The 288358-nt window shown below is 39.4% G+C and overlaps 1 protein-coding gene across 11 annotated transcripts; it reads left to right on the top strand.

Moving 5' to 3' along the window:
* The first annotated feature begins 76649 nt into the window (after nt 1–76649).
* On the top strand, nt 76650–272348 carry LCLAT1 (lysocardiolipin acyltransferase 1). 11 transcript variants are annotated; one of them, XM_063790005.1, is made up of 9 exons: nt 76702–76834; nt 88326–88496; nt 105342–105400; nt 154383–154551; nt 161916–162114; nt 179885–180041; nt 189243–189389; nt 195146–195262; nt 268246–272348. In XM_063790005.1, exons 7-9 carry the CDS (start codon nt 189251–189253, stop codon nt 268746–268748), a joined length of 759 nt encoding a protein of 252 aa, XP_063646075.1. In that variant the 5' UTR covers nt 76702–76834; nt 88326–88496; nt 105342–105400; nt 154383–154551; nt 161916–162114; nt 179885–180041; nt 189243–189250; the 3' UTR covers nt 268749–272348. The 11 variants fall into 11 exon arrangements, with proteins under 11 accessions (XP_515384.2, XP_009440529.1, XP_063646073.1 ...); XM_063790004.1 differs by lacking the exon at nt 105342–105400 and having other exon boundaries at nt 76677–76834; XM_063790002.1 differs by lacking the exon at nt 179885–180041 and having other exon boundaries at nt 76677–76834.
* Nucleotides 272349–288358: the final 16010 nt, after the last annotated feature.

Below are 288358 nucleotides of genomic sequence, written 5' to 3'. Positions count from 1 at the left end.
ATCCCAGCACTTTGGGAGGCCGAGGCGGGTGGATCACCTGAGTTCAGGAGTTCGAGACCAGCCTGACAACATGGTAAAACCCCATCTCTACTTTAAAAAAAATACAAAATTAGCCAGGCGTGGCGGCGCATGCCTGTAATCCCAGCTACTCGGGAGGCTGAGGCAGGAGAATCGCTTGAACCCGGGAGGCGGAGGTTGCAGTGAGCCAAGATCGCTCCATTGTACTGCAGCCCAGGCAACAAGAGCGAAACTCCATCTCAAACAAACAAACAAACAGAACAAACAAACAAACAAAAAAATTCAACTTTTATTTTAGATTCAGGCTCCATGTGTAGGTTTGTTACATGGGTTTGTTGTATGATGCTGAGGTTAGGGGTACAAATGATCTGTCACCCAGGTAGTGAGCATGGTACCCACTAGGTACCCATCACTCCTGTCTCACACCTGCATTGAGGCCTTGGGCCTCAAAAGTCAAGTATTTGGTATCTTTGTTATGTGGTTCCTTTGAGACTACTACCCTTTTTTGCCTGACTGGGAAAAAAAAAAAATCACACATCTGTTAACACTTCCAATATCAAAGACTCTGGAAAGTGCTAGTCAAGGGTCAGAGCTAGTCCTAGGTTCTGAGAGGCCTTTGACAATAATATGGAATTGCTAGTGTCCAAAAAAAAAAAACAAACCTCACAAAATCAAATAATCCAAAGGCTCTATAGTAAGTACAAAGCACAAATCCTTCACCTGGACTTGAAGGTCTTCTTCTTCATGGCCCATCCCAACTTTCTTTAGAAACTTCTCAGTTTCTGATAGTTGGAGCACAGAGGGCAACAGGGTGAAAAAAAATGAGGCTGGGGGGCAATAGAGTACCAGCAATAGGTGGGAGAGCACATTTGGTTTGATGTAGTCAACTGGTTGGTACTCACTACTTCAATCCTTTCCTGTCTCGAATCCTGAGAGGAGGGTTGGATTTTTTTAATGCCTTCTATAGCATCTGATATGGTTTTCCTGTGTCCCCACCCAAATCTCATCTGGAATTATAGCTCCCATAATTCCCACATGTTGTGGGAGGGACCTGGTGGGAGATCATTGACTCATGGGGGTGGTTTTCCCCATATTGTTTCCTGATAGTGAATAAGTCTCATGAGATCTGATGGTTTTATAAGGGGAAACCCCTTTCATTTGGTACTCATTCTCTCTTCCCTGCCACCATGGAAGATGTGCCTTTTGCCTTCCACTGTGATTGTGAGGCTTCCCCAGCCACTTGAAGCTGTGAGTCCATTAAACCTCTTTTTCTTTATAAATTACCCAGTTTTGGGTATGTCTTTATCAGCAGTGTGAAAACAGACTAATACAGTATCTAGCTTGGGGCTTTGCATAAAGTAAGCACTCAATTAATTCTTGTGTAGTAGTTGACCAAAGATAGAAGTTAATAAAGGTTTAGGAACCTGGTTCTACGTAGATTACTTTGAAAATTAAAGCATGCACTTCCAACCACGTGATCTGTAAGTTTATGGCTCTGCAGTTGCTATTTTATAGCTAAAACAAAATACTCATTAAAAACTAATAGGAATGTGTAAAATCAGCATGGGCAAACCTCAACTGGCAGGCAGGAAAATCTGGCTCCTCGAAGCCTGCCTGGGTCCATGGTCCAAACATGCTTTGGGTGGAGATCCAGAGGTGAAAAGTCATTTGCTTCTGGGAACAAGAAACTGAATCAAACCCAAAGTAGCAGGTTTGAGCTCTCAAGGGCAAAATGACATTGCATGCCTCAAATGGCTGTGGGTTGCCAGCTTAAATTATTGCACAAACACATTCACGCAATGGGAGTTGAGAGAGGCAGCCAGTCCTAGCTGGAGTAATTCGGGGAAAGGTGTAGGATGTGAGGCTTGAGCTTGGTTGGGCCACAGCCACGTCAGGGGAAACCAGGGCTTCCCAGAACCCATCCTGTCTGCTCTTCAGATGCCCAATGGCCTCCTGACTCTCCTTCCTTCCAGCCACTCTCTCTCCCACTTCCCCCTGCCTGTGCCCACCACTTAGCTGGCTGCACCTTCTCAACACACTTTCTGTCACCTCCTTACACACACATGGGCCATCTCTAAGCTGAACACTCTCTTCTGTACTAAACAGCTTTGTAAATTCATTTCTCAGCAATTTTTTCTTTTTTTTTTTGAGATGGAGTCTCACTCTGTCACCCAGACTGGAGTGGAGTGGTAAGATCTCAGCTCAGTGCAACCTCCACCTCCTGGGATCAAGCGATTCTTCTGCCTCAGTTGTAGCTGGGGTTACAGGCACCCGCCACCATGCCCAGCTAATTTTTGTATTTTTAGTAGAGACAGGGTTTCACCATGTTGGCCAGGATGGTCTCAATCTCTTGACCTCGTGATCTGCCTGACTTGGCCTCCCAAAGTGCTGGGATTACAGGTGTGAGCCACCATACCCAGCTTCTCAGCAATTTAGAAATGCTAACTGAAAATCTTGTTTTCTGATTAAACACCGTCCTTAGATATTTTCTCCTTTTACCCCACATCTCTCCAGATCCTTCTCCTGACCCCATCCCATCCATCCTTCCATTGTTTTATTTGGGAGTTGAATGAGTTTTCTAGAAACATGCCATAGAAAGAAATTCCTCAGAGGCAATGCAATAAATTATCCGAGTTATGCATGAGTGATGGAGCATTTTGGTTGGAGACATAAAGAATGCTGATCATGGAAAAACAAAATTCAAGAGGCCAAATTTTACAGGGAGCAATTAGTATTAAACGAGAACATGTCACAGGCACTGGGGCATTGGAAACTGGCTGCCCCAGCCTCCTTTTTGTAAGCTGGGTTTACTAAATGGAACATAATGATATGTAACCAAAATACTGAAAGACCATTTCTTTGCTAAGGAGATCCAGCCAACAAACATAGTGGAAAATAGGAAAATAGCAGTGATACTTTTCACCCTGGGAATTTTTTTTTTTTTTTTAGATAGAGTCTTGCTCTGTCGCCCAGGCTGGAGTGCAGTGGCGCGATCTCGGCTCACTGCAGCCTCCGCCTCCCGGGTTTAAGTGATTCTCTTGCCTCAGCCTTCCAAGTAGCTGGGATTACAGGCACCCACCAGCAAGCCTGGCTAATTTTTGTATTTTTAATAGAGACAGGGTTTCACCATATTGGCCAGGCTGGTCTTGAACTCCTGACCTCAGGTGATCCACCCACCTTGGCTTCCCAAAGCGCTAGGATTACAGGTGTGAGCTACTGCACACGGACATTTATTTATTTATTTATTTTTCATTTTTAAATCTTCCCCGGGTGGAAGAAGATAGACCACAGAGCCTTGGAATGTCCTCCTAGTCCAGAGATTCAGTGGAGAAAGTTCTCTGCCACTCCTGAGCTGGGTGCAGATAAAAATGTCACTTTTAAAGAAAGAAAGCTGGTCATTGTTCAGTTAAGTGTTTGCATTTGTGAACATTCTGTTTTGTGTTAAGAAAGGAATTTTTTTAAATAAAAATGTACATTTTCATGGAAATGATTGGTTGGTGTTGTGCCTTCACTGGAAGCCTAAAGAGAAAACTATTTGGCGTGACAAAATGGGAAAAATTAGTCACCAATGATTCACAGAGACTATAAATATGTGACTATATTGTTCTCTTCTTTATGACCCAGCTGGGATGAGTGGTTTGGGAGGAGGCAGGAAGACACAAATAGTGCTAGAGGGGAGCTGGAGGCCCCACTCCGGGTTTGGCAGCGTGAGCTCACCCCAAAACCTCCTGTCACAGCCTCTGTCTGTCTCAGCACTGGGGCTGCGCGGGCTCAGCCCCTGGCAGCCTGTTCAAAACTTCTGCGGGGCCAGGAAAAAGAACAGGCTAACGGCCCCCTTCGTGTCCTGCATGAAGCTGCCCGTGCTGCCACAAGGGACACCACAGGTGGACGTGCAGTATCTTCGGAGCAGCACAGGGACAGACGTATTGCTAGCTCTGCCATTTCCCAAGCTAGGGAGAAAAGTTAAAGCTGGGACAAGGGGAACTGTCAGCTGACAGAGCTCTGCTACCTGTCCGTGCGAATTCCAGTAACTCATACCCTAAATCCTCCTTACATACACACCACACACACACACCCCAACACACCCCAAAATAATTAACTAAATCATTCCTTCACGTATGCACTCATCTACCAGAGCACTGAGCCTCTATGGCATGTCAGGTACTGTGTGGAGCACCAGGGAAGCAATGGTGAGAGCAACTAGCCTGGGATGTCCTCACAGAGCCTCCAGCCTAGTGGGGAAGACAGTCCTAGCCTGGCAATTATTACAATGGAGATTGATCATTGCCAGGACCAGGAGTTCTGGCAACATGGAAGCACTTAGTAGGCTTGGCCTATCCTTTTATGGGCCAGGAAAGAATTTCTGGACCTCCTCACTGCTCAATAGATGGGGATTGCCTGTTGACTACTTCTGCCTCCTGATGACCTGCCTTGCTGATCATTTTTCTCTTTTCCCCTGCGTCTCCATTGTTTTCTACTAGGTATATCCCAGGGTCCTGATTCTGTCCTCTTCTCACTCTGTACTCACATCTGAGAAATTGTCAGCTATCCTTGTAGTTTTTAACCCTTCTTCAGTGTATGTGATTCCATTATATATAAAGAAAGAAGCAGGGTCTCACTCTGTCACCCAGGCTGGAGTGCAGTGGTACAATCTTGACTCATTGCAACCTCTGTCTCCCAGGCTCAAGCGATCCTCCTGCCTCAATCTCCCAAGTAGCTGGGACTGCAGGTGCACACCACCATGCTTGGCTAATTTTTTTTTTTTTTTTTTTTTTTGGTAGATATGGGGGCTTCCTATGTTGCCCAGGCTGGTCTTAAACTCCTGAGCTCAAGCAATCCTCCCACCTTGGCTTCCCAAAGTACTGGGATTGCAGGTGTGAGCCACTGCACTGGCTTTACAATCTATATTCCTGATGCCGGTCAATCCTACATTCCAGAGCCCTCTAGCAACAGCTTCCCCAAACCCTTCAAACTCAACATGTTAAATCTTAACTCGCCGTCTTTTCCTTCAGCTCTGATCCTTAGCTTAGCTGATGTATCACTACACACCCAGTCTCCCAAGCCAGAAACCTGGATTCCTTCCTGCCCCTCAACTTCCACATTTGACCAGTTCCCAGGCCTTGTTGATTCTACACATGGAATACTTCTCCACCTCTCTTGTCCTCTGCCACCATCCAAGTTGAGGCCTCCCTCCACAGAGCAGAATAGCAGAAACAGCCTCCTACACATGTGTTTCTGCATCTGGCTTCACCCACCAATGCTTCCCGTGCACTGTGGCCAAAGCTAACCACATGACTGCCTTTCTTCGTTGATTCTCAGGATAAAGCCAAAGCATCTTAATATACAAGATTCTCCATAATGTGGATCCTGGCCTCCAACTACTTTTCTAGCCCTGTCTCCCAAGATTCTTCTCTTAGTCTTAATTCTCTAGGGGTACCAAGCTGCTGTTGGTAAACACATGTTGAGGACCCCAAAATAAACTCCCCTAGTCCCTCCATCTTATCCCTCTTTTTCCTTCATTTTACTTATCATAATCTAGAATTATCTTGGTCTATTATCTGTTCATTTATTTATTGTCTGTCTCCTCTTCCAAAATGTAGGCTCTATGAAAATAGGAATTTTTAAAAACTGTGGTAAAATATACATGACAGGAAATTGACCATTTTAACCATTTTTAAATGTACAATTCAGTGGCATTAAGTGCATTCACATTGTTGTGCAATCATTACCACTATCCATTTCTAGAACATTTTCATCATCCCAACAGAAACTGAGTACCCATTAAATAATAACTCCCCAGTCCCTTCTCCCCTCAGCCCCTGGTAACCCTTCTTTTACTTTCTGTCTTTATGAATTTGCCTATTCTCAGTAATTCATACAAATAAAATCTTACAATATTGTTCTTTTGTGACTGGCTTATTTCATTTAGCATAATGTTTCCAAGGTTCATCCATGTTGTAGCGGGTATCAAAATTTTATTCTTTTTTATATTAAGTAATATTTTATAGCATGTATATGCTACATTTTGTTTATCCATTCAATGATCATTGGTGTACAATTATTTGAAAATAGGAGTCTTGTCATCAGTAATTCCCCATGGTCTGGAACAATGCTGGTGCATAGTAGGTGTTCAATTAAATATTCATTTTGTTCATCCTTGCCTATATATATACCATTACCTCTGCCTAGAAACTCTTCCACTTCTTGCTCTTACAGAAACTGTTTTTAATCCTTCTAAGTACACATTTCACCTTCTCCAGAAAGTCTTTCCTGACAGTCCCTCACCACACATTTTCTTTCTCTCCCTTTTCTCAGTGCTATCATTGTGTTCCATATATAATTTAGGAAAACATTTGCATTGCAGTTCAGTTCTATATTCTAATTTATTGGATTCTACATCTGTCTCATCTGCTTGACTAGAATCTTTTGAGGGATGCTGCCCTAGGCATCTCAGTGGCCTGCAAGTCTAGGACAGTGCCTGGAACAGAGTAGTTATTTAGTGTTTGACGAGTGAGCAAATGAATGAATGAATGAATCCCTTATATCTTCCATAGTCTTTGTTATATATCCAACCGCACAGATACGACTCTGGCTGCCCTTTTTCTCGGTTATTTTAATCACTACAGAACTTGTTAACACAAAAAAGCAAGAGGGAGGAAGTTTACAGGCCTAGATAGGAAGGGTATCCAGAGAGGTGGAGTGACCATCCACATGGCGTGCCTGGAAACATCCCCATTCGTACCTGTTGTTGCAGCATAATTGTTAATAGTGTCCCCTTTTAAAAGTGTCATAGTTCTGATAATAAATTACATGGCCACTCTACAAAGATAACTAACTTTTACTGACCCACCAGCTGGGAAATGATACCATACCCTCAACCCAGGGGTGGGTAAGTAGCAGGGCCCACCCTCGGGCCTTACCAATTCAGTGTGTTCCTCCAGTTTTCCAACTGCCAGGAGCTGCCTCTATTCACTTGAGGAGTGTTTGAGAAACCACAGAAAGCTTTGCTATCCAAGTGCACACCAGGCTCTAATGGCAGGGAATTGACATCTCCTGGGAGCAGCCTTCACCCATCGATGAGAGGGATATGTATACAAATAGCCTTGCAACTGCACCCCTAAGATGGGACGGCTGTGAGGTATGTCTTTTATGTCATTTCTCAGAATTTCCCCATACGATTATGCTCCGGTTGCACACAGGAGTAACTGCTTGATAACCTAGGGCGCTACTAAGTTACACTGGGCCAATAGGTATAAATTCTTTATTGGTTTTCCCGTTCCTGTTCCACTTCCCCATGCCCCTGCACTTGCCAAATCAACTACTTTCTCTTGAATCCTTGCTTCAGAGTTTGCTTCTGGGGGAGCCTAAACTGGGAGACTCGCTTCCTTAGCATTACCTTCTTTCATACCTCTTCTGGTGCAACCCCCTCTCAGCCATCCCTGTCCCCACAAGCCTCAGCCCTTCACCTGCCTCCACAGTTCTCCTGCCAGGACCAGTTTTGTTTGTTTTGTTTGTTTGTTTGAGATGGAGTCTTACTCTGTCGCCCAGGCTGGAGTGCAGTGGCGCGATCTCGGCTCACTGCAGCTTCCACCTCCCAGGTTCAAGCAATTCTCCTGCCTCAGCCTCCCGAGTAGCTGGGACTACAGGCACGCACCACCACGCCCAGCTAATTTTTGTATTGTTAGATGGAGTTTCACAATGTTGGCCAGGATGATCTTGAACTCCTGACCTCAGGTGATCCACCCACCTCAGCCTCCCAAAGTGCTGGGATTACAGGCATGAGCCACCGCGCCTGCCCAGGACCCATTTTTTTCTTCCCAGCTGGGTCGGTGTAGGACTGGCTCATCAGTAGATAAGAGTGGCCCTGGGTGTAGGAGGCTGAGATTTCCTGTTAGCTGCGCCCGGCTCTGGTCTGGCCACCCTCATCATGGATCCTAATGTCCTTGCAGGTTCTCTAATGTGACACTGCTGAAGAATCAAATATCAGTGTCAGTTCAATAGCACCCTGATGATTTACTCCTGGATCCAACTGCACAGGTTCACCTCATCATCATTCTACAAGGAGCAGAGGCCACAAGGATGGTCAGGGCTGAAGGAGGAAAGGAAGCTGCCACCTCTGAGGTACCTAATTGATATGTAGTAGACTCTTTGTGGGTGTGGCCTTACAACAACTGTGGAAAGTAAATAGGATTTTCATCAGCTTTTTAGAACTAAATATTTTATCTACGATAAAAGGACGGAATGATTATTATAGAAATATGAAGTGGTGGTGGGGAGTGAAAGATTAACCTATAAATCTACCCCCTAGGAATCACTGCTAATACAGCAGTTGCTGGTTTCCTCCTGGCCCTTTATCCACGTGAACCTAATTGAAATCACATTGGCTACCTTTCCTACTCAATATTAGACCAGAAGCATCTCTCCTATGCTACTTCATACGCTTCAAAGCTTAGGAGAAAAATGTTTCTCTCTTCCTTGCACATTTTATATGGTGGAGACAGAATATGTGTTCCACTCCTAGGGACAGACACTGTGGGAGAGATTCTTCCAGCATTGCTGATCGATTCACTCCATTACGAAATTCGAGAAAAGGACAGAGGCAGAGACCTCCTCTTTCTGGTCCCTTTATCTGGGTGTCAAAAAAATCAAGAAGTAACAATAAGATCTTATTATTTTAGATAGATAAAAGAAAAAAACAAATATTCAGCAGAAGGAGTTAAAGACTATTGTTGCGTCTGGAGACAGGTGACCAGGGGAACTGTTGTTTTTCTTAACAAGCGTTGTTGAACTATTTGTCTGTTTAATCCATGCGTAACTTTGATTAAAATGAAACAACCTCAAAGAGGAAGACAAGGCATGATTTATTGATCTAACAGTAAACGCAGTGTGTTATAAACTTTGTAAATGTCGTTTTTAATGGCTATATATTACCTGATTGTGTGACTATACTACAATTTATTTTTCTATTTTCCTGCTATTGAACACGTTGTTTTTTCCAAACTGTGTTTTTATATAGTATTGCGATGAACAACCCTGTGCATAAAGCTTTTTCTGTATTTGAGATATTCCTCATAAGAAAATGACAGTGTTCACCATATATGAGTGCTTATTTTACCATACTCTAACCAGCTTTGATTAAAATCCTTTTTTACCTCAATTAGGTAATGTATGAAAAATTATTTTCCTTTTCAGCAGTTGAGAAAATGAAAGCTCAGAGACCTCCAACTTTTCTTAGTGTGTGCAAGGTTAATAAGTGGCAGAGCTGGCTTTTAAGCCTGTTCTATCTGATTGCCAAATCCTTATCCCCTCCACTTCTGGCCTCTCAGTAGAAAGGCCAGGTAGAAAGAATGAAATGTCAGGAGAGCTGCATCCCAATCCAGCCCTTTCCATTTTCTAGCTAGTACTCTTTTAGTCCCAATTTCCTTGTCTATAAAACACAGTTACCACCTGCCACCACCCGACAAAGAGATATAAGTACAAAATAAGATCATGAATATGAGGACTCTTAGAAAATTTTAGAAAATTCCATTTGATTATAGGCTTCAAAAAGGCATGGGCCAGCCAGATGTAGTGGCTTATGCCTATAATCCCAGCACTTTGGGGGGCCAACTCAGGAGGATCACTTGAGGCCATGCATTTGAGACCAGCCTGGGCAAGAAAGCAGGACCCTATCTCTATGAAAAATTTAAAATTTTTAAAAATTAGCTTGACATGGTGGTGAGCACCTGTAGTTACATCTACTTAGGAGGCTGAAATGAGAGGATCACTTGAGCCCAGGAGGTCAAGGCTGCAATAGGCTGTGATCACACCACTGCACTCCAGCCTGAGCGACAGAGAAAGACCCTGTTTCCAAAAAATAAATAAATAATTTTTAGAAGGCATGGGCCTCACATTCTGTTTCCTAGAGAGAGAAAGAGAGAGATCTCACATTTATTTAGCATTTACCTATGGCAGTTACTTTAAGTGCTTTATATGAATTATATTATTCAATCCTCCTAACAGCCCAATGAGTTAGATATTGTGGTTTCTATTTTAGAGATGAAAAACTAAGGCTATGCTCCATAACCAGTAAATGGTGGAGATAAGCTTGAATCCAGGAGATCTGGCTCTAGAGCTTGAGCTCCTATTGTTTTAAAATGTAGTTATCATTATTACTGATGCTCCCCAACTTACAATGACTTGACTTAACTTTTTTACTTTACAATGGCACAAAAGAGATTCACTTTCATTAGAAAATGTACTTTGAGTACCCATCCAACCATTCTCGTTTTCCCTTTCAATACAGTATTCAGTAAATTACATGAGATATTCACCACTTTATTATAAAATACGTTCAGTGTTATTGCCCTACTGTAGGCTGATGTAAGTGTTCTGAGCACATTTCAGGTAGGCTAGGCTAGGCTATGAGGTTCAGTAGGTTAAGTGTATTAAATGCATTTTCTATTTATTATATTTTCAACTTACAATGGGTCTATTGGGACATAACCACATCATAAGTTGAGAAGCATCTGTATTATTATTATTACTAGGCCAACAGATCAGAAGATGACTGCCATTGAGAAGATATGTTGTTACTCACAGTTCCCAAGAAGAAGGGGCATGAGAGGCCATGCAGAGTCACATGAGGAAGCAGCAGCATTGGTCAGAAGGCAAAGGAAGTGAGGGGAAAGCATGGACAAGAGCTTTATTGTAGCTTTTTTTTTTTTTTTTTTGAGACAGAGTCTTGCTTTTTTGACCAGGTTGGAGTGCAGTGGCACGATCTCGGCTTACTGCAACCTCCGCCTCCTGGGTTCAAGTGATTCTCTTGCCTCAGCCTCCTAAGTAACTGGGATTAAAGATGCACACCACCACGCTTGCCTAATTTTTTTTTTTTTTTTTTTTTTTTAGTAGAGACTGGGTTTCACCATGTTGGTCAGGCTGGTCTCAAACTCCTGACTTCGTGATCCGCCTGCCTGGGCCTCCCAAAGTCCTGGGATTACAGGCGTGAGCCACTGCCCCTGGCCTGCTTTATTGTAGTTTTGCATGAAGGAATGGGTGAGGCAGGATAAGCAAGCTAGGCAACTTTAGGATTGGCTAGTTGAAATAGTTTCCATGGGGTCCCAGGGTGGAAGGACTGCCCCCAGTTGCCTGGTTCCTAAGACTGGGGTGGTTATAGCACGGGGATAGTAGCTCAAACTGAGAGCTCCATAAAGGAGGCATTGGCAGGTATGGGGTCTGGATTGGTTGGTTTGCATATAAAAGGTGTGCTATATCTAGGAATTAGCTAGCTCTGGAGGAACAGTCTCTCCAGGATCAGCAAGGCTCCACACGCCAGAGCATCAAGAATACAGAAAATAAAGAACATAGTTAATACACTTATGCACTAACCAGAACTGCCTGCGCTGTAGCTGGGATGGTTATCATCATCACCATCATCAAGAACCATTATAACAATAAAAATTTCCTGTTCTTATCCAAATGTAAGGTCCATGGGACAGAGACTATGTAGCACGCAGCACAATGCCTGGCACACAGTAGCCTTCAGGACAGATTTGTTGAATGAATGAATGAATGAATGAATGAGCGAATGGTCCCGTGCCCCTGGTAAGCCTAGGACTTTATGCACCGTGAAGGACACATGGGTGTAGGTGCTTAATACATAGGTTATTTCTTCATCAGGTAAGCAAGAAAAATGAGGAGAATACCATGGAAATAGCCAAGATCTAGAACAATGTGCTTAAGAAGAGCTCTTCCTAAAGAAACCCAGATAGTGTTCAGATTTCATCTAGTGAAGATCTCAAGAATGCCCAAGAATTCTTGACTTTGTCTTTAGAAAATCTAGCTGACCCCTCTCTGGACAAGAAGTCTGCTCTCAGTCTTCTTTCTCCAGTGGCCAGATATCTTCCTTATTAAACCATATGGAGAACACACTCAGAAGATTCTGGCTTTTCTTTAATCCTCACATAACCGCCCTCATCACCAAGTTCATCACAAGCATCTTTATTCATTTACATTTATTCATACACTGAAGAGAGCTTATTGTGCACATTAATTTGGAGTCATCTCATTCATAGATTACAAATGTCTTCAAGGACAACACAACTACTTAACACATTTCAACCACTTATCGAAATTGGGGACTCCAGGAGTTGACAGGTGGGAGGCTAAATACAGCTTTTGGGTAGGCATTCCGAGCCCTAAGAAGATTCCATGGTGCTGTGTCATGCAAGCAACACTACGACAGATTGGAGGAGTTTCTCAGTGCTATGGGGAAAACCAGGAAGAGGACTCCCTGCCCTCAAGGAGTTTACAAAGAATAAATAACAATTAGAACAAACCAAAACAAAAAACCCAGATGTACAGGATTTAATGTTGCCAACATGAAGTGACAAATACATTTTAAGAGGATCATTGACAAGGAAAACATGAGAACAGCAAAATAATACAGCACACACCACCCCCTTCTTCAGAAGTTCCCATCCTTCCCCTACCCCCTCAAGCAGCCTGGCCCCCCATCCCATCTCTGTAGTGCCAGTGGGATGTCCGATCCTACCTCCCATCTCCTCTCCCTGTCCAGCCTGTTAAATAGGCACTAACGAACTCTACAAACTGCTCCTTTGAAGAAAACAAGAACCAATGACTATAGAAAATTAGAAGGGCTGGGACAAAGGAAAGAAAGATGAGGCTTCAACCAGGAAGGGAGCAGAAGGGCTCACCCCTTCTGCAGAGACTCTCATGGCCACTTCCTTTCCCAGCCTATTCCAAAAACATCTCTCCACATTTGTTCAGGGATGGCTGTTGCCATGGCTACTGGTGACAGATGCTTTTTGAATGTGGTATTTGAGGAGCTCTTCAATTTGGGATCTGACCTGGAACAGGTGGCTATTTTTAGCCACACACTGCTCAATATATCCTTTAGAAAAGTCAGTTCTTCGCTTTGTATTTAAATGTTGCCTTACTCCACACTCCCCCATTTGGTTGCCCAAGTGGCTTAAAGTATTTATGGGAATTTTTATTCACTGTTACCACAACATGAAAGACACGACAAAGACCTCAAGATGCAGCTGTAAATGCTATATTTCAGGTGTAGAACACTCAGGGGAAGCCAATACAAGCCCTGAGTAGAAGATGTCAGCTTTATGAGAGAAAGGATTGTCCTCTCCAGAGCAATTCTGAGGGTTGGTTCATCATTTGATATTCAGAAGTGCTGCCACCACCTTGCTCTGGAGTTGCTGTGCTGGTCTTGTCATTTTGGTGCATTCTCCATTGTGCCTAAATTTGTGCTATTATTTATAAAGTGATACTTAGGATTCTGCATTTATTCCACGCATGTGTGAAGGCAATGGTGTGTAATGAGAAGAGTTTTAGATGTCACCCACCTCCAAATTAGCTTGATATTAAAGTCTTTGTATGATGCGGCCCCAAGTTATCTTCCTAAACCTACTTACTTTTCAAATATCTCAGCCCTGAAGCCTGAAATCCCTAGGGTTTTCTCCAAACATACAGTGTATTTCCACTGGAAATTTTACACATTTTCTGATGCCCATCTCAAACTTCACATGCCCAGTAATTCATCTTTGTGCCATCTCTCTCTACCCCTTAGTTAAAAGCATTCAGGCATTCCCTCCTTCCTCTTGGATCTCATTATATTTCATATATAAATGTATTAGAGCTTGAAGCATTGAACACAGCTCCTGGTGCTGTGTTATTTGGGCATCTCTTAACTTCCTGATGACTCCTGGAAGCTTCATAAAACTACAGAGGGAAGTTTTTCTCCATATTGCTTCTCTAGTGCCTGATTCAGTGCCTTGCATAGAGTAGAAACTCAAGAAGTATTTGTGGAACTAAATTGCTATATAAAGGTCTTCAGACCGGGATTGTAGTGCCACCTCTGTCAGTGATCTTGAACTTTAAGTTTTCCAGATCTCAGTTTCCTTATCTGTAAAAAGAAATTATGATACATATTTTGCTTTCCCCACAATTTTATCATAAGAGCTAGACCAGCTTTACCTTATAAATGGCACCTCCTGAGATGAAAGCACATGTTTCCCCCAAGAAATGAGAAAAAAGAGAAAAGTAAGAAAATACTATAGGACTACCAGGGCTATTCAAGCTAGATACTAGAGCTATAGGAAATACTGGAGAAATTCAAGCAGGCTATCCAAAAAGAGAAATAAAGAAAAAGTAGGGTTGAGGTGGAAGATGAAGAGGAGGGTAGGAGGAGCTGGAGGGCCTAGATAGGAAACCATACTACAGTCCCAAACCACATGCGGTTCAGTGGGAAGCAGAGGGCTATGGAGCAGGAATAGATGCTGATAGGAATGATAATGTGAGGGTTTGGAGAGGCACAGCTCAGATCCACTTTCTCATGTGCTGGCCAATGCTTCATTGGAACAGGAGTCTCCAAGTCCATAAGAAGGGAAATCAGATGGAAAAGGGCCCCAGTCAAAGCCAGAAGAACTGCTCAGAGATGGAATCCAGAAATTTAAATGCCATGGGGGACTTTGATTCGTATATACTCTGAGACATTCTTTGAGAAACCCTGAGCCAGAGAAACTAAGACAAATCAAAGCTAAGAAACATATGTGTTAACTATTGCTGGAATAAAAAAACCTCAGAAATAGGTAAGTGGCCATAGAAATAATGTATTACATATAGCCCAAGAAATAGGAAAGAGACAAAGAAAGCAAAGGTAAGAGGGGGAAAGAAAGACTTGAAGGAAAAAAGATGTTAACAAAGTACTGGTAAAGCAGGACTTAAGCCAGATACACAGGGAACAAGTGCATAATTATGCAGAAGTCTAGAAAGAAAAACTGGACGTGGGTTGATTTTCATTTTCCAAGGCTGAGGATGAATAGAGAAAGTCATTATTTCTCAAGGAGCTGAGTTTACTGTTTGCTTTAAGGATGGCAGTCATGCAGGGAAAAGTTTTTATGAGCATACGTCTAACTTTGGACCAAGAGACACCACTGATCCTGAAACCCGCTGAAATAATAACCAAGGAAAAAAGAGAAGTCACATGAGACAGAACAGTCAGTGAGATTCAAAAGAGTAAGTTATGCAGTAGTGGACAAGTAAAGAACAAGTCAGATGGGCGGTGGCTGCAGTGGTCAGCACGGGCTCAGGGCAGGCGATCTCAGGACCACGGATAGCTCTGTGCCTGCTCCATGTCTGGGAAAAGGCTGGCCTTCTAACCTAATGCTACCTTGACTGGTTTCACTGCCTGGGTCCCATTTTGGATGTTAAAAGAATCTGCTCACCCATTTAAGATAGAAGTCTTTGGATCTGGGGAATAGTTGTTCTCTATCTGGTGGCCTTTGATAACTGTTCAGAGGTGGTATGAGAGAATGGAAGGAAGGACTACTGGACTTGGAATGCAGAGGTCTGGGTTTTGCACTCAGCATCGCACTTGCTAGCTGTGTAGCCTTGGTGAAGGGAAACTTAGTAAAGCTCTGTTTTCTCCTCTGTAAAATGGGGTTAATAAGGTTCTCCCTGCTTCCTATAAAGGAAAATTTGGGGAAATCAAATAAGATTATGCACGTGAAAGCACTTCTAAACTGTAAAGCCCTAGCTAAATATGTAAAGTTGTTAAAATTAACTTCCTAGCAAGGGAATAAAAGGGTTCCATAGAACTCTGCAGGGTCAGGAGACAGGGCTGATAGTCCAAAGGTATGTCAGATCCCAACATCTCATAAATAGCAATAAAGTCCAGAAAGGAATGTGAATTTTCAAAAGCAGTGGGAGGTTGGTGGGAAGATGAACAAAGGTGAAAGAGAAACAGGAAAAAGTAAAAGAATGAATTTGCAAATATTCATGACTTTCCCCCCAAAAGCTGATTATTTTATGTAAATTTATGGATAAAATCTGAAACAAGCTAAAATATCAAATATGTAAAATAAATTTCGGAAGAATCCAAAACAATTTCAATAATCAAATGTCTTTCTGCAGGCCAGGCTCAGTGGCTCACGCCTGTAATCCCAGCACTTTGGGAGGCCGAGGTGGGTGGGTCACGAGGTCAGGAGATCGAGACCATCCTGGCTAACATGGTGAAACCCTGTCTCTACTAAAAAAATACAAAAAAATTAGCCTGGCATGGTGGTGGGCACCTGTAGTCCCAGCTACTCGGTAGGCTGAGGCAGGAGAATGGCGTGAACCCGGGAGGTGGAGCTTGCAGTGAGCTGAGATGGAGCCACTGCACTCCAGCCTGGGTGAAAGAGCGAGACTCCGTCTCAAAAAAAAAAAAAAAAAAGTCTTTCTGCAATATGTAAAAAAACTCACTGGTCAAACTGGACCTCCTTCTTATTATTTTAAAAGCCTTTGCTTTAATTTATTATTAAAAAGTAACATGTTATCATTATAGAAAAAAATCAGAAGAAATAAGACCAAAAGATAATTAAAAATATTCTCAAAAACCTGTGAACCCAAAGACAATCTTCCAAACGCTCTCCTAACTCTTCCATGCACATAGAAGGAACTGGGTTCACTTACATATACTTACATATATATATGGAGTTAGTGCAGTCGCTAAACCTGTGTGTTCTGCTGCCAAACTCTCTCAGTTCAGTCCCCAGGTTTCCTAAATATTGACTGAATATCTCCGGGAAAGTTAATCTCTTTAAGCCTCTGTTTCCTAATCCATGGCAATGGGTTTTAATAATAGTACCTACACCAAAACCTATTGTTAGAATTAAGTAAAATAATATATTTAAAATACTTTATACAATGCCTGGAATATAATAGGTACATAGTAATAATGACAACATTGTTAAGGAATAATAATATTATCAAGTAATATATACTTATAGATTTACATGGTGTCATCACAATACTATAATATTTAATGATAGTAATGTTACTACTGCTTATATTATTTTAATATTAATAATAAAGATAGCTAATCTTTGTACTTATCCTTAATTATATCTATAAGATAAATTTCCAGAAATAGAATTTCTGCATCAAAGTAAGAATGTAAATATTTTAGAGCAATGTCATATTTTAAAGGTAGAGAGAGGAATTCAGTCGTCATAGGGAAGAGGGACAGGTGCTAAAAATGAAAAGTAACATATGGATGAAAGGATTTAGGATTCATTGCTATTAAACTATGAGTGAGCAAATCCTAGAAGCCAGCAGTACTACCTCTGGGAATATGCTACAGAAATAATTGCATGAATATATATATATATGTGCAAGAATGTTCATTGCAGTACCATTTATAAGAAAAAACTGAAAGCAACCTAATTATCTCATTGATAGGAGAGCGATTATATCTACATAGGAGAATGATTATATAGATATGTACATAGGAGAACAAATCATCAATAAATGAATCATGCTATGCTTCCTGTCTGTCACTCCACTTTCTCCCATAACATTGTATCAGGAACCCACTGCAAAGTTAACACATGTAGTTTTACCTTTTTCTTTTTAATGGCTATATAATATTCTCCTTTATGAATATGTATATATGTAAAGTTGAATATACATATATGTATACATACACACATATCCATAAAGCTGAATATACATATATGTATATACACACATATGTATTCTATGTGTGTATATACATATATACATACATATACATATATTATTTATACATACATATTTATAAAGTTGAATATACTTATATGTATATATACACACATCCATAAAGTTGAATATACATATATGTATATATACACACATATCCATAAAGTTGAATATACATATATGTATATATACATACATATTCATAAAGTTGAATATTATATAGCCATTAAAAAGAAAAAGATAAAGCTACATATGTTAACTTTGTAATGAGTTCCTGATACAATGTTATGGGATGAACTGGAGTGATAGACAGGAAGCATAGCATGATCTTATTTTATGTGGCAAATTTAAAGGATGCAGGAGTCAGGGCTTGCTAGTTACATGTGTGAGCAATGGAACCAATCTAGATAATGCATATGAAAAGTATTTGAAACTGTGAAGTGCTGCACAGGTTGTTTTTCTTTTTTTTAATCCCAATAATGTGACATAAACTTACCAAAAGAAGAGAGAGAAATGGGCTACTAAGAGGCACAGGATATGTATGAACTAGAGGTTTGTTACAAAACAAAAGCCATCCCTTTTCTGATCATTGAGTCCTGGTGTTAAAGCAGTAGAGATGCTTGAGAAATTATCTTATCCAGCACTTTGCCTTTAGGGAAAGTATGTTTATGCTGTAAGTGGAAAAACTGAGGTATACAGAGCTAAGTGACCCAAAGACACATGGTTCATGGGAGTGGGGTGATGACCAAGATTCTCTTTCCTGATCGAAATGGAATTCTCAAAATCTTGGAAACTTGGCAAGATCAAATAGGGAATATGCAAATTCCTACTGAAATAGGAAGAAATTAAAACCATAATAGGAATCATTAAGGGGAAAGGAGACTCTCCCCTTTCAAAATGCCACAAAGAAGTAGGACATGTTAAAATTACATTAAAAATACTCAAAAGGAGGCACCAAGCCAAGGACTTTAAATAACAAAAATAGCTCTCCCCTTTTGCAGGAGTGATCAATGCAGAGCATCTTTTCCCCTATAAAGCTGAAGAAAATGGAGCAGAAAGAGTAAAAATCAAAGAACAAAGAGGAAAGTCTCCACAAACCTTACTCATGGAATGAGTAAAGAAAGCAAAGGTTAATCAAGAAAAACAATAATAGCTATTAATAACAGAAGACAAAAAGAAAGACGAGTATGGGACATAGCAGAGAGAGGTCCAAAAGGTAGTCTTCCTCCCAGAGAGCCACCGCAGGTGGTCACAACAGACATCGCTGCTCAAGAGAGCAGGGCCGCAAGGCTGATGAAAGGGGCGACGCTCTTCAGTCCTGTAACTTTACTGCTGAGACCTCACAGTGGACCTCTAGACCCCACTGGACCACATGATTTCCTACAAATGTAGCAAAGTACGAAAAAAAAAATGTTTCAATGATCAACTGGTACGGTGAAGTGGTGTTAATTTAAAACAATGCCGGGATGCTGGGAAGGAAATCAATCACTTGAGGAGGGAGAGCTTGTGAAAACTTAGGTGGACACAGAATCTCTGCAGCTTTCCCATCTTTTGAGTTTTCACTTCTCTGCTCCAGCTCAGTGAAACTCTCCGTACTTCCTCACCTGAGAGGGCCATTAGCAGCACCATGCCTCTCCTCAGAGCATGAATTTTCCTATTTATGCAGAGAAAAACAATAGACCCTTTCCAAATGGAACCTAAAACAAAGACTAGCAACAACTGGGAAAAATAAATCCAACCCCATTCTCAAACACTCAAAATGCAGTAATTACCAAAATATGAGTATAATTTTCCTATTTGTGCAGAGAAAGACAGTTGACCCTTTTCAAATGGAACCTAAAATAAAGACAGAGAGAGAGTTTGTGAAACTCTTCAAGTTTAAACGGGTAACTAAGGCTTAAACGGGTGTGGCTGTCAGAGCCTAGTGAGAAGTCAGTATGCTGCTATTACATACATTTCAACCCCACCTTGTTAAATTTGTCTGAAGTACATTCAGGAGTTGGTTCAGTCTCAGTGCTGCTCTGCGGATCCATTGTTCTACACTCAGGTCTTGGGCTGAGTCTCCAAAGAGTCCCATCAACCGTCTTCCAAGGAGTGGCTTGTCTTCAAATGAACTCTTGCACAAGAGACAAACTTCTCAGCGTCTTCTAAACCTCACAGCCCCAGGTTGAAAAGATTGCTCTCTATTTCAGTCCCAGAATCACCTAAGTTTCACTCCTCAAGTAGCCAACGCCTCTTGCACACCCACCTAAGTGCTTTTGGGGGACCCCATTCTCAGGGGATAGAATTTACTAATTTTTAAAATTTTAATATGCCTGCTCTTGTACAAGCTAGGATTGCAATCAACCACAAAATAAAAGAAAGCCCAACCATGGCTTAAACTAACAGAGGGTTCACATTTCAGGAAGAGAAGTAGCCAGTCAGTGGGAGCCATGGCTAAGTCTTCCCACTGTGGACTCAGGACTTCCTCTCCCTCCCTGGAGGGTTGGCCTGCTGGCTTTCATCTTCTTGCTTTTTGCCTCGTGGTTGCAAGGTGGCTGCTCTACTTCTAGCTTTCATCCATGTTCAACGCAGGAAGAAGGGAAAAGGTGAAGAGGTGAAGGACTGTCTCCTTACAAGTCTTTGGGCTTTTACTCAGGAAGCTAAGACTCCCCAGGGTATTTGCACCTGCATTTCATTGGTCAGAACTGCATGACACAGTCACACCCAGCAGCCAGGAAGCTGGGAGATCTAGAACTGTACTTTCACAGGCCAGGCACGGTGGCTCCCGCCTGTAATCCCAGCACTTTGGAAGGCCAAGGCTGGTGGATCACCTGAGGTCAGGAGTACGAGACCAGCCTGGTTCACATGGTGAAACCCCGTCTCTACTAAAAATACAAAAAATTAGCCAGGTGTGGTGGTGCCCGCCTGTAATCCCAGCTACTCAAGAGGCTGAGGCAGGAGAATCGCTTGAACCCAGGAGACAGAAGTTGCAGTGAGCCAAGATCGTGCCATTGCACTACAGCTTGGGCAACAAGAGTAAAACTCCATCTCAAAACAAAACAAAACTGTACTTTCACATCTGCATTGGAAAGGCACAAGAGGAGAATGGATATTGATGGGCTATTGAATGTTATCTGCCACAGTTGTTCTTCTGACTCCTAGGCATCCATGGGCATTCCTATTCCTGTGTGTCTTCTCATGCTGTCATCACCGATGAAGAAAACCAAAGTCTTGTCCCATCCGAAGTCCAGGATCACTGGCTACTGTGCGAACTCCCTCTCAGGTCTGCATGTGCTTCTCATGACCATGGTCCATAAGTTGAAAAGACAGCTTACCTGCCCTAATGCCTCTGATACACAAAGGTGAGACAGAAACCAGAAAACCACATAAAAACTCCAACTCAACTCAAAAAAAGAAAAAATGGGAAATGCACATTGGACCACAGACCTAACAAATCCTACTGGTCACAAAAAAAGAGAAGTTTCTGCCGTGGCAGTAAAGTAAAATTCCTAGCCAACCAATCTGGCAGGCAGGCTCTAGGTCTGCTTTCTGGGAGGAAATTCCTTGCCCTTTATTCTTTGCTGCTATATCCTCACAAAAATTCTCCGTGGCAAAAATGGTTGATATTCTTATACCTATTCTAAAGATTAGAAAATTGAGGCCCAGAGAGTAACTTTACCCAAGGTCATACAGAATCCAAGCTCAGATCATTCGACTGCTGAGCATCTGCCGTTACTATCCCGTGATAAAGTTTCTCTAACAAAACAGGAGTTGTATTCTAAGAGCCCAGGAGTTCACTTCAAAAAAGAGGTAGAAAGAAGTAAAAAGCTAAGAAGAAAGGAAATATTTTTAAAGGGTCATTTAGAATTAATCCGAGAAAACAAGACATTTGAAGCAACATTTGCCGGCAGAGGTTTTCTTTTATAGAATATAGTCAAGGTCCTTCTAGTGGTGCTATGGCCCCAAAGAGGAGGATGAGTTCGGCCTGGGAGAGAGGCTGTTCCCCAGGAGGATGCCCTTTTTCCTGCTAAAGAAGGAACAGAAAGAGGGCCAGCATGAGCCATTTAAGCCATCTTAGGGTTGTGATGACTTGCTTGTATAGTTGAAAGAAAAGTAGGTACCACTGGAAGCCAAATTCTGACTCTACCATTGCAAAGGTATCAGGAAGGGAGAGTTTCACTGAGGAGAAAACAGGTTCCAGATGGCACAGGGGAAACCCATGGGCCCATCTCCAGGATTTAACTTTAAAATATTCCTGGGCTGGCTGCCTCAATAGAGGCTCAATGACCCACCTTTGCCTCAGAGGGCTTAAGAAGGAAATCTCAAAAGGGAATATTGTGAAGCCTTACACAGTAGATGCTGGTGTTCTAGAGAGAAGGAGGTTTTTAAATCCTCTTAAGTTTTTCAAGATGGAAAAAGTTCCAAAGATTGCACAACAATATGGATATACTTAATACTACTGAACTGTACACTTACAAGGTTAAGATAATACATTTTATAATATGTTTATTTTAATGTTACCAAAAATCTTAAAAGGCTCCTTACAAAGCAAAAGGAAAATAAAAAGGAAGAGGGTCAACCCAGTACTGTCCCAGAGAATGTCTTATCACTAAGAATTGTGTCAGAATGTCACCTTTGAATTTCAGAGGCATTTTTACACATCTTCCATTTGATCCTTACAACCATCTTGGTGGGTGAATACAGATGTTTATTATCCCCATTTTATGCATGTGCTACTTGAGACTGGAATGAAGGTCTAGTCCAAAGAGGCAAAAGCTGGAATTATATAGGTCTAGTGATTTCACAGCCAAGTGGTTTTCCAATAATGCTGTGTTTCTAGTTAGTTAGAAAGATGTGAAAGTGCATTGAAGAGATTAGGAACTGACATTGATAGGCACCCACCCCATACCAGGCACAAGTCTCTATGCATCACTATCTCTTTAAGTCTTACCACAAGCCTACTTTCAGATCTACTAGTATTCTGATTTTACTGGGAATCAGGGAACTGAAGCTCAAAGAGATTAAATAACTTCCCTAAGATTTCCCAGCTAATAATTAAAGAGCTGAATTCAAGACAACATAATATTGAGCCGGGCATGGTAGCTCACACCTGTAATCCTAGCACTTTGGGAGGCCGAGGCAGGTGGATGACTTGAGGTCAGAAGTTTGAGACCACCCTGGCCAACATGGTGAAACTCCATCTCTACTAAAAATACAAAATAGTTAGCTGGGCGGGCGTGGTGGTGCATGCCTGCAATCCCAGCTACTCAGGAGGCTGAGGTGAGAGAATCACTTGAACCCAGGAGGCAGAGGTCGCAGTGAGCCAAGACCATGCCACCGCACTCCAGCCTGGGTAACCGAGCAAGACTCCATGTCAAATAATAATAATAATAATAATAGGCTGGGTGCGGTGGCTCACGCCTATAATCCCAGCACTTTGGGAGGCTTAGGAAGATGGATCACCTGAGGTCAGGAGTTCAAGACCAATCTAAACATGGTGAAACCCTGTCTCTACTAAAAATACAAAAATTAGCCAAGTGTGGTGGTGCACGCCAGTAATCCCAGCTACTGGGGAGGCTGAGGCAGGAGAATCACTTGAACCCAGGAGGTGGAGTTGCAGTGAGCTGAAGTCATGCATCACACTCCAGCCTGGGCAATAGAGCAAGACTCTTTCTCCAAAGTAAGAATAATAATAATATCGAGGAGCAGAAAAGCAGCTGCAGTGAGTGGAACATAAGGCAGAGGTGATTAGCCAACACTTTATCTTTGTGCCTCTAATTGTCCTCTGGTCCTGAAAGAACCTGGTGACAGTTGGCTAACCTAATGTGGAAAGAGGAGGTAAAGAGTCAAGCCACAGGTGCAAAGATCAAACCTTTTGTCAGAGGTAAGTGGAAAAGGGAACAAAAGATTACAATCCTGGAGATGTAGACAGGAAAGCAAAATTGCAGAAACCTGCAATTACAGTGTCACGAGAACTGGCCAGAGGAGGAAAGCCTCCTTTAGAAAAGACAGAGAAAAAAGGTGAAAAGATTTTTTGTTGTTGTTGCATGTGTTGCAGGTATAGGGAAGTGATAGACCAGTAATGTTTGTGGAAAATATGTGGGTTGAGTGAGGAAAATTATAAAAACATTGAACATTTAGCTAATTTTTAAACAATTTTAAGTGCAAAGGGATCAAACGAGAGAATGCACGGGAAATGCTTAAATTATAAAGTGTTATACAAAAGTGGAGTGGTACTTATTTTTATATGAGTATATTTATAATAAAACCAGAAAGACTAAGGAAAGCCAGTGCAAGAGCCTGGACTGAAGCTGTGCTGGGCTTTGCTGCCGCTCTCGTTGCCTGGGAGGCTCCTCCTTATCTTGAATCGCAGCTCCACTCTACCTCTGGCCCTGAGTGCTTGGGCACAGCCGTTCAGCAGCTGGCCTGTGATTACCCCAGGTGGTGCTATGTCAGGAATCACTTGAGCAATTCTCCCACTATGTGTTGTTTTGGGTTTGCAAGATCCCATCACGATCCTGAAAGACCCATTACGTCATAGGACTCCCCATATTAGGTGGCAGAAACTAACAGCATATGTTGGTGAAGTGGGTTCTGGGAAGGAAGGGATGCTGCGCTGGGACTCAGGGAGGAGCGTGGGACACCCGGGCTAAGGAGGAGTCTTTATTACATTTGTGGGAAAAGTACCTGTTTTTCTTTCCTGAAGGTTTCTAAAATACACCATTCGTACTGTGGCCATATCTCATCACAGACTGTTGTTTTTCAGGGTCACTACTCACACTCTCTCCCTTTTGCCATCCAGCTCGCTCTTCTTCCATCTTTCTCTTTCCTCTCTTCACTTTTCTTACTTGCTTTTCATTGTCACTCTTTTCTTTCTCCTCTTTTACTCTTTGCCTCCTTCCTTTTCTTCTCTTGCTCTTTCCTTCTGGCCGGTTAGCATTTTCTGAGAATAGATCATGTGGAGCTGAGAGATTGGCTAAAATGTGGGATTTTTCAAAAAGATCAACTACTTTTAAACCACATGCCACATGCCAGCTTCTCCTCCCACCTCGTGGGGCAGGCTGTGTAATCAGAGTCCAGGGGCTGCAGAAAGAGGTTGTGCAGGAGTCACTAAATAATCACTTCTTTTTTGTTTTGTTTTGTTTTTTTGAGACGGAGTTTTGCTCTTGTTGCCCAGGCTGGAGTGCAATGGCACAATCTTGGCTGACTGCAACCTCCACCTCCCAGGTTCAAGCGATTCTCCTGCCTCAGCCTCCCGACTAGCTGGGATTACAGGCGCCTGCCACTACACCTGGCTAATTTTGTATTTTTAGTAGAGACGGGGTTTCGCCATGTTGGTCAGGCTGGTCTTGAACTCCTGAAGTCAGGGGATCCACCAACCTCGGCCTCCCGAAGTGCTGGGATTACAGGTGTGAGCCACCACGCCCAGCCAATGATCACTTCTTAAATGAAAAACATTTGTCTCCCTCCAAGAGAGGCTTCCAGGAGCCCTGAACCCAGAGGGACAGAGCTGCTATGAGTGGATGTGTTTTCTACTGAATCTCACCTCATGTGCTCAGAGCCACTCCCTTGTGGCCTTAGGATCGGCTCTGCTTTTGGAGAGACTAATCAATCTACAGAGCAAAGGTTTATAGGAGGAATTCCCAATATTTTTATTTCCAAGGGCCCCTACATTTGCTTTTGAAAGATTTGGTCTCCAAGCAATTAAATGACTTATTTTTAATGACCCTATTAAGATGGCATTGTTTCTCCATGTTCTAATTAATCACAAATGAATGCATTTGCCAGTCAGGCTTCTGATGAGCTCGAAGCGCCTAGTGTTCCCACAAGAGAAGGTTCAATTGCAGCCTGGTGCAACACCAGTTGACATTTCAGTTGACCCTTGAGGTCTGATAACAGATATATATGCTGCTTCTCCTGGGCTTCCCAAAATATTTCAACACCCTAGAGGCCCAAGACACTCAAGCTACCTTCCTGGGGAACACTGATTTGCAATGTTCAATGCAATTGATTTGCAATTGATTTGCATTGAAGTGCAAGTGATGACAAGGTGATTTATGACAGGGACACTCAGAACCCTGACACGTGACATTTAAGGGGACCTTTAAGAAAAGATCACCTTAGGAAACAAGGAGGGAGAAGTTGTGACTGGGATAGAGAAGTTCTGGACGGGGCAGTGACACAGGTTTTGTGGAGTTTGAAACTTACCTCCTATGGGAGAGCCCTCTCTTTTTTTTATTTTTTATTTTTTTGAGATAGGGTCTCACTCTGTCACCCAGGCTGGAGTGCAGTGGTGCGATCACAGCTCACTGGAGGCTTGAACCCCCAGACTTAGGTGATCAGCCTCCCAGGTAGTTGGGACTACAGGTGCACAGCACCACACCGGCTATTTTTGAATGTTTTGTAGAAACAGAGTTTTGCCATGTTGCCCAGTCTGGTCTCAAACTCCTGGGCTCAAGTGATCCGCCTGCCTCGGCCTCCCAAAGTGCTGAGATTACAGGAATAAGCCACCATATCAGGCCTGGGGGAGCCCTCTCTCACATAAAGTTTGCAAAATTACAAATGCAAGATTAATACAGGACCTTCATGGGTCCTAAAGTTTTAGGTTCACTAGCTTCCCAGTCTGTCGGCTCTGGCCCTGCGGAAGGCTTCTTTTGGGGCTCAGAACTCTGCTCCAGTGATGCTAAAAGCAACTGAGATTAGCTCCCTGGTCTGCCCAGCGGGCCCTTTCCCCAGAATAGCAGCAGTGGCCATCTGCCCTGATATATTGACCTTGAACCTGACCCCTGACCCTTGGCTCAATGAGTATTAAACTCCTTTAAGGATTTCAATGAGTGTTCTGTGGCCATCTATTTTGTGCCAGGCACTGGGGTTATAAAACCAAATAAGCCAGACCTAGCTGGTGAGGACAGAGCGTAATAATAGTGGTGACAAACACATAAGCTAATGTTTAAGATGGAGGTTGGTGAGGGGTATTTGGGATATTCACAAGAGGCTCTGGAAGCACCTCAGAGGGGGTGACTGACTCTGCCTGAAATGGAAGGAGAGAAAGTAAACACCCAAGGAATCTAGGAGGATAAACGGCAGTTTGCCAAGGAAATTTTTGTTTTCTTAACCCTTGTGCTAACATCCATGCATATTATCATCATATTGTCTACAAAAATGTGATTACACTGGAAAGCTTAGAAGTGAGACAGATCCATGTTCTCATATTGGCTTGGCTACTAATTAACTGTGTAGCATTGGGACAAGATCTGTAAATTTTTTGTAAAGAGTTGTCTGAAAATGGGAACAATAATAATATTCATATGGTTGCTTTGATAATTAAATAAGACAACAAATCAAAGTACAAATGCCTGATGCATGGTAAGTTGCTAATAAATATTAACTATTATAATGTGCATGGTATTCTCAACCGCTTATGTATAAATAACTTTGGCTGTCTCTATGAAAATATACAGAGCACTGCCATTTTCATGGCTGCAAAGTATCTTTATATCAATGTACCAGTTTACATAACTAGTTCCTTACTGTGGATGTTTAGATGGTTTCCGATTTACAAAGAAAGCTCTCACAGGCTGGGTGCGATGGCTCCTGCCTGTAATCTCAGCACTCTGGGAGGCAGAAGTGGGAGGATTGCTTGAGGCTGAGGCAGTAGAATCACTTGAGGACAGGATTATTTGAGACCAGTCTGGGCAATATAGTGAGCCTCATCTCTACAAAAAATAAAAAGTTAGCCAGGAATGATGGCACACACCTGTATTCTCAGCCTCTCGGGAGGCTGATGTGGGAGGACTGCTTGAGCCCAGGAGGTTGAGGCTGCAGTGAGTCGTGGTTGCACCACTGAGCTCCAGCCTGGGCAATAGACGAGACCCTGTCTCAAAAAGAGGTCTTTGTACATATATCTTTGTGCAAGTATTTCCATAGTATTAATTTCATGAACTGAAACGGCTGAGTCCAAAAGCTTTTCACAGATATTACTAATTGCCTTCCAAGTAGGGTGCACCATTTTAAATTCCCACCAATGGTAAATGAGACTGTTTTCCCATCCACTTACCAACACTAGGTATTGTCAGTCACTTCAATCTTTGCCGTGAGGGTTTTATTGGAACAGAAAAAAAAAAAAAAAATAAGAGCAAGTCCAAAGAAGGAGGTAGGAAGACATAAGAAAATACATAAAAGGGTTCAAGAAGTCAAAAGAAGAAGAGAGGTCAAGGGCAGAGGGCTAACTGGGGGGAAGGCCTGTCTCCACCTGGCTCTGGTCCATGCAGGATGAGGATGTCCCAGGGTCAAATCCTGGGAGACTGCCCCTCTGCTCAGGTTACTGGGTCACCAGGACTGAGGCAGTACCAGGATGACTCTAGAGGAATTCATTCTCCAGAGTCTCATGATCTGGGCTCAAGACACTAGGCCATGTCATCTGCTCCTTTTGGAGGAGGCCCATGACAAAAGCCTTCTCCATATCCCTGGAGTCTCAACTGATGGCCGTCTCAGACAAACAATTCATTTCAAACAACATTTTGAAAACACCCAGCTGGCATAGATTTCCACTGCGGGGCTCTCAGAATAGTAGAGAAGTTCAAGCCAGCGAAAGCAGAGAAACTTTTCTAAAACACTCCCATGCTATATTTTGTCCTCAGAGGCAGTCTAAGGCAGGAGAAAGAGCTTCGGATGGAATGGCCTCAGATTCACACAGCCTTGCATTAAAATCTCCAACTCTGCCACTTACTAGCTGGGTGACTTTGAATCACCCCAGTTACCTCATCTGAAAAATGAGGATCATATTCTCCCCTGTAGGGTGAATCATCTTAGAAAGATTACATGATGCAATCTATGTCAAGGGCTGGGCTCATTGATGAAGAGAAGCTCCCTCTTCCCTAAACAAGGTGGAAAGGTGGTGCTGGTGCCCTGGAAACACCCTGGTGCTTCCATTTTCCATTTTACACTGGGCAGTTTAGCATGTGTGAATTGGACTTTTTGTAGAATTCAAAACAAAAACAAAAACAAAATCCATCACCATTGCTCCAGTGTCTACTTTCCAAGAGAACCACTTGTATGGACAGACTGTGGCAATTCTATGAAGAGGATAAAAACCACTGTTTCATACACTTTAAACAAGTGAATTGAATGGTATATAAAAAAATCTCAATCACATTATTATATAATATATAAAAATATATATAATATAATATATAAATTATATATTATAATACATTATATTATAATATATAATATACATTTATATATAATATAACCCATAAATTATATATAATATATATTATAAATAATATAATATGTATAAAAGTATATATAAAACAGAAAGATTATTTGTAGATATCAGTTTTCTGCTCCCAAATTATTTGGCCACACAAAGAACCAATGAGAATGAAATATAATCACATATTGAGATATCAATGTTTGTGCTTTTTTTTTTACACTTCCTCAGTCTTAATTATTGCCTTCAAAACATCTGTGTCATTTGCAGGGGTGGGGGGAATTAAGATTGTTCAAACAATAGACATTGGACACTCAGACGGGTGGAAGGATGAGAGCAGGGTGAGGGATGAGAAATTACTTACAGGTAATTTGAGTGATGGCTATCCTAAAAGCTGAGGCTTCACCACTACACAACATCTCCAGGTCTGAAAGCTGCACTGTACCCCCACAAGTTATTTTACTTATACATAATTTAAAAATTGTTCAAAGGGTACTTCAAGGAGAAAAAAGTCAATTTTTTTTGTTCATTTCCAAATTCCAAATTCAAAAATTTTGAAGACCAATTTTTTTTGTTTTAATTTATGCAAGGAGCGTTTTGTTGACAGAAGAAAAGGCTCTTGACAATCCAAAGGAGCCACCCTGAAGAAAACAAGACAGAGAGTTTATGCTCAAGATTGACTGGGAGGAGCATGGGGGAAGACTAGACCACCCGACTTTAGCACCCACCCCCAGAGAAACCAGATAATGGTCCCCCAGGTTTAAAACTGGGTGGGAGTGGAATAAGGCAGGATCCTGGAGAAGATCAGTGGACTGAAGGGATGTTAGGTGGGGGGTAGCGGGGCAAGGCCTGGAGGATTCATGAAGAAAAATGGAGTCAACAGTGACCCAGTGAGCCTTCTCCATTGACAGGAGGTTGCCTGCTCCCGAAGGCATACCTGTAGGCTGCCATCATCACCCTGCACGCACAGCCAGCAGAAGATGCTGAAGAACAGCATGGTACAAGTCACTGTTCTATGAGGGCCTTTTCCCCATGGCTGCCTGCTTGTCACCTGTGGATGTGATTAAGTGACATTTATTCATCCTCCCAAGATTTTGCTGAGCCTATCCTAACTTCCCCAATTGCCCAACCTCATTACTCCTTTTCAACGGCCCTGGACAGGAATAGGTCCTAGGAACAGAGAGGGAATCCTGTAAGTATCAAATGAGCACATGCTGTGGGCAGAGTCCGGCTCTACCTGGCCTCCAGCAGCAACCAAAGATCTACAGCCATGCATGGGTTCCCACTGAGTGCTTTTTGTAAATACTTTTTGTAGGAGTCCTTAGCTATGGCCGGTTTCTTCCTATCTTTTTTTTTTTTTTTTCCAAGCTCAACTCCTGCTGTGTTCAATTCTTGCATCAGCCACTGCTCTGCTCCCTGGCACCAAATGTGAAGAATGAAGAACCCATTCAGCTCATTCTGAATCATTTGACGGTTTCCAGACTCCTTAGCCTAGGGGTAGCCAAGAGGAGGAGACCTAGGAATGTGACCCAAATACGATTTGTCACCTCCATCTTTACTTTGTCAGGAAAGTTTCCAGCTCAAAGAATGGAAGCGTTGAAAGGGAGGACAGTGAAGGACAGATTCTTCTTGTCCAAACAGAAGAAACAAGAACGCCCCAGGAAAAAATGGAGTCGCTCCAGCTTTCCAAGAAGCGCCTACTCAGAGAAGTGCCCCTCTCCCACAAAGCCTTCACAAGAGAGTGCTGAGATTAAGATGAGGGGAAGAACAACTCAGTGGGGATCCACAGCTGAGCTGAGTTTGGGGATGACATTTGTGGCCGAGTCCAACCCAGGCTTACCAAGCTGAGCCAAACCTTGAATTTTAGAACTATAATGAGGCTTTGTTATGATTACTTCCAGAGGAAGATCAAGAAGAAGAGAAGCAAGACTGCTTTAAATGTTCTTTTTTCACCCTGCAAAATGTACCTGATATTGAAAAGGCACAGAGCTAAAGCAAGTTCCTGAGTGTAGCATACCCCCAGGAGGAGCATTGAGAATGCAGAGGGACATCTACAATCCACGCTTGGGTTTTCCTTAAAGCCCAGGGCCTGCAATGTGGAGATGCGGTCCCTTTGTGCCCCTTGCTGCTTGGACCATGTCTGAAGTGCTAAGCTAAATGTTGACCAAAAAAGAGTCCTTCCAGCTGGCAGACACCCTCAGCTCATTGCAACTGCCAGCTCTTTCCACTGCCCCAGCCTGAAGCCAAGTACCCCAGCTCCAGAGCTAATCTGGACTGAGGCATCGCGTAGACATCTATCATCTGTGCTTCACCAGGATCCAGCCCCATTTCCCTCGGGGAAATTGCTTCTCCATCATTCTCTGCATTACAAGGTTAGACCTCCACCTCCAAGCTCCAGAAATGTGCACATGATCCAATTCCAATTCTGGCACTCTATTTTAGAATTTTTAGGAAACAGAGGCTCATTTTCAGTTGAGTTTGAATCTGAGAAGAAGCTAACACAAGCTGCAGAATCTACCACTCAGAAACACCTGCCTGAAAGGAACACCAACTTGGAGCTGACAGATAGAGAATCACCTGAGTCCAACAGTTCCTGAAGCAGGAGCTACCCTCAGTACAAGTACCTTGGAATTGTATGAACAAATAGATTTCCTTTGTGCATAAGACAGTATGAGTTGGATGTCTGCACTTTCATGCAAAGGAATCCTGATAATACAGACAAGGAGTAGGCCAGAATCTTTGGCTTCACCTTCTGCTAAACCTTAGGGTTAAACAACAATTCTTCACCTAGACTGCTCCTCCAGCTTCCTCCCAGAGCCTCCCATGTGTCATTCAGACCCAGGACTCTGTATCCTCTAGGCGCGAGGCTTAGGCACTTGGGTTACATCTAGTTGCAGGTGACTTCCTTCTCTTTCTACATTATCCCAGCTTGTATCTCTGTACTTTTCCTTATTCTGACTCTGCAGCCTACACTCCTAAATTGCTGTGGATTCTCTGATCAAGGTACTCCATCTGCCTGTTTGGACTTCCCAGAGCTGTTCTTTAATTGACCAGGGTCTGAACTTGCTGTGAACTTTGGGCACTTGCTGACATCCTCTGAAGTGCTCTGCACAGCCAGGTTCATTCTTTATCCTGGGAACAAGGATCTTCAGCCAGGCACACTGGGATCCATCCCTACAGATTCTTCTTGACTCCAGTGTGATTCAGACACATGCTCTAATGGGAACCCCGGAAGGTACCAACCAGGACAGGAAGCAGTCTGGAAACCAGGGCCTTAAAGCAGATTCAATGGAGTGGTGGTATTAATATTTGGCCCGGAAAAGAGAAGGTTAAAGGAGAAACATGATGCCTTTCTGCAAATATTTGTAGGATCGTCATACAGGACTAGGGCCAGTGGGCAAATGTCCCTGGGAGATGAGTTTGGGGTCAATAGAAGAAATTACTTTGAATTGTTTTTATACACTTGAGAATTTCCCTTGACTATGGCAGGAACATCTTTAACATCCTTGTAATATCTCAGATACCTCTGACTGTGGAGGTCAACAAATATTCGTGGATGGATTCCTGGGAATGGCATCTGGGAGGAGTCTGGGAGGCTAGAGTGAGTTGGAGTAACTTTTATGGACCATATCAATTGCCCAGAGCTGGAGCAAACTCCTGAACCTCAGGAGCCTGGGAATAAGAATCATTACCCACTGGCTGAGCTTATTTCCAGGGAACTGAAATATTTCCTCACGGGAGGACAGAGAGGATTGCCCACTACACTAAGTGAGGAGGCAGCCATCTTCATAAGGCTGGTGGGAAGTAGGAGTCCAGGTTTAATAATGGTAAATCTATCAAAACCAAATGGACATAGCTCACATCCTGTGGGCAATAAATATACACAGGTGAAATTTTATGAGGTTTTAAAGGGAACTTTATGAGCTTTGAGGGAGCCTTAGTATAAACTAAAACCAGCCATGGAAAAACAATGTAATGTGAACTGTGGAAAGCAATCTCTGAAAATTCCTGTCACTGTTACCAAACCAAAGAAATTGTTCTGGGGGAGAAGAAAGATATGCTAGACTTTCTGCCTCTCTCTCATGATTTCTGGTGAGGTGGACTGTCTCGCTGGCAACATTTTCAGCTCCGTGAGAGTAAAAGCTATTAAAGCCTGCCTGTTTCCCACACAGCTCCTAGTACAATGCGGGTGCACACGTGTACACACACAAACACACACACAAAATTTGTAAGAGATGGGGAATAACGGTTGTGAGTACTTCCACAGGAAGGCCTCACTGTTCTGGGGACTTTTGTATCACAGGTAGGAAACTTGAACTCTGAGTGTTAAGAAATATTCCCGAGGCAGATAATTAATAAATGACTGACTCTAGATCTGAACCCATCTCTCTCTATCCCTAGAGCCTAGGTCCTTTCAACCACATCTGTAGTTGCCAGACTTTTGGATTTCATCAACCAATACAGTTTCAAAAACACTCAGCAGAGTTGCCAACATTTTATTCAGAGGATACTGTTAAAAATTGAGAAAGTTGTATTAATAACAGCCCAAAAAAGGTAGAAAATGACTTAGGAATAAACCAAATGAATTCAGCTTTATGAAATACTTCATTCCTTGTCACACGTGTTTGTGTGTGTGTATGTGTGTGTGTGTGCGCCTCTAAAAATATTGCCACTGACAGGCACCAGATTGGCGCTTGGAACAGTACTCTCTGCCCACACTTTGTCCTCTATCCCCAGTAGCACCTAGCACAATAGTACAATATCTTACGCTAAGTAGGTGCTTAAGGCTTGCTATCGAATGGCTACTATTATTTGCTCTTTTCTGTTTGGTCCTCCAAAAAGATTCCAATGATACAAGTTTACCTGTGTTGCGGATCCAGGCAACTTGCTTCATGTTGTTTAACTTTGTATTTATGGCTTCATAAAAGCTGGACTTTGCCACCACCTCCTCCTCATTTTCCCTCTAAAACAGCAAGATTTCTCCTCCTGGCAGACTCGGGAGACTCAGGATCCTCCAACAATACAGCTTTGTTTCTTTTCCCTAAAGCGATTCCATCACTTTTCCTCTGGCCAAGAACCTCACTCCCCCAGCTTCTCTGAAAATGGGGTCAGGGAGGCCTGTGCAACCCCAAGAGGCGAGTGGGCACCTTGGCCTGGGGTCCTGTGGTTCAGGAGTCCCACCCTCTTGACCCAGCTCTTCCACTGGGTTACCTTGGGAAATTCTCTCCCCTTTTCTTTGGATCTCAGTTTTTTCACATACAAAATGAGAGGGATTGGACCAAAACATTCAAAGGGTGCTCCCAGCCTTGGCAATCTGCACTTCTCTTCCATCTGGCTGACTCCAGCTCCTCCCACATCAGGGCTCCTTTTGTTTGAGAAAAGCTGGAATTTGGGGAAATTCAATGACAAGCTGGCTGTTGAGGAAGATTCTGTAATATGATCATGCAGCTGTTCGGTGATTCTACATGAGTGTAGGATCGCTTCAGGGTGGAATGTCAAGGCTTACCAGACATTATCTTGGACCAATTCTCCTTTTTCCATGAGACCAAGTCATTATCCTCAAAAGTATTACAAATTGTGCACATCCACCAGACGCCGGGAGGTGCTGGCTGGGAAGCAGAGGACCCACGCTGGGGGTCGTCCACTTCAGGTTTCTCTTTGGCTGAGATTACACTGGAGGCTGGCGAGAAGCCAGGCTATGCCCTGGAATAAATGACTTGTCAAGTCCCCAGCCATGGCCCTAGGAGGTGCGCGCACCCCCACTTAGCCTCCCATTTATCTTTACAGCAGAGAAACCAGCCACCCTGGAAGCCTACCTCACTGAGGGAAAGGCTAAATTGCAGAGCCCAAGTTTTTTAAAAAAATGTTTCTTTGAAAAGACATCCTTGCCCTTTAATTTTAGAATAGTTACTCTCTGGCACTTATCAGAACAGGGCTATTTGGATGTCATCTAGAGACAGAGAAGAAAAGGAGAAAGCTAGCAAACTGGGCTGCCTGCTGGATCGACTTTGGTTGCTCTTTCACATGCAGATCAAAAGCTTCCTAAGCAGTTAACCCTCAGCAAGGGAGTGACATCCTCTGCAAGGAGGAGGCTCCTACAAACAGAATTTAGCAGAAGTAAGCACTTCATGCAAAGGCCCGGCATCAGCCAGCACTGGAGATGTCTGGTCACCATATAAATATCCTGAAGATGAGCTTTGGCTCCACTCTAGAAACATCCAGAATAGTTCCCTGAAATCTACCAGCCGTAAAGTTCCCCAGACTCTTGGAGATTGCCTGGTAGCCATTTCTCAGTAGAGATAACTGGGGGTGGGGTAGAGGTAGGGAAGTTCCAGTCTGCAAGATCTTTTTCTCTTCAGTGGCATCTTTCTAGGCTTAGCCCTGGCAATCACTCTGAGAGCTAGAGTAAAAACAGAAAATGAAAGTCTTGGAGAAGGTGCAAGACCAAGAAAGCAGAGATGCAGAGTTGTGTGTCCAAACAACAAATATTGGGAAGGACAAAATGAGCACGAGTTGATTCAGGACAGGCCTTCAGGGAGTGGCCACAAAAGAAATTTGGGGAGCAGGCAAGAACACAGAGATCTTCAGGGGAGCTGCCTTGGGAGAAGGGATACCCAAAACTAGGGACACACCTCTGAAGAAATGTCTGTGAGTGGGAGAATGGGAAAGGACATTGCTCAGGTGGTCAAAGGACCTGCTGAAGTCAAGTCCAATCTGACCTCTGTTGAAGCCTGGGGAACCCAGAGAGAAGGGTCCCACTTGCTCAGCAGTCAGAGATGTCGGGAGGGAAAAAGCCACACCTAAGGGCAACTAGGAGAGGACGAGAGGGAAGGAGGGAGAGCTGACAAGGTGTACGGCAGAAATTAAAGGAGGTGCTAACCACCAAGATGGAGTCCAGGCCTTCTAAGAAAGAGCATTCTGATTTGCTGCTAGGGATTATGGAGAAAGATTCAAGAAATTGAAAAGGCAGAAGGAAACCTTCTCTTTAGGAACCATTTGGCCATCTCACCACAGAGGCTGTTCTCTTCCTCCTATTGCCTGATTCCTCCAATTTTAAGTACAAAAGTATGCCAGTATCACAGATTCAGAGATCAACCCTGCCTCCTCATTTTGCCAATGAAGATACCTATGGTCACGACAAGATCTGGCGGAGCCAATGCCTCCTTCCCAAATTCCTTCCACTTCTTCATCAATGACCGGCACCTGCAGGGTGTGAGTCACTGGGCTGATGCATCTCTGTGCCCCCATTTTTGGAATCTGAGTCTCCTGTGGTATCTGCCTGAGTTTGTGCCCTTAGAGATTCCCCAATCTCAGCCTCTTACTTACATGAACCTGTGTCTTCTCCAGTCATAGCATATCTGTGTCCCCTAGGTTCATGAGTATGCATCGGCCTTTGCCAGCTATAGTGAGCCTGTCTGCTGCCATCACTCACTGACAGCTGAGAAGCCTGTCCTGGCTACCTTGAGAGGATAGACTTTTGTTCTCAGGCCCACATGCTCCCCATCTCCTCTCAGGGTAGGCATGTGTGTGATTCAGTGCCAAAAGAGTGGGGAGACATGTTGGAGAGCTGGATAATATAGCATGCAAGCAGCCACTAAGACCTGGTCCGGGGTCCCTACACATTTGAAGACACACAGACGGGAGTGATGATCATGCATGGGTGCTGGTTATATTCTGCCCCAGTCCAACAATGGAACTCTCTTGAAACTGTGAAACATGGATTCCCCAGAGTTCTGATTTATTATGGGTTTACTACTTAAGCCAAAAATTTCTGTCACCTTGAGAATAGGTTAAAGGTTAAGAGGATCAATAGGGGGCCCAAAAGGATGTTTAAAACAGGTTCCATTAAACCAAGATCCCATACAAATCCAAGACAAAACCCAGAAATGAGTCTTAGGGATGAGAAGTGAGGCTTCACAGGAGGAGCTGGTTTCTGTCTGAGGGTGATAAGCTGCCAAATCCTTGCTCCAGAGAAGAGAGTCACGGGTTCCCAAGTGTCCTGTGAGTTGGGATAGAGTCAAGGCCGGAGGAAGGGCTTTAAGAAATGATCTTACAGCCAGATGTGGTGGTTCACACCTGTAATTCCAGCACTTTGAGAGTTTGTGGCAGGAGGATCGCTTGAGCCCAGGAGCTTGAAACTAGCCTGGGCAACATGGTGAGACCCTGTCTCTAAAAAAAAAAAAAAAAAAAAAAAAATTTAAAAAAAAAAAAAAGAAATGATCTTTCCCCAGGCCCAGCATGAGGGCCTTGCCTAAATCTCTAGATTCCAGAGACTCCATCCTTTGTTCTTTAAAAAGCTGAGTGACTCTAGTTCTCCCTCCTAGACTCTCTAGATGCTACTTATTTCTGTTCGAACCAAAAAGCACCTATTAAGATCTTCTTCCGAGCCAGGCACAATGACTGGGACGTAGGGGTATGGGAAGGTAAGTTGGTTTGATGCTTGGCTTCACAGAACTTAGAACAAAGTCAAGAGAAGCCCAGCTGCTTCTCTGGAAGGAGAAGCCTCAAAATGTGTTGCCCAAAATGCTGAGGCCTACTCCCCCACAAGTCTGATTCCAGATGGTATCAGAGCCGCTCTTAGATGGAAGCAGGGAGTCGTTATCTGGCTGGGTCCCTTCCATTTCCCACTCTGCAGTCATTCATCAAGTGGCTGCCCAGAGCCTAGTGCAGAGCTGAGGCTTGTTCCTGGCCTTGAGAGACATTCCTGGTCTGGATGTCCAGTTGGCTCAGCTTTTCCTAGTGAAGTAGGGGTGGGGTCGCATCTGTGCCACCTGTGCCTCCTCACGTCCTTAGCATGCCCCCAGGGAAGCACAGGATGCTTCTCTCCATTTCTTTTCGTTTAAAACTTTCCTTAATATCAGGGGATGGGAGTATTGGATGGACCCCTGGGGGGCTTTAAAAATTGAAAGCCAGTCCGGGCCAGGGCCCCCACCGGATGGCGAGAGAGCACAGGAGGAAGCAAAAGTGCTTGTGTTAACAGAATGTCATTTCCCAACATGATTCAGGCCCCGACGCGAGGCAGGAAAAGGAGAGCAAATGCCTTCCCATTCATCACATCGGACACAGTTATTTTTAGAGCAGCACCAGCTCAGCACTGGGCTCCAAGGGCCCTGCCGTGGAAGGAGATGAGGCTGGGCTGATAGAGTCAGTGAAGAGTGGAAATCTTGCAGGCATGTGTGTGTGTGTGTGTGTGTGTGTGTTTAGGATAAACAGGAGGGGTGAGCAGGCAGCTTTCCTCCCAAACTGCAGACCCTGAGCCTGGCTCCTTATGTGAGCATGAAGGAAATTGGGTGTGGAAGTAATCATCTGAGGAATTGTTGGGGGAGAAGAAAGGGAGACCCTCTTTGCCTGGAATTGATGTGGGTCTTTGGCTTAGAAAGGGTCCCCTCGCATCCCCACTCTGATCTGACCTGCCTTTTCCCAGGCACTCCCCAGGCTGAGGGCAAAGCAGCCTCGTCCTAGACTGGGTAGGACATTGGCTGACTGCAGGGGTTCTTGGCTTCACTATCACAGCCTTACAAACATCTGGCCAGCATGAACGCCTCCCTCCACCCAGATGCTGATGGTGAGCTGGTATCTGAGAAATGGATTCTGCTCCAATCAGCACCTCCATGCCCATTTTCTAGAAGGAGAGTCTTAACTGGACATGGTAAGAGAGTCCCTTTTTGCAAGGGACAGATGAAAGGCTTCCCTTCTTTTTCACCCATTTCTGGTCTTCTTTCCTCTCTCAACCAACTGAAGGAAAAGGAAGACCTGAGGTTGAACCCAGCCCTGAGACAAGATTGGGGTCAGGATGTGGTCCCAGTCTGCCTTTCTTCCTAGGCTGGATTCTTCCTTCTCCTTTCATCTTAAATACACTGCCCTCCTGTTTTCTACCTCTGGAGAGTTCTTGGCTCTATAAAAGATGAATCAACTATCTGGCCTGACCCTAACTAACATAAGCAGTCACAGCCTAGGATGAAACTGAGGCCCTCTTTCTTTCCACAAGGCTTTCTAGATGTGCTTCAAGGTCTATGGAAATGCAGTTTATATTACATGGGTCTTTAAGGGCCTCAGATTTGATTTACTTTCCATTAATAGCTGAACTGTCCCTGAGGTTCTGGCCAGTTTTAAACATTCTTACTGGCAAAGAGGTTTAGATAGATGACTTCCTGCACAGTCATTGGATGGATTCCCATAAGCCAAGGCTAGTGGACAGAGCATCCCATAGCAGCAAGTCACTGCTACTGCCTCCACCAGGAAAGCAAAAAAAGCTCATGTGAAGGTTTGAAGGGGCTACCAGCACATTGATAAGAAATCTCCCTGATCCCTGTCTTAGCACCCACAAGGTGGAGAGCTTATCCGCTTTGCACAACAACCCAGGTGAGTAAAGGGATCGCAAAGTAATGAAAGGGGAGGCATCTGGTTCATTTATTTTTACCAATATTTTTTCTTCTGAAGACTTATTACAAAGATGGTCCAGTCATCATTTTAGCAGAAGCAGACAGGTAAGGAGGAAGCAGTATTGTCTGGGAAGCCAGGTGCACCAACCCAGCTTTGCCACTAATCTATATCCCAACTGTGATGTCGAATCAGCCACCCACCTTTCTGGACCACAAAAGGAACGACTTGAACCAAATGAACTTGAAGCTCCTTTCCAAAGTACCATAAAACAACAATAACTGGGGAGATGGAGGTGCTGCCTGGAGAAGTTAGTCCTCACACTGCTGCTTGAAGCTAACAGATAGTAGAATAATCCTGGCTGACAGTTACTGATCTCCTAACCAAATGCACATCTCATCATCAGCCCTCACAACAACCCTGAATAGTAGGTATTATTTTCCCATTGTACAGATGAAAGAACTGAGGATCAAAGAGGTTAAACCAACTGCTAAAGGTCAGCAAGTGGCAAAAGCAGGCTTAGGCCTACGTCTTTCTGATGTTTAAGCCCATGTGTTTTCTGTCCTACCATATTACCTCTCAATGGATCAAGGAGAACAATGTCTGTTTGTCTGTCTGTGTGTGTGTGTGTGTGTGTGTGTGTGTGGGTGTGTGTGTGGGTGTTTGTTTTTCTTATTATTGAGCATCCTTTTTAAGGTCTGTCCCTTCTCTATACTTCATTTTTCCTTTCCATAACATTATTTATTATTATAAAAGAGCTGCAATTCTACCCACCTTTTGCTGTGCTGGGAAGAGTAAGGAAAAATGTTGATAAAGTGCCTAGCCCCATATGCCACCAAATCAGAGTCTTTTGCAAGTCACGACCAGATGATCTCATCTGAAAGCTTCTGTGTGTGTTGGGTGCTTGCAGTTGAATAGGATGAGTCAGATGTCAGCCTACTTCTTTTCCAAGCACCTGAAACCCACCAACTTCCTGCTCTTCTTTCCTTTGAAGCTCTGTGTTTAGTTGTGCTTGGGAGTCCCTGGAAGGGCCAGACTGTTTGTCCAGGTTCAACACAAGGCTTGGGGTACAGTAGGTGGAGGTACCAGTATATGTTCCAGTCTCTCTGCTAAATCATTTGTCCCTTTCTCTTTGGCTCACCCTGTTATTTTCAAAACCCATTACCCACTTTGCATTATGAGTTTCTCAGTCATTTTTTCTTCTTTCCTGTCACTCTCCTTGTATCTCTTTGTCCTTCTCCCTCTGATCTCTGTGCCTTCCCATTCTTTCTTCTGCTTAATGACTGAGTGGCTGACAACTGGGGGTCACACAGTATTATACACACAGCAGATTGAAGTCACCTTCCCATAGACTATGACAATCGTCATGATGCCACAGTACCAGGTGTGGGGGTCCTGGAGGGCTGATAAACAAGACATTCCACTCAGCATGGTATGGAGCAGAAAAAAACTGCATCATCAGGAAATTGACTCACACATAGCAGTTCCTAGACAGAGACCTTGGCCTGCAGTAGGTGACTATGAGAGTTCACATTTCTGCTTTTTCCTCCTCACTGGTACCGGAGTTAATCATGGGGCTTTGGACATAAGGGCAACAATAGAGTCTCAGAGACACAGGATATTGACAGCATTCCAGAATAATCTGGCACTCTTCTCTTGCTTCCATTCATTATAAGGTCTACTTTAGAGGAACGTTGCAAACAAGGTCCCCAAATGCACCAGCCTCAAAGACTCTAATCCGTTTCCTATAGGCCCAAGAAACTCCAGGTTGGAAAATGAAGTTGGCATGCTTTACTGCACCCTCAGCAAAAATGACTTCATATTCTTGGTAGATGGGTGAATAGCAACTGAAAAGGATTGTTGCCAGGTGCGGTGGCTCACGCCTGTAATCCCAGCACTTTGGGAGGCCGAGGCGGGCGGATCACGAGGTCAGGAGATCGAGACCATCCTGGCTAATGTGGTGAAACCCCGTCTCTACTAAAAAAAAATACAAAAAATTAGCCGGGCATAGTGGTGGGGGCCTGTAGTCCCAACTGCTCGGGAGGCTGAGGCAGGAGAATGGCGTGAACTCGGGAGGCGGAGCTTGCAGTGAGCCGAGACTGCGCCACTGCACTCCAGCCGGGGCGACAGAGCGAGACTCCATCTCAAAAGAAAAAAAAAAAAGAAAAGGATTGTTGCAATAAGTAGAGGTGATATCTAGACACATTTATCTGTGGGTTAAAAGGAGCTTGTCTTATTCTCAGTTCCCTCTCTGACTCTCTACCTGAACTTTAACATTGTTTTCTTTTCCTGTGTCTTGGTTTCCACATTTATAAGCTAGACTTGTACCAAGAAGAAACCAATACATAATTGGAAAAAGAAAATGCTATGTAAATAATATTAGAGGTTCTCCTGCTGTTTGCTTGACAGCAGTTCACTTGGAAGGTTCAAGATCCTTTTGATCTTAGATGAGAGGGACCAGCTGCTGAGAGAGATGAAGTCTGATTTAATCCAGAGTTAACCTTCCAGAATATCTTTGTCAATAATTTGTGATGCTTCTTTGTAGTCTAAATTCAGGATAAAGGAGGAGAATATGATTTGTGGAATTGGTAATCACTATAAACTATAATTTCTGATCAAACCGTTTTATTTTGTGTTGTTTATGTTTCCCACATACGCCCTTCTGCGCAGACTCAAGAAACCAGTATCTGGACAGATACTTAGGAACTCGCAAAGGCCTTTTATCCTGACTATTTAAGCAAAAATAAACGATAGCTCAAGATATCAGAAGCTACACAAAATTCAGAATGGAAAGTATGTCCAGCACTTTTGACTCCTGATTTTGAGAGGCTTTAAGATAATGTCGCTCCACAGAGCCAATATGGAGAAAGGCTCATTTTGGTTGGGGGGGGGGGGTGGGGGGTCACAAAACGTACTTACTGGACTACATACAACTGTCTCCCTGCAATCCTCCCTCACGTCTCCACAGCCAGATTGGAGCAGCCTGTGGAAAAAATTCCTGTCTATTTTCAGAAACAGATAAAAGCATTCAGATTATGCAGTACAAATCTCAGCCTGAAAGCAGCTGGAAAAATCTGTTTCTTGCCACTGTCACTGACCCCCCTGACCCTTGCAAGTAATGACATTCAGGCCTGCTTCTCCCTCCTCCCTTCTCCCTCCTCCTCCCTCCCAGTACAGACTGACCCATCCACCGCACATCTGGTCCTTGTCTACATTGTCAGAGCATTTATTCCTCAGAGAGCCAGAGACAGTGAAACAGGAATTAAGTTTTCTCGGGATTGAAAAAAAAATTATCAAGTGGTTCAAGGAGAAGATAGTGTTAAATCCATATCTCCTATCTGGATTTGTGAGGAGCATATTTACAACACTGCCTGGTCCTCTGCTCTATGCTCAGGGGTCACAGGGCAGGAGGCTCAATCTCAGGCAGGCACACAGGCTTCACTTGCCAAGACCCTCTCCTGGGTAGGACAGTATTCTACCCTGGGTAGAGCTGCTTAAGACCAGATATCTCCCTGTCCTGATCTCTCATAAGCACATGAGGTTTGGGAACACTGAAGAGTTCATCAAACTGGATCTCTGGTGCAGGATTAGCTCTGGCTTTAGAGAAAAGCCTGGACATCTCTACTGTCTAGGACATTCATGTTTGCAATAAATCAGTTACGGTCTGAAGATACAAAATTGTAAACACAATAAAACAAGCTTATGCTTAGTGCATTGGGGAGCAAATGTCAGTCACACACACTTGGGAGGATCACTCCCTTAGTTTTTCATCTGGGAGGTATTAGGGGCCTCAGGCCTCAATACTGAAAATATGTCTTTCCTTCCAGAATGCTTTCTGCTTAGCATTCCTCACTGAACAATTCATTAGGCACAAAACTCCTCCTACAGAAGCACTTGTCTCCCCAAGCCCCTCAAGGCAATGGGTTCACCATCCAAATAGAAGCCAAATAAAGCCAGCTGCCAATGGAGACAGACAGGATGACTCTTCTCAGGAGAATAAGATGCGTCTCTTTCCCTCCTCCCTGGTTTCCTCCTCCATCAAGCAAAAGCCTTTTCAAGAGGGAATGAAAGCTTGTCTGTCTGGCAGGTGGATGGAGCCAGTCACTGCAGCAAAAAGGGCTTCTCAGAATGGAGAGACAGCATACAGGAGCAGAGCCACAGGCTGAAAATGTCCCAGTGTGCAGACAACCCTAAGAAGGATGTGGAGTCCGGGCACAGTGGCTCATGCCTGTAATCCTAGCACTTTGGAGGCCAAAGGGGGCAGATCACCTGAGGTCAGGAGTTCGAGACCAGCCTGGCCAACATGGCAAAACCCCATCTCTACTAAAAATACAAAAATTAGCCGGGCAAGGTGGTGGGTGCTTGTAATCCCAGCTACTCGGGTGGCTGAGGCAGGAGAATCGCTTGAACCCAGGAGGCGGAGGTTGCAGTCAGCCGATATCACACCATTGCACTCCAGCTTGGGCAACAGAGTGAGACACCATCTCACACACAAAAAAAGGATATGGACACAGCAAGAGAACTTAAGAGACCTTGCCAAGCCCTACCAAGGCTCAACAACATTTCTGTTTCTCTACTTTTACATTGAAGGCTCATGTTCTGTGAGACAAGAGCCAAGGATCAATGTGGATAATGGTTATGATGTTTAATAAAAAGCAATGACTGAGTGCTAGCTAGAAGAAGAGAGAAACCATAGCTTGAATCACACCATCCAGTTAATGTGAATATCTTTGAATGTCTCATATACCTCCAGACTTCTGCTCAAGTTGACCCCACTGCCTAGATGGCTCTTCCCCCACCTTCTCCACCTGTCAAACTCCTAGTCATCCTTAGAAGCCCAATTCCAATGTCTCCTCTTCTGTAAGACCTTCCCGTCTTCCTTCAGTCAGAATAAACCACTCCTGCCCTTGCTTTCAAGCAGAACCACCTCTCTCCACGGTGGCATTTACTGTCTTCTCGCTTGTGTTCTAGTTAGCGCAATGGGCCTGTGTCTTCCAATGGGGAATGAGCACCTTGAGGACACAGCCAACGTCTTACTGGTGTTTTCCCACCATTCCCAGCTGAAACCTTAGCGTTAAAAGTGCGTCTCAGATTGTAACATCTCACTTAGGGTCACAGTAGAGTCCCAAATGCTAGCTTCAGTTCAGTGCAGTGAAGTTTAAAGGTCTCTCCGCATTGCTTTTTAAAAAATTTTTTTGAGATAATATTCACATAACATTCGACTATTTTGAAGTGTACAGTTCCGTGGTTTTTAGTATATTCACATAGTTGTGCAGCCATCATTAATATCTAATTCCAGAAGATTTTCATCACATCAAAATGAAAGTTCTTCATCCCCCTTCCCCTCATTAGCTCCTCATCCCTTTCTCCCCAGCCCTCACACCTAGGGAATCACTAACCTGCTTTCTGTCTCTACAGATTTGCCTATTCTGGACATTTCATATAAATGTAATTACACAATATGTGGCCTTTTGCATCTGGCTTCTTCACTTAGCATAATGTTTTTAAGTATCATTTACGTTGCAGCATGTATCAGTACTTCATTTCTTTTTATGATCAAATAATATCCCGTTGTATGGCTAGACTGCATTTTGCATATACCTTCATCAGTTGATGAACTTTTAGATTGTTTCCACTTGTTGGCTGTTACGAATCATGCTGCTGTGAACACTCGTGTACAGGTTTATGTGCAGACATATGTTTTCAATTCTCCTGTGTATATACTTAGGAGTGGAAGTGTTGGGTTATTGGTAATTCTATGTTTAGCTTTTTGAGGAACTGCCAAACTATTTTCCATAGCAGCTGTGCCATTTTACATTCCACTAGCAGTATATGAGGGTTCTAATTTCTTCACATCATCACCAATTCTTGTGACTTTCTGTTTATTTTTTATTTTTATTATAGTTATTGTAATGGGTGTAAAGTAGTATCTTATTTTGATTTTTTATTGCATTTTTCACTAATGACTAATGATGTTAAGAATATTTTCACATGTTTATTGGCCATTTGTATATCTTCTTAGAGAAATGCCTATTCAAGTCATTTGCCCATATCTAAATTGTGTTGTATGTCTTATTGTTGTTGAGTTGTAGAAGTTATTTATATATTCAACATACTAGACTCTTATCAGACTTACAAGTATTTTCTCCAATTCTGTGGGTTGCCTTTTCACCTTTTTGGTAGTGGCCTTTGATTCACAAAAGTCTTTAATTTTGATAAAGTCCAATTTCTCTACTTTCTTGGTTTTATTTTTATTTATTTATTTTTTTGTTTTTGCACGTGCTCTAGTGCCATATCTAAGAAACCATTGCCTAATACAAGGTCATGAAGATGTATAGCTCTGTTTCCTTCTAACAGTTTTATAGTTTTAGCTCTGCCGTTTGACTCTTCGATTTATTGTGAATTAATTATCATATACAAAGTGAGATGAGGGGTTCACATTTATTCTGTTGTATGTGGATATCCAGTGGTCTCAGCACCATTTGGTGAAAAGACCCATCTTTTTCTATTGAATGATCATGGCACTCTTGTTAAAAATCAATTATTTATTATTTTTAAACTGTTACCTTCTTGTATGTATCTCTTGAAATAAACTCATTGGTTCATTCCTCAGATACAGAAAACTTGATAATACTAAGTTTTTTTTAAAATATAGCAATTACATTTACCTGAGTTCTTCATACACACCTCAGAATTCATCCAGGAAAAGTTAACAACATCCAAGCATTTTCACAAATAGAAATTGCCTGGAGCTGGACATGGTGGCTCAGACCTGTAATCCCTGTGCTTTAGGAGAAGAAGTGGGAGTTTGGCTTGAGGCCAGGAGTTTGAGACCAACTTGGGCAACAAAGCAAGACCCAGTCTCTACAAATAAATAAATAATAAATAAATAAAAATACAGGCATTTGCCTGTAGTTTCAGCTACTCAGGAGGCTGAAGCAAGAGGATTGCTTGAGCCCAGGAGTTCGAGGTTACAGTGAGCTATGATCGCTCCGCTGCATTCTACTCCGACTGTGCTGTCAGAGAGAGAGGCTTCTCTAGCAGAGCTGGATAATTAAAAGGACTGAAAGGATAGTTAGGCATGGTGGTGTGCACCCATCATCCTAGCTACTCAGAAGACTGAGGTGGAAGGATCCCTCAAGCTCAGGAGTTCCAGGCTACAGTGAGCTATGATGGCACCACTTCACTCTATCTGGATGACAGAGCAAGCCGCTGTCTCTATAAATAAATAAATAAATAAATAAATAAATAAATAAATAAATAAATGGACGGAAAGGAGTGGATCCTGGTCTCAGACACTAAAATAGCTTTCGTTTTTAAAAGCACCAGGGAGCTGAAAGATAGTTTTTCTTAAACTCACTCTGCTTGTTTCCTTTCCAGCTGGTCTTGGCTAACACTTTTTCCCCTGTCTCAAGCATCCTTTATCCCATCTCATCGCACCCCATCCTCTCCAACCCCACTTCGCCCATCTCTGTCTTGCTAACCCCCCACCTCATGCCATCTCTGAATGTCCAGGGTGGGCCAGAACCTTCTTGATGTTTCCCAGAGTGTAATGCCAGATTTCAGTCTTGGGACTTAGCACATTTCTATAGGGAAGAATTTTGGTTTAATATCTATTTTCCTGCTGGAGAGAAGGCTCCTTGAAACCAGGGACTGTGTCTTGTTCATCTTTGTAGGCCGTGGGAGTGGAACGGAGTGGAGCACTAAAAGACTGCTGAACAGATGGGTAGGTGCACATAGGGTCAACTTACAGAAAAGAATAGTGACTCAAGGATTGGCCCTAAGAAAGAAACTAGAAAATAGAAAGGAAGAGGAATAAGAGACAACCCTTAATTCCTTCAGGAATTCTTTTTCAACCATCTCCAGGCCACTTCCTATGCTGAGACTATGTACTGGTAAACAGCTAGCCTGATCTTTCCTCTCACTATTGTGACACAGCTGAGCATGTGACCAGGCCTGGCTGCATGCGCCCTTCTCAAGCAGGCCCTGTGGGGCCAAGAGGGATGCTGCTAAAGCATGGAGAAAGGGAAGCTGGGAATCCTGAAGTGATCAGAATAAAGCATTTCCTTTCTTGTTTGCTGCCAGGGTCGTGGTAACATAAAGGGCTCTATCAGGAAGCCAGTGGCAGCCAGATCATTGGAATTTGCCCTGTGTTGGAGCTGGGGATGAGGATGGGAGGATTTGTCTACAAACAGCAGATCAAAATAGAAGTAGTAAGAACTAAAATAAAAATATACCCAGAATTTAAGTTCAGGCCAATATGAGGAGGATTTTTTTCTCTTCTTTTTAATATTTTTTTCCTATCCAAATTGTATAAGAAACTCAAATAACTCAATACTAAAAAAAAAAAAACCAAACAACTTGATTAAAAAATAGGCCAAGGACCAGGTGCTGTGACTCATGCTTGTAATCCCAGCACATTGGGAAGTTGAGGCAGGACAGGAAGATTGCTTCAGGCCAGGAGTTTGAGGCCAGACTGGGCAACGTAGTGAGACCCTGTCTTTACAAGAAAAATTTTAAAAAGTAATTAAATAAAATTTAAGAGACAAAAACTTTAATAAAAAAAGAGGAAGACATACAAATGGCAAACAGGTTGCTCAACATCACTCACTAATCATCAGGGAAGTGCACATTAGAACCTCAACAAAATGTCACCTACAACTGTTAGCATGGCTATCACCCAAAAGGTGATGGATAACTGTTGGCGACAATATGGAGAAAAGGGAGGCCTGTACTCTGTTAGTAGGAATGTAAATTAGTACAACCATTATGAGAAACCGTATGGAGGTTCCTTAAAAAATTAAAAATAGACTTGCCATACCATCCAGCAATCCCACTAGTAGATATTTATTCAAAGGCAAGAAATTAGTATGTCAGGCCAGGCACCGTGGCTCACGTCTGTAATCCCAGCACTTTGGGAGGCCGAGGTGGGCGGATCACCTGAGATCAGGAGTTTGAGACCAGCCTGGCCAACATGGCGAAACCCCGTCTCTACTAAAAATACAAAACTTAGCCCGGCGTGGTGGTGGGTGCCTGTAATCCCAGCTACTTGGGAGGCTGAGACAGGAGAATTGCTTGAACCCAGGAGGCAGAGGTTGCAGTGAGCCAAGATCGTGCCACTGCACTCCAACTGGGGCGACAGAGCAAGACTCTGTCTCAAAAAAAAAAAAAAAGAAAAAAAACTTAGTATGTCAAAGAGCTCTCTGCACTCCCATATTTGCTGCAGCACTATTCACAGCAGCCAAGATATGGAATCAATCTAAGTATCCATCAACAGAGGAATAAAGAAAATGCATTATACATTCACAATGAAATACTACACCACTTTGAAAAAGAAGAAAATCCTGTCACTTGTGGCAACATGGATGAACCCGGAGGACATTATGTCAAGTGAAATAAGCCAGGCACAGGGCAGCAAATATCACATGATCCCACTTTTACATGGAGTATAAAAAAAGTCAAACTTACAGAAATAGAGAGTAAAATGGTAATTATCGGATACTGGGGGTGGGGTGGGGGCAATGGGGGGATGTTGACCAAAGGACACAAAATTTCAGTTAGGAGGAAAAAATTCAAGAGATCTATTGTATATCATGGTGACTGCAGTTAATGACAATATACTGTATCCTTGAAAGTTGCCAAGAGTGTAGATTTTAAGGGTTTTCACCACAAAAAAAGGTATGTGAAGTAATGCACATGTTAAACAGCTGGATTTAGCCATTCCACAATGTATACATATATTAAAGCGTCATGTTGTACATCATAAATATATACAATTTTTACTTGCTAATTAAAAAATTATTTTTTTTTGCCAAATCAAAAGTCAGTATAGCACAATTAAGGAATCTTTCTTTTTAATTAAAAAACAACCATAATCGCATAATGTAATACAACTATTTTTACACTATTGCATATTTTCTTTTGGTTCTGTTAAAATGTATCACTCATTCTACATAATTATAATTATTATATATAATTATTAAATATAATATATTATAATTATATAATGCAATATAATACTTTTTTACTTTATCTTTTTTTACTTTTTTTTTTACTTTATCTTTTATCTTTTTTTTTTAGAGACAGGGTCTCCCTCTGCTGCTCAGGCTGAAATGCAGTGGCACAGTCATAGCTCATTGCAGCCTCAAAGTCCTTGGTTCAAGTGATCCTCTGGCCTCAGCCTCCCAAGTAGCTGGGACCACAGGCTCACACCACCTTGCCCAGCTAATTTTTAAAAAATAATTTTGTAGAGATGAGGTCCTACTATGCTGCTCAGGCTGGTCTCAAGCTCCTGGCCTCAGGCAGTGCTCCTGCCCCAGCCTCCAAAAGTGCTGGGATTACAGGTGTGATCCACAGGCCACCATGCCCAGCCTCATTTTAATTATTTTATCATAAACATTTCTATATTTTAACCTTTTTATTATCATTATTTTAATACCTACATAGTGTTCTTAAGGTTCATAGTCATCATACTTTTCCTTGCTGTGCCCCTTTTGTTCAGCGTTTAGTTTATTATCAATTTTGACTATTAAACAAAATTTAAACAAAATTTAAATGTCAATCATGAAGCTTTTCTGTTTTTGATTTCTTCCTTAGTATAAACTCTTTGGAGAGCAACATTAAGCTCAAAGGGTGTGAATATTTTTATGGGTTTTGATATGCATTGTCATTTTATTTTCAAACAGGTTGTAAGAATTCACACTGGCATCAGTAATGTATGACTCTCCAGTGTCACCCACAACCAGACCATCATTGGCCGTCACATTTTAACTTCTCTTAATTTAACAATGTAAATTGATGTTTCAATGTTGCTGTAGTCTACATTTATTTAATTATAAAGACAAATTTTTTCTGGGGTTTGTGGGCAATCTACATTTCTTGTTTGTAAATTACTTATTCATTTTTTTATTCACCCATTGAAATCCTAATGTTTTATTTTATATTTTTTAATGAGTAATTTTTAAAGTATCAGTACTCTTTACCATGATTGATAAAAATATTTCTGCAGCCTCTGTTGGCATTTTGTATTAGAGTTACCAGTTTTCATTACTTGAAAGCTCTTAAAATATTTATTTGGGCCTGTCAATCTTCATGATTTATTCTATTGCTCCAAAATTGAGAACCTATTTCTCTATTGATCTGGCTGTTTTATGCTGAATTTTTGTAGTTTTGTCATATAATTTGTCTATTTATGTATAATTCTTAGCCCAATTGCCATTTTCTAGATGATACAAAGAATTGATCTAAACAAAACATTTTCCAAATTTATGACCAGTGATACTCCTAGTTCTTATTAAATAATCTTTTCTTACTCTCATATTTATCACATTTTAAATTTATGTAGTGAGATTGAGTTCTGGATCCTTTTTGTGGTTGTTTTGATATAATTTCCCTTTTTTTGTGGTAAGAATCACAAAAACATTTTGTTTTAATTATTTCTGTGTGTTTTTCTTGATATCTCTGCTGTTGACTACATTGACTGGCATGCAGTATGTGTTCAACTGATTTTTACTGACCTGTATTACATTTACAATATATACACATACCTTCTAAGTTTCGATCTTGAGTATTTTTCCATTTAAAAAAATCCATTACTGGCTGATTGAGTCACACCTAGAAATCTTTTTCTCTGTGATCTCTAGAGCATCTCAATTCCTCCCCACCTTCATTTGTTGCCACATTCTTTTGGGAAGTCTGAGAAGTTGAGATAGCAGAATGTGCAAGTAGGGAGGCTTCCAGGTTACTTTCTCATCTTAGTCCTTGCAGCATCCCCACCCCCACGAAGCAGGCAATCTCTTTGCAAGCAGGTTGGGGAAGCTCAGAGAATGTCACTGACTTGCTCAGAGTCACACAGCTTGGAATTATGGTTCAAACTTGGATCACCTGGCTCTGAGTTTGGTATTCATACACATCGCTGACTTTATAGATCTTAAAGTTTTTTGTCTTAGTTATCTAGGCAGTACAGCTAGTAAGTTAGTGAATATTTTTAGGCCAAAGGCTGACATAATGAGATTTGTTTGGAAGGGGCATTCTGGCAGAACACCCACAATAAGATGTAAGAGATATAGCACAACTCCCACCTAGAACTATTTCTCACCACATCACAGGCTGCAGGTGGAGATGCATGGCAACATCGAGGGAACCCAGACACCCAATCTGATGCACGGCATACCAGGAGGTGGGGAGGGGATCTGCAGAGACCTTTCACTGAGTTGTGGCACACAGACTGCTAAAGGAAAGCCTCCGTGGTGGGCTTGAACATGAGCATAGAAGAGCTCTTTTTAAACACAGGACTTGAGCTGACTACAGGGGTCACAGGCAGAATAGCAAACAGAGACAAGACTATAAATAGCAGCTGCAGCTGGAAAGCAAAAGACAGGCCTGACCTGTGCATAGTATAGAAAGGACCTCAGGCAAGCCATCAGTCTCACCCTATTGCTCCCTCCCCTTGCAGAGGCCCCTCCCCACAACAGGCATCCTCAGCTCCAGCAGAGAAAGACTATGCATTATCACTGGAAGAGCTGTGAACCTGACCAGATTTCTTCCTCCCCAATCTAAGGAGTTAAAACTTAAAACACGGCGAGTCGACTTCAGATCTGGGGACAAGGCTCCTCCGAGTCCACCCTGCAGGGCTGTGAGCCGATCCTTTATTTCTGCTCGGTCGTCATTGTTCAGTTCTGTCTGCTTAGCCAGATTGGAAATGGTTAGCTGGAAAACATTATGGTGCTGTCTAATATGATGTAACAAGATGTCATCTTCTAGCTCCAACGCATAAAATGGATTTACAGGAAGGAGAGGAGAAAAAAAAAAAAAAAAAAGAGCAAAGCCCCAGGGAGCGCTTGACTCAGATAAAAACCACTGGGTTTTGTTTGTGAATGTCTAAAAGCTGCATGTTATTTTACTTAGAAGAACATGTGAACAGACTGGCATTTCAGGGGAAACAAACGTTGTGGGCTACACAGCCCAGAGGAAAAGTGTGCTGAAAAAACTAAAACTAATATTCATTTCATATTGCACACATATACAAACACACCACAAACCCTATCTACCAATCACACAGACACATAAAACATGTGCCACAAATACCACCCCCCCCCCACACACACACAGGGCATACACCCAGGAACACATACCACACCCCTTCTAAGCCTCGCCCAGGCATGACATGCACTCACCACCCACACACATTGTCGCATATCCTCTAGCATCGCCCCAACACCCTTGCCACAATGACAAATACACTCATTCTTTTTACTCAAGAATCCTTTAATTCCTATGTCACTGAGCCATGCGGGTGAGCATATATTCTGGGTCTAAGCTTTTCTAATGAACATCTACAAGACTGTTGTGAGCTTTTCAGAGCTCCCTTTTATGAAGACACATACTGGAAAAGACATAGTGGAAAGAGGGTCAAAGGTTTTGTGGTTCTTTTTAAATATACAGTGGTTCTAGAAAGGCACATTCTAAGCCAATCCTAATATACTGCAGGGAAGTAACATGAATAAGAAAAGATATAATAGGGGCCGGGGGCAGTAGCTTATGGCAGTAATCCTAGCACTTTGGGAGGCCGAGGCGGGTGGATTGTCAGAGCTCAGGAGTTCGAGACTAGCCTGGGCAACATGGCAAAACTCTGTCCCTACTAAAAATACAAAAAAGTAGCCAGGCATGGTGGCACATGCCTGTAGTCCCAGCTACTCCAGAGGCTGAGGCACAAGAATTGCTTGAACCTTGGAGGTGGAGGTTGCAGTGATCCAAGATCACACCACTGCACTCCAGCCTGGGGGACAGAGCAAGACTCTGTCTCAAAAAAAAAAAAAAAAGAAGATATGATAGGATTCCATGGTCATTTGTGTTCCTTAGAACTCCATTACTTTCTTTCTACATTTGAAGCAAGTTCTCATGTTGCCTCGGGGGACTGTCAGTGCCTCAATTCAGTGCCACATACGCCGAAAATAATGGCATAGAAGGAAAGGGAAAGATTGGGCAACCCATAGTCTTTTTAGACCTTCTTCCCTCATCAGCATGCCAAAGGCAGGCGGTGTTGGTAGGATGTCATATATTAGGAAATGAAATAAAAATCATTGAATTAGTTTTATGCAGAGTTTTCACTGTTCTGCTAAAAACTAAGTCCATACACATGTATGAGCTATAAAATATGAATTTTGTAATTTCATTAAACACTCTTATGCTTATATTTAAAACTGGCATTATACAACATAAACATAAATGATAAAATTTATGGTGACAATTTTTAAATGATCATTTTTCTTAGAAGGATCTTATATAGCAAATTTTAAAATGCCATGACAAGTTGAGAGGGAAACTGCAGAAAACAAACAAACAAAAAAGCTTTATATTTTAGTACCTTTAACAACACTCTTCTCCTGCTATTTGAACAAAAGATCCCAAATCTCCATTTTCCATGGAGCCTCACTAATTCTCCAGCAAGCCTGAGTATCTATCCTTTTTTTTTTTTTTTTTTTTTTTTGAGACAGAATCTTGCTCTGTCGCCCAGGCTGGAGTGCAGTGGCGCGATCTGGGCTCACTGCAAGCTCTGCCTCCCAGGTTCACGTCATTCTCCTGCCTCAGCCTCCCGAGTAGCTGGGACTACAGGCTCCCACCACCACGCCTGGCTAATTTTTTTGTATTTTTAGTAGAGACTGGGTTTCACCGTGTTAGCCAGGGAGGTCTCGATCTCCTGACCTCGTGATCTGCCTGTATCAGCCTTCCAAAGTGCTGGGATTATAGGCATAAGCCAACGTGCCCTGCCTATCTATCCTTCTTATAAGAATGTCAGCTCCACCTGAGTAAGAGTTTATCTGTTTTACCACTGTTGATAAAACAGCTCCTATATTAGTGTCGAGAACATAGTAGGCTTTCAATACACAATTTTTGAGTACATAAATGATTGAATAAATTAATGTAAGCCCAAAATGCCATCCCTGTTCATCTGAAGGCAGAATGAGTCAGAATGCCTGGCACAAACTGCATATTTCATTCTAGAACCAGTCTATTCATTCAATTCCCCTCCAATGAAGTGTTTATTCATTCATTTATTCAACACACATTTCCGGATCATGTTTTCTGTGCCAGGCAAAGACAAATAAGTCATGGTCCTCAGCTTCAAGGAGATTACTGTCTAAAAATGGGAAACACAGTTATAAAGGGCTAAAGGTAATCAAGTGTTAAAAGCAGCTTGAGAGAACTGTATGCAGGGGACAGTTGGAACATGGGCCGGTGATGCCTTGAAGGCTCTGGAAAAATGCTGGGAGGAGGAAACATGGGGTTCCCCACCATGAACCCTGGGCTCCATTACAGCGAGTCTTCTTACTGCCCAGACTATACTATACAAAGCCTAGCCCTCCTCACACTCAGGATTCTCAGCGCCACCACCACCACTCGGTATATCTTGTCTTTCCAGGAAAGTCCTCTTCATTTCTCTAAATTTCTTTTATCCTCCAAGGACTTTGTGGCTATAACTGGTCTCTCCCTTTAGCTGCATAACTACTAAGCAATTTAGCCCTTGAACATACATTATTTTGAATTGTTCCATTATTGCATCTATGTATAAATCGTATCCGTTGCCCTCCCCTTTCCCATCACGCATGCGCGCGCGCGCGCACACACACACACACACACACACACACACACACACACACACATCCGACTAGGTTGGAAGAACCCGTGTTCTATCATTACATGCAGTGGGTGCTGGGTACATCATGGGTGAAGTCATCTGAACTAAAGTGAGAGGCACATGTGGGCCCCACTCTCAAAAACTGTAGGCTATAAAGGCCTCCAGCTCAGATGCTCACTCTTTCAAGAAAGAACAAGTCAGCTTAGACAAATGTGAGGTCCTTTTCTTCTTCAAGGCGCCATCCAGACAGGATAGGACCTGGGCTGGGAGGTACAAGGACCTACTATTGCCACCTGGGAAATGTGAAAAGAGTGAATCCAGGCTCCCAGGCCCTTGTGTCAAGCCACTGCACTAAAACGGAATCATCTGATGCAGATGAAAAAGCAATTAATTAGCTAACCAAGAGCTGTTTCTTCTCTGACTAGCCTGGGCAGATGTTCATTCTGGATTCAGCTTTTCCATGACAATCATAAAGAGTGCCAAGACACTGAGTCAGGCTGGCAGCCGCCTGTGCCTCGGAGTCTTGTATGTCCCTGTCCACTGTGGATAAAATACTGAGCTGCCAATAATGAGAATTTGCTCTGTGCTTCTCCACACACTAGGTCACAGTGGCCCAGGGCTTGAGGCTTGAAAATGTTACTTCACATAGTTCAAAGCTGGCCAGCTGATTGGAGGACCTCAACTGGTGAAAGAAGGGATCCACAGGTCCAGCACGGTGGCTCACGCCTATAATCCCAGCACTTTGGGAGGCCAAGGCGGGCAGATCACGAGGTCAAGAGATCGAGACCATCCTGGCCAGCATGGTGAAACCCCATCTCTACTAAAAATACAAAAATTAGCTGGGCGTGGTGGTGTGTGCCTGTAGTCTCAGCTACTCAGGAGGCTGAGGCAGGAGAATTGCTTGAACCCGGGAGGTGGAGGTTGCAGTGAGCCAAGATCGCGCCACTGCACTCCAGCCTGGCAACAGAGTGAGACTCCGTCTCAAAAAAAAAAAAAAAGCAGGGATCCACACACCACTGCAATCCAGCCTAGGCGACAGAGCAAGACTCTATCTCAAAAAGAAAGAAAGGATGAAGTGATGGAGATAAAACCCTCCAAAGCAGGCTCCATAAGGCCAGTAGATTCAAGATGCAGCTGTGAGCATCAGCGAGTCCATTTCAAATAAACTGAACAAATGTTATTTATTGAACACCTACTATGTACCTCACCCGAACCTGTAGGGGAACTCATGTTTGAGCTAGGAAAAATAAGACGATAAGGAGAAGTAGAAGATTTAAGCAAGAGTGTAGGCTAATAAGTAAGGTGGCAGGCTCTAGACTTGACTGGCGGGTGTGGCACTCCCCAGATGCTTAGCCTTGAGCAAACTAACCCACAGTTTCCTCATCTGTACAAAGGGGATGATAAATAGTGCTTTCTTTGCAATATTGGGAGAAAGATTAAATAACATATTACACATAAAGCTCTCAGCCTAGTTGAGCCACAAGTGGAATATCTATTTGTATCATGATGATGGTGATGATGATGATAATAATGGTGCTGGCAGTGATGAAGATAAAAGGAGAAAGTCATTGACTTTCTGTGGGGTATGAGAGAAGTTATCTGTTTGTAAATGTATCCTTTTTCCAAACTGGTCTGTTTTTCTTCCACCTCAGAGTGTATATGGGGAGTTATTGTACCTTGTGGTCACCCAGTAAATACTCATTGGTGATGGAGATTCTTTATTTATTTTGAGACAGGATCTTGCTCTGTCACCCAGGCTGGAGTGCAGTGGCAGGATCTTGGCTCACTGCAGCATCAACTTCCTAGGCTCAAGAGAACCTCCTACCTCAGCCTCCTGAGTAGCTGGCACCATGGGCACGTGCCACCATGCCAGGCTAATTTTTTTTCTTATTTTTTGTAGAGACAGCCACCACATTGCCCAGGCTGGTCTCAAACTCCTGGACTCAAGTGGTCTTGCTGTGGCCTCCCAATGTACTGGGATTATAAACACGAGCCACCGCACCCAACCATGATGGAGATTCTGAATTGATGATCCTGGGATAGGATGCCAATGGATCAGTTGAGTGTAAAATCTGGAAGGCAGGATTAGAAGCACTGGGTTTGGAGCCTAGGTAGGAAAGCCATGGTTCATCATACACAGGGCTCCAGCAAAGACCTAGATACAGAGAAGGTGAGGGGCAGAGTCTGAAAAACACCAAGTCAGATCTATGCAGGTTTCAAGTCTGTGCAAAATCTCACATGTTCAATGTCCAGGGATTAAAAAGGCCAATACCAAATCCTACACTGCTGTTCCTGTGTCTCCTTATCCAGGAACCACAAAGCTTGGGGATCTCAGAAGCTGGGGGTCTCTGTGGTATTTGGCAGAGGTATTATTGGGTTCCCTCATTGTGGGGATGACCCCTTGACTTTAGAGACCCCCCCACATGTGTTCACTGACATAATAATAAAGGACGATAGGGTTCTTCTCTAGAAAAGGATCAGGATCCCTGAATGCTTCCAATTTTCCAATGTCTCACAAAATTTTCTCATTCTTTGCCCAAACGATAAATTCTAACCCCTAGTTTTTCCTCATTCCTCTTTGGTTCTCACAGTTCCCCTCTCTTCCTGTCACACTGGACTTCACCATTTATTTGCATTGCACCACATGTGCCTTTGCCAACCCTAGTAACTAAATAAAATAAATCTTTTTTTATTTCATTGCCTTGTCCTTTATTATTGCTTTGCCTTTGTTATTACTACACCATCAGGAAACTTGGATATGATACATTGGCTGTCAGCATCCAAAAGTAATAAAATGTTTTCCCAAATCTCTGTCCAGCAGTCCATCACCAACAATCTCTTCCTACCTTGAAACGTTTTGTTTTATTGCTCCCCCTTGTATTCTGCCCATAGGCCAATCCATGTTCTGCTGGTGCCAGTTTTCCTCCCGCCACTCAGACCCGACCTTACAGGCAGGCCATTTTCATCTCAGGCTCTGATACGTGACAGTCTCAAGGTTATTGCTTTACTGAATTCCTATCTGCTCTTGGGCAGAGACCCTCCATGAGCTGTAATATTTTGCTTGCAATTTCCCAGGGTACCCACCAGCCTTTATCTCGATGGCTGAGCCCAGGCAATAACTACTCTGTCTCCTTTATCTAGATCCAAAGCTGTCTGTCTTACGTAGTAAACACTCCTGTGCATGCTATCTGAGTCTTCCATCTCTTCATCATTTGCAGAATTGCTTTTATTTATGTGCTGCGTCCTATCTCACGTTCAGTTTCTCTCTGATAGGATTTTTAGGGTTTATGTGTGTGTGTGTTTCAAAGTCTGATGAATCAGGAAAGACCTAGTTATTTACTTCTCAACAGAGAAGATAAGAAATGATGACGAAATTCCATAGCTCACTCTCACCCTGCTCTCTAATTTGATTTTCAGAAGCAATGTGTGATGCTTTTGTTCTTTACCCCTGAAATATGCAACAGTTCCAACTTGCCTTTTGGTGTGTAGTCCTTTCAATCTGAAGACACCTCTTGGGTCTCAAGAGCTAAGTACCAGACAGTATTTGTGGAGTAATTGTATTACGTCAGAACCCAAAGTTCCCATTCTATCTTCCTGTTGTCCCCTTAGGGGTGTTTTGACGCAGATCAAAATTGAAGTAATGTAAAATTTTGACAGCCCCCAAATACTCTCTCTTTTTCCTGAATCTCTGCGTGCTGGGCCTCAGGCTGCACTTCCTGTTTACCAGTAACCTTAAGGAACAACATTGTGCTGTCTAATTCAAATTTACTTTTTATACATTGAGAATTTACATTCTCAATATGAAAAGTTTCTGTTTCTGAGACTCCCTAGAAGTCATTTTCCTCTTAGTTTCAGCCTCCCTGTCTCGTTTGGAGGGGTGACCATGGAGCATGAGGGGTGATTCATGGAGTTAAAGTCAAACTAGGAAGTGATTTTCAGGTTCAGATGTGACAAACCTCAGGGATAGTGTGAACCATAGACGTTCACATAGACATCATTAGCGAGGAAAGAGCATTGCTCCACAGCTTCTTTTCTTTTTTTTCTTTTTCCTAAAATCAAAAATAATGTTGTCTCTGAAGTACAAAAAAAAAAAAAAAGGAGAAAAAAAGAAAAAGAAAAAGAAACCAGCTTCCCACATTTCAGGTCCCATGCCCAGGCCAAGGGGCCACCCCTACAGGCAATGCCAGTCCAGGGACTGAGCTACAGGTTCACTTGAAGCTGTTTTGTTTTGTTTTGTTTTTTCTCTCAATTCCATGAACTTCTCTCCCACTGGTTATCTCATTTAGTAAAAGCTGGAGCTAGCTGGAGGGACAGGTATAATTGGTGGGATTTTGTTCAAATAAAGCTTAGCTTTGAGGGTTTAGATGAAGGCAATTTACGGAGTCTGGTCTTAAAACTATAAAAGCAATATAAAGTAAGTCTGGCTGCACCATTTACTAGCTATGTGTTCTGAAGCAAGTCCGTTAACCTCTCCGATTCTCAGTTTCCTCATCTGTGACATAGAACTAATAATAGTATTAACTTGGTAGAATTTTGTAAAATTTAAACTAAATATTCCACAGTTCTTGGCACATGGCAAATTCTTAGAAAATACTATCTATTGATATAACTATGTTATAAAAATATTAGAAAATAAGAGAAAAGCAATTCTGTAACTGAGTATTTCAGCTTTTGTTTTGTTTTGTTTTGTTTTTTAAATAGAGACAAGGTCTCACTATGTTGCCCAGGCTGGTCTTGAACTCTTGGGCTAAAGTGATCCTCCCACCTCAGCCTCCCAAAGTGCTGGGATTACAGGAGTGAGCCAACATGCTTGGCCATATTTCAGGTTTGATTTTCCATGACTTAATATTTTTTGATGTGTCAGTCCTTCCCAAATTAATATAAAGATTCAATGTAATACCAATTAAAATCATAGCAGGAGTCTTTGTAGAAATTGATGTTGATTTTAATGAAAATGCAAAGGACTTAGAAGAGCCAAAACAACTTTGAAAAACAAAAAAGACAAAGTTAGAGAACTAATATTTCCTGATTTGCGGACTTACTATAAAGCGACAGTAATGAAATATGTTTAGCATTGGTGTAAAGATAGATGAAAAGACCAATGAAACAGAATACAGAATTACAGAGTCCAAAAATAGTCCCACACATATAGGGACCATAGATTTTCAAGAAAGATACAAAGGCAATTTAGTATGGGAAAGACAGTTTGTTCAACAAATAGATCTGGAACAACTCGATATCCACACGCAAAAAAATGTAATAACTGATCCATATCTCACTCCATGTATAAAAATTAATTCAAAATGTATTTCAGACCTAAATGTAAAAGCTAAAATTATAAAACTTTGAGAAAAAAACACAGAGGAAAAACTTCAAGAAGTTGGGTTAGGCAAACATTTTCTTAGGCAGCACAAAAAAGCACAAATTGATAAATTGCACTTTATAAATTTTTAAACTTCTGCTCTTTTAAAAACACTGTTAAGAGAATGAAAAGACAAGCCCCGTAGAAAATCTTGGCAAACTACATATCTGATAAAGGGCTTGTATACAGAATGTATGACAAACTCTCCAAACTCAATAGTAAGAAAAAAACAGGCCAGGCACGGTGGTTCATGCCTGTAATCACAGCACTTTGGGAGGCCGAGACGGGCGGATCACGAGGTCAGGAGATCGAGACCATCCTGGCTAACATGGTGAAACCCCGTCTCTACTAAAAGTACAAAAAATTAGCCGGGCGTGGTGGCGGGCACCTGTGGTCCCAGCTATTCGGGAGGCTGAGGCAGGAGAATGGCGTGAACCCAGCAGGTGGAGCTTGCAGTGAGCCGAGATCGGGCCACTGCACTACAGCCTGGGCGACAGAGCGAGACTCCGTCTCAAAAAAAGAAAAAAAAGAAAAAAACCACAATTTTTTAAATGGGCAAAATATTTGAATAGAAGCTTCACCAAAGAAGACAGAAGAATAAGGAACTTCTGGCTAGCTGAACACGTGGAGGCTCCCAGAGCATTGCCTGCCGAGAGAGGGCACGAAAGCTCCATGCCCCTTCCACCTATACCTCACCCTAGGCACCACATCATTTACCTCCTGATCTATGATTTCAGAATTCATTGAATTTCCCACCCACTGCTGCCTAAAAACTTCTGCCACCATGTTCTTCCCCGAAACTCTTGGACGCTAAGGCTTACCCAGTCCAGAAAAGTCTAGAGCTAGATATGGCCTTTCAACAGGGAAACATCTTGTCTTGGATACAATCCAATGTCACAGTTCTTCAGCTTTCCTTTGTCCTTCTGGATATCGGCTTTTCTTGGAGAGAACAAGCTTGCTGTGTTTTAGAATTTCCCTTGTGTGATGTCTGATTTTGTCTTATGATGCGATTTAAATTATGCATTTTAGGCAAGACTACTTCAACTGTAATGTAGTATCTTTTTGAATGCATCACATCAGGCAGCATCTGATATCATTAACACTGATATCATTAACCAATAATTAATATTTTTGGTTATGTTAATTTTGACCCCTTAGTTGAATAATAATATATATAGTCATAAAATATAACAATATAATATAAATATAATCATGTAACAATATAAGGGCAGAATGAGCTGGGCATCATGGCTTACACCTGTAATCCCAACACTTAGGAGGCCAAGGTGGGCAAACTGCTTGAGCCCAGGAGTTTGAGACCAGCCTGGGCAACATGGTGAAACCTCATCTCTACAAACAATTAAAAAGTAAAAAAAATTAGCCGAGCATGTTGGCACATGACTGGGGTCCCAGCTACTTGGGAGGCTGAGGCAGGAGGATCACTTGAACCCAGGAGTCTGAGACTGCAGTGAGCCATGATCACACCACTGCACTCCAGCTCGGGCTACAGAGCAAGACCCCGTTTCTAAAAACAGTAAAAATTAATATAAATAAATAAAGTATATGATTTGATACATTTGGTCTTAGGTACACCCACAAAACCATCACCACAATCAAAAACATGAACATATCTATCACCTCTAGAAGTTTTCTCATCCCTTAGCCACCCCCTCCTCTGACTTCTTTCCTGCCACCATTCCCAGGCAACCCCTGATCTGTTCTTTGTCACTATTGGTTAGCTTGCATTTTTAAGAGTTTAATGTAATGGAATCACATGGTATGTACTCTTTTGGCCTGGCTTATTTCACTCAACATAATGACTTTGAGATTCATCCAGGTTGTTGCATATATCAATAGTTCATTCCTTTATATCGTTAAGTAGTTGAGTAGTAGCCCACCGTATGGATATATTAGGTTGGTGCAAAAGTCATCGCGGTTTTTGCCATTACTTTCAATGGCAAAAACCGCGATGACTTTTGCACCAACCTAATCCTACAGTTTGTATATCCATTCAGCTTTAATGGGCATTTAGGTTGTTTCCAGTTTTGAGCTATTACAAATAAAGCTGTTATGAATATTCCTGTACAAGTCTTTGTATGGACATCTGCTTTCTTTTCTAGTGAGTAAATACCTAGTAGTGGAGTAGCTGAATCATACACTACCATATGACAAGTGCATGTTTACCTTTTTAAGAAACTGCCAAGCTGTTTTCCAAATTAGCTTTACCATTTTGTATTTCCACTAGCAGTGTGAGAGTTCTAGTTCCTCTGTATCTTTGCCAACATTCGGTATGGTCAGGTTTTTAAATTTTGGCTATTCTAATGTGGTTTTAGTTTGCATTTCTCTAGTGCTAGTATCTTTTCATGTGCTTATTCATTGTTCTTTTTTTTTCTAGCACAAAATCTTTATTTCTTTCTTAATCTTCTTCCTTTCTTTCATCCTTTTTTCTTTCTTTCTTTCTTTCTTCTTTCTGACAGGGTATCAAATTACCCAGCTGATTTTTTATTTTTTTGTAGAGATGGGGTCACATTATGTTGCCTAGGCTGGTCTCGAACTCCTGGGCTCAAGTGGTCCTCCCACCTCAGCCTCCAAAAGTGCTGGGATTACAGGTGCAAGACACCACTCCTGGCCAAACTGTACACTTTAAATACATGCAGTTTATTCTATGTCCCTTATACCTCAATAAAGCTGTTTATATATTTTTAAAAATCCTCATCTACATAAAAAGGACACATTTTAAAGTTTAAAATTGAGGGGTCAGGAAATAACAATATAAGCATGATTTTTAGAAATATGAAGCTAAGCACCAGAACTGCCAAAAAAAAAAAAAAAAAAGAAAATGTTTAGGAGTAGTCACCTTTGGTAGCCAGAACTGGGGCAAGACAGTAGGGAGTGGGTGGGGAGCAGAGACAAGAGACTAATGTTTTTCATTATGGACCTTTTGGTTGTGTTTGATTTTTAAACAATGTGCAGGTACTACTTGCTTTCCATAAATAGAAGAAAAGAACATTTTAAATAAGAAATATCTAATTAGATAGGTAATTGAAAATCACTGTGGGTGGCATTTTCGTTAATGGATAGTGAAGAAAGGCATCAAGAAACAAGGGGGCCCAGTTCAGAGAGTTCTGCAATAATTTTGGTGGGAAGTATGAACCTAGAAGGGATCTGAATGTAATCTCTCCTTGTGTGACATGTGATGCATGTGACACCCACTCACTCTCTCTCAGTCCGAATCCCAGCTCTCCCCCTGCAAGCCCCTACCTCCTCCCCTCAGCAGCCATCAAGCTTCCCATTCTGAGGCACAGCATCTGCAAGAATCTCGAGGTGGCCTGTGGTGTGGGCACGTGGGCACTTGGCCAAGGAGCATTGTAAGATTGGGGGACAAGGCCCCAGTGGAGGGCTGGGGGCTCCTGGGATGCTGTTAGCTAGTTCCATCACTGCCAGAACACTAGCCTAGGTTTCTTCTTTACACAACCATGTATTACAGGCTTACTACCTTATCTGCTTCAGGGAGGGCCAATGCCTGGACTCTCGTTTCTGACCCCAATGACAGAAGCCGGTGCCTTCTGGTCATTTTCACAGAATTGTTGCCCAGTTACCCATAGTCTGTTCGTCAAATTCTTCCCTTCCTTTGAATGCCTGCATTCCTTTCTTGCCTGTTGACATTGGCTATAGCAATGGAATTTTCCAGTTTCATAGAAACCATAGCAGTTTTAAGGATATGGCTGCTCCGTAATCTGGTTCTTTCTGTTACAGCCTGAGTCCCGGAGCTCTTGATGAAACAAATATTTTATAACATGTAGGGTTTGTCGCTGAGTAGACACCACTGGTCAAAGCACCCATTACCAGGCACCAGTTAGCTAGAAAAGCCCTGCACACCTGATTGATTTGTCCTGTTCTAATTTATGTTGCTCATTTTGTAGTAAATAACTGTAAGCAACTCATGGCAGTAGAAGTGGACACCTGGGGCTCGAGGTAAATAATAGGGCAAGATGACTCTTCAAGGCAGTGAAACATTATTAAGTGAAAAAGCAGGTTACAAATCGCTAAGTACAGGATGACCCAATTTTTCTAAATACGTATATATAAATGTGTGCATGTGTGGTGGATACACAAAATTAAGAACATTAAGCAGTGATTCTCTTAGATTGAGGGATTTGTGAAAGATTTGTACTTTCTTAATGTTTGCTTGCCTGGTTTTTCCAAATTTTTTCAAACATGTGTTACTTTGCAATAATAAGAAAAACAAGTTATTTAAAAACATAAATGAAAACAGCAAGATCCTGGGCAAACACCATGTGTTTTGTCTGAATTCCACATACCCCTTCATGAAGAGCCAAGACTGGCCTGACTAGTGGGGGACCCAAATTGCTGGGGGCAGGAGAGTGGGAGCTTCTCACAGGTGGCAGTAGGGGACATCCAAACTGAGGAGTCAGCAGAAACCACTCCAAAGTCGTCAGATGGGTGGTCCAGAAAGTTGCCACAACAGAAAAGACAGAGGCATGTATTAAAGCTGCACTCAGAGTTAGAAATCTAAGGACACTCATTCATGCATCCACTGATGATCGCCTACTCTGAGCCAGCACTGTGCTGAGAAACAGGGAGATGGCAACAAGGCAGCCGGGGAGGGGCCCTAGTGGGACCTGAGGTGCAAGGTTGGTTGGCAGGGATTGGGACATTGGTCAGTCACCATGGCTTCATGATCCCTGTCTTGGTTCATCAGGGCTGCTACAATAGAATACCATAAACCAGGCCAGGTGTGGTGGCCCATGCCTGTAATCTCAGCATTTTCGGAGGCCAAGGTGGGGGCATCACTTGAGCCCAGGAGTTGGAGACCAGCCTGGGCAACATGGTGAAATCCTCATCTCTACAAAAAACATAAAAAATAGCCAGGGGTGGTGGCAGCTCCTGTGGTCCCAGCTACTTGGGAGGCTGAGGCTGGAGGACTGTTTGAGCACAGGACAGGGAGGTTGCAGTGAGCTGAGATCGTACCACTGTACTGCAGCCTGGGTAACAAAGCAAGATCCCATCTCAAAAAAAGTTTTTAAAGGCCAGGCGTGGTGACTCACACCTGTAATCCCAGCACTTTGGGAGGCCAAGGCAGGCAGATCACCTGAGGTCAGGAGTTCGAGACCAGCCTGGCCAGCATGGCAAAACCCTCTCTCTAATAAAAGTACAAAAAATTAGCCAGGCGTGGTGGTGTGTGCCTGTAATCCTAACTACTCAGGAGGCTGAGGCAGGAGAATGGCTTGAACTTGGGAGGCAGAGTTGCAGTGAGCCGAGATCATGCCATTGCACTCTAGCCTGGGCAACAGAGCAAGATTCCGTGTCAAAAAAAAAAAAGTTAATAAAAAAGAAAGAAAAAGAAAAAGAATATCATAAACTGGGTGGCTTACAGACAGCAAAAATGTATTGCTCATAGTTCTAGTGGCTGAGAAGTCCAAGATCAAGGTGTTGGCAGATTCTGTGTCTGATGACAACCTGCTTCCTGGTTCATAGATGATGCCTTCTGCTGTGTCCTCATATGATGGAAGGGGAGAGGGAGCTCTTCTTTATAAGGGCGTTAATACCCCCCAGAATCTCCACCTCCAAATACCATCACATTGGGGATTAGGCTACCACATATGAATTTGGTGGCGGGCACAAACATCCTATAGCAATCCCCCAAAACAGTAATCACTCTGGGCTTGAACTAGGGGAACACGAACCACATGGCTGCAGTGTGGAGTCTGCTTCCCACTTCAACCCTACAGTCAATTTCTGCATTAATTCACATTTCCAGGTTTTATTTAAAAAAACAGTAGGCTAGGATGGCTGTTATGATTTATTTTTAACAATTTCTCAATATAATGTACACATATGCAAAGCACTTTGACATGCACTATCTTCACATAAAGCAGATATTATTATCCCCTTTTCACAAGAAAGTAAATTGAGGCTCAGAGAAAATAATTGCTGGTACAGTATTCACACAGTGATTCGGCCAGGGATGGGAATATGGTTTTCTGGCCTTTAGACCAACACTCTTTCCACTATACTATCTCGCAGTTATCTGTTCATTCATCCATTGATTCATCCAACATCAGTCCTACTTAGAGCCTGTCAGGGTTATTGCAGGTGTGTCCAGAAACTCAGAGGTGGGCCCCAATAATTACACTCCAGTATCCGACCTAAATCAGTAATTCTCCATTTTGAATGCACTTACAATTGCCTGGGGATCTTTTAAAAAATACCACTGCCCAGGCCCCATCCTAAACCAAATATAATTATGATCTCTGCTGTTTTGAAAGCTCCCCGGCTAATTCTAATGCATAGCTAAAGTTTAGAAGCATGGTTCTTGAGACTAAGCACAAAGTGTGACAATTTCAGCGACTCTCTGAACCAACTTATTCTAGTGGAACTGTTCTGAATGATAGTCTTGAACTCTTGAGCTCAGAAGTTCCTCTTGTCATCAGATGCTTGCTGAGGGGTGGAGATTGAGTGTCACAGACATTGACTTTGTATTATAATAGGATGGTCCAGAATGGTGAGAGTTCTGGGCAGCAGCCAAAGGCCCCAAACTGTGCCTGGATATCATACTGGAGATAATCTGAGCTCTGTATAAGGGATTTGCTTAGCTTTCCATAGTTGTTTCTATTCTGAGTTTTTATATGTAAATGGGGGTATAGGAGCAGAAAAGAGAACTGAGAAGAATTAGACAGGGCTTAAAGAGGATCTCATCCAAGCTACAACTAGCTAGGAAATTGAATCTCAGAGAGGGGAAATAACTTGAAACAATTAGTGAACAATGCTAAACAGGACATGATTCAGTGCCAAAATGTGGCTGTAGGCCACAACTGCCTACTCACTCAGTGCTTTTGAGGACTAATTGTTCTCCATGGGTCAAAGTGCATAAGCACTTTCTTTCTAGGTTGATTGACATTCACATTTTCATCTCCCCTGAGGCATTTAACTGGAGCAAATTCATAAGCCAAATTAGATAAAGATGGACAGAAGGAAGAAGTAAAAAGAAGGCAACTCTCATTTGCTAAGCATCTACTACATGTACTAGCACCTCATCACAGCTCCACAAGGCAGGAACTATTTATTATTCTCATTTTGCAAATGAGAAAACTGAGGCTCAGGGAAGTCAAACTACTTTGCCTCAAATATAGAGTTGGTACGTGGCAGTGGAACTGGATTGCATCTGGCTGTCTTTGCTATGCTTAGCATTTATGAAACTGTGACTATAAATCTTAAATTCACTTCTTACTGGTAGTTTGCCTACAGGATGATGAACTGGATGGTGTTTTATAGTGCCAAACCGAGGATTGAGACATCTACTATTCTCCCACCTCTTGTTTACTTACTATTTATTTTTATTTTTTGCTTGAGTTATTTATTTCTATTTCCCTAAGTCAATTGATGTAACCAACATAAGCTGATGTGATCATGAAACATGCATGACTTTGGTGGAAGAAACGAATACAGAGGTCAAGAAACAGGAAGTAAATCCAAAGTGAACTTGAATCAGGGCCAAGGGCAGCCCCATCCAAGATAGGGAAGAAATGGTATATAGTAACCTGTGAAGAATTCCAGAGGAAACTGGAAATGAGGACTCTTTTTTCAAGCTATTTTCAATTTATCCAGGAATAGAAGATACTGTTCTCTAAACACATGAACACATTGATGACAAAGCATAAATCACATAAATGACATTGTCTTCTTTTGAGGAAATCCTGGAAACAGACAGGTTTCTTGACCAGCCAGGAGTACTGTTCTGTTTCATTTCACCACTATGACCCAAGCATGGCATATCAGTCAAAAGAGCTTTGTGACCTTGGATACAGCAATCATTTTTCATATCACTGTTTCTAACTATGGGGCAGCTTCCACATGCTTGCCTCCCCCTGTTTGTTCCTGGAAACTGTCTCTCATCACTAGGCACCAAAATGAACCAGCCTAGATTTCTGAGAATAAAGCATGTATATCTGATCCTGGGTGTTGCTTTGCATTTTATAGCCTGGGACATTTATAGCTGAGAATAACTGAAGGTAAGGCCTATTTACTACTCTGTTGGCTTCATATGGTATTTTTCTTGGATGCCTTTCTCTCTTTTATGAAGAAAGTAATAATTTTCAGTTTCTGTAAAACAGAATATGCTCCAGGATACTTAGAAACTGGCTAGTCGGTAGGCCTAAAAGGGTAAAGGGAAGGAAATGACCATATATTGGGCATCTAGTATGTACCCCCATTCCTAAGGAGCAAGTATTACCATCTCAATTATACAGAAGAGAGAATAAAGAAGTGAGGCACCATCAGAGGCATGGCCTTTGGCATGACATGGACTCATCTGAGTGTGCATTTTGGCTACACCACCATCTAGTTCTGCAGACTTAGTCAAGATTTCTGAGCCTCAGTTTTTTTGTTTGTTTTTTTTGTTTTCTCATTTAGTTTAATCTTAACAGCTTTATTAAGGTATAATTGACATGCAGCACCCTGCACATATTTAAAGGTCTATGTTAGTTTGTTCTCTTGCTGCTAATAAAGACGTACCTGAGACTGGGTTATTTATTTATTTATTTATTTATTTTTTAGAAGGAGTCTCGCTCTGTTGCCCAGGCTGGAGTGCAGTGACGTGATCTTGGCTCACTGCAAGCTCCGCCTCCCAGGTTCACGCCATTCTCCTGCCTCAGCCTCCCGAGTAGCTGGGACTACAGGCGCCCACTACCACGCCTGGCTAGTTTTTTTGTATTTTTAGTAGAGACGGGGTTTCACCATATTAGCTAGGATGGTCTCGATCTCCTGACCTCGTTATCTGCCCGCCTCGGCCTCCCAAAGAGCTGGGATTACAGGCGTGAGCCACCATGCCTGGCTGAGACTGGGCATATAATTTATATGGGCATATAATTTATAAAGGAAAGAGGTTTAATTGGCTCACAGTTCTCCATGGCTGGGGAGACCTCAGGAAATTTACAATCATGGTGGAAGGGGAAGCAAACACATCCTTCTTCACACGGTGCCAGGAAGGAGAAGCATGACAGTGAAGTGGGTGGGGAGGGAAGTCCCTTATAAAACCATCAGATCTTATGAGAACTCACTCACTATCACAAGAATAGTATGAGAGTAACTGCCCCCATGATTAAATTACCTCCCAGAGGGTCCCTCCCATGACACATGGGGATAATGGGAACTATTAATACAATTCAAGATGAGATTTGGTGGGGACACAGCCAAACCATATCAAGGTACAATCTAAGTTTTGACCTATGTGTACACCCATGAAACCATCATCCAGTCAAGATAATCCTAACCTTCTCCCCAAAAGTGTTCTACTGCTCCTTTGTAGCCCCTCCGTTTTCCTCCTTCCCACCCTGTTCCCCGGCAACCGCAGGACTGCTTTTGGTCCGTATGTGGTACGCAGTAATAATGGCCCCCAAAGATGTCCCTGTCCTAATCCTCTAAATCTGTAAATATGTTACCTTACATGGCAAAAGGGACTTTGCAGATGAGATTTTCCTCGGTTATTCTAGGCCCAACCTTATAAAGGAAAGAGAGAGGCAGGAGAGTCAGAATTAGTGAAGGCTCGGTGATGACGGAAGCAGAGTTTTCAGTGCGAGAAATGAAGATGAGACACAGCTGACTTCAAAGGTGGAGGAAGGGGCCACAAGGCAAGGAACTCAGGTAGTCTCTAGAAGCTGAGAAAGGCAAGGAAATGGAATCACCCCTAGAATCTTCAGAAGCAATGCAGCCCTGCAGACACCTTGATTTTAGCCCCGTGAATCCCAGTGCGGGAGGCTGAAGAATAGCTCTCAAAAATATCCAGATCCTAATTCCTGGAACCTATGAATGTTACCATATATGGCAAAAGGAACTGTGCAATTGTGATTAAATTAAGGATTTTGAGATGGGGAGATTATCCCGGATTATCTGGTGGACCCTAAATGTAATCACAAATGTCCTTCTAAGAGAGAGGCAGAGAGAGATTTTACTATGGAAGAGGAGAAGGTGAAGTGATGTTGGGAACACAGACTGGAGTGATGTGCTTTACAGATGGTGGAAAAGGCCACAAAACAAGTAGCACTGATACTAGAAGCTGAAAAAGGAAAGGAAATGGATTCTCCCTTTGAGTCTCCAGAAGGGACGAATGCTGCCAACACCTTGACATTACTCAATAAAACTGATTTTGGACTTTTGACCTCTAGACCTGGAAGATGATGAATTTCTGTTGTTTTGAGCCACTAAATTTATGGTAATTTGTTACAGTAGCAATAGGAAAATAATACACTGATCCTTGGTTTTACATCTGTAGAATAAGGATAATATATTATTTCTGGGGTCATAGTAAAATTAAATAACTTAGTTTATAGCATATGGAGTTATTTTCCTACAGTGTCACTTATTTCTTTCTCCTCAACCCTGAAAGAATGTGGTCTTTGGCATAACTTAAGTTATACTTCTAGAGGTGGTGAATATTAGCAGGGAAAGATTTGTTTGTGCTGTAGAAGCTCTGGTTGGAAGACTGGGATATATGGGCCCACTCTGGGGAAGGATCGTATTATACAACCAATTGTAGGCTAGGACCAAGATCTCCACAGAGCTGGTCCCTGGGTAGAGATGGCAAATGGTTAGAAAACCACCAAGAAAAAGAAGGGGTTTGTTTTTAAAAAGTTTTCTTGTTATTCAGGTATGGTGTGGCCAAGAGATGGGGAGATAACTTCCATTGAAAAGATAATCTGTTACAGTCAAGGGGACAGCACATGTCACTCCACGTGGGCCCACAGCGGGGAGCACCAAGCTTGGTCAGAATGCACAAGCCGGCCAAGTGCAGTGGCTCATGCCTGTAATCCCAGTGCTTCTGGAGGCCAAGGCAAGAAGGATCACTTCAGTCCAGGAGTTTGAGACAAGGCTGGGCAACATAGCGAGGTCTCGTATCTAAAAATAAAAATAAAAAAAAAAACTAAAAATACACAAAAAGCAGGAGGAAATCATGGGAAAGTCTTTATTATGGTTTCTATGGGAAGGAATGGGCAAGGCAAGGTATGCAGGCTTAGGATAGGCTAGTTTGATCTCAGCAGGCTCTGAGGTAGAGGAGCTATCCCAAGTTGTCTGGTGCATGGGCAGAGGAATATTGGCCTGGAGTGTAAGAACCAGTTAGAGAAGGTGGGGGTTTGTGTGTCTGGATTAGTTGGTTTGCCTATGAAAGGCACACTCCTGGGAGAGTTATTTGCTAACCCTGGTATAGGTAGTTCTTCAAGGAGGTCTCAGATGACAAAGCATCAAGAACACAGAAAATAAAAAAATACAGCCGGGCGCAGTGGCTCACGCCTGTAATCCCAGCACTTTGGGAGGCCGAGGTGGGCGGATCACCTGAGGTTGAGAATTCAAGACCAGCCTGACCAACATGGAGAAATCCCATCTCTACTAAAAATACAAAATTAGCAGTGGTGGTGGCGCATGCCTGAAATCCCAGCTACTTGGGAGGCTGAGGCAGGAGAATTGCTTGAACCTGGGAGGCGGGGGTTGTGGTGAGCTGAGATTGCGCCATTGCACTCTAGCCTCGGCAACAAGAGCAAAACTCCATCTAAAAAAAAAAAAAAAAGAAAATACAGTCAATATAGGTTGCGGGATGGCCATCTCACAGTGATTATGTGGTCATCAGAGATAATTCAGTGGGGGTCGAAAATAGATGTTGAAGAGATTGGAATTGGGCCTTAAAGGTCATTACTATTTAGAGAAACAACAGAGAAAAGGTAACAAACATTTCCTTTTTATTTTATTTTTTTGAGAGGGTGTCTTTCTCTGTTGCCCAGGCTGCAGTGCAGTGGCACGATCTGAGATCACTGCAACCTCCACCTCCCAGATTCAAGCAAGTCTCCTGTCTCAGCCTTCTGAGTAGCTGGGATTCCAGGCATGCACCATTACAACCAGCTAAGTTTGGTATTTTTAGTAAAGACAGGGTTTCACCATGTTGGCCAGACTGGTCTCGAACTCCTGGCCTCAGGTGATATGCCGGTCTCAGCCTCCTAAAGTGTTGGGATTATAGGTGTGAGCCACTGCACCTGACCCGTTGTTTCTTGCCTTTGGAGATGACTGTGATGTCTGGAGTTGTTGACAATCATCTTGCGGCCATGAGGCAATAAACATAAAAATGTAAGGCCAATATGCTAAGGAAGGCAGGGCAGAAGGAGAGAAAGAACCTGAGTTGGCTGGGTGCTGTGGTTCACGCCTGTAATCCCAAATACTCAGGAAGCGAGAGGATTGCTTGGGGCTGGGAGTTCAAGACCAGTCTGGGCAGCATAGCAATACCCTGTCTCTAAGAAATTAAAAAAGCTTAGCCAGGAGGATCCCTGGGGCCCAGGCTGCAGTGAGCTATGATGAAATCATGCCACTGTACTCTAGCCTGGTCTCAAAAACAAACAAACAACAACAACAACAACAACAAAAACAAAAAGAAAAAAAAGAAATGAAAGAACCTGAGTCCTGGATGTCATTTTTAAGTTAGAGTTAATTCTGAGATTACCTATCTCTACACTTTGAGTTAAGTAACAATAAATGTTCTTGTGGTTTAAGCCACTGTTAGTTGCACTGTTAGTTGAGTTTGTGATAACTTACAGAGGAAGGTGTTCCTGACTGATACAGAGGGTTTGTATTGAGTAGTAGCAATAGGATAAAATTGTTTTTTCTATGTTGGATGAGTGACTCATCACCAGGGTTCTAAACATACTTTCTGGTAGTTGTATCTTTTTAGCCTGAGTGAAATTTTGGTCCATCAATATATCAGTTAGGTTTTCACAAGAAACAAGTGACACCCTTGGCACAGAAGGGATGATTAAAGAGAGTTGAAGGCTGACTACAAAGGTACTATCAGCGTTAAGGGAAATTAACAGAGGGCAATGAAGTACCCTGAGGCTAGATACAATAAGTTAGGCCATCACACACACTGTGGGCCCTGCCTAAAGGGACAAGGTGGGGAGTGGGTCCCAGAATCCAGTGAGAGCTGGGCTCTAGACAAGGAGCTGTGGCCTTAGGTGAAGTGTTGAAGCCACTGCCACCCTGCAGCCCCACAGGGAGGGAGCCAGGGGAATGCAGCCTTGAGCTGTTTCTCATCCCACCCTGCAGAGTCCAGCCAGGGCCTCCCATTGGCTAAACCCTGCCAGAGGCAAAAGACCAGGAGTCAGGAGAGGAAAGCAGGACAAGTCAGCATAAAGATGGGGGTGGGGCCGGGCGAGGTGGCTCACACCTGTAATTCCACTAGTTTGGGAAGCTGAGGGGGGTGGATCACCGGAGGTCAGGAGTTCAAGACCAGCCTGACCAACATGGAGATACCCGGTCTCTACTGAAAATACAAAATTAGCCAGGTGTGGTTGGCACATGCACGTAATCCCAGTTGCTCGGGAGGATGAGGCAGGAGAATCGCTTGAACCCGGGAGGCGGAGGTTGTGGTGAGCCAGGATGGTGCCATTGCACTCCAGCCTGGGCAACAACAGCGAAACTCTGTCTCAACAACAACAACAAAAAAGATGGGGGTGGGGAACGGGGAAGGGGAGAGATGGAGCAAAAAGAGAATAATCAGAACTATTAATAATTAGACTCCACAGCTGTTTTGTGCTAATGTAAATTTGTCACTACTTCCAAGCTGTACCTTCTAGCACCAAAACTTCTCAGCTACCAAAGACATGGCTTACTCCATGTCTCAAGAAATTAAAACATTTCATTTCAAATGCCTTTTGAATTTCAGAATCTCATTGGATGACTGGTGATATTAGGTAATGCTAAGTCTCATTCATAGAAATTTTTGCAAAGAGTGAATTGCAAAAGAAATTTTGCAATTCTTGCTTGCAAGCAATAAACTGGAGGCTATAATAAATGGGCCACTCTGGGCCTCCAGTTAAGTATCCGTGGCCTCTGCTGGCACTGGGCTGCATGTTGCTTGTATTCATTACCTTGGGAGAGACTTGCTCCGATTTTATTGGCGGCAATGTACTTGGCTCTTTTCTGAGGTCTGTTATTGAGCACAGATTTTCCCTTATTACTCTCACATTTTGAAGAGGAGTGAGCAATTACATGGGCATAGAAAGTACCCCAATAATGACAAAAGTACAATAAGAACTAGGACTTGAGATTTCCTGTATGTCGTAGTGTGTCCCTGAGCATTACAGAGAGTGCCCTATTAAATGTGACTATTAAGTCAATGGCTCATGAGGTTCAGCAATTCATCAGTTGTGATGCTCTGTTACTGGGGTCAGGAAAGATTGAGAAACTTGTCCCTTTGGGACAGTAGAGCACAGATTAACACCACTTTTTAAGTGTTATATACTACAATGTAATAATAATAGAAATAAAGTGCACAATAAATGTAATGTGGTTGAATCATCCCGAAATCACCCCCTTCACCCTTCACCCTGTTCATGGAAAAACTGTCTTCCACGAAAGCAGTCCCTGGTGCCAAAAAGGTCGGGGACTACTTCTCTGGATGTCTTGATGAAATACATACATTTCAGACGTGGATAAACCCCACAAAAATTCAGGAGCTTGCTATATTGGTGATATTTTAAAATAATTATGTAAAAAACTGGGGGGGTAGTTTTAGAGTTAGGAGAGATGTAAAGAGAGTACAGGGATTTTTCCATATATTCTTCACCTAGCTTCCCCTTATGTCAACATCTTGTGTAAACATAGAACATGTATCAAAACAAAGAATGATCCTGGTACAATAGCATTATGTAAACTATACATCATTTTGGATGCTGAAGTGGTCCAATGATCTTGGGCACGTCAAGACATTTTCCCCGGAATGAAAAACATGTTACTACACCTTGCACCTCTGCCAAAAAGAAAGAAGCATGACACTTAGCAGATCTCTGAGTTTAGAAATCAGCATATTTTGCCCTTGGGAATTCTGTTCCTGTCCCTTTAGCAGTTGATGTGGAAGGTGGCTACTGATAAGTAGCTCAGATCAAGAAAGGGCTCAGGGCCAGGCGCGGTGGCTCAAGCCTCTAATCCCAGCACTCTGAGAGGCCAAGGTGGGTGGATAGCTTGAGCTCAGGAGTTCGAGACCAGCCTGGCAACATGTTGAAATCCTGTCTCTACAAAAAACACAAAATTAGCTGGGCATGGTGGCAGATGCCTGTAGTTCCAGCTAGTCTGGAGGCTGAGGTGGGAGGATTGCTTGAGTCCAGGAGGCAGGGGTTGCAGTGGGCCACAATCATGCCACTGCACTCCAGCCTAGGTGACAGAGCGAGACCCTGTCTCAAAAAAAAAAAAAAAAAAAAAAGCAAAGAAAAGAAAAAAGAAAGAGCCCAGCACTGTCCTCTGTGGTTAGGGCGGTAAGGGCAACCTTGCCTCTTGGGCTGTATCACCGGACACACCTCACAGTGCTAGAGCTCTCTGCAATGGAGCTGCAAAGGCTATGAGGAACCTCTGGCAAGCCCCCAAAGAACCACAGTAGAGCCCTTGAAGGTTCTGGATCATAGCCAGGCCAACTCTTAACAACAACAAAAAAGAATTGGGAGATCTTTTATTCCAGTAATCTTATTTTAAAGGTAAAAAGGAGGCCTAAAGTCATAGGCATAATTGGCAGAATTGACTTTTGTTCTGGTGTTTCTCTCTGTAGTCATTCTTCACTTTCTGATGCAATTTTAGCACATCTTAAATACTAAAATGTTTTGGAACAAACTTAGAGAAATTATGAAGCTAATTTAGGAAAAGAGCACAAGAATCTTTGATTTACAGGCAATTTGGGGATATAATTTAGCTATATTGAAGCTATGCAGCCAACATGTAGATGGTCATTATTATTACACCATAAATTTTGTGAGGTCAGGAACCTTGTTAATTTTAAAAATATTCACTCTGTGCTTTGTTGAATAAACGGATAAAACGTATAGACATACATGAACTACTGATGAGTGGCTGTGTGTGATGTGTAGCTATGTTTATTATTTTTAAGATTCTTATTGTATTTGTTGAAGGCCAAGTTGAGGAGGGAATTGCTTAAGGGAAATGAAAAGGGGTTTAACCACAGTCCCCACCATTCAGGGGCATGCGATCTAGTAGGTTAGGGGACAGACACACCATGGTAGGTGATCGAGACCTTTTAAGAGCAGTGTGATGAAATTGCTATGGGAACTGGGAGGAAACATTTTCTAGGACTGGGGAAACACTGAGTGTGCTAGAAAAACTTTGTGCTCCTGCCTGATCAGGGAACCTGGGTTCTATAACTGCTTCTACTACTGATTTGTCCTGTGACTTCGCGCACCAAATTTAGGCTTGTAAATTAAACTCCCAGATTTCTGTTTTCCATTTTGCAGCTCTAGGGGTTGAATGAACCATTAGGTTCCCTCGGACAAATGACCTCCGCTAATTTCCTATTTCGTTGTTTTCTCACCCCTACACCCCACCGTTCCGTGGGTCCCTCCTCTCCAGGAGGTCAGACGAGGAAATAAGCGCGGCCTCTTTAAAGGAGCTCTCAAAGAAAGGTACCCGGGGTAACCCGGGCTGTGGAGCAAGGGCGGGGCGCCGGGGACCCGGGCTTCCCACGCAGCCGGGGACGCCGTTGCGTCACGGCGCCTGCAGCCAATCAGGACGTAGCCTTCCGGGACGCATTACTAGGGCGACGGCCGGACGCCTCCGCGTTACGGGATGAATTAACGGCGGGTTCCGCACGGAGGTTGTGACCCCTACGGAGCCCCAGCTTGCCCACGCACCCCACTCGGCGTCGCGCGGCGTGCCCTGCTTGTCACAGGTGGGAGGCTGGAACTATCAGGTGGGGTTACGGCGCGAGGAAAATGGCGGCGGCCGGGGGATCTCAGAGGTGCAGGAAGGGGAGCTGCAGCCCGGGCTTTTCCTCCTGAGCCATGGACCTTCCCCGGGCCGCGACCTCGGGTAACGGCCACTGGCCTGGCATTTGGGGTCCCGGTGCAGGTGGCGGTAGCGTCGCTGGCTCAGGTGGAAGGAGGCGCGGGGAAGCGACTCCTGGAGGCTGGCTGAGGCGTCAGGTGCTGAGGGGCCGCGCGAGCGGCGAGGGCGAGGTAGCCGCGGGGCGAAGAGGGTCCCGTCGGTGTTTACGCTAGGAGCGTCAAAACCTTCCTCCTGCGACCTCAGCGGGTCTGGGAGCTGCACCGTCCCGGAACGCAACCTGAGGTCTGACCCTGTTAAATCCCATGCACTAAAACGTCTCAAGTGGTCACCACGTGCGGGGCTTCGACGAGAGCCGTGGAGAGCAGGGGTTGGGGCTGTCTTCCCTGCGAGTCCTGCAGGCGCCAAAGGCCTGCCTGTAGGTGCCCAGAGTGGCAGTGCCGCGAAAAGAAAGGTAGGCCCTAGCCAGGGCGGATGCCAAACCTGATCTTTAAGGTGTGTCGTAGCTTCTAATTGCCCATTTGAAAAAAAGAAGTTGAAAGATACGGCACTTAGATGTGGTTGTGGAGATGTTTTGCTTTCTTGTACTTCCCTGGTTCAGGTGGCTTCCCTGGAAATACTGCATCTGCCTTTAAAGTTCATTAACTATGTTTCTTGTGTACATGGCAGTAGATGAGATTAGGGATTGAGAGTCACTTTAAGTCCAAGAAAAGTATTGAAGATATGTGTTGAAGGCATTACCAAGATGAAATATTTATTCATATCATTAACTTATTTGTTCAAAGAAACGTCATGTCATGAAATATAACTACGTGCGTTAGTTTTCAAAAAACTGACTTGGGCCGGGCGCGGTGGCTCACGCCTGTAATCCCAGCACTTTGGGAGGCCGAGGCGGGTGGATCATGAGGTCAGGAGATCGAGACCATCCTGGCTAACAAGGTGAAACCCCGTCTCTACTAAAAATACAAAAAAAAAATTAGCCGGGCGCGGTGGCGGGCGCCTGTAGTCCCAGCTACTCGGGAGGCTGAGGCAGGAGAATGGCGTGAACCCGGGAAGCGGAGCTTGCAGTGAGCCGAGATTGCGCCACTGCAGTCCGCAGTCTGGCCTGGGCGACAGAGCGAGACTCCGCCTCAAAAAAAAAAAAAAAAAAAAAAAAAATGTTTTCTTTTTCAAAGGCTCTAGCAATGTCCTAGAATGAACACATATTTCAAGCCAGTAGTTTTGTTTGTGATCTTGTGTAAATAATAATCATGGTTTATTCCATTGGCGTCCAATAGTGATTTGTGTGGTAACAATTACATTTACTTTGGTTAAGTGGTATATTCTTCTTACTTTTGTTGCCCATTAGTTAAAAAGTTATTTTCAAACAGAGTTATGACTAATTTCTTTTTTTTTTTTTTTTTGAGAGGGAGTTTCGCTCTTGTTGCCAGGGCTGGAGTGCAATGGCACGATCTCGGCTCACCACAGCCTCTGCCTCCCGGGTTCAAGTGATTCTCCTGCCTCAGCCTCCTGAGTAGCTGGGATTACAGACATGTGCCACTACGCCTGGCTAATTTTGTATTGTTAGTAGAGACGGGGTTTCTCTGTGTTGGTCAGGCTGGTCTTGAGCTCCCGACCTCAGGTGATCCACCTGCCTCAGCCTCCCAAAGTGTTGGGAATACAGGTGTGAGCCACTGTGCCTGGCTAGTTATGACTAATTTCTATCAGGAAGCACAAATCAATAATTGGGATTTTTGTTTTTATTACATTTTTTAAAAGAATAATTTGCTGGGGGACTTTTAAAAGAAAACTGATTTTAGTTAAGCTTGCTGTTTTGATATACTTGTGCTAATTTTTCCAGTCTTTATTTATTAAAAAAATAGGATGAGTAAAAGTGGCTAGGACATTTATTGTTTCATTGAACCTTTATGGAATAGCCCTGCCAAGTCTTTAGGATGTAAACATTAACTCCTGACCCTACCCTTGAGGAGTTCAGGGAGAAGTCCCAGGTCCAGAAGTTTGTAGACAGTTGAGACAAATAAATAAATGATTAACTAATAAAGCGTGATAAGGACTCAAATATAATTGTGGGTACAGAGAGCTGTGAGAGCACATAAAAGGGAACAGTTCCTTCTTCTGGGATGGGCCTGGCCAGAAGAGGAAGGGAGCTAACTGGAGGATAAAGGCATAGGGAGAAACAGAGCAAAGCTAGGACAAGTGAGAGCTCATGGTGTCCAGGGGTCAGACCACAGTATTGTAGGTGTTGCTGGGAGAGAAGCCAGGAAAGGTTAGAGCCAGGTTGTGAACTCTTAGCTAAGAGAGTGACTTTATCCTGCGGGCAGTGGGAACTGTAGAAGGATCTCGATTAGATGCATAGCTTCCACTTTATGCTACAAAAATGCTAGGATAATGGGTGTTAGAATTTTTTTCTTTTTACTTTAGGTTTTGAATATATTTGTACAGAAATCATTGTAATATGGAAGTAATCACTGATGGTTTCTCTAGTTTTAAAGCTGATCTCCACTTAAACGTGTGTAACACTAAAGTTGTCCAGCACCTAACAACATAACATGAATGCAGTGCAAATCGACTACAGGGTAGGGTGTGCAAATCTTGCAAAAGATGCAGGATTTCATGAAGTCAAAGCAAGGGGGAGAACTGCTGAAACCATAAGCGCAAATAAAGGACTAGTGCCTGGAATAGGCAGAGATTCTTAAAAAGGACTCAGAAAGCAATGATCGTGAAAATGATTGATAAATTTGTCTTCAGACTTCTTTAAAATTGGAAACTTCTCTTCATCTGAAGACACCACTAAGAAAATGAAGAGCAAAATATGGACCGGAAGAAGAAATTTGCAATTTATATATCTGACCAAGGACTCATACCGTGTGTGTGTGTGTATTTGTGTGTGTGTAGCATAAAAAAAATTAATGAGAAAAATCATTTTAAAAATGCATAGATGTCTTGAACAGGCACTGTCTATTAGAGGGTCTCAGAATGGCCAGTATGCACATAAAAAGGTACTTAACATTATTTGTCAGTGGGAAATATAAATTAAAACAATAATGAGATACTGCTATACACCTTCCAGAATAACTAAAATTAAGAAGATGGACAGTGCCGGTGTTGGCAAGGGTGTAGACCAACTGGATCTCTTACATATTGTTGGTGGGGGCCAGTGTTGGCAAGGGCGTAGACCAACTGGATCTCTTACATATTGTTGGTGGGGATGTCAAATGGTACAGTCACTTTGGAAGACTGTGGCTTTGTCTACTCCTACCCCTGATCAAATGCTTGCATTCCTAGGTGTACTCAAGAGAAACTAATGCATGTTAAACTAAAAAACATGTTAAAGAATGTTTATAGTGCCTTTATTCATAATCAAAAATTGGATATAACTCAATTGTACATCAGCAGTAGAATGGATGAGTAAATTGTGATATGTTTATAAGATGAAACACTGCAGAACCAATTGTACATCAGCAGTAGAATGGATGAGTAAATCGTGATATATTTATAAGATGAAACACTGCAGAACCAGTTGTACATCAGCAGTAGAATGGATGAGTAAATTGTGATATATTTATAAGATGAAACACTGCAGAACCAGTTGTACATCAGCAGTAGAATGGATGAGTAAATTGTGATATATTTATAAGATGAAACACTGAAGAACCAGTTGTACATCAGCAGTAGAATGGATGAGTAAATTGTGATATATTTATAAGACGAAACACTGCAAAACCAGTAAAAGACAATGGATTATGGATATATGTATCAACATGGATGTATCTTACAGACATAAGTCAGACATAAGATTGTACACTGCATGATTCCATTTAAATGAAGTTCACAAAGAAGTACAATACTTCCCTGGTGACAGAAGTCAGAATAGTGATTACTCGGGGTTGGTAGTGGTGGTAATGACTGGGAAAGGGCATGAGGGAACCTTCTGGCAACATTTTATATGTTGAGATGTGTGGTGGTTACATGGGTGTATGTATATGTAAAAATTCAGAATATGTAAAAATATGAAGATTGTGCACTTTATTGTATATATATACTTTAATAATAAAAAAGAGGCTCTAGTGAGAATATGGCAATGCAAGATCACTTAACTTTAAATGAGAAAAAACAGCAGGGATAATTATGAAAGAGGTACTTTAAAAGAATTTAAAAGGAGTGTGAGAGGCTCCAGGAGACAAATGATGAAAAGTATAATTTTTTTTTTTTTTTTTTTTTTTTTTGCTAAAATGACTTTTATATAATTGTTTTGCAAAAGCCAAATGTGAAATTAAGGCTGTCACATCATGCTGTTTTACAATTTGGTCACAAAATTATGCCCCAAGCACTCCACATATTCATTAGTTTTTGTCATAAGAATTAATGCACAGTTGCAAAGTGTAATCTAAGTTTTGATCAATACAATACATGATATTTTATGAACATAATAGATTTTTTTGTTTTATTTTTTGGGAAAATTCTAAGCAGGTCTCTTTTTCATCATTATGAAATATGGTCTTTGTTAAAGAGAAATGGCTGTGTGGTCTTCTCCCTGTGAGGCACTAATGGCTATTGGCTAATGAGGGCTGCTGTAATTCCTTTGGCTGCAGGATTTTTAATGCAACGAGCTAAGAAAAGCTTTCGGTGTGTTTCCTGTGGCTGTGAGGTAATGCCCCAAAAAAGTCTTATAAGTTTTATTCACACCTTTACCTTGTCCTCTGCTTGTGGCAGTAGGGCCATAGGGATCCTACTGTAAAAACTCGGGAGGCAAATGGAAGAGACATATGAGGGGTTGCCATCAGTGAAAGCTGACAACAGAGGATTAGCTGCCTTGTCTGCAGCCTTTCGCAGTTGAGTTCTGAAGACTTCAGTTGTTACACTTGCTCAGAGAAAATGGATTACTGTTCTAGGGACAAAGATAAAGGGAAGAGTTATGGTACCCTTAGTTTTTCATCTCAAATAAGAGACCACATCTGTTTTATATAAGTGTATATAGTTCATTCCCTTGGGAGAACTCATGGAGCGGGGGATAGCATGTTGTTGAGCTGGTATCTACTGGTGGTGTCACAAAGAAAGGAAATGCTGGATGAAGATAAAAATAAATGATGAAGAAAGAGGAATGAGTGGTGGCGGCGGTTCTTCCAGCTCTTCCAGCTCCATGTGACTGGGAGTGTGGACTGAGGGGATTGCTTTTAACTCTTGACAGGGACTCTTCCCCCACTGGAATGTTTAGGTATCTTGGGAAAGGCAGCCTTGGCTGTGGCTTTTACCATTTCTGCTTTCATAGTATAAATACTGTCTTAGAATTATTTTTTTCTGTTTGTGTATACAGCCTTTAAATAAAAATTTACCTGTGTAGAGTTAGGGAGGAAACTGATTGAAAGTTGGGGTGGCTTGAACACCAAAATGTTTCTTGACTAAACTCGATCATTTTTGGATGCACACCATGAACTTGGTGATGGGGACAGAGTTAAATAAGATGCGGTTTCTGTCTTTGAGCTTACTGTGTAGAGGGGGAGATAAACACAAATCAATGCCTTCACTACAGAGGTCATTGAGATTTCATCATCTGTAGGTTTTCTTTGATTAAAAGTAAACATGACAGCTATGAAACTATTATGAAGACCGTAGGTAGTAATGGTGACCCTCTCTTTTAATAACGTGTGAGTGCCAGGTGTATACTGAGTTCTGCTCTAAGTGCTTTAAGTTTTTAACTCCTTTAACCCTCCCAGCTTCCACTGTGAAGTAAATACAAATACTGTTATTATCCTCATTTTACTTATGAGGAAACAGAAGCCCAAAGAAGGTACGGGGCATGGATTTGAACCTACGCAGTCTAGTTTCAGAGTCTGTGCTCTTAATTGCTATGCTCTAATGCCTGTTTTAATGTACTGTAAATTTAAAATATACTGTACTTGTGTGGCATTAAGTGTAGGGGATTATTTCAATGAGTATGCCTTGTATTACAAGTTATGTCCAAAGTTTCTGAATATCCATGCTGAATGTAACTTACTGTAGCTACTTAGGGTGAGTCTGTCTATAATGTGGGAGATTTAAATGAGACATCCTTTTTGCCTTTTCCCCTTTCATGTGTTATAATGATTGTTTTGATAGTCTTGCATGTTCCATTATATCATTTCAAAATTCAGTAAAATATATTACCAGGTTTATTGTTTGTGTTATAATCATACACATAATGAAATTTTATGATGTAGTGCTCAACCTGGACAGTTTGTGAATTACTGGGTTAACATACTTAATGAGAGTAACTGCAGATTTAAACTTAGGTTTTTTTATTTTTTATTTTTTATTTTTATTTTTTAATAGAGACAGAGTCTCACTCTATTGCCCAGACTGGATTGCAGTAGCCTGATCACAGCTCACTGTAACCTTGAATGCGTGGACTCAAGTGATCCTCCCATCTCAAGCTTCCCAGAGTAGCTGGTACTATAGGCATGTGCCACCGCATCTGGCTAATTTTTTTTTTTTTTTTTTGTAGAGATATTGTTGTGTTGCCTGGGCTGGTCCCGAACTCCTGAGCTCAAGTGATTCTCCCTCTTCGGCCTCCCAAAGTGCTGTGATTAAAGGCGTGAGCCACTGCACGTGGCCCTAGGTTGTTTACATTTTTAATGTGGTGATTCATTAAGACCAATTGATTAAATTAAAGGAAGGATTATGTTTGCTTTGTTCACTAAGAATGGGAAGGCAGTGGAGAAGCAGGATGGAAATAATCTAGAGGACTCCAAGGAGTGCCAGAGTGACCTTATTTTGTTGAATTTATTTATGGTAGTAATGAAACCTGTATAATTTAGCTTCTCTTTCCTTCAGAGAAGAATATAGTAGAAGTCGGAGTTATTCAAGATTGAGTCTTCTTTTGCTAGGCTACTTGATAAACAGTTCTTGTCTGTTGAGTAGGCTAATCTTCAGGGAACTGAGTATACAGTGGATATAATTGGATCCAGTGGATATAATTGGATATAATTTCTAAAGCTGTATTTATTTCTCTTTTTATCTATACTTTCTTTAACTGTAAAAAAATTTAGGAGTGTTATATTCTCATTTTGAATGAGGAACTCTGAAATTGTATCTGATTTTCTCTTTTGTATTTGTACTTCAGACTAGTCAAAGATGTATGCCTTTTGCATACATATTTACTTGGAGATGGGGAGATATTTATACTAGTTTCCTGTGGCTGCCATAACAAACTACTGCAGACATCGTGGCTTAAAATGACAGGCATTTATTTCTCAGCGTTCTGGAGGCCAGAATTCTGAAATCAGTATCACTCAGCCAAGATCACGGTGTCCGAGGGCCACACCACCTCTGGAAGATATAGGGGAGAATCTGCTCCTTGCCTCTTCTAGCTTCTGGTGGCTGATGGCATTCCTTGGTTTATGGCTACATCATTAATCTCTCCCTCTATGGTCACGTTATGGCCTTCTCCACTTTTGTCTGCAGTTAGATCTTTGTCTTAGGCTGGGTGTGGTGGCTCACGCCTGTAATCCCAGGACTCTGGGAGCCTGAAACCATCCTCTGGGAGGATTGCTTCAGCCCAGAAGTTGAAGACCAGCCTGGGCAACACAGGGAGGCCCTGACTCTATAAAAAAAAATTAAAAAGTTAGCCAGATGTGGTGGCATGTGCCTATAGTGCTAGCTACTTGGGAGGCTGCGGCAGGAGGATCACTTGAGCCTGGGAGGTTGAGGCTGCAGTGAGCTGTGATCATGCCACTGAACTCCAGCCTGGGTGACGGAGTGAGACCCTGTATCAAAAAAAAAAAAAAAAAAAAAAAAATTGGAAGTGCTCCCTACGCTTCTGTTTTCTGGAAGAGATTGTGTGGAATTGATCTTAATTCTTTAAACATTGGTAGAATTCTTTAATGAAATGTTCTGGGCCAGATTTCTTTTTCAAAGACTTTATTCAATTTCTTTAACAGTTATTAGGGCTATTCACATAATCCATTTAATTTTGGTTGAGTTGTGGTAGTTTGTGCTTTTGAGGAACTGATCCATTGACACACAAAGTGGGTGTCCTCATTACTACTGGGCAAGTGTGGGAGTGTCAGCCCCTCTTTAGGACTCTACTGATACCACTGGGAGGGGATGGCCTTCTTACCCCTGGGCGGAGGTGAAAGTTCTGACTCTCTGCTAGGCCTCCTCTGATACCACGCCAGTGGGGATGAGAAGGGGTGTCTCATTACTGCCAGGTGGGAGGAGGAATCCAGGCTCTCCAGGTGGTCTCCACAGTTACTCCCTGGCAGGGGAAGGGGGTCTTATTACCACCTGGCAGTGAAGGAAGTCTAGACTTCTCCAATATCACCCCTGAAAGGATAAGGGGTAGAGACACCTGGGAGCCTGAACAACATTGCAGCCTTGTAAGAGTGGAAACTTAGGCTCCCTACATGGCTTTTGCTGTTGTGGGTGGGGGTGGGCCACGGTTTTTTTCTGTGATATTGGCTGGAGGGCATGTTGTTTGTTGCTCATTTCTTTGGCTTAGGAGAGCAGGGGTTTGTTTTTTGTTTTTTTGTTTTTGTTTTTAAGCTGGTTGTCTGTGGTATACGATGAGGCAAAAAGAAAACCCAGGGAACTCACCACCATATTTTCCATGGGTCCCAAGGTCCCTACCTGGTTTGCCTTATCTGTATCTTCAGAGTCCAGAGTCTTCCCATATTTGTTTACCTATAATGGCCAGGATTTTTGGTTGTACTTAGCTAGAGCAGTAGGAAAAACTACATCTACTTGATCTTGCTGGAAGCGAAAGTTGGACAGGGATTACTTCTTTATGGAAGAAAATACAGGGTGGAAATTGAGATGCATGAATTAGCCAGTAAGACACTGAAGGAAGCTAGTTTTGGGTTAGTTACTTGGAAGTGACAGCTTAACTATGTCTTTATTTCTCCAGAGAGAATTCTGTGGGTCATTGCTCAGTAAAACCAAACTCTCTTTGGTTTTAGATTTCTTAAGAGGTTTGACAGTATAGTGAATTACTTTATTTCTGCATTGAGATATAAATTAATAATATAATTTCTGGCTTAGTACCTGGTAGAGAAAAATTTATCTTTGTGAAAGATTAGTTTTATGGAGGGGATTAACTCCAGTTTTCTCTAGTGGTTGTCAGAGATCTTGGAGCTGTGGATCCTTATCTAAAAGAAAAAAAAGTGTAGCAGTTCAGATCTATGTAAGGAAAATTTGTGAAAGTCTGAAACCTAACAAAAGGATTACTGAATATCTTCAGTGGAACCCAGGTGCTGGCTAGAGCAATTTTCTTGGTTACTACTCTGGAGTCTGTAGCTTTCATTGTTTTTGATGTATTTTACAACCTTGTAAGTTGTGAATAACAATAATACAAATTATTCTTGCCCTTTTACATGCAAAGGATGTTTGTTGGAAGTACAATGGATTTCTTTTTCTCTTTTGTGGAAGAAGCCAGTTTTTTATCTGTTAAGCAAATTCATTTCGGTATTCCCCATTGCCTAAGTATGTGTCTGCTCTTTGGATTCTCATTTGAACCAATTGGAACATCTTATTTGTTCCCTAATTAGAGTTATAGAGGTGTTGATTTTATATTTGCATGAGAGACACAATGCCACCTTTTTGTTTGTTTCTTTTAGTTATCCTTTAACAGCTTGAACTCCAAATTTAGCCTGAGTTTGAATCCCATTTACTGTTGCGATTTGGGTCACGGAATTTTATTTTTTAACCTAAGCGTGTGTTACTTCCTATAAAAAGGACTTTATAGTATTATTTTCTTTGCATGGTTAGTGTGAGGATTAAAAGAGATGTTGTAAGTTACACACTTCTCATAGTACCTCGTATATCATAAGAATTCTTCTTTTATTAGAAGACTGTGGGCAACTAATTTTGCCTTCTTGAGACTTCATTTCATATTGTTAAAAAAAAAAAAGAGGCAACTTTTCACTTGGTTGTTAGGTTGTAAGTTTCACTGGCAATAATTGGAGAGAATAGAGTGTAGTAGCTGACAATAGTTGCTTTTGGAGAGGTAGACATTTCTAATATGCAGTGACCTTGCTGCTCTGAGAAAGGGAAATGTAGAAGTTTGATATGGTGAGCAGTTAGTTAGAATAGCATCTTGGTAATTCAATTCAGTAAACAGTGGTTGAGAAGACCCTGCTCTGTCTGGCTTTGTACTAGGAAGAAGCATTAGGGCTGGAAGTGTGCTATGATCTTTTTGCTTTAAAACAATTTGGAGGGTGGATCTTGATAGACAGAAGGCTTTAGTGCTGCCAAGGACCTTGGTAGATTTGGGCATGCTCCTCAGGGAGTAGGAACTGGGAAGGGTTGGATTTTGCCTAATCTAGGAATAGCTGTTGGGAGTTTCAAGAGCAATTTTTGGATGAGTAGGGAGGTAGGGTGATTGAGGAAGAGGGAGGAACTGGAATGATGTCTCAAGGATGTTATTTAAATTGACTTTTCCTTCTGACCCTCAGTATTTATTGTTTTACTTAAGTGTTTTATTGGGAGTGGAGAGTGATGGTGGGTGGAAGTGGAATATACCTGGTGAACTGGTTGAGTCTGAAGAAAGGATACTCAGAAACGGATAATTTAAATCTCCCAAAATCAGTACTGGTCCAAGGGAAAACCTTGGTCTACTGTGAATAGTGTAATTGGATTGGGTTGGTGGGTCCTTCAAGACAGGGGCATTCCCAGCTACTATGATATTAGGATAATGAAAGTAAGCCTCAGTGCAGAGTCTACTGTGTGAATGTAAGAAGCTTACCTATATACCTATAAATGTAGGTATGTATATACTTATATTTATAACTGAGTAACATTCATTCTGATATAAGGAAATTACTATAAACAAAAGCAAGAGTTTCTGTACTGCAAACATATTTTAAAGTTTGATGCAAAATAAAATGGTTTTTGTAATTTGGCAGTAGAATCAGGATCCAGGAAATGAGCAGCATGTGGTCATGCTTGCTTTCCTTCTTTAGGAAGGTCTTTGGGTTCCTCTAGCCATCTTTGAAACTTGAATACCCTATGTGTTACAAAGTGTGGGGGAAAGGAGCTGCCCCTTACCTGTTTTTTCTTGGGTTGGGATCTAGGCTGTGATTTTGCCCTTGCCATTCACATTCTGGCTCAGGGAGAAGCAGAAGCTCCAAGGACCTGGCCAGTGTTAACATTTCAGCTGCCCTCTCTCTCTGGAACTTTATAGAGGTGGCATGCATATTGGGCTCTCATCTCAGTCTTTTGTCATTCCCTTCCTAAGCACTATGACCCAGCTTCCTGAGTTGCCCTGTGCATTAATCCATTCAGTACTCAGATGTTTCAGGTCCCTGGGCCCGTAATCTGTTTACTCCATGAACCATCTGATGAGCCCAGTGCACTGTTCCCAAACTCTGCTTTCTCTTTTTTTCTCCCATTTGTCATGTTCACAGGCTGAAAAACAGAGTGGGTACTCTCTTCTGGGAAGCTGGCAACAAATGGATGATGTGATATATGCATTCCAGGGGAAGGGAAATTGTGGTGCTTCTGAACCCATGGTCAATTAACGAGGCAGTTTCTAGCTACTGCACGTACTTCATAAAGCAGGACTCTAAAAGCTTTGGGTAAGTCTTTGTAATGACTTAGATGCTTGAGGTTTTTGTCTTGCTTCATATATCTGAACACAAAGCTTTTTGAATTGATCATAGTTTGTTCCTGTTTATGTTGTATTGTTGACATGTTCTATGCTTGTTCTATAACCTTTTCATTGAAAAATAAGCATTCATTTCTATTGGAGGGAGATAAATGTCCTTTTTAAGAAAATAAAATAACACATTTCAGTGAAAGAACAAACCCAGCATTTCTGTTTGGCATTTGGTTGTGTGATTCTTTTTGGATCTTTATTTTAAAGATTAGGTACCATTTTGTTTAGAGTCGAAAATATTAAATTTTTTGGAGGTTATCCCTTACACTTTCTGCTGCATGCAGTAACTTGCTTTTGTTTGACATAGGAGCTTATGTTATACCATTAGCTAGTATCCTCCTTTTCAAACAGTGAGGGTTTGGGGAGTCCAGCGGGGGTTCATCTATGTGAATAACTGACAACTGATTCTGGCCATGCCCTCTCTCATCTCTAGGCTCATAATCTCCATCTGCCCAGTGTTCATCTGCAATCTCTGGCTGCCACCTCAGTCTCAATTTGATTAAAACTAAATTCATTCTCAATCCCATATTCAGTTTCCTGCCAGGTTATGTCTGTCTCTGTTTATTTAATTGTCCAGGCTTGAACCTTCTTACATAATTTCGACACCCTCCCCCTCAGCCTTTTTCTATTGCTGCTGCTTTTGTAATGCTTTTGATGTTTTTTCTCTTGATCTTTATGCTTGCATTACTTCAGTAGTCTACTAGTCGGTTTCTGAAATAATAGTCTCCATTTCTTGTGTATGTGATATGATGAAGAATCTATTATATCTGGCCTTTGTCTTTGGTTCCTGACAATGAGCTTCAAAAAATCTTGGGATTTCCTTATAGATGTATCTTTTGTTGTTCATAACAAGAGTCTCTTTTGACCACACCTGAGTTTATCCTAATAAGATGACTCTGGGTGGGCCCTTAGATAGTTGAGGAAAGGAGCTGTCCACATCAGAGAGACCTTGGAACTTTTAGCCCCATCCCCTGGTCTCTGGGGAGGGGGCAGTGACTAGATAGCAAAGCCCAGTCATCTGGCTAGTGATTTAATCACTCATGCCTAGGTCATGAAGCCCCGTATAAAAACCCTGGAATAGCAGTGAACATACTGGTTTGCTAGGAGGATGACACCTGGATTTCTTCAGGAGAGAGCAGGGAAGCTTTGCATCCCTCTGCCCTCTTTCCTAGACCTTGCCCTTGCTCTGTGCACCTCTTCCATTGGGCTGTTCCTGAGTTGTAGCCTTTATAATGAAACTGTGATTGTATAGTGCTTTCAGTGATTTCTGTGAGAATCGTTGAAACTGAAGGGAGGTTTTGGGAATCTCTGAATTTTAGCCAAGTTGGACATTAGTGTGGATGGCCTGGGGATAACTGAAGTGAGGGCAGTCTTGTTGGAAACCTTGCTTTTTAACTTGTGGGATCTGATACGAACTCCAGGTAGTGTCAGAATTGAGTTGAATTGTAGGACACCTAGTTGGTGTCAGAGAATTGGTCTCAGAGTGCAGTGTGCTTACCCTTTGACAGGCATTGTGGTATGTGCGCTGCATGCATTATTTCGTGTAATGCCCACCATGGTAAGACCTAGGTTTTTTTTTATTTGTTTCTAGTTAGTTTTTGGTGTTTTTGTTGTTGTTGCTGTTTTGTTTGTTTGTTTTTTGAAACGGGGTCTCACTATGTTGCCTCCACTTGTCTTGAACTCCTAGGCTGAAGCGGTCCTCCTGCCTCAGCCTCCTGAGTGGCTGAGACTACAGGTGTGTGCCACCAGGCCTGGCCCAGGTCTGATTTTATCATCTTTGTTTTACTGGTAAGGAAAGCCATAACTTGCCCATTGTCACAGAGCAAGGAAGTGTTGGAGAAGTCAGTGCTTTCTGACTTTAAAGCCCTTTACTTAACCCTTTGGGTTGGGCCAACTATCTTCCTTGCTGTAGACATTATTATCCTCCTCTAATCTGGCTGCTGTGGACCACTTTTTCTAAATTAAACTTTTATCACATCATTTTTGAATTCAGAACTTTCAGTTACTCTCCATTACTGTAAGATAAAACCCATTATTTGCAGGCAGCCATTCAAGGCTCACTGGAGTCCAATAGGCTCAAATTAATGCTGTCCCAGTCTTTATATACAACAAAGGAAAACAAGCACCTATTGTGTTTCTTGGATGGGGCACTCAGTTTGTATCTCCAGTAAGTTGCACTGGAGATGAAACTGTATAATTGGAAAGTTAGAGTATATGAAAAGCATGTCCGTATAAAAATAACGCATGCTGACCAAGTCAGTAGTACAGGTGATAAGATGCTTCTAGAGTTCAAAAGAGGCACAGCTTCACTAAGCAGGTGTATCTTGAGCTTAGCATTGAAGAGATGATAGGATTTTGAGAATTGTGACTGAGGGGAGGACCCTTCTGCTCAGGAAGACCATGAGTGAACTGGAAAGGCAGTGTTGATGACAATGAATACTTAAGTTTATCTGGGGGAAACTTCTGAAACCAGGGTCTATTCCTTGTCCCCAGACAAGCTGAAAGTTGCAGCATAGTGTTTTAACTGACAGAGCTTGTGCTAAAGCTTTGTCCTTTGAAGCTAGAGTTGTTTAGAATGAACCAAAATCTTTTTCGGGGCTAGCCTACGTGATAAGATTGGGTGATTATGTTATAAGAATTAGCTTTTTTGTGTTACGTGAGCTGATCAAAGGAAATTTTAAACTATAAAAGTTCAAAAATATTTTTGGTAGTAGAACATGAGAATAAACATATTCAAAGTAACCAGTCTGAATAGGGAGCATTCTTCAGCATAGATAAGTTTTGGTAAATAGATAGTTTTAAAAAGTCTTCTTTGTACATGAACTCACATCATTATACCCAATCTCTTGGTATTTTTTAGGGTTAGAATCTCTCCTGACCAGCTACTTGGGAGTGCCAGCTACTTGGGAGGCTGAGGCAGGAGGATTGCTTTAGTTGCTCAGGAGTTCAACACCAGTTTGGGCAACATAGCAAGATCCTCTCTCTTAATGAAAAAAGTCAACTTGAATGCTATATAAGTAATATTTATACATTTATATATTTATAAAAAATATATAAAGAACAGATCAGAATTACATTACTCAGAGATAGTTGATAACCATGTTTATTTTTATTATGCTACTTTTATTTATGTCATTACCTATACAATTTTGTAACCTACTTTTTTCACTTTATATTATTAGGATTTTCCCATGTCATAAGATTTTTTGAAAACATGGTTTCTATTAATATATAAACATGTTATCATACATAGAGATTTCTTTTTTTGTTTTCTCCTTTAATTAAAAACAGAGTCATTCTTTATTTTGTAAGTTGCTTTCTTCACTTCACGGGTCATGTGTACCTTTCTGAATGACTGCTTATGTTAATGTATAGTCAGCCCTTCTGTATCCACAGGTTTTGCATTCATAGACTCAACCAACCATGGATCAAAAATATTTGAAAAAGAATTGCCTCTGCACTGAACATGTACAGACTTTTTTCTTGTCATTGTTCCCTAAACAATATAACTATTTGTATAGCAGTTACATTGTATTAGATATTATGAGTAATTTAGAGATAAAGTATGTTGGAAGATGTGAGCAGGCTATATGCAAATATGATGTGATTTTATATAAGGAACTTGTGCATATGTTGATTTTGATGTCCTCAAGAGGCCCTGGAACAGATCCCCCATGGATATTAGATGACTGTGCTTCACTTTTTAAAAACTGGTTGCATAATATTCCAGTTATATGGCTATGCCATAATTTAACCATTTCTCTGTTGATGGACATTTGTACTATTTCTAATTTTCACATACAAATAGTGCCTCCGTGAGCATTTTTATCTTGTATTTTCTTACTTTTATGAGTACTTTTGTAGGATAGATTAGAATGAAATTATTGTGTAAAAATGTATATGTGTTTTATAATTTGCCAGCCATGCTGAATTTGCCTTTTAAAAGGGCTCTATCAGTTGATTCTCTTAGCAATTGTATGTTTGAGGCCTTATTTTCCTATACCCTCACTTTGCTGGATACTATCATTGTCAAATATGAAAAAGTAATTGGAAACATGGTGTCATGTTACATATTAGTCTGATTTCTTTCCCTTTTTTTTTAGTGTTCCTTTTTGTATGTGACTCTTGATTCTTGGCCCATTTTCCTATTGTAATTCTATAATGTTTTCATATTTTACATGTAACTCTTTAATTCATCTGGAATTTATTTTGATTTTATGGAATGAAACTGCTTGATTCTGGAGGAGATTCAAGGGCTAGTGGGTCTTGAAATTGTGTGTCTGGAAAAATTTAGAGGATAAAAATAAATTTTGCTGCCTTTGGAAAGTAGTTTGTCTCAAATTTATTTAAAAACTTAGTTTATTATTACCCAACTCTATAAAGTATGTTGGGGCAATAAGAAAATCTTGCCAACAAAAAGACCCCTTCTTACCAATGTAGAAGAGAAAGAACGCTCTTTTTATTTGCATGTCAGATACGTGCAGATAGGTAGTTTGAGACTACAAAATTTGAGCAGAATTTAACTCATACAGTGAAACAGACAAAACTTCTCTTGTATTCTTGGGGCAAATGGATATACCCTGTGATAGTTTCCTGTGCACCTAATGAAATTCCCGAGTTAATTTCAGTGGTGTTTGTTTGCAGTGTCTAGGGTCAGAAGGCCTATGACCTTGTCATTGTAAATCTGGAGACTAGGATAGTATCTAATTCCTGACGAAAAGGCTTGGCCTATTGGGGTTTTTTTTTGTTTTTGTTCTTTTAAATTTGTATTTACTTTTTGTTTTATTTTTTACATAGAGATGGAATTTTGCCATGTTTCCCAGGCTGGTTTCAAACTCCTGAGCTCAAGCAGTCTGCCCACAAAGAGCTGGGATTACAGGCATGAGCCACCATGCCTGGCCAGGCCTGTTAGGTTTTTAAAGAGATCCTCTGTGGTAGGCTGAAAATGGTTCTCTAAAATATTCAAGTCCTAATCCTGGAACCTGTGAAATGTTACCTTGTATGTTAAAAAAAAAAAAAAAAGGTTTTTGTAATTAAATTGAGGATCTTGATGTCTAGGGCACTTATCCTGGATTATGTGAGTGGTTCCTAAAAGCAATCCTGTGTATCTTTATCAAAGTGAGGCAGAGGGAGAGTATACGTACACAGAGGAGGAGGAGGCAGTTGGACCAGGAGGCAGAGATTTGAGTGTTAATGGCCACAAGTCAAGGCATTCCCACAGCCATCAACAGCTGGAATAAGCAAGGAACAGATTCTCCCCTGGAGCCTTTGGAGGGAGTGTGACCTTGCTGCTTTCAGACTTTTTTTGGCCTCTAGGAGTGGAAGAGAATAACTTTCTGTTTTAAGCCACCAAGTAATTTGTTACAGCAGCCATAGGAAACTACTGTACACCCTAAAGACAAAAGGGCTGTGTCCCTTTTATTAAAACAAGAAAGATTCATTCATTATATTTACTATGTTAATTATGGTGAATGGCACTTAATTCTTATCTACTCTTTGCTAATCACCGTTATTTATTGGTTCTCAGTGTTGAATAACAGGCTAAAACACTGTACCAAAATGACAGTAAAATGAAAAGTTAACCTCAATAGTAAAGTTAATAAGGAAATATTTTGACTTTTTTAAGCCTGGAAAGTGAGTAATTTAGAATCATTTATATTATTTTGAGATTTGCTTTTGAATCGAGGACAATAAAGTCTACTTATTTCTCTTATTAGTGAAGTGGCATGAAAGAACAAAAGTCTTCTTTAACAGAAAGAATTTCAAGTCCATTGCATTTTGTTAAAACTTTCCCCCTACTGTACAAATTTTATTTTTTTAACCAAGTAGTAGATTATATAACTAATGTTACAATTAATTTTTTTCTGATTTTTTTACTGACATATAATTTCTTATATTTTTGATAAAGTAACTCGTTAGAGTTGTCTAGATAAGTTGTATTTTTTCAGTTTGCTGACAAACTGTTTTTCTTGCTTTATTAAAAATGATTAAATTTCCTAATTCTGCTTTTACCTATTTGATAATTCTTTATTTTATTAGAATTGTTAGGACTTTGTAAATTTTTTCATAAAGAACCAAGCTCATTTTAAAGTTCCGCTGTTTTTTCTGTGTTTTCTTTTTTTCTTTTCTTTTCTTTCTTTCTTGCTTTCTTTTTTTTTTTTGAGACAGGGTCTCACTGCCACCTAGGCTGGGCTCGAGCTCCTAGACTCAAGTGATCCTCCCACCTTGGCTTCCCAAAGTGCTGGGATTGTAAGCATCAGTCAATGTGCCTGACCCTTTCTGTGTGTTGTTATCTAATCAATCATTTTTACTGTCATTCATATTTCTATTTTTGTTTTTTAATCACACCTTTTATTTTAAAAATTTGACTGCTTGATTTTTAAATTTGGATTGCTTAGTTTATGTTCTGTTTATTTAAATATTATTTTAGAAACTATTTCAGTACAGCTTTGTATGAATCCTGTAACTTTTGATATGCGATGTCTTTATATTTTTTCTAAATATTCTGTTGCACTGGTTCTAAACTTTGGTGAATATCAGTCTCAGCTGGCAGGCTTATTAAAAATGCAGATATTCCAACTCTACTTAACACTCTGGGTATAGGGCCTGAGCTTCTGCATTTTTAACAAGCTCCCCACCCCGCGGTAATCAGGATTAACATCAGCATATGGGAACTACAAGTCTTATATATTTTTAATTTTTTCATTAATTCAACAATTATTTAGGAAGGCTTAAGAATTTCAAATCTTTAGGGTTGTTTGTTTTGAATTACTCTTAGTTTTATTGTATTGTAATCGGAAGCTTGCCCTGCAAAATTTATTTTTTATTTTTTTTAAATTATACTTTAAGTTCTAGGGTACATGTGTACAACGTGCAGGTTTGTTACATATGTATACATGTGCCATGTTGGTGTGCTGCACCCGTTAACTCGTCATTTCCATTAGGTATATCTCCTAATGCTATCCCTCCCCTCTCCCCCGACCCCACAACAGGCCCCGATGTGTGATGTTCCCCTTCCCGTGTCCAAGTGTTCTCATTGTTCAATTCCCACCTATGAGTGAGAATATGTGGTGTTTGGTTTTTTGTCCTTGCAATAGTTTGCTGAGAATGATGGTTTCCAGCTTCATCCATGTCCCTACAAAGGACATGAACTCATCCTTTTTTATGGCTGCATAGTATTCCATGGTGTATATGTGCCACATTTTCTTAATCCAGTTTATCATTGATGGACATTTGGGTTGGTTCCAAGTCTTTGCTATTGTGAATAGTGCCACAATAAACATACGTGTGCATGTGTCTTTATAGCAGCATGATTTATAATCCTTTGGGTATATACCCAGTAATGGGATGGCTGGGTCAAATGGTATTTCTAGTTCTAGATCCTTGAGGAATCGCCACACTGTCTTCCACAATGGTTGAACTAGTTTACAGTCCCACCAGCAGTGTAAAAGTGTTCCTATTTCTCCACATCCTCTCCAGCACCTGTTGTTTCCTGACTTTTTAATGATCGCCATTCTAACAGGTGTGAGATGGTATCTCATTGTGGTTTTGATTTGCATTTCTCTGATGGCCAGTGATGATGAGCATTTTTTCATGTGTCTGTTGGCTGCATAAATGTCTTCTTTTGAGAAGTGTCTGTTCATATCCTTTGCCCACTTTTTGATGGGGTTGTTTGATTTTTTTCTTGTAAATTTGTTTGAGTTCTTTGTAGATTCTGGATATTAGCCCTTTGTCAGATGAGTAGATGGCAAAAATTGTCTCCCATTCTGTAGGTTGCCTGTTCACTCTGATGGTAGTTTCTTTTGCTGTGCAGAAGCTCTTTAGTTTAATTAGATCCCATTTGTCAATTTTGGCTTTTGTTGCCATTGCTTTTGGTGTTTTAGACATGAAGTCCTTGCCCATGCCTATGTCCTGAATGGTATTGCCTCGGTTTTCTTCTAGGGTTTTTATGGTTTTAGGTCTAACATTTAAGTCTTTAATCCGTCTTGAATTAATTTTTGTATAAGGTGTAAGGAAGAGATCCAGTTTCAGCTTTCTACATATGGCTAGCCAGTTTTGCCAGCACCAGCACCATTTATTAAATAGGGAATCCTTTCCCCGTTTCTTGTTTTTGTTCGGTTTGTCAAAGATCAGATGGTTGTAGATGTGTGGTATTATTTCTGAGGGCTCTGTTCTGTTCCATTGGTCTCTCTCTGTGTTGGTACCAGTACCATGCTGTTTTGGTTACTGTAGCCTTGTAGTATAGTTGGAAGTCAGGTAGTGTGATGCCTCCAGCTTTGTTCTTTTGGCTTAGGATTGACTTGGCAATTGCCCTGCAAAATTAATTGAAATTTCCATTGTGGTCATTTGTAAATGACCTCCACTGTGGATAGTTGGGAAAAAAAATAGCCATTTGATATATATCTGTTTTTTTTTTTTAGTTGAGGTGAAATTTACTGTACAAGAAATTAAGCATTTTAAAGTGGACAAATCAGTGGCATTGAGTACATTCATGTGTTGTGCCACCACCACTGCTGTCTAGTTTCAAAACATTTTTATCACCTCAAAGGAAACTGTGTACCATTAAGCAGTTGCTCCCTTCTCCCCAGCCTCTGGCAACCACCAGTCTGCTTTCATTTCTATGGATTTGCCTATTCTGAATATTTCATATAAATGAAATTATGCAATATGTGACCTTTTGTGTCTTCTTCACTTAGCATAATGTTTTCAAGGTTTATTTAACTCTTTGAGAAACTGCTGTTTTACATTCCCACCAGCAATATATGAGGGTTGCAAATTTTCTGCATCCTTACCAATGCTTGTTATTTTCCATTTTTAAAATTGTGCCCATGCTAGTGGGTATATAGTGATATCTCATTGTGGTTTTGATTTGCATTTCCCCAATGATGTATGATGTTGAGTAGCTTTTCATATGCTTATCAACCATTTGTATGTTTTCTTTGGAGAAATATCTATTCAAGTTCTTTACTCATTTAAAAAAGTTATTTGTCTTTTTGTTGAGTTGTAAGAGTTCTTTATATATTCTGGATACCAGACTCTTGACTTGTGAATTTTTCTTCCATTCTGTGGGTTGTCTTTTCATTTTCTTGATGGTGGTCTTTCATGTGCAAAAGTTCTTAATCTGGATGCAGTCCAGTTGATTTTTTTTTTCTTTTGTTGCTCATGTTTCTGGTGTCACATGTAACAATCCCTTGCCAAATCCAAGGTTGTGAAGATTTACCTTTGTTTTCGTATAAGAATTTTATAGTTTTATCTTTTGTGTTTAGGTTTTTGATAGATTTTGAATGAGTTTGAGGACACCTTCATTCTTTTGCATGTAGCTATCCAGTAGTATCATTTGTTACAGATATTGTTCTCTCTCCATTGAATGGTCTTTGCACCCTCGTTGAAAATCAGTTGGCTATAGATGTATGGTCATAATTCTGGACTCTCAATTAATTGGGCTACAGGTCTCTTCTTTTTTTTTTTTTTTTTTTTTTTTTTTTTTTGAGACGGAGTCTAGCTTTGTCACCCAGGGTGGAGTGCAGTGGTGTGATCTGGACTCACTACAACCTCCGCCTCTGGGGTTCAAGCGATTCTTCTGCCTCAGTCTGCCGAGTAGCTGGGACTGCAGGTGCCCACCACCACACCCGGCTGGGACTACAGGTACGTGCCACCCGTGCCCAGCTAATTTTTTGTATTTTTAGTAGAGAGCCAGGATGGTCTCGATCTCCTGACCTCATGATCCACCTGCTTCGGCCTCCCAAAGTGCTGAGATTACGTGCATGAGCCACTGCACTCGGCCCTAATTTTTGTATTTTTTAGTAGAGACGGCGTTTCGCTATGTTGGCCAACTCAAACTTCTGGCCTCAAGTGATCCACCCGCCTCAGCCTCCCAAAGTGCTGGGATTACAGGCATGAGTCACCACGCCCAGCAAGAATCTGCATCTGATTGGTTGGGTCAGGAATGAAATCACACGAGTGTCAAAATGGTCTTGTGTGTCGAGTCAGTTTCGGGTGGGGGTTACAGGGCCAGTTGAGTCAATTTCATGGTACGAGTAACCCAGGTGGCATCAGTTGGTCCACCAGAACACGAGGTCTGAAAAATACCTCAAGAATCAGCCTTGGGTTTTTTTTTTTTTTTTGAGACGGAGTCTCGCTCTGTCGCCCAGGCTGGAGTGCAGTGGCGCGATCTCGGCTCACTGCAAGCTCCGCCTCCCGGGTTCACGCCATTCTCCTGCCTCAGCCTCCCGAGTAGCTGGGACTACAGGCGCCCGCTACCACGCCCGGCTAATTTTTTGTATTTTTAGTAGAGACGGGGTTTCACCGTGTTAGCCAGGATGGTCTCAATCTCCTGACCTCGTGATCCGCCCGCCTCGGCCTCCCAAAGTGCTGGGATTACAGGCGTGAGCCACCGCGCCCGGCCCAGCCTTGGGTTTTACAATAATGAGGTAATCTATTGGGGTAATCGGGGAAGTTACAAGTCTTATGACCACTGGCTAGTGACTCTTGTCTAGTAAGTAATTACAAAAAAGACAAGTTAGAAAATAGTCCCTTGTTATTATTTAACTATGCTTAAGTCTTAGCAGAATTCAGGCTCCTATGTAATTCTGACCTTGTGTCCTTTTATTATTTTTTACAAAGATGGTTTTGGTCTCTAAACAAGGAGGGGTTCAGTTTTGGGAAAGGACTATTATCATATTTGCTTTAAAGTTAAAATATAAACTAAATTCCTCCCATAGTTGGCTTGGCCTATGTGCAGGAATGAGCAGAGACAGCTTATGAGGTTAGAAGCAAGATGGAGTCAGCTACGTTAGGGTTTTCTCACTGTTATAATTTTGCAAAGGCAGTTTCAGTACCACATTGTTTTGATTACTGTAGCCTCTTAGTAAGTTTTGAAATTAGGAAGCGTGAGTCCTCCAACTTTGTTCTTTTTCAGTGTTGTTTTGGCTGCTTGGAACCACTTGCAATTCCATTCATATTTGGTGATTGGCTTTTCCATTTCTGCAAAAGTTACTGGAATTTTGATAGAGATTGAATTGAATCTGTAGATTGCTTTGAGTAGTATTGCCATGTTAACAGTATTGTCTTTTATTTATTTATTTTCATTTTATTTATTTATTCATTCTTTTTTTTTTTGAGACAGAGTTTTGCTCTGTTGCCCAGGCTGGAGTGCAGTGGTGCGATCTTGGCTCACTGCAACCTCTGCCTCCCGGATTCAAGCAATTCTCTGCCTCAGCCTCCCGAGTAGCTGGGATTACAGGCGCCCACCACCACGCCTGGCTAATTTTTTGTATTTTTAGTAGAGACGGAGTTTCACCATTTTGGCCATGCTGATCTTGAACTCCTGAACTTGTGATCCACCTGCCTTGGCCTCCCAAAGTGCTGGGATTACTGGCATGAGCCACTGCACCCGGCCTATTTATTTATTTTCTAAGACAGAGTCTTACAGTGTTGCCCAGGCTGGAGTGCAGTGGTGTGATCTCAGCTCACTGCAACCTCCGCCTCCCGGGTTCAAGCGATTCTTCTGCCTCAGCCTCCTGAGTAGCTGGAACTACAGGTGTGTGCCACCACGCCTGACTAGTTTTTGTATTTTTAGTAGAGACAGGGTTTCGCCATGTTGCCCAGGCTGGTCTTGAACTCCTGACCTCAAGTGATCCACCCGCCTCAGCCTCCCAAAGTGCTGGGATCACAGGCGTGAGCCACTGTGCCTGGCCAGTATTGTCTTTTAATCCCTAAACCTGGTATATCCTTCCATATATTAGATTTTCCTTAATTTGTTAATGTTTTGTGGTTTTCAAAGTGTCTTTTACCTCCTTGGTTAAATTTATTCCTAGGTTTATTCTTTTGATGTTATTGTAAATGGAATTACTAATTTTCCTTTCGGTTTGTTTATTGCTGGTGTATAGAAACATAGTTGATTTTTGTGTGTTGATCTCGTACCCTTCAACTTTGCTGAATTTATTAGCTCTAGTAGTATTTTTGTGGGTTCCTAGGGATTTTCTATACATAGGATCATGTCATGTGCAGATTCTTCCTTCTGATTTGGATGAATTTTATTTATTTTTCTTGCCTAATTGTTCTCACTAGAAATTCTAGTACAATGATGAATAACAATGGTGAAAGCAATCATACTTGTCTTATTCCTGATTTTAGGGGGAAAGCTTGTAGTCACTTTATCCCTGAGTGTGAAATATGAACATCATTGTCATGAACCATTGCTGTGGGTTTTTCATAGTGCCCTTTTCTTTTAAATCTTTAACATTCTTCTGAGTGGAGTTAACTGGAAAACTTTAAAGAAGCTAATTTAAAATTTTTGCTAGTTTATGGGACATAGTCTCAAAATTGAGAACAGAAGAAACATCCACATGGTTGTAATTTTTGTCCTTAGGGCTTACATGGGCAAGAATATACAGAAAGCATTTATGGAAAAGGAGTTAAAGGGAGACAAGACTTTCAGAACTCACTGAATAGAAGATTCCACTTGTTTATTTGATTTTACTCTCTAAACTGTTGGAGTTGATAATTAAGCCCCTTCTAAGGCTTTACTTTTTGTCACTGGCTTGTAAAACTGGAAAATTTGCCCAGATTAAGCCTTTTAATGTTTTATTTTGTGTTAATTTCTTTCTTGATTTGAGACAAATGTTTATAAACATCAACCAGTTTTTGTTTATGAGGCCTACACTGGAGGAAAGGACTGTAATTACTAATGTTGCATCAGAAGTTGCTCAGACAAATGGAAACTTTTTCTTTTCTTATAAAAGTGGAAGTGCCCTTAGTGTCAGAATGCACATTATTCTTGCATTTGGTAAAGTGTTCTGTTGTCTTTTTGTAGTCATTTTAATGACATTCAGATAGGTTTTATGCAAAATGTTTATGGTAGGCCAGATCTTAAAAATATTTTTTTGCAGGGAGTCAGGAGGTGATTACCTTTCCAGGTAATTTCAGGAATTTTCAGTTTTCCTAAATATCTTTAGGAAGAAACCCAGGTTCTGTTAGAATATTTTGTCTCCACAAGTCTTGCCAGTCCCTCCTACCTGCCCCCCACAATACCTTGTAATGGAACATTTTGTGCCATGTCTAGCTAATGCATTAGATGAAACTTTTAAGTCACAGTGATGAAGAAGAAAAAAGATTGGCTGTGGATAGTGTGTTGCAACTATTTTTGCATTAAATCATAATTATGCCTTTCTGTCTTCCTTGGAGTTGAAAAAAAAATGATTTGTTGTCTCTGAATATAGTTGATATTTGGGTACCATATATCCATGGCCTCACCAGTCAGGAGAGAGATTTCCATCTTGGAAAATAGTTTGTCTGGAGTGAATGTTTCTGATTAATTCATTATGTGTATAGGAAAATTATATATGTATGACAGTTACATATGTTAGACAATTATATGTGTCTATATTACATATATAACTACCATATGACAGTTGCATATGCTATTATGAAGACATATATATGTATGTGTGTATACATATATATAAAGTTCTGAACAAGGAGGGCGGGTTGTATGCTTCTTATAGTAAAAGGAATCTGAATCTGTTACGATCTTTCTCTTAAGTTAGTGTCCTTGGGATAAGGAGAGCAGGTAGACGGAAGAGAACCTGGTAGGCTTAAAAGCCACCTGATTCTCCTGATTTGGGTCACCCGCATCTGGAACATCCTCTTTAATTTGGTTATCAACATGTTTTTTCATCCCTTTATTTATTCTATAATTCCTTATAATCGTGATAATTTATGAACCTAAACAAAGACTTTTTGTGTTGATTTCTTCAGTGACATAAAAATTAACCTACTTCTGTGGATGGATAGATGAACATGGATGTGTTTTAGGGAGCAGAGTCTACCAAAATTATTTTTTAAAATCATCTGAAACAAATTGTGCTATTGGATTGACCATTTTCCTCAGTTGTTTTAACTGTTTACAGGGAATGAAGATGAGTGGGCCACAGGTTGTGGTTGCTAGAGTTCATGTCTTCACCATTATCTGCAGTCTGAATATTGGCTCTGAAGGTTCTGAAACCTGGTTTCCTAGTTTTATGCAGTGCTAATTTATACCAGTGAAATTTATAAGGGATTGATTTTCAAAACCCAAAGGCTTGTTTATTAGTTTACATGGGCAGTGGACCTTTCCAGTCCAATTCGCTGTTTGGATTGTTTTTGTGTTGGTATCTGAGTATCAAACAACATCTTACCAATAATAAGAAAACTGTATAATGTGTTAAAGATAATATAATGACTTATGCAGCTATGAAAATACATGTGTTAAAGAAAAACTCATAATCAGGGAAGAAGGCAAATGTTATACCTGGTTCAATGGAAAAGTAAAATAACCCACAAATTTATATGGAGTAAAGAAATGTTGAAATGGACCCAAGTGGAGACAAAACTGGTTTGTTTCGGAGAGGGAGCTGGGGAGAAGCTCAGGAGGACAACTGAACCTGCTCCCTGACGGGATAGAATTTACATGTCCCTCAGTTAACCCATAGTCTATACAGTGTTGTAAAATAGCTCCCATCAAACAGAATCTGATAAAGTGTAGAGGTGTGCTATAAATCATGCCTAGTTTTCCATCAGATTTTTCTCTACATATTACCTCGAATTGCAGTGAGTGGGGGTTAAAAGATTTTTTTTAAATTTAAGAGACAGGGACTTGCTATGTTGCCCAAGCTGGGCTTGAACTCCTTGATCCTCTTGCCTTAGCCTTCTGAGTAGCTGGGAATACAGGCGTGTGCCACAGGTATTTGAGTACAGTTCTGGATCCTCTTTGAGCATGATGAGCTTTTAAAATTGTGCCATTACCTGGTTAATGAATGAACAGTTTTAATGATTTGGTTTTAAAAAATCTAACTTTTTTTTTTTTTTTTTTCTAAATAGGGCCTCACTCTGTCACCCAGGCTGGAGTGCAGTGGCACAATCTCAGCTCACAGTAGCCTTGACCTCCTGGGCTCAAGTGATCCTCCTGGCACAGCCTCCTGTGTAGTTGGGACCACAGGTGTGCACCACCACACATGGCTAATTTTTAAAAAATTTTTTGTAGAGATGAGGTCTCATTTTGTTGCCTAGGCTGGTCTGGAACTCCTAGGCTCAAGCAATTCTCCCACCTTGGTCTCTCAAAGTGCTGGGATTACAGGCATGAGCCACCACACCTGGCCTTAAATTTGTTAGTTATACACAGATCCAGGTTCAGATTTACCTTGCTAGTCTTTTTCTGTGTGTGTGAGACAGGGTCTCACTGTTGCCCAGGCTGGAGTACAGTGGCACAATCATAGCTCATTGTATCCTTGAACTCCTGGGCTCAAGTGATTATTCTGCCTCAGCCTTCCAAGCAGCTGGGATTACAAGCATGTGCCACCACCACTGGTTAATAAATTTTTTTTTTTGTAGAGGCAGAGTCTCACTGTGTTGCCCAGGCTGGTCTAGAACTCCTGGGCTCAAGTGATACTTCTGTCTCAGACTCCCACAGTTCTGGGATTACAAAATTGAGTCATGGTCCCTTACTAGTCTTATGGAAACTTATAATTTTCTTTTTGGCACTGGGTCTTTTTTGGATAGCTGGTGGTGACTTGGAGGCTGGCTGCAAGGGGCAGTATTAAATGTAATCTGGTATTGTATGCTTTTTTTTAATAAACATGTAACCATTAAAATTGCATACAATTATTGGAGGATATATAATGGGGTTGGAAAGAGTCCCAGCTCTGTGATAATCTGGATTACTGACCTATACAACAACATTTGCAGTTATTATGATTTTTGACCTAATTTGTCAGAATCTTCATTTTAATTCATTCTGAACATTTTAATGCATGTTTAAATAGAATAATTTTTAAATTGGCATGCCTGTTTTATACAACTCAGCCCAGTATTTTTCTTTTAGCCAGAATAAATGTTGAATGATTCCTTCCTTTTAGTGATTCTTTCTGATACAGTTTCTCCTAATATGTGATGCCCTCTAGTGAATTCAGACTTTCAGAAATATTTCGAGAAGCAAGATTTTGAGAAGAAGATTTCAGTATAATGAAATCTCAAGGAACATTCTAATAATTAGAACTATTCCTTTATGCTTTGTTGAGATGCAAGTTTCTCTCTCTATAAGTGTTCAAGCGAAGATTTGATAATCCACTATGAGTCTTATTTTTGAATAGAGTGAAACTTTTCCAGATGACTTCTAAAGTCTTCTTCAGCTTCATGGTTCTAGCTTCCATATAAACCAGTAGTCGTCAGCCAATAAATATTGAACATTCACTGGACCTTAAGCACTTTCCTGGGGCGTTGTGAAGGTTCCAAAGGTAGTATAGGTCATAGATGTGATTTCAAGTAACTAATGCATCAAGAGGATGAAATAAAGTAGCTAACCTTTATTGAAGATTTACTCTGTTCCTGGAGCTGCTGAAGACAGTTTACTTTGTCGTTTAATCCTCACAATAGTCTTTAAGTAGCTACCACTTTTAGTCCAATTTATTTGTATAGATATTGGGACCCAGAGAGGTTAAATAATTTGCCCAGGGTCACACAATAAGTGTTGGAACCAGGACCAGTTTATGTAAAATAATAGTGGGTAGGAGGTGAATGGCAGGCTAGCAATCAAAGTTTCATCTGTCTTTACAGCCACTCTACATCACTTGAATTATCTCCTGATTTCCACCTCTGCTCAAATCCGCCACTGCGTTCGATTCTTACAGGAACGCAGGCCCTATAACTGTGCTTGCAGGGGATCTAGGTTGCGTGTTCCTTAGGAGAATCTAATGCCTGATGATCTGTCACTGTCTCCTATCATCCCCAGATAGGACCATCTAGTTGCAGGAAAACAAGCTCAGAACGCTCGCCGATTCTACCATTATGGTGAGTTGTATAATTATTTCATTATATATTACAGTGTAGTAGTAATAGTGGAAATAAAGTACGCAATAAATGTAATGTGCTTGAATCATCCTGAAACCACCCCTTCCCCTGCCCCTGCCATCCATGGAAAAATTGTCTTCTATGAAACCAGTTCCTGGTGCCAAAAAGACTGGGGACTGCTGGCTTACAGGCTATCAGCTCTCTGAGGGTGTATTTAGTTGTCTGTATTAAGCTAGCTCAGATTACTTTTGGATACCTCTTTACATTGTCATACTTAAGTGTGTGATTCTCTTATTAGCTTCAGTCACAGAAGTGATAGTTAATAATTTGTACATAAGTTTTGCAGTTCATTTTAATTTTTGGCCCATAAGGTATTTTACTTACTCTAAAGACTTACTTGATAGAATGACACAATCTTACCTTTTTTCTTTAAAGCATCCATTCTTTGATGTTTAGTGAATCAACTGCTCATTCCTGTGCCTAAGAATCCTTTGAGGGCATTTATGACTTGTAGGTTTCTTTTGATTTTCAGAGACATTTACCACCCTCTTTATTGGATTTTAAGGCTAGGATAGCTGTTGTCCTTTTCGTTTTTATCACCTAGACTAAATAGAAATCGATTTCTCCATTTGTAGGTAAATTAATTTCATCAAATTAGAGCTAGCCTTTTGATGCCTTGGATTGTACCTGTTTGTGGTGTATTCGGGTTAGTGCTTGTTGTATGGAGAAAATATAGAGTACATCTTCGGTCTAATTACTGGAAAGATAATGTGAGCCTTAAAGAAGAAAGGAATATTATATTGTGATATATAAGGTAGGTCATTCTCATTTCTGGAAACTTGTTTGGTGTCCATTTATGAAATGGTTTTTTTGCTCCAAAGTATCTGTATATAGCCTCTAACTGGTATACAACTAAGTCACAGATTGTGACCCTAATGTCCTGAGCACCCCTTAGGCGTCATCTCTCCCTGATTTCACTTCTGCGCATACCTAAAGACTTGATGTTATCAACATATCACTTTATCTTTCCATTTAGGCTATCCCTGAGTAATGAGAAGGAATGTGAGAAGAAATTAAATTGGAGGCTTTCCTAGTGAAAGGAGAGACACTCAGAGGTGGCCAGCCTAGGATTTTAAGAAGTCTAGAAAGATTGAGCAGGGCTCTCGGGAAGAATATTTTAATGAAAGTAGGAGGTTAGAAAAATCCTACCTGACTCCGTGCCCGTTTTGGTAAAAACAGAACAACTTTTTAAGACTTCTTGAAATTTTATGATTTTCCTTCTATTTTTCTAATTTCTCTCTCTCCCCCCTGAAAGTTTTTCTAGCAGTGAAAAATCTCAAAGATTTACTTAAGGGTTAGGAATTAAGGAATTTTGTGGTCTGAATTCTGTGGCCCAGGATTTGGGAACGTAAAGTCAAAAGTGTTAGTGAGGGATTAAAAAAAAAAAAAAAGGCATAAGCCAGTTACAGAAGCATTTGGAACTGGGCCTCCCACAGTTTATGAGTTAACACGAGATTGGAGTGTTAGGAGATAGTTTTATAAATCATTATTTGAAGTTAAGCATTTATTCATAGTGGTTAAAGACTGTGTTGTTATTAGTGCTATTTTCAGGTACATTTTTGTGAAGTTGGCTTTTGTAGACTGACCTGAAAACCTGATCACTTTGTATAACATAATTTTTGTGGGAAAATGCATTCTGAATTCCAAACAGCTGATTTAAATGCAAAGTTTTAGAATGCTACCTGCTCATAAGTTGGGACTGTTTTCTCTGTTCATATTCTGATAGAATTCCCAATTTGGTACATTTCTAATCTGGGAAACAAAATTTTATTTGACTGTAGATGAGGTAAATCTCTATAGAATAGTTATATGTATAAAAATAAGTTACTTCTTAGCTGAGTGTAGTGGTGTGTGCCTATAGTCCTAGTACTTGGGAGGCTGAGACGGGAGGATCACTTGAGCCCAGGAGCAGTAAGCCATGATTGTGCCACTGCACTCCAGTCTCGATGACAGAATGAGAACCTGTCAATAAATAAATAAATAGATAGATAGATAGGTAGGTAGGTAGGTAGGTAGATACATAGATTTAAAAAACCAAACATAGACACTCATAAACAAATGAAGTAACCTTCATAACCAGAAACTACAGTAATCTTTGGCATAGTATTTGTAGCTTAAGACTTGGTTTTGTATTGTCCGAGATTTTTTAAGATCTTTAGGTTAAGATTCAGATGGACTTGCTGACTTGTGTTACATTGTAAAAGGGGAATCAAGCCTCCTGGATATACTTGGGTTGCCCAATTGCTGTGTTTCTTTAAGTATTTTTTTCCCTTTTTAGGGCCTTTGTTTCTTCATCTACAAAATAAGAATGTTCATAATGGCATTATTCATATAGCTCAAACTTGAAAAATACACAGATGTCAAACAGAATAGATAAATACATTTTGGGATATTTATACAGTGAAATACCGTACAGCAATGAGCAAGAAGAAACAATTGTGGCACTTACTTATTTGGGTGAATCTCACAGACATGTTGAATAAAAGCAGCCAGATGCAGTAGAGTATGTACTTGTTTTTTGTTTTTTCTTTTCTTTGGTTTTTTTTGGGACAGGGTCTCATTCAGTCATCCAGGCTGGACTACAGTGGTGTGATCATAGCTCTCTGCAGCTTCCAACTTTGGGGTTCAAGTGATCCTCCTGCCTCAGCCTCCCAAGTAGTTGGGACTACAGGCTCATGTCGCCATCCCCATCTATGGAGGATTGCTCAAGCTATCCTCCCATTTTTGTAGAGGTGGGATCTCACCATGTTACCCAGGCTGGTCTAGAACTGCTGGACTCAAGCAGTCCTTCTGCCTCAGCCTCCCAAAGTGCTGAGATTATAGGTGTGAGCCACCACACTTGGCTGTGCATGTGTTTGTTAATTCCATTTAGATAAAAGACAGGTAAGACTACTGATGGTCATAGAATTCAGAATTGTGGTTACCAGTGGAGTAGTTAATTATTGGGAAGGGACATGCATGAAGGAGGCTTCTGGGTTGCAGGCAATACTCTGTCTTGATCTGGATACTGACTTTGTAAAAAATTTATTAAGTCATATACTTAGGATTTGTGTATTTTACTGAACACTACAGTTTTAAGAAGGCTGAAAGTATGTACCAAAATGAAACACAAAAAAGAAAAAAGTAAAAGGAACAAAAGATTGACTGGATTGGGAGCCAGGAAAACTGAGTTCGGACCTCAGCTCCACCACTGAACATGTGATTTTAGGTAACTCATTGACCTCTTTGCCTTAGTGATTGTATCTCTAAAATGGAAATAATCCCTGCCTTCTGTATTTCAATCAGGTTAAACACTTTCATCCTTTTATACTGTATCTCATTACATCATAGAGATAAACCTTTGAAAACACATTGGAGGCTATTTAAAATATTGTGGATGTAAAATGACATTATTTTCCTGTTAATACTTTTATATTTGTTGTATTAGTATTCTGTTTAATAAAAAGGACCCCATATAAAAGTAGCAAAAGGGCCAAAGACTGATCAGCTGAACAACATTTGTTACACTTACTTTTTTTCTTTTTTCCAGACAGGGTCTTGCTCTGTTGTCCAGGGTGGAGTGCAGTGGCTCGATCTTGGATAGCTCAAGCTGTCCTCCCACCTCAGCCTCCTGAGCAGCTGGGACTACAGGTGTACACCACCATGCTCGGCTAATTTTTATATTTTTTCTTTGTAGAGATGGGGTTTTGCCATGTTACCCAGGCTGGTCTCCAACTTCTGAGTTCAAGTAATCTACCTGCCTTGGCTTCCCAAAGTGCTGGGATTACAGGTTTGAGCCACTGCGCCTGGCCTATACTAGCTTTTGAATTCCTGGAAAAAATATAAAATGACAGTATCAATTTATCTGATTTTTTCTCTTTTTTATATTAAGCCCTCCATCAAGTAGAAATTGAGCTCTTTCATGCAGGGTATGATGCTTCATGCTTGTAATTCCACCTCTTTGGGAGGCCTAGGTGAGGGGATCAATTGAGGCCTGGAGTTCAAGGCTGCAGTGAGGTGTGATCCCATCATTGCAGTTTTAGCCTGGGCAATAAAGTGAGACCGTTTCTGGGGTCGGGGAAAATTCGAGCTTTTTCAAAGTGTGCTGGGGTTTTTTGCTGAGGATATAATAGTGCACAATATCAATATGGTCCTTACAACTACAGAACTATAGAACTAAGATTCTAGAGGGAATGACAGGTGGAAAACAAGGAAACAGACAAATGAATAAACAACTGCTGGCTGTAATGAGAGCCATAAATGAAGCACTCAGGACTGAGACAGAATCACTATTGAGGGGAATTTGCTTTAAGTAGTGGTCAGCCTTAGAGCTTGTTTAAGGAGTTGACATTAAGCTGACACCTAAAACCTAAAGGAAGAAACAGAGGTAGTGAAACAAAGTCTGAGAAGGTAGCCTGGACAATTTGCACTAAGCCTTGAGGTGGGACGTGGCCTGTTGGAGAACCTGGCAGAAGAGGTTAGTTAGCACGGAGGTAGAAGGGGAGTGGTAATTCGATTTTTACTCTAGGCTCAATGGAAAGCCGTTAAAGGCTTTTAAACTGGGAAATTATGTAACTGGATTTACATTGTAAGATTACACGCAAGTGTTAGGTAAGTAGATGAACCTGTGGGTCTGCAGCTAAGATAATGTGTTGGAGATATTTTGGTAATATCAGCATAAAGATAGCACAAAGGAAGAGGGAGGAGGAAAAGGATAGAGAGGAGACAACTGATGTCTGAGTGATAGGAAGCCTCAGCATTTAGAGGTCTGGTAGAGGAGGGGGAGCCAACCAAGCCAACTAGGAGAGAAGGATCACCGATGTCAGAAGAAAACCTGGAGAGTGGTGTCACAAAAGCCAAGAGAGGCTAGCATTTCAAGGAGGAAGTGGCCGTGCGTGTGGAATGCTGCCAAGAGGGTAGAGTAAAATGAGGACAGAGAAGTAGCTATTGGATGTGGCTACATGAAAGTGGACTTTTTTGCCAAAGTGGTTTCTGTGGAATGGTAGAGGCAGAAAGCTGACTGAAGAGGGAAGTTGATTGAGGAGGGAATGGGAAGTGAGGAAGCAGAGACCGTGTATGTAGTTAATGATTCATTTCTCTGGGCAATCAGTTTAGATGTATACTTTGCTACCCCAGAGTATTCGAGGAGTCTTAAAAACCCATTCAGTAAGCCTAGGGGTTTGCATTATCCATAAATGGCTGTAGGAACTTAGTATTGGCCTTTGACTTCCAATAATTTTTCTTTGATTAGCATTTAATTGTTAATTTGAGAGATTCTGAATTTTGTAGGAGGCTTCCATGTATAGTAAAGCTGAGTATTCAATCTGTTAACTTCTAGAGAACTAGTATTATAAATAAATTGAAACTTGGATTATTTACCTTTTCAAGGAAGTAATTACAAGCCTTGAAAGTTATGCAAAAACTATTTCATCTTGAAACACTTAGAAATTCATTTTGGTTTTTGTGATTACAGTGTTCAGTAAGACAGACATCTAAATAGGGATTGCATTTGGCAGTTATGTACATGTTCTTGTTCTAAACTAAGCACTGTTTCTGTGGTTTAGATTTTTCCTTTATAAATAGAATTTTAATCAGTGTAGGTTAGATTTTTTTCCAGGCATGTTATAATTAGCACTGGCTACAACTTAATCCTAAAATGTGTATAATAAATCTAATAATATTTTATAAGCACTCCTGCCATTAAATGAAAGCAGATAGGAATTATTTGAATATTTTTAAAAATCTCTAGTATATATCTTTCCAAAACTGTGTGGAAAGAATGTATGGCTATTTAAAAAAAAAAGTTAACACATAACTTCCTTGGTCTTGTCACTGAGAATGATGTTACTTATATTTTGGAGCCACATGGTCTTATATGCCATGACAGCTCATTCATATATTCTTTTGAATATGCTATGTAGTAATGTAGTTACTGGAAGAAAAAGCATTGCTGTAGGATCTACTTTCCAAATGTGATATGTCTGCCAATTTAGGCCCACTGCTTTAGGAGGCTGAGGCAGGAGTATTGCTTGAGGCTAGTAGTTCGATTAAGAGCAGCCTGGTCAACATTGTGAAACCCTGTCCCTATTAAAAAAAAAAAGCAAAACCCAAACAAACCTAAGGACAAGCAGTTTGGATTACAGGAAATTATTTAGTAGTATGGTTAAGAAGCACCCTCTCTGAAGTAAGATACACTTGGGGTCCAGTCTCAGCTTTTTAGAATCTTAGATCATCAAAACCAAGGAAAGTCGGAGAAACTGTCATAGCCAAGAGGAGCCAAGGGAGACATGATGGCTAAATGTAATGTGGTATTCTAATGGAACCCTGGTGCAGAAGAACGTGAGATAAAAACTAAGCAAATTTAAATAAATTTGGACTTTAGTTAATACAAATGTAATATTGCTTCATTAGTTGTGACAAATGTATCTACTAACATAAGACATTAATATTAGGGGAAACTGAGCATAGAGTGTATGGAAATTCTGTCCTATCATCACAATTTTAAAACTACTCTAGGCCAAGCACAGTGGCTCACACTTCTAATCCCAGCACTTCAGGAGGCTGAGGTTGGGGGGATCACTTGAGCCCAGGAGTTCAAGACCAGCTTAGGCAACATAGGGATACCCTGTCTCTATAAAAATACAATAAATAAAATTAAAACTACTCCAAAGTAAAAAAGTTTATTAAGAAAAAATGTATTTTTATAACCATCTTTAGAAAATACAACCTGCCATGCTTAGTAACTCTGATTATATGATTCAACCTTAGTAGATCTCACTGTCTTTATCTTTAAAGTGAGGATATAATGTGTCTACCTCCATAGGGTTGTTCTGAGGATTTAATGAAGCACTGCAAGCAAAAGGGCCTGGCAAAGTGTCTGGCATAGTGAATGCTCAACAAATGCTACTAGTGATGATGAAAACTCATCTTTAATTTTTTTTTAATGTCTGCATAAGCAAACCCACATTCATACATTTTGGTTGAGCTATAAGAGATCTGACATTGCAAACCAGACCCAGTTTAGGGCCTAGACCTACCGTATCCATTTCCAGTTGTCTTAACTTGAATTTAAAACTAAAACTCCTACTGGATTTTCAAGGCAATTCTACTTTATTCTCAAGCCTTAAATTTTATGGCAGCATAGTGAATGGGAACGAGTACTGAATAGGAATTAGGAGACCTGACTTTTAGGCCCCAGTTTGCCACTAAATAGTTCAGTGATTTGGGGCATTTTTTTTTGCCTTTTAGAAACTTCATTTTCTTGTTAGTAAAATGAGAATGTTGAACTGGATGCTATTTATTTGTGAAATTGAGTTACATTGATATCTAAGTGAGAAATGTGCTTCAGAGCAGTCACCTTAGAGGTTTTGTCTTCCCAGGTGGCCTCCCAGGAAAATTAGTCTATTACCCATGTTTACATCTGATTTTGGACCAAATATAGATGGCCCTGCTTGCTGATCCATCATATTCTCTGTATTAGGCCCCATGAGACTCTTTAATTGCTTCAGAAACTCAAATTCGCTTTCAAAGTTTGGAGATTTGTTACCATTCAGTGAGGATAATTAATAGAATGTGCTAAAGGTTCTGCAGGGATTTCCCATAAAGGAGTTCTAAAAATATTGTAAGTATTGACAGCATTATGGGAATAAGTATTGTGGCCTTCCCAAATCAGTCGTTTTGAAAGCCACAGGGCTCTTTTGGAAATAATTCTGGTATTATTATTATTTTATAGTGTATTAACTCATTGTACCATGTGATTCTACTTTTGAGACTTTTATTTTAAATTTTTGGGGTTTTCTCAGTTTCATTATAACTTCCTGGCTTTGCCTTTAACCAATGTTATTTTATTGTAATTTTAAGATAATAGCACTAGAAAAGTACTGTGGGCAAGAGCTATGTTGTGCGGAATAAAATCTCTAATGCAGATCTAGTTTCTGTTTCTTTGTCCAGAGCTTAGAGGAAAGCTTGGCCACACATTCTATAAATGTTAGCCATCAAATTTTAATATGACTAGAACTATTATGATCAGTGTTTAACTGTATGTACATTTGAGAGTGTAACATTTAGTAATATTTGACAGTTTTAAAAAAGTGATTTCATTTTAAAATAAGTTGAACTATTTATCAAATATTTCATTTTCCATATGTGTTTTAAATTGAATTTCAGTGACCTAAAATTCTATTTGTAGAAATAACTTTGCACATCTTTTACTATGGTATGGTATGGTATGGTATGGTATGGTATGGTATGGTATGGTATGGTATATGTGTGTTAAATTTTTTAAAAACAGTAACTCACTTAAGCAGAAGGTGTATTAAACCCTGACTAATTAAATTATCCAAACATTAACAGACTGCTATATGGTACTAATACTGGTTTTTGTAATATTATTAAGTCACTTAGTGTGATCTTTCACCAGTGAATAATTGCATATTTTCCATGGAAAGCATTGTGATAAGAGATATATACTACTATTAGAAACCATTAACTTTAGAAATTATCAGCAGATGTTTTCCATGCATGGTTGGCTTCATTTGGTTTGGTCCCCGCTTAGCTGAATAGTTTTAACCTGACTAGAAAGATATATCGCTAACATTTACATGACGTGTTTGGAACTTAATGAAGCACTACACTAGGCTTCCAGTTAATGGAATTTGTACCGTTTTAATTTTTTGGACAGCTTTTTTCTCTATTTTTAAGGCAGTATCGTGCAATGTCATCTTTTTCAATACTTGCCATTAGTGGTGTGTAAGGAAGAAAGGTTGAAGAAGTGATTTTTTTTATAGAACTATGATTTTATTAGAGGTTAGGAATTAACTTTGTCTTAATTCACATTTCCATTGTCATAAATAGTTGCTCTTAAGTGTTCATTTTTTTTAAGATTTAAATTTAACACTTTTATTCCAAATAAAATTTATTTTTATCTCATAGTTGAATGATGACATTTGAATTTCTCTAGCAAAAAGAGCACTTTACTTTCTTCATTGCTGTATTTAATGGTAACTAAACATTTTCCTCTGTAACCTATAGTAAATAGGAAAATAGTAGATTATGCCATTTTTAGGTGAAAAGGAGTTCCTTTAGGAATGGAACTTTGAATTAATGCTATAGGAACATTTGGATTAATGCTATAGCAGATTGTTTTTTACCATGCTAATTTACTGCTTTCTTAAACTCTCTTTTGGGCTTTGTATTTGTCATATATGTTATATGTTTATAGAATAGTTTGAAATTGGGTTCAGAAGAGTCAGATGCCTTTCTACTTCAGCATATATTTTGAGTATAGTTTATATATGTGGTCTGGTAAGCCTTTCTGCTCACTCCCTGATAACTCTTGTTTTGTATATTTAAACCCTTATGGCTTTTAGGACTAAATCTTTTCTAATTTCCAAAGCAATACAGGCTTGTTAGAAAATATTAAACCACTAAAACTACATGATAAACTGGAAAGTGACAGTAAGTCCTCATTGCCTGTGGGATAAAGACTGACTTTGTTATAGTCAGGAAAGAGCATTATCTTAGAAAGAACTTTTGACAGCCTTAACTGACCTGTTAAAAAGATTTAACATAAAAATTAAAGCATTAAATTTTTATATTATGTTATCACATTATATGTAAGTTACAGAAGTTGAATTATAACATTTAGCATTATTAACAAGATATGAACTTGTATTTATTCTCATTTCATTGTAGAATGGTGGAAAATTTGACATATATTGGGGATTGGTTTTAAGCTTAGCATTTGAGAACCACTGACCTAACCACCCTTACTCTTCTCTTGCTGCTCCCCAGAATACAGCCAGACTTGTCCTCTCACTCTTCCAGTGTACTGTTACTTAGCTTTGATTTGCTTGTTTTTGTTCATGTGGTTCCCTCCTTCCCAGTTATGTGCCACCCATCCTCCATTGTTTATTTCAAATCCTCTAGTGGCAGAGACTACCAGATTCCTACCAGAATTTGTTCTTTTCATCCTGAACCTGGAGCTAGCTAGCTCTTGTGACTGAGTTCTAGCCAATGGAATGTGAGTGGAAAATGATGTGTAGTGTTCCTCCACATTCTTTCCTTTCTTGCTGGGTGGATGTGTACCATGATGTGAAACCAGGGAAATGCAGAGCCACAGTGCAAGCAGCCTAGGTCCCTGAATGACTATGTAAGAGAATTGCCCCACCAATGTGAGCCTTCCTCCTCCACCCTATGAGTATTACATATGCAAGAAGCAAATTACTGTGTTAAGCCATTATGTGTTTGGTGCTATTTGTTACTTCAGTTCCACCTACTATAATAACACTACTTTCTCTAGGTAGTTCCTGACTATGTTAGTTCACCTAGATTATCATTTTTTCTCCTAAAATTCTATGATATTTACTAGGTATTGTTAATTCACATTTTTAAGAAAAAAAAACAAAGGCAGAAAAAAAGATGGTATGCATTTAATGTGTACATGTCTTGCTCACATAGATGGTAGGCCTTTGGAAGAAAGTGACTTTGCCTTATAATTCTTTTGTATTTCCCATGGTACCCAGCTAAGGCACTCAGTAAAGACTTGAAAGAATGCAAAGTTGGGAACCAATCTTTAAAGCATAGATACTGGAGTCTGCAATGGTGGTAAGTTTAGTTAACTTCATTTATTTTAGTTTTCTCTGGTTGGACGTCCTTCATTATAAAGGAGAAAAATGGTATAGAAAATCCATAATTTAATAAATTGAAACAAACATAAAATAGAGACATTTGTAGTAGGGCAGCCATTTCCTTCTTTCCTCTCTCTCCCTTTTTCCCTTCTATAAACATTAAACTTTTACAGTGTGTCATGTTCTGGGCCCTGGGGGGTACAGCAGTTAATAAAACAAACTAAAATCTGCCTTTCAGAGTTAACAGAAAATAAGTAAAACATTTGAAATGCTAAATACAACCAGTCCTGAGAAAAATAAAGTAGAGGTTTAAGGGTGGGGTGGGTGGGCAGCAATGTGAGTGGTGCTTGAAGTGTGTTAAACGGGGATGAGATGTGTTAGGTGGAGTTGAAGTGTGTTACATGATGCTGGTGTTGTAATTTAAGTTGTACAGTCAGCAGAGTCCTGTCTGAGAGAGTGACTCTTGGGCTAAGTGCTGAACCAGGAGTTGAAGTGTGTTACCTGATGCTGGTGTTATAATTTAAGTTGTACAGTCAGCACAGTCCTGTCTGAGAGAGTGACTCTTGGGCCAAGTGCTGAGCCCAAGTGAACCAGGTAAGGAGAGCAGACCACAAGCACTCGTCAACCCAAGTGAGAGTGATGCAATGTTCTAAAATTGTGGTGATTACTGCATTCCTCTGAATATACCAAATACCATGGAGTTGTACACTTTTAAATGTGTGGATTTTATGGTATGTGAATTATATCTAAATAAAGCTGTTAAAAAGAAAAACCATCAAAGCTTTAGAGGTCTTCAGCATCAACCCAGGGAAAAACCCTGTTTTCCTTACTGCTCTTTTTAGAATGTTTGGCTTTGTAGTAGTTGTAGTTACTACAGTAAATCACATGAATTTTTTTCCAGTTAGGTCTAGAGACTGTGAATCACAGCAATCATTAGGAATATTAGTAAATTTGTATCAGATTACTTTGGCTGTAAGGTTCTAAAATTTCCAACACTAAAATTTGGTCATGTGTGTGCAATCTTCATAGCTTGCTGCTAAAGTAACAGTAGATTATTATCCATTTATAACTTCGAGAAAAAAGGTAATGTTGGCTTCAGGCTCAGTAATGACTGATTTGAGATTGAGATTGTGCTGACTTTGCAGCCACATCCCTTCACCAATATGGCAATTGCGTGATGGCACTGACCTTGGAACTGTCTTTACTTTCTCTTTTCTTTTAATGGTTTATATTCAAAACAGCTTGGCTGTCCCTAGCTCTTGCTTTTTCAGATTAGATATTGACTCTTAGATATTGTCTCTTAGATATTGTCTTTCGTTTTTTCCTCTGGAAATAAGTTTTAGCACTCAATAACTCCCACATTCCAGATTTCTACCACCTAGGCTGCATTGATTTAGACCCCTTTCCCTAGACACTGAGAATTGTAGAGCTAGAGAGGGTCTTGGAGTGCAGAGTTGTGTAACAAGTCAGTGCAAAGCTCGTATTAGGTTCTCAGCAATCCTGAATTCTGTCCTCAATGTCTGTTTCCAATATCATTACTATATTTCCATAAGGAATTAACAAATGATGCTCACTGAAGGCAGTTACCTTGCCCATAAGGAGATTCTTCAGATTCTGTTACAATGTTGAAATTATGGACTCTAAATTTGTGTAATCTTAAACCATCAGATCATTTCCTCTCAATCTGTAATCATTTTTTGGCCCAGGATCAGTTTTCCATTGTACTGATAGGTTCATATGATCTCATCCTGGTTTAGAGTTGAGAATATGCGACTTAGACTATAGATCTAGCCCTAGATCTGCTACAGTGTGACCCTGGCAAGTATCTTAATCTTATTACAGACATTTTATATTTCAGATGTAGTTCTGATAGCATCATTCCCCTCTCCACCTTTGTACCATACAAGTGAGTGGGCTTGGAGAATACAGTTCTCAAGATGTGAGTACAATGAAAGCATATTTAATGTTATCTTCTTTACCTTCCTAGACTTAGTGGGGAAGAAAGGGAGGAATTTCCACTCCAAGAAGTACAACTTCTTCACAGTTTCTTTCTTTTTTTTTTTTTTTTTTTTTTTTGAGACGGAGTCTCGCTCTGTCGCCCAGGCTGGAGTGCAGTGGCGCGATCTCGGCTCACTGCAAGCTCTGCCTCCTGGGTTCACGCCATTCTTCTGCCTCAGCCTCCTGAGTAGCTGGGACTACAGGTGCCTGCTGCCACGCCCAGCTGATTTTTTGTATTTTTAGTAGAGACGGGGTTTCACCATGTTAGCCAGGATGGTCTCGATCCCCTGACCTCATGATCCGCCCGCCTTGGCCTCCCAAAGTGCTGGGATTACAGGCGTGAGCACCGCGCCCAGCCCACAGTTATCTTACTACATAGGCAAGATAAGGTGGGGAAAGAGCCTATTCTGTCCCATCTGGTCAAGGAAGAAAGAGTAAGCTAAGAGGTCTGTGTAAGGCAGGGATCAGGGAGTGCCCTGTGGCCCCACCCCATCCTGAAGAGAGCCAGTCAGGACTCTAGTTGCTTCTGTACAAGCAACCCACCATTACACTTAAAACATGCAAAAAACTGGTTACACTCTTAAACTTCACGTGAGGCATTTGTGTCTAAATCCAAACTGATGTGTCTTAATCTAGCTATATCAGCTTCCTTTTAATAACTAATAATCACCAGCATTTACTCAGTATGTATACTCTGCACCAGTTGCTGTTCCAAATACCTTACATGTATTAACTCATCTGATTTTCACAACCTCTTGGTGTTTAGGTACTGCTATTATCACCCCTATTTTTTACAACTGAGGAAGTAACAGGTTGGAAATTTCACAGTTATTAAGTGGCCAAGCTAGGATTCAAACCTGGATAGTCTGACTACAGTCTCAGCTAATTTAGGGGCTACTCTGATTTTTTTTTTTTTTTTTTTTTTTTTTTTTTTGAGACCGAGTCTCACTCTGTTGCCTAGGCTGGAGTGCAGTGGCGCAATCTCAGCTCACTGCAAGCTCCGCCTCCCAGGTTCAAGTGATTGTCCTGCCTCAGCCTCCTGAGTAGCTAGGACTACAGGTGCGTGTCACCACACCTGGCTAATTTTTTGTATTTTTTTTAGTAGAGACTGGGTTTCACCGTGTTAGCCAGGATGACCTCGTGATCCGCTTGCTTCGGCCTCCCAAAGTGCTGGGATTATAGGCGTCAGCCACCACGCCTGGCCCGGGGCTACCCTGATTTTGAAGAGGAGTTTGATTGTAGGAAGGCCTAGGACTCAAAAAAGGAAATTTTCCTGGTAACTCTTACAATACACTAAATTACTTTACTTCTCTGGGTTTCTTCATCTGTAAAGTAGAGTTTTGAGAAACTAGGCACTTTAAATGCTTCATGTTGGAGAAGTCCAAGATTTTGAACTCACAGATTATAATACCAAATTCTTACATGTTTTCAGCAAATTTAATACAGCATGGAAGTTTTAAAGATTTAATTTTGTAGTCATCAGTATGCATTATACACACCTATGCGCAGAAGTATATTAAGCAGCACTGTCCAACATGGCATCTACTAGAGTAATACATAGCACTGACTATTTGTGATGTGGCTAGTCAAATTGAGATGTGTTGTAAGTGTAAAATACACACCAGATTTCAAAGACTTAGTATGAAAAAATAAATGTACAGTATCTTGTTAATTATTTTGGATTGATTACACGTTGAAATGATAACATTTTAGACATACTGGGTTAAATACATTATTTACTTTTAAAAAACGTGGGTACTAGAAGAATTAAAATTACAGTTGTGGCTTACATTATATTTTTATTGGGTATTGCTATTGTAGAAAGTCCTAAATGAGAAAGAAGGTATAGTTTATATGGGTAGGAAACTCATCTGGTGAAATAGACAGAAGACAGTGTGTATCTGGTAAACCCAAGTACATCTGTAAATATATTGGCCATGGATAAAGTATATGTTTGATAAAATATATTAATTGAAACAATAGATACATTAGTGCCATGTGTAATTCAGTAGTATATTTATTGAGCACTTACCATATACCAGCCACTCTTCTAAGCACTTTACATATATTAACTCAATACTTATCCTAAGGTAGGTACTATTGTTACTCATGGAGGCACAGTGAGGTTGTTAACTTGCTTTTAAGGCTGCATTGTTAGTCGAGTGAGTAATGAAGTTAGACAGGGTCTGTATAGTTTGCCTCCAGAGCCTGTTCTGTTAACCATTGTGTGATATTGCCTCATTAAACTAGGTGGCCTTATGATTTGCTGTATTTCTGACTCTCATGATTTTGTATGGTAGTATGTGCATAGATAACCCACTGGAATTTAAAAGCTTAAAGCAGGTGGCCTTAGTACCAGCTTGTACTTATATTTTGCTTGTAGATTTATTTTTAATTTCCCAAGAGTGAATATTTATTTATAGCTACCACTTCTAAGGCTGGTTGTTTATGCCTTAATTTTAGCCTATTAATTGCATTTGTGGTAGTACTCCACAACTTTTGTAAGTTATATGTAGATGGTGTAACTGGACTTTCAGGGGGAAGTGTACATGGCCAAATAATAACCGATAAACTAATTATAATTTAAATTAGTGATAAGAAAAGGGAATATAGGAATTTGCTGTTGGATTTACTCTGCTTAGAAGCTTTAATTGCAAAAAAGATAAAATGTGTGTTTTAAACGTTTTTATTCCTAAAGGGAAACTGTAATACTGTGTCTAGGTTGAGCATACATTAGGCATTTATGTATCATGTCATATGTATCCATACATATATTTAAGTACCATCTTATTTAACTTGTAGCCTAAAATTTTAAAAAATACACATTTTCTGGCTACCCACTAGGTGAGGATGATACAAGAATGGACGTAACAGGTCTCTGACATGTAGAAATAAGACATACATGAAAAAAGTGAGATAAATATCAGTTTAACACAGTAACACTATGTATATTATGAATAGTTAAGTCTTATACTTCTAGGGAAGGAAGGAGACTTTTCTGAACTGATAGTTTGGGTAGGGTTACTGTAGGAGGAGAGAACTGAGCTGGACTTGTAGGATGGGGTTGAATTTCCTTGAGAGGAGTAAAGGGAGTATATGAGCAAATGCTTAGACATGAGGTATAAATTGAGCTTGGGCAATAGAAAGAATTCAGCTGTGGCTTGAGTAAAGTGTTAGGAAGCTGAATAGTTAGAGGAAATTTCAAAAATTAACTTGGGGCCAGACTGTAGAAGACCTTGAATTTTAACAGTAGGAGTTTGGACTCTAAGAAGTTAAGAGTTGGGGCAGAAAAAAAAGAAAAAAAAAAAAACCTTTGGGTATATGATACTTTATCCTTGAGTTACTGCTTATGTGATGGACATCACTAATAAGTTATGTTCTTGACTTAAAATGCTAGATATTTTTAGTTCTTGGTAATAAGCAATATGAAAGAGCTTGCTTTCTTTGTTACTAGTAAAATCTAGTGCATGAAATTGGCTTGTTAGCATAATCTCAGATTTCTTGGTTGGAAGAATTTTTATCACATAGCAAATAACTTGACAGTTGTTTATTTTTAGAGATGACAAATCAGTATTTTGCACTGACTCTGTGAATTTCATTTATACATTTCCATATACTGTAAATTTATACCCTTATTTTTGGGGCACACTAAAATTAGCCCTTTTTAAAAAAGCTCTGGCTTATTTTGGCACCACTACCTTATTAGCCCAGACCCGTGGGCTACATTGTTTAACGTGCTGAACCCCGTGTTTTTCCTTTGTAAAATTGGAAGGGCACCTCCCTCCCAGGGGTGGTGAGATTGTCTAGTGAAGCAAGACAGTTGCAGTAATGTCTGGCACACATGTGGAGGTAGATACTCAGTAAATTTTGTCTCCCTCCCTCCTAAGATTGAAATGGTTGTGAGCAGAGACTTAAAGTAGACTTTCTTATTATTTAATGTAGACTTTCATATAGTGAAACTCAAGGAAATTTGTAAGGCAGTAACTTTTGTAAAGTCTGACTTTGTTATAACTTGGATTTTAAAATGTTGATATATCAATATAACTTAGTGATGTTTTTAAAAATAAATTGGCAACTGTTTCATGAGAATGTACATAAAAAACTGAACAATCAAAGGACTGAAGTATTTCTACAAAGTCATTTTATTTCATGAGCTAAAAGCTGTGGCATTGAAAGCAAATGAAGTCCGGGAGGAATACTGTTATACCAAGCATGTTCTAGATCATGCTGTTAAAGAAGTGCAGTTAAATTTTTTTAACTGACTTTTTTTCTTTTGGCATACATCAGTAAATGTTAATATATGTGTAGTTGTGTAACCCCCAACTGTAGTCAAGATACAGAACAGCTCTGTCACTCTAGAAAACTCCTTGTGCTATCCCTTTACTGTCACATTCTCTCCCTAACCCCTAGCAACCACTGATCTTTTTTCTATTTCTTTATGGACTAGAATAATGGGGGCTATCAAATCAGATGAATATCTTAAATATGATACCAATATAAAGATAAAATATTGAAATATCAAATAAGGTAGTGGTCATGAAAGTTCTTAGTACATAGAGGCATTAGTTATTTAAAAAATAGTTTTGACTGGGCGAAGTGGCTCATGCCTATAACCCAACAATTTGAGAGGCCGAGGTGGTAGGATCTCTTGAGGTCAGGCGTTCAAGACCAGCCTGGTCAACATAGTGAGATCCTCCCATCTCTACAGTCAGTCCAATAACTAAATAACCAACTAAGTAATTAAAAATAAATAAATAATAAATAAAATAGAAGAATAAAAAAATAATTGGCCAGGTTATGATCGTGTGTGCCTGTTGTCACAGCTGTTCAGGATGATGAGGCAGGAGGATCACTTGAGTCCAGGAGTTTGAGGTTGCAGTAAGCTATGACTGCGCCACTGCACTCCAGCCTGGGTGACAGAGTGAGACCCTGTCTTAAAACCAAAAAACAAAAAGACCAAAACCAAAAACAAAATAGTTTCATATATAATATGAAGTCAGTGGGTGAAGTTTAGCAGAACTCTTCCACAAAGTCAAGTTTGTGTAAACTTCGACAGCTTTTTCCTTCAGAGGCTTTTAGGCTTATTTTTGAAAGACTTGTTTCACATGGTCCCGATAGCTGGAAATCCCTGTGTTGTCTTTTAACTTCATATTCTTCGTAAGTGAAAGTGGACAATAATATCTACCTTGAAAGGTTATGATTATTAAATGCTATGATATACAAAAATATAAACCTATATTTTTGCATACATACATGCATACACACATGCATACGTGCATACATGTACGCATACACATGTATACGCATGTACATGCATGCATTTATACATGTACGTATGCATACATGTATGCATGCACGTATGTGTGTATGCATACATGTATGTAAGTGTGTGTATGGGGATGCCTAACCTATAGTAGGCATTCTATTGCTTTTTTTTTTTTTTAAACGTCTGCAGTAGCTTTGGAATCTTGGCTTGCTCAAGGGATGCCATGTCTTCTTAATTTCTGTATGCTGTCCCCTGCTCATGGAAAAATTGATCAGTTGATCTTCAAAGCTTCATCTTTCTGTTTTAATCATTTTTAATTTTTTTTTTGAAATGTATCACTGATTTTTCTGTTTGGGGGGTGGAGGGAAGTATAGTAAATCTATATATTTATCTTAATGATTCCAGGTTCGTTTCATGATATAACCATTTCATGAAGTGTGATTTTTTTTTTTTTTTAATTTTTGAAATTGATCATTGGGACATATGGGCTGAATCTTTGCCAGTCCCAAAGCTTCCTTTTGAACTTGTGTTTGTCAGTTCCTATTGTAAGATTGATTTTGCTTTTGACATTTTAATCTTTTCTTAAAAGTAAAGTACACAGTGTTCTGATATATAACATTTTAGGCAGTAAGATGTAATTGCTTTCCTATGAATTTAATTATTTAATCAAGTGCAGAAACAGATTTAGGATTTTTTGTTCTTGCCCACAAATCATTATGTACATTCTGTTTATCAGTGTTCTTTGTCTCATTATTTGTGTTCAAAATATTCATAGAATCAGTAAATTATAGAACTGGAAGGAACCTTCAAGATCATCTAGTCTATTAATGTTTAATTCTCTCTAATCCAAAGCCCCCCTTTCGTAATAAATATTTCTAATACTCTCCTTAGTGTCCTGAAATTAAATTCCTAATGAAAATTTTTACCCCATAAGTAAAATGAATCAATATAGTAATAATTCTCTAATTGCAATATAAAGGAAAAATAAAAGGAGTATAATTTAAAATACAGTATAAGATATGATTATGCTAGAAGATTAAAAAAAAGAAGAAGAAGAAAGAAAAAACACCAACAGATTTCCAAAATGCTCTTAGAGGGGTAGTGCCATTTTGTTGAGAACCACCAACGGAGCCTCAGTCTTCTCATTTCATAGGTAAAGAAAGTAAGGGTGGGGGTGAAAGGGCAGAGGAGAGGGTGTTGGATGGATTACACAGGTGTGATTATTAGTAGAGTGTGAGTCCTGGAGTATAAGTCTAAGCAGTCGGTAGGTATCAAACTTCTTTGCCTCATGGTTTTTCTAAAGATTTACATGAAAACATTTTTTGTTTTTTGATGAGGTAGGTGGTTATGTATTATTCTTGACTTCTTTGCTGTGGAGATACAGATAATATATTGGGGTCTATATTAGTCTGTTCTTGCGTTGCTATAAAAAACTATCTGAGACTGGGTAATTTATAAAGAAAAGAGGCTTAATTGGCTCATGGTGCCACAGGCTGTACAGGAAGCTTGGCTGGGGAGGCCTCAGGAAACTTATAATGGTGGCAGAAGGCAAAGGGGAAGCTGGGTTGTCTTACATGGCTAGAGCAGGAGGAAGAGAGAGAAAGGGGGAAGTGCTACACATTTTTATAAACAACGAGATCTCATGAGAACTTACTCACTATTATGAGAACAGCAAGGGGGAAATCTGCCTCCATGATCCAGTCACCTCCCACCAGGCCCCTCTTCCAACATTGGGGATTGCAATTCAACATGAGATTTGGGTGGGGACACAGACCCAAACCATATCTGAATCCCTCTTTCTGAATTAGTTGGTTGGGGGAATCCTGTAGGGTAGTGCCAGCTCACTGTACCTTTCGCCTCTGATTCTGCCCTTGGCACAGAGTAGCCTCTCAGTTAGTGGAGTTTCTTGGCGTCTTTCTTCCGGGTACTGTATAGGTGGTGGACATGTGGACATGTGTATGATAACTAGAGGACGTTCAGTAGGCTCAGAGATATCTCCAGTGCTTCCATTATCTGGCTTTATGACCTTGGGCACAAACCCATTTTTTCATCTGTAAAATTCCTACCTTTTCTTATAGGTTGCCAGAAAGGTCAAATGAGAGTGTAATGGAAAGTGATTTGTAAACTCTGTGTAATGTGTCATATGCAGATGCAATGGATTAGTGTTAAGCCCAGCATCCTCCCTCTCTAGAGTTATAAAGATATTATGGTCCTATTTTTTATTATTAAAAATGCTTATCTGAATCTCATTTCAGTTCCTCGAACCTAACAAACACCTACCTGCCCAGGGATGCGGGATACCATATACACTCTGCTTTCTTCAGCCCTGTCTCCACCTAGGCAGCGCCCAGCAAACCCACAAATAAAAGCCCAAAATCAAAACCAAACTTCTCTACTTTAGCTCTGCTACTGTTATTATTTCTGGCCTTTCTGGAAGAGCATACAACTCTTGTTATAGCTTTCATAGCCTTTATTACAATGTCAGTATTTACTTATTTCAGAATTAGATTCCCCTGCTAAGTTTCATGAGACTTCTGTGATCTACTTTATGTGCTTGTGTATGAAGGTAAAAGTATTCTTTCCAAAATACAGTAAAACTGATACTTAGGGAAGATGCCCTGTGTATACCCTCTAGACTCAGCATTTTCTGATATAAACCAGAAGTGCTTGGAGTAAACACAATACAAGGCAACCCTAATACTAGCTCAAGTTCCTTTTTACTTTCATCCCACTAACTCATTTAATTTCTTGGAGAAGTGCCATCCCCAATAACTTCTAGAATGTTGCTTTTGTAATTATTAATTATGTGGAATTTTAGTAGCTTAACTTTATAAATATTTCTTAGCCTTTACACTGAATTGCTTTTTTATCAGGATTCTAGGTATAATCAAGGATAAAAATCTTTTAGAGAAAAACTGAGTTTTTATTAAAAATGTTAGACTTTGCATTAATAACTATTTTTGTGCCATTTTGTTAAATATCTGAAAAACATTTTACTCTTTTGTAAATAATTTTTGTTTTAAATAAATTGTAATTTACTCATTTGTAGCAGCCTCTGACAAATTTTTTTCTCATTCACTTTTGGACTTAATGCTTTTGCTTAAGTTTAGTGATTTGGTTTCTCATTGTTGATTCTCTGAATAGTTACTTTTAAAACTTTCTTTACATTCATAATCTAGGCCTCATTAATTTAAACTGAGCTTTGCTTTGTTGGTCTTCTTGTTACTTTGTTTCTTCTTATTTTTTAATGCATTGTCAGCCATACTCTTCATCACCTCATTTCAGCGATGCCAGTAACTTAGGGTATTCATATTAGTTGATAACTGTCACTGTGATACAATTTTGAACAATATGTGGTATTTTTCTCTGCCTGCACCATGGAGTCCTCCTTTCTTACATAGCCTGGAATTTGCTACACAAATGTAAAGTTGTTTATTGGAAACAGTTCAGGATTTGGAGTTAAATGGATGTAGGTTTAAATCCTGACTCTGCTGCTTGCCAGTTATATGGTCTAGATGAAGCAGTCTTGTTTGAGGTGTTACCCAGAGTTCTTTGTCTCACGACCAAGAAAATTAAGGAGCATGGACACCAAGGGTGAGGTTGGAGCAAAAGTTTAATAAGCGAAAGTGAAAAACTCTCTGCAACTGAGAGGGGGCCTGAAAGAGGGTTGCCAGCTATGAGGCTGAGTCCGGGAATTTTATGGACTGGAAAGACAAGGAATGTGCTGACTGGTCTGCAGGCTGTTTTGGAGAAAGCACCACTTAGAGGTATGTTAGTGTAAAGAATTGGAGGCAGAGGTGGAGGCTAGGCCCAGGACCTTGGCCTGGGACCAATCAGGGGCTGAAGTGATGATTCACCCTATATAAATGAAGACTTAGCCCGTGGCTACTTACAGAAAAGTAGACATATGTCAAATAGGTGAAAAGTAAGAGACTAAGGCATGCCAAGGAGAGAGAAATGTATCCAAAGGGTTTTGGGTTCACAGAGTAAGCATTTCCATTGAAGGACATGGGCTCTTTCTTATCTGGGGCCTGCAGTTTGATTTTCAGGCTTCTTTGTTTGAAGGAGTTTTACCAAGGACTCACCCCAATTGCCTGCCTTACGGGTGTCTTACTTTATCCTCTCTCACGGTTTCTTACTTTATCCTCTCTCATGGGCATGTTTGAATGTTTCTGAGCTCACTTTCTGCAGCTGTAAAATGGATATATGGTTAACCACCTTATAGAGTTGTGAGGATTGGAATATTGTTTGTAAAGTTATTTATACGGTATTTCTCTTTTGTTCCATGTCTTTTAATGATTTCTGAAAAAATACTCATTTTTAATGCAACCAATTTTAAATACAGGTAGAGTAGACTGGAGAGACCAGACTGAGAGTGGGAAGCCTGCCCTTAGGCTCCTTCTGTCTCTAAAGTTACATGTTTGTGACTAACTTTAAGTGTAGATTATATAAGGTGTAAATCAACTACCAGGCAGTCTGGATAAAAATTTTCTTAGCAGTAAGGAAAATAAACTGTCAAAAGTGAATCTGATCTCTGTTACCTCATCTAGAATAGAAAGGGTTTAGTTGGGCCACTGATTTCGGATGATATTCTTTAACACCTTTAAGAAGGAGAGGTCCTGATAGAGGTGAGGAGTGGGGTTGGGCTCTGAAATAGAGCAGCTGTGTTTTGTTGTTGTTGTTGTTTTTGGAGACGGAGTTTCGCTCTTATCGCCCAGGCTGGAGTGAAGTGGCACAGTCTCGGCCCGCTGCAAACCGCGTCCGCCTCCTGGGTTTAAGCAATTCTTCTGCCTCAGCCTCCCGAGTAGCTGGGATTACAGGTGCCCGCCATCACGCCCGGCTAATTTTTTGTATTTTTAGTAGAGACAGGGTTTCGCCATGTTGGCCAGGCTTGTCTCGAACTCCTGACCTCAGGTGATCCGCCCACCTCGGCCTCCCAAAGTGCTGGGATTACAGGAGTGAGCCACTGCGCCCAGCCTGCTGCTGTGTTTTTATTTGTTTTATATGAGACTTCTTGGGATTTTTGGATAAAGAGTTTCGTGGTCCAGAAGTTTGCAAGCCAGTGGAGTAAGTTATCTCTAAAGCCTATTTGAACTCTGAATTTCTGTGATATGTGATTGTATAGGCAATGTGGCTTTTAGATTTATCAGATTTTCAAAGATGTCTTCCGTGGTATTTTAATGATTATACTGTTCTGAAAATAGTCTCTTTTTGGCCATAAAAAAGTTCCATCTGTATATCCTATAAATAACTTTAAAAACATCCTGCAAGTACCAATTGCCTTTCTTAAGCCTTCATGATATTTTATTACCAAATAAAGTCTTTTTTTGGCAGTCACATTAACTATGTTTTTATTTATTAATGGTAAGAATGTGCTACATGAAACACTTTAAGATAAATAGAGTTCTATGGTCATTCTCCATCTGTTACTTACTTTGATTTTTGTAAATCTAGAGAATAAAAGGGTCAGCATTTTAATAGCCAAGCAGATGTTTGAGTAATTGACCCTGTTATTAATTGTACAAAATATACTTTTATATAAAGCCATTGTCTTTGAGAATAAGTGAAAAAAAACACCCATTTTATTAACATTAGTAACATTTACACAGAATTCCATGGTTGATAGAATTCAATCAGAAATGCTTTGAATAAAAAATTATTTGATTCCATTCATATTATGAGGTGTTAATCATGAAAACATCTCAAGTATTTAATAAACAAAACCTAATGCCAATAAGTAGAAACAAAATAATATTACCTATAATATATACATAAGAAATAGATCTCTTATTTCTACCTTTTCTTCAGTACTTCATGGTTTTTTTGACTCAGGTTAGAGTTGTTTTGTAGAATAGTGACTATATATGCTTTATCTGTGGCTCTACCTCATTGCCTAGATAAGCTTGTTTCATGAATGAAAATTACACAATATAGTTTTATGAGAGTTAAGCACTTCTCTAGAATTTGTTTCCAGCAGAAGACTGTCTTTGGCTGCTGCTGAATTATTTTTCTAAAGCAATAGTGCCTTAACTCTTTCTAGTTACAAACCCATCTGAAAAATGTTAGGGATCCTCTCTGCAGAAAAATACTTTATACATAGCAGATAGATTTAGGGGGCTGAACCCTTGAATACATTTCATGAGTCATTGTGGGTAAACTACCCTTTGCTATGTGAAGAACCGATTGTAAGAGGGAAACTGGTTTAAATATTTTCATCATTTTGCTTGTATCTATTAAAAGAAAAAATAATATGAATGACAGATGTGAAACTAGCCCACTTGTCCCATAGAGCTGATTTTATAATTTGTTTTGAATAAACGTAGAAATTGACCCTCTCAGGCTTAAAACCTGAGACAGTTACTGTTGTCTTATCTGAGTTCCTTTTTCAGGATACCAACCATCAGGCCTCACAGATAGTATCAAGAGAACTGAAACTTACCAAATCACCGTATCTGGACAATGAGACACCAGCCCCTTCACCCATCATGATTGCCCGACCCAACCACCTGCTGCCTGTTGACCAACTCCTCTTCCTTACCACTCCCTAATTCCGTTTTTTGTTTTGTTTTGTTCTGTGTGTGTGTGTGTATATAGTTACATTTCTTTCCTGCTTATAAAATCCTGATTCTAGTTGGGCAAGAAGGTGAATTTGAGACTGATCTCCCATCTCCTTTGCTGGACACCCAGTTAAAGCCTTTTTCTCTGGCAATACTCATCTCAGTGATTGGCTTTCTGTGCTGCAAGCAGCAGGGACCTAGACCAAACCCCCAGTGCTTTGGTAACAAATGCCTCTGTTTTATTTGACAAAATGGTGGTGTGTTCATTCAGTTTGCATTAATCTGTAACTTCAAAAAAGTCTTTTATAAAAGATAATGATGTAACTATAGATTTTGTAAAGAATATGAGCAGTTTGTGTTTTAAAGATCTGATTGTAGGCTGAGTGCGGTGGTCAACATGGTGAAACCCTGTCTCTATCAAAAAATACAAAAAAAAAATTAGTTGGGCATGGTGCCCCACGCCTGTGGTCCCAGCTATTTGGGAGGCTCAGGTGGGAGGATCAGTTGAACCCAGGAGGTGGAGGTTGCAGTGAGCCGAGATCATACCACTGCCCTCCAACCTGGGTGACAGAGTGAGGCTCTGTCTCAAGAAAAGAAAAAATAATTGATACAATATGAAACATGAAGGAAAGCATTTTATTACTTGTCCAGTCAAATCTCTTGTTAGATGCCCTCCCCTGAAACAGTGGTATTTTATGCCTTCCAATGAATATCAATAATTTTATATTAGAAAAAAAGATTAATGTCTGAATATCAACTTTTATATGTATGAAAAACATTGGACCAGTTTAACATTGTATAATTCAAATTTTATACTTTATGTTAGTGGCTAATGCTACCCTCAGTGATATGTATATCAGTGATGGACTTTTGTCCAGTTCTTTAACGTAAGAAATCCTGGCTTCTGATTTTTCTCTTTGGAACAGATGTTGCTGGGATATTTTTTGTTAATATGTAAAAATTATACTAGTTGCACACAATTTGGAAAATAAAAGTTAGGGAGGGAGGAAAAAACCAGTCTCACTATGCAGGGACAGCCATTGGTAACATTTTGATGTACTTCTGTCTAGTGCTTTTTTTGTTCAGTGATTTCACTCTCTAGTTTTTGGTCCCCTTTTGTTCTCTTGCTTTGTTTGTGTTTGTTCTTGTTTCTGATTTGTAAGGTGATAGGTATTCTTACAATTTCCCTTTTTCCTTTGGCATTCATGACTTCCAGGGCAGAAGTGGTTAGTTATTCATGTTTTGATAATCTCTCAGCTAAGTAACATATTATTTTTTTTGTTTTGAAATATAATTCACATCTACAATTCACTCATTTAAACTGTACAGGTCAATTGTTTTTAGACTGTTCACAGAGCTGTGCAACCATCACCACTGTCTAATTTTAGAACCCCCCCTTCATAAGCTTTGTACTAATTAGTAGTCACCTCACATTCCCACTGTCCCCAGCCCCAGCCCTAGGGAACCACTGGTCTGCTCTCTGTCTCTGTGGCTTTGTCTGGTCTGGGCATTTCATGTGAATGAAATAATATACCATGTGGCCATTAGTGATTGGCTTTTTTCACTTAGCATAGTGTTTTCAAAGTCCATCTATGTTGTAGCATGTGTCAGTACCTCATCTCTCTCTTTTTTTTAGTATAATATCTACTGATAGATATACCACTTTTGTTTATCCGTTCAACAAGTGAAGGCTATTTGGGTTGTTTCCTCCTTTACTATGAATAGTGCTGCTATTGATGCAGGACAGGTGAGCCCCCAAATTGGGGCTTAACCCAGGAGGATTCTTGGCTTTACCCAGGAAAGAATTTAAGGGTGAGCCACTGACAGCAGTCATTTATTGAGCAGTACTGTTCCTTGCAGAACAGGGCTAACTCACAGGCAGTGGGCCCAGAGTAGGCAACGTATGGTCTCTTGGCAGTTGCATTTATACTTACTTATACCTACTTTCAGTTACATGCAAATTAAGGGGCAGGTTATTTAGAACTTTCTAGGAAAGGGGCAGTAACTTCCAGGCCCTTGCCAAGGAAGGGGTTGGTAACATCCAGGTCATTGCCATGGCATTTATAAACTGTCGTGGCGCTGGTGGGAGTGTCTTACGCTAATGGACAATGGGAGCAGCTAGGGATTGCTTTCCTTGCCATCTTTAGATGCCTGCCTGTTTTTTCACTTCATCTTGTCTGGGCCAGATCCTGTTTTGGCCAGTAGGGTTGTGACCAGAAAACAAGTCCTGCAGGTCTCCTATCTCACTATGAACATTTATATGCCTGTTTTTGTGTGGACATATGTTTTCATTTCACTTGGATTTATATATCTAGGACTGGGCTTGCTGGATCATATTGTAACTCTATGTTTAACATTTTGAGGACTATAATAAGTAATTTGAAAAGTAGTCCCTTAAATTACAGCTAGGTGGAGTATACTAGAGTTACCCTAATCATTTTGAAATGATTTCACATAGTAGAGTTCCACTTAGCATGGGTGTATGTGGTTTTAACTTTTACGTCTTGAAAGGAAACTTTGTGTAGTAACAGGAAATTGTTGAAATATAGTGTACTTGCTGTTTGAGAAGAAAAAAATGGTGATATTTTTAAAAGTTTGCTGCTAATAATTCAGATTGTTTGAAACAGTTTGGAGGAAACAAAACCAAACAGAAATCTGAAACCATGGAAAAACTTCCTTGTGACTAAACCAATCACTGTGCAGTGTGTACCACAAAAAATAATGTCAAGAAGTCCGCTTCTTTATGTCTTTGCATTTTGTCCTAGCTTGACTGAGCACTGTTCTCCCTCAAGACTCAGGCCTTGGTTGTATCTTAATTTCTTTTCTGTGTTTTAGTTGATTTTCCTTAGCCTTCTAAGATCCCCTTCTAATGGAAAGAACGCTTAGCCGGTCGCAGGAGATGTGAGGTCTTAGCCTGACTGTCACAACTGGCCTCTGTGAGTTGTGAGCAGAGAAAATTTCTGCTAGAACTTTCTTCATGCTTAAGGGACTTACGTGTGTGTGTGTGTGTGTGTGTTGATATGTGTGTGTGTATATATAAACACATATATTACACATATATACACAACATAAACATATACAACATATTACACATAATATGCGTTACATATGTAACATATTACATAACAACATATATTACATGTAACATATATTTATGGGCTCATATTTTGTGTAGATGGATTTAATTTCAGTAAACCTGCTTTCTGACAGTCTATATGCCTTCACCACTTAGTTCTTTTATTATATTAATAATTTTTCTGGCTGTGTCTCATGAAGGGAAAAACAAAACATGAGCTTAAACTTTAAATGGGAAGAGATGAATGCTACTCAGTAAACCAAATGATGGTTTTATTAGGCTCAGGATCTTTGGTGGTGCCAGTGTAGTTTTAGTTTACTAAATACTTTTATCATTCCTATCTCAATTTATGTTTTCAGTCTTTCTAACTTGTTGTTGAAAATTTACTTTGGGCTTAATGTATGGCAAGCAATCATCTTCCTAAGGGGTATGGGTTGTTTCTACCTTAACATTAATCTTTTTGCTTTGATTATGGGATCATGGAAAAATAGCAGTTACTGACAGGCAACTTACTTTGGCTATAGCTAAGCTACTTCTTTTTCCTCTCCCCTTCCTTTTCTCTCTCCCTTCTTTCCTTTTAACCCTATAAGTAACAAATGGAAATGTTCTCTATGAAACATTAGAGAAAGGTTTAATTCCCTTTGACCACCATCCTCAGTCACAGCTGTCCCATCCCATAGAGGCAACCGCATGTGTCATTGGCAGGTATTCTTCTAGACAGATCTCTGTGCATTTGTAATTATTTATATAAACCAAATGGCATTAAGCCTTTTGGGGGAGGGTGTGGTTTCCTTCCTTCCAAAAATGGTATTGCATTTTCTCTTAGCAATACATCTTGGAGAGCAGATCAATTTAGAAAATACAGCTTGACTGCATTCTTTCCAGCTGCTGCATATTGTGTCATAGTATTTGGATGTACCATAGTTAATTTAGCTCTCTCCCCATCAGTGGACATTAATGTTTCTCCTTTTTCTGTTACAGACAATGCTGCAAGGAAACATCTTTGTACATTCAGTTGAATATTTCTCTAGGGTAAATACTAAGAGGGAATTAATGATATTCAGAATAGCAATAGCTACTTATCAGTTTGCCCTCTAAATTGGGTATACCACTTGATACTCCCTCCAGCTGTGAAGGCAAGGACACCAACAATGATTTTTAGAATATCAGGGGCAAAACTTTTTTTTTTTTTTTTTTTTTTTTTTTAACAATCTACAGGAGAGGGGAATGGAGTTTTATTGTTTTAATTTGCATTTTCTTGAAAATAGTGAAGTCGAACATTTCTTTGTATATTTATTGACCATTTGTATTTTCTTCCTATAAACAGCATATGTCTAATTAGAAGATTTATAAAATATTCAGGTTAAATTATTTTATGCATGTAACATTTTTGGGTGAATATTATCATAACATACATATAGAGAAGTACATAAATCACAAATTTCAGTTTTAATAAAGTGAATGCACCCTGTGCTGGTTGCACCAGCAACCAATTAAAGAAACAGAGTATTACCAAAATCTTAAAAGCTCCCTGGTGCTTTCAGTTCCTATACCTGCTCCACACCTCCCAAGGATAACCATTACTCGTACTTGTAACGTTATAATGTAGCTTATCTGTTTTTGAACTTCAGATAAGAAGAACCATACAGCATATACTCGGCTTCTATGTATTATCTTGAATTTTAAGCAAGATAATTATATCAGGGTTTAGAGAACTGTGAATATTTAATTCACACTAAACCTTTCAGTAAACCTCAAGAGGTAAGTAATAAGAGATAAGTTATGTCATTTTGAGGTAATCCTAAACCACCTTTATTCTGGTTTAAGAACTCTCAGAATAGACTTCCCCCAGGGAATTACCAGGCTTGTTTATTAAATCCATTAATGGTTCAGAGTCCTTCCTTGCTTCATTTTGGGTACATATAACTGAAGTTTGGCCCCATTCTGCTCTTTAACTGTCCTGTTGTGTTTGCTCAGAATTGGTGAACTGGGCTTTTATTTCTCCTAAGTTCTCCCTAACTAAAAAGCTTGTTATCTTGTAACTTCTTTTTGTTCCTAAGAAAGTATTATTCTTTTGTTCTGTTTCGGAAGAATGAAACTGTGTAGTTTGTTCCTTTCCTGTTGTCTGTTTTTTCCAAACAGATAAAGGTTTTTTCTTTTGATGATTTGTTTATTAAAGGAATATACTTTTCTGTCTTTGGAATATTTTTAACATAAATTTTTAAATATTTCTAATGGTTTCTCAAAACCGTACTATAATAGAGACAGTGTTTTAAAATTAATAAGTAAAGATGAGTAAAGTCACTAATGGTAACATTCTATTTATTTTTAATTAATAGTCGCTTCCTAAAGGAATTTAAAGTTTTTTATAATAAAAGACACGTGATAATGCTATTAAGAATACAAATAAAAGATTGAAAGAGGAGAAAGAGATAGTAATAGCTATAATCTTTCTTCCTGGAATTGAATGTTAAATTTAGCTATGAGCCTTTGAGACTCAAAAGGAAAACAAATACAGTTCTCATTGGGGGAATAAAGAAGCATACCATTTCTTTAGGCAGGACAGTTTATGTTACTAAGTTCTGAAAGAAAATTACATGGATCCTTGTAGATTGCACAGAAAGGCTTGCATACACTCTTTAACAGCAGTTAGAAAATGCAGACATGTTCATCAGAATGAGGCTGTGCAAATTAGCATCTATCCATAGATTTAAAAGAAATTAATTAGCTCATAAATATTTCACTAACGTTTATGGAAAAAAACAATCAGTTTGACTGTGTCTGGTTGTGAAGCTTACAAGAAGAGTGGTGCATAAATAATGAACATATTTCAATTCCTTCAGATTGCAGAATAATCTCAGTAATCAGGTTCTGATTATTTTAGCTGTCTTTTAAAATATTTCTATTTTTATTGCTAATGATAATTGTAATAATGACTGTTATCGTATATGCATATACTATATATGCAATAATTGACGTTAGTGTTCACTTTAATTTTATGTATTTGATTTTGTCATTTGAATCAAAATCAATGTGTTGCTTATAGTTGTCTTGGAAAAATTATAAAGTTGTCTGATATATTTGTTTTAACTGACTCCCAAGGATTGCTTTTCTAGTAGAGTATTTGATTAGAGATTACAACAAAAAATAATTTTAACAGGGATTAACTGATGTCTTTTCAAATTTTTTATTAAATATTTTTATTTAAGTTCAGGTTTACATGTGCAAGTTTGTTATATAGGTAAACTTGTGTCATGGGGGTTTGTTAAACAGATTATTTTGTCACCCAGGTATTAAGCCTAGTACCTGTTAGTTATTTTTCCTGATTCACTCCCACCCTCTACCCTTCAATAGGCCCCAGTGTCCCCTCTGTGTGTCAATGTGTTCTTAGCCTTTAGCTCCCATTTATAAGTGAGAGCATGTGGTATTTTGATTTCTGTTCCTGCGTTAGTTTGCTTAGGATAATGGTCTCCAGCTCCATTCATGTTCCTGCAAAGGACATGATCTTATTCTTTTTTATGGCTGCATAGTATTCCCTGGTGTATTTGTACCACATTTTCTTTATCCAGTCTACCATTGATGGGCATTTAGGTTGATTCCATGTGTTTGCTATTGTGAATAGCTGCAGTGAACATACACATGCATGTGTCTTTATGATAGAATAATTTATACTTCTTTGGGTATATATCCAGTAAGGGGTCTGTGGGTTTTTAGGTCTTTGCAGAATTGCCACACTGTTTAACACAATGGTTGAACTAATTTACACTCCCACCAGTAGCATATAAGCATTCATTTTTCTCTGCAACCTCGCCAGCACCTGTTATTTTTTCTTTTTAGTAATAGCCATTCTGACTGGTGTGAAATGGTATCTAATTGTGGTTTTGATTTGCATTTCTGTAATGATCAGTGATGTTCAGCTTTTTCCTCATATGCTCGTTGGCCACATGTATGTCTTCTTTTGAAAAGTGTCTGTTCATGTCTTTTGCCCACTTTTTAATGGGTTTTTCTCTTGTAAGTTTAAGTTTTTTATAGATGCTGGATATTAGACCTTTGTTAGATGCATAGTTTGAAAAAATTTTTTCCCTTTCCGTTAGTTGTCTGTTCACTCTGTTGATAATTTCTTTTGCTGTGCAAAAGTTTTTAGTTTTCTGAAATCCTGTTTGTCAATTCTTGCTTTTGTTGCAGTTACTTTTGGTATCTTCGTCATGAAATCTTTGCCAGTTCCTACGTCCAGGATAGTATTGCCTTCTGGGTTTTTATAGTTTTGAGTTTTATATTTAAGTCTCTAATCCATCTTGAGATGATTTTTGTATATCGTGTAAGGAAGGGGTCCAGTTTCAGTCTTCTTCCAGAACCATTTATTGAATAGGGAGTCCTTTCCCCATTGCTTGTTTTTGTCAGCTTTGTTGAAGATCAGATAGTTGTAGGTGTGATGCCTTATTTCTGGGTTCTCTATTCTGTTCCATTGGTCTATGTGTCTGTTTTTGTATCAGTACCATGCTGTTTTGGTTACTGTAGCCCTGTAATATAGTTTTAAGTTGGGTAGCATGATGTTTCTAACTTTGTACTTTTTGCTTAGGATTGCCTAAGCAAAAAGTGAAGAGCTCTTTGGGCTCTTTTTTGGTTCCATATGATTTTTAAAATAGTTTTTTTCTAGTTCTGTGAAGAATGTCATTGGTTGTTTAATAGGAATAGCATTGAATCTATAAATTACTTTGTGTAGTATGGCCATTTTAATGATATTGATTCTTTCTATCCATGAGCATGAAATGTTTTTCCATTTGTTTGTGTCATCTCTGATTTCTTCGAGCAGTGTTTTGTAGTTCTCCTTGTAGAAATCTTTTCACCTTAATGATTAACTGTATTCCTAGTTATTTTATTCTTTTTGTGGCAATTGTGAATGGGATTGTGTTTTTGATTTGGCTTTCAGCTTGACTATTGTTGGTATATAGGAATATTAGTGATTTTTATACATTGATTTTGTATCCTGAGACTTTGCTAAAGTTGTTTATCAGCTTAAGGAGTTTTTGGGCCAAGACTTTGGGTTTTCTAGATACAGGTTCATGTCATCTGCAAACAGGGATAGTTTGACTTCCTCTCTTCCTATTTGGATGCTCTTTATTTCTTTCTCTTGCCTGATTGTTCAACCAGGATTTCCAATTCTGTGTTGAATAGGAGTAGTGAGAGAGCATCTTTGTTTTGTGCCAGTTATCAAGGGGAATGCCTTCACTTTCGTCCATTCAGTATGATATTGGCTGTGGTTTTTGTCATAGATGGTTCTTATTATTTTGAGGTATGTTCCTTAAAAGCCCAGTTATTGAGAGTTTTCAACATGAATGGGGTGTTGAATAGTATAGCTGTCCAGTGGGAATATATTTTGTTTCTAAATTCACCATGTGTTGTCTCCATATTTCAGGATTAGGTCAAAGCAGAATACTTTTTTTTTTTTTTTTCTTTTTAAGGCAGAGTCTCATTGTGTCCCCCAGGCTGGAGTGCAGTGGCCTGATCACTGCAACCTCTGCCTCCTGGTTTCAAATGATTCTCCTGCCTCAGCTTCCCGAGTAGCTGGGACTACAGATGCATGCCACCATGCCTGGCTAATTTTTGTATTTTTAGTAGAGTGGGGTTTTGCATGTTGGTCAGGCTGGTCTCAAACTCCTGACCTCGAATGATTCACCCGCCTTGGCCTTTCAAAGTGCTGGGATTCCAGGCATAAGCCACCACGCCCAACAAAGCAGAGTGCTATATGACAGATAAAATCAGTGTCATCAGCTGATGTGGAAGCCAAATGTGGCAGGGAGAGCAGGAATTTTATTAGCACATGGTCAAGAAGCCAAGTACAGATTAGGATTTGTGCCAGGTTCACCTGGACACTCTATTCTTGACTCAAACAGATGGTTTGTTTAGTAGCAAGGATTTTGGTGATAACAACTTTCAGAGAGTCTTCCTCTTGTGCCATCCTCTCAGAATTTGGACTGAATGCCTTCTCTATCTAATGTATAGTTGTCACCCTGAAATCTCCCTTTCAGGATCATCCTTCTTGACCTCTCATCTATGATGATCTCTTACTTGCTGTATTTCAGATCTCCCTTAGTCTTTGTTTACTTCTTTTAGTGGAGCCCATTTTCCAGTAGCTTCTTTTTAAAAGATTGTATGGGAAGTCACTTTTACACCTGGCATGTCTGACAGTGTTTTTCTACTAACTACTCTAACACTTGCTACAGGGACGGGTTGGAAATAATTTTCTTTAGAATCTTAAAGTTTTTGTTCTGTTTTTGTCTTGCTCATGGTATTGGCTGCTGAGATGTTCAAAGCTGGTCTAATTTTTAATCCTTTGTATGTAACGTGTTTTTTCCTCTCTAGAAGGTTTGTGGAACGTTCTTTGTCTCCACTGTTCTGTAAGTTACAGTGGTATTCCTTGGTGAACATCTGTTTTCATCCATTATCTTTGCTTTTAGTAGGCTCTGTTAATGTGGAATGTCATTTTCTCCGGTTCCGGGGAATTTTTTTGAGATTGTTGTTGCTGATTTCCCCCTCTCCAATTTCTCACAACTCTTTTTGGCCCTTGTATTACTGGCATATGGGACCTCGTGTCTTGGCCCTTTCATATATTCTTTCTACTTTCCATCTCTTTATCTTCTGCAGGGCTTTTTGGGAGATTTTTTCTCAACTTTATTTTCTAACTCTTTGGTCGTATATAATTTTTGCTAATCATTTTTGCTGTTTTAAACTTTCAGTAGCTCTTTTATTCTCTGGATATTTCCTTTCTTCATTTTATTTTCCCACAAGAACATGTTATTGTTTCCTGATTGCAGTATTTATTGTCTTTTTGAAAATGTTAAAGATAGTTTTCTTTGAAGTTTTCTTTTCCCCTGAATAGTTTATTTCCTTCAAGTATACTTTTTTTTCTGTTTAATTTAGTCTCTAATGTCATGTTAGAGTGTTTGCTCAGAAGTCTCATTATCTGTTCCTAATAAAAAATGGGTGATTTAGAAAGCCAGTAGAGGCTTGCACGTAGGTGAGGCTTGTGAACTTTGGGCTTTACTGAGGGGTGATTTATGTGGGCTGTTTATTAGGGAATCCCTCAATGTTTCTGTATTTTCGAACTCCTGACCTCAAGTGATCTGACCACCTTGGCCTCCCAAAGTGCTAGGATTACAGGCATGAGTCACCGCGCCTGGCCTGTTTCTGTATTTTTGTCTTTCCTCATAGCCTGGTCAGACATCCCAGAGAGTACACTCCTGTCTTCTGCCTAGGACTGTGCTGTTCAATACTGTGGCCACTACCCACATGTAGCTATTTAAATTGAAATATAATTAAGTTAAAAATTCATTTCTTCAATGGCACTAGCCACATTTCAGATGCTCAATAGCTACATGTAGCTAATGGCTGCAGTTTTGGACAGCATAACTAGGGAACATTTCCATCATTGCAGAATATTCTATAGGACAACTGGCATAGGACCAAAGATCTTGTTGCCAGCCATCTGAGAGCTCATCCAGGGAAGATGGTCTGAGGTTTTAGCATTCAGGATTCAGCATGTATATGGTCACTTAATCCCACTGTTCTTAGAGTGGTGACCATGCCCTAAACTGTGCATTTCCTAATTGGGAAACTCTGTTTTACCTTCTCTAGAGAATAGACATGCAAGTTTATGCTGGGGTAGGAGAGGGACAGTTACCCAGAGGTGCAGAGAGAGAAGGGAATCTAGGAATCCACCTGCCCCTCACTCATTACCTAATCCTCTTTATTTTGGCAAACTGCCATTCATCTCCATTTGCATCCAGCAGTACCTGATGCTTCCGCCTCCTAGGCCTTAGGAGGATTCTGTGGGTTTGTTTTCAACTTTTTCCTCTGCTGGCTTACACTTTGTCTTTACAGGTCAGCCAGGATAGTCAACATTAGGCTTTCTGCTTTCCAGCTTTTAAAATGTTGTTCTTTTTTTGGTTATTCTTTGTAGGTGTGGGATTTTTAGTGTGTTTTTTGAGAGAGCACAATTAGATATTTCATCTTAATATGAAACTCTTCAGACCTTTTTAGTTTTGTTTTTAGTTTTTTGGAATTCTTATTTCATGACACATTTGTTTTTATCAAAATTAATAAATTTATGTAAGCAAAAATATAAAAAATTAACCACTGTATAATGTATATATAAAAGGTTATCATATTCTAGATAATGCTTTGTAACTCCTCATTTTCCTTATGTTGATATTGTTCTGCTGGATGTCTTCTCTTTGCCCTCTGGACACGCTCTCCATTCTTTTCTTTTGTCTGCCTCAAGAGACCCAGGGGGCGCACTTTTCTCTTATTTCCAGTTGGGTGAGGTCAAGGGGAAGGAAGCCCTCGCAGGAGATAAAAGGGTGGATGGAGATTAAGGAGAGGGTATTTATCTCCAGATAGCCTCTTTGTGGCATAATCTTGAGCTTACTATGCCCCTCTGTTGAAATCAGACCTATTAATACACCTAGAAATACATGTACTCACATACACAAATATACATAGATGTACACATTTTTAAAAAATTTGGCTTAAGGCAAAAATGGGATCATGCCATCTATTATATTTTGCAATCGGTTTTATTTACTGAATGTCAAGGATACCCAGTCATATCAGATGATGTGAGTTTCCTTATTCTCTTGAATGCCTGCTTAGTATTTCATAATAAATGTTAAAATAAATGTTCCCCCTTCTCTTATTGGTAGGCTTTATTATTGCCCACTGTTTATTATTACAAATTATACTTACATGAACAATGTTGTACCCATTTCTCTGTGTACTCCTATAAATATTTCTGCATGATAGAGTTCTTGAAATATAATTATTAATTAAAAACGCACATTTCTGTCTTGACAAGTACTGCCTTATTACTAACTTAAAGGGTGGTACTTAATTTACAGTCTTAGTAGCAGGATAGAAAAATACATTTGTATCTATAGCCCTGCTAATGTTAAATATTGTGAATATTTTCAGTTTTTCTAATGAGATAGAAGGAAAATGGTACTTTAATTTATATTTTACTGATTACTAATGAACATATTTCACAAAAGATGTGTTAGGGTTTTTCATTGGAAAATTTGTTGAATCTAAACTGAGTTTAGATTAATTATTAATGTGTAGTTATATGTAAATATACTGTTTGCTACATTTAACTATATGTATTTAAATACATAAATATCAATAAATATATGTATATATAAGCCAGCACAAGTTAATTTTCATTTTCCTGCATTTTTGGAAAAAATGGGGAATTTCTAGGGTTCCCTAGTTACTAGAGTAAAAAATGCAAGAAGTGCAACTTTAGTATAATGTAGTTGAGTGGTTTTGTGTGTACTTTATTGACCCCTAGTCTCATGAATGAATGAGTTTGCATTTGCTTAAACAATATGCTTAATTCATTATATGCTTTTATTATTCATTATTTACTTTTTGGCCTTTAAACTCTCTGCAGTTTTGGATTCTTTTCTCTGTGAAAGGAAAATATCTTGGGCCCCCCAAATCACTAAGCTAAAGGAAGAAGTCAAGCTGGGAACTGCTTAGAGCAAACCTGCTTCCCATTCTATTCGTAGTCACCCCTCTGCTAACTGAAATAAATACATATCTGCTTGCCTCCTGTGGAGGGGCTAATCAGAAACTCAAAAGAATGCAACCATTTTTCTCTTATCTACCTATGACCTGGAAGCCCCCTCCCTGCTTCGAGTTGTCCCGCCTTTCCAGATAGAACCAAATGTTCATCTTACATATATTGATTGATGTCTCATGTCTCTCTAAAATGTATAAAACCAAACTGTGGTCTGACCACCTTGGGCACATGCCTTCAGGACCTCCTGAGGCTGTGTCATGGGTGCCTGTTCTCAACCTTGGTAAAATAAACTTTCTAAATTAACTGAGACCTGTCTCAAATTTTGGGGGCTCACAACTGCATTTTCTGAGAATCTCCTTGGTTATAGGTTTTCTTAGCTCTCTCAATATAAACAGTGTCAGGGACTCGTTAATGGAACTAAATCTTTCATTCCTTTACTTGTAAATACTACTGATAAATCAGCAACTTGCTTTTGAGGCTTTTGTTTGGATGAGGTGAGAATGTAAAGTGCCTATTTTAGGACATACTTGACATTGTCAAGGGACATAACAAGGTCCTTTTGAACCTTCACATTTACAAATCTATTGTAGCATATCATTTCCCCCAAGAAGTGCATATGAAGTAAGTAGAACAGAATAAAGGCTTTTTGAGATTAGGATACTAGACAGTTGGCCAGAGTCATTAATTACTACCTAAATGGTTTGTTTTTTGACATCAGCCTTGCAGTGTTCACAATTCAGTTTTGAGTTTCAGCAGATTACTTCCATGTTATGACCTTTGGATTATTCATGAATAGTTGAATCTCTAGATGTTAAATATGTAAATACCAAGAGCCCTCTGTGTAAAGTTCCTGATAGGTATTCGGTGGTCAAAAGGTAGCCTATATTTAGAATTTCTGTGTTAGTAGAGGCCCCAGAGAGGTTTTCCCCTAACCTCCTAACTTTATAAGTGAGGTGTCCAGGTTAAGTAATGTGGTTGTGATCCTCTGGCTGTTGAGTGTTGGAGCTGCATCACAGACCTCTGTGATACCAGCGTCTTGTCAGTCCTGGGATTTTTGCCAACAAGTCCCATGCACTCTCTGTTTGGATCCAGAGCAGGCTCTTAACAAAATCAATCTGTATACTGATTGAGTTCATGTTTATATACATTTCACTTTTGAAACGTTTATATACATTTCACTTTTAACATTTATCCTAAAACATGACTCATATGCCTTAGATATTTTTCCTCCACCCCTAGTGACCTGGCAAATGTGATTTTCTTGGCTATCCTGGCCTGGGTGTGTGTACTTTCTCCCTCAGGCCTATGTTGTTGTAACCCCCGCTCCCCCCTGCCCCCATTGTGTACCTGTACCTCAGTAATATGAGTTTTAAAAGTTTTCTGATTAAGCCATGCTGTTTCAAATTTCTGTGACTTTGTAGGTTATTGCCTGGAGTATTCTCTCCCCTCCCACAACCACTTTTCCTCCAAGAGTCTAAAGCCTTCTTTAATCCCTGTTAGCAGAGTTCATCTTGTCTACTTTGATCTACCCTTAACACCTGTTGCATACCTCCTATCCCTCTATTACAGCATGTATCACAGTGAATTGCAATCATTTATTTTCGTACTTAGCTTCCCCATTAGACTCTGAGAGTAACGCTAGTTGCTAACACTTGACTTGTTATGTGAATAAAATAACTAAGGAGATTCTATGAAAATGTTTCCTTCCTGAGCAGGGAACTATAGGTATCCTTAATGGAGTCCGTTAATCTTTGTCAGGGAGTGTCCTCCCACACTGTCATATGTTAACTTAAAGAATAACATACACAGTTATTAGTGAGGTTATTAAGATTGTTGTTAATTCGCTGAAAGGAAAGTGGTCATTTGGAAAAACTTGTTAGGTTACACTTGAAGTAGGCATAGTTTTTCAGGATTATCTACAGTTCATTTCTCTATCTCTGTTATATCTATCTCTGTTATTTGTCAATAAAATGTTACATGCCCTTTTAAAACTGCACTTAGTTTTCAAATGTCTTTTTAAAAACAGTATCGGTATTATACAAAGAATGCACAAAACATGATACTAAATTGCAGTGTTTTTAATTACTTTTCAATCATGGCGTTTTTTATTTTAAAGGGTTTTTAAAGATTAAATATTTAATTTGTCAGTTATTTAACCCAATTTTCTTCCAGCGGAAGCTGGCAACTCCCATTCCTTGCCCTTCCCCAAGTTTTGGTGTGCTATACATTACGTTAGGTATTGAGGGATAGTAATGAGAGACAGGACTAGCTGGATTTCCTAGGACGACTAAGAATTCCTAACCCTAGCTGGGGAAGGTGACTGCATCCACCTTTAAGTACGGGGCTTGTAACTCAGCTCACACCCGACGAATCAGGTAACAGAGAGCTCACTAAAATACCCGTTAAGCTGAAAGCAGGAGGTAAAGAAATAGTCATCTATCGCCTGAGAGCACAGGGGGAGGGACAACTATCAGGATATAAACCTAGGTCTTCGAACTGGCAGTGGCAACCCCCTTTGGATCCCCTCTCATTGTATGGGAGCTTTGTTTTCACTCTATTAAATCTTGCAACTGCACACTCTTCTGGTCCATGTTTGTTAGGGCTCAAGCTGAGCTTTCACTCGCCGTCCACCACTGCTGAATGTCACCGTCGCAGACCCGCCATTGACTTTCACCCCTCCGGATCCGGCAAGGTGTCTGCTGCGCTTCTGATCCAGCAAGGCTCCCATTGCCACTCCTGATCAGGCTAGAGGCTTGCCATTGTTTCTGCGTGGCTAAGTGCATGCATTCATCCTAGTAGAGCTGAACACTAGTCGCTGGGTTCCACGGTTCTGTTCTGTGACCCACGGCTTCTAACAGAGCTATAACACTCCCCTCGTGGCCCAAGGTTCCATTCCTTGGAATCCGTGAGGCCAAGAACCCCAGGTCAGAGAGCAAAAGGCTTGCTGCTATCTTGGGAGCAGCCCACCATCATCTTGGGAGCTCTAAGAACAAAGACCCACCAGTAACATCTGGTGGCCTGTACAGGGATTCTCCAAAGCCCTGAGTAATACTGGACCACTTTCACTTGCTATTCTGTCCTATCCTTCCTTAGAATCAGAGGAAAATACTGGGCACCTCTTGGCCATTTAAAAATGATTAGCATGGCTGCTGGACTTAAGACTCAGGTGTGAGGCTTTCTGGGAAAAGGCTAACAGCCCCCATCTGGGTTGGGAGCATTGGTCTGCCTGGAACCAGCTTCCGCTTTTACAATTTTCCTGGGGAAGCTGAGGGCCGACTAGAGGCAGAAAACTGTCATCCTGAGTTCCCGGCATTGGCCAGTCGAGATCATGGTGCAGCTAGAAGTCTCTACTCCACAGTCGCCCATGCATGCACCCCTACCTCTCCTTCTGACCCATACCTCCTGGGTCCCAACCACCACTTTCTTGAAAGTGTAGCCCCAAAATTCTCCTTACCTCTGAATCTACTTCCTCCAGTCCCTGCCTCCTAGGTACTAATGCTTCAGACTTTCACTCCCTCTCCCAGGTATTAGAGCAAGTTGTATCTCCAAAGGGATCTAGAGAAGCTCTACACTGTGTCCTTAGGCACCTAGGCTATGAACCCAGGGAGTCTTGCCCCTGGTGTCTCTCCCAATTTAGGTATACAGCCCTCGACGTGGGTAGTTATGTGGGACCCGTTCCTCACCACCCTTGCCAGGGCCCCAAATTTGTAAATGGCTAGGAGGATTGCTCTCCTCCCCCAATTTCTACCCAGCTTACCCCTGCCTGCAATACAATCTCCAAGCCTCGGCTCCTTGGCCAGGGCCTTAGAACTGATAACCCAGTACTTTAACAACTGGAACTGGGTCTACGACAACATAATAGATCAGGATGAAAGCAAATTGAATAAATTAAAGGGAGGAGCATATTCCTATAGGGGCAAATGGGGGCAACGAGCAAATGTCCTTCTGCTGTGTTCCCAAAATCCATCTACCAAAGGGAAGGGAGAAAGAGAGGGGAAAAAGAGAGAAAGAGGTAGAGAAACAAAGGGAGTCAGAGAGAGAGAGACAGAAAGAGAGAGAAAGAAAGAAAAGTAGTAAAGAAAAAAGTGTACCCTATTCCTTTAAAAGCCAGGGTAAATTTAAAACCTATAATTGATAATTGAAGATCTTCTCCGTGACCCTGTAACACTCCAGTACCACCTTGTTATCAGTGTAAACAAGGGCGTAGCCAAAAGCGCTGAGGCCACTGACAACCCGTAGCCTTCCTATCAAAAATCCTTAACCCAATAACCCACAGATGGCTCAAATGCATTCAATCTGTAGCAGCAACTGCTTTGCTAGCAGAAGAAAGTAGAAGAATAACTTTAGAGGAAACCTCGTTTGAGCATACCTCACCAGTTCAGAAATATCCTAAGTAAAAAAGGCAAAAAGGTAGCTTACTGACTCAAAAATCTTAAAGTATCGGGCTGTTCTTTAGAAAAAGATGATTTAACATTAACCACTGAAAATTCCCTTAACCCAGCAGATTTCCTAACGGGATTTAAATCTTAATTACTATACAAAGTTCTAACCAGACCTAGGAGGAACTTCCTTGAGGACAGGACAGTAAATAGTTCCTCCCGGGTGATTGAGGGAAAAAAAACACAATGGGTATTCAGTAATTGATAGGGAAACTCTTGTAGAAGCAGAGTTAGAAAAATTGTCTAATAATTGGTCTTCTCAAACGTGCACTCAGCCAAGCCTTAAAGTACTTACAGAACCAGGAAGGAACCATCTATACCAATTCTAAGTTAATTTAGACTAAACAAAGTCTTAGTAATAGCAAAGGACCTAAAAGCCCAAGGCCATGCAATAGCCCTTGCAGTACTCCAGTTTTAGGAGTGCAGAAGCCCAACGGACAGTGGAGGTTAGTGCAAGATCTCAGGATTATCAATGAGGCCGTTGTCCCTCTATACCCAGCTGTACCTAACCCTTATACTCTACTTTCCCAAATACCAGAGGAAGCAGAATGGTTTACAGTCCTGGACCTTAAGGATGCCTTTTTCTGTATCCCTGTACATCCTGACTCTCAATTCTTGTTTGCCTTTGATGATCCTTCGAACCAACATCTCAACTCATCTGGACTGTTTTACCCCAAGGGTTCAGGGCTAGCCCCCATCTATTTGGCCAGGCATTAGCCCAAGACTTGAGTCAGTTCTCATACTTGGACACTCTTGTCCTTTGGTATGTGGATGATTTAGTTTTAGCCACCTGTTCAGAAACCTTGTGCCATTAAGCCACCCAAACACTCTTAAAGTTCCTTGCCACCTGTGGCTACAAGGTTTCCAAACCAAAGGCTCACCTCTACTCACAGCAGGTTAAATACTTAGGGCTAAAATTATCCAAAGGCACCTGGGCCCTCAGTGAGGAACACATCCAGCTTATACTGGCTTATGCTCATCCCAAAACCCTACTAACTGTTGGATGTGCCTCACCCTGCACTTCAGGCCATACATTTCAATCCCTGTATCTTTAACCTCCTTGTTAAGTTTGTCTCTTCCAGAATTGATGCTGTAAAACTACAAATGGTTCTTTAAATGGAGCCCCAGATGCAGTCCATGACTAAGATCTACCGTGGACCCCTGGACCAGCCTGCTAGCCCATGCTCTGATGTTGATGACATCAAAGGCTCCCTTACCGAGGAAATCTCAACTGCACAACCCCTACTATGCCCCAGTTCAGCAGGAAGCAGTTAGAGTGGTCGTCAGCCAACCTCCCCATCAGCACTTGGGTTTTCCTGTTGAGAGGGGGGACTGAGAGACAGGACTAGCTGGATTTCCTAGGCCGACTAAGAATTCCTAAGCCTAGCTGGGGAAGGTGACCTCACCCACCTTTAAACATGGGGCTTGTAACTCAGCTTACAACTGACCAGTCAGGTAGTAAAGAGAGCTCACTAAAATACCCATTAGGCTAAAAGCAGGAGGTAAAGAAATAGTCAATCATCTATCACCTGAGAGCACCCGGGGAGGGACAATGATCAGGATATAAACCCAGGCATTCGAACCAGCAGTGGCAAGCACCTTTGGGTCCCCTCCCATTGTATGGGAGCTTTGTTTTCACTCTGTTAAATCTTGGAACCACACACTCTTCTGGTCCATGTTTGTTACTGTTCGAGCTGAGCTTTTGCTCACCATCCACCACTGCTGAATGCCACTTCTCAGACCGGCCATTGACTTTCACCCCTCTGGATCTGGCACCGTGTCCGCTGCGCTTCTGATCCGGGGAGGTGCCCATTGCCGCTCCCAATCAGGTAGAGGCTCGCCATTGTTTCTGTGCGGCTAAGTGCATGGGTTTGTCCTAATCGAGCTGAACACTTGTCTCTGGGTTCCACAGTTCTCTTCCGGGACCCACAGCTTCTAATGGAGTTGTAACACTCACCGCATGGCCCAAGGTTCCATTCCTTGGAATCCGTGAGGCCAAGAACCCCCCAGGTCAGAGAGCAAAAGGCTTGCTGCCATCTTGGGAGCGGCCCACCATCATCTTGGGAGTTCTAAGAACAAAGACCTGCTGGTAACAGTAAGATAAGAAAGACATAAGGCTTTCTCACTAAGTTTGTATACATTCTAAAATTCAGAATAAGTTTTGTATGAGGTATTAAAAATTTAGTTTATAATTGTAACATCTTTATTTTATAGGCTATTTAAAAATAGGTGTATATTTAACTACAGATGTAATACATTCTTGAAAAGGAAGCGTAGTGTAACATTTCCAACTGAGTGTGCACTCTGACACCAAGTTACCTGGCTTAAAGTTCCAGTTTTGTTATTTACTAGCTGTGTAGCCTTAAGTAAGTTCCTTAACCCCTTGCTGCCTCAATATCGTTATATGTAAAATTAAGGTAATGAAAATACCTACATTATGAGATTGCTGTGACTGGTGAACAGGTCGGCATGTAAAATATATGAAACAGTGCCTGACATATTTTAAAAGCTAGATACATTTTAGATGTTACTATAGTTGAAATAATCCAGAAAATTAGAATTCCCCGTATTATAAGAGAATAGTAAATATTGTCAGATTTTTATATACATAGCATAATTTTTTAAAAATTTATTTAAAAATCTACAAACAGTAAAGTTCACTTTTTAAAAATATATACTTTCTATGGATTTTCACAAATGTGTATAGTCTTGTGACTGTCAGAGATGTGTGAACTGGAACAAATCCATCTTAAATAGGAGCTGGGTAAAATGAGGCTGAAACCTACTGGGCTGCATTTTCAGTTAAGGCATTCTGAGTCACAGGATGAGATAGGAGGTCACCACAAAATTCAGGTCATAAAGACCTTGCTGATAAAACAGGTTGCAGTTAAGGAGCTGGCCAAAACCCACCAAAACCAAGATGGCGACAAGAGTGACCTTTGGTGGTCCTCACTGCTACACTCCCACCAGCACCATGACAGTTTACAAATGCCAGGGCAATGTCAAGAAGTTACCCTATAAGGTCTAAAAAGGGAATGCATGAATAATCCATCCCTTGTTTAGCATATCATCAAGAAATAACCATAAAAATGGGCAACCAGCAGCCCTCAGGGCTGCTCTGTCTGTGGAGTAGCCATTCTTTTATTCCTTTACTTTCTTAATAAACTTGGTTTCAGGTTGCACCGTGGACTCACCCTGAATTCTTTCTTGGGCGAGATCCAAGAACTCTCTTTTGGGGTCTGGATCAGGACAGCTTTCCTGTAATGTGACCTAACTAGGAAATAGAACAGTTTCCTCAACCCCCTAAACTACTTTTTTTTTTTTTTTGAGAGGGAGTCTCACTCTGTCACCAGGCTGGAGTGCAGTGGCGCCATCTTGGCTCACTGCAACCTCTGACTCCAGGTTCAAGTGATTCTCCTACCTCACCCTCCATAGTAGCTGGGATTACAAGCACGCGCCACCATGCCCAGCTAATTTTTGTATTTTTAGTAGAGATGGGGTTTCATCATGTTGGCCAGGATAGTCTCGATCTCCTGACCTCGTGATCTGCTCCCCTTGGCCTCCCAAAGTGCTGGGATTACAAGCATGAGCCACCGCACCCGACCAACCCCCTAAATTTATATTGTGTTGTTTCTTTGTAGTCAAACCATCTCCCTACTTGTAATCTTTGCCAACCACTGATCTGTTTCTTATCCTTTGGGTTTGCCTTGTCTGGAATGTCATGTAAATGAAATAATCCAGTAAAAGATTTAAAAATCATATCTTTTGAGTCTGGCCTCTTTCATTCAGCATAATACATTTGAGATTAACTCAACATGTTGCGTGGATCAGTAGTTTGTCGTTATTCTGAGTAGTATGCCATTGTGTGGATGTACTACGGTTTTGTTTATCCATTCTCCCCGACTGACATTTGGGTGGTTTCCAGTTTTTGGTAATTATGAATAATGCTGCTGTGAATAATTACGTATAGGTTTTTGTGTCAATATACATTTTCATTTGTCTTGGATATTCAGTAGAATTTCTGGGTTTTATTGTAAGTGTATATTTAGGATTTTAAGAAACTACCAAACTTTTCCAAAGTGGCCATCCCATTTTGCATTCCCACCAGCAATGTTTGCAAGTTCTGGTTGCTGCATGTCCTTGTCAGCTCCTGGTATTGTCAGTGGTTTTATTGTTTTAAAATTTTTTTTTTAGCTATTCCAAATAAGTGTATAGCTAGCATAATTTGGAACCAAGTTTGTCCATCAAACTCTTGAGACTTGGAAGAAGATACAGAATAGGGCTGGATTAAATGCAGAGCCACATAGGAGCTCATAAGGAAGAGATGGAGAGACCATCAGATTTGTGAGAGCTTTGCAATTTCTGTCATATTCACTTTTGTAATCCCCAGATGACTAACATAGTGCCTGGCACATGGTAATTGGGATATCTTTGTATGTTTATTGAATCATTGAAAATCAACAAATGATTGAAAGGGAAGGAATAGAAGTAGGATGGAAGTAATTTTAGATTAGATTTGGTCTGAGTAATCCCAGTATATTCATGTGACACACACCTTTCTACCTGCTTAAGTCTGAGTTTAGAGACATATTTCAGGGCTAATTTCTGGCCCCTTCGCAGGAGAAAGAGAGCATGATATAGCAGAAGAAGCAGTAAGCAGAAAAGATTTGATGCTACTAATTTGTTGTGTGGATTTAGGAAAGTCTTCTTAACTCTCCTGAGCCTCAGCTTCATCACTGCATAATGAAAATATTTTATTATATGATAGCTAATTTATTTTTTTTTCTGTTAATCACATCAAATCAGAAATTGGTTAGGAAGAAGCATGCCAGAGCCTTGATAAGGGAAGCATTATATATGGGTACAACGTGAAATGTAGCTCTGCAGGGAGTTGAGGGGTGAGTGTTAAACATAGAGCTAGCTAATCACTAATTGGCAGAAAGAAAAACAGTAGATAGAAAAAGGTAGTTACAGGGTTTCAAATAGAGCAGCAGCGTTGCAGGACTGGGGGGCGGGGTGGGTGTATAAAAGGAAGTAGGCATTAACAATACCAAATTAAGATGTTTGTAGGTTTTTTTTTTTTTTTTTTTCTGGGGAGAAGCTAGCCATAGTGTCATCAACGCAAAGAGGAGGACCTGAGCCTCAGAGAAAACAAAGTTGAGGATAGGTGGTAACACAGACCACTCCAGGCCCCGTGTGTGAGCTCTGGGAATTGTTCAGCATGCTGCTTTCCAGTGGCCTTTTTCTCTACCATTATTACTCCGTTACCCCACTTCTTTAAAGTTTAGGTCTAGAGTTTAGCAAAAAGCCAGCTCTTAGTTGATATTTATTCAGTTTGTACTTTGAAGGATTTTGTACATGTACTGTCAAGTATCAGTAGAAATTTAAAAATAGTCGGCTGGGCACAGTGGTTTACGCCTGTAATCCCAGCATTTTGGGAGGCTGAGGCGAGCAGATCATGAGGTCAAGAGAACCAGACTACCCTGGCCAACATGGTGAAACCGTGTCTTTACTAAAAATACAAAAATCAGATGAGTGTGGTGGCGCGTGTCTGTAATCCTGGCTACTCCGGAGGCTGAGGCAGGAGAATCGCTTGAACCCGGGAGGCAGAGCTTGCAGTGAGCCCAGATCGCACCACTGTACTTCAGCCTAGGGATAGAGTGAGACGCCATCTCAAAACAAACAAACAAACAAAAACTTAGTAGTCAGTCTTGATTGTGTGTTTTAAGGGATTTGACCTGTTTTGTTGTTTGTCTGTCTGACATTTTTCAAAAGCACCATGACGTTTGAAAATGTATTCTGTTTCCTGTTGTGATTCTTCTAAAATATTCAGAGGTCTTGATCTCTTGGATACCTTTTTGCTATATAGATTATAAGGCTATTTTTTTTCATCGTTTTAATGTTTCTAAAAATTTTATTCTGAGGCAAAACACAGTTTTTCTCTAACATAGTTTAGGTTGTAAAATCAAATGTTTATTCATTTTAGACTGTGTGTTTCCAACAAGCATTTGTTTTAAAACATCTGTATGATGTTCTGGTTATGAGGACCCCCTACAGTAATCCTTTGGAAATAGCCAGTGAAGAGTCTAAGTTCTACTTAATCCTTCAACTCATAAAGAGTCAATTAAAGACCAAGTACCCAAGATGTTATTTTCAGATTCTAATATAAAGAATTAATATTTCTGGATTTTAAAAAATTTCAATGTACTCTGCTAACTTGCCATTGTTTTTAGGTGTATAGTAGTCCCCTCCTTACCCACAGTTTTGCTTTCCATGGTTTGAGTTACTCAAAGTCAACTGTGGTCTGAATGTTATATGGAAAATTCCAGAAATAAACAACTGATGGGTTTTAAATTTGTATGCCGTTCTGAGTAGCAGGATGAAATCTGATGCCATGCCTCTCTTGTCGCATCCAGGACGTGAATTATCCCTTTGTCCAGTGTGTTGATACAATATATGCTATGCTACCTGCCTCTTAGTCCCTTAATAGCAGTTTCAGTGATCAGATTGACTGTCGAGGTATAGCAGTGCTTGTGTTCAAGGAACCTTTATTTTACTTGATAATACTTTATTAATAATAGTTATTAATCTCTCACCATGCCTAATTTGTAAGTTAAACTTCATCATGGTATGTATGTAATGTATATGTAGGGTTTAGTACTATCTGTGATTCAGGCATTTACTGGGGGTCTTGGAATGGATCCAAAGTGGGGACCGTTATACTCAACTTAGGAAACTCATCTGTAGTTTTTAGTCAATTGTTTCTACTTCTGGGTAGGAAAAAACTCTGGAATATTTTATGAGTTTGTGTTAGATAACACCTTAGAAAAGAAAATACATGGTTTTATGTTAAAAAAAAAAAAGGCTTCTTAAACTAGATAACTCTTTTTGGAGGTCAGATATTTGCTCTGTTGAGAGTATCAGTTTCTTTTTTTTTGAAACAGTCTCACTCTGTCGTCCCAGCTGGAGTGCAGTGGTGCGATCTCGGCTCACTGTAACATCTACCTCAGCCTCCCACGTAGCTGGGATTACAGGCACACTACCACAGCTGGCTAAGTTTTGTATTTTTAGTAGAGATGGGGTTTCACCATGTTGGCCAGGCTGGTCTCGAACTCCTGGCCTCAAGTGATCCGCCTGCTTCACCCTCCTAAAGTGCTGGGATTGCAGCGTGAGTCGCCGCACCCGACCAGAGAATATCAATTTCTAATGTACTGGCAACTTGTTAGACCAGTAGAGCATGTAGGAGGGTCACCTCTTTGAAATTCAGGCTCTTATATTGTTTCTTAGAGCCTTTCTGTAGCCCTAAAATTAGTGATCATTTTATGCTCCATCATCCTGAAATTGAATTCAAGCTGTTAAATGTATAGTAACAAAATATATCCTTTTTTATATCTTTCAGAATCATGGTGTCATGGAAAGGGATTTACTTTATACTGACTCTGTTTTGGGGAAGCTTTTTTGGAAGCATTTTCATGCTGGGTCCCTTTTTACCTTTGATGTTTGTAAACCCATCTTGGTATCGCTGGATCAACAACCGCCTTGTGGCAACATGGCTCACCCTACCTGTGGTAAGTTACACACCAGAGGAGACTGTCTGCTTGTACTAGAGTGCTCCCCACCCCGATAGATACCTAAATCCATGGATGTTCAAGTCCCTACAGTATTTGCACATATCCTATGCACATCCTTCTGCATGCTTTAAATAATCTCTAGATTGCTTATAATACCGACTACAACGTAAATGCTATGTAAATAGTTGTTATTGTTAGGGAATTGTATTGCTTAGGGAGTGACAGGAAAAAAAAATCTGTGCATCCTCAGTACAGGCTTAGCCATCCTTTTTTCCCATGAATATATTTGATCCATGATTGGTTGAATTCACAAATGCTGAACGCAGGGATGTGGAGGGCTGCATGTATTTTGCTGTGTTCCATTGGGCTTCTTAGATACATAGGTTGGTTGGTTTTTATATTTTTTTAACTGGGAAATTTTAGACCGTTATTTTTTTCACATTTTTTTCTGCCTTATTCTGCCTTATGAGTCTCCTCATTTTGGGACTACAATTATATGTATGTTAGATTAATTGTCTTGTCACGTATGTCACAAAGGCTCTCTTCCTTTTTTCTTCCCCTGTATTTTTTCCCTGTATTTTTCATATTGAATGATTTCTATTTATCTGTTTTCAAGCTCAATGACCCTTTCTTCTATCATCTTTAATCTGCTGTTTTGTTCATCTAGTGAATTTTTATTTAAAATACTGTAAGTTCTGGAATTTATTTTGGGTTCTTTATTGGTTCTGTTACTTTCTTGAGATTTCTCATCTATTTATTAATTATAGCCATATTTTCCTTTAAGTCAGCTGGATGATGTCTAGTACCTTTTACTCTGTCAGGGCCAGTCTTTTAGGCAAAATTTCTTCTTGCTTTTTTAATATAAGTATGCTTTGTTTTGTGATTGGATTGCAAGAGTAGTTGGCAGCATCTCTTAATGTTCATCCAGCAATTTTTTATTGTCTACCATGTACCTAGCATTTTGCTAGGATGCAGTGATGAACAGGACAGATATGATCTCTGTCCTTGAGGAGATAATAGTCCTCTACCTAAAATAACTTATCCTAATTGTAGATTTACAGAGCTTGACTAATTTCTTTTCTGGCTTTCATTTGACTAAAAGTCTTTTTCTTTTTTTAGAGGACAGAAGTTGACTTCTAAGACTATTAATTTTTAGAGTTACATTTTTAAATTAGCTTTAAAGATATGAAGCCCAGTGTTTCATTGCAACCCTAAACATACCATTTGCCATAAAATACTCATTTTTTGTTGCTGCTGAACCACTATCACTCTCTATTTACAAGGTGGGTATTTCTCTATATACATATATTAAGTAAAATAAGAATACTGTTCAGTTTACGTAATATTAATCATCACAAGTAGATACTTCTAAAACATCATCTACAAACTGTATGTTAAGTAATTTTGCTGTCATCATAAAATCAGAGACATTTCCTATTGAAACATTTGACTGTTTCCATGTCATTTATGTAACTATTTTTAGTGTTTGTTTCATCATCTGTAAAATAAAGAAATTGGAGTAAATGATCTTTGAGATCTATTCTGGATTCAGAATTGTATATCTGATTGTAAAGCAAACATTCAGAGGTAAAAGATTTTTTGTAACAGTCATGTATTGTTACTGTACTCCGTTTTCTAAATGTCATCAGTTTTCTATAGTATATAATCCTTTAATTATGAACCACACATTTTTGTTGAATCTTTCTGCCAAAACCTTGAGAGTTCTGAGAATTGGTAAAAATTACTACAGTTGTAATGCTTTACAGTGTCCAATCACTCTAATTTTTGGAGAGCGAGCATAAGCAGAGTGCTTATTTTCACGGACATTGCAGACAGATATTTGGTTTCACTATTGGCCTTCCCACTTTCTAGTCATTTGAACTTGGCTAAGCTCCTTAGCCTCATTGTAAGCTTTTGTTTCTTCATCTCTATAAAAAGGAGTCTTAATACTACCTACTTACATCAGAGAGTCATTGTAATGACTAAATGAGGTAATAAATATATAGCCTTTTTAGTATAATGCTTGCCATTTGGTAAGTACACGGTAAATATTTGGTATTATATTAATTTTAGTTTTAGTTTTAGTTTTGCTTTTATATTAATTTTAGGCTAAACTGGTGTTTTGAAGAAAATTCAAAATATAGTGGCTCCAATACAGTAGAACTATATTGACTTACAGGTCCAGGCTGGCAAGGTCCCTATGGTCCCTGATGTCATCAAAGGGTTCAGATGTCTTCTATCCTGTTAATCCACCTAGCTTGGCCTCCAGCCTGGTATAATGTCCTCTTGTATTTGGTCAAGACTGGGTCACTGCCACTTCTTTGCCCCACTCTGGAGGAAGTCCAGAGCAAATGCTTTCTTTCTATACCAGTGACTCACGTGTCTAGTACATAGCAAGTTGCACATATCACTTTTGCTTACTCTATTGGTAAGAGCAGCTAAAAGCTGTAATAGAATCTGGGAAATGTCTTTTTTTTCTGGGCAGCCATGTGTACAGTTAAAATTCTTAATCTGGAAGAAATGCTGATATTTATAGGACAAGTTACCAAACAAATTCTGCAATAGCTATTTCTGCTATTATTACTGCTAGTAGCATTACTATTACTACCGAATTACATTATACACCTATAGTATTTGTACAGTTTCAATTACATGCACTAAGATAGGTAAGGGAAGAGTGGGCAGAGAAGAGAATGAATTTTTTTCTGCTTCATGTGAGATGAAATGGGAAATATGAGTGGTTTTCTGCTGAGTGTGATTCTTGTGTTTAAAGATAGATATTTTAAAACAATATACAAACCAATCACTTTGTCTGATGGTCAGGTAGGGTAATATCAATATAGTACAATTTTGGGAGAAGATTGGCTGAGCTGGACTTACTGATAGTGTGATCTTTTGAGAGGCACCATCCTATGAGATTTTCAAAGATAATTTCACCTATTCCTAACTTTTGTCTTATTAGCTGTTTGGACAGTTTAACACATGGGTAAGATTTAACTACCACAGTACTAGTAAAAAATTAGTATACATTTGGAAAACTGCTGTCACTCAGCTGTTTAGTTTACTAGTTACAGCATATCAGACAGAGAAAGTTTTTTTAGTTAAGAAATGTATAGATGTTGAATTCCTTATAGCTAGGTTACAGAAAAATTGATATTCTAGTTTTGAGATAGTGAACATCTCTGTTGAAAGAAACAGAGAAGAACCATCAAGGGTGTCTTTAATCACCTTTTATCTCATACTCGTACAAGGAGCTAAAGGAGTTTTTAACCAATAATAAAATATATTCTTTTTAAATTCAGAGTGAATTTAATCTAAAAGTTATTCTTCTATCCCTTATTGATGTACTTTATTTTAAGCAATCCCAAACAGTTAAAAATAATTTTCCACTAAAAATAAATTAGGATAAATGCACTTAAACTAATTATTGCTTCACAAAAATAGTCACAAAATGATCTTCTCTTTCATTTTCTCTTGTGGATTAAAATGATTTTGTTGGCAAGATTTTTCTTGTCTTACTATTTTTAAGGAGCACATTTTCTGTGCTAAAAGAGGCATAGCAGTGAAATGTTTTAGAATCTTAGATAAGACTTAGAGGTCACTTTGTCTAACCTAACTCTGTGGGCAAGAATCCATTCTAGAACAATCTGCAGGGTGACCATTCAGTCTTTCTTTGAATGTTTCTATAATTCGGAGTGCATGCCTTTGTTCCTTTTATTTTTGGACCATTCTGTTCAACATAATCAATATTGTAAGGGTCAAACTCAGCATGTGCTCAGAGCAGTTTTTGCTTCTCAAAATTCTAACTAACCAACAGTCTGATTACTACCTGGGATTATGAAAATTACTTGGAGTTCTGTCCTTTCACCATAAATCATGCCTTAGGAATTTAGAGGTCATTTTCTAACTGTCTACCCAGGGCACAAGTTTCTTCCACAGCCTTCTGATACCATTCCAGTCCTAGCACAAAACAGGTGTTGAATAAACATAGATTGCTGAATGTGATTTTTGTCTACACTGTTGCTCTTAACAAAGTGGGTGCTCAGTGTTTTGAAGAATGAGTTGGGATTGCAAAGCCTCAGGTAGCTAGGGATTTGGAGAACCAGACCTAATCTGAGCCTGAAAAGCAAAAGCAGACATGGAGATGAGTTGTTATTACCTCAGACTAAGTAAAGATCCATCAGAATGATAAATGAGAGTGAGAGCAGCGGGCATGATGGTAAAACTTTCTCTGTGATCTTGAGAGGAACCACTCTCATCTTTGTGTTTTTATACACAATGGAACACTTGGACATAGTAAGTAGTGGTATATAAAAGATCCTTGGAAAATGCTTCCATATTTCTATTAAATAATACACAGAAATCTTTGACCAATTAGGTAAAAATTATCAGAATTGTTACTCTTCAATATAAGAAACAATGCATTATAAAATTTTGTTAGATTTATTACTGTTGACACTATTATCTCCTATACTAGCAATAAAATAAACATGAGAAATGTGAGAATAGTGTCTTTTTTCCCAGTCTTTTAGTCTGGATTAATTGAATTCTGAAGTTCTGTATAGATATTACAGCTTTATTTCTGTGTAGTATATTTGTTTTTCTGCCTTTGCAGGAGCTGTAAATAAGGTTGACTGGATATGTCTCATCTGGTATTACAACCGATTAATGTGGACTTGAGATCTTGGCTGCCCAAAGGTTATTTATAACTTTCAGGCATATTCTGGTAGAATGCTGGATGTCAAGGGAGAGGATGTCATGTTATATGAGATGTTCCTGGACACACGGTCTTGGTCGTTGTTGTTGTTGCTTTTTTGGAGACGACACTCTCTTGCCCAGCTGGAGTGTAGTGGTACAGTCAGATCTCACTGTAACCTGAAATTCCTGGACTCGAGTAATCCTTCTGCCTCAGCCCCCTGCGTAGCTAAGGCTCTGGGCATGTTCCACAATGCCTGGCTTTTACAAATTTTTTGTAGAGCTGGAGTCTTGCTATGTTGCCTAGGCTAGTTTCAAACTCCTGGCTTCAAGCGATCTTCCTGCCTTAGCCTCCCAAAGTGCTGGGATTACATATGTGAGCCACCACACCCATCCCAGTCTTGGATTTTTTATGTTATTTTTCATAATGAAAAGCAAAGGATTGTTTGGGATCTATAGGTATCATATATTAGAGATTGCATATATAGGGTTAGATTTGAGGTTTGGAATTTATAGGCTTAAGATTTTTAACTCTTGGCCGGGCACGGTGGCTCATGCCTGTAATCCCAGCACTTTGGGAGGCCAAGGCAGGCAAGTCACAAGTTCAGGAGTTCAAGACCAGCCTGGCCAACGTGGTGAAATCCTGTCTTTACTGAAAATACAAAATATTAGCTGCGTGTGGTGGTGGGCACCTGTAATTCCAGCTACTCGGGAGGCTGAGGCAGGAGAATCACTTGAACCCGGGAGGCAGAGGTTGCAGTGAGCCGAGATCGCGCCACTACACTCCAGCCTGGGCGACAGAGTGAGACTCCGTCTCAAAAGAAAAAAAGAAAAAGGGACATTTTTTGCTGTAGATCCACACCTGTAGGACTCTGCCATGATCCTTTTTACCAGGAGGTCTTCCATGTAGGTATTTCACTTTCAAGGGACTTTTTGGAGTAGGGATTATAATTAGTTGAGCGGTTATGGACCCTTTTGAAAATTTGATGAAAACTGCAAGCATTTTACCTAGCAAAGTATGTGTACACATTGACATATCTTTATATACAGCTTAAGAGAAATACATTTTTATTGACCTCTTGGAGGCCATCGTTCTAGGACATAATAGATAACTGGATTAAATACCCATGCTGAAAGTGAACCTCAGCTGTGGGAAAGTAACTTAATGAGGACCTATGGGATATCTGTAGATACTCAGCCCAAATGATTTTGTATCAGGATGTTAACACTTTGACACTGTAACAATTTGGGCATATAACTTTTCTAACTTCTTTTTACTTTCTAGTATATTTCTTTAGCTAATATTATTTTGAACCTATGTTTTATTGATCCTGTTATGTTTTTCAAAGTCTTACTGTTTCATATTGCATTTTTAAAAAAATGCTTTTTTGTTGTGAAGTATAGCAAACATACCGAAAAGTTATTAAAACACAAATGTACAATTTAATGAAAAATTTTGCGTGTAACTGTCAACCAGGTCAAGAAATACAGCATTGTCAGTTCTCCGGCAAGCTACCTAGACTTCCAATGAAAACACCCTCCTTTTGGTAGAAGTAGTCATTAATCTGACTTTTAAGATAGTTATTTTCTTCTTGTTCTTTATAATTTTAGCATCTATATAATCATCTTTAAAATATCTTAATCTTTTAGAAAGTCTTATATATTGACATTTATTGTATATATTTTTGTTTGTTTTGCTGTCTCTCAAAATTATGCTTCTGTGTATCTTTCATGTTGCTGTAGGTACTTGTAGTTCATCTACTTTCATTGTTGTATCATTTTTCCATTATATGAGTATACCACAGTTTGTCTATGGCTATACCTTGTTCAAGATTATCATGATATTCGCCAAGAGAACTTTTGATTCTGTATCGTATATTTGCCTTTAGATCAATTTCTCTCTTTATTAATAAGTCAAATATTAACTAGTAAATTTGTTACATGTAAATTGAGAATTCAAAGAAGAGTTTGAAATCAATAATCAGCTTTTATTGTAATCTGTTATTTTACTTTCAAGAACTCATAAGTCTATAATATATTGTTTTTCTAAATACTTCATATGTATTATATACCTGGCCCATCAGAAAAGCGAATTAAGGAAATTCAGCAATTATTTGAACATTACTATGTTCTAGGTACTAAGGCTTGTAGTATTTTAGTAGATGTATAGTTAATTTATTCTTTACATAGTGTCAAAATAAATAAGATCTATGTTTTTGTTTTTAAAACATCATAGTACAGGATGCTATAAAGTGAACAGTTTACCTTTCTGGGTTTTTTTTTCCCCCTGTACCCAGTGCTAATTCTTTGACTGTTCTTTCTAGAAAAAAAGGTAATAATGTTACATATCTTTATCCTTAAAATATTACACAGTAGAATATTGATATTCACCTTTTATACTTTTTGCTTAATAAGAGATCTTGATTTCAAGGACAATCAGCATTTTTTAATTAGGACATCACAGAAGCTTAAAATAGAAATAGTGCTTGATATTCTCATTCTTCTAGATAACCTCACCACTCAATTTTTTATTATAGAAGCAAGGATCGTGGGAAATACTAACTTTTACATGTTAGAAATCATAAGATTTATTTATAGGGCATGATAAAATTTACCTATGGAAAATCATAACTTTAATTTGCTGTATATCTGTATTGTTTTCTTAGGCATTATTGGAAACCATGTTTGGTGTAAAAGTGATTATAACTGGGGATGCATTTGTTCCTGGAGAAAGAAGTGTCATTATCATGAACCATCGGACAAGAATGGACTGGATGTTCCTGTGGAATTGTCTGATGCGATATAGCTACCTCAGATTGGAGAAAATTTGCCTCAAAGCGAGTCTCAAAGGTGTTCCTGGATTTGGTAGGTTATTCACACATTATTTTAAGTGGTTCATTCATTTTAGATGTAATGCACCCACTGTAAAACTGACTTAAGCATTAAAGCGATTACATTTTTTTCCTCATTGGGCCAAAAACAATCTCTGGTTCTTTTGTCTTTAGTGGATCTGCTATGGCAGATGACTTTATTTTAATCTGTTTTTAAAAAATATTACTCTGAAAGAGAAAATAAACTGTTCTCAAGGAAATGGATATATAGTATCTGAGGACCACAGCATTGAAGGATATGAATTAATAGTTTAGTAACTTTTTATTGCAGGTAGTACTTGTGATTTCGGCCAGAAACTGGTCTGTGCTGATAAAGTACTTGACATTGACTGATTCATTAATATTCATGTAGTAAGTATTAATTGAATATGTAGGTTCAAAGCATTCATTATGCTAGGTGCTGGTACTTTCTGACACAATATGCAGCAGCTGGAAAGAATGCAGTCAAGCTGTATTTTCTAAATTGATCTGCTCTCCAAGATGTATTGCTAAGAGAAAATGGAATACCATTTTTGGAAGGAAGGAAACCACACCCTCCCCCAAAATACAACTGACAAAATCTGACATTAACAGAAAATGAAAAAGCCACAGTTATGTGTCTAATAGAGATTGAATCCATAATTAAAAGTCTTCTTACAGAGGTTTTTGTAGGACAATGGCAGCTGTGTATTTTTCTTCACCCTAATTTAAAAAAAATCATGAAATCAAGCAGGAGAGGAAAGAAAACCATGTATCACCCATCTCTTTTAGTATGAGAAGACAAATAATGCCATAAGTGTTCAATTGATTTATGAAGAGAAATAAATTCCAAAACATTCCCTTCTGCCCTCCTGTCTTTATGAAGAGTACTAAGAGTGGGGAGAAGAAGATTAAGAGTAGAATGACATGCACCTGGGGCTTGCTGGCAATTCTGTCCCTTCTAATGGTAGAGCATTGTGTGCACACGTGTGTTCACCCCCCAGGGTCAAAAAAGACTTGCCTTCCCAGTGTTCTTGCTTCCAGTAAAGCCACACCACAGCATCCACAAACAGCTGCAGCCTAGGCCAGTGAGGCACTCGGTAGACACCACTGATGTTGATAAAAGCTGAAGAAATCATATGGAGTCTATATTACTGTTCTTACATGGAACCAAAGTCAAGGCACCCTACCCAACTGAGACTATATGACATATCTACAGGAAAAAGTTTTTCCCTGTGAAAGCTGTATCATAAAATTGGGAAAAGTGGCTGTTCCATCATATGCACAGATACCAGTGTAGGAACACAGGAAACGTGAAAAGGCAGGGAAACTTGATACCTCCAAAGGAACACAAGAATTCTCCAGTTAATATACCCCAAAGTAAAGGAAGCCTATCAAATGCCTGAAAAGGAATTCAAAATAAAGATCTTAAGGGAACTCAGCAAAATACAAGAGAACACAGATAAAGGATTCAACACCATCAGGAAACAATTCATGATCTCAATGAGAAATTCAGGAAAATGGTAGATATCATAAAAAAGAATCAAATCTCAAAACTGAAAAATTCAGTAAATGAAATAAAAATAAAATGAAGAGCTTCAACAATAAACTAGATCAAGCAGAAGAAAGAATTTCTGAACCTGAAAACACATGTTTTCAAATAACCCAGCCAGATCAAAAGAAAGAATGAAGAAAGCTTACAGAACATGTGGAACATCATTAAGCAATCAATTTTTGCATTATGGGAGTTGGAGAAGAAGAGGTGAAAAAAGGCATTGAAACCTACTTAATGAAATAATAGCTGAAACCTTTCCAAGTCTTGGGAGTAATATGGAAATCCAGATACAGGAAGCCCAATGATCTTCAAATAGGTTGAAGCTGAAAAGGCCTTCTCCAAGGCACATTATGGTCAAACTCTCAAAAGTCAAGAGAGAATTCTATAAACAGCTAGAGAAAGGTGTCAAATCACATAAAAGGGAATCCCCATCAGACTAATGGCAGATTTCTTAGCAGAAACTTTACAGGCCAGGAGAGAATGGGATGATATATTCAACATGCTGAAAGAAAAAACTGTCAGCCGAGGATACTGTAACTGGCAATGCTATTCTTTAGAAATAAAGGAGACATAGTCTTTCCAGACAAGTGAAAATGAGGGAATTCATCATCACTAGACTGGCCCTAAAAGAAATGATTAATTACTTCTGCATCTGCAGTAAAAAAGTGATATCTAAGCATTATGAAAACATGCAGATAAAACACACTAATAGAACAGATATATAGATGAAAAAGAGAAGGGACTCAAACGTTAACACTACAGAAAAGTCACCAAATTGCATGGATAAACAATAAGACAGGAAGAAAGATAAAAAAGATATACAAAATAACCGGAAATCAATTTAAAAGTAGTGGGGATAAGTCCTCACCTATTAATAACCTTGAATGTAAAGCATTTAAATTCCCCATTTAAAAAATATAGACTGGCTGAATGAATTTTTTAAAAATACAAAGCAGGACCCAACTATATGCTGCCTGCAAGAAACTGACTTCACCTGTGAAGAAACACATAGACTGAAAATGAAGGAATTGAGAAAGAAATTCTATGCACATGGAAACCAAACATGAGCAGGAGTAGGTATAGTGTATCAGATAAGATAGACTTCAAGTTAAAAAAAAGAAAAAAACCCCACAACATAAAAAGTGACAAAGAAGGCAATTATTAATATATAGTGATAAAGGGATCAATTCAGCGAGAGGATATAACAATTGTAAATACACACACACACACACACACACACACACACACACACACACACACACGCACACCAAACACCGGAGCACCCAGATATGTAAAGCAAATACTGTTAGATCTAAAGGGAGCGTTAGACCCCAATATAGTAATAGTTGAGGACTTCAGCACCTCACTCTCAGCAACAGATAGATGATCCAGACAGAAAATCAACCAAGACATATACTGGATTTAAACTGCATTATAGACCAAGTGGACCTAACAGATATTTAAATAATATTTAACAGCCACAGAATATACATTATTTTCATCAATTCATGGAACATTCTCCAGGACAGATCGTGTGTTAGGCCACAAAACAAGTCTCAGCAAATTTTAAAAAAATCGAAATTATGTTAAGTATCCTGTCAGACCACAATGAAATAAAGTTAGAAATTAATAACGAGGAAATTTGGAAACTGTACCAATACTTGGAAATTAAACATGCTTCTGAATGACCAGTGGATCAATGAAGAAATTAAGAAGGAAATAAAAAAAAAATTTGAAGCAAATGAAAACAGAAACATAACATACCGAAACCTATAGGATACAGCAAAAGCAGTAGTAAGAGCGCAGCTTATAGCAGTAAATGCCTACATCAAAAAAGTAAAAAGATTTCAAATAAATAACCTAATGCACCTCTGTGAACTAGGAAAGCAAGAACAAACCAAACTGAAAATTAGCAAAAGGAAAGATGTAAGAAAGATTCGAGCAGAACTAAGCAAAATAGAGACTAAAAAATACAAAGGGTCAATGAAATGGAATGTTGATTTTTTTGGAAAGATAAATAAAACTGATAAACCATTAGTTAGACTAAGTAACAAAGAGAGACGATGAAAAAGAAAATTAGGCCAGGTGCAGTGCTCATGGCTTTACCACTTTGGGAGGCCAAGGCGGGTGGATCACCTGAGTCAGGAGTTGGAGACCAGCCTGCCCAACATGATGAAACCCCATATCTACTAAAATACAAAAATTAGGCGGTGGTGGGCACCTGTAATCCCAGCTCCTTGGGAGGCTGAGGCAGGAGGATTGCTTGAACCCAGGAGGTGGAGGTTGCAGTGAGCTGAGATTGCACCACTGCACTGTAGCGTGGGGTGACAGAGCCAGACCCCACCTCAAAATAAATAAATAAATAAATTAGAACTGTAATAAAAAAATTAGAAATGTAATATGAGATATTACAACTGATACCACAGAAATACAAAAGATCATTAGAGAATATTAGGAATTACTATATGCCAGCCAATTGGAAAACATAGCAGAAATTGATAAATTCCTGAACATATAAACTATCAAGATTGAAATAGGGAAAAACAGAAAACCCAAACAGACCAATAACAAGTAATGAGATTAAATCAATAATTTAAAAAATCTCCCAGCAAAGAAAAGCTCAGGACCAGATGGCTTCACTACTGAATTCTACCAACTTCCCCCAACCTCTTTTTTTTTTTTTTTTTTTGAGATGGAGTCTGGCTCTGTCACCCAGGCTGGAGTGCAGTGGTGTGATATTGGCTCACTCCAACCTCCACCTACCTGGTTCAAGCGATTCTCCTGCCTCAGCCTCCGGAGTAGCTGAGACTACAGGCGCACGCCACCACGCCCAGCTAATTTTTGTATTTTTAGTAGAGATGGGGTTTCACCATTTTGGCCAGGATCTCTTGACCTCGTGATCCGCCCGCCTCGGCCTCCCAAAGTGCTGGGATTACAGGCTTGAGCCACTGCGCCAGGCCTTTTTTTTTTTTTTTTTTTAACAGACAGGGTCTCACTCTCACACATGCTAGAGTACAGTGGCATGATCATAGCTCACTGCAATCTTGAACTGGGCTCAAGTGGTCCTTCCACCTCACCCTCCTCCTGAGTAGCTAAAAGTATTAATCTAAGCTCGCACAATGATGCCTGGCTAATTTTTTTAAAAATGAAACTTTAGAGCCAAGCATGTTTAGTCAGGATCTAGACACCACTAAATGTTCTCTTTTAATGTTATATATACTGTTTTAACAGGCTTGGCTGGTCTATCTTCAACTTATTTAAGAACATGTATTATAAAACTATATAAACAAAAACCTTAGATTACCATGTATGGATCATGCTAAAGTAAACTGTCCACTAATCATTTTAAGGAATCTTCTCTTGGATAAATGGTTTGTACTTCTTAATCATGGTCCATCTTAAATTAGATGTCAAAAAAATTTTCAACTCGGGTATAATTTCAGGAGAAGGAAAAGGTAAAAGAATCTCTAATAATTTGTTATTATGTGCTGTGTACAGAATACTGTGTAAGGGACTTTATATACATTATCTTATTTAAAGGTCACAACTGCATATCATAACATAATCCTTTTAAAGAAAATGGAGTTTAAGAATGTTAAATAATTTGCCTTGTTCCACATAGATACTATGGGGTGGCAATAAATTATGAAACCGGGTCTGTTTAGTTCTAGAGTCAAGGCATAAAAATATTTAATTTTAAATAAAATGTCTAATTACTTAAATTTTTATGTATTATAACTAACAGGTACATTGTACAAAATCAAAAGCTACAAAGAGTTGTATACAGAAAATACATTTTTGTCTCATCCTGGGTCTGTAGTCACTCGGTTTCCCCAAAACAGTCGTTAACAGTTGTTTTCAGAGCTATTCCATGCATGGACAAGCAGATTGTTTTCTTGCACTCAATTTTGTTAAATAGAAATGGGTGTAACAAAATATATACACTGTTCTTCATATTTTTAGAAAAGTATTTAGCAATATATGTTGGAGATTATTCCATGTCAGTGTATCTATTGCTGCATTATTTTTAAATGATATCATAGTATTTAAGGATACATGGTATTTTTAACCCATCCACTGTTTAAATTTTTCCAATCTTCAGCACTTACTAATAATGTTGCAGTGATTTTCTTTGTCTGTGCAGTATTTCACATAAAACTGAATTTATCAGTAAGAGTTGAAACCTAGATTAGAGTATGAGAGATATTGTCCATTTCCATCCATAGGAATTAAATCAATTTATATGTCAAACAACAATATATATGCTGTTTCATTACACTCTCAAAAACATGGTGCTATGAAATACCTGGGTCTTTGTCAAACTTAGGTAAAGAAGATATTTCAATGTAGGTTTATATTTATTTTTCTTTCTTTTCCTTTCTTTTCTTTTTTGAGACGAAGTCTCCCTCTTGTCCCCCAGGCTAGAGTGCAATGGCGCAATCTCGGCTCACTGCAATGTCCGCCTCCCGGGTTCAAGCGATTCTCCTGCCTCAGCCTCCCAGGTAGCTGGGATTACAGGCGCCTGCCACCACGCCCGGCTATGTTTTGTATTTTAAGTAGAGACAGGGTTTCACCATGTTGGCCAAGCTGGTCTTGAACTCCTGACCTCATGATTCGCCTGCCTTAGCCTCCCAAAGTGCTGAGATTACAGGTGTGAGCCACCACGCCCGGCCACATTTATTTTTTTTAAAGGCAATGAAACTGGACATTTTTCTATTGGAATGTTAGTCTTTATCCTTTTGGGTTATACAAATTCTCAGTAGAAATATTAACATTTTGTCTGGGTGTGAGTTGCTAATATTTTCTCTGTCTTTTGTCCATTTTCTGTGTTTAGGTTATTTTTTTTCTAGTGGAACTACTGTTTTCATACAGTCAAACTGATTAATCTTTTATGTCATCTGGATTTTATAGCAAACTTAGCTTTTCCATCATGCTTTTATGGTTTCACTTGTCTTGCTTACTCTGGTCTAAGGTAGGAGAGCTGGGCATGGTAATTCCAGCTTTTTGGTTGGCTGAGGAGTTGAGCCCAGGAGTTTAAGGCTACATTGAGCTATGATTGCACCACTGCACTCCAGCCTGGGTAGCAGAGTGTGACCCTGTCTCTTAAAAAAGAAAAAAAAAGTTATTAAACAAAAAATCTAGGAGAACGGGACTTCTTGTTTATCCCCCCAAATAGCTACTAAGCCCAGTACTCTTTTCTGAATAATTAATCTTTTCTTGATTAGTTTGAAATGTCACATTTTATCAGGTTTTATTTTATTCTGAATTTCCATTTGTTATAGGGTCTGTTCCCAGACTTTCTGTTCTCTTCTGTTGATCTAATTATGCATAAGTACCATGCTGTTTTATTTACCATACCTTTATATTACTTCTAATGTTTTACTTACATTCAATAAAATTAACCAGTTTTAAATTGCATACCGTCATGTAACTCACAACAGTCAAGTTAGTTGTATCCTTGTGCCCTTTTGCACCCAAACCCCTGGATAATATGGTAAATGTGTGTGTAACTTTGTAACTTCCATACAATTTTTCCCCTTTTACATTTTTACCAGTAGTGTAAGAGAGAGTTCCAGGTGTCCCATATCCTTGTCAGCATTAGGTATTATCAGTCTTTCTAACTTCAGCTGTTTTTGTGGCTTTGTTGTGGCAACTTACTGTGGTTTCAATTTTCATTTCTCTTAAGACTAGGGATTTTGATCCTCTTCTCCTGTGCTCATTGGCCATTCATATAGCTTGTTTTATGATGTTTCTAGTCATATCTTTTCTCTTTTATTTATGGGTTGTTTCTTCTCTAACTATTGCTCTATAAGAGTTCTTCAAAAATTCTGGATATAGGCTCTTTATAGATAGGGTTTTTGCAGTTTTTTACCCCAGACTGTGGTTTACCTTTCTACTTTTTTTAAACCTGTCTTTCAAAGAGCAAACTTTATCTTCATGAGGTCTTTTTAAACCATTTCTTCTTATTGTTCTTTCTTTGTCTGACCTTGTGTCACAAATATTTTCCCCTCCCAAGAAGTTTAATGGTCTTACTTCTTAACTTTATGTATGACCCATTTTGATTCAGTTTTTATTGTGAGGCAGGGTCAATGTTTATTTTTTTCCTATACAGTTTTCCAGCAGCTTTTATTAAAAAGTCTACCCACTATCCACTCAACTAATTTAACGCCTTTTTTGAAAATTATTTGTCCGGTAAGTGTTATTTCATCAATGTCGCTCTGTCATGATACTGTAATTTTATAGCAAGAATTGAAATCAGCAGTTCTTTTAAATTTTTTTCAACTATTTGAGTATTTTTCCTCTCCATTAAAATTTTAAAATAAGTTTGGTAATTTCTTCAAAAAATCCTCAGGATTTTTATTGTGATTTCTTTCAATCTAATTTCCCTTTGCAGTACTTGTAGTTTTTCATATAAAGGTCTTTCACAACTTGCATTTGATTTGTTTCTGAATATTTTTGATTGATGCTATTTTGGAGTTGTTTTAAATTTTTACTTTCCAATTGTTTGCTGCCAGTTTATAGAAATGCAGTTGATTTTTGTATCTTGCAACTTTTCAAAATTCAACTATTCTACATGCTTTGTGGGTTCCATAGGGTTTCTTTATACATAATCACATTGCTTGTATGTAAATATTATTTTAATTTTAATATTCAACTTTTATGGCTTTTTTTTTTTTTTTTTTTTTTTGCCTTATTGCGGTGGCTATTCTTTTAGTATAATGTTAAGTAGAAGTGTTGAGGGCAGACATCCTTGCCGTGTTCCTGATGTTAGGTAGAAAGCTTTGAGCCGTTCACTGTTGAGTATAATGAATGCTAACTGTAGATTTTTCACAGATGCTCTTAATTAGGTTGAGGAGTTCCCTTCTATTCCTGATTTGCTGTGACTTTTATCATAAAATGGTGTCGAATTTGGTTTTAATGCTTTTTCTGTACCTCTTAGAATGATAAGATGAATTTTCTCCCTTGTTCTATTAATATGTTAAATTGCATTGGTTAATCTCTGATGGTAAACTAACCTTACATTTCTAGGATTATCTCCACTTAACCTTTTTAATGTGTTTTTGGATTCAATATGCTAATAGCTTTAAAGGGTTTTTATATCTGTATTCATTAGGGATTTTGTTCTTTTTTCTTGTGAGATATTTATCTGTTTGTGACCTCATAAAATGAGATGGTCAGTGTTCTCTCCTTGCGTGTTTTCTGTTAAGAGTTTGTATAGGACTGATGTTATTTCCTCTTTAAATGATTAAAGGAATTCACCAGTGAAGCCATCTAAGCTTGGAGTTTTTTTTAGTGGGTGTCTTTTTAATTACAAACTCAATTTTTTGAGTTGATATTGAATTCTTTAGTTCATCTGCTCCTTGTAATTTTTCAAGAAATTGTGTTATCTAAGTTGTCAAACTGAGGCATCAAGTTGTTAATAATATTTTGTTAATTTTTTAATGCTTAAAGAGTCTGTAGTCAATCCCTTCTTTTATTTCTCACTTTTCTTGTTCAATCTGGCTGGAGTTTTGTCAGTTTTATTGAGTTTGCCCCTCTCCCCTAAAATAATCAGCTTTTGGTTTCATTGATTTCTTTCCCTCCCCTCATCAATCTGTGTTTTCAGTTTTACTGATTTCTATTCTTATCTTTATTATTTCCTAACTTTTATGTTCTTTGGGCTTAATTTGCTTTTTTTAAAATTTTTTAGTTTCTTAACATAGAAGCTTAAGCCATTGATCTAATACCATGTTCCTTTTTTAACACAGGTGTTTAGGACTACACATTTTCTTTCAGCACTGCTATAGTTGTGTGTTGTATTCACATATTTTTCTGTGGACTGCCTTTAGCCCGAGGCTGAAAGCTTTGGAGAAGGGAACATACTCTTAGAGCTTTCCATCTCCCTTCCCACAAGTGAACATGAGCTCCCACCAGTCTGTCTGCTTCTGCTCCCTCTCTAGTACTTTCTGATGATTACCTTTATCTTATGTCCAAATTTTGTCATTGTTTTCTACAGGGATGATTTGACCGATAGGGTCTTAACTCCATCATGCTAGAAAATGGAAACTGCTTAAGGACTTTTTTTCCTTTTTAACTATTAAGAGAAAGATTCTCGAAGCATAGGATTTTAGAGTTGGCATATAATTTAGAGATTACTTAGTTTCTCTTTATGCAATACAGGAATCATCCCTGAGTCATTCTTTCTTCAATTAGTTACCAAATCCTAGCTTTTCTCAAAATATAAAAATATTCTGTTTCCAGTTATGCTGTTAGTAGCTTCCAGGTTGCAGCTGAGCTCCTGATCACTTGGTCCTTTGGATTACCCTTTCCTTCCTTCAGTCCCATCCTTAAATACCCAGTAGGGCTAGAGTCCTTCTCAACTTCCCCTCTGTGTGTTACTTCTATCAGCTTTGAATACCTGATGTGTGTCCTGTGCCTAAGGGATTATTCTTGTTTATCCTGAGGCCCACTTTGGATATTGGTTTATGAAGGTGGATACACCCTCCTACCCCTTACCTTACAGAAATCCGTATTAGACTTAAGGTCCATAATCTTTTTCCTTCACCACTGAGTGTTTATTTCTCCTACTCTTTACTGCTATAGTCATTTTTATCATTCCAAACCTGTCCTTCTGCAAGACAAGAGGAAAATTCATCTTGAGCCCCTATTTAAGTATTTCATTCTTAACTTTTCCATTTGTTTATTTTCTTTTCCTTCCTGAGTTATAAGCTACTTATAGAGTATCTTACCCATTGTAGGCTCTTAACTGTTTGTAAGCTTGATAGGATTTCATGAAAATGCAAACTACTAATGGGAACAGATTTTGGACTGGAGAAAAAAAGATTTTAGAACCTCGAAAGCAAACAAATACAGAGGTAATTTAAGCCAGGCATAAGTGTAAGCAGCAAACAAAACAGCATGTTTGCCAATGAGAGTTAAAAAGGGAATTAAAGTTGGAGTTTGCAGGAGGAAATGATAGGAAAAAGAATGGCTGCATCGTAGTGGTCAACTATATACTGTTTGAGACTATACCAGTTTTAGCTTGTTGACAATTTGGTGTAATTTTAGGGAGTATTTAAGATTGCTATGCACATTTTTTTTTTCAAATAAATGTTTGCTTACCAGATGTTTAGAATATAATTATCTGGTCTATTTAATTCTTGTGCAACTGACTAAAGGAAAACACTGTATCTGTAGTGCCAGGTTGGGAAATGGATGAGAGTTTAGAAAGTTCTTTTCTTAAAGTATAACAGCAATAGACCTATGTAACAGGGTGGGAAATAAATCATTAAAAGTATTTAGATTTCAGGTCAAGTTATAAAGAGTTTTGTTAAATTAACTAAAGTGTTTAGAATTTATTAAGATATACAGAATAGATTTTAAGAAAAAATGTTTCATAGAGTTCAGCTGTCTCTGATGGTGGTGCATATGTAGATTTTTACTTTTAGCCAATTTTATGACCACTTAACTAGTGAAATGAAATATTAAACTTAAAACTGTCGTAAAAAGTCCATTTGCCTAGTGATTTTGTGCCAGGAAATGCATGTGCCAATTGTACGTACCCAACTCATGGCTTCTTGGTTTCTCTTTATCATTAATCACTCTAGAGTGAGAAAAGAGTTTGAGCCTTTTAGAAAGCATGAAAAGGAGAGTAATATTAAAGAGATAGTGATTTAAAACCTGTCCAAGTCATGGATTAAGCCAGAAATTTTCCTGATATGACCTCATGATTTCATATTAAATTGTTATATAATTCTGGAATTCTAAAGCATTACATTCTGCAATGTAGTGTAGTGGTGAAAACTAGGAAAGGCCCACATTGTGATATATCTAGATTATTCAGAGTGAGATCAGAGAGAAGCCAGCAGGAACAGCATGGCCTCTGATGAGTGCTTTCATCCATTCTCAGTTTTTCAAGACATACGAAGACTGTTACTGGATATGTAGAAGTTCCTGTAGTGGTCTGCTTTCACAGGATAATGGAAACTGGATAGGAAGCTGTTCAGAAGTTCAGCCTCCCAGAATATAAACTGCCAAAATATTAAATAATTTTTTTAGTCAAATCTGATGAAATGATTAGAATTTTATTTTACATGCTGTTGGTATTTTTACATATGAATTTTTCTTTTTAGAGATCATGAATAAAAACAACTCACTTACAATGTGTTGTTTACCTTTTTACTACACTATAGGAACATGATTATAATGCATGCTGCTGTTAACATGAAAGTGGTTCAATACAGTGATATGGGAATTGGAAAGACTCATGTGGTCAGATTTTCAGTTTGATCTGTAGTCTATTGATGTATTTATAAACATTACAATAAATTTGTGTAAATAAATGTGCCATTGCTAACACAGTTTTAAGAATTACTAAATTTACTGAAGTCACCTTAATTTTATTTACTATCACATGTTAGCCACAAAGAATAGATGTCTATTTGACATATTTAAAATCTATAATGCCTAACTTTACCTCCTGTGAGAAGGAAAACTCCCCCTTTCTTACCCAGCTTCCTCCTACTTAAAACAGACATTCACTAAAATTAGAACAAAGTCATGAATATTTTTGACTCTATCCAGTTTGGTGGGTTATTTTTTTAATTCAACACAATTTCATGCTGCCCTCCTGCTCATAACAAGAATAAGATGAATGGATTCATCTTATTGATGAATGTATTAAGATGAATAGATTCATCTTATTGGTGATTTTGTGCCAGGAAACTCACATGCTAGTTGTCCCTTCCCAAATTGAGCCCCCACAGGACTCAGTAACACTCCACTCCTGCCAGTTCCTTTAGTGCAATCATAGGCATTAGTTTTGCTACCTACATTAGGTAAAGGTGCCTTATTACCCAAAAGTAACAACAGCTTGAGCCTTCCTGGAATGAATCTCTGCAGCTAGTGTGTTTGAAGCTCCACCTGTGACTCTTTCTTCAAAGGGGGCTTCTAGTCAAGGATTCCTAGCTACTTATTAACTATGCTATAGCTATTACTGTCACAGCAAACTTTCTGATGTCCTGGCCTTCTTTATTATATTGATTAGATTATGGTATCCTATTAACTAATCATATAAAGCTTCACAACAGCCTTCTTCCTCTGTGTTATTCCACATATTACTTAATAACTAAAGGCCAGAAGTAGTATTTTACTAATCTTAACAGTGAACCACTGTGATGCACACATCCTATGACAGAGAATGAAAATACCAGATACTGGCTTTCTCAGCCTCCTGTCAGCAGGGATGGTTGTTTGAGCCAGTCTAACCAAAGGGTCTTATGGGAGTCTGTTGGAGTCTCTGGGAAAGAGACTCCTCCTTAATAAGATGAAAGAAGTCAATGAAGGTCCAGTGCCACTCTTTTCTGCTTGTGGACAGTATTGTGTTAGCACATGAGGCTTGGAACTTTTGCATTCCCTCAAAGAGGGGGAGGTCCTCAGACATCAGGAGGATGGCATAGTAGAGTGGGAGATCCTGGCTCCTGAACTAGCATTGGGGCCAGACTTTATTTTATGTGAGAAGCGTAAACCCAAATTGTTTATATGACTTTTAGATTGGTATTCTGTTATTTATAGCCAAAAGCATCCTGATGTAACTTGCTTTCCCCTATTTCACCAAGCCATAAGAAATGTATCCATTGTTTGATTTACTCGTTCAGTAAATTTTATTAATGCTAGTCATGAATGAAAATTTTTATGAAAACCATCAAATAAAGTAGAATATATTAAACATATTTTAGTTCTGTTGCCTGGAAGACACACATACATCTCTGCTTATTTTTAGATATATAACAGATTATTTCATTTTAGCAATTCTATTGGTATTTGAAACATAAAGTTTTGGTAATTGTTGACTTTGTAGTTTTGGTTGCCAGCATTGCTTGGCCGAGATGAGTTTTGATGCATGGCCGGGAGGGTGGTAAGTAGTGGGGATATACATTTGTTGACGAAAAGAGTCAAACTCTGTAAAATATTTGAAGAGATTTATTCTGAGCCAAATGTGATTGACCATGGCCCGTAACACAGCCCTCAAGAAGTCCTGAGAACATGTGCCCAAAGTGGTCGGGGTACAGCTTGGGTTTATATATTTTAGGGAGCCATGGGACATCAATCAAATACATTTAAGAAATACATTGGTTTGGTTCAGAAAGGTGGGACAACTTAAAGCAGGGGCTTCCAGGCTATAGGTAAATTTAAACATTTACTGGTTTACAGTTGGCCGAGTTTATGTGAAGACCTGGGATTAATGGAAAGGATTGTTTAGGTTATGGTAAAGGATTGTTTAGGTTATGGTAAAGGATTGCGGAGAACAGGTTTTTTTGTGCAGAGGAATCTCTCAGATAGCAAACTTCAGAGAGAGAGCAGGTTGTAAAATGTTTCTTGTCAGATTTAAAAGGGTGCCTGGCTCTTAGCTGATTATCTCCTAGATCTGGAAAGAAAGGAAGGAAAACAAAGGGAGAAGGGGATTATCTATATAATGTGGATTTTTCCCACAAAAAACTTTGCAAGGCAATTTCAAAGTATGGCAAGGTAATATATTTTGGGGTAAAACATTTTGATTTTTTCCCTTGTTATGCTTGAGTAAGACTGGAAAATAAGTCACAATATACAGGGTTAAACAAAGCTCATGTGATGAGAATTTATGGTTTGTAGGGCATGACTCCCTAGATCCCTTAGAAAGGAATTTGGGCAAGATAAAAAATTAGAGCTTAGCCTTTACTTTCTTCCATTGGGAAGAAAAGAAAGGTTCAATTCATTTAAATCTTCTGCCAGGCAGTTTACCAGGATTACCTTTCTTTCTAGAATGACATTGAGAACTAAGTAATTTTTTAGGATGGCATTGAAATCTAAGTAACTTAAATGAAGCTTTTGTTTTGAATGTGTTATCTGACTTCTGAACAGAGCTGAAGCCCTGAGCTGTGTGAAGTTGACAGTTTCTTTGGCCAGGAGAAATGGCTGGGAGCTTTAAGGTTATCTAATCAATCACTTACTGACATTAATGCAATTAGTTACCTAAATTGGATATCCTGTTGATGTGTACTATTTCTAATACCTCAGCAAATTTACATTGCGTTAGGCTGCTAGATATCCCAGATGTGAGCTAGGAAGCGAATTTCACCTCTAGTACTTTTAGTACCCTTAGGTCTGCTGAAAATTGAGGAATTCCTTTGCTTAAATTAATAATTACATTCTAAAATTATCTAAAAGATATGCTTTTATAATGGTAACTTCAGTAGAAAGAAATACAGAATTTGGAGGGAGCTTTAGGGTTTTGAATCTGCTTTGTATTTGGTGGAAAAGCACAAATGAAATAAATCACATAATAATCAGTTTTGAACCAACTTTGAAATGGCACTTTGCAATAATAATAGAAAAGATATGCAAGATGAACCCTCTGTATCTCATAGTTGGTAACTTTAATAGATAATTTGACTTCCAGGCCTTCAGTTGTTCTTTGTCTTGGGGCTAAGTATCTGTAAATTGTGCATGTATTTTAAAAGAGAAAGGCAACATTGTAAGACCTGGGGGAAAATGAATTAGCTGTTGTATTTATTATATATGTCATTTAAAAAAATATGGCTTTTATCCATTTATTTCATATAACAAATCTTACAGAAAATATTTTCCTTATGCTTGAAGTCAGATGTTTCTGAGTGTTACACTGTTGTGTAATGAATACCAGGCAGGGACATATTATGTAGCCAAGAATTAAAAATGTTCTTCCACAATGAAAATAATGTCAAAACTATGTCTTTAGAAATGCTGTTACTGATAATCTTCAATTATTACAACCAAGTAATATGGTATAGTAAGCGAATTCCAAGTAAGATTATTTAGGCCTTGATTTTGAATGGAAAATGGCCATTATTTGTGTATTTTTTTAGTCAAACAGAAGTTTGCATCAACAAATAGATGTTCTAAAGTAAACTTTTTATATGGAATCATTTTAGATTTATTGAAAATTTGTAATAACAGTACAGAGAATTTTCCTATCTTTTTCACCCAGCTTCTCTGATGTTAACATCTTATATGGTATATCTGTCGAAACAAGAGGTTAATTTTGGTACAATACTATTAACAATGGACTTTATTCAGACTTCACCAATTTTTCCACTAATGTCCTTTTGTGGTTCTAGGATCCAATTGAGAATACCACCTTGCTTTTTAGTCATTGTATCTTCCTAGTCTTCCTTCATTTTGTGATAGTCTTTTCTTGCTTTTCATGGTGCCTTTGAAAAGTACTGGTTGGACATTTTGTAGAATGTTCCTCAGTTTGGGTTTGTCTGATGTTTTCTTGTGATTAGACTAGAGCTGTAGGCTTGGGGGAAGAATACTGCAGAGGTGGAGTACCCTTCTCATGTCAGAGGTTCATGATATCAGCATGGCTTATCACTGGTGATGTTAATCTTAATCACTTAGTTAAGGTGGTATCTGTCAGGTTTCTTTACTGCAAAGATGCTGTTTTCCCCTTTCCATTTACATACTCAATCCACTAAGCACAGCCCACACTCAAAGGCTGGCTGTTGGGGGAAAGGAATGAAGCTCTACTTCCTGGAGTGCAGACTATTTATATATATTATTCATACTTCTGTGGAAAAAATTTGCCCCTACTCCCCATTTATTTAATTAGTAATTTAATTATATCAATATGGACTCATTGATATTTATTTTATTTTTTAGATTATAATCTGGTACTATCATTATTTTGCTGCTGAAAGTAATGGCCAGCTTTGGCCATTGGGAGTTTTCTTTTCTTGAGACAGGGTCTTGCTCTGTCATCCAGGTTGGTGTGCAGTGGTGCGTTCACAGCTCACTGCATCCTTGACCTCCTGGGCTCAAGCAGTCCTTCCGCCTCAGCCTCCTTAATATCTGGGACTATAGGTACATGCCACCTTGCCTGGCTAATTTAAAATAAATTTTAAAAGACAACAACTTTTTTTTTATAGAGAAGTGGGGGGTCTCGCTACGTTGCCCAGGTTGGTCTTGAACTCCTGGGCTCAAGCCATCCTCCTGCCTTGGCTTCCCAAAGTGCTGAGATTATAGGCATGAGCCACTGCGCCTAGCCTGGGAGTTCCTGAAGGTTGGCTCTTATGTCCTTTTGACATACTACCATCTTTTTTCTTTTAACCACTTACTTTTTTGGCACGTTAAATTCTCCAGGTTCATCTTGTATTTTTCCTTGCCCCATCCCTAGACTCAGCATTTCTCTAAGGAGCCCTAGATCCCTTTTTTTTTTTTGAAGAATGATGTGAGAAACTAAAATCTAGGCACTTACTATGCTCTGTATGAGTTTCCTATTGCAGCTTATACTACAAATATAGAGTGGTTTAAAGGACACAAATTTATTATATAACAGTTTTAGAGGTTTGATGTGGGTTCTACTGGGCTGAAATCAAGGCATTGGCAGGACTGGTTTCTTTCTGTAGGATTGGTATGGGATCTGTTTCCTAGCCTTTTCTAGCTTCTAATGGATGCCTACATTCCTTGGCTTGTGGCCCCTTCTTCTGTCTTCAAAGCCAGCATTGGCTGGTTGAGTCCTTCTCACATCAGTACTAAGTCATCTTGTGCCTCCCTCTTCCACTTAAAAAAAATTTATTTTTAATTTTCATAGGTACATAGTAGGTATATATTTATGGGGTTTCTCTCCCACCTTTAATGACACTTATGATTACATTGGGCCCACTAGAATAATCTAGGCTAATCTCACTACCTTAAATTCGTCTGATTAGCAATCTTAATTCCCCTTTGCTATATAACACAGTGCCTTCACAGTTCCAGGAATTAAGATGTGGACATCTTTTGGGGGATGATTATTCTGCCTACCATATGTTAATTGCTACTGGGATGTCTTTGATTATAGGTCCTCTCAGTGTGCAAAGCTAGGAATGTACTTAGGAATCAGTTTTGCAACAGGAAGAAATATCTCAGATAATAGCTCATGTAGAAAATTGGTCAAATTTCCAATCTCATATAATATGAAAGATGAGTTTGGTTTCTCTCATGTTAACATGAACCCCAAAATTGTAACACGACCAAGAAGCCTCAGTGTCAAGCAAGAATTTTTACTGTCTGCATGTGTATATGATTATGTTTGTGGAGTCTAGTGAAATTTGTGGTACAAGTGGTTTCTCCATTTTTCTCCACTTTTTGGTGTGTCAAGTTTGAAATTATATTTAGAATTAAGTTTGTTAGAATATTATGTAATTATTACTTGCTCATATTTTATACTTTGATTTCTATCTTGTATTTTCAGCACAGTCACATTTGAAACCTAATGATACAGGCATACTACAACAGGATTGTTGCTGCAAAAATGTCATAAAATTACCTGTCATCAGAGTTTTTAAAAGCCTTCGTGGAAATTAATCATCTTAGAAGAGGGATGTGGAGAGCATTACCCAGTTTGTAATGTGAGTTCAGAAAAGATAGATCTTCCTTAACTTTATCTATCCAGCATTTAGCACCCTAATAAAAGTTGAAATTCTGAAAAGTATAACTACTTGTTACTTAACTCCCTGATTTATTTGTATAACTACTATTAATTATGGACAGATCCATACTCAGTAAATACAGTATTTTCTTATGATCTTTGTGATAAAAGTTTATATAAAATTTGCATCTGTTCCTATTGTTCATTCTCATTTAATAGAGGCCTATGGGTAGCATTTCCGTGGTTGCATCCACATCGTTTATTCAGGATTGAAAATAATGTCGAAGGAGCAGTTGTCTATCTTTCTTCTGCCCTGCTTTTTGCTTCTGGTGTCATATTCATAGTGCCATAGTAGATGCTATATTGAGTTACTACAAGGACAACAGTGATAAATTTTACCCTATTGTTGAGATTGAGTTATTAGAGCATTAGGTGAGTAGTGCTGATGTTTTCATTATTCCCTTAACTATATTCATCTACACTGAGATGAAAAAAAAGTTGTGAAAAGGCTTACTTTTTATTAAGAATGCATAATGCCAAAATACACATTCAAGTAAATGGTTATTTTTTTCTCCCCCTAGGCAACGCTAAAACTTGGTAAAAGGGAATGTAAGTCAAAACTAGGTTCTAAAATGATGAGATAGGTTTGGACAATAGAGTATGCCGAGGGATTATTTACAACTGCTTTGAGAAGGCGATGCTGATAACGTAAATGAGGTTTTAGAAAGAAGATAGTAGTAGTGGAGCTATGCCAGTATATATAGATTCTATCTTTATAAACCTGCCAGACTCCCAGCCCTCGTCTGAGAAATTCAGGTTAAAGACAGAATATCCTGCAGTGGAAAAGTATGAAAAAGACAAATTATATATACTAATTTTAAAGATACAGGTTGCGCTATCATTAGCTCATAGAAATATGAAATAAATGTCATAAAAATGTGTTTTTTGAGGATCTTAACATTAAGAAAAATCTGAGTAACACTTTAAACATGGATACAATTTGCATTGATGACAATGAAATGGAAAAAAACCCAAAACCCTTGCCAGGTATTCCTGTGATTTTTTTATCGGGAAAAAAAGAGAAAAACATTTAAGCTAAAAGAAGTAAAAAAGATTTAGAAACATTGGCTTGGAATTTCTAGAAGATATGTAACAAAATATTAGAAAAGTTTATAGCAAAACCTCATGGATATTGCTACCACTTCCATCCCACATGGGGAGCAAGAGGTATTCTCACTTGCAATGCAGAAATACATTCAACCTGTCAGTATTGTTCAGTCTAGAACATCCTTTACAAATATGAGACTCTGCAGGATTAGTAAACATTTAAGGAAAATGTTAAACAGTATCTAGTACTAAAAAATGGAAAATCTAATCTCTGACGAATAAATAATTCTCTAAGGAGAATATAAACTATGTGTAATTAATACCTGTGGAAAGATTCAAGTATCTATGCAGAGAGGTTGTTTAGTACCATGATTTAAAAATATCAAGTCTGGTGTCAGACTGCCTGTGTTTAAAATCTGGTTTTACCACTTACCATGTCTTTAGCCCTCATGTCTCTCAGTTTCCTCATCCATAAAATAGGGATAATAATTTTACTTAATTCATAAGGTTGTCTTGAGAATTAAATGAATTAATGAAAAATGCTTGGAACAATATTGGACATATAGTAAGCACACGGTAAACCTTTTTAATTGTAATTACACAATTTGTTCCTAAAAATGGCTGCTATGAAAAAGACCATTTGCAAATCTTGAAGATTAAGAGTATGATTTTTGAAATAAACTAAATTAGTAGAACAGGTGTAGCTGACAAATTAGTTAGATGATCAAGCCAAGGGATTATCCTTAAAGTTGTCAAATGGCAAAAGAAATGAAAAGTATGAGAGGAGAGATCCAGAAGTTTTAACATCTAACAGAACTTCCAGCTGAAAATATGAATGAAGAGAAAAAAATATATATTTTCTTAAACAGAAGGAATGTTTTCTATATTAAAGAAAGATTCAAATATTGGAAGAGTTTATCAACTGCTGAGCAGAATTAATGAAAAAAGTTCCATACCTAGACTAACACTGATGAATTTCTATAAAACTATGGGTGAAGAGAAAATTATAAAAGCTTCCAGAGGAAAGAAATAAATTATCCGATTAGGAAAACTTAAGTTATCTGTACAAATTTGTATAGCTAGATTTCTTACTAGCCATATTCAGTGATAGAAAACTATAGAAAATAGCTTGATATTCTCAGTGGAAAATGATTTGGAACCGCAAAATGCTGTTTTTAGCCAAACTAGCCTCTAAAATTGAGAACAGAACAAATACATTTCAGGAATGCAAAGACTCAAACATTTTTTAAAAGAAATTATTTTGAGGAGAACTAACAGAAAGACATAGGCAACAAGAAGAAATGATGAGCAAAGAAGCCTGCAAACTTATGGTCAAATCTAAATAATAATAAATGTTTCTGTCAAGTTTAAGGAATGTGTTAGTTATAATAATACAGTAATTATTATATAATTGCTGTTGCAGTAAAATAGTATTTTTTGCAACTGTTGGGTGATTTCTACAAATCTTATAAGAAAGGCAAGAGGAAAGCATATCCTTTTTAATACTATTACTATGTTAAGAAATTTAAATGTAAACTAAACTCTTTAATTAGTGATAGAATCGAGGGCATGCTTTTTTGTTTGGGGGTTATTATTTATTAACCCAATGTTGATAGAATTAGATGTTTAAATACATTTGTCAAAAATGGAAGGGTGAAAAAATTTTAAGGGCGAATTCTAAAAGAAGAAAATAGGGTATACAATTTCCAAACCACTACAATAGGGGTCAACAAACTATTTCTTTTTTTTTTTTTTTCTTTTTTGAGATGGAGTCTTGCTCTGTCGCCCAGGCTGGAGTGCACTGGCGCGATCTGGGCTCACTGCAAGCTCCGCCTCCTGGTTTCATGCCATTCTCCTGCCTCAGCCTCCGGAATAGCTGGGGCAATAGAGACGGGGTTTCACCATGTTAGCCAGGATGGTCTCGATCTCCTGACCTTGTGATCCGCCCACCTCGGCCTCCCAAAGTGCTGGGATTATAGTCATGAGCCACCGTGACCGGCAACAAACTATTTCTGTAAGGGACTAGGTAATAAATATTTTAGGCTGTGGTCCATACTATCTCTGTTGTACCTATTTCCTCTGTCATTGTAACAATGAAGCCGCCATGGGCAGTATACATAAACAAATGAGTATGGCTGAGTGCCAATAAAACCTTATTTATAAATAAACACTGAAATTTTAATTTCATGTAATTTTTTCATATCATAAAACATTCTTCTTGTGGGCCATATATACAAAGACTGGCAGCAGAGTGGATTTGGTCCATGGGCCATAGCTTGCTCCTTTCCACATTAGAGAACAAAGGGAGGGAACAAAGGAAATTAATTTCAATTAAGAGAGAAAATGGGAGAAAAATGGACCAGGGTAGGGGGAGCAAAAAACCACAAGGGAGTATAACAAACAGGAAACATAAAATGAGCTATCAGGAAAAGAAAAAAATATCCCAATAAATGTGAACAGCATAAACTTTTATCATAAAGACAAGAAATTCTCAGGATGTATCCTAAATGATAACAGGGTATTAGATAATCAGGGTGTATCTCTGCTGTAGAGCAGTGCTATTAAAGTATGATTTGTATAACAATACCAGTCAGCAAACTGTTAATATTCCACAATAAGATAAGAACAGAAATAGAGTAAGTATTTAGAAAGTCTTTTTTTTTTTTTTTTGAGACGGAGTTTCGCTCGTGTTGACCAGGCTGGAGTGCAGTGGCACGATCTCGGCTCACTGCAACCTCCACCTCCTGGGTTCAAGCGATCTCCTGCCTCAGCCTCCCAAATAGTTGGGATTACAGGCGTGCCCCACCATGCCCGGCTAATTTTGTATTTTTAGTAGAGATGGGGTTTCTCCATATTGGTCAGGCTGGTCTCGAACTCCCAACCTCACGTGATCCGCCTGCCTCGGCCTCCCAAAGTGCTGGGATTACAGGCATGAGCCACCATGCCCGGCCTAGAAACTCTTATAATAATGTGACATTGTTACCACATCCATGTGTGAGATTATTTTTCTACTAACTCATTGTATTTCACAAAACTCAGTTCATACAAGTTTGGAAAATTAGAAAGAGAAAACTGGCTTGAGAATTGCTACAGAGAATACAATGCAGTTATTTATAAAATGAAGTAATTCCCTATGTATAGACATGGTCAATGAAATAAACACATTGTAGGACAGTGTAGAAGGTATGATCGTGTGTGTGTGTGTGTGTGTGTGTGTGTGTGTGTGTGTGTGTGTATGACCAGTCTTAACTGGAACTAACATGTTTTTTAAAAGCACCAATCATGTATGTAACAAATTTTCAAGGAGTGGAAAAATTCACATCAATTTTTTTTTTTTTTGAGGCAAAGTTTCACTTTTGTCGCCCAGCCTGGAGCGCAATGGCACAATCTCGGCTCACTGCAACCTCTGCCTCCCAGGTTCAAGCGATTCTCCTGCCTCAGCCTCCTGAGAAGCTGGGATTACAGTCATGCACCACCATGCCTGGCTAATTTTTATATTTTTAGTAGAGACGGGGTTTCACCATGTTGGCCAGGCTGGTCTCGAACTCCTGACCTCAGGTGATCCACCTGCCTCGGCCTCCCAAAATGCTGGGATTACAGGCGTGAGCCACTGTGCCCTGCCCACATCAAATTTTTAATCATGATTACAAATAAGAGATTATGACTGGTAGAGTAGGATTGAGGGAAGTGGTGATAAAGGAGTATTTTTATGTTTTAGTCTACTTAAATTTGTATTATTTGACTTTTTTTTATAGTACATGTATTTCTTTTATAATGCTTTTAAAATGTTTTATTTAAATTAATAATCTCTTGGCCTTTCAAATAATTACCACTGGTCAATTGAATATCCATTCAGAAAACAAACAATTTTAACCTCTGCTTCACATAATCCACAAAAATTCATTTGAAATGTATCAATCATGAACTAGTGAAAGTTAAAACAGTAAAGCTAATAGAAGAACACATGGAATAACGTCCTAATGAGTTTGGGACAGGCAGAGATTCCTTAAGCGGGACACAGAAAACACCAAGTACATGGAGAAGAGTATATATTTATATTCTGTATATGTGTATGTGTGTGTCTGTGTTTATACCCGATGGACTTTATATCCTAAAAACTAAGAAAAAGACAAATCAATTAAAAAAATACACAAAAGGTTTGAAGAGGTACTTTACAATGAAGAAATCTGAACGACTAATTTGAATATGAAAAGGAGCTCATTTGGCCAGGTGTGGTGGCTCATGCCTGTAATCCCAGCACCTTGGGAGGCCTAAGCAGGTGGATCACCTGAGGTCAGGAGTTTGAGACCAGCCTGGTCAACATGGCAAAACCCCGTCTCTACTAAAAATACAAAAATTAGCCGGGCGTGGTGGCATGTGCCTGTAGTCCCAGCTACTCGGGAGGCTGAGGCTGGAGAATTGCTTGAACCCAGGAGACGGAGGTTGCAATGAGCCGAGATCACACCACTGCACTCCAGCTTGGGTGACAGAGCAAGACTTCGTCTCAAAAAAAAAAAAAAAAAAAAAGGTGTCCAGCATTATTGTATAGGAAATGTGAATCAGAACTACTACACATGAATTCTAATGGCTAAAATGAAAAGAACTCCTAAGATTAAGTGTCGGGGAAAATATAGATAGAGCAATCGGAATGATCATACATTTCCAGTGGGAGTGTCAATTGGTATAATCACTTTGAAGAACTGGTGCTATCTACTGAAGCTGAACAGACATAAACCCTATGAGGCAGCAGTTTGACTGCTGGTTATCTACTTAGCAGAAATGGGTGCTCAGGTTTAACGAAAGACAGGTTCAAGATTATCTATATTAACTTTATTCCTAATAGACAAGGAATCTTCATAAGAAGTATAAATAAACTGTATATTGGTCTACAGTGGTATATTTATATAATTGACACCAGCAGTTATATTGATACTGGCATTGCAAAGAAGAAAATACTGCCACACAACATAGATGAATCTCATAGACAAAATATTGAGCATAAGAAGCAAAATACATAAGAATATATACTGTGTGATTCTACTTATATGATTTGTGGTGTTAGAAGTTGGAGTATTGGTTTTCTTTTGGGAGGGGAAGTATTGACTGGAAATGGGACACATGGAAGCATTTGAGTATTTTAGAAATGTTCAATATCTTAATTGGGTGATAGCCAGGCATATATGTATATGTGACAATTTATTAAGCTCTATACCTATATATACTTACTATCTGCACACTTCACTGTAAGTTATACCTCTATAAAAATGTTTAAAAAACACCAACTCAGTCATTACCCACTTATCTGAAATTCTGTCATTATTGTATACCAAATCCTTAACATATTCAAGGACTTTTATCTAAGTCTTGCATTCATTTCCATTCACCTGTTTTTGCAGGTGTACTTTTGATTTAATCATTGTTGCTTCATAATACACTTGTTTAATGGTTCATGTCTTTCCTGCTTATTATTCTATTGCAAAGTTATCTTGAATATTCTCACCTTTTTATTATTATAGATAATCTATAGCTTTATTTAATTTTTGGCTTTGTCAGCCAAATTCTCACACACCCTCATGCTACTGAAATTTTCACTGGAGATCATTGGCATCACTGGTTGAGTTCAAAAACATTGTATAATCTCTTCATCTCTTTCTAGTTAAGTAATTGTTTTCATGTGGCTCTTGCAGGTTAATTAGGTTTATTTCTGCACATTTTGGTTTTGCTGTTGTGAATAGGAACTCTTTTGTTACATTTTACAATCCTTGATGTAATATTCTTGATATTATTGTAACTTGTTAATTAATAATAGCTACCCATTGAACACTCTGTGCTAAATAATCTTATTTGTTTCTCTCATCAATCCCCCTCAGGTAAATACTGTTGCATTGTGCTCATTTTATATTTGAGTCTGAAGGGTGAACAGCTGGCTTGTAGTGGTTTCACTCCAGAGCTATACTACTTAACACACACTGCTCTGTGGGCCTAAGTGTCCTCAGATGAAGGACAGATGTGTGGGAGCGGGCAGTGTGCGGTCATGTCCAATATTGGTGAATGAGACTGACATTATAGTGACTAGTAACTGGATGCTTATCAGCAAGACTTATACACTGAAGTGAATTTTTTTGTACATGCTTATTTATATATGTAAAATACAGTATTCTAGTTTGGACTTACCCAGGCCAAATAAAGTGTGTGTGTGTGTGTGTGTGTGTTTGTGTGTGTGTGTGTGTGTGTTTGTGTGTGTGTGTGTGTGTATTATTTATTTATTTTGACACGGAGTCTTGCTCCATTGCCCAACTATGTTGTTGTGTGGCTGAAGTGCAATGGTACGATCTCAGCTCACTGCAACCTCTGCCTCCCAGGTTCAAGCAGTTCTCCCCGCTCAGCCTCCCGAGTAGCTGGAATTACAGGCAGCTGCCATCATGCCTGGCTAATTTTTGTATTTTTGTAGAGATGGGGTTTCACCATGTTGGCCAGGCTGGTCTTGAACTGCTGACCTCAGGTGATCCATAGCCTCGGCCTCCCAAATTGCTGGGATTACAGGCATGAGCCACCATGCCCGGCTATGTGTGTATTTAATCACTGGTAAATAATTTAATGATTATGTATATGTATTATCAGGGTTCTGCTGTATTTACCAAATGATGATAGCTGTTGTCTTAGTTACGTTCTTTGTTTGCAAGGAACTGCCAGCTGAAATAATAAGAGTTTATTATTCCTCTATTCCTGCATGGCAGGAAGAGAGGTGGATTCTCATGGATATCCAAGAGGTGGATCCGTAGACTGGCTAGGACTTGTGGAGATTAAAACTGTCTTTAGTTATGAATCATAGTCAGCTTTAGGGGGCTTTTGCCCTTCACTCTAATATGCTTTTATTTATTCTTTTTGAGATGGAGTTTCACTCTTGTTGCCCAGGCTGGAGTGCAATGGTGCAATCTCAGCTTACTGCAACCTCTGCCTCCCGGGTTCAAGCGATTCTCCTGCCTCAGCCTCCTGAGTAGCTGGAATTACAGGCACCTGCCACCACGCCTGGCTAATTTTTTGTATTTTTGGTAGAGATAGGGTTTCACCATGTTGGCCAGGCTGGTCTCGAACTCCTGACCTCAGGTGATTCACCCGCCTCAGCCTCCCAAAGTGCTGGGATTACAGGCATGAGCCACCACACGCGGCCTCTTGTATGCTATTTTTATCCTGCCTCAGCCCCTCTGCTCTTTGGTCTGTCCATTTGACTGTATCCTACCAACTTGTCTGGTTTCTCTGTGGTCCTAGGTGAAATTTCTGAGGGGGAACATTTGGTTGGCCTAGGTATTTACTGTGTTTGTCCAAGCTCTTCATGCTTTGTGGGCTATTGGACAGACTATTGGATTGATTGCCTCAGTTAGGTATCTACTGTAGTAGTCTGGTCATTGTGGCCGGGGAGATGGCTGGTCATCTAAAACAGGGCACATCTAGGGCTCCCTCTTCAAAGAGCAGGGGTGATTTGCCCTAGAGAAAAGGAATGTAGTCATAGTGTACACTCTGATTAATGTGTTTAGTACCATTGCACAATTTCCCTTTTCTTTTCAATGACATAGAAAGTGGCTAACATTGAAAATAGCAGTTGGATTTAGAGACTTGAGTAGTATCAGAAGGGAAATATTAAAGAGAATGCTTATATACTTGACGACAGTCTTTTGCTTACTGCTCTGTAAGCTGTCAGCACACATTCTTTTATCTCCTATAGATATCTTGGTTAAAATATCTGTTTAGTTAGGATTGTTAAAATTTTGGATAAGTTAGTGATAAATACTAAGGAAAAATTCTTTCCTTAATATTTTAATAGCTAGTTTTCGCTTGAAAAGATAATTTTGAGAATTTTGCAAACCTCAGGATTACCAAATCTCTTTTAGGATATTCTCTTATATATATGTTAGTTATTTAACCCAAGATCAGTGCTGAATTTATGCTATATCATGAAATGTTTACAATAATAAATAATATATAGTAAAACCAGAAAACTGAAATATTGTATTCAATAATATGTGGATATTGGCAATAAAATTACAGGTAAATTTTATTGTTAAATTGATTCTAGGTTGGGCCATGCAGGCTGCTGCCTATATCTTCATTCATAGGAAATGGAAGGATGACAAGAGCCATTTCGAAGACATGATTGATTACTTTTGTGATATTCATGAACCACTTCAACTCCTCATATTCCCAGAAGGGACTGATCTCACAGGTAAGGTAGCCTGGGTTTGGCAAAGTTAGGAATCATGTAGTCTAAACTTCTCATTTCTCAGATGAAGTAACTGAACACCAACAAGAATAAGGGCTCTTCCAGGTGTGGTGGTCCATCCCTGGAATCCTAGCTACTCAGGAGGCTGAGACTGGAAGATGGATTGAGTCCAGAAGTTTGAGACCAGCCTGAGCTACATAGCGAGACTTCATCTCAAAAAAACAAAACAAAACAAAACAAAAAATTAATGGCTCATCCCTAAGGTCACTCAGTTAATCAATAGCATGTCAGGACTCAGAACTCTTGGTTTCTAGCCCATTGAATTTATAGTAGGCAACTCCAAGCGGTCATATTATTCATACTTGCCATCTTTGAACTTTATATTTTAAGCCTCAGAATATATTTTAAAATATCAGGCTTTTATCTTTATGTAAGTGTAATTTTAAAATCATGTTTTAGGTTAATGTTTATCCTCCCCTACCTGTTGTTTATATTCTCTTATCCTCTTCTAAGGTATTTATTTATCCATTAGACCCTTCCTACTCCTCAGCATCTTCCTCATAAGAAAAAGATCTGATAGTAACTAATTTCAGTTATTGTTGATTTACGTTAGTAGGTTACCTTTCTCCTGATATTTAAGCCCTATCCTTGCTACAAGCAGGAATAGCTTTGCCCTTCTTCAAGAAAACTCAGCCATCATTGAGTTGTAACAAGGACACAGGAAGACATGTTTATAACTTTTCGGCCTTCCTAAATATTAAACTTTTTTTTTTTCTTTTTTGAGCCTGTCGCCTAGGCTGGAGTGCAGTGGCATGATCATGGTTCACTACAGCCTTGAACTCCTGGGCTCAAGCTTATAGTATCTGGGACTACACCAGATACTACCACCACACCTAGCTACCAGATTTTAAACTTGTATAGGCCAGGAATTGCCAATGGATTTCAAGAAAGTCTTAAAAAGACTGAAAACAAAATACTCAACAGTCTGTCATCCTTACTAAATCAGTAGTTTTCACACTTTTTAAACCATGGATTATTTTTGCAGATGAAGCCTTCTATCAAGGATGTTAGATAATAAGATTGATAAAAGCAGAACTGCTCTGGTTGATACTGGGAGGGGTGACGGTGGGGGCATAGCTTAGACAGAAAGTATTTCTGTAGAATCTTTGGACTCAAAAGACTAAAATTTACCTTTGATAGTCCCGATAACTTCAAGAGAAATACAGCAGAATTTGAGAAGGATTCAGTGGATCTTACAGCTCTGCTGTGTAAGGGAAGACAGGCTGAAGCAGAAGAGAACTGAAGTCTAAAATCTGAAGTAGTATGGGCAGGTAGAACATGAACTTAACTTTCAAATTTTTGGTAATAGACTAAGAAGGGCAACCCTTGGAATTTAAGAGAGGAGAACAGGTAAATGAACATACTATTCACACTGTGCACATAATAATTTATGGAACTCATTATTCCAAAAGAGAGTTCAAGATGAAAAATAGACATTACATACATATTTAAGCAAGTGAATAGGTGACTGAGCCATAAAAGGTTGTTAAGGGAAATTAAGGTATTTTAGGATTTACTATAGGTAGCAATGAAGAGATCTTTGACACATCTATTGCAGATGGAACTGAGCTAAATGAACGGTGGCACTTTTTTTATACTAGTCAGATCTCTAAAATGTATGCCAACTGTGTAGTATATTTTTGATTTTTTACAGTTGAGATTCTAGAAGTGGTTGGATCACAGAGGATAATACTGAGGATAATAATGGCTGCTTGTTGAAGCTTGAAAATATATTATTGTAAGTTGTAAGTTGATTTCCAGAACTAGATTATCATTAGGAAATTATAAGTGACAGGTGGCCATATTTAAATTTTATAATATTTAGAATGTATAATACCTAAATTTTGATATTGAAATATCAGCTTTATTTAATAAATATAGAGTATAGAAAGCCATTCACTGAAATGATAGGTTTATATTTGTGAATGCGAAAATGTACACCAAAGAATGCCAACTTTGAAAGTTATTTGGTAAATAAAAACTAATGAAAGAAAGGTCATATGTTACTGCTACATTAGTGTTAATATGTTCATACATTAGACCTTCAGAGTCATAAAATGTATATGTAAAACTTTTTTCATTCTCTATTTGTTCTCAGGTTTCTTTTTGTAGGTGATGAACTCTCCATCTAGTTGCATAATTTTGGAGTCCATAGTGCTCACCATTACATGATGTAGTTGCACATATATTTTAAATGCCAATGATATTTACCTTTGAAGCTAGACTTTGCCAAGGAGAAAAAACAGACTGATCCTGAAGCTTTTAAACATTTTTTTAACAGTATAATACAGATAATTTTATTGAGTTGGTGAAAAATCATTTTAAAAAATAGGCTAACAAAATATCTCCAGTTTGGAAAAAGTATCTGTTAATTAAAAGGTGTTTAGTTACTACCATACTTAACCTTAAACTGGGTTTTTCAGCCCAGTGAGACTGTTTTATAATTTAAGTTCTGAATCTAGCTTGCATGTACATTTAAATTAGTGCATTTAAATCTAACTTTACATATATTCTATCTTCATATTTTATTGTTGGTTATAACTTTTTAATGGAAGCAATATATGTTAATTTGGGAAAATTTGGAAACATAGAAGTCTGCACAAAACTTGCTATAATCCCACTGCCCATAAGTGAACACTATTTTAATTTTGGTCCATTTCTTTTGAGTCATTTGGTCACACACAGACATATGTGCACCCATACATATGTCTTCGTTATTCTTGGGTTAGGGAGTTCTATATTGTATTGGCATATTAGTTAAGGTTCTCTAGAGAAAGAGAACCAGTAGGATGTGTATATATAGAAAGAGGTTGAGATTTATTTTAAGGAATTGGCTCTTACAGTTGTGGAGGTTTGGTAAGTCCACGATCTGTAGGGTAGGGTGGCAGAGTGGAGATCCCAGGACGTAGTTGAAGTTCAAGGCCAAAGGCAGTCTAGAGGCAGAATTCTTTCTTCCTTGTTGGGGAGAGGAGGGCACTTCTGTCTTTTTCTGTTAAGGTCTTCATTCACCTGATTTGATGGGGCCTACTCCCATTGTGGAGGGTCATCTGCTGTACTCAGTCTACTAATTTAAATATTAGTCTCTTCTAAAAAATACCTTCCCAGAAATATCTAGAATAATATTTGACAAGATACCTGAGTATCATGGCCTATTAAAGTTGACATATAAAATTAGCCATCACAATTAGTATATGATAATTTTGAGTTCCATTTCCCTGATTTGGAAAGATTCTAACAATTATGTTATTGCATATAACATAACACCTATATACATAAAACTTATTCTTTTTAATATGTATATGAGTGCCTGGATCTTTATCCCTACTTTCATGAAGTTTACGTTCTGTGAGGAAAGACAGATGATAAACTAATAAGTTAATAAAAATATGTCAGTCATAAGTGCTATGCAGAAAAATAAGGCAGGATAAGGAGAGAGAGAGTGATAGAAGGGGTGTAGGGTGCTGTTTTGTTTAAGGTGGTTAGGGAAAGCCTCTCTGTTAAGTTTCTATTTAAGTAGGGACTAAATGAACAAAGCAGAAAACCATGCAGCTGTATGGGTGAAAGGCATTCTGGGTGAAGGAAGGAGCAGCAACTGCACGGATCCTGAGGTGGGAACATGCCCAGCTGGTTTGAGAATAGCTGCTAGTAGTCCCATGGGTGGAAGGAGTGTAGGAGTGGGAGAGTTACAGGGAGTAACGTGACAAGACAGGAGGCTGTGGTCAGAAAGTGGGATGCTAGTGCAATAACAGAGTCTGGGGATGAGTAGATGAAGTAGGGGGTAGATGGAAAAGTCTGCATCTCTAATCTCTCTGTATTTCTGATCATTTTTACCAACCCACATTGTGACTGTTTGTTTTAGAGCTGTTTATACTTGTACTCACATTCTACAACAGTTCAGTTTTGCTTTCAGAATCCCCAGAGTTTTATAAACTGAAAGACCAAACTAAAGGGTAGTTACTACTCATCTTTGTGGTGTCTGTGGGATTCCTAATCCCATTTAAGGTCCTGTCAGCTGTCTATAATATAAATATTGTTTTGTAGCCCCATGCCCAGGATATCCTCAAATGAATATGAGAGGAACTTACTACTCTTCATGTGTAGGGCCTTTACTTTTGACTTGCCTGGCTCAATTCCTTTATCATAAAATGATGTAACACCTTCTATAGGAGTGTTCTTTGAATATTTCAGTGTTGTGGAAGGTGTCTATGGTTTTTGGAGACTTTGAGGACTCCGTGATCTTAAATTTACTCCTAGTAAAGTTGTGTCGATATAGATATTTTTCTTGTGACTTGGAATAATAGTTTATCAATTTCGGAATGCAGCTGAGGATTGCGGGTTCTAACATCTGCTGTCATCAGAAAGTATTTCATGATCTCTCCCAGCAGTTGAGGCCAAATTTCTGAACACTTTACTTTTTCCAAATGTATTTGCTGAATAATGGGTTTGGTTCTTCTTGGAACTTGTAAAGTTACCTCATGGAATGGAAAAAGAAGGTTTTGCCAACAACTGGAACATGTACTTGACTCCGTAACTATATTCAGCCAAACCACGTTCAGATATTTGTACATGATGTGCTAATCATGTGCCCATTTTGTTATGGAGCGGTTTGGGTTAGTAATATTAGCATACTCTGTGCCTGAGCAAGGCAGATATTTCAGTTTACATTGAAGGCCTAAATTATTGGGTTTTAAAGAATGTTGATCTGATATATTTGATTGCTAGTTATTTCTTCTGGATGTCTAGGTCATTGTATTTTGTTAGTGTCTTAGTTTTATTTTATTAGCATTTTATATTTTAATATTTCAATTTTGTTATATAGGGATTGTTTTATAAAAAATTTAGTTATTAGCATTTTAATTTTCATTGAATGTTGACTTTTATGAAATCTTTTAAACAAAAGATATGAATATGAATTTCAGAAAATGTATAAAAATCTATTTATGCCTTTGTTATAATTTTTTTTAATTTCAGTAAGTATAACCGAGCATCTCAGCTTTGAAATGCATTTTAACACTTTTTTCTTTAGTCTTAGAATATAGCCTCGAAATGTACTTTGAGACTCTGTTTTCCTTCTGTTTCCACTAGACACTTCCTTGCACCATGTATGTTTATCTACTATATGCTTGCTTAGAAATTCCAGGGGCTAATTTTGAAACAAACCAGGCATGGAGGCCCTGTGGAATCCTCCCACTTGGGGGAGTCATGAACAGTTAGTTCACTACCATCAGGCTGAAGTCAAAGTAGTGCCAAGTGGACCTCCGGATGGCCAGTTACCCAAGATAGCCATTGAAACAAGACACACAGACCCTGTGCCACTCACACATCTCCTATAGCAAGTTTCCTTTTAAAAACACTATGATAAATTTTAAAACTTAAGATAGGACTTTAGAACACTAGTTCACTATCTTCTCAGTTTGCTGGCTCTCTGTTTAAAACCTGCTTTCCCTCCCACCAAACTTGGCCTCTTGTGTTTGGCTTTTGAGCAGCAAATAGCCAAACCTGGGTCTGGTTACATAAGTAGGTCTGGGATCTTGATAATGGACCATCTGCAATGTTTGTATCTTCTCCTTTGACTCAGTATTCAGTAATTATAGAATAATTAACAGCTATTTTTTATCGAAAAAAATTCTGCACTTCTTTTCTTACCTTGTTTATTTCCCTTTAGTTTATGATTTATAATGGTCCATTGTTTTGTTTAGAAAACAGCAAGTCTCGAAGTAATGCATTTGCTGAAAAAAATGGACTTCAGAAATATGAATATGTTTTACATCCAAGAACTACAGGCTTTACTTTTGTGGTAGACCGTCTAAGAGAAGGTAAGCACCCATTTCAAAATGTACCTTTTGATAAAAGTGGCAAAAATTGCTAAGCTTTATATATAGCCCTTTAGAGTTTGTAAAGGATTTTTTACTACTTTGTCTCAAGAAATGAGATATTGTATTTTTATTCCAAGTTGGCCTATGTACTAAAATGTTTTGCCATGTATTTGTTAGAGATATAGAAGAGATCTCTGTAAAAAATTCTTTCCCCTTTTTTGGAACAGACATAACTCTATATTACATATATATATATGTTTGTATATAGAGAGTTAGGCTATAATTCCATTTTAGGATATTTCTCCAAGTGGCGAAAATGTCTTTTTTTTTTTTTTTTTGAGATGGAATCTTGCTCTGTTGCCCAGGTTGGAGTGCAGTGGTGCTATCTCGGCTCACTGCAAGCTCTGCCTCCCAGGTTCCCGCCATTCCCCTGCCTCAGCCTCCCAAGTAGCTGGGACTACAGGTGCCCACCACCACGCCCAGCTAATTTTTTGTATTTTCAGTAGAGAGGGGGTTTCAACATGTTAGCCAGGATGGTCTCGATCTCCTGACCTCGTGATCCACCAGCCTCGGCCTCCCAAACTGCTGGAATTACAGGCGTGAGCCACGGCGCCCGGCCAAAAATGTCTTAAAAGTATCTTATCACTTAATCCATTTCTCTAGTACTCATGAATAGCAAAAAAAAAAAAAAAATCTTATCACTTAAACTAACCATACGTTTGGCTCTTGGGGTTTGAGAATATATCATTCTCTTACTATTTTAAGCTATAGAGAAATATAACGATCTGAAAAATAATTTTACTTTAATTATTTCACTCAGTCCACCAAGTAACTGGTTGGTAGGAAGGCAAGTGCCACTACCTCTACTATTTTATAGTTAAATAGAACTGGCATCCAGTGCGGTAAGTATATTTTCACAGGTTACTTGAGTCAGGGATAGAACCTTCTTCTGCTTCCTAATTTGTGGCTCATATCACACTTCTTTCAAACTGTGTCTATTCAGGGGCATATATGAGCAGAAAGTGATTCCGTTGATGATATCGCACCCATTTAAATGCTTAGGTTTTGATGTAAATAAAAACCAATTGTACTTTTTAATTATAGTTCTGCATATTTGCAAGTTTATATATTTATACACATTTGTACATACAAATAACACATATATGAAGAAAAGGTAACTATTCGGAAACATACTGAAGTGTTAATTTTATAACAGTTCAAAGCCCACAGTCACCTAACAGAAGTGTGTTTGCACATTTCTGCTCTTCACTCTGATTTCCACTAAGCCATATTGTGTAATGGTGATCTCTGTGACAAATGTCACCTTCATCTGATAACTGATATATTTTCATAAAACTGCTGTGCATAACATGAAAAGTCTTGAACCATTATGTAAGAAAAGGTATGAAGTTCTTCTTTCCCTAAATGGCATCACTGTTGTTCTCTTTAGGATTTAATATACTTTAAGATAAAAAGTATAACCTGCCAAGATGAAGCATATTTATAACCAAGTACCCATGATTTAAAGAAAGGTTCACAATCAATTCAAAATCACATGGTATGGTAAACCAAAAATGTTATTCATATTACTTTGGTTTGCTTTTGCAATTCTGTGATTACAACTAATATAACATGGACTTGTGGACTTGACATTCATGTTGTATGTGATTAGTGAGTGCCCATCTACCCATAGAAGTTCATGGAGAATACAGTTCTTCATGCCTGTGGAATGGGGTGGAGAGGCACGAAGGCATTCAAGCAGTGATGCTTTTTTTTTTTTAATTTGATACCATTTACTATGGCATGTAACTTAGACTCACCCTTCTCATTCAACAATGTTTTTCTATTTTACAGTATTTAATGATTTCTTTAAAGGTATTTCTGACATCATAGAACAATCTATAGAGCTCTCTTTTGAAATCTGGAAAATATTTTGGTAGCAAACTGATTTATAACTTTGGTTAATGTGTATTAGTCATCACTCCAGGCACTAGTCGACAACCACAATATGTAATTTTTCCTGCCAGTTGTGACAGCTGGTCTCCCCAACATCCCTCCTGTATCAGTAAAAAGAAACATAGATGATTCCATTTATTTCAGTTATAAAACAACAGTTAGATGATTTTATTTGTTAGAAACATAAAATGGGACTTGTATACTATAATAATAAAAATAAAAAATATGATGAGGATAACTATAATAGTATAGCAGCTAACATTAACTGAGCATTTACTAGGTACCTGGCATTATGCTATGTGTTTTATGCCTATGATCAATTCATCTTCACAACAACTGTACATGGTAGTTATCCTTATAAATATTTATCTTATTGTGCAAAACTGAAGCAGAAATTGAGGTAAAGAACCTCATCAAAATTATTGGAATACAGTTTGTCTAACTGAATAGCTCTTGTTCTTTCTACTGTAACTAGTTGCTGCTTGTATTTATAGTATGATTTTAGTTAACAAAATCTCCAGATCATTAAGCACCTTTCTAACACTAGTGAGCTGGAATATTTTCTTTAAGAAAGAGTTAAATAGGAAAAGAATTTAAAAAGAGGCTAAATGGCCAGAACATGGAGAGATGGTAGTCACCAGGCAGGTGGTTGTGATGCTGCCTGAGATAACGGGGGAGCAGAGCAGGAAGAGGCTAAGGAGGCATCAGTTGGGGAGTTGAGGGCAACTCTCATTTCTGGGAGTTCAAGTGAATAAAGAGAGAAAAAGTTTCATTAGTGATCGGAGGTGAGGAGGATCTTAGAGGTCATCTAGTCCAGAGTTCCTTTTAGAATGGGAATCTAAGACTCAGAAAGGGGCCCAGCCTGGCTTTCTGATTTTTAAGCTCATGTATTATTAAGACTTGAGATCATCATATAGATTTATTTGAGTTTTAGGTTTGAAATACTTGTTTTTGAATTCAAAGAAAGCAGTTTGTATTTCAATCCATACTTAGCTCATATGCTTAAATTCTAAATATAAAGGAATGAAGGATGTAATCTTTCCACTATTACTCTAGAGGGATACAGGGTTAACCACAAAATAGAAATTAAATTCCCACTAGGTAATTTGGATCAGCACACCTGAACCAAATTCTTCGGTTTGTATTCAGGGAGAGAGAATTGCTGACTTAACATGCAGGTTACATATATAGTGTCAATAGTCTTGTTTGTGGGACGCTCATGTTTGTCTACAATAGTTCTCATGTGCTCTGAGAAAGTTGATAGCTACCTAGGAAATAAAAGCAATATACCAATCATAGACAGCTTAGTCTTCAGTAGCATTGTTCGACTATTTTAATTTCTTAGATTTTTGCTTGCTGCACAACTAGCTAACAGTCCAGTCTGTCTATTGCCTACAGTGGAGGACTAAAGGTGACCAACAGAAACCCATCTCTGGCTCACATTGCATTTATAATAGCAAGCCTCTCCCAGGGTGGCATTTCAGTTACCCTTTTGAACAGCCAGCATGTTTCAGGAGGCAAGGAAGAAAGACAGACAAATTATTGAAATATTGGGTGCATTATATATCATGCACTCTGACCTTTTCATACAGACTTTTATTGCTGGAAACTATGAAATTGGATAAGACCTTCCGTTATGTTAAATAAGATGTGGTTGTACAGTAGACTTTTGACATTTGCTAGAATATTTTCTGAGACAATTTCCATTTCCTCAATTTTGGAAATATTTTTGTAGATTAGTAGCTGACTTTCTTTTGAGGCCATTTTACAAGGAACATGATAGAGTGCAACAAAACCTAAATGAGATTTGTACACTGATGAGTGGATAAGCACCTGGATCACCTAAGTGACCTGGTGACTTGCACATCATGAAGCAGAAATTATTCAAATTTGCCTCAGGAGAAGTATGCATGACCACATGTCAGAGACCTTTGATGTCTCTTCATGTTGAATTTTCAAATGCCATGGTATCGCTTTAGACCATAAAGGGAATTCATATTGTTTCTTTGTTCCTTTTAGTCACTGCCCACCTCGCCCCGTTTCCCTCCAGCGAAAAATCTGAGCTGCTCATTTAGGACGGATCTTCTTGTGTTTAGTGAAAAAAGTCATGGTTGCCTTAATGAAAAAGGATAGAAGCCCTATCTATTGTACTTAAAAACAACCATCTAACACTTATCAAGTTCTTCTTATGTACCAGGTATTGAGTTGTGCACGTTTCTTTACCTTGCCCATGCAGTAGAATCAACCATAGAGCTTTTTAAAAATACAGATACTGAGGTCCAAGCTCAGACCTATTGAATCAATCTGGTGATGGGGACCTAGACTCATAGCTACTTCTTTCACCATTCATACGTATCCCCTAATTCTCCTACCTAAGCTAGGTGGTAGTTTGCTTTGTGCTGCACCTGTGGAGCCTGGCTCCGTTTAGCAATTTTCACAGGGTCATACTGCTGCTGAGCAGAGGAACTTTAAACTCAAGTATTTTTGATTCCAGTGCTCATGTTCTTTCCACTGTATAATAAGCTTACAGTTTTTCAAATGCTAAAAAAAATTATTCTTTGTAGGTTTTTTTTTTCTATTTCCAAGATTTCTCCCTGATATCCTTGGCTCTACTGTGAGTTCTGTTTAAATGAAAAAATATATATAAAGGATTTTCTTTTTGTAAGCCTCTTTTATTTTTCTGATTCCTGCCTTTACCAGTTCCTCCTCCATTTCTCTAATCTTTAAAAAAAAAAAATGACATTCAAACTATCTGTCCTTTCAAATTGTGATTTCATTCTCTGGCAGAGCCTGGGTTGAAAGAGGAAAAAAAAATTGTGGTTCAATCGTTTTCTTTCTTTTTGCCATCAAATTGCAGAAATAGCTTGATGACTTGATTTTCTCAACACTGGTTCATTTTTTATTAAAAATAGATAATAGGTTTTTAATTGTAAAAACAGAATGTACTTACTGTTAAAAATTGGAAAATTAATAAAGAAGAAACTGTTGTGCAAGCCAGAAACCTGGGAGTCATTGTTGGCTCGCCCCCCTCTGCTTTTCACATGCTGTGAAATCCCAAACAAGGCCTTTTGATTCTACCCCTTAAGGATCTCTCAAATTAATTCTTTTCATTCGCAGTGCCATACTGGTCTGGGCCTTCATTGTATGTTCCCTGAATTATCATACAGCTGCTCAGCTGGACTTTCTAGCTCTGGTCTTGACTTAACCAGTCCTTTCTCCACTTTGTAGCCAGAGAGTCAAGCCTTTTTCTAAATGAGGGTGGCATCACACTGAGATAGGTATCCAGGCACTGGAGTAAGGTCTCACAGAATTCCAAGGTTAAATCTACTCTAACATGATTTACCCAGGCCTTTTATGACCTACCTCTCTGGCTGTATCTCCTGTCTCCCTAGTTGTACCATTTGTTCTAGCCTTACTGAACCACACTTCTTTCCCAGATTGCACAGTGTGCTGAGCCTTCCCCACGGTATCCTCTTAAGATGTCACCTTAGATAACAGTTCATCCAGGAAGCCTTCCTGATTTTCTTTGGCTTGGTTGGGTATCTTGCTTTATATTCCCTATATGAATGCTTTTCCTACTAGCTATATGTAAATTTTTCTTACGATAGTATCACTTCTTCAGTTGTTTATCTTCTTCACTGTTTTTTCTCAAGCCTTCAACACAGGGCCTGGCATATAATAGATACCCTTCAAATTTTTTGAGCCTATCAACTAATTAGTCAATGTAATTTTATACCGTGTTCCAATAAAGATTTAAAATGGCTAACATAAATTTGTATCATATAATAATAGCAGTGCCCCAGCCTGGTCAAGATGGCGAAACCCCATCTCTACTAAAAATACAAAAATTAGCCAAGCATTGTGGCACACACCTCTTAATCCCAGATATTTGGGAGGCTGAGGCACGGGAATCGCTTGAACCTGGGAGGTGGAGGTTGCAGTGAGCTGAGATTGCACCACTATACTCCAGCCTGGGTAACAGAGCCAAGACTCTGTCTCAAAAATAATAATAATAATAATAATAGCAGCACCAAAAGTAAGAGAAGAAATCAAGGTAAGGGAAAATAGGGGTAAATTTTTTAAAAACTAGATGTGAAGTTACATTAAAAAACATGTTATAAGTTTCTACATTTCTTTATAATGTGAGTCCAAACATTGTCCCTGAGCTTTCTGTACCTTTTATACAAGGAAACTGAAGTATTATTGACAGTGTTTATAAGATCAAAGCAAGCCAGATGATTAGAAGAAGCATTTTTGAAAGACTTGAAATATCTCCCATGGCTCTTCACAAAGAGCACATTGTACATTTCATGAGCAAGATCCTGAACAGCATCCTTATGGGAAATATAATGAACTTTTTAGAACTACTCCACGTAGCCTCATCATGGTTGTCCATGTTGGCTAATGGAATAAACACATTCCATTACATGAGAAAGAGCAGTCTCATAAAAGCTCAAAACACTCAGACTCTATATGGATTTAGAGTGTCTCAACTCTAAAGGTATGGATAGACTGCATGTCCTTCAGACGATTCTCCATAAAAAGTCTTGTCACTCACTGAGGATTGGATGACAATTAGTTCACACTGAGTTTGATTATTCTTTGTAAGGCATCTGTTCTACAGAAACTTTGTGTCATGAAGCGCTGCAGAGTCAAGAGCTATAGTAGTAAGTGGATCTAGGAGTCAGACTAAGGGAAATTAAAGAGCTTACTGAGATTTCACACATGAATTGAAGGCCTCCTTCAAAACAGAGGTCTGCCAGCATGTCCTTAGAAAACAATGAGGAGTATGTGTTTTTCGTATCTTCTGCAATGCTTGCACATAGTAAGTGGACCATTGTTGAAAGCTCAGGTCCTAGTCTGTGTGGCTCTTTTGGTCTTGTTTATTGCTGTGACTTCATGCCCTTTCTTCACTCCAGTCATGTGGGACACATGACTGTGTCTTCTCCCAAACTGTTGCCATTCATCTGGCTAGCTCCCATTGGTTCCTCCAGACAGCTTAAGTGTTTTTTCCACTTCAAACAGTTTTCTGACCTCTCCAGGTTATTGGAGTTCCCTCTTCTTACTCTCATCATACTCTATACATTTCTGTTAATAACCAGTAGTTTTTTGGTGGCCTTTTTTTTTGTCCATCTCTCTCATTGGACTTGAGCTCCTTTAGGATAGAGATACTGTGCCGTATTTGTTTTTGTATCTGAGGTCCTAATACCATGCCAGGAATATTATAGGTACTCAATAAATTTATAATTTGATACAAATTTTTAAAGATGACCTAATTTTAGCATCTCTCACATACACACATATGCACATCTGATTAGCAATTCTTCCCACCCCCTTCAGTCTAGTGATCACACTTACAGATTTTAATTTATATGGAGTCCTTTCATTGCAACAGAGATGAGATTTATGGCAGTGCCAGAGGGCCACCTGAGGCAGATGCACAGCAGGTAATAACTATCTTAAGACACTCTCTTCTTTTTTTAACTACCGGAGGATAAAAGAGTACATTTTTTTTCTAGATTATGTATACTACTAGAAGAGAATTACAGAAACACGTTATTGGTAACTTAAATGAATAAGGTCTTGGCATGTGATCATGTAAAATTCAATATGGAAATGTGGTTCTTAATTAAATGTTTCCTTTATTTGTATCTCAGTGAGTTTCAGATTCTAATATGGTGTTAAACAGATAGTTATTGCAACCTCGTGTCTCTCTGTACCACTTGACTTCAATAGGAGAAAAATTTTGCCCTGGGTTTATCGTATACTATTTCTCTAACACTAGCCAGCTATAAAAATGCCTACTATTGTGAAAGGTAGGTCCGGGTTATAATTACTGCGTGTCTTATGGCACCATTAACAAAAAATTTTGAAAATATATGTTCTTTATTAGATGATTATCATTTTCATAGATGAGTGAAAATTATATACAGTTGTATTTTACTCATGCATAAGGCATGTCTGTGCCTAAATATTGGTGCCCTGTATAATGTTTAATATATTTTTTAAGAATGACACACTGAAAAATGCAGATAACTGTGACCTTTACAAAATGTGTTTATTTCAAAATTCAGAATGTTGGAAGCAGCTTTTGTGAGTAAAATTTGTGGAATTGCCTTTGAGTGATGACTTTCGGTAGACTTTACACTGACCACAAAGAATATTGTTACATACATTGAAATATTTTTGTCGGTTTCCCATTGGAGGGCAAAAGTGAGAGATAGAAAACAACTTCTGAAGGCGTGAGTAGCTGTGTCAATACTGTTTACTCATTGTGTGGCAGATGGGCACTACATGTTTATGTACTTAGAATCTAGTTTGCAGTAAAATAGAGAAGATAAGTTTCAGTGAGTATGCAAAATGTATGTAACAATATACTTTACCTTCCTGTTCATATGAAAATCAAAATTCTCAGCAAAGGTGAGATTTTGACCTGAGTCTAAACCCTGTGGACCTTTGAATCCAGAAATTCATCTTAACAGGAGCTTATGCCTGCCTTTTGGTTTTATATAGTATGCAGTTTCATTGTGAATGTATATGCTTCTTTTTTGGGTTTGTCCAAAAAAGGTTTACCTTGTTTCTTCTTTATTGTTGACATGTGTCCATTTCATTATTTATAAAGTCTGTGCCTTTTCTTTTAGCTTTATAGATTTTTTCTTCCTTATTCAAAATATTCTGTCTGCATTTTTCTAATTATTAGAACCTTTTTTTGCATTTTTTCATAGTTGATATTTGTGTTGAGTATTGCAAAGTAATATTAAAACAGTACTCATTTGCTGGAGTATATGTGTGTACACATGCAAAACCAAATTCATATACCTCACTTGTAAAAAATATGAAACTAAATACAGAAATTGTTTACTTATTAATGTTGAAAAGTATTTTCATAGCTCTCTAATGAAAGTAGTTTTCTCCATTTTATTTTGCATAGATTATATTTTTATATGTTATATAAAATTATATTAATATATCATGTAACAATATTATATATATTTTGTCACATAGGCTCCCTATACATATCTGACTGCTAAAAAGCATGCAAACTCACCTTGTCATAGAATCTGGGCTGAGCAAAACTAGTCCAGGTTCGTTTATCATAAGTTGGCTACTCGGCACTGCATAAAGTGTAAGACGTTGAAAGAATGTCAGTAACTTCTAAATCAGCAGCCTTCCCCTAATGAAGTTAAGTGTTCTCAGTGGCTTTCACTCCCTCCACACAAGAGTATTGCATTCGGCCACATGAGGTAAATTCCAAGGATTATCCTACTTGGTAAGATTACTGATGTTGAGAATCTATCGGAAGTGCGTATGTACACAAAATGCATATTTTTAAGTGTTTTATTTTGTGATAATAACTTAATCCACATAATTTCATTGTGGTTCACTCATCTCTTTTTCATAGGAAATGGTACTTAAAAGGGAAATTAAAATGAAACCGCTGATTTACATTTATTTCTCAATTTTTGTTTTATGAAGTACCTTTTCCAGTGATAGTCTGATTTGATTATAATACACTAACAGACAGTAATCTACAATGTGTTGCATCTTTTCATTTTAATATTTTTCCTTGGGGAAAAAATCACTGTCTTTACTCTCTTGACAGCTAGCTTCATATTTGTGCTATTCTTCTTCTTCTTCTTTGTCTTTGACCATAGCCATTATCTCTGTTGTTCATGCTACCTGCCTGATTTTGATGGCCGAAATATTTTTCACTAAGAAATATCTGAGTATTGTTAAGTAAACATCTGTCTGTGATTCCTTATTATTTACTATATATAACATTTTTAAATAATCTACATATACTACATGCGTATTTGTAAACTTTTAAACACTTTGCCTTTTTGAAAGTGTGAGGCTGCCACACAATTTCTTAGACATTAAATGTGAGAAATTTATGTTGATAGTTGTTTGTCTTATCTCTAGGTTCACAACCACTTTCTTTGAAGTGACAGATTTCCTCTCCAAAAACTTTGAATGCTTTGGATTAATTTTGCATTGTATAAATGTAGTCTGAAAATAATTTGGGGTTCCATGTAGAAATTCTGATAACTTGTGAGACTGCATTACCAAAGTTTTAAATTCCTATTGTATATTCATAGTTTATTTATGACTTAGATCTTCCTTGTTTCGTCATAGAATTTTAAATGGCCTTTAGGAGAAGATAAATAAGTGAAATGTGGCCCAGTGTGCCAAAGTCAGGTAATAAAGTATGTGTGTGCATAGGGCTTGAAGGGAAGGCACGTTAGACAAGCTGAGGAAAGCTGCTCCTAGTCAAACATGAGCCTTAGCACTGATCTCCTTAGAAGTTAAGGCAAAACGGTCTTTCCTATATTTTTCTCATTGCATTAAGTTCTTGGTGACTTACAGTGGTAATGAGCTAACTTACAGTAGAAGAAGTGTTAGTCAGTGCCTTTTCTAGGCACAGTTATCACTCATTGGTAGCAGATCTACGTTCAGTTAACCAGCACCTCTCAAAGCTAAAAAACAAATTCCTATTTTTGCGGACTGATCTTAGATGTCATTATTATAGAAGATCTACCAACTTGACCATGATATGTTTCAGAAGAGGAACTTCATACTGTTCCTTATGTGAGTACATGGAAATTACTCATAATCTGTAATCCATAGTGCCTAAAAAGAATTGAACACTTTTTTTCTAGCTCATAAGATTTACTTGTTTTCATTCACATTAGTGTGTTAATGACCACAACAGGTTCATAATGTTAAATCCAAATGAAGTTACCAAATAATTTACCAATTAATTTTAGTTATGGAAATTATTAATAACCTTTTGGATCAGTAAAAAGCATCTTTACCATGTTGGTTCCATTATTCATTCATTCATATTTATTTTTTATTTATTTACTTAAATTCATTAGAAAGGGTCTCTGTTGCCACGGCGCCTGGCCTGTTCCTTTTGTAATTCAAGGAGACAGTAGCCATTCTCATATGCCTAGATTAGTTTTAATGAAGGCTTATATTTTAAAACTTTAGGGATGGACATTGGTAAGAACTGAAATTAAGAAAGACTTGACAGGAAATACTGTGACTTTTGTTTAGACTTGATAGATTAATAGAGTTTAGGCAAAGGAGAAACATGTTACAAGAAGCTTGCCCTGTACATATTATCTTTAAAGTTGTATACATTAAAGGTGTTTATATTTAAGTATTTTTAAGAACATGTCTTTGTCGTAAATGCATATAATCTGAATCTTCTGTAAGTCCTATGTGTTGTAGTTAATATCATGTGATTAAGGCATACTAGTGACAGTATCAGAATAAAAATGTATAACAAACACATCCTTATGCATAAATTTGGGAGGTTAGTATATGATCCGGTGTCACAGAAACAGCATACAAGTGCAGAGTAGAAAACAGTTGTGGTGGCTGGCAGAGTAAGAGAATTTAGGGAATAGGACTTTGAATTTGATCTGGAGGAATGGCAGGATTTGAATTGGTAAAGAAATTGGGAGAGTGTAGTCAGGGTTAGATACTCAGCAGTGGAGACCAGCCTTTTTATGTGGCAAGAACTAAGTTAGAGAAGTAGTCTTAGTTGTCATGAAGTCTCACTTCTAACAAACTGTATAGAAAAGAAAGGGAATTAGAAAGAGTGGGAACTGTGAAAGTTCTAGTATTTATGACTATAAATACTCCAAACCTGGTGAGTACATTGTTCCCTTCTTAGTATTCTAAGACAGTTTATTATCTTCCTAAGCAGTTTACTACTTGTTCTAAGATAAAATAAGACCTTTAGAATAAGGCTTTAGCATCATCATAGTTATCCCAAAATAGTATCTTATTTTGAGACTTCTGCATGAATTATGTTCAGTTAAAAGAGACTCAGTAAAAGTAATTATACCTCATGTTTTTTACATCTCCTTTGATCCATGAGCGAGGTATTTACAGACTATATGATGGCATATAGTAGGAAAAGACTATGATTCATCCCAATTACAAAGATGTTTCCTAGGAAAGAAACTCTGGAGAAATGTCTGTGTCTTTACTAATGGTTTTGAGACTTAAACAAATAAATCTTGTCTTTTCTGTGTATGGTTGCAAATGGTCATAATTTTATACTTGCAAATGTCAATTTGATCTGAATCAAACTTTTCCAGCATAGTTGGCCTATTTGTAAGGTTGGATATCCACAGGCTGAAATGGATATATGCTGTCTAAGGTATCAGCCATTCATCTGGATTTTAGGTACTAGTAACATCTTTGAACGTAAAATCTGAGAAGTATCCTTTGGGTGCAGCAACTATAATGTATTTGATGACCTTAGAGAGGGGATAGTTTCACAGGAACGAGGCAACAGGAGCCAAATGTAAGTGAAGAGTGATATAAGTGGAGATAGCTAGTTTAGATGACTGCTACAGGGAGTTTCCTGATGAAGCAGAGAGGGCTGGGGTGTAGACAACAGAAAGGGGAAGCTGCCTCAAGGATGAATAGAAGAGTTTAGCATTTTTAAATGCTGAGAAGATTATGTAGAAGAAAGCTGAACGTGAAAGGATTAACAATGGAGCAGTTTTCTGAGAAATCAGTAGAGGATAGGAGCAGAAATCAGGTTAAGAGGGACTCCTCATTTTGTAAGGCAGGAGGCAAGGTTCAGCATGAATATATATTTTTGTTTGACTTTATAAATACTCCAAGCCTGGTGAGTAAATCGTTCCCTTCTTAGTATTCTAGAGAGTTTATTATCTTCCTAAGCAGTTTACTACTTGTTCTAAGATAAAATAAGACCTGTTGGCTTTAGCATCATCATAGTTACCCCAAAATAGTATCTTATGGTTGGGGGTAGGTGGTGAGAAGGTGAGGGATGCTTTGCTGGAAGGCCCTGTGCTCTCTGTCAGATCAGAGGTTAGGTAATCTGATGATGGTGGGGTTACAAGGGGATGGAGGTGATTAATCAGAGTTTGGAATAGTTGTTGTGGTAAATGAGAAAAGGAAGCTGACCAAAACCAAGTTAAGAGCATTGCTGAGCTCTCAAACCTCAGGCTACAGAGCCAGTCTGGGCTCTTGCCTCTACTTAAGTTCCATCCAAAGTGGTGACTTCACATGCCTCACAGTGGCCCACTCCTTCCCACCACCTGCAGTACTCCCATCTCTTCTGCCTTTGATCAGATACCCCTGTTCCTTTATGCGTATCTCAGGAAGATCATTTCTTGATCTCTTCAGCTGGAAGTCCTATCAGTCCCCCTCCAGTCTTCTACAACAGTTGAACCCATCTTAAGACTCACACAGTTTCTGGGTGATTAGGAAATTAGTATGTTGAAGAGACATCTGCACTTCCATGTTAATTGCAGCCCTATTAATAATAGCCAGGATATGTAGTCCACCTAAGTGTTCATAATCAGATGAATGGATAAAGAAAATTTGGTGTGTAAGTATATACAATGGCGTTCTATTCAGCCATAAAAAAGAATGAAATCTCATTATTCCCAGCAACATGGATGACCCTGGAGCACATAATGTTGAGTAAAATAAACCAGGCACAGAAAGATAAATTCTGCATGGTCTCACTTATATGTGGAAGCTTTAAAAGTTGATCTCATAGGAGTAGAGAGTAGAATAGTGGTTACTAGAGGCTGGAAAAGTGAAGGGAAATAGCCAAAGGTTGGTTAATGGATACAACAGCACAGCTAGATAGGAAGAATAAATTATAGTGTTCTATAACACTGTGGGGTGAGTATAATTTACAATAATTGATTGTATACTTGTAAATAGCCAAAAGAGCAGCTTTTCAGTGTTCTCAACACAGGAAGTAAGTGTTTGAGGTAACGGATATGCCAGTTACTGATCTCATCATTACACATTGCATACATATCTTAAAATAGCACACTACCTCATAAATAGGTACAATTATTTGTCAATTAAGAATACTAAAAAGCAAGAATAATCACTTAATTAGAAAATATATTTTTTCCTCTATACTGGAGTGTAAGCTCCTTTGGGTCAAGGAGCTTCTAAAACCAAAGTAAAAGCATTGAATCAGTCAGCCTCTGTTTCTCCTTTTCCCCTTTTCCCCCTCTCCTCACCCCTGCCCCTGCCCCCCTCCCATGGCAGTGGTGCTAAATTCTTCAATAAATATTGAATGAATATATTAATGAATGTAACAGATATACTACAATCAAATTGTATATGAGATCAGTGAACTTCTACAGGAATATATTTGTCAGAATTCTTTATGAGGCTAATAACCCACAGGCACCACCTTGAAGAATATTATTGTATGAGGATATATAACTCCTCTTCACAGTGGCAGTGAAATATATTGTATTTGTAGGTGATTATCCTAACTTGTGGTGGCTCAGGATATTTTGTATTTGGCTTATTTGCTCTCTCCTAGCTGTAAGGAGCTTATGCCAAGCACAATCTCTGTTGTCCAACTTTGCTTATTATGCAGTTTTTACAGCAACTTTTCTAATAGTTTGGATGTAAATGCCATAATGTATCATAAGCCCAGATTCCTTTTAAAAATTTCATCCCTATAGCCTTCCTTTTAAATTTTATTTTAGTTTATTTCTCACTCACTGACTCACTGTGCTATGTTGAAGGAACTTTGTGTACCAAGTGCAACATCATATTCTATTGGCCCTACAAGATTTGGCTAGGAGAGGAAAACTCAGGATGAAAACATCAAAGAGGCAGCAATTACAGAAAATGGGAATGTTAGATGTCGCAGAGTATGATGGAATATGCCTGAGAATTCTCACCTTTTATGCAGCCTTAAGTTCCATTGGCTAATAGTTTGTAACATTTACATAAATTGAAGCAGATTGCTATTCTTTTATAAAGGTCATCTTTTATGACTTCAGAACTTTTAATAATTCAGATCTTTGTATTCTGCTGACCATTTTTCTGCACTATAAACCAGTTCATTTTATTTTATACTCTAATTAGCTCTTTATTTAAAGTGTTTTTATTTAAAGTGTTGGCATACAAGTTTAAGATAAGCTAAATTAGCCAACACATATAACTAGCTATTGGGTATTAATCAAAAGGATGATAGTATGGCTTACTGTTAAAATAAAACTCAGTATTTAGATCTTAATTTGCAATTTGAGGAGCTAAACCAGAAGTTTCTCAGATGCGTCTATTGCCTCTTTTGCTATCTTGGGAATAGAGATAGGTAGCAATTACAAGTCAAATTTCATTTCTGTAAACTTTAAGATCATGGGTTTCGTTGTTTCATTAAAGTGCCATCCAAAAATAGTGTTCTACATCACCACAATAGCAGTGTTGTCCTCTGGCTGCCATTGTCCTTACCGAAGGCCTAAAAAGCACATACTTGATTTTTTTTTCTGTTTCAGTATTTTAGTCCATCCACTTGTAAACGGATTTCCCACCACAACCCCCAATGCAGTTTCTGTCTGGCAAGATAATGCTGAAACATTATACTCTCACCTTGGGGAAGGGTGGTTGGAAAAGATAAAACCCTTAGCTTCCAGGTCCATCTGCTGAAATTGTCCGAATTTGGCCAGTGTATTATATCAAGTGATAGCGAATGGAGAGAAAAGAAGAAAATGAATCTTGACAAGTGAGCTGCCATCATTTCTGTGGCAGTCTTTACCAATACTGTTAAATTTCTACCCATTGGATTTTTCAGGCTTCTAATTATTGGTATGTATATTATATGTGGTGTTTGTATAGCCACTCAGGATTTTAAATTTGCTTTGGTTTGGTTTTTTTCCTGTTGAATTAGGTGGGAATGTTTGAAATAAACAAGAAGATAAGGGAAGGGCTCTTTTCTTTCCTTTTAAGTTCCAGGATACATATGCAGAACGTGCAGGTTTGTTACTTAGGGATATGTGTGCCAAAGTGGTTTGCTGCACCTGTTGACCCTTCCTCTAAGTTCCCTCCCCTCGCCCCCCACCTCTCAGCAGGCCCTGGTGTGTGTTGTTCCCCTCCCTGTGTCCATGTGTTCTCATTGTTCAACTCCCATCTATGAGTGAGAACATGCAGTGTTTGTTTTTATTTCTATTTGTGGCCATCTACTCCGTGAAACTTTCTTGGATCCCGTCAGCCAAACTGGTCTTTTCTTTTTCTGAATCCCTGTAGCAGTTTAACTGTACGTCTATTAAGATTCCTCAGTGTTGTAGTTACATGCGTGAACCTCTCTTCTCTACCCTGTTAGCCTGTTGACTACCCTGTTCTTGCTTCCTTTTTTTACCCGCACTCAATGCATCTAGCCAAAAATAGCTTTGTTGTTGTTGCAGTTGTTCTTAACTGTTCGGGATGGCTGAATCACATTTAGAATGGCTTTAATAACAAGGAAGGCTTCTTGTTGACTTTAATGAATTCATTCAAGATATAATGTGTATGGTAGGTACAGATGTCACAGTCTTAAAGAGGGTTAAAGAATATCACTGCTTTGTATGGTATAGAGCTTGATGGTGTATGGCCACACTCTGACAATATCCTAGAAGGTTCTCTGGATTTATTGCTGTAATTCTTTCTAGTTTATTGTCTGTGTATAATTAGACAGTGCTTTCTAAGTAGCAAAACTTCGTTGTAGATACTGATGCAGCTTAGCAAAAAATGTTCTATGATGGCAGTTAGTCCAACTTTTATCTTCTTCAGGGCCATCAGGCCTCTGTAATAATTAGAATCTGTAAAAACTGGCTATATTCTAGACTAATATAAAAGTTTTATGTTCTTCAGTGATGTTTCAAGCACATCATAAAGCATCAGTGATCTTTCCAACAATGTTCCTTTGTGCCGGTGATTTGGGTGATCGGAAAAGTTTGCCAGTGGAAGAACCACTTGCTGCCCTGATAAGGAACCAATATTACTATATTTCAAAAAAAAAAACAAAACCCTCTAGGCTTACCTAAAGGACATGAATAGAGGTAAGGTTTTATATATCAGAGTGATGTTGTAGCCAAGTTACAGTCTCTATGGGGTAAATGAGAAATAATCTTGATCATCACGATGATGGGCTCATTTTTCAAACTACCTCTGTGTTGACCATGCTATCGGCCTTATTGCCTTCATTAAAACATAGCTGTCTCCTGACTCCATGCCTCTTCCTTGTTTCCCTCTCAAGTAAGCGCTGTTCATTTTCTCATATCTCACTACCATATAATGTTCTTAATTTACCTCTGATTTATCCATCCTGGAGTTAAAATAAAATACCGAGTCAAAAAACATTTTTTTGAGCCTTTTGTCATCTAAATATAGCAACTTTTACCTCTCTCAGATATCAGTCAACCCTTCACTAAATCCTCTGCCTCAGCCTTCATTTCACTGGAGAGGGGAGACTTAGCACCTGGCTCAGTCTTCCATTCCCTCTCTAGTCTAGCCACATTCTTAGGTAAGTTCACCGTCTGCATGATAACTCATGCCAGTTCCATGATCTCCTCATTATCCACACTACTTCATACTTTGGATCTTGTCTTCAGGAATTGCTCCACCTGTTAAACGTTAAATTGCAACATCTCACTCTCTAGGCTGTTTTTACTCTCATTAAGATATCTCTTCCCTTAATACCCTTATGCTTTTTCCCTATCCATAATCATCCTTCTGTGTTCATGCTTTTCTCTCTTCTCGGTTATACTCTGTGGTCCATTGTTTAAACCAAACTCTTGCTAGTATGTGAACACCTTAGCCCTGTTGCTCTTGGGTGGCACACAGTCGGCAGAAGTGCATTCCTGGGTCTTGCCTGCTGCTTGCCTTCTCTATACCTGTACTGGCTTTTAGCTCTGCTGGAGAAAATCCCCTAAACCAGGCAGATTACTGCCAAAATAAACTCTTGGTTGCTGTATTAATTTTCTAGGGCTGCTGTAACAAATTATCATAAGCTAGGTTGCTTAAAACAGTAGGAATGGCCGGGCGCGGTGGCTCACGCCTGTAATTTGGGAAGCTGAGGCAGGAAGATCATGAGGTCCGGAGATCGAGACCATCCTGGCTAACACGTGAAACCCCATCTCTACTAAAAAAATACAAAAAAATTAGCCAGACGTGATGGTGGGCACCTGTAGTCCCAGCTACTCCAGAGGCTGAGGCAGGGGAATGGCATCAACCCGGGAGGCGGAGCTTGCAGTGAGCCGAGATCGCGCCACTGCACTCCAGCCTGGGTGACAGAGCAAGACTCCGTCTCAAAAAAAAAAAAAAAAAAAGAAACCCCAGTAGGAATTTATTCTCTCACAGTCTGTAAGCTAGAAACCTGAAATCAGGGTATTGGCAGAGCCACGCTCCCTCTGAAGGCTTTGGGGAAGAGTCCTTCCTTGCCTCTTCTTGGTTGCCATCAGTCTTAGGCATTCCTTGATTTATGGCAGCATGACTCCAGTCTTTATATGGCCTCCATCTTTGTATGGCCTTCTGCCCTGTGACTTCCCACTTCTTTTAAGGATACCACTCATGATACTCACCGTAATCCACTATAACATCATTGTGACTTAACTAATTATTTAGAAGTAGGTTCTTTGCAGATGTAAAGTCACATTCTGGGGTTCCAGTAAACATTAAATTGGGAGACACTCTTCAACACAGTACAGTTGCTGACTTCAATGCTGGCTCACCATTTTTCTGTTTCCCTAGTCAACCATTCCATTCTCTGCAGTAGCAATTTCAAGCCTTCTCTGCCCATCCTCAACACTCTTGTCCCTGTGTCTCTTATCTTTAAGCTCTAACTTACCAATCCTTCCTTATCGTCAGCATTTAATATTGTTCAAATGTCTTTAGTCTTTAAAAAGGAAAAAAAGACTTAAAAAAAAACATGCAACTACACGGACACTTTTTATAACCCCCTCACCATGCACCCCTACTCCAAGCTTCTACGCTACATCTTTCTTTGCTTCAGATATAAACTTCTTGGAAGAGCTGTTGATAAACTGTCACCACACCCTTATTCCCTAATAACTTCAAAACTTTTTGTGATCAGTCTTCTACCTCTTAGATTCCACTAAACCTGAACACTCTCAAGTGACCACCTTGTGGTAAATCCCAGACCTTGTCCTTTCTTGCTCTGTCACTAACACTTGATCCTAATGGACACCCCCTTCCTCTAGAAACATTCTCTGCCTTGAGACCAGCTTAGGGAGAACTAGTGAAGAGGACAGAAGTAGAAGACTTCTGAGATCTCTTTTAATTCTAATATTTGATAATTTTCTGAGATTTCAAGAATCTTCTGTTCTCTTTTTTAATAGAACTTCTAGGCAATTTGTGGTTATTTAAACATGGTAGTTTTTTTTATGATGTTGAGACTGCGGGACGCAACATCTTTCTCATGCGGTTACTGTAATTTCAAAGGGATTATTTTTGGTAACTATTTGTTATTGTTAAATTTCTCAGAAATAGAAAAGCACTCTAGGGAAACTTTAAATAGACATGAGCACTACTGAATTTAAAATCCTAAGATCTGAAGATATAGACTTTGATGCATTAAATTAGTCTTTTGAAGTTCTGAAGTCTGAGAAGTCCTCTTGTAACATTATAAGGATTTTATATTTATAAAAATAGGCTTATTATCTAATTTGATTTTTCAAAGACAACAGGATGGTGAAGTTGTAATATAAGAGAAAGAAGAAACTGAACATTGTAAAAGTTAAGCAAAACTTGAATTGTTTATAATTTCCTCTTTCCTAACAATATCTTTAGTATGAATAACTCATTTGTTTATGGTACCTTTTTTTTTTAAGAGCTCTCCTTTTAGACAAATAGTTGAACTCTATTGGAAGTAGAACAATTTGATTTTTATCCAAGATCAATGATTAAAAGATAATTGACCAGTCTTTAAGTGTTGTAGTAATTCCAAATGTCCCCAAGTCTTCCTAGCCTAAAGATACAGATGAGATTATAATAATACCAAAAAGTCCTGTCTGGAAGCCTTCTTCAGTCTAGCTGCCAAACTTCAGCATCTCTCCCCAAATGTCCAACAATAATTTCCAAGTATTTCTGTCTCCTGAGCTCTGACCCTCTGGTAGAAGCCTTCCTTGCAAAATCCATGTGAGGAAGCCACCTTGATCAGGTAACCTCATAGCTGGCTGTATAGGCCAGAAACATTGCTTCGCTGCCTAGGGCATGGCTCTGTGTGCTCCTGACGTTTTCAACCCTCCAAGGGCCAAGTGGTTCTGGCCTCTCTCTGTCCTGAAGGAGATCCCTCCTGGGAAGCACTTCTTCACCTCCTTCAGCTTTTAATTCAAATCTTCTTTCTCTAGAACTCAGACCATATCCTTGGGGATAAACACCTTGCTCTCCTCTCCTGTCCTTTTTACCAGTTTCTGCTCATGTGGCTGTGCCCCCAAACATCCTCTTCAGAGGCCTCTTCCTCACTGCCATATCATTCATGCACATACATGGGGATGAGGAGAGTGGATGAAAATTTATACTGCAGATATTGTTAGAGCAATTAGGAGCCAGAATTCCTGACCAGACTCTGAGGCCTCAAACTCTCTTCTTCTCTTTGTGCCTTAGTTTTGTTTTTGTTATTTTTGTTGTTGTTGTTTTGTTTTTTTGAGACGGAATTTCACTATTGTTGCCCAGGCTGGAGTACAGCCAGCCTGTACTGATGGCACGATCTCAGCTCACTGCAACCTCCGTCTCCTGGGTTCAAACAATTCTCCTGCCTCAGCCTCCCAAGTAGCTGGGATTACAGGCACGTGCCACCACACCTGGCTAATTTTGTATTTTTAGTCGAGACAGGGTTTCTTCATGTTGGTCAGGCTGATCTTGAACTCCCTACCTCAGGTGATCCACCCGTCTCGGCCTCCTAGAGTGCTGGGATTGCAGGCGTGAGCCACAGCGCCCTGCCACTTTCTGCCCTAGTTTTATTCAGCTGTAATGAATTAATAAAAGACACAATGAAATCCAGTCAAATAAAATTGCAGAAAACTTCAAAGGTTATTGAAAAAAATCTTAACATTATCAATTGCTATCAACTTGATAGACAAGATTTTGGTAAAGAGTACATTTTGTAAATTCTGCAAATTGGTTATTTGGCATTGATCCATTAGCAAATTGGCCTGCTTTCCAGTTCATCAGATATTAAATTCCAGTTAGGTTCACTTGGGAATTCCTACAGCCATAGTTCTTTCATGACAGTAAACTTCACAAAACATTTTTTTAAGTATTAAATAATGTCTTCCAATTGAAATATTGTTCCATGTTTAGTTTTATTGAGAACAAAATGTGTCGTCTTTGGTAGGGGAGTTGTATACGACACAATTACAATAGTTCCTCTAGGATGTTGTGTTAGGGTACTGTCCACCATAGCTGGATGCTGATTTTATTTTCAGTTGGATGAATTGAGAAAAAGGTGGATAACGAGTATGTTTATCCTAAATCAGGAGAGTGACTGAAGGATGTCATGTTGAGGGGGAAAAAAAAAGGAGAGAAACAGGACAGTGTATTGCTGTCATCCAGAGGGACACTTGCCTACTGAAAATGTAAATTAGACATACAACAGAATAAGAATGTCTTTCTCCTGTTCATCTGATTCCTAAGTTGTAAAACTGTTGATGAGGTGTCTTTAAGCACTAGTGTTATTGGAGTGAACTGAATGTACTTAGTACATGGGGTATCTTCTTGAAAAGCAAATGAAAAACACAAATGTGTATACACACAGATAGCTTTTATTTATAATGGTGTCTGTTTTATCTTTGATATTCAAAGCATATTAAAGTATCCAATTATGAGTGGTGAACTTTTACCCACTAATCTTTTAGTTCGTTTTCTTTGGGTCTGCTGCTGCTCCTACTCATGTCTTTGACCAATGTTTAGTAACAGGCCAGGATTCTTTTTCCATTCATCCAGTGTTTGAAAAGGGTAAATCAAAGCATCCAAGAGGTGATTTAGACTAAGTTTTTCTTCCTTCTGTATGGCATTTTAAATTCTATTTTATGGAATTTTGTTTTGAAAGAGAGGTGATAATCATGTCTCCTTACTCAAGGACATCTGTCTGCCTTCAGTGTTGCCTTTCTGGTACATTTCATTTTCATTTACATAATCATTCTACTCAGACTTTATCTAGAGAAGTTTTTTAGAATCTGTTATGTCCATAAGAATTCTGGATCCTTCTGCTTAGGAAAGGCCTTCATTTTAAATAAACGCCTGGTGATTTGAGTACATTTGTGAGTGAAGGTGTGTCTTGAAATATCACTTAAAAATAATTTTTGCCAGCTATTTAAACTTCCATCATTGACTTTAAAATACTCTAACTAGGGCTTTTGATAGATTTTTTTTTGAAATTGGAAACAAAAGTTGATTAGTTATTCCCTAGCTGAAACAACTTTATAGATGGCAGGGAAATCACTTGATTTATAAAAAGAAGTGAAGAACTAATTAGAAGGAATAAAAGATTTTATTTACCCTACCAAAAGGCAGTAAACCTATTTATTACCCATTCTTATGTGAAGGTGGACATATAATATATATATATATTATATGTATATATATTATTATATTCTGGGAGTGATGAGGCATGGCTTTTACAGGGAGGACGGAAATGAAGAAGCAAATTACATATTTACTTTGGAATGGAAACTTGACATTAAAACAGATCATCTTATGTTTCACTGTTTGAAACTCAGTAAGAGTTTCAGAAACTAATTATTTAGCAGCAGGTAGTGGCATGGAAATATATTAAATATACATAGAAAACTCAGATACTTGAGCAAGGAAAAGGGCTAGGTTACTTTATTTTTACACAAATAAAGTTCAAAGGTGTTAAATATCATTAAAATAAATACTAAGTACTAATAACCAGCAAAGAAATGCCTAGCCAAGACTAGATATCACAAATGAAATACACTGCATGACTTGTAACATCAAAGCTGTTCTGATGTCCTAAATGTTCCCTCTTTTCAGTCCTTCAACTTCGAGGTAAAATTGGAGAGCTGATATATGTATTGTGACTTTTGCAGTTTAGGGCATTAGAAAAACAGTTTGTATAACTGAAATTGGAACTAAATGTTATAGCTATTGAGGAAAATAATGTTACTTTCCAAACTAGAGTATAGTGATCAACTTGCTAAACTACCCCATCACATCTGTAAAATGAAAATACCTGCTTCGGGATTACTGTCAGGAACAAATGACTTCTGTGTAAAGAGCTTAGCTCAGTACCGAGACCACCCTAGTAGTGTTCCATACATCAATCACCAAAATTATTACTAATGAACTGTTTAAGGATAATTTTCAGCTGCTGAGCTTTGAGTTTAGCATTGGCCTTAAGTACAATATTTATGTTGCATCCTTTAAGGTCAACAAATGAAAGAGTGCTTTTAGAATTTATTTTTTTGACTTTAAACAAAGTAGTGTGTTTAATTTTTAAATTATTGTCTCCAACTCTTAGAAACAACTGTTCTATACATTCATGTTATGTGTGTTACATTACTGATAGAATAATCATTCCTACAAAGTTTTATTGACCACCTGCTGTAACCAGGCTCTGAAAAAACCAAAGTTAATAAAACATAGACATGTCTTCCCTAATAGACTAGAGCCCACAGTCTTTTAAGGGAGACAGACATGTGAACAGTTAATAACACCCTGCACACCATTTCAGCTTTCTTTGCTTATCCCTTTGCCTCAAATACTATCTAGTCCAGAGCTGAATACCTATACACCTTGAAAATTGGCTTGGTTATTGCCCTTCTTAGAAACTTTCTTGCCTCACCCCTTCTACCATAGTTAGTCACTCCTTCCTTTGAATGTTGCTATATCTTCTACATTTTTACATTGTTGTCCTCATCACATAGTATAATAATTTGTTTATTTACAAGCTTACCTCCCCTACCAGATTGTTAATGTCATGAGAGGTATTGGTCATCTTTGTGATCCCAGCCCTAGCGCAGGACTTGGTACTTACTAAGCACTCCATAAATGTGAATGAATGGATACTGTCAACCTTTTTGCCCTCTTCAATCTGTTTCCCATATTCCAACATGCACCTTTGAAAGACACTGACAGAACATCAAAGAAATGAACCAAAACTCGGGCATGGAAAGGAAAATTGAAAAACCAATTCACTTGATAGGAAAGCATTATTTTTCTTTCCTAACTTATATTCATAGACCAAACTGGGCAACGTAGGGAGACCCTGTCTCTACAAATAATAAAATATTAGCCAGGCATGGTGGCACATGCCTGTAATCCCAGCTACACGGGAGGTTGAGGTGAGAGGATGGCTTGAGCTTGCTTGGGAGGTCAAGGCTGCAGTGAGCTGCGATTGCACCACCATACTCCAGCCTGGGTGACAGAGCAAGACCCTGTCTAAAGAAAAAAAGAGATATATTAATGTATAGTAAAGTCCTATTAATGTCAGTTTCTCTATTGAAAATGAATTATGTTGTTTATAAAACTGAACTGAGATATAATTATTTCAAAGACAGAGTTGCTAAGCAGAGTAACAATTTGATTAAAACTGCTGAAGATTGTTTAATCCATTACATACATTTTAGTAGCATCTATTTAAATATATTTAGTTACACATTGATTACAAATAATCATCTACTTATTAAAGTAGGTCCAATAGGACCTGTTATTTACCAATCTGCTACTAACACTTATTTTAAAAATTGTTACTGATATGTAACAGTTGTATGTATTTTTGGGGGGCATATGTGATATTTTGATAACTATACAATGTGTAACAATCAACTCAGAATAATTGGACTGTCACCTCAAACATTTATCTTTTCACATTAGAAACATTTATTAATAATTCTTGCCTTCTAGCTATTTTAAATATATGCAATACATTATTAACTATAATTTCCCTACCATACTAGAACTTACTCCTTCTAACTATTTTTGTACATCTTAACCAACTTCTCTACATCCCTCCCGACCTTCCCCTTCCCTTGCCAGCCTCTGGTAACCATAATTCTGCTCTCTGCCTCCATGAGATCCACTTTTTTAGCACCCACATACAAGTAAGAATGTGAGATATTTTGTCTCTCTGTGCTTGACTTATTTTAATATGATTACTTCCAGTTCCATCTATGTTGCTGCAAATGACAGAATTCCATTCTTTTTTATGGCTGAATAATATTTCATTATATATATGGAATACATTTTCTTTACCCATTCATCCGTTGATAGACAGGTTACGTCCGTATCTTGGCTGTTGTGAATAGTGCTGCAATAAACATGAGAGTGCAGTCATCTCTTTGACGTACTGATTGATCTATGCATCTGTTTTTCTACCAGTACCATGGTGTTTGGGTTACTCTAGCTTTGCAGCATAATTTGAAATCAAGCAGTGTGGTGCCTCCAGCTTTGTTCTTTTTGCTTAGGATTGCTTAGCTATGCAGGGTCTTTTGTGATTCCATACAAATTTTAGTATTGTGTTTTTTATTTCTGTGAGGAATGTTATTTGTATTTTGATAGGCATTATATTAACCTGCAAATTGCTTTGGGTAATACTACTAGCACTTTTCTTTAATAAACTATACTTGAAGTAACAAAGATTCTTGTAGAAATATGAACTGGAAAATAGTTTCTCTTCTTTCTAATTAATCCATTTAAAGAGCTTTTAAATGTCCTATTCTTGGTATTGAATGGCCATAGATTAAAGGTTTAATTAGTAGTCCCTACTACTTGGGAGGATGAAGCAGGATTGCTTGAGCCCGGGAGGTGGAGGCTGCAGTGAGCTGTGATTGCGCCACTGCACTCCACCTCGAGCAACAGAGAGAGATCCTGTCTCAAAAAAAAAAAAAAAAAAAGACGTAAAATTCTAATTCTAAAATTTTATCATTCCACTGACTCCCCAATTCATTTTATTCCACCTATACACTAAAAAAATTACATAAGAAATGTAATATAGGTTTTATGTTTTAATAAAGTTTTCATAGTTTCACACTTGTTTTTAGGGCCTGGAAACTCAGAGATGTGCTAGGAGCCTTTTCTTTTTCATTATAAGCTTTATTGTGCTATTTGACCTTTTAATCTATGTTATTTTTAGTCTATATGTTATTCTAATAAAAATTTTAAAAAATCAAGTTTCATAAACTTGTTCCTGACAGAATACATGTTTTTCTCCATATTCAATCCTACTGATTCATATAGTTTTTTCCGATACTTTAATGGGAAAATTTTCAAATGTATAGCAAAGTTCAAAGAGGCTTACAGCGAACACCCATACACCCACCACCTAGAGTCTCCTCCAAGCATTTATTCTACTTCCTTTATCAAGTATCTGCTTCTGTTAGAGAATTGATTAGATGAGTGTGATCCTTGATTAGAGGTCTTTTATGAATTCCTTCTTTTTTGGTTTGTTTTCTTAATTTGCATCAAGTTTTATTGCTGTTTCATTTAGCTCTGCGTGACTAAGATGCCTTTAATTGTGTGTATGTGTATGTGCATGTGTATGTGTGTATACACACATCTTCACAACCAGAGTTTCCAGGTGTTTACACCAAAGTGGCCAGTTACCACTATTGGATTAACTATTATGTGGGAGGGTCTCTTATATCTCAGCACAATGTATAAAATTGTAATCTTTTTTTCTCTTCTCCTCTCAGGAGTTCCAGGTTAATTTAAATGAAACAATGCATAATTAATACTTCTCTAGGAAACAACCACCAAGCAGATTTTATTGGATATTTTTAAAGGCATCTACAAAGTTTATGCTACATTTGAATCTTGCTGTATAACCCTCAAATATTTTACTCAAGTATAAAATAAGCATTATTTTAATATATACCTATATTTTCCCGGTAAATCATATGCCTAAAGCCTATCCCATTCAGTTATGCTGGTCTCCAGAAATAATTGCCTATTGACTTTATTGGTTTTGTCTTTACCTCTTTTCCTTCTTATTTATGTTTTTTAAACATTAATTTTAATCATAGCCTTTTTGTGAATAAGAGATTTATTATGTATCCTTTATTCGTTGAAACTTGAATCAGTTTTCCCTGTGTTGTCTGGTACATACCCATTTCTTATCACTGAAACTCTCCAGTCTCTTACCTCTTTTCTTTCTAGGGACTGCTGTGTAATATGTTATTACTGGTTTAAAGCAGCCCTCCTGACCACTATCCTTTGTGGGGTTTTTTTTTTTCCCCCATTCCACGTCTTTCTCTTAGGTCTGCCCTCTTTTTGATTTTTATAGTGGACCCAGACGTTTTCTTCTCTTAGGCTTTAGTAATTCATTCAGATCACTAATGTCTTGAGTGTAATTATGTGCCAAGCATTATTGAGCTATCAAGATGCCTCCACCATATTCCTATTCTGCTCAACTTGGATTCTTAGTGCTTCCTGAACACATTATGGCCATTCCCAACCAGAACCTGTGCCCTGGTTTGCAATGCCTTTCTCACCCATTCCTCCCTGTTTCATTCTTAACCAGTATCCTTCAGCACCTAGCTGCTTTGCGCTTTTGCTGAACTTAATAGGTATATTGAAAATGTGAAGTTTCTTTATATCAAGGTAATTTTAAGTTCCAGGGTACATGTGCAGGGTATGCAGGTTTGTTACATAGGAAAATGTGTGCCATGGTGGTTTGCTGCACCTATCAAGCCATCACCTAAGTATTAAGCCCAGCATGCATTAGCTGTATTTCCTGATGCTTTCCCCACTCCCACCCACGGCAGGCCCCAGTGTGTGTTCTGTGTTCTGTGTTGTTCCCCTAACTATATCCATATGTTCTCGTTGTTCAGCTCCCACTTATAAGTGAGAACATGTAGTGTTTTCTGTTCCTGGGTTAGTTTGTTGAGGATAATGGCTTCCAGCTGTATCCATGTCCCTGCAAAGGACATGATCTCACTCCTGTTTATGACAACATAGTATTCCATGGTGTATATGTACCACATTTTCTTTAGTCTATCATTGATGGGAATTTAGGCTGATTCTGTGTCTTTGCTATTGTGACTAGTGCTGCAGTAAATACATGCGTGCATGTATCTTTATAATAGAATGATTTATGTTCCTTTATAATAGAATGATTTATGTTCCATTGGGTATATACCGAGTAGTGGGATTGCTGGGTCAAATGGCATTTCTGATTCTAGGTCTTTGAGGAATTGCCACACTGCCTTCCACAATGGTTGAACTAATTTACATTCCCACCAACAATGTAAAAGCATTCCTCTCGCTCCACAGCCTTGCCAGCATCTGTTGTTTCATGACTTTTAAATAATTGCCATTAGGACTGGTGTGAGATGGTATCTCATTGTGGTTTTGATTTGCATTTCTCTGATGATCAGTGATGTTGAGCTTTTTTTCATAAGTTTATTAGCCATATAAATGTCTTCTTTTGAGAAGTGTCTGTTCATGTCCCTTGCCCACTTTTTTAATGGGGTTGTTTTTTTTTCTTGTAAATTTGTTTAAGTTTCTTGTTGACTCTGAATATTAGACCTTTGTCAGATGGATAGATTGCAAAAATTTTCTCCCTTTCTGTAGAATGTCTGTTTGCTCTGATGATAGTTTCTTTTGCTGTGCAGAAGCCCTTTAGTTTAATCAGATCCCATTTGTCAATTTTGCTTTGGTTGCAATTGTTTTTGTCATCTTCATCATGAAATCTTTGCCCATGCTTATGTCCTGAATGGTATTGCCTAGATTTTTTTCTAGGGTTTTTATAGTTTTGGGTTTTTCATTTAAGTTTTTAATCCATCTTGAGTTAATTTTTGCATAAGGTGTAAGGAAGGGGTCCAGTTTCAGTTTTCTGCATATGGCTAGCCAGTTCTCCCAGCACCATTTATTAAATAGGGAATCCTTTCCCCATTGCTTGTTTTTGTCAGGTTTGTCAAAGATCAGATGGCTGTAGTTGCACGGACTTATTTCTGAGTTCTCTATTCTGTTCCATTGGTCTATGTGTCTGTTTTTGTAACAGTACCATGCTATTTTGGTTACTGTAGCCCTGTAGTATAGTTTGAAGTCAGGTAATGTGATGCCTCCAGCTTTGTTCTTTTTGCTTAAGATTGTCTTGGCTATATGGGCTTTTTGTTGGTTCCATATGAATTTTCAAAGAGTTTTTTCTAAGTCTATGAAGAATGTCAATGGCAGTTTAATGGGAATAGCATTGAATCTGTAAATTGCTTTGGGCAGTATGGCCAATTTCACGATATTGATTCTTCCAATCCATGAGCATGGAGTGTTTTTCCATTTCTTTGTGTCCTCTCTGATTTCCTTGAGCAGTGATTTGTAGTTCTCCTTGAAGTGATCCTTTACTTCCCTCCCTAGCTATATTCCTAGGTATTTTATTCTCTTTGTATCAGTTGTGAATGGGAATTCATTTATGATTTGGCTCTCTGCTTGTCTGTTGTTGGTATATAGGAATGCTTGTGACTTTTGCACATTGATTTTGTATCCTGAGACTTTGCTGAAGTTGCTTATCAGCTTAAGAAGCTTTTGGGCTGAGGCAGTGGGGTTTTCTAGATACAGGATCATGTCATCTGCAAACAAAGACAATTTCGCTTCCTCTCTTCCTATGCAGATACCCTTTGTTTCTTTCTCTTGCCTGATTGCCTTGGCCAGAACTTCCATTACTAGGCTGAATAGGAGTGGTGAGAGAGGGCATCCTTGTTTATGCTGTTTTTTCAAGGGGAATGCTTCCAGCTTTTGCCCATTCAGTGTAATACTGGCTGTGAGTTTGTCATAAACAGCTATTATTAATATTTTGAGGTACGTTCCTTCAGTATCTAGTTTATTGAGAGTTTTGAACATGAAGGAATGTTGAATTTTATCAAAGGCCTTTTCTGTATCTATTGAGATAACTATTTGTCCTTAGTTCTGTTTATGTGATGAATTACATTTGTTGATTTGCATTATGTTGAACCAGCCTTGCATCCCGGGGATGAAGCCAACTTGATCATGGTGTATAAGTTTTTTGATAGGTTGCTGGTTTCAGTTTGCCAGTATTTTATTGAGGATTTCTGCATCGATATTCATCAGGGATATTGGCCTGAAGTTTTCTTTTTTTGATATAGCTCTGCCAGGTTTTGGTATCAGGATAATACTGACCTCATAAAATGAGTTAGGGAGGGGTCCCTCCTTTTCATTTGTTTGGAATAGTTTTGCAAGAAATGGTACCAGCTCCTCTTTGTATCTCTGGTAGAATTCGGCTGTAAATCTGTCTGGTCCTGGGCTTTTTTTGGTTGATAGGTTATTTATTACTGCCTCAATTTCAGAACTCGTTATTGGTCTATTCAGGGATTCAGCTTCTTCCTGGTTCACTCTTGGGAGGGTGTATGTGTCTAAGAATTTATCCATTTCTTCTAGATTTTTTTTTTTTTATTTGCAGAGGGTTTTATAGTATTCTCTGATGGTTGTTTGTATTTCAGTGGGGTCAGTGGTGATATCCCCTTATCATTTTGTATTGCGTCTATTTGATTCTTCTCTTTTTTCTTCTTGATTAGTCTAGCTAGCAGTCTATTTTATTAACTTTTTCAAAAAACCAGCTTGTGGATTCATTGATTTGTTTTTATTTTTGAAGTGTTTTTCATATCTCTGTGTCCTTCACTTCCGCTCTGATCTTGGCTATTTCTTGTCTTCTGCTAGCTTTGGAGTTTGTTTGCTCTTGGTTCTCTAGTTCTTTTAGTTGTGATGTTAGGATGTCAATTTGAGATCTTTCTAGCTTAATGTGGGCATTTAGTGCTATAAATTTCCCTCTTAACACTGCTTTAGCTGTGTTCGAGATTCCAGTACATTATCTCTTTGTTCTTATTGATTTCAAAGAACTTCTTGATTTCTGCCTTAATTTCATTATTTACCCAGGAGTCATTCAGGAGCAAGTTGTTCAATTTCCATGTAGTTGTATGATTTTGAGTGAACTTTTTTTTTTCTTTTCTTTTTTGTTTGAGATAGAGTCTCACTCTGAGGCCCAGGCTAGAGTGCAGTGGCGTCATCTTGGCTCACTGCAACCTCTGCCTCCCGGTTCAAGTTATTCTCCTGCCTCAGCCTCCCAAGTAGCTGGGAATACAGACATGCACCAGCATGCCAGGCTAATTTTTGTATTTTTAGTAGAGATGGGGTTTCACCATGTTCGCCAGGCTGGTCTCAAACTCCTGACCTCAAGTGATCCGCCCACCTCAGCCTCCTAAAGTGCTGGGATTCCGGACATGAGCCACTGCACCTGGCCTTTGAGTTTCATTAATCTGAGTTCTAATTTGATTGTGCTGTGGTCTGAGAGACTGTTACGATTTCAGTACTTTTGCACTTGCTGAGGAGTGTTTTACTTCCAATTATGTGGTCTATTTTAGAGCAAGTGCCATGTGGCGCTGAGAAGAATGTATATTCTGTTGTTTTGTGGTGGAGAGTTCTGTAGATATCTATCAGATCCACTTGATCTAGAGCTGAGTTCAAGTCCTAAATATCTTTGTTAATTTTCTGTCTTGATCTGTCAGGGGTGTTAAAGTCTCCCACTATTACTGTGTTGAGAGTCTAAGTCCCTTTGTAGGTCTCTAAGACCTTGTTTTATGAAACTGGGTGCTCCTGTATTGAGTGCATATATATTTAGGATAGTTAGCTCTGCTTGTTAAATTGAACCCTTTATCATTATATAATGCCCTTCTTTGTCTTTTTTGATCTTTGTTGGTTTAAAGTCTGTTTTGTCAGCAAGTAGTACTACAAGCCCTGCTTTTTTCTGTTTTCCATTTGCTTGGTAAATTTTCCTCCATCCCTTTATTTTGAGCCTATGTATGTCTTTGCATGTGAGATGGGTCTTGTCTTTTTATCTAGCTTGCCATTTTGTGTCTTTTAATTGGGGCATTTAACCCACTTACATTTAAGGTAATATGTTTGAATTAGACCCCGTCATCATAATGCTGGCTGGTTATTTTGCAGACTTATCAATGTAGTTGTTTCATAGTGTCATTGGTCTGTGTACTTCAGTGTGTTTTTGTAGTGGTTGGTAACGGTTCTTCCTTTCCATGTTTAGTGCTTCCTTCAGGAGTTCTTGCAAGGCAGGCCTGGTTGTGACAGATTCCCTCAGCATCTGCTTGTCTGTAAAGGATTTTATTTCTCCTTTGCTTATGAAGCTTAAGTTTGGTCTAGAAGAAAAGAAAAAGAAAGAAACTCACTCAAAACCATACAACTACATGGAAATTGAACAACTTGCTCCTGAATGACTCCTGGGTAAATAATGAAATTAAGGCAGAAATCAAGAAGTTCTTTGAAATCAATAAGAACAAAGAGATAATGTACTAGAATCTTGAACACAGCTAAAGCAGTGTTAAGAGGGAAATTTATAGCACTAAATGCCCACATTAAGCTAGAAAGATCTCAAATCGATATCCTAACATCACAACTAAAAGAACTAGAGAACCAAGAGCAAACAAACTCCAAAGCTAGCAGAAGACAAGAAATAGCCAAGATCAGAGTGGAAGTGAAAGACACAGAGATATGAAAAACAAACACTTCAAAAATAAAAACAAATTGGGTTGGAAATTCTTTTCTTTAAGAATGTTGAATACTGACCCCAAGTCTCTTCTGGCTTGTAGGGTTTCCACTGAGAATCTGATGGCCTTCCCCTTAGTAGGTGGCCTGGCCTTTCTCTCTGGCTGCCCTTATCATTTTTTCCTTCATTTTGACCTTAGAGAATCTGATGATTATGTGTCTTGGTCTATGATGTACTTCTCATGGAGTATCTTACTGGGGTTCTCTGGATTTCCTGAGATTTGAATGTTGGCCCGTCTTGCTAGGTCAGGGAAGTTCTCCTGGATTATATCTTGAAATATGTTTTCCAACTCGGTTCCATTCTCCCTGTCTCTTTCAGGTATCTTAGTTGTAGGTTCGGTCTTTTTATATAATCCCATAGTTCTTGGAGGTTTTGTTCATTTCTTTTCATTCTTTTTTCTCTAACCTTAAATGCCTGTCTTATTTCAGCAACATAGTCTTCAAGCTCTGAGATCCTTTCCTCCGTTTGATCTATTCAGCTATCGATACTTGTGGTTGCATTGTGAAGTTTGTGTGTTGTGCTTTTCAGCTCCATCAGATCATTTATGTTCATCTCTAAACTGGTTATTCTGGTTAACAGCTCCTGTAATATTTTATCATGGTTCTTAGCTTCTTTGCATTGGGTTAGAACATACTCCTTTAACTCAGTGAAGTTCATTATTACCCATAGTAACAAGGTGATATTTATAACAAGGGTTTCAAATAATCTGTATAGTTTTGCAAAAGAGCTCCTGAATTTTGGGATTCTAAATTTGAATACTGTATGTTATTACTTTTCTACATGCCAAGAGCTGTTGTAATATTTCTAGGCCATTTTTCAACATTAAGTTGCTTTGTAAGTGAACATAATTATGAAAGTGGTAAAACAACGAAGCAGAATACTAACTTCACTTCAGTGTATTATTTATTTTGGTTAAGGACCAGTAAGACCAAGATTGTGGGTTTAATCCCATGTGGGCCAGTTAATATCCCACCAACAAATACTTTCAGTATTCACATGAATAGTACAGACTCATGGTCAGCAGTGCAAGCTTCAGATCCCAAGATTAATAGATGTAGAAAACAATATGTTTTAATGAAAGCACTTTTTTGGCAGGTTTACTTTCTTTAATGCAATGCCAGAGATATACCAACAAAGTGACATAAATGTTGTATAGAAGTTCTCCATAAATAGTATAATTTAATTGGCATGTCATATATATCTATAGATAGATATATTTATCTACAACAAAACAAGGATCCTATAGATATCCATCTATAGATTATATATAATGTTAAACTATAAAAATTTCAAAACAGTCCAAGAAAGAAATAGTATAAAATTGAGAACAAATCACATTTGGGACCAACTCCAACAGTGGGCTGCCTAGATATGATGAGGGGAAGAGGCATTTGACAGACTTTCCTTTTGTTAGGTAGGAGACTTGGTTGTTTTTCATCCAGCTTCTTTCTCAATAGGATTTCAGGTGGCAGGCAATAGTTAGATTTAATCAAATAGACAAATGGATGAAAGACCTGTAGGGCTTTCATTGGCAAATAATGGGGTGATAAGTGTGTTTGAGAAAGATGCTGCTTGTAGCTGTGTTAACAGTGTAGCAGATAGATTGCTGAGCTTTTAAAACCAGACATTTTCTGCACTGTGTATCTTACTAGATCTTTCCAGCAAATTGGAAGATGCACACTGGGAGGAGTTATAGTTCATTCCTTCTGCACCAGAATACCAGATCCAAAGTATTTTAACTCTAAGAGTTATAGCTAAGAGTTATAGAGAACTTTGAGAAATTTTCGGGAAGCCAGCCTTTGGTAAAATGGCTACAATGTGAATTTTGTTTCAGTGGTCCCCACCTTACCCTTTCAGTAATTGCCATCATTGACTGAGATCCTGCTGTTGTTTGGCCGTCTTAGACTTCTGCCTAGACACACCTGCACTGGGAATTGTTTTGTACTCTGTCCCATCCAAAATCATCACTTCTCTGTCTCATTTCTTTCAAGTTTTTCACAAACAGATTAATCAGTTCCTTCCTAATGACTTTTTTTCTTCCTCTCTATATATTATGCACATTTAATATCAGCTTTTATTTTAATGGTGTGAAATAAAGGAGTGTTTCTAATGGTGGAAAGTTTAAGCATCATGACCATTTACTTTGACAGCAGGTTGATCCTGGAGTGCAGCTCTTCACACTAGCTCAGTATTAGCTCAGCCCTGGCTTCCCATCCCTGTCTTTTGATTGAATACATATACATTTAGACAAAGATAAGAAGATGTCTAGAAATGGGGATTGTACAACTTTCTTCCAGGAACAGCGGAACAGTAATTTACAGCATGGATTTGAGAACTGGAAAGAATTGAGTTAGAATCATAATTCCATGTCTTATTAGCTGTGTGACCTAGGGTGGTATATTTAACATCCCCTTGGTAAATGAGGATAATAAAGCTTTACCTAACATTCTTATTGTGCTGCTTCAGTGAAATAATATATCTAAGAAATTTAGCATTAATATATAATGCAACATATGTAAGAAATTTAAAATATATGTGGCACAGTATCTGGCACAGAATAAACATTCAGAGAATTGTTTTCTCTTTGCCACAGAGAATAAATTAGCAAGAAATTATTCAATGAATAATTTTAGAATTTTAAAAAAACCTAGCGTGTCTAGAGATACAATACAGTGAAAGAAAAAGACAGATCATAATCATCATTAAATTTCAGACCAGCAAAAAGCAAGGATCCTAAAAGCTTCCAAAGAGATCAAAACCTAGAATGATGTCACATTGTCCAAGGCAACACTGGTAGAAAAAGTGGAGGAAACCTTCAATTTTTGCTTTTTTTTTTTTTTTTTTTTTTGGGAAGGAAAATGGTTTCCAACTGGAGAATTCTGAGCATGCTCAAATTCTCAATCAAATGAGAGGACAGAATAGGCATTTTCAAACATTCAAGATCTCCTTTGCACCTTTCTTGGGGAACTGTTGAAGGATGTATTGTAACAAAAGAGTAAACTAAAAAGGGTGATAGAGAATTTAGGAAACAAGGAAAACAACATAGGAATAGAATCTCCAGGATTATTATGTTGAAGGAGGATCCAAGGATGACAGCTGTGCAACATGCATGTAAGATTGTAGTCCTGATCAGAGTAGGGACATGAAGGGTTCCAGGAAGAATGGCCCCAAGAAGATGAAAGCAATAGATCATCTGACATATTTGAATGTATGGGAAGGAGATTTGTACTTCTAGCAGAGAGTATGGGGATAAATTAGTGACAGGTCTCTAGAAAATTAAGCAAAGAGAAAAATAAGGTAATTATTAACCAGGGAAAAATGATTTGTGGAGTAAGAAATGTAATTGCTACTACATAATTATACTGTGAATATTTACCTGGCTGTATAATATAAACACTAAATATTGAACTTACCAAGAATTATGATATAACTATATTTGGACCATGGAAGAACATAGTTCTTCTCTCTTTGCTGGGGACAGCAGAAGCACATGTCCCCAAGTGCCCTTTAGATTAGGGCACAACTAACTCTGGCCAGAGAGCAGATGTAATGAGTGTCATTTTGGGGCTACAACAGTGTGACCCTTCAGCCCCCTCTTCCCATGCCTCAGCAACTTGCAAGAGACAGGGATAATTGGAATGCATCCAGTAACCTGGAAATCTCTTCTATGTTCTTTAGGACTCTGACTTCTTAGCTTAGAGAAAAGACGACTAAGAGAAGATTTGACCGCTGTCTAGCTGTCTTTTAATCAGCATTGGTAAGCGTTTTCTGTAGAGGGCCAGGTAGTAAATATTTTAGGCTGTGCAGGCCATATGGTCACTTTCCAAACTACTTAATTCTGTTGTACTGCAAATAAATGAATGAGTATGTGTTCCAATAAAACTTTATTTATGGACATTGAAATTTAAATTTCATAGGACTTTCAGGTGTATAAAATAAAATTATACTTTTGCTTTTTTTCCCTGGCCATTTAAAAAATGTAAAAATCCAGTGAGCCGAGATCGTGCCACTGCACTCCAGCCTGGGCGACAGAGTGAGACTCCGTCTCAAAAAAAAAAAAAAAATGTAAACATCATTCGTAGCTCTCAGGTTGTACAAACACAGGTGGAATGGGTCCATGGGCTGTACTTTGCTGACCCGTGCTTTAATATTTGAAGGATTGTTATCCACAGAAGTTAAAAGCATCATACTGTTTGTTTTTAGAGGACAAACTAAGGAGTGGGAGTCCCAGAGGGATAAACTTCAGCCTCAAATTTCCTTGGGTAATAAGAGCATTTCTACAAATTAGAGCTGCCTGCCAGGAAAAAGGCTGCCTCAAGGCATCTCTGTCCTTGCCGCCCTCACACACAGGTGGGAGGTTGCACTAGATGACCTCTATGCTCCCTTTTAATGGTTACATTACATGGACCTGTAACACAGTTAACATGGGTCATTCTGATAAAACCATTGTAGTGTTTTCCAAAGTACAGTAACTTCCCACCAGTTTTAGGACAGTGCTTTAGAAAAAAGACCAAAATGTTTGTGTGTATTGCCTTAACTATTGTAAATTAAGCATTTATAGTGCGGAGATTTACAGAGACTACTTGCTAACCTAAACGTGCTTGCACACAGCCGTATTTTCTAATTTAAATTCAATCATAATATCCAAACAGCCCTTGCTTAGACCAGCTAAAGGTATAAACTTCATTTTCATCTCATTAGGCCACCTGGAAGCTGCAATCAGTGAGTAGTCTTGACGTCAGTAGTCTGTCTGCTTCATTAAAATGTTAATTTCATGGCTTTAATTCCCTTTGTAGAATGTACCAATGCAGGACACTGTATGCAGATTTATTCTAAAGCAGACCAATTTGCATATTGTTTTTAGTTTATTCAGACTTTCTCTTTGTATTGCTGTTAAGAACTGCTTTAGTGTTTAAGAAAGTGTTCAAACATTTAGATATGTAAGGCAATTTCAGCCTAAAATGAATTTTAAAAGAATTCTGAGAAAGCTTAATTTCTTCATCAGTGACATAATTCTCACTAAGAGTGAAATATACATTTCCTCTCCTACAACTCTGAAGCTGCACCTTTAAAGAAAGAAAGGTATAATAGCAGTTTTAGCAAATGATCAGAATGAATCTAGCACCTAATAGAGAAATGGATGAGCAAATCTTTTATGTCAGTGGTCCCCAACCTTTTTGGCACCAGGCACTGGTTTTGTGGAAGACCATTTGTCCATGGATCGGGGAGGGAGTAGGGGGATGGTTTCGGAATGAAACTGTTCCACCTCAGATCATCAGGCATTAGTTAGATTCTCATAAGGAGCGCAAAACCTAGATCCCTAACTTGCACAGTTCACAGGAGGGTTCTTGCTACCATGAGAATCTAATGCTCCCCACTCCCCCACTCTGTTGATCAGGCAGGAGGCAGAGCGAGGGAAGTAAAGGACCACTTCAAGGAGAACTACAAATCACTGCTCAAGGAAATCAGAGAGGACACAAAGAAATGGAAAAACACTCCATGCTCATGGATTGGAAGAATCAATATCGTGAAATTGGCCATACTGCCCAAAGCAATTTACAGATTCAATGCTATTCCCATTAAACTGCCATTGACATTCTTCATAGACTTAGAAAAAACTCTTTGAAAATTCATATGGAACCAACAAAAAGCCCATATAGCCAAGACAATCTTAAGCAAAAAGAACAAAGCTGGAGGCATCACATTACCTGACTTCAAACTATACTACAGGGCTACAGTAACCAAAATAGCATGGTACTGTTACAAAAACAGACACATAGACCAATGGAACAGAATAGAGAACTCAGAAATAAGTCCGTGCAACTACAGCCATCTGATCTTTGACAAACCTGACAAAAACAAGCAATGGGGAAAGGATTCCCTATTTAATAAATGGTGCTGGGAGAACTGGCTAGCCATATGCAGAAAACTGAAACTGGACCCCTTCCTTACACCTTATGCAAAAATTAACTCAAGATGGATTAAAGACTTAAATGAAAAACCCAAAACTATAAAAACCCTAGAAAAAAATCTAGGCAATACCATTCAGGACATAAGCATGGGCAAAGATTTCATGATGAAGATGACAAAAACAATTGCAACCAAAGCAAAATTGACAAATGGGATCTGATTAAACTAAAGGGCTTCTGCACAGCAAAAGAAACTGTCATCAGAGCAAACAGACATTCTACAGAAAGGGAGAAAATTTTTGCAATCTATCCATCTGACAAAGGTCTAATATTCAGAGTCAACAAGAAACTTAAACAAATTTACAAGAAAAAAAAACAACCCCATTAAAAAAGTGGGCAAGGGACATGAACAGACACTTCTCAAAAGAAGACATTTATATGGCTAATAAACTTATGAAAAAAAGCTCAACATCACTGATCATCAGAGAAATGCAAATCAAAACCACAATGAGATACCATCTCACACCAGTCCAAATGGCAATTATTTAAAAGTCATGAAACAACAGATGCTGGCAAGGCTGTGGAGCGAGAGGAATGCTTTTACATTGTTGGTGGGAATGTATATTAGTTCAACCATTGTGTAGCTGGGACTACAGGCGTCCACTACCACGCCCAGCTAATTTTTTTGTATTTTTAGTAGAGACGGGGTTTCACCATGTTAGCCAGGATGGTCTCGATCTCCTGACCTCATGATCCACCCGCCTCAGCCTCCCAAAGTTCTGGGATTACAGGCATGAGCCACCGTGCCCAGCCAAGGAAATATCTTTATAGATATCTTCTTGTGTACCTGTGTAAGAATTCCTTTGGGATATACAGTCATGCAACACATAATGACGTTCTAGTTAGTTAGTGGCAAACCACATATATGATGGCAGTCTCATAAGATCATAATGGAGCTAGAAAATTCCTATCACCTAGTGACATCATCACATGTTTGTGATGATGCTGATGTAACCCACTATGCTACCAGTTGTGTAAAACAGTAGCACATAAAATTATATACCGTAAGTAATGATAATGACTATGTTACTGATTTACATAGTTACTGTACTATACTTCTTATTGTTATTTGAGTGTATTCCTTCTGCTTATAGTAAAAGCAGTGAAACAGCCCCAGGCAGGTCCTTCAGGAGGTATTCCAGAAGAAGGCATTGCTGTCATAGGACATGACAGCTCCATGCTTGTTATTACCTCTGAAGACCTTGCAGTGGGACAAGATGTGGAGGTGAAGACAGTGATATTGATGACCCTGACCCTGTGTAGGCCTAGGCTTCTGTGTGTGTGTGTGTGTGTGTGTGTGTGTGTCTTAGTTTTTAACAAAGTTTTTTTTAAAAAAGTTTTTATAATTAAAGGTTCTGGAATCAGGATAGAAAGAAAATCTTTTTATACAACTTTACAATAGGTTTGTGTTTTAAGCGAAGTGTTATAAAAGAGTCAAGTTTTAAACATTTAGAAGTTTACTCACACCTGTAATCCCAGCACTTTGGGAACCCAAGGCAGGTGGATCACCTGAGGTCGGGAGTTCAAGACTAGCCTGGCCAACAAGTTGAAACCTTGTCTCTTCTAAAAATACAAAAATTAGCTGGGCATGGTGGCAGGCGCCTGTATTCCCATCTACTTGGGAGGCTGAGGCAGGAGAATAGCTTGAACCCGGGAGGCGGATGTTGCTTGCACTCCAGCCTGGGTGACAGAGTAAGACTCCATCTCAAAAAAAAAAAAAATTATAAGTTTAGAGTAAAAAAGTTACAGTAAGCTAAGGTTAATTTATTATTGATGAAAGTTTTTAAATAAATTTAGTGTAGCCTAAGTGTACAGTGTTTATAAAGTCTACAGTAGTGTACAGTGATGTCCTAGGCCTTCACATTCACTCACCCTCACTCACTGACTCACCCAGAGCAACTTCCAGTCCTGCAAACTCCATTCATGGTAAGTGCCCTTTAGAGGTATACTATTTTTTATCTTTTATACTGTATTTTTACCGTACCTTTTCTATGTTTAGACACACAAATACTTAGCATTATGTTACAATTGCCAACAATATTCAGTACAGTAACATGCTGTACAGGTTTGTAGCCTAGGAGCAACAGGCCATACCATATAGCCTAGGTGGGTCATAGACTATGTACTGTCTACGTTTGTGTGAGTATGCTCTATGATGTTCCCATGGCAAAAAAATTGCCTAAAGACACATCTCTCAGAACATATCCCCGTCAAGTGACACACAGTTGTATGTCCAAGAGTAGAACTGCTGAGTCATAGGGTTTGGTAACCTTAATTTGAACAGCCCCAAATTATACTACATAATAGATGCTCCCCTCTGAACACCCACTGGCAATGCACAAGGGTGCCTGTTTCCTCTCATTCCTGTGAACACTTGGTATTATCCAGCTTTCTACTCTTTGCCAGTCAAATAGGTATATTTTAATTTGGTTTTGTCTGATTACAAAGGATTTTCACATGCCTGATATTTTCTGGGTTTCCTCATCTATTCATTGCCTGTTTATATCTTGTCTGTATTTCTGTTGGGATTACTATAGTGACTTGTTAATTCGCACTAGTTATTATGTTCGAGATATAATCCCTTGTTCAATTTTAGACATTGCAGGTATGTTCTATTTTATTACATATTCATTGAACAGAAATTCCTGGTGTAATCAAATTAAAAAGTTTTTATCTTACGACCTATGCTCTTGGAGTCTGGTTTTTAAAAACCTTTCTTGTTAGTTGGTCTCCATTTTCTTTTGTTAATTGTATAATTATGTTTTACATTTCAGCTTTATCCATCTGGAGTCCTTTACATGTGTTGTTTGGTGTGAGGATCTCGTTTTATTTTTCTCCAACACTGTGTACTTAATCTGTTATTCTCCATTGATTTGTGATGTTACCTTTATCATATATTAAGTCCCCATATATTCATGAGAATGGCTTTGAACTCTATTCTGATACTTGTTTTTCCACAACCACTTGATTCTTTTAGAATGTATTTTCCATAGTGAAGACCCAGTTTCTTCTAAATCTCAAGGAACTAGTTTATGCATGTGTTATACCAGGATAGCCTTTTTGTGTGCATAACTGTTTAGGCATTTCAGCCCACAGTGATCCTGTCCTCCTTTGAACTCAGAGTGTTCATTCTCTACTACACTCACCTCACTTCTCTTAAAATTTTATATTAACTTGTATTCGTTTCCTGTGTTATTACTTAACTTTTCACATGTTTATATCTTGTACTTCAACTAGATTATAAACTTCTAAAAGGCAAGGATTGCTTCCATGTCTTTAAATCTCCCATGGTAGCTGTAGCTAGCACAGGACTTAAAATCATTATCATAAGCATGATTTAGTGAGCAATTACTAAACTCTTTATTGATACTTTTGATGTGATGAATGCATGTCTTAACATAAGCACATAAAGGCAATGACCGATTTTTGAAGGATATAGGACAAATATGCAGTTTCTACATGTACAAATTGAACATAGCCATACCCCCTGCATTTTTTTAATAACTAGACTTTGTCACATATTACTTCCTCTATTTCTTAAAAGGTTTTAGTTTACTAATTTTTTCGTTCCTTCTTTAGTAATTGCATTTTTTTTTTTAGGTTTCCTTAATAAACCCTGTGAAAAGCAATGTGCTAAATAAATTATATGCAGGGCAAAGCAATACATTATAATTAGGATTTCATTATCATTTAATTAGGCATTCCATTATTGAATTGATGCCTCTGGCTTCTCATGGTCTCTGTCTAATCCTGAAACAAATTCTTTTTGTGGACAAATATTAGCCTATAATAATTAGAGTATTCATCTAAGCTAACGCTTTTCATTAAATCTCCTTCTGATTAAGATAGCTCCATAAGTACAGACTGATTTAATTTAATATGATTTATCCACTTGTGTATCAAGTTCTGGTGGAAATTGTTTTTAACACCAGAGGATTGTGAATATTAAGATCATCTTTATATTCACAGATCTCTCAGGTATTTAAGACCTTGTTGTTTGAATAGTTATGTAAGCCTAGGTCTGATGTCACTCTGCTAAATTCAAGAGTATCGCAAGTGCTGTAACAGGCTGTCATTAAAAACAATATGGATTCTGTTTTATATTATAATGTTGGAGCTTAGAGTTAGTACATTCTTGTGTTACTTGGGTTTGGGAATCAATTTTCATTCCAGCTGGTTGGTCCAACACATTTAATGTCTTTTCTGTTTTACCAGAAGTTCAGTGTTATTAAAAACAAGTAAATCATAGATATATATTCTGAATTAGGGCCTCCACGGACATGAATATAACTTTTTAAAAAATTTCTTGGACTTAACTGTTATTATTTCCTCACCTGTTACCATCCTTGTACTTTTCTTCAGTTTTTTAAATGCTGGCCATGTAATAGATACCAAACACTGAGTTTAATTTTGTTTTTTTTTTTCACTTCTTCCTTGATCATCTTTCCCCCAATATTCCTCCCTTAATTTGTTAAATTCTGGCTTCACCACCTGCTCTTCTACTTTTAGCTTTTTTTTTTTTTTTTTCCTATCAGTAGTCAACAGACTCATTAGCATTTTTCTTCTGGCCTTTTTGTCCATTTTTTCTTCTTTTCGGTCCTTTTATAGTCCTTCCTGCTTCATTATATGTGCATGAGAAAGTTTGCATTGCTGTATGTGAACATGATAAAGCTACATGAATTAATTCTATGAAACCAAAGCATATATTCTAATTTGCTGCAACCAAAAATTCCTGAAAATAAACTATATAATTTGTCCTAATTATAATTTAGCTCCAGTTTTAGGAAATCCCAGAGAACAGAGAGTGTGTGTGTATACACTCACACTTTCAGTTGAGGGTGAAAGAGAGTGCCATGAAAGCAAAAGGAAAGGCATTCTAGCATGTGGAACTTTCTGAGGTCCCATTTCCAGCCATATCCTCTTTATTTTCAGGTTTCTCAGAGTTGTTAACTGTTCTCTCTCTCCCCCTGACTCTGCTCTGCCCCATGCGTGCTGTTCTCAGAAGACAGTGGTGTGTATGGTAGGACCCTGAGTCAGTAGGCTGAAGACTTACAGAAAGAAGGTACCTTGGAGTCAGGACTGGAAGCTGAGGGATAACAGGCCAAGTCAGGCTGAGATTCTTAACTGGTCTGGGCTCTGGGCATAGCAGCAAAGAAGAGCTTACTTCATCTGGGTCAGCTGGGGGAAGTGGTTCATGAACCGCTTAGCAGACCACTTGAACTAATAGGAGGAGGATGACGCAGAACTCAAGTGAAGTACTGTGGTCATTTGCAGAAGAGTTTCTCCTGGGAGGAGGTCAGAGTAGAAATGGGCGTATCATGCCCATAAGGCAGCAATTACTGTTTTCAGAGCCGTGTCTGCACTGATGGAAATGCCAGCTCTGTGAAATTTGTTTCAAGCTAGTGGGACTCCCATGTGTCCTATGGATAGAAAGAAAAAAAATAGCACAGTAGAAAATGAAGCTTTCTTTTCTGTGAGGAAAAGACTTTCTGTGAGGAGGTCGGTGGTTCTATTTAAAGACACAGTCTTGAGAGTTGATTAGGAAACAAATACTTCTACAGTAATACCTTAATTAATGAAGAGGCTATATTCGGGAATGTTTAATGAAGTTTCTGTTGTTATCATAGAGAAAATGAAGCAAGCACAGGGGATTGCATTCCAGAATGTCAGGAAAGAATTTCAGTTTAAAAACAACACTATATGTTTAACATCGTCAAATATGCCATAACTAAAGAGTATTTATATCAGGGTTTGAAGGGAGAGGGAGAGAGGAGCATATCAAACTAACATAAGCTCCTTAAACCTATAAAAGGCACCTATCATCATTCAAGAGGTCTCTAGCTTCCTGTCCTTGTGGCGCCCTGTGCCTATTCAGATGTTGGTCATTTAGTGCCCTTGACCTACTGTTAACACCACATACATGTGACCTTGACTTCCCAGTATATCCTCTGAAACATTATTATCTCAGCTTGCCTGACAACTCATGAAGAACCCCAGTGCTTTAACAATAATATAGTGATTGCACAGATAGCGAGTAGCAGAACTACAGAGTATCTAAGGCTTGGCAAAGAATGTCTCATGTCCAGAACAGAAGCACAAATTCCTGTCTGCCTTCTCTGCTATGGTCTGAGGGATCATTAATCACAATTACTTTCCAGCGACAGTCTCTCATAATGCACCTTTCTACTGCAGGCTGTTAGGGAAGGCTCTATTCTTAGGCTCTCTGCCAAGAAGTACCCCAGAGACAGAAGCTCAGCTCAGTTTCCCCTTTTCTGCTTATTCAATTTATATATTTCCTGAGCTCACTGAAGCAGCACAGGAATATACCAATGAATAAAATAAACAAAAATTTAAGTACGTAAAATTTATAGTATGTCAGATGATGGGGCTTACAGAGAAAATAAATCAAGGAAGAGGGAAGACTGAAGTAGGGTAGTCAGGGCTCCCCTGAAAAGAGGAATTTGGGGGAAGAGGATCCCTAGTAGAAGGAACAATAACGTGCCTGAGATGAGAATGTGCCTAGTGTGTTCAAAGAAGAACAAGAGACTCAGTGTGGCTAGACCAGATCAAGTCACATGTGCAGTAGCAGAGAATGAGGGCAGAAAGGTAAATGTTTGCCAGATAGGCCACCATGGGAGTTTGGTATTCTCTCTGAGATGGGCAGCCACTGGGGAGAAGGGGTGAAGGGGGAGGGGTTATAAGATTGTGACTAACATTATTAAAGGATTACTCTGGCTGTAATGTTAAGAAAAATCTGTAGGTCGGGCAGGTGGGCAAACAGAGAAACCAATTAGAAAGGTATTTGTAATAATCCAGGAAAGAGAAGTGGAGAGTGAGGTAAAATTAGTGAGATTGCAAAAAATGGCTGGATTCTAGATATATTTTAAGGTGGAAGCAATAGGATTTTTTGATGGGTCAGGTGTGGAGTATAAGAAAATGAGAGGGAACTAGTGTGACTGCAAGGTTCTTGGCCTCAATTGAAGGAAAGGCAGTTTTGCCTTTTAACTGCAACAAAGACTGTGGTCAGTACAGGTTTTGGGGGAAAGGCCAAAAAGCAGTTCCATTTAAGCCATGTTAAGTTTGAGCTACTTATTAGATATCCATAGGGAGTTATGAAATTAGTAAATATGTGAGTCTAGAAAGGAGAGAAGCAGGAGATACACATTTGGTAGGCATGACCACATATGATATTTAAAGCTGCAAGACTGAAAGAGATCACCTAAGGAATGAGTGTGGATGGAGAAGAGTAAGATCCCAGCCTAGTTAATAGTAGGCAGTACAATATTAGGGATCGGAGAACCAGGCCATCCACAAAGAAGACTTCAGAGTGGCCTGTGAAGTTGGGGAAAAGCCAAGAGAGTAAGGTGACCAGGAAGCCAAGAGGGAGGGAGGCATTGGATTTGGTATATAAAGGTCACCGAGGACAGTTCTGGTGGAATGATGAGGGCAGAAGCTTCATTGGCATGGGTTCAAGAGAGAAATGAAAGAGGATTGAAGACAGTGAGTATAGACAGCTCAGGAAGTTTAGCTGTGTAATGAGCACAGAGATGAGTGGTCACTAGGAGAGGTGAGCCAAGAGGGAATGATGGGAGAAGTTATAATATGTTGATGGTCAAGATAGAATGACTGATTAAAGGGGAATTGCTGGGGCTCTGTTCCTGAGTAGGCAAGAGCAGGTGAGATAGAAGACATAGGTGGAGGGATTGGCCCTAAATACATGCGTGGACAGATCCTCCTTATGAAAAAAAGAAGGCAAAGTGTATGAACTCACACAGTAGTAGGAGAGTATATAGGGTGGTACGAGTTGTGCAAATTTCTTTTGATTGATTTTCTCAGTGAAATAGGATGAGAATGAAGGATAGTGAGGAAGTTATTGGAAGTTTTTGAGAAAAGCAAAGTCATGAAGTCCTCAAATCCAAGCAACTGGGACACAGAATGGACTAAGGAAATATGTATGTTGAGCAGTACTAAGGAGCTGCTTTTGGCCAGTGATCAGGAATTTACCAAGGACTCCCACTAGCCTTCAATCCCTGCCGAAAAACTTAAATACTTCCACCAAAACTTGTGCCTAATAGGCTCAAATAAGTTTCTGGGAGAAAAGAGATACCACATATCAAAAAGTCTTTCGCCATAAGACTTATGTAAATGTGTAAAGTGAAAGGAAATAAAGCCTTAGGAACTGGGCATTCAAATCTAGTTTGGCTTATGCACTTTGAGTCTGTGGTAAGGAATTTATCTGGGAAAGGTACATTATATACTGCAAAAAACACATCAAGAGTACTAAATCAGATTACTTGCCAGTTACGTCTTAAGACTGATTGAATGATCAAGACTTATGACATCTATTCACATTGGAGTATAATCAGTGAATTGATCAGCTTGTGTAAGGGATTGAAATGAGACCCTTGCCTACCTTGGAAATGCGTAGAGGGCACTAGACAGAGGGAGAGTTGTGGTCTCCACTGAGTTAGTCTTCACAGTTTACCCAGGCCAGTTTCATCTATAAGAACTGTGCATGAGTCATTAGAAGCTACTTAAAGGTGATTTTGACACAAGCTGTCACACCATGTGCACAGCTGATAGGGAATGTTGCTGTTGAATTGCAATGGTAAGTGAACGGTTTTTTTGTTGTTGTATTTTAGTTGCTGGTGGAGGGAGTACTTAGCAGGAGAAAGTTGAAATGGATGTTTAAACCAGTTTCCAAATGTGTTGAGTTTCTGAATCATAGTATTGATTAAAAGCAAAAATACATCCTTCAAATCTGAATCAAACAGATTAGATGCCACACTATCATTGTAATATTTGCTCTGAGTTTTACAGGAGAAATTGAAGGGTGCAAGAGTGTGTGTATGTGTTTGTTTTGTTTGATACACCTAAGCCCTGCTACTACTGTAGTAATCTAATAAATTAGAGCTATATACTTCTAAAATATTGATTGCAAGACACATTGTCTGTCACTTTTCTTCTAATATTTTTATTGTTTTCTCTGTGAATTCTAATTGAACTATTTGTAACTGCTTCAGAAATATGTTGATGCAACCTTTTTCCTTTCTAGATAGTAGCAAGAAAACATAGTTATTATTTGTGACCCTGAAGGAAATTAATGTCCTAGAAATTTTTAAATGTCAGCTTGCACTTAAAGTGACCCCTTAATTAGGGAATTATATCTTGCATTAACCAGGAAAGGAAAAAGGATGCAAAATAATAATGAAAAGCTTGTGGGATATGTTAATGCTTATTTGAATGAATAGGAAAACATCCTGTTTCAAATAAAATGCTAATACCAGAAAAAAAATTGAAATCATACATGTGAATAAATTTGTTTCAAACTCTAAATAATGTTTTCTAACATTTTGGTTTGACAGGAATCCACGCAGCCTTTTAGAAAGCTCTGTTTAGACTATAGCACATATTACAGATTTGTGATATCACTTAAATTTTTTTAGGGGAAATATTTGAGATGCCTTAAAAAAACAGCTTTTAGAGGTAGAATTTACTTGCTGTAAAATGTACTCATTTTAAGTGTACAGTTAGATGTGTTTTGTTAAATGTATAGAGCCACATATCTACCCACAGTCAAAATATGAAACATGTCCATCACCCCCAAAGGTTTTCTGTGTACCTCTGCAGTCAGGCCCCTTCCCTGAACGTTGGTCCCTGGAACCCACTAATGTGCTTTCTGTCACCATAGTTTTGCCTTTTCTAGATTTTCATATAAATGGAATTATATAGTATGTGGTCATCTGTGTCTGGTTTAAGTTAGAATAATGCTGTTAAGTTTCATCCATATTGCTGCATGAATCTGTAGTTTATTCCTTTTTATTGCTGATTGGTATTGCATTGTGTGGAATATGCCACAATTTCTTTAACCATTCATGGACTGATAGACACCTGGGTTATTTACAATTTTAGGATATTATGTATAAAATTGCTACAAACATTTTTGTATTAATACAAGAATTTGTATGGGCATATATTTTCTTGGGCACATACCTATGCTGTCATTCTCTGGTTTTCCAGAGTGTGTAGACTGTTTTACATTTCCATTAGTAGTATTTGAGGGTTCCAGTTGTTCACCATCCTGACCAAAACCTGATATTGTTAGCCTTTTTAACCTAGCCATTCTAGTAAATGTATATTAGAATCTTATTGTGGTTTTGGTTTATGTTTCCCTAATAGTAACTGAAGTAACTAAAGTGTTAATTTAAGCATCTTTTCCTGGGCTTATTTATCTTTCATATACCTTCACTGGTGATATGTTAATTCCAATTTTTTATCCAATTTAAAACATTGGGTTGCTTTATTATGGGCTTGCAAGAATGTTTTATATATCTTAGATACAAGTTATTTATAATATATTTGGTTTGCAAACATCTTCCAATCTGTGGCTTGCATTTTTATTTTCTTAATACTGTCTTATGAAGAGTAGATGTGTTTAATTTTGACAAAGTACAATTTTTCAGTTTATGATTTGTGCTCTTCAGTGTCCTATGTAAGAAACTGTTGCCTAGTCCAGGTCACAAAGATTTTCTGTGTTCATCTGTTTCTAGACTCTGTTCTGTTTCGTTGATCTGTATGTCTAACTTTCCTCCAGTACAATATTGTCTCGATTACTGAACCTTTATAGTAAGTCCTGAAATGAGCAGCTAATGCCAAGCCTCCACCTTTTTCTTTTTCAAAATTGTTTTCTTATTCTAGTTCCTTTGCACATCTATATAAAACTTAGAATCAGTTTGTTAATTTATACACAGAAGCAGACTAGTTTTTATTAGGATTACTTTGAATCTGTAGAGCATTTTAGAGAAATGTAATCTTAATAATATTGAATTTTCCAGTCTATGAACATAGTATATCTCCCATTTATATGGGTCTTTCTCTCAGTCATGTTTTATAGTTTGCATTCTTGCACATATTTTATAAAATTTACAAGTGTTTCATAACTTTGATATTGTAAATGGTGTTTTTAAAATTTCAGTGTTCCAAAGAAGGAAACAGCAGACACTGCGGTCTACTTGACAAGGGAGGGTGCGAGGAGGGAGAAGAGATAATAACTATTGGGTACTGGACTTCATACATACCTGGGTGATGAAATAATATTTACAACAAACCCTCATGACGTATGTTTACCTATGTAACAAACCTTCACATGTATACCCAAACCTAAAAGTTAAAAAAAAAAATAAAATTTCAGTGTTCAGTTGTTCATTACTAGTATCCAGAAATAGATTTAATAATGAACTTGTATCCTGTAATCTTGCTAAATCTAGTTACTGGTTCTAGTAGTTTTGTAGACCCCTAAGGATTCTCTACATCATAGTTTGTGAATAAAGAGTTTTACTTTTCCTTTTTAATCTGTATGCCCTTTTTTGTTTTTGCCTTATTGCAGTGATTAGAATCTCTAGTGCCAGGTGTCTGGTAACAAGTGCTATCATGTAGATGGTAACAAGTCTGGTAACAAGTGCTATAATAGAGCTATATGGCTTCTTAATGTTATTTTAGACATGAGGAATTCAGAAGACCAAGAATAGTACACCTAATGACTTGGGTAATTTCTCAAACACATCTTCCTACGTAATCCCTGGTTGAGCATCTCTGCCCTAGTGAGCTGCTAGGAGTAGGAAAAAGGTTGAGAACCACTGGTTTTGATTATACATTAACCTTGTATCTTTATATACTACTTATAGACACTAGAACTAGATAAAAATTTCGCTAGTAATTACAGCCCTGAGTGAATACTGGTGTTGAAAAGATGGTAATATGAAACTTACTTCCCCACATGGCTCTAACACCAAAACCATAGCATTCTCTTTCGGATTCAGGCTCCAGACCACCAGATCCACTTTCCAGCTCACCCTGGCATTAGTCAGTAAACCTCTATAAGGTGTCTGCATTCCTTGCCACCTTCACTTTCCATCTTATCCCACCAATAAAGGTTTTTACAAATATGAAACTTTACAAGATATTCTAGTGCTAATAAAAAAGATACTTTACTCATGCACCTATTTTTAAAAGAATTTCTGGTTGTTTTCCTTGTGAATAAAGGATTGGGATTAACTGAAAAACTGGGCTGAATTAGAGGTCAGGAAGGCCACTATTCAACCCAGCCCAGGTAAATAACTTTGTCATTAATAAGCTGAGCATGCCAAATGCAGCAAGAATTCATTTTGAGTGCTAAACTTAGAAGCCGCCAGGATCTTCAGGCAAAATTGCAGTATCAGCAGAGCTTATCTTTGCCTTCTTCCCTTTAAGTTTTTCCCCCCAATCCTTAGTCATTTCGTGTCCCAGAGTTATCCAGAATCATATCTAGCAAGATTTATCTCCCAGGTTCCAAAGTGGGAATAAACTATTTTCAATGCCCTAAACAAATCTCCTGCTATATGAGCACAAGTTATGGTAGTTAACTGTTATTATTGAGTAATTCACTCTGTCATGTAAGTTAAAATTGTTGTTGCCTTAAATAAATTTTAAAATAATTTTAATAGGCAACATTCATTGATCACTTACTAAGGATAATCTCAATTAATCCTCCCCAAGGTTATGTATGTTTCTCAGGGCCATACATCAGCAAGGAGTGGAATTAAGCAAAAAAAACCTAGGGTTTTATCTGATTCCAGAACCCAGCTCTTGACATGGTCCTCTCTGCTTAGAACTATCCCCATAACCCAGTATTTATTTTCCCAGTGTGGCCTTTCCAGCCCCTGTATGTGATCATAATCTCTTGGAGTGCTTGCTAAAATACAGATTGCCTCATCCCAGCCATACGAACTAAGGGAGAGTCTTTGGGAATGAAGCCCAGAACTCTTCATTTTCAATTCCCCACGTATTCTTAGGCCGCTAGAGTTTGAGAACTACTGTCATATAGCCTCTCTTCCTCAACTAAGGAACAGATCTCTGTAGTTTGTAGTAACTGCTGTAAAATGGCAGCTCCATAGGAACCTATTTTCCATAGGAACCTGCAGTTCACCTGTTCAGACAGATTTAGAAAATTAAAAGTCTCCATTTTGCATATAGCTATTTATAATAGTTGGGTGATCATGCTTCCTTCTTCTCAAAATATGCCACTTTATAATTCAAAACTACAATAAAACTTTAGAAGAAATTTCCTTCCCCAAAAATGAAGACTACGAAAAAAGCAATCCTTGTCATTAGATATTTCTTAATGAATACTATATTAGTTTTCTAGACTGCCATAAAATATTACCACAAACTTCGTGGCTTAAAACAATAAAAAATTCATTTTCTTATAGTTCTGGAGACTAGAAATTCAAAATTAAGATGCTGACAGGTCCACAAACCCCTCCCATGGCTCTAGGGGAGAATCCTTCCTTGCCTTTTCCAGCTTCTATCAACTCCTGGGATACTTTAGCTTGTCACTGCATAACTCCAACCTTTGCCTCTGTCTTCACTATATTTCTATATGTAAAGACTTTTTTTGGATTTAGAGGACACCTGAATCCACGATGATCTCATCTCAATCCTTATCTTAAATCTGCTATGATCCTATTTCCAAGTAAGGTTACATTCTGAAGTTCCGGTGGCCAGGTATCTTGATAGGACACTATTCAACCCACTGAAAGTCCTTATTTACCCCTCATGTATTGTTATTCTCCCTGCTTAAATTTTAGGATCAGTAACTACTCATCCAGATGTTGACTCTCATGTTCTAATTGAATTTAAACAAAAAGTTACTACTACAATGAATGTTTTGATGTTGCTGTGGAGTGAACGTTTGTGTTCCCCCAAAATTCATATATTGAGGCCTCAATCTCCCATGTGACATATTTATTAGAAGGTGGGGCCTTTGGAGGAAAGCCCGTCATGAAAGAGATTAGTGCCCTTACAAGAAGAGATGGGGAAAAAATGGCGGGTAGGAGGCAGAACTAACTCTCAGCTCCGACTTGGATGGACAGAGCAGCCTGTAGAGACTCACATCGTGGGCTTTTGATCCAAGAAATACTGCAGAAACATAAAAGCTGAGAGAATCCACAGACCCTTTGATGGAAGCAGCTTGCTACTGCAGGCTCCGTGAGACAGCCAAAAAACTGTGAGCGACCAAAGTGTGAGAAGGGGAACCTGAAGGTCCAGATCTTGTGAGACAGATTTGACCTTACCTGGAGCTGAGATGAATTTAAGAGAGCCAAGCAAAATACAGGGGTAGAGGAAGCAGTGGGGAGAGCCCTGTGGGTACTGTCATTCCCAGGGAAGCCATTTCTGACTTTGTCTCACAGGGGTCCTTGGGGAGGACTGCCAGTGGAATTGGGGAAAGACCACAGGGAGAAGGAATCTTCCAGCTGAACTTTGTAACAACTTTGATGGAATGTGAAGTTTCCTGGACAGAATCTGGTGAAGATGGTGAACAGGGAGTGCAGATATGATCACAGAAGATGCGGCAGGCTGGGAGGTACAAAACCTGAAAGCCCTGCTTGCTTTCTCAGTGAGGGGGGTTGTAGCCTGGGGCAGGTTCTCAGCCCTGCTCACCGGCTGCCTGGAAATAAACCTGGAGCTATTGAGGGGACATGGCAAGAGTGAGACCAGCCTTTCAGGCTGCATGGGAACTGGGTGAGGCCTGTCACTGTTCCCTGGCGACCTGTGTGACACAGCAGAGGCAGCCATAATCCACCTGAGAACATAAGTCCATTGGCCTGAGAACCACACCCCCATCCCCCACAGCAGCCACAGCAAGCCCTGCCCAAGTAGAGCCTGAGCTCAGACCAGCCTAACCCTGACTTCACTTGATGGTCTTTCTCTGAGACCTGCCCTGATAGCTGAAGACAAAGGACATAAATTTCTTGAGAGCTCTATTGTCTCTCCTACCACCTGAGAAACCCAAATACTTATCCAGACAGCCCTAGGGCAAACTTGTATCCTCCCTATGCCACCACAGCTGACGCTTTCTGGAAAGTGCTACCTCCTGGCTGGAGGTCAGCCAACACAAAAAACAGCACACTAAACAAAACTACAACCAAGGACCCTCACAGAGTCCACTTCACTCCCCCAGTACCTCCACCAGAGCAGGTGCTGGTATCCACAACTGAGACACTTGAAAATGGATTACATCACACAACTCTGCAAACACTCCCCAGTAACCAGCCGGAAGCCTGGTAGCTCCGCTGGATGGCTAGACCCAGAAAAGAAATAACAGTCACTGCAGTTCAGCTCTCAGGAAGCCTCATCTCTAGGGGAAGGGGGAGAGCACCACATCAAGGGAGCACCCCATGGGACAAAAGAATCTGAACAGCAGCTCTTGAGCCCCCAATCTTTCCTCTGGCATAGTCTATCCAAATGAGAAGGAGCCAGAAAAACTATTCTGGTAATATGACAAAAGAAGGTTCTTTAAGAGCCCCAGAAGATCACCTTAGCTCACCAGTAATGGATCAAAACCAAGGCAAAATCTCTGAATTGCCTGTAAAAGAATTCAGAAGGTCGACTATTAAGCTATTCAAGGAGGCACCAGAGAAAGGTGAATACCAATTCAAAGAATTTTTTTTTTTTTTTTTGAGACGGAGTCTCACTCTGTTGCCCAGGCTAGAGTGCAGTGGCGCGCTCTGTGCTCACTGCAAGCTCCGCCTCCTGGGTTCATGCCATTCTCCTGCCTCAGCCTCCCGAGTAGCTGGGACTACAGGCGCCTGCCACCACGCCCAGCTAATTTTTTGTATTTTTTAGTAGAGACAGGGTTTCACCTTATTAGCCAGGATGGTCTCGATCTCCTGACCTTGTGATCCGCCCGCCTTGGCCTCCCGAAGTGCTGGGATTACGGGCATGAGCCACCACACCTGGCCCTAAGAAATTTTTTTAATGTTACAGGATATGGACAGAAAACCATCCACAGAAATAGATAGCATAGATAAAAAACAACTTCTGGAAATGGACACGCTTAGAGAAATGCATAGTACACTGGAAAGTCTCAGCAATAGAATCAAACAGGTAGAAGAAAGAACTTCAGAGCTCAGACAAGGCTTTCGAAATAACCCAGTCCAACAAAGACAAAGGAAAAAGAATGGGGGGAAAAAAACAACAACAAAGCATCCCAGAAGTTTGGGATTATGTTAAACAACAAAACCTAAGAAAAATTGGTTTTCCCAAGGAAGGGAAATCTAAAAGTTTGGAAAACATATTTGAGGGAATAATCAAGGAAAACTTCCCTGGCCTTGCTAGAGATCCAGACATCCAAATACAAAAAGCTCAAAGAACACTTGGGAAATTCATTGCAAAAAGATCATCGCCTAGGCACATAGTCATCAGGTTATCTAAAGTCAAGATGAAGGAAAGAATCTTAAGAGCTGTAAGGCAAACGCATCAGGAAACCAACCTGTAAAAGAAAACCTATCAGATTAACAGCAGATTTCTCACCAGAAACCCAGCAAGCTAAAAGGGATTAGGGTCCCATCTTTAGCCTTCTTAAAACAATTACCAGCCAAGAATTTTGTATCCAGCGAAACTAAGAAGCTTCATAACTGAAGGAAAGATACAGTCTTTTTCAGACAAACAAATGCTGAGAGAATTTGCCATTACCAAGCCAGCACTACAAGAACTGCTAAAAGGAGCTCTAAATCTTGAAAAAATCCTCAAAATACACCAAAATAGAACCTCCTTAAAGCATAATCTCACAGGACCTATAAAACAATAACACAATGAAGAAAACAAAAAAGGTATTCAGGCAACAACTAGCACAATGAATAGAATAGTACTTCACATCTCAGTACTAACATTGAATGTAAATGGCCTAAATGCTCCACTTAAAAAATACAGAATGGCAGAATGGATAACAATTCACCAACCAAGTATCCGCTGTCTTCAAGAGACTCACCTAACAAATAAGGACTCACATAAACTTAAGGTAAAGGGGTGGGAAAGATACTCCATGCACATGGACACCAAAAGTGAGCAGGAGTAGCTATTCCTATATTAGACAAAACAAACTTTAAAGCAACAGCAGTTAAAAAAGACAGTGAGGGACATTATATGATGACAAAAGGACTGGTCCAACATTAAACTATCACAATCCTAAATATGTATGCATCTAACACTGGAGCTCCCAAATTTGTAAAACAATTACTACTAGACCTAAGAATGAGATAGATGGCAACACAATAATAGTGGGGGACTTCTGTACTCCACTGACCAGACTAGACAGGTCATCAAGACAGAAAGTCAACAAAGAAACAGTGGACTTAAATTATACCCTAGAACAAATGGACTTAACAGATATTTACAGAACATTCTACCCAACAACTGCAGAATATACATTCTATTCATCAGTACCTGGAACATTCTCCAAGATAGACCATATGATAGGCCACAAGTCCCAATAAATTCGAGAAAATTGAAATTATATCCAGTACTCTCTCAGACCACAACAGAATAAAACTGGAAATCAACTCCAAAAGGAACCCTTAAAACCATGCAAATACATGGACATTAAATGATCAGGTCAACAATGAAATGAAGATGGAAATTAGAAAATTATTTGAACTGAATGATAATAGTGATACAACCTATCAAAACCTCTGGGATACAACAAAAGCAGTGCTAAGAGGAAAGTTCATAGCATTAAATGCCTATATCAAAAAGTCTGAAAGAGCACAGACAATCTAAGGTCACACCTCAAAGAACTACAGAAACAAGAACCAAACTCAAACCCAGCAGAAGAAAAGAACCAAGATCAGAGGAGAACTAAATGAAATTGAAACAACACAAAATACAAAAGATAAATGAAACAAAAAGCTGGCTATTTGCAAAGTTAAATAAAATTGATAGACCATTAGTGAGATTAACCAAAAAATGAAGAGAGAAGATCCAAATAAGCTCAGTTAGAAATGAAATGAGAGCTATTACAACCAGGGCCATGGAAAAGACAAAACTGCTATCTGTAACTTACCAGAGACATTCACCTTCTACTCTCTAGTTGTCTTACTTCTGAAGACAGCAGCTTGCCCCCTACCTCACTGATAATATCCCATCTTCAGCCAAATTTACTTTTCCTCTCAATGGAGAAAAGAAAGAAATTGTAGTAAACTCTGTTATATGCAAAATCACACAGAAAGATGGTAGGGAGATTAATAACATTAGACTTTATATTGGGGCATATTTTTACAGGGTTAATCTGTATTGTTATATATTTTGTAGATTTACAAGAATTTAAACAGTCTGCTATAGTTTTGATGGGTACAAAACCAGGTCAGTCTGACTCTGTAGCTCCTGTTCTTAATATGCCATTTTTAGAAAGTAAAGTAGCATAGTGGAAAGGCTTTAGAGTCCATACATAACTGACCACTAACTGATCTTCAACAAATGACTTCTCTGTGGCTCAGTTTCTGCAAGTATAAAAGATAATTTCTCAAGGGCTCTTACGATACTTAAAAGTGACTGTGTGCACTGATAAACTGTAAGGGCAAGCATTTCTTTTTCTGTTCACCCATGTACCCCAGATGACTACAGCTGTGACTGGCACCGTGAGTGCTCTGTAGATAATTTGTGGCATGAATAATGCCTGGCACATCAGAGGCACTCAATAAATAGTAATAGCCACGTGCTTCATTAATCATCTTCAATCCTAACATCAGAACATAGAAACTATAATAATATGCTGTTTCTGGTCTCATTTATTTCAAAGACCAGCAAATTAGTAGATTATGCACATGCTCATGCCTCTTTTAGGCTTTTGTTGTTTCATTTGCAGGGGTTTTGGCAACTTGTAAACAAATTTGTTGAGCCCAACAGTAAGATAAAATATACTTTGTTACTGCTCTTGTTTTCACATTGAATTTTGAATGTCGTGTCTCAAAAATGATAATGAAAACAAAGAAGGTATATGAATGTAAAGGATTATGAGTACATGAATTTACACATGTATATATGTTGTATACAAGTCTTTGTGATTTGATCACGTATGTAGATTCATGTTTTCGTAATCCTTTAAGCTCTTCTGTATTTATGATTTTAGTTTACTGTATGTAATCTTAAATACTTATGCTTTTTCGCCTCAGTCAGATCCATAGGGTTTAAGTATCTTATTCATCTCGTCAAATAACTAATTTCTGCATTTATTTTTTAGTTTTATTATATTAAGTACTGCTTTTTATCTTTAGTAATTTTCTCTCTTTCCATTTGTATTCTTTTTTTTCTCCCTCTAATTTTCAATATGAGTAGTTTCTCTTTTTCAGTTTTCCTCTTTAGTAATGAAGCATGTAAGGTCATAAATTTTTCTTTTTATTGCAGTCTTCATTGTATCCTATAGATTCTCTTTTTCATTCCTTTTTAGATAATTCGTAATTTTCCTTTTGATTTTATGTTTTATCCATGGGTTATCTAAACTTTTTTTAAAAAGAGGAATATTTTATTTTTTATTTTTATGGAATCTTGATGTGAGAATGTGCATCATAAAGTCTCAGTTTTTACAAAGTGTGTTTAAATTGTCTTGCCACTAGGTAAGTAATCAGATTTTTTATAAATGCTCCTGGTTACTAATACCTTTAAAATATTTTTGAGTATCAAATGGGTCTGTGAGAAACACACTCACCCATCCAAACCCAAAGAATGGACTTAGAGGCACAAAGAACAGCAAAAGTGAGACTTATTTTAATAGCGATCTTGCAAGATCAGGTGTCTGGTGGGCAGGCACACCCAGGCCAGCTACAACAGATAATTTATCTCCTAGCACACAAGTCCCTCCTCCAGTTCCCCATTGGTCGAGTACTCTGGGGTTACAGTCTTCTCTGATGTCACCTAAGTCTCATTATCCGCCTTATAAGGTTATACCCTGGTCCCCTTCCCCACTTAAGTTTCGATTTCCCAATAACGAAACTTTCTTCGCTTTTAGAGGCTGACCCCTCCTCTACATTCTGTTTCCTTATTTTGTGACCTTCTAGGTGCATGAGCCATGCAGTTTGTTATGTTCGCAGGCTGGCTGCCCGTACTTAGACTTACGATGCCTTAAAAATTGACCATTTAAAATGTTTTCTCACAGGTCTGTATAAATCTATTAAGTCACATTTATCAATAGCTATTCAGTTCCTTTATTTAACTAGTTTTTATCTACTGGAGTTGTTCAGTTATGGTAGAAGTAGTGAAGCCTACACTATAATTTTATTATTTTTCAATTTCTCTTTGGATTTCTTTCTTTTTTCCTTTTAACTACAAAGACTGGTTCATACAGGTCTTTGACTAATATTTTCTTTAAAAAAAAATTCTACTCTTAGATGCTGAAAAGATATTTGATAAAGTCAAGCCATTCCTAATAAACACTAAGAAAATAAAATAGAAGTTAACTACTTTAATATGATTTTTACCAAAACTCAGCAGTCAGCATCTTATATGCTAAAGATCTCATTTTAAAACTCTCATTTTAAATTCAAAACTTTAAGTAAATGTTAATGAAAGCAATAAAACTACCAAAAGACTGGAAAATTGACCATAAAACTGTTTTTGCTGCAATCTATAAGGTCAAAAAGTCTAGTAAAATTTCAATTACAATAAAAAAAATTTGTAAGTTGGCTATATATATACAACAATAGAGTTGTCCCTATTCTAGCAGTGATTACCTAAAAACAGAAATAGAAACACATGTTGTATTCACAATTATGTTCTATTCACAATTATGTGATAATTATGAAATTGTTTAGGAATAAATTTTTTAAAAAACACAGAAGCTATGTGAAGAAAACTGAAATTTATTAGAAGACATAAAATAAGATTTGAGCAAAAGGAAAGAAAAAGCATACCATTTTCTTGGATGAGAAGAGGATATAAAATTGCCAATTCTTCCAAAACTGTTATGTAAATGTAATGCAAATGCAATTGCAGGACAGGTTTTTTGGGAGGGATATAAGGTATTTGTTTTGGAATTGAATTAAATGCTCCTCAAGTTTGTATTGCAAAACAGTTGTTCCAGGAGAAGCCAAGTATAGTTTGAAAAAGAATACAGAGGCACACTTGCTTTACCAGATATTGAGTCACTAAGGAAAACAGTGTGATCTTGAAGCAAGAATACTCACAGATCAGTGGAGCAGAAGAGAGAAGGGAAACTAGATATCTATATATGTGAGAATTTAATAAATGACCAAGTTGGTATTTTAATACAAGAAGAAAGGAGATCGGTGCCATAATTGAAATACCAAGTTGGTATTTCAGTACAAGGAGAAACGAGGAGTTGTTTTGCTTGAAAAACTGATATCTATTTGAAAGAAAGTAAAGCTGGATTATAAAGCTAAAAGAAAAAAACGTATTTCATCTTTCAGAGAAATATAGGATACATGTATATTAGGGACTGACAGACAAAACTAGGAATCCAGAAGCTATAACAGAAATTTTCTTGACTAGACACACACATGGGTTGGAAAAGATGCCATGAAGTCAATAGATAGATAATGGATTTATAAAAATACTTGCAACACAGTGTACAGAGGACTAATAATCTGTGATAAAGAAGAGACTTTGCAAATTGACTAGATAGAGACAAACAACTTATAGAAAATGGATAAAGAAAATGAAGCTGCATTTACAGAGGAGCAAATCCAACAAAGTAAACTCAAGAGTGGCTATATGGCAAAATTAGTATGTAGAAAACATTTACTCTATTTATGGTAGAGGGTAAAGAACTCTTGCAAAGTCATAAGAAGATGACAGATAAATTATATTACCACAGTGTTTTTCCAATAAACTTATTTTTTCTCATCAAAGACATAAAAATACAAAATGAGGCTGAGCATGGTGGCTCACCCCTGTAATCTCAGCACTTTGGGAGGCTGAGGCAGGTGGATCACCTGAGGTCTGGAGTTCGAGACCAGCCTAGCCAACGTGGTGAAACCCTGTCTCTACTAAAAATACAAAAATTAGCCGGGCATGGTGGTGGGCACCTGTAATCCCAGCCACTCGGGAGGCTGAGGCAGGAGAATCGCTTGAACCCGGGAAGTGGAAGTTGCAGTGAGCTGAGATCGCGCCATTGCACTCCAGCCTGGGCAACAAGAGCAAAACTCCATCTCAAAAAAAAAAAAAAAATTATATACTTGGGCAATTTTCTTAAAATTACAATACCAAGCATTAGTAAAAGTGTGAAAAGGAAAGCACTATTATACATTTTTGGTGTGCATTTAAATTGATGTTTCTGGTCAGTTTCCGATATGTAGCTAAAGCCTATTAAGGTGTTCATTTCCTTTTTAGTTAAGGTTATGAAGGTATCTATTTAAATGTGATTTTTGTGGAAAAAACTTAGAAATATGAAAACTTTTTTTAATGTGATGTCTATATCATCAAATATTGTGCATCTATAACATGTTTTAGAAAGTCGTTAACAGCATCGATGGAAAGATGCATGAAAAATAAATTATACAACAGTATTACAGTATGGTTCCATTTCTAGATCTTTTTTTTTAAGGTATATGTTATGTACGTATTTGTCTGCTAGAGAGGCCATAACAAGATAACACAGACTGAGACTGAGTGACGTAAACAAAAGGAATTTAGTTCCTCACTGTTCTGGAGGCCAGAAGACCAAGATCATGTGTTGGCAAGGTCAGCTTTTCCTGAAGCCTCTCCTTCATGGCTCGCAGATGGCCACTTCCTCACTGTGTCCTCACGTGATATTCTTTGTCATGAACATTCCTAGTGTCCCCTCCTCTTCTTATGAGGACTCCAGTCATACTGGATCAGGGCCTCACCTTTTTTGCCTCATTTAATCTTAATTACCTCTTTAAAGGCTTATCTCCAAGTATAGTCACATTGGGGGTTAGGGCATCAACATATGAATTTTGAGGATACAATTGTCTATAACAATATCCATTTCCATAGGTGTTTTATGTGTATAAGTATCACCTGAACTTTGGGGAGGAAAAAACAAATGGAAGGATGTATACCTAACGGAAATCAGTTGGTATGATTCCAGTTTTTTTCTTCTATAGACTTAACTTGCGTTTTCTTCATTTATCTATAGTAACTTCTATTACCTTTTGTAATAAGGGAAATATTTTTTGAATTCAGAGAAAGTATCACATGAAAAAAGTAAGTGATAATGCTAATATAAAATTTTATGTCTAAATATGAAGCACAGAGAAAACAGCCTTCTACTTTTTTCAAATAATCTTGAAGGCCCACATGTAGGACTATCTGTAGTTTTTTATGAACCCTGACTCTTCACTTGAGAGAAGTCCATTTCTCAGCATTGGCTTTTTAGGATGAATGGCATTGAGTCACCTAAAAGGGACTTGACCTCATATGAGCCAAAATGTACTTTGAAATAAAGTATGAATCTTTAAGGTGATATGGAGAAATGCTTCCTTAGGGTCCACATATATATCAGTCAGAGATTTGCATGCTGTTAGGGTAACAGTAGATGGTAAATAGAACACTCAAAAGAAATAGCCTGTTCAAAAACAGAAAATGCCAAAATTTCTCCTGTAAGTTGTAATCGATGATTAACTCCCACCAGTTGATACTGTATCAGTTAGCGTACTTTAACTACTTATAGCCAAAAACCTGATTTAAACCAGGTTGAAAGGTAAGGAAATGCATTGACACAGCCACAATTTTAGCAATAGGGTATGTTTAAAGGTTAGATTTTGGCACCCAGCCATCTGAGCTAGGTCCTGGTACCTTCTGTCTCCATTCTGACCTCTATGGTGTCAGCTGTTATGTGGTTTTCTTGTGGCTTTCTGTATGTGGTTTTCTTAGGGCTTTCTCTTGGGAGCAAGACAACTTTCTCTAGAAGCCCCAGACATACTCCTCTCATATCTCATTGTCCTGAATTGAGTAGTGAACTTATTCCTGAACCAGTCCCCAGTAACGGATATAGGGTTGCCATGTTTAGCTCAGGTCAGTATCCTGAAGGCTATGTTTCTGTGCTATGGGAGAGGAGTAGACTGAATGTTAGAAAATAAACCACAGCATGCCCTACACCACACTTGGCATCTCTCACAAAGGAAATATTCAGGGTGCTGAAGGGCCAGTGTGATTATAATTTATATGATGCCCTTGAAGTATCAAGATGTTGCCAGATCCAGTAGAGGTCAATGTTTATCACACTTGCTAGGAAGCTCAGTATAGTAGCCAAGTTACTTTTCCTTTTATTTTTAATGCATTGTGTGAAAAATATTCCTTGCAAATTTCTGATGTTTTCACTGAAGAGGCTTGAAATTAACATGTACTCAGCCTTGACTTTCCACGGTTTTAAATTGTAGAAATTATCAGTAAAATATAGACATAGTAGATAAGTACTGTTAATAGCTAGGCACTTGGGGCTATTCATTTTTTTATATATGAGAGTTCCAAGAGCTGTGATTTAAATTTCACATTGCTTTTTTAACTCCAGCCTCAGCAAGTGCATACTGTTATTCAGATTTTCAGTGATCTATTAATGTATTAAAGTCAAATTTTGGAACATGTTGACATATTTTTATTCTATCTGGAAAATTAAACTTGTTTTGAAGATCCAGAGAACCAGTATTCATTGGGAGAGATAAACAGCACTGAAAAGATTCACCATTTATACAAAACACAAACAGTGCAACAGATTTAGGATAGAAATGTGAAAATAGGTGTCTCTAAAAATATCTGTAAAGAATCAAATTGAAATTGAATAAGCAAGACTGTTCACAAGTATACCATTTTTAGTTTTAACTTTCCAGCTGAAGGTTAACTTTCAAGCTCAAAATGGTTCTTATTTAGAAAAAGATTGAGTACTATCCTTGACTTAATAAAAAACAACAACAACAAAAGATGGGACAGGTGGCCAGTGATCCTAGAGCACAGATCATCAACTTCCAATTCTGAATGCCATGGGACAACTTAATGTCTACGCTTCGCTTAAAATGTCTAAGGAGTGAGTTAGTAGGGATGGAGAGGAATATATGCCAGACATAATAGGGCTCAGAGCCAGAGTCAGTCCTCTAAACAGTTGCTTCTCCCTCTATGCTATGGGAGAGGAGTGGACTGCATGTTGAGAATAAACCACATCATGCCCTATAACAGACTTCATCTCTCTCAAAGGACAAGGAGAAAGAAGGAAGGTAAAGGATAGCAACCTAAATCTAAATTCACATCAAGTGGTAATGGTGATTATCCCACCTAGAGGAAGAATAATGATGATACAACAAGAACAACCTGTGAAGAGTATGTGCCCAACACTTCTCTAAGCACCATCAAGTCCATATCCCATTTGCTCTTCACAAAACCCTACGAGGGTAGGGACTATTGTGTCCATTTACGGCCAAGGCTTATAGTGAGCATGCCAAAGTCGTAGAGCTGGTAAAAGGCAGGACTGAGAGCTGCCTGACTGCACCTTTTGTTCCTTAAGTATTCAACTTATGTAGAAGGGGAAATTAATAATGTTCCTAGTAGGAAAAATAGTATTTTAATACTCAAAGAAAATGGTACTGTTTGAGCCTTAATACCAGTTGGTTTTAAGTGCTTCATGCATACCCTTCTATTTTGAAGCTGAAAGGTATATTATTTATTGGTATTTTTAGTCTAAATATATCTGAATCAATCCATTCAAGACTGTTCTTCAGAATGTACTGACTAGTGCCAATCTGTCATGCTTTATTACTAGCTATGTACTGTTACATATCCATGTCAACGTGGCACAGTGAATGATTGCTGAGTTACTAAATCCAAGTTTTATCTTCTTGGAGTAATTTTTCTTTTTAATTTGAAAAACAATGTACAAAATCAGCAGCCTCAGCATTTCCTTTCAACTCAAATGCGTCTTAGATGACAAGCTACTTAACTCAAAACTCTAATCCATGCAGTTAGATTCATGAATTTAGATCTGGAAAATAGAAAATAGATTTTTATTTTAATTTTTTTAAAGCAGGTGTTAAAATGTAATCTTAAATAAGTTACATGTCACCATGGAATACTATGCAGCCATAAAAAATGATGAGTTCATGTCCTTTGTAGGGACATGGATGAAATTGGAAATCATCATTCTCAGTAAACTATCGCAAGAACAAAAAACCAAACACCGCATATTCTCACTCATAGGTGGGAACTGAACAATGAGATCACATGGACACAGGAAGGGGAATATCACACTCTGGGGACTGTTGTGGGGTGGTGGGAGGGGGGAGGGATAGCATCGGGAGATATACCTAATGCTAGATGACGAGTTAGTGGGTGCAGCACACCAGCATGGCACATGCATACATATGTAACTAACCTGCACAATGTGCACATGTACCCTAAAACTTAAAAGTATAAAAAAAAAAAAAAAGAAACATAGGACAATATTGGTAAACATTTGGATTGTTTACAAGTTTTGTCTAAAATGATTAAAGCTGTTATGAACAACAACAAAAATAAATAAATAAGTTACATGTCGCCGGGCACAGTGGCTCACGCCTGTAATCTCAGCACTTTGGGAGGCCGAGGCGGGTGGATCACGAGGTCAAGAGATCAAGACCATCCTGGCCAACATGGTAAAACCCATCTCTACTAAAAACACAAAAATTAGCTGGGCATAGTGGTGTGTGCCTGTAGTCCCAGCTACTTGGGAGGCTGAGGCAGGAGAATTGCTTGAACCCGGGAGGCGGAGGTTGCAGTGAGCCGAGATCACGCCACTGCACTCCAGCCTAGGGGACAGAGCGAGACTCCATCTCAAAATAAATAAATAAATAAAGTAAGTTACATGTTTATATAGTCTGCATATATTTGATTGTGGAATGGAGAAAGAAAAATTTTAGTTGTTATGAGATCACTGAGTTAAAAAAATTGTGTTATTCTGTCATTGAACTGTATAATTGGATCTGATACTTAGGCATGAGGAAACCAGGATTTCTTCACTGTACTATGCATGTAGAGACTACAAAAGCCTCTTTCCATTCTTTTGTTTTAAACGTACAGATGTGTAAGGATTTGGGCTCCCTCCCATTCTCAGTGAGCTGGGACTCTTATAATAGTCATGGGCTCAGCTTGATGTGCTCAGAGACACTTCATGCTGGATATTACATTTGTAAAATTCAGTTATAGCCTTTAAGCCTCTGTTACTTAAACATGAATAAAGTACTCAAGATTTCCTCACTCTGAGACTAAAAATTAAGATTTGAAATATTAAGCAAGTGCTTCATTCTTCCAAGGTATAAACAACCATGGGCCCAAGTGAGTGTGGTTGCTCTAACACAGTGCTGGCTTTATAAAATATGAAAATATGAAACTTTCCAATAGTCACAGTGTCTGAAACAGAACAAACCCGTTTTCTAAACCCCATATAGGCAGATGACAGAATAGACAGCATCTAGATTTATAATTTAAACCATCTGGCCATGCGCGGTGGCTCACGCCTGTAATCCCAACACTTTGGGAGGCCGAGGTGGGCCGATCACCTAAGGTCAGGAGTTTGAGACCAGCCTGGCCAACATGGTGAAACCCCATCTTTACTAAAAATACAAAAATTAAGCTCCTGAGGCTTCTGCATTCTTCACAAACCACTGCTCAAGGAAATAAAAGAGGATACAAACAAATGGAAGAACATTCCATGCTCATGGGTAGGAAGAATCAATATCGTGAAAATGGCCATACTGCCCAAGGTAATTTACAGGTTCAGTGCCATCCCCATCAAGCTACCAATGACTTTCTTCACAGAATTGGAAAAAACTACTTTAAAGTTCATATGGAACCAAAAAAGAGCCCGCATCGCCAAGTCAATCCTAAGCCAAAAGAACAAAGCTGGAGGCATCACACTACCTGACTTCAAACTATACTACAAGGCTACAGTAACCAAAACAGCATGGTACTGGTACCAAAACAGAGATATAGATCAATGGAACAGAACAGAGCCCTCAGAAATAACGCCACTTACCTACAACTATCTGATCTTTGACAAACCTGACAAAAACAAGCAATGGGGAAAGGATTCCCTATTTAATAAATGGTGCTGGGAAAACTGGCTAGCCATATGTAGAAAGCTGAAACTGGATCCCTTCCTTACACCTTATACAAAAATCAATTCAAGATGGATTAAAGATTTAAACGTTAGACCTAAAACCATAAAAACCCTAGAAGAAAACCTAGGCATTACCATTCAGGACATAGGCGTGGGCAAGGACTTCATGTCCAAAACACCAAAAGCAACGGCAACAAAAGCCAAAATTGACAAATGGGATCTAATTAAACTAAAGAGCTTCTGCACAGCAAAAGAAACTACCATCAGAGTGAACAGGCAACCTACAACATGGGAGAATATTTTCGCAACCTACTCATCTGACAAAGGGCTAATATCCAGAATCTACAATGAACTCAAACAAATTTACAAGAAAAAAACAAACAACCCCATCAAAAAGTGGGCGAGGGACATGAACAGACACTTCTCAAAAGAAGACATTTATGCAGCCAAAAAACACATGAAAAAATGCTCATCATCACTGGCCATCAGAGAAATGCAAATCAAAACCACAATGAGATATCATCTCACACCAGTTAGAATGGCAATCATTAAAAAGTCAGGAAACAACAGGTGCTGGAGAGTATGTGGAGAAATAGGAACACTTTTACACTGTTGGTGGGACTGTAAACTAGTTCAACCATTGTGGAAGTCAGTGTGGCGATTCCTCAGGGATCTAGAACTAGAAATACCATTTGACCCAGCCATCCCATTACTGGGTATATACCCAAATGACTATAAATCATGCTGCTATAAAGACACATGCACACGTATGTTTATTGCGGCATTATTCACAATAGCAAAGACTTGGAACCAACCCAAATGTCCAACAATGATAGACTGGATTAAGAAAATGTGGCACATATACACCATGGAATACTATGCAGCCATAAAAAATGATGAGTTCATGTCCTTTGTAGGGACATGGATGAAACTGGAAACCATCATTCTCAGCAAACTATTGCAAGAACAAAAAACCAAACACCGCATATTCTCACTCATAGGTGGGAGTTGAACAATGAGATCACATGGACACAGGAAGGGGAATATCACACTCTGGGGACTGTGGTGGGGAAGGGGGAGGGGGGAGGGATAGCATTGGGAGATATACCTAATGCTAGATGACGAGTTAGTGGGTGCAGCGCACCAGCATGGCACATGTATACATATGTAACTAACCTGCACAATGTGCACATGTACCCTAAAACTTAAAGTATAATTAAAAAAAATAAAATAAAAAAATACAAATACAAAAATAGCTGGGCGTGGTGGTGTGCGTCCGTAGTCCTCGCTACTCGGGAAGCTGAGGCAGGAGAATCACTTGAACCCAGGAGTGGAGGTTGCAGTGAGCCGGCGACAAGAGCAAAACTCCATCTCAAAATAAAAATAAATAATAATTTAAGGCATCGAAAAAGCAATGAGATCTTTTAAAAATGGCTTTTACTGGTAACAGCCACCTTAATTTGCCTATTTAAAAGTCTGTTGTTTTCATGCCAAAAGATTTAAAGGCAGTATAAATCCTTCGTAACTGCAGGTACATTTTTTTCTTTACAGATTACAGTATTTTAGCCCAGTTATAAATGGTAAATGAAAGAGGCACATCTCAACTTTTGACTATCCATTTCATTATTGTCACTTTCATATGAACCAAGCCCCAAGGCCATGCTAACCTCTTTTACCTGTTCCCTATACGGAGAAGCTCAGTTGTTTGTTGGTACTGGCTCCCTGTGCCAGAGGCCATGGTGCCAGAAGGTCTTGATAGGAATATAAGAAATCAGTTCTTCTACCTGCACAGAATTTGGCTCTTCTACTCAAGAAGTAGAGTTACATGTGGCTTTGTGGCTTTTGTGTTTGGAGACATTTACTTAATATAAAGCTTTAAAGTTATCAAGACAGGCCAGAAGTGGTGGCTCACATCTTTAATCCAAGGACTTTGGGAGAATGAAGTGGGAGGATCACTTGAGTTCAAGACCAGTCTGAGTGACATAGCAAGACCCCTGTCTCTATATATATACACAAATATATATATATATAAAATAAAAGTATCAAGATAGTCAACTCTCTCTCCTTGTATAAAAGCCATTCTCCATTTCCTCCTCTCTTGCTTTTGGAGTTAACACATTTTCGAGTCTCTATGATGCTTAAGGAAACCCTAGGCTGCCAGCACTGCTCAGGGAAATGAGTGTCAAGGTGTAAGCTGTCTTTCTTCTCTCCACACCTAGTTCCCTTCATCACTTTGTCTTTTTTAGTTTCTAACATTACAGTGTTACTCTTTACTTGCTTATAATATAAATGACATTTTAATTAAATTATAATATCATTCTAAAGTTCTAGATTTTAAACAAGCAATTTTTAAAAAACTTTTGGAATATTACCTTTTTGTAAAGTGAACCCTTTCCCCCTTCACAAGATTGTTATAATTCTTTCAGAACCAAGACTTCATAGAACCCAAGTTGAAAAAAAAAAAAAATACCATGGAACAAGTCATAGAAATTGTAGTAGATGCTAACATCCAAGAACTTAACTATGTGCCAAGTACTGTCCAAAGAGCTCACTGTACATTAGTTCACCAAATTGTTAACTCAATGGAGAGAGCATTATAATTATCTTCTATATTTTTAGATGAGAAGATAGCAGACTATACAAATATTGGTCAGCTACTCATTTCTAGAGCCTTTTTAGTGGAGGGCATTGTGCTAGGTACTAAGTCTAAAACAGCAAAGACATGGTCCTTGCCCTTAATGTACCTGAGCATCTAGTAAGGGCACAGGATGGCAACCAGGTACCCAAATGAGGTTACCAGTGTATGTGCTTTAAGCATTCACAGGGGGCAAGGCCACTTTGGGCCTTGGTACTTGAACAGGCTTCTTCTTAGAACCCTTGGCATTTGAACTAGACATTGAAAGGATTTGAGATGAAATACTTCAGGAAAAAAGGCTGAATATTTGAGGCAGAGGAAGTATTTTTGGCAATTTTGTGCAATATTCGTTAGAATATTTGTGTTGAGTAGGAAAGTTAAATTAAGAGGCCTCTAATTGGCATTCTCAGCACCTAGGTGAATAGTGCTGTTGACAGTGGTATGGCGATAGTATTGAAATGTGATTTACCCTGACTACTATGTTGGTATCAGTGGACTCCAGGAGGTAAAGTTAGAGAAAAAGGGTACAGCCTAGTAAACAGCCTTTATTGAGAATTTGCTATTTAAGCCTCACAACAACCTTCTTAGGTAATTTATAGATATAGGAACTAAGTAAGCCCCAGAGATATTGAGTAACTCAGCAAGAGGCAGAGCCAGGATCCCAGGCAGTCTGTGTCCACAGCCCTCCACACTCGGTGCTGCCATGAATCTAGAATCTTTCATCAAGGAAAATTTCTCAGTGGTGCCATCAAACTTGCCATCTCAAAACTTGCCATTTCTGTACTGAACATTATAATCCCACAGACACACGTGGTACACACACACCTTTACTATAGATCGTCAAGAAGAAGGAAGAAAGAAAAGGGCATTCTTCTCACCATTTTGATACCAATTTGTAAAAACACATGACTGTATTTTATCCGTAAGCATTAGGAACCACCTGTATGAGAAAGGCTGGGCCATGTGAATGAGCTGTTCCTAAGATTTTAAGATTGACTGTGACACTCATGTAGAATGACTGAGTAGAGAGGTAGAAGGAGCTACATGGGGAAAGGAGATCGGTCAAGGCTGTTGTGAAAGGTGATATTGATGAAGACCTGTAATCCTGATTGAGGAGAGAAGTATTTACGCAGATGTTAGAAGCAGAAGTATTGATTGCAGAGGAGTTTTGAAAGTAAATGAAATGTGAACATAGTCCTGAATCTGGCTAATTGGCATGACAAGTTACAGGAGGTAAAGACATCTTATTTACCTCCATGTGAGAGAAAGAAAAGGGTGAGTGGCACTGAGGAAAGGCAACTAAAACAAGGATTATGGTTGTGGTTGGCGGGCAGAAATGAATGGCCTCTGAGGTCTGCAGATAGAGAGTGGTCTAAAATATTAAACTAGCTTGTACTGTCTAGTCAAGGAAAAGCTTCATCTCTCATGAAGTAATAGAGATGAAAGATTGCTGTTTTTTTTTTAATGCAAGTGAGTTAACAGGTAAGACATATTAACATCTTAAGGAATGTATCATACTCAGTCTATCAGTGATGGAATAGGGTCTTTTTTGGATACTTGATCGGACAACCCACCTTTCAGCACGTAAATTCCCACTATAGCATACAAGGCAAGTGGTCAGCGCCAGCCCTTTCTCAAATGGTATATAGATCACCTCTTTGATAGCTCAGTTACAAAGCTTTTCCCATGGGCTTCTGACTACTGGCCCAGTTTTTTATTGAGACGGAGTTTCACTCTTGTTGCCCAGGCTGGAGTGCATTGGCACGATCTCAGCTCACTGCAACCTCTGCCTCCCGGGTTCAAGCAATTCTCCTGCCTCAGCCTCCCCAGTAGCTGAGATTACAAGCATGCGCCACCACACCCAGCTAATTTTTGTATTTTTAGTAGAGATGGGGTTTCACCATGTTGGTCAGGCTGGTCTCGAACTCCTGACCTCAGGTGATCCACCCGCCTCGGCCTCCTAAAGTGCTGGGATTACAGGTGTGAGCCACCGCACCCAGCCCCCAGTTCTCTTCTTTGGAGCCAAGCAGGTCTGGCCTAGTCTGTCTTCAAATACAGCTCCACTGAAGCTTTCTTCAGTGAGCCTTTCATTTGCACTTCCTCTACCCCCTACGAACAATATACAGCACTCCTGAAGGGCTGTCATTTCAACTTTGAATCTAAGCCTGTTGATGTAGGCATTTTCATTTATAAAGCAGCTCTCATTAAGTGCTGATTATTTTATAATTCAGTTATGAAACCAAATTGAAGCCTGGTTCTTACCCTAAAGTAAATCACAGAGTAATGGAGACTGACAAACATTTGCAGAAAACTTGAATAATCATTTTTTAAAAAGTGAATACAACCTAACCTGTTCAGTGGAAAGGGTAAATGTGGGATAAGGTGGGGGAATTGCTTCCTATCTTTATTACTGCTATTGAGGTAAAATGTAAAGAGTGAAATGTGCATGTCTTAAATGTGCAATCTGATTTTTCTGACATATGTAAGCATCATGTAATCCACACCTGAATCTATAATGTGTCACCCAGAAAATTTCCTTATGCTCCCTTCTCATCCTTTCCCACCCTCACAGGCAATGACTGTTCTGATTTCTATCAGCACAGATTAGTTTTGTCTGCATCATATGGTTCTGTAAGTAATCAAAGTCCTCATCAAAAGTTGCTCACTGAAGGTAACATGGTTCAGGAGAAAGTAACATTCAGAGACTCCGCACCAACAAGCCGTGTGCCCTTGGGCAAAATTCCAAACTTCTCAGCCTCTTATAAAGAATTGGATTAAGTGATCCCCAAGGTCCCTTACAGGTCCAACACTCCACCTACATTTCTAATCTCTATGGCCCCACCATCTACTCGGTACCCTGAGCCAAAAACAAACCTGGATTCACTCCTCCCTGCTCCTCTTCCCCATTCTCCCACATCCAGTTGACCACTGTACAGTATCACATCAGTTCTTCCTTGTAACTTTTTTGGACGTGTCTTTTTTGGCCCCTACCTCCTCTCCATTTCTTGCCTGCTGTATTGTAATAGCCATCAAACTATTCTACCTCTTTTGCCCCTGGTCCTTTCCAAACCATTCTGGTCACTGCCCCCAGAGAGTAATCTTTGCTAAAATGAAACATATGGGTTCCTTCTGTCTGAAATCCTTAAGTAGTTCTCCACCATGTAAAATCCTTCTCTGCCACCTACAGAATTAAGTTTAAATTCTGAAGAATAACATGGGGGCTTGGACCACATGGCTCCTGCCCACTTTTAGTGTTCCCATCCCCACTGTGCTTTTCTGCCGGAACATTTGCTCTGCCACTACCCCACCTCATTCCTCTCCTTTACTAACACCTTATGTGTTCCCATAAGGTCTATTTAGGCCTTTATGCATGCCTGCCTCTCCAGTTATGTTGAGAACATCTTGAGTGAGGTTTAGGACCATGTCTTACTTGACTGTCTATCTCCAGCATCTAGCAATCTGGCCTGTGACTGCTGAAAACACGTAAGTGAAAACACTTTACCCCCTAAGTTAAATTCAGGATGACAGGATACAGGATCAGGGTCTTACTTGGAGTTCAAGTTTATTTATCTATTTATTTTTAAAGACTGAGTCTCACTGTATTGTCCAGGCCGAACTCCTGGGCAATAGCGATTCTCTCACCTCATCCTCCCGAGTACCTGGGCTACAGGTGTGTGCCCCTGTAGCTCAAGTTGATGTTTTTTAAAATAAAAAAGTATATGGTAGTTTTCACATGTTTCTCACCACCTAAGTCTGATTTTAAGTTAAGTTTTTCTTTTCAGTAGCTATCGTGGTAACATTGGGTTAAAGGTGAGAAAGTCTACTTTTATTTGGAGAGATGGCTATATTAATAGGAGGTATCAAAACTGAATTCTATTGGTGTTTAAGGAGCTAGCCCTGTAATGTTTAATTCCCATCTCAAATTTGAGTTAATGTGCTTAGTAGTTTTAGAATGGCAGATTACTGTTTCTGCAAATGAAGATATTTTCTTTCTAAATATTTTGTGGTAATTAGCAAGCAGGAAATAAAACTAAAGATGACTGGTAAATATTGACCCAGGTGTCCAGGAACACCAGTATCTCTAACCCTTGTTTGTTCATTGTGGTTCACACTGTCCTGATTTTTCGGTTTCTGGTGCTGCCCTGCAGTGTGAATCAGCATTATCACCCAAATTGAGCACTGCTTAATCTATGTTTTCATCTTTTCAAAACCTAGGTAAGAACCTTGATGCTGTCCATGATATCACTGTGGCGTATCCTCACAACATTCCTCAATCAGAGAAGCACCTCCTCCAAGGAGACTTTCCCAGGGAAATCCACTTTCACGTCCACCGGTATCCAATAGACACCCTCCCCACATCCAAGGAGGACCTTCAACTCTGGTGCCACAAACGGTGGGAAGAGAAAGAAGAGAGGCTGCGTTCCTTCTATCAAGGGGAGAAGAATTTTTATTTTACCGGACAGAGTGTCATTCCACCTTGCAAGTCTGAACTCAGGGTCCTTGTGGTCAAATTGCTCTCTATACTGTATTGGACCCTGTTCAGCCCTGCAATGTGCCTACTCATATATTTGTACAGTCTTGTTAAGTGGTATTTTATAATCACCATTGTAATCTTTGTGCTGCAAGAGAGAATATTTGGTGGACTGGAGATCATAGAACTTGCATGTTACCAACTTTTACACAAACAGCCACATTTAAATTCAAAGAAAAATGAGTAAGATTATAAGGTTTGCCATGTGAAAACCTAGGGCATATTTTGGAAATGTTCTAAACCTTTCTAAGCTCAGATGCATTTTTGCATGACTATGTCGAATATTTCTTACTGCCATCATTATTTGTTAAAGATATTTTGCACTTAATTTTGTGGGAAAAATATTGCTACAATTTTTTTAAATCTCTGAATGTAATGTCGATACTGTGTACATAGCAGGGAGTGATCGGGGTGAAATAACTTGGGCCAGAATATTATTAAACAATCATCAGGCTTTTAGCGACAAGGAACACACACATTTTTCTTAAAGGCCCAATCCTAACAGACTCCCCATACCAGAGGCAGATCTGGAACTCGTCAACAACAGCCCGGATCACATGCTGTTACTGGACTGCCCAGGTCACCTCACTGAGGTGAGCCCTGTCCCTCCAGGTACTCAGGCAGGTGGTGCCCAGGCTCCCTCCCTTGGCGTCCTTCTTCCTGTGCCAAACCCATCTCATCCTTAATATCAGAAAATGGAACCCCCTTTGTCGTGAAACCGATCAAGCATTTTGACAGGAAGCCCTTCATTATTCATAACATCGTATGCTGACCAAGACGTCAGAAGACCACCTGTGCCCTTTTCTCTCGTGGAAGATAAAACCTGGACTCAGGGAGCAACCACAGGCTCTCCACTTTGAAACTTTAGTTTGAATTTTAAAAGATAGGAAGTAATACAGTTTTAAGTTCCTTTCTCACACTCAGTATTGCATGCTTAGTGCTGGTTTTCTTACAACATTTTGGCAGGTGTAGCTTTTTCTGTTAAAAATGGTATACATGAAGTCACATACTTTTTTAAAGGAACACTCAGAACATTCTGTCAGTCCAGTCAGAAACTGTCTTTTGAAATCTTTCTTTACAACCTACCAAAAAAGGAAGGTTGTTTTTTCTACATGTGCTTGGGTATCTAACATCTACCATTAAAACAACAAATGGCTTGCAGACAGGGCAGTAATGGTTTATCCTAAATTACTCAACCCCTTGTAGCCGTGACAAATTTTACCTTAAAACCAAAATAAAACACAAAAATTAATCCTTAATAATGATAGCAAGTGATCTTTCTTTTTAGTTTTAGCCTTCCTTTTTCAATAGTAATATTTAAACCCACTTTTGACCAATTGTTTGCCCAAATATTCTTGTCATTTGGAGTCAGTGGAAAATGCAGCACACCAAGCACCAGTCTCCTTCTGAGGCAAAAGAAAAGTGTTGTCATTTTCACTCTGTTGGAGCTGCACACTTTTTTTTTTGTTTGTTTGTTTGTTTGTCATGTAAGAAGGATGCTGGTCAGAGCTGCAGAAAATATGAGGCAATTAAAAGTCTTTAGCTGTTAGCAAACCTGTTAGTTTTACTTCTGCATTGAACCAGCCTCAGAAGCTACTTACTGCTTTATGTACTCTTTGGGCATTAATGCCTTCTCTGTAATTATATCTTGTTTTTGCTTGACAGTGACCTACCCAATAATTGCATCATGCATTGCCATGAAAGGTAAACACATCATGAACTGAACTTATCAAGCAGATTCTGTGAGAAAGCACTGGTCGAGGCTGAACACTGTTGACACATCATTTTTATTGGAAGAGTATTAACTGGTGCCTCTTCTGAAACACACCAACCCATATTCCTCTGCTCCCCCAAAGCTGTTTCTGATCCTGCTGGGAGCAACTAACTAGTTATTTTGCACATCTGCTCCAGACCCAGCTCTTTAACTTCATGGTTTTACAGCTTGTTTTTTCTCTTTTTTTTTTTTTTTTTTTAAAAAAAGCACCTTTTTTTGTTGTTTCCCCTTAATAAAAGAGGTTTCTAATTTATGTTTCTCTAAGATTTCCTTTGGTTGTATTTAGAAACACAAATAGTTTTATAATCAGGATTGCATTTGTGCTGGGTAAAAGAGGAGAGCTGTGCTTTCTACCCCAAAGTTGTTGGTAATGGAGCCTGTCTGCCCTTCCTACAAACTCAAGAGGCTCATTGTTCAAGGTGTAACAACATTTAATTGCATGTCCTCTAACGCTTTGAAACCTTTAGAGGGAAAATCCTCATTTTTTACAATTTTGTTCCTTTTCATCATAGAAAACATGTTTAAGATAAAATACAAACTTTACCTACCCCAAATTCATAAAGTACATTTAGTGCTGTATAGCACTAAAACTTAGAGATACAGACACTGTACTTACTTTTTAAGAATTAGAGACAGTAACTCCAAAAATAATTGTCCTTTTTCCTTTTTTTTTTTTTTTTTTACAATAAGGCTCTTGAAAATTGTCATTATTTGTGTTTTCCTATACATTCATCTGTGTGAAAGCCTTTTTCTTCTTTGATTTAAAAAAATTAAAGAACTATACAGTTAATGGTTTAGAACTTAGAACTACTTAGAATTAATGCTAAAGTGTCAGGAAGAAATTAATTTAGCTTCAATAATTGTGACTGGCCTCAGGGATTCTCCCTTCCACACCTGCCCACCTCACCGCACCGCACCGCACCGCACCAGAGCCAGAGCAGCTGCTTGTCTGCAGCAGGACACAGTTCCTACATACGTTTCAGTTCTTTCATGGTAAGCTCAATGGACTTTGAATTGTTTACAGTGCTGTATGTCCAATTGTTAAATGTACCATTCTGAACGATGTTAAAGCAAGTGTGGTTTATTTATGACATGAACCATGTAACTTGAAATATGAACTTACAAGGAGGGGCACTCATTAGGTAACAAGTTCTTACACCAAACTTCCTTGATGAAATAAGCCAAAATAATTCTAAAATTCATTAGAAGAACTTGATAAAAGACTCAAATAAATGTTAGAAAGAGCCTGTAATTTTAGGACTCCTATAAAATTCTTCCTTGTTTGTTAATGCTATTAAAACTCAGATTCAAGGGAAATACCAGCTTCTACTTCAATCACTTTGAAATAGTTAATTCAACAGCACCATGTTAGAAATATATTGGCAGCCAAGACTCTGAACTCTGCAGAAACATTTGTTTCACCCAGACTTCAAACTCTAGCCTTGACTATGATGCCCCTGTGTGCATTTACAATAAAGACTCCAACGGAGGGAGCCTGTTGGTGTTAAATTGTTTACATTTCTTTATACAAATAATGTGCTTTCAGTGCCTTAGTTACAGCTCCCTTTCTGTTTCTTGTTCCAAGGATTCTGTAGTATGTAGTGTGTTTCTTAGGTAAAGTCTCTTTTTGCTACTGAAAGGGAAATGGTCTCTAAACACTGGTCACTGTAGCAGGTAAACACTATTCTAACGTGGAGAAATGAGCTTCATGCTGAGGTAGTGGTTGCCTTAGAGCTGTTATTTATGCTGTAGAAAACGAAAATGGTTTTGCTACCTGATAAGCTTCAGATTAGATATAGCCCTAAAGTTATCCTGTACCTACATTAAATTTTCATTTTAGAAGGGAATCTTGGTTTTGGTAATTCATTTTTTTTTAAGATCATTATGTGCAAAACACCAAGTTTTAAAAATAACTCACAGAATGGCCTTAGTTTTCAATGTCTGGTGGTATATTTGTGAGTTGTGTTATCTGTAATATACATCCCAGAATAAAGGAGTGAATTAAATAGTTTACATGTGTGTTACGTTCTGTTTTTGCAGGAATAACAAGTAACTGCAGGTTAAGGTGCTACTTTTTTCCCCACAATGCCTTGCATTGCAGTGTCTAGTGTTAAGGAAAAACCTGGCCAGTTAGGTCTCTTTTTTCCACAGATGTCAAGAAAAGTGGCCTAATCAAGAAAACAATGTACTACCTCCATAATAGAAAAAGTCCAGGCACCACAATTGAATTAAGGACTCAACGAATGTCATCAGAACTTGATTTTCCTCCATCTCTTAGCACAGCCTTGCTATTAAGAACAATTTGGTTGTTCCACAAATGTGGGATCTTATACAAATATCAGCATGACCAACTCTTACCTAAGATAAGTGGGACTCTGTGCTCCGGTCCCTGACCTCACGTTGGGGAGTATATAACTATAAAAGCAAATCTGGACCAAAATCTGACAAATGTATAAAAATGTGCATAGCAAACAGACAAACACATGAGAATCATGGAGCCTCTTGTAATGGGGCCTTCTGCAATGCCCCACTCTGTCTTCTCAAGTGAGCACTTTGTGTGATAGATTCATGTGGAGGGGAGTCCACAACGTTGTTCCCTGGGAAAGGGGAATGCAGGACCAGAAGAGCACAGACCCGGCCCCAAGAGCGCCAGTCCCACAGACTGGGACATTGGGTTTGTGGGACTCCTGTCCTCCGTTTAAGCAAAAGGAAGAGGAGGGCTTTGTTTCTCACCACCTACTTAGCTTCAGCATTATTCATTTCACTGATAAATTATATAAAAGGCTTAAGCAACCCTCTCTGGAGGGTGGATTTCTAGTGAGGGCTTCAAATTCCAGCTAGTATGTCCTGGGATGGACATAAGATACTAATCCACACATATACAGTGCACTTTTCATACTGATATTTTTAAACTAAATTACTAAAGAGAACTTGTGCTGTCCTTGGCTTGATTTGCAGGATCCATGTCGGGTGGCATGGTGCCTGCAGCCACTTCAGCCCTGCATCCTCTCAGGTTCAAGTCCAGTGGGAAAGAACAAGAGAGACTGCTGTCCCTGTGGCGCAACAGCAACCCCGTATTGGGTTTCAGTGCCCATTCCTGAACCAGTCAATTGCCCAGATACATGATGTGTGTTACAGCCCTGGGTTACTTGCGGAGCCTGTTGAGTAACCTGGACAGCATGGGTGGGGGAGGGATGAATTTTAAGACAAAAATTAAACACTTGTTATCAAGAACAGGATGAACTGACGCTGGATGGCCAAATTACCACAAATGTCCACCACAACTATCAAATTTCCCAGCCTCCCAGTGGAGGGAGGACTGGGAGGCTGGAGCAAATGACTGTGATTTCCTGTGCAGTGAGAGGCATCAAGAGGCTGAGCAGCCTTGTCTATCCACATCAGGGGTTATTTGGGAACCTAAGGGTTCTCCATAGCTGTGTCTGGACAATCTCATCAACAATTGGTCCATCTGAATTATTCAGTCATTGCCTCCACACAGATCAGTATTGAGAGCATTTCCTTATGGGAAATTTCTTGAAGTGTAAATACTACAGCTCTAATGGCTCTCCCTGTTGGCAGAGGCAGTTCACATTCTCCCAATGCTGCAGGTTCAGAATCTTGCAGCGTCCCTCCTTCCTGGACACTCAAGCTGTCACTACCACCCGTGTCTTCCTTTTCAGGGCCGTTCTTACTTGTGTTCTGCACACAACTATTGCATCAGACCTGGGCAGGTCTGGCAACATCCAATCAGTTTCCTGCTCCCACATTCTCCCGACGCCAGTCCTGGTGCACTGGACTTGTTCCTTGATCATACTGCAACACCAGTTTTATCATGGAGCTTCCCTTCTCGTAATTCAGTGCTTCCTACCAACTGCTGGACAGTCTAGACACCTCTGCCTCCCCTGGGTCCTCTAGCCTAGGCTTAACCTTGTTTCTAGGCATTTTCTCCTGTGCGAACCTTTTCATACAAGTACAGCTGGTTGCCCAAACCTCCTCATGTCCCCTTTCCCAACTTTGCACATATTTCTCATTTGTGAAAGGTGCTTTCTTAACCAGCCCAAGTCTAGTTGAATCCCACTTTTTCTCTGAAGCTTATCCTGTTCAATCTAGCTTGAAACCTCCTCCTCCTATCATGGATGATATTTCTCTGCAGCTCTCGCTTGAGTGTATTACAAGCTGTCTTATGTTACAGTTATTTTTCAATCTTATCACCTCCATTGGATTATGAGCTTTCATTTCTCTTATCCCAAACAGTGTTCAGCCCAGCCATTCTTTTTGCACAATACATTCTTATTGATGTTTGCTTGAAGTCATTCATAAAGCATCCTGTTTGTTCTAAATGAAAGCTGGGTGGAGAAGTTTACAAATTTAAAATTTAAAATTTTTTTTTAATTTTTTAAATTTAAATTTAAAAAAAATTTAATTTTTTAAATTTAAATTTAAAAAAAATTTAATTTTTTAAATTTAAATTTAAAAAAAATTTAATTTTTTAAATTTAAATTTAAAATAAAATAAAATTTAAATTTAATTTTTTTTTTTTAAAAAAAAGGCCAGGTGCGGTGGCTCATGCCTCTAATCCCAGCACTTTGGGAGGCTGAGGCAGATGGATCACCTTAGGTCAGCAGTTTGAGATCAGCCTGGCCAATATGGTGAAACCCCGTCTCTACTGAAAATACAAAAATTAGCCAGGTGTGGTGGTGGGCGCCTGTAATCCCAGCTATTCAGGAGACTGAGGCAGGAGAATCACTTGAATCCAGGAGGCAGAGGTTTCAGTGAGCTGAGATTGTGCCACTGTACTCCAGCCTGGCCAACACAGCGAGACTCTGTCTCAAAAATAATAATAATAATAATTGAAGTGCAAGTCCATCTACTTCTGGAAAATAGATTTTTTGACAAGAATAAAAGTATTTTTGATATGATTCACCAAAATATTAGTATCTGAACTCCTAGAAAAGTGGGCTCAACATGTGTGCCCTCAGGAAGCCTTGCTCAGGTGATTTCGCCATGCCCTCTTCTACACTTGAACAGAGGAGAACTCGCCAAGTCTAACATAATTATTACACATTTACCCTTGTCCCACAATCCTGCTTCTAAGAACCTATTCCAACAATACACTAGCCAAAACAAAAACAATAGTAATTGTAAGGTGCACACACAAAACTCCGTAGCCCTCTCCATAAGAATACTGGAAACAACCTAAATGTCTGTGGTGGGGAACTGATTGAATAGTCCATGGTATAATTATACTGGTTACTGTCTTAGCTGTTGCCATGTTCTTAGCAGCATTGTTCACAAGCACCAAAAGGAGTAAGCAACTCAAATATCCATTGGTCGATGAATGGATAAACACAATGTGGTGTGTAGAGACACATACACACAGACACTGGAATATTAACCCTTAAAAAGAGGGAACTGTTATTTGCAATGGGGATGAACCTGGAGGATATTATACTAAGTGAAATCAGTCACCAAAAACACAAGACGATACCTACTTTGGGGTATATTTGTGAAGAGTGAAAATGGAAGCTCATCTACCTAATAGTCTGGTAAGTGCTACATAAGCTTAAGGGTTTTACTACTTACGGTAAGTAGTTTTGAGTCTACTTCTGAAGCAACTGGTGTAGGACTCCACCTAGTCAATGCAGGCAGCAGGTCGGCCGGTCCTGGGCAGTTGTGGTGCCGGCTGAGAGGCCAGTGTATGGGGAAGACCATCTCGCCACAGCCGTCTGCCTGTGGGAGCTTGTGAGGACTCAGGAACCTTCTGGGAGGGATGCGGGAGGGGGATTGCCACCCCTCTTCCCGTCCTGGGACTTCCAGCCAAAGTGCCAGTCCCTTAGCAGAGCCAGGAAGAGTCCCAGATAAACATTCATCAAATCCGGCCAGCTCTTCTGCCACCAATAGGGTCTCCCCAAAGACCTCCCTCTGCAAACTGTCCCCAAAAGCCCCCTTGACATGACCTCTCAAGCATCCCCACTTGTGGGGAGTGAGCAGGGCACAGACAGGGCTCTCCCCAGCCTGGCTCCAGGCTTTGCCTCCTCCCTCCCAGGCCAGGACTCTTAAACCAGGTGCATTAGAATCACCTGCAGAACTTTAATACCTGCATCCAGGCCCCACCCTCAGGACCCTGACTTCATTGCTCAGGTGTGCAGCCTGAACCTCCAGAGCCATAAAAGCTCCCAGGTGATTCTCATGAGCAGCCAGGGCGCCCGCTCTTCTAAGACCTCAGACTTAGGGCTTCCACTCTCTAGGCCTCTGGTCCCTCATTTGTAAAATGAGCATTTGGTCGTAAGTGTTCTGGAAGCCCGAGGTAATTTAGAAGTTGATTGCATTCAGTAAATATTAACTATTTACTGGATGTGAGGCCCTGGCTTAGGACTGGGGAAGATGCAAACATAAATAAGCTTTATTTGGCTGGGCGCAGTGGCTCATGCCTGTAATCCCAGCACTCTGGGATGCCGAGGCGGGCAGATCACTTGAGGTCAGCAGTTCGAGGCCAACATGGCGAAACCCCGTCTCTACTAAAAATACAAAAATTAGCCGGCATGGGGGCACGTGCCTGTAGTCTCAACTACTCGGGAGGCTGAGGCAGGAGAATCACTTGAACCCAGGAGGCAGAGGTTGCAGTGAGCCAAGATCACGCCACTGCACCCCAGCCTAGGTGAAAGAGAAAGACTCTATCTCAAAAAATAAGCTTTATTCTTTGCCCTATGCACACGTGTGTATATGTGCACACACTTTTCCTTCCGGAAAAAAAAAAAAAACACCACTGTTTATGAAGCATTAGCTTCCAGAATGTGAAGCCAACCAGACAGAACTGAAGAGGGCAAATAAACAAGAGAGGGCATCCTGTGCCAAAGCATAGCCTTGTATCTGGTACAAAAATTTGGGTGCAGGCAGGCCTGAAGGCTTCCCAGACATCCCTGGTGAGCACAGGGCACTGACCTGTTACCACCTTGTCCATTGCCCAGGGGCTAAGTAGGTGTTGTGGACAGTAGCTGACGGTGCAATCTCCAGAAACCATTATGAAATGACAAATGACCACAGCCTGCTCCCTGTTACCATTTATATCCACCTTGCTGACAATGGGAAATTTCTATCCCATGGGCTGGCTGGAGAAAGGGCCCTTCTCTTCAACTCTTCATGCTGTAAGATTGAAACTCCATCTAAGAAATAACCCCTTATGCCCAGCGCCTGCCAGGGAAGGGAGCAGCAGACTTGGTTCCCCAGGGCTGGTTCCTTTGGTGGCAGGGAGTGGGCCTAGGAAGGGGGTGGACTGCTCAGGGGGTGCGAGTACACAGTGACAAATGTGAGGCTGGGCCTGCAGCCAGGCGACAGCAGGCATGGGCTTTGAGGAAGCATGAGATCATTCCGAGAAGGAGAAGGGTGCACAGAGCCAAGAAGATGTCCCCCGCCTGCCTCCTCTGGTGGAGATAACTTCACTCATCCTGAGGCTATGATGGCTGGAGAGCCAGCTGCCTTGAGGAGCCAGCCCGGTATTCTGCTCAGGAGAGCCACTGAGGATAAGTCAGCCATGGGTCCTTCTAGGGAAGTTGTGGGAGAAACGGTGGCTGGAGACAGGGTCAGCTTCATGGGTGTGCAACTGGTGCATTTGCATAGGGCCCTGCCCTCAAAAGGGGCCCACACTTGGTTTAATACTCTGCTGTCGCTGTCTTGAAGTTCTTAATAGTTTTTGAACAAAGGACCTCCCATTTTCTTTTTGCAGCAAGCCTTGCAAATTATGCAGCTGGTCCTTGCTGGTGGCTATAGTAGGCTGAGGAAAGTCTGATTTAGAATCATGGTCCTCAGCCCTGGCTGCTCATGGAAATCACCCAGGACACTTCAAAACTACAGGCAGCCGGCCTTCCCACCCAACCCCAGAATGAAGACAGGCACCCTCCCTGGTGATTCGCACGCACAGCCAGGCTGGAGAACGTGGATTTCGAGGAATGATGCTCCCTTGCTTGTGGCCTGTAAGAAGCCCTGGCTGAGCTGTGGCACCCGCTCCTGAAGAGGCCTCACTGTGCAGTCTGGCATCATGGAGCCCACTATGCTGTCCTAAAGGCCTCTCCCCTGTCTCCTGGAGACCACATAGACCTGAAGGTCGGGACTAGATCTTATTCATAGTTGCACCAGTCACACAGCTGGTGCTCAAGAAACTTATTTTCCCTCTAACTTGTTTGAACTAAACAACCACATGAGCTCCGCATTTTTATCATTGCCTCCTTAAATTGTGGGGCTAAAACACCCCATGACTCACTAGCACAAACTGCTCCTACTAGCCAGAGGATTGTGGATGCTAAAGAAGGACTTCTCATCTCTGGCTGACATTCCTCTGCTACTCCTGAGCTCCAGCTACTACTTGAGAATTACACTTCTATTACAGCTCCTTCAAAGGCTAATTGCCTTATCAGATATTTCAGTTGTCCTGTTGTTTCTCAGAAACTTTTAAAATAGTTTAATTTTGAAATATCTATTGTTTTCACGTGTGTGAAGTGCACTGTGTTTTGCCCGTGAATTCTGCTAAGTCCTTCTGTGTTTATTTTTGCAGAAGGCATTAGAGATGAGGAGCCTGCTGTTCTCAATGCAGCACATAGCCCAGGTGGAAATAGATTACATTAGGGCCATGACAGGTGGTGGTAGGTCAAGGGCTGATGGAGACTTTCCGAGATTCCAGCAGTGCCAAAGAATTTGAAGGTAGTAGAGGGTAGGTCCTGTTTTATTATAAGTTGTTATGTCCCATTTGGTTAGAATACTCTAGAAAAGCAGAAAACCATTTCTAGAATATTCTAGAAAAATGCTTGAGTCCTGAGACCTCTTTACACACTTACAAATTATTGAGGCCTCTAAAGAACTTTATGTGGATTATATCCATCGATATTTACTGTAACAAATATTCATATTTGTATATTATGTATATATATATTTATGACTATGTTTATAGTCATAAATACTCATGTATATTTATATATCTATGTTTATGAATATATGTGTATATATTTAAAATAAATGTATTATATGTTAAAGTAAATGATTAATTTTTATCAAAAATAACTATTTTCCAAAACAAAAATTTAGTGAGAAGTATGGCATTGTTTTACATTTTGCCCGTCTCTTCAATGTCTGGGTTACTAGAGGCTGAATTCTCATACCTGTTCCACAGTCAACCTGCTGAATATCGCATGTCATGTAGCCTCTGGACAACTCCACTGTACACTTTTGAGAAAATGAGAGTAAAAAAGGCAAGTAACATCTTAGTATTTCCCCAAACACTACCCAATCAGAGAGCAGAGAATACCGTTTTGACCTGATGGACCCCCTGAAAAGGTCTTGGGGTGTCCCCGGTGTAAGAACCACTTTCTGGATGTCTGTGTCTGGCATGTGATTTGGCAGCCGGGGCTCTGAAAGACAGGGAGGAGTCGGGGAGAGCCAGGCCTGGTGATCAGGAGACAGGGCTGTGGACCCAGCTCCCTCAACTCCACAGCTGTAACACGGAGCACGTCCCTTCCCATCTCTGATCTCTCTGCATCTTAGTTTCCTCATCTGTAAACTGATGACACTGAGCTACACCAAAGGATTTCACCCAAGCTAAATAACAGAACTACCTGGAGAGCTGTGGGAATGTCCAAAAGCCAGGCCTCACTCCAGAACGATGGTATCAGGATATCGGAATGTGAAGCTGGGTGTATCTGAAAAAGCTCCTCATGTGGCACATCGAAAGGTCACAGGTGCCAATCTAAAGGCGTCCCTAGACATCAAAGCTGGAACTATTTGAGCAACAAAATAATGATAGAATGGATAACCCACAGGGTACAGGAAATATTCATAAGTTCATAGTAACAAAAAATTAAATATATAGTAAATGGGGAGGAGACACTCTTCCTTACAGTAGCATTCCAATTAATAAATGCTGAAAAATGATGGAGATAGCAAACCACCATTTGGCAAACACCACAGTAATAATTTTTGCAGACACAAATCATTGATGGATACTGAATTGAGTAAAAATATATGAGAAACGTGATACGTGCATAGCCTTGCAGTATCTCCCCAGGAGCTAGCATTAATTACAAAGGGAAAAATAAAACTTTATAGAGAAGAAGTCTAGCAAACACCATCTTAAGTGATCAAGGCCAACACCACCAGGCCTAAGAGATATTGATGTCAGGTACTCCCTGAGAAAGACACAACATTATTCTTGCAAAAAATACGTAATCTGATCCTGAGAAAACTTCAGACCACCTAAATGGAGAGACATTTACAAATCAGCTGGCCAGCCCTCTTTGAAAGTGTCAAGGTCAAGAAAGACAAAGGCTGAGGAATTGTTGTCGATAGGGGAGACTAAGGAGACATGACAACTACCTGGAATGTGGGATCCTGAATTGGATCCTGGCGAAATGTGAATATGTTCTGTCGATAAGTTAATCATATTGTGTCAGTGTTAATTTCTCGGGCTTGGTAACTGTACTCTGGCTATGTAAGATGGCAGCATTTAGGGGAGCTGAGTGAAGTGTACACTCCTGCCTCAAGATTCTTTGCTCTGTGGTTCCTTCTGCTGGGGCACTCTTTTCCCAGATATTCATGTGGTTTGTTTATTCATTCTCTTCCTGTCTTTACTCAGTTATGCTGAGGTATGAGATGCCATCAATTTTTCCACCAAGGGAGAATGTCATTAAACCAAGCTCTGTGCTCCCCATTCACTTTTCAGAAGCATCCCACAAACTTCCCATTGAGAAGGAGAAGGAAAATATCAAGCAGGGGAGGGGCCGGGCTAGTTCTTCATGGTTCTTGGCCAGATGAAAAGAAGGTCAGGGGAAATAAGCCATGAGAGGGGCTTGCAAATATCCAAATGGGGATGGTGGTAGGCAGACAAAATGCAGCTTCTATACACCATACCTCTGGCCCAGGGCCCAGGGCCAGAGTCAGGCCTGGTCAGGGATGGCCAATAGCACCCTTCACCCTCAGCTCACCACTGGGGGCCAGATGTTTCCAGGCTCTCCCTGATCAGAGGACAGGGCACACAGACCAATTTGTACCCCAAATTGTCCTGTTTGGGATGCACATCTGCTGTAATGATGGGAGGAGGTCAGACCCTGCCAAAGAGTTTTACAGAAAACTAATGAAAATCAGCTGGGCATGGTGGTCCACGCCTGTAATCCCAGCACTTTGGGACGCCGAGGCAGGTGGATGGCTTGGGCCCAGGAGTTCGAGACCATTCTGGGCAATATAGCAAGACCCTGTCTCTTAAAAAAAAAAAAAATCCATTATCCTTTTCCACCCATTCTTTGATTCAAATCTCATGGCATTCAGTGATGGAGAAAAGCTGGGCCAAGCATATTATGTCCCTTTCTCAGATGTGGAACTTAAGACTTGGTTAAGTTTTTTCCTAAAATCACATAGGTAGGACTCAATCCCAAGTCAGCTTTTCTGGGGAGCAGCTAAGTCTCTGTACTGTTGCATGTTATCCAAGACCAGTCATTGTGGCCCATGAGGCAGTGTTTAGGGTTCACTGACACTATACTTGGGCTATGGAGATGTGTGTTTGAATCTAGCTCAGCCACTTAGGAGCTGTGTAATCTTGGGCATGGCCCTTAATGTTTTCGGGGTTCATGTTGCCATGATATGGATAACGTATGAGAAAGCGACTTGTAAACTGCACAGTATCATGCTTGTTACCTATTAGCATTTGTATAAGGGCAGCAATAAGGGTCACTATTCCACAGCTTGCTATGATGATCAAATGACCACAGTGCAAATAATAGCTGCATATATGGAGTCTTGCTCTACACCAGGCACTGTGCTTTGTACACATGTGAATCATCTTTTTGAGTCCTTCTTATAACTCTATGAGATAGTGTTTGAGTTTTTCTATTGCTGTGTAGGAAACCTCCAAAGCCCTAGTGACTTCATAACAAAAATCACTCATTATCTCACAGCTCTGTGGGTTGCCAAGGCATTTCTTCTGCCTCCTGTGGTGCTGGGTGAGCTCTGCAGTGGCCTCTGTCATGTGGCTGGCAGGCAGTGCTGGCCACTGGTTGGGAGCTCAGCGAGGATCTTGGCCAGGGTCCTTGACTCTCCTCCCCGCAGGCTTTTCCACATGCCTGCTTGGGCTTTCTCATGGCGTGGTGGCTGAATTTTCTAAGAAGGAATATTCCAAAGGATGAGCCCCTATGTGCAAATGTTCGCCAAACCTCCGTTTGCATCACTTTTGGCCAAAGCTTGTCCCAGAGCCAGCATGGTTCACTGGAGCTACCGAAGAACAGCCTTCTGCAGATAGGGACTACTGCTCTCCCCATTTTACAGGTGAGGAAACTGAGGCTTAGAAGGGGTAAGTGACTTGACCAAGGTCACAGAGTTACTAACTGGCAGAGTTCAAGCTGAGATGGAAAGATTTGGCAGATTTGGCTCCAGGGTCCGTGCTTTCACCCCTTCATGTATGGAGTGGTCAGCTGCAAAGGCAATGCTCCCTGCAAAGCTCCAAAGGTTGCTGCATCCCCTTTCCCAGCCCACCCACCCCAGTAACCCCCCTCCCCACCCCCTGCCTCCTTGGCCAACTGTGAAGTGCTGCCGCTGAAACGGTCTTTCTCTCCCACCACACAGTGAGCTTAAGTCCCCTCCCCTCTCCTCCTCTTCAGCTTCCTCCCTATTTCTCCTTGCTCCCTAGAACCATGAGGTTGTCCTCCTTGGGGCTGCCTCAAGATGTTCTCAGAGGCCCCTGAGAGCAGAGGTTCAAGTTCAGCCAAGAACAGCTATGGGGCAACCAGGGCATTCTGAGACTGGAATTTATCCCATGTGGGGTCTCAGCCTTTTGGGTCCCAGGTCCTTTCAGTGGCCCAGAGGAATCATGAGGCCACTGACTCCATCTAGGGACCCCTCTGGGCTGCTGTGAGTCCTGGGGCATCCTCTGATTTTGCAGCCTAGGCCCTGTGGCTACAGGGGCAGTGGGGGCACTGCCCTCCAGCAGGGCAGCCAGCAGCAGACCTGGCTGCACCTCCACCAAACTCCGCGAAAGACCTTGGCCAAGTTGCTTCCCCTGTCTAGAGCTCAAGTGCTCACTGCGTCATGATGGCGGGTGGGCTGGAGAAGCCTCCTAAGAACCTCTTCTAGATGTTGGGAAGATGAAGGAGGAGTTTGGTTAAAGCTAGCAGGAGAATGTGCAAAACTGGGTGGCTCCAAAGTGAGGTCTTTTGCTCAGCAGGAGGGGACAGCAAGATATCAAGATGGGCAGATATACTCTTATCAGCATCTCAGCTGTACTTGCTCACTCACTCAGCCAGCATCATTGAGTCTCCTCCGTGCCCTGCTGTGGCTGGAGGCTGTGAGGGTGGGCAGTTCTGCAGCAAAGCCACTGAGCTGAGAGTGGTCGGAGGGGAGGGGGGCACGGCCACTTCACATAGGACCTTGCAGGCAGCTGTGAAAAATGTCCACTGCATATTGTATGTCTATTGGAGAGTTGCCACGAGTAATGACATGACCTGCTTTATGTTTTAAATAAATAGATCACTCCCATGCTGCATGAAGGGTGGGCTATAGAGGTTAGAGTAGAACGGAGGGATCAGCTCACGAATTCAGGACAGTTCCCTGGGCGAAGGCCACTACTCACCATATAACAGGGAGCACCAGCATCTCACATTCCCTACTTCTCTGCCAAACCTGCTCTGGAATCGCTCCCTTGGATTCCTTGTTCTGTGGCCTGGTGACTTCACCCTCCTCCCATTCATCCCACCAGCTGTCGGTAGTGTGTCAAAAACCTGCTGTGTGCAGACCCAGGCAAAGGCAAGCACTGGGCTCTCAGGCCCCAAACCCTGCCCTTGTGGCCACAGCTGGTCTCCATTTCACCCACTGTTTGCAGATACCCAGAGGATAACATGCTCCTATCTCTGAAATTCCAGGCAGCCTTGGAGAATTTCAGGGGGAGGAAGTGTCCCACATTTGCAAACTTCCCATTATGGAGCAAGACCTTCAAGGAGGCCATAGGGTAAGAAATAAAGGTGCCTTCCTTCCCCTCCTTTTCCTTGGGCCACTGAAGATAGAAAGTGAGGAAACGTCCCCTTGCCTTGGAGCCCCTATCTCAGGGTTCAATGCTCAGCTGACACCATATAATGAGCTCATCCCGGGTGCTGCTTCTCCCCTCGTGTACTCCTGACCACTTACCACCATGACTCAACTTCCAGGGACCAACAGCAGCTCTGTCCTGCCTGGTCAGCAAAGCACAAGCCTGAGTTTCCATCTTCAACAGAGATGTAGGTTCATTCCTGAGTGTGGGTGGCACCTTCAATGTCTCCTAAGGCCTTGTCATCTGCACAGGCTCTGAGCGAGACCAGTTTGGACTCAACCCCAGTGTCATCATGGGCCCTTGCTTGAGCTTGGGCAGATCTCAAGGCTGCATAACCTTTCTGAGCTTCAGTTTCCTCAGCTGGAAAATGGAGATAACACTGAGCTCAGGGCCACTGTACAACACATAAAATAATGTAAATAAAACACATGATTCATGGTAGGTGATCAAAAAATATCACTGCTTGCCCTTACCTTTTGGTAATTAATGTGGGTTCTGGACTTACCATCTTACATTTCAGATAGATTTCCTACAGTTAAATTTTGGAGTGGATGTATTGTAGAGGTTAGTTTGAATAATACACATTCAGTGGTCTCATTCTGACCATGAGGTGGAATAATTGGTCCTTACAGAGTGGCCTGAAGTTGTTTTTCCAAACCAGCTCTCTTTGTCATCTCATCCAGAGGTCCCTGTGGAGGGACAGCAAAGGAAGTTACCCAGATTCTCTGGTCCAGCTGGATGGGAAGACACAGACTAGTGGCAGATGAAGGACTTACCTATGTTTGTACATTGAAGAGATGCAGATCTAGGGCTAGAAATCAGGTTTTCTTTCTTTTCTCTTCCTTCTTTCCTTCCTCCCTCCCTTCCTCCCTCCCTCCCTCCCTTCCTTCCTTCCTTCCTTCCTTCCTTCCTTCCTTCCTTCCTTCCTTCCTTCCTTCCTTCCTTCCTCCTTTCCTCCCTTCCCCTCTTTCTCTCTTTCTTTCTTTCTCTCTTTTCTTTCTTTCTGATTGAGTCCACTCTGTAGCCCAGGCTGGAGAACAGTGGTGTGATCTTGGCTCACTGAAACCTCCGCCTCCTGGTTTCAAGCCATTCTCCTGCCTCAGCTTCCCAAGTAGCTGGGATTACAGCTGCCCGCCACCATGCCCAGCTAATTTTTGTATTTTCAGTAGAAGACGGGATTTCACCATGTTGGCCAGACTGGTCTCGAACTCCTGACCTCAAGTCACCTCTTGCCTTCACCTCCCAAAGTGCTGGGATTACAGGTGTGAGCCACTGTGCCCAGCTCAGAACTCAGGTTTTCTGATTCTTGGACAGCTTGGTCTCCTGGGCAGCCTTTATCTGGACTTAGAAGAGCAGAACTGATAGAGGCAGGTGAAGTGGGGCTGAGCTCCCTAGCCCAGCCTGATTCTCTGTGCCAGACCACCCAGATGATCCCCACAAGAGGAAGCTTGGCCCTGAAGTTCTGGCGGGTGACTTATTTCCTGTCCCCTTGATACCTCTCCAAAGAATTCCAATTCATTCATTCAACAAGCATGTATGAGTTTCTTCTATAATAAGCAAAATAGTATGCATTTGTAATAGTCTGTTCTCATGCTGCTAAAAAAGACACAGCCATCACTGGGTAATTTTAAAGGAGAGAGGTTTAATTGACTCACAGTTCAGCATGGCTAGGGAGGCCTCAGGAAACTTACAGTCCTGGCGGAAGGGGAAGCAAACACGTCCTTCACAAGGCAGCAGCAAGGAGAAGTGCAGAGCAAAGTGGGGGGAAGGCTCTTTATAAAACCATCAGATCTTGTGAGAACTCATTCACTATCACGAGAACAGCATGGAGGTAACTGCCCCCATGATTAAATTACCCCCTACTGGTCCCTCTCATGACATGTGGGGATTATGGAAACTACAATTCGAGATGAGATTTGGGTGGAGACACAGCCAAACCATATCAGCACTGAATACTTAGAATATGCCAGACTATGCATATATTTCTTATTTAATCAATAGTCTGAGTTAGATTATTGTTAGTATTATTTCCCCTATTTTACTGAAGAGGAATAAAGACTCAGAGGGAAGTGATTTGCTAAAGTACACTATGTTGGATGGTGCTGTGTTAATTTGGTTAAGCTGGGGGCTATACTCCCAGAATTCTTTTCCCTGTATGGCTCCAGGTTATAGGAGCCATATAGAATTGGCCAAACAGCAACTGGTGTGAGATTTGGAAGACAGAAGTGAAGCAGAGGCCATTACTCTCTGAAAATTGTCATGGTTGCATATGGTGTCAAACAGATGCAAACGTGTCTGGCAGGTCCCAGCTTGTCCTCGCTCTTTTCTGCTTCCCATCTAGCTTGTCACCCTGACTTCTGGCGTTCCTGACTAATAAAGGCTCTAGACCCTCAACCAGAAGATTGACTGTGGACCGGCAGAGAAGGTAACTAGATGAAGGCATCAGTTTTCCATAGACCTCTCCATGAACTTCCCCTTTGTTGTCCCACCCCAGTGGCTGGAGAAATGCAAGGGTGCAAGTCATGTTTTTGGTATATATTGTGACATGGGAGCACCTCCAGAAGAAAATTTGGTTTTATAAAGACTCAAATATAAAGAGATTTTGGCATCTTGGTAGCCAAAGCTCCAGGGCCAACACTTTATACAGGCATGGTATCCCCATACCATAGGAAAAAAACCCTCTGTTGAAGTCCAGCCCTCTGGACACTCAGTGTGGAAGTCTCCGGAACAGTAGGAAAATGGATTCCCCCAGGCCAGGACTGGAAGATGGAAGTCAGGCACACAAAGTGCTGACGAGGCTGGTGTGGAATCCCAAGAGTCACAGCCTAAGGCATATTCTGCAGCCCCCAGGTCAAGCAGATGGGTACCAGGGGCTCCAGGTTCCTCTACAGCACCCTGGGAAGGGACAAGTCACAGCAGCCATTGTCTCCTTAGAGCTAGAAGACTTCCAGGAACCAAGGCAAGAATCAATGCATCATTCCCTCGACTCAGGACTCAAGACCCAATTTAAGCCGCTTTGAGCTCAGCATGGTGCAGAGTTTGCCACAAAGAAGTGGTTCAGCTATGTATTAAGGAGGCAGAATTCAAGACTTGAGCAAGTCAGTTAATCCTGCTGAGCTTCAGCTTCTTGACCTGCAAAATGGGGAAACGACACCCACTTCCCAGGGTGAATTATTGAAAAGGGTCAATGTGGGCATGGCTTGGAAGCCCTCTATGAATGGAAGGGCTGAGCAAAGTTCCTTCATAAGTAGAGGGTGTCAGGAGATAGGATAAAGAACTGGATGGGGAATCAGGACCCTGGCTGTCCAGCCTAGGCACTGGCTCTTGCCATCAGCATGACCTTGAGGCTCTGATCATTGGAGGGAGGCAGAGGTCAGCACTAAAGGGTGTCTAATCTCTCGCTGCTCTCCCAGGCCAGGTTCCCACACCCTAAATCTCACAAACCCCTCTTCTAGCAAGGTGGAAGTCGATGAGACATGAGAAGACATGCTTGAGACATGATGAGATGTGAACTTTCATGTTTCCAGGAGTGGAAGGAGGGCTCCATTGTTGGGCTGAAGGAAAGACGAGGCTGGGGGATTTTCCTTCTCATGTAGCAAATACTTGGAACCCAGGAGCCCTTTGGTGTAGGGGCAACTGTGGGACTCCTGTGGTCCTGCAGATCTTCCTCTTTGTTATGTTTTGAGGTTGGCTTTTCCATCCCCCTCTCTTTCTTCTTTCTTTTCCCCAACCACTCTATCATACACTACATCTTTCATATGTGTCTCTTAGTGTTCTCTTATTCCTCCTCTTTGTCTTTTTCCTCCATCATCATTATTAGCAAAAATGAGAGCTGATGGTAAAACTGGTGCCCAGGGAGGGCAAGTGACTCATCCAAGGCCACATAACAGCAACTCTTATTGAGCTCCTACTGTGTACCAGGCACCCTGTCCTTTGGGACTGTCATGCCACTCCTGGCTGGGAGAGTATT

The sequence above is a fragment of the Pan troglodytes genome, chromosome 12 (assembly GCF_028858775.2).
Source record: "Pan troglodytes isolate AG18354 chromosome 12, NHGRI_mPanTro3-v2.0_pri, whole genome shotgun sequence".
Taxonomy (NCBI): domain Eukaryota; kingdom Metazoa; phylum Chordata; class Mammalia; order Primates; family Hominidae; genus Pan; species Pan troglodytes.
This window is presented reverse-complemented; position numbering and strand designations above follow the sequence as displayed.

Coding starts and splice junctions, on each gene's coding strand:
- LCLAT1 (XM_009442252.5), top strand. CDS start 88,387: ATGCATTCCAGGGGAAGGGAAATTGTGGTGCTTCTGAACCCATGGTCA. Junction 162,115..189,242: donor CAAAGGTGTTCCTGGATTTG/GTAGGTTATTCA, acceptor AATTGATTCTAG/GTTGGGCCATGCAGGCTGCT. Junction 189,390..195,145: donor AGAAGGGACTGATCTCACAG/GTAAGGTAGCCT, acceptor TGTTTTGTTTAG/AAAACAGCAAGTCTCGAAGT.